The following is a 288,358-nucleotide window of genomic DNA, read 5'->3' as shown; positions in this document are numbered from 1 at the left end:
GAGCAGGCCGGAACTGCTGGCGGCTTGCATGCGCTGCGAGAGCGTCAAAGTTCGTTGTCCACCGAACCTAGACACTGAGTCGGAGTGATCTGTTAACCTGTTATGAAACATCGCTGTGACATCTCTTCGTTCATTGCCAGTTGTGGCTTTCTGGGCCGTTCCGGCTAGCAGCAACGTATGATGTGTTGGAGTCGGCGAAATTTTGCTGCTGTGTTACTGTATGGTCTTTAACTATCAAATTGGTTGTTACGTATCAGTGAAGTGCACCAGCGGTATTTTTTGCCTTGTGGCCGTTAACGCCCCAGTTACCTGCCCTGGTTGTTAGCGTAGTTTTCCGGCAGTGTGTTTTTCCTCGCCATGTTGATGGTGTCTGGCATGGTGTGGAGTTCGACAGCCTTTTAGTTATCTGTTCATATTTTTTTCTTAAGAGTGATTATTGGGCCTTGGCTATTTTTACATGCCAATTTTGAAGAAGTAGTTCGGCAGGTATCTTCGTTCTTGGCTGATATTTTCCATTGTCGTACCTTCGGTAGGTGGAAGGGAATTGATTAGGTTGTTGGTCGGTCCTTCAGCCATAAAATACGCTGTCCTATCGTTCGCAAAGAGTATCAGATGATTTCAGCAGCGCTCCACGTAATTTAGTGTGGTTTGGTGCTAACGATATACACCAACCACACACCTATTGGTCATACATGTGGTGTCAGTGAGCTTCATTCTTACTTTCGGTTCTCGTGGGTCTACGACGAAATGCGTCGCCACCTGGCGCGGAACTGACGTCAATATAGGTCATGCATACAGGTGTCTTGAAATTTATTATGATAAGAAAAAAGCTCATTTTGCCTGAAAAACTCTAAGCAGAGTACTTGTATTACGTCTCTAGTACAAACTATAGATTGCAACATTCGAAAGTATTAGCTGCAGTGTGATTAAAATGTGAGAGAAATTCGTCGCTCAAATTAATGACATTAATTCCAAAACCAAGCATCATTAAATAAACTACATATGCATATGAAAGAATTATATTAAATTGAAATAACCAAGTTTAATTTCCATTGTTTCGAAATAATTCCATACATTCATATGATAAACCGTAATTAGTTTCTTAATAACAGTAATTTAGTATGACGTAGCTGTAAAATGTGAAATGAACGTAATTTTTAGTCAGTGCCAGAAGCACGATATGCCAATAAATACTCAATTCCGTACTAAAATTCGACAATCCAGTTGCGCCGAAATTGTATATATATACTAAATTCTTAAAATACGCGTCTGCGCTGAACGCTTTTGAATCTGTGGAAAGAATAGTAGCACCTTTTATACACACCAGTCGTATAAATCGTTAGTCGGATATTTAAGTTTCAGTCGTCAAATACGTCCCAATCGCTCAATTTTCTGTCTTCATTTGTATTTTATTGAAAATTAAATACAAGAAGCTTCTCTATGCACCAGAATTGTGTGATTCAAGAAAGTAACACAACAGTAAGCTGAATAAAAATATTCTATATCTGGTAAAGGAAATGCTGCAAAATGAATAACTGAATGGGGGTAAGTTACTAAGAGCAACTTGGTGAAACATCATAGTACTCAGAACAGATCATAACGAATACCAGCCACTGTGATACATCTTTACATGATTACTAGCTCTGAAGAGAGTAAAGAGGTCTGAAGATCAACTGATGGCATAAAATAAATTATTGAGATAGGTAAAGCAAACTGAATGAATTCCACTGTGGGTCTAGAGCACAAAGAAAGGAAGAGCAGGATAAAATGTAGGTAAGCAATGACAATGGGATAGGAATTAACACTAGAAGTACTACATGGATTATTTTAGACCTAAAATGGTTTTTAGAGAGCCATAGCCTCCTCCATAACCATCGCAGAACACAACGCTCCCGTGACTTCCCAACATTTATGGGGCTGTACAATTTTCTAAAATTTCATCCCCCTAGCTCATCTAGAGCTGCGAATAATTTACCTGTCCTACCAATAGCCATTTTTGACCCACACGCATTTTAAAGCAATTTGGTATCTGTAACACCGGTTTGCATACACCAACTAGTTTCTGATCATGCCGTGACGTTATTCACGAATTGTTAGGGGCCAAAAGAACGTGAAATACGAAGAACTCAGTGCTCGGATGATACTTTATATCAGCGTGGCTTTCCGTTTTCTCCTGGACTAGTGACATACAGACCTACGGAGTGACACTGAGAAGCTACAGAGTAGCATATTATACACAGGGAATCCCCCCGAACCCTTCTACACTGCTGTCTGGGGCACTGCTAACAGTTCTTTAACAGGAAAGCAGACGTTAGGCGTGACGCCCTTACGGACCGACACTACTGACAACTTCTTCATCTCCGTAAAAATGGCAGATGAGCTTAAACATAAAGGAAAAAGTTTCATTGGCGCTCTTCGGAGATAACTCAAAGAGGTCCTTCCTCCAGTGTGAAGTGGAGACGACACATTCTTGCAACACCCTTACAAGTCAGGCGACAATCTTCCCACAGCATACCAAGTGAAAAAGAAAAAAAAACCGGTATTCTGGGCAACATGCATGCTGCGTGTCAGACGAATGAGAATACTGAGAGGAACCGTCAAGAAACTGTGAAGTTTTATAATGAGACTAACGTGGGAGTCGATATAGTTGCCTAAACACAGTTACAGGCACAGTTAATCGTCAATAAAGCAGATGCCAGACTGAGATTCATTGGATGAATCCTAAGGATATGCAGTCCGAAAACAAAGGAAATAAGTTACAGTTCACTTGTTCGCCCACTGCTTGAATACTGCTCACCAGTGTGGGATCCATACCAGATAGGGTTGATAGAAGAGAGAGAGAAGATCCAACGGAGAGCAGCGTGCATCGTTATAGGATCATTTAGTAATCGCGAAAGCTTTACGGAGATGACAGATAAACTCCATTGGAAAATCCTGAAAGAAAGACACTCAGGATCTCGGTACTGGCTTTTGTTGAAATTTCGAGAACATTCCTTCACCGAGGAATATTGCTCCTTCCTACGTATATCTCGCGAAGAGACCATGAGGATAAAATCAGAAGATTAGAGCCCCACAGAGGCATACCGACAATCTTTGTTCCCACGAACAATACGAGACTGGAATAGAAGGGGGAACCGATAGTTCCCTCCGCCACACACCGTCAGGTGGCTTGTTGAATATGGATGTAGATGTAGAAATGGCTAGACGCTACTGTGTCCAAGCTGGCACCCAGTGATGGCCTGTCCATGTCTTTCACCATGTTCTTGACCTTGTCATGACCAAAGTTCACACAATTTTTCAGTAACTTACCTCTAATATTTCTCACCAAGACTTTATCCTTAGAGTAGGTGATGTGCTTGTTGCCCTCTACGAACTGAATGGAGGAGCCAGTCATCCCTTGCAGGCACTCGTTACCGGCGCTGGCCAATAGGAAAAAGGCGTTGTCAAATTCAGGACTTTATCCTCAGAGTCACAAGCTTGCTGCCTCTTACAAACTGCAGAGAAAAGTCAATCTCCCCTTTCAGGCATTCGATACGAGCCAATATGGAAGTAGACGGTCTTGTCAGATTCAGGTTTCCTACAAACAACAAAGGGAAATAAACCATCAAGCGTATGCATCAAGTGCAACAAGTATGTATGCTAAAGCTGCCGCACAAAAACTCTTGTCGAATGTCTGAATCCTAGCTTTGGCAATTTTGTCAATTCCTTGTTGTTAAATATTTCCAAATATTTATAATTATAGGCTTAAATTATTCGTTCTTATATTTTAGTTCCTCGATTGAAATAAGCAAGAAAAAACGCAGAGCTTTTTAGTCACCAGCTGCGTTTTAGAATCTTTAACAATACTTGGTACTTACCTTATTTTTTATAAAAGTAAAAATGTTTTTAATGCTCACATAAACAACATGTTTCGATTCTGTTTTAATCTTTTTCTGACGAGAAACATTACAACATTGTTATACTTACTTGCTTTAACGACGATTGATGAAAGATTGTGGAATGTCCTCTGTGAAATTTAAATTAAAAAAGTTTACTTAAGAAAATTTGTGTTTGACAGTGTACTATTGATTTTAGAGACGTATTTTCAACTTGAAGACACTCAAAACACCACCCAAATACGAATAAAACGATGGTTTTCTAATGTGCGTCATAAATGACCCCATGGTACTACTAAGGCTACAGCGAATTCCAGTACTTCTGGTGTTAACGAGAACCCAATTGATAAAATTTATTTAATCATAGGATATATTTAGCTTAAGAATCAATAAACAAAGCTGTATGCATGGTCTCACACGAGATCCACGGAAAATTATTAAAAAGGTCACAGAAGAGGTAGATTTCTAAATGACATTTTTAACTGCTAACCACTTCCAAGAGGTAGGGTGATTTCCGCCCATAGTTTGTTGATTATCAGCTACAAATTGAAAAGGATGAGACTGTAGCAAAGTAAATGATGGTGATGGAATCGAGATGAGTTGGAAAAACTAGACGTTGTTGAGAGTTTCAGAAGTGAGCATTAGGCAGTGACTGATGTAAGAGTGGAGAGAAATAGGTCAGAGGACAAATGGGCAGCTTTAAATTACTCGCATACTGAAGGCAGTCCAGTATCAATGCTGCAAAAACACAAAACAACTCGGAAATCCTTAGATAACGTACGAGGTACAGCTTTTAACTGACGAAACATAATTTAAAAATCCGGTAAAGTTAGCAGACTTCTGGCCTGACTGCTGGTAATGTTCATCGCGGTGCTGGGAGGGAGATGGTAGTGATCTCGTTCCCTAGCAAGCTTTTTATCAACGGGAGAGATCAAGGGAACTCAATTAGATAGCGGACCGAGTGGACTTGGGGCCCTCCTGCAGGGACTGGAACGACGAAAAATTTCTGCTTCTATACAGATTTGTACCCACGGTTGGCAGGGCCTGAGCCAAACGCTCCGCTCTGTAGGTCATCACGGCCTCTAGAAAGTAAGGAAGGTGACTAAAACTTCAAAAATACCAAAGTAGGAAAGACTTTAGGAAAATGCTTTTGTAGAAGCATGCGTGAATGTGGAGAAGATAAATGCATCTGGTAGAAAAATTAAAGTGTCATGTACGGTAAAGAAAAGCCGTTTTGTGAGGGATGAGAGCTCAGGTGGCAATCCAGTATTAAACATTGAAAAGATGGCTGAAAAACTGATGGAAAATATTGGGGAAACGTAGCTGAAGGCAATATTACAGAAAGAGAACCAATAGATGAAGACAACATACGGTACTGCGAAAAGTATCTGACAGAGAACTGAACAAAGGTGCTTGTACAGAAAATATTACCTCAGTTTTTTTGAGATAGTATTTCCGCCTTTCACCAACGTTATTCATTTATACACTGAGTACGCTTTGAAGAAAATCGAGGGGAAATCTGTAACCAGAAATACATTTAATTGAGTATTAACTGACATGTTAAAGTTTGTCGATGACACTGTAATTTAGTCACACATATCAAATACTGTGAGAGGGCAGCTCAATGAGTAGTATATAGGCTCGAAAATAAATAGTTTTTTGATCATCTAATTTCTCCACCTCAGGGAAGCGCTTGTACTCGACGTCCGAATTAATTTCTTGAATGTATTTCAATCTCTGTATTAACTACTCTTTTTAATCTTTTCCTCTCCCTCTAGTATTATGGAGGGTATTCACCGAAGCAGTAACACATGTCCAGTCATAATATTCATTCTTCTTCTGAGTGTTTTCATCAAGTTCCTTTCCTCACTGATTCTGTGGAGATCCTGTACATTCCTTATGTTATCGGTCTTCCCACTTTCTAATATCCTTCTATAGCACTATAACTCAAACGCTTCGATTACGTTCTTTGCCATTGCATGTTTCACCATCGCATTATTCTATGCCCCGAACGTACATGCTCAGAAATTTCATCCTCAAATTAAGGCATGTGTTTGGTAGTAGCAGACTTTTATTACACAGGAGTGCGCACTTTGTATGTACAAGTCCGCTTTTTATGTCTTCCTTACCTTTGAAAGGTGGCTACACTGAGCCACAGCGCCAGAGACTGCGCCAAAGATTATTATTCGCCGCCTCCACTAGTGCAGTGGTAGTTGAGAGGATGTCGAGTGCAGTTGTTGTTCTGTTGGGCGAGAGAGTAGATGCTGTTCGGTTGGTATAATGTATAGATGGAAGAAGTTGCAATTGTCAGAGTGTATTTGAGGAGATGGGCTTTTGATTTAAGATGCAGGTGTAATGGAAAATTTTCGTCAATATATAATGAGGTAAAAAGGTATTACAGTTTTCTTTAATGACAATGCCTCTTGCTCACAGGTACAGCCAAAAAAGCATCAGGCTCGTGTTCATTTATTAGACTTGTACTTCTGTTTTCCATGAGCGATTATAGTATTTCTGGTTTTTTAAATTAGTTCAGTGTAAATGGTGTTTAAAATATTTTGTCGTATTGAGAAAGAACCGAGCCAGATACATGTACGTTGAGTCACACTACCACATACAGAACGGTTACACTTGTGCTTTGTTGTTGCGTAGCTTTTATAGTTGCAGGGGACTTAATTAATCAATTGTGTTACGTCTTTTCTTTTTAAATAAGCCCCCATGCACGTGGCGACTGCTGCTTCGGATCATGCCTGGGAATTCTTTTGATAGTAAAAATAGTAGACGGTAGTATTGTTGTAGTAATTTGTAGTTTAGTGATTGTAGTCTATATTGCACGTGTAGATTTTGTAAGTGAACATTTGTAGTTGTCTTGTCATTCATTTTTGATGTGTCGTATACGGGTCTGACAATTTGTGCAATTGTGAAGGTTTTAACTGTTCGTTAATCGTGTTTGTCGGGAAGCATTTCGTGTGAATGGTATTGCTGGTGATAAAGTGTTATATTGAGGGTAATTTTCGTATTGTGACGAGTTTTTGATGTTTTGTAAATGATTACGCGATCGATGAAAAAGGCAAAAATGATGGATAGTCAGAATAACGAAATTGTTAACATGGCGAACTCGCCAACACAGGAGAACAGTATGGTGAATAATGAAGTAGAAAACAGTTTAATAAGCCGGGAAAATAGTCCGGAACCAGTCCCAAATTTTTAAAATTGAAAAATTTTCAGAATACGGGATTAACGATAGAAGATTCTGGAATAGTATCGAACACAAACAGCTTTACGGCTATGACGAAGGAAGTTAGTTTCACGGGAAATCTTAGGGGCGAAAATAATTTCCAACCAGTTAATATGGAGCAGTTGATGAGTGCAATATTAAATTTGGGATCACAAATGGGAACACTGGTAACACGGTTAGACTCACGAATAGGGATATGTTTTGAAAACATGAAAGATGAATTAAAGAAAGAAATTAGAGAAGAAGTACAACCGATTTTGAATGCTCACAATAATAGTTTAACTTCAATAGAAATTAGACAAAAGGAACAGGATAGAGAAAGGGAAGAAGGAGATCACGAGATAGTACAAAAATTTTCAGAGTTAAATTTACAACGTGCACGCAATAACGAAGAAATATTTGAAAGATTCAAGGAATCCATACCAAATGACAGAATTAATAACCTAACACAACATTATGAACAGTTAACTACTAAATGTGTCAATACTGAAACCCGTGTCGCGACACTTACGGAATACGTAAATAAACAGAGAGAACAAATAGGTGTCTTATCGGAAAGAGTTGAGGAGATTTCAGATAAATTGAAAAGTCTTAGTGTAAATGGGGACAGAGATTCAGATGATACAGCTCCATTGCCATTTGCAGAAACAGAAGAGTACCAGAATATAAATAAACATGTTGAAAATCAGGGAAAATTTTATGAACGCGTTAAAAGGGAATTTGAGGCTTTACGAAACTGAAAGTGAAATCGTAGGAAAAGACAGTAGAAGAAATTTAGAATCACCGATAGCGGCGGGGGGGGGGGGGGGGGGGGTAGGGGTTACATCATTTACGAGATGCATCAAGAGAGCGCCAGGAGCGCGAGCTTGACAGTAATCGACAATCGGACTGGGACAGACGCGGTAGGTCTCTGTCGCCACGAGGCGAAAACTTTGACTATAAACACTTTTTAACTGTTCGTAAATTTAAAATCTTTCGCAATTCTAATAATGACATACATCCATGTTCATGGTTAGATCAATTAATGTAGGCACTTCCGCCAAATTGACCACTAAGTCACAAACTGGAATTTATGTGTGGATTTTTAGAAAACGAACCGGCGACGCGCATGCGAGCACTTATTAGAGATTGTAATAATTTAAATGATTTTTATCATGCATTTCTATCGGCATATTGGTCCAAAAACACGCAAGACAGGGTCAAACATAGTCTTATTATGAAGTGTAATTTTAAACAGTCTGAGATCCGCACGCCGGCAGAATACTTTGAAGTCATGATTCGAAAGAATCAATTCCTTTACCACCCTTATAGACCGACGGAATTAGTTCGTATTTGTTTAACTAAGCTGCCACAATCGATAAAACTAATTGCTTTAGCCGGAAGATGTAAAGACGGCATTGAAACTTTTAAGACTTTGCTACAAGAAGTTGAGTATTAAAACGACGAAGGAATTTCTTGTAATTTTTTCAGTAACGGTAATCACAATTGATTTTCAGAGAAAAGGGATAATGATCGGAACGGTCGTTATAGCGGTAATTTTGAAAATGACAGACGAAACAGACAGGACAATAGATACCAGCCTTATGACAGAGGAAGACTGCAAAGAAGACAATTATTGTTTGATGTATATTCAAGGTGTTGCGTTTGAGAATTTCATTTCGTCTTCGCTCCAGGACATGGCTAAGGAGCAAAACAAGGATCCAATCTTGAAGGACATTAAGGAGAAGTCTTGGAGAAAGGAAAGCGTAGCGATTAGACAGTATTATTTAGTTCGCAATGATATTCTTTTTAAACGAAAATCGGTTGACAACTCAGATTGAATTCCTGATGAGTGGGTTAATAAATTGATTTGGTATACACATTTCAGCTAAGCACACTTTGGTCCCAGAAAATGCTTTCATAAATTACGAGAAATTTGCTACTTCTGTAATACGGAAAAACATATTCGGTTTGTTCTTGCTGAATGCAAATTATCCGAAAAGGCTTAGCCGCCAACTATTTCTCACAGAGCACCGTTGTTTCCTATCATTCCAGCAAGATTAAAGGAGATGGCTGCAGTCGATGTGTTCGGTCCAGTGGTTCGTTCTACTAATGGTTTTGCGTACATTATGGTAGTAGTGAAATTGGCATCAAAATATGTGTGTTTTACACCTTTACGCAAAGCAACAGCTCGTTCACTATCTAATGCTTACATCAAACATTTTCTTAAATAAGTGGGTCATGTTGATAAAGTTATATCAGATAATGGATCACAGTTCCGCTCTAAAATTTGCTTCGTACTCTACGGCGTCTTAAGAGTAAACCAATTTTTATTTCACTTTTTCACCCTCAATCTAACGCTTCAGAGAGATGGATGAAGGAAATCAAATGGCTCTGAGCACCATGGGACTGAATATCTGAAGTCATCAGTCCCCTACAACTTAGAACTACTTGAACCTAACTAACCTAAGGACATCACACAGAACCACGCCCGAGGCAGGATTCGAACCCGCGGCCGTAGCAGCAGCGCGGTTCCGCACTGAAGCGCCTACAAACACTAGACCACCGCGGCCGGCGATTGATGAAGGAAATCAGTAAATTGCGTCTTTAGTGCCATCATAGTGACAGAACGTGGGATCAGTATCTGCATATTTTTCAAATCATTCTGAATGAACTCCCTAATGATTCAACTTCTTTACCGCCTATATTGATATTAAAAAGTAAAGCATCGACAAATCGTGTTTCTGAAATCGTTCCTTTTCCGCCTACACGGAAACTGCGGCATTCTGAAGTTGTCAACCTGGCTCTACAAAATATTGCATCTGCGGCTGCTAGAAGAGAGAAATCAGCTAAATGTCCTGGTCGTTTAAAACTTTGTCAGTTGGTCAAAAAGAGTTAATTAAGTATATGGTTTGTCTCACAAAGGAAAAGGATTGTGTCGCAAATTTTTTCTGCTTTATAACGGTCCATATAGAGCTCGCAAAATTATTCATGATAACACTGTTGATATAGAAACTCTTAAATCACGGCGCTCTGAGGGAATACATCATATATCGAATGTAAAAATATTTGTGGAATGACATACTTTTGAGAAATTAACACGTACACGTAAACACGCAGAGAATACAGGGATACCGCGCCGTGTTCTAGCGGCAGCACGTACACAAAGCGACAGTCAGTCCGCGCGCCGCACAAGGTAGCCGTTGACCGCAAACAATTACTTCCCACGTCACGCTCATCTACAGCCGATCGAGCGCTCAGTGCGAATGCATTGACAGCCGTAGACAAATACACAGTCTAATTTCTCCGATTAAAGTCAGTATAAAGCTATAGTGACTTGATAACTTATGCAATTAACGTTCAGTTTTTCCAGGATACAGTTGTATAAAATATTTAAGAACTACAGGTAATCTCTCTGCGTGTCCGACATTAAGAAGACTTACTGTCAAGAAAATTTCAGGAAGAATGTAATTTTGAGGAAGAAAGCCATAACCTAAAAAGGTAGCTGCTAACTGAGTTCATTTTTCAGGTAACGTATTTCTACTTAGGTATGTACTTTATACGTAAATTGCTGCTCGCGATTACGTGATTTATACTTTGGGTTAAATATTATGCTATATGTATTTACTTGTGGAGCGACATGCTTGCGTACATTTGCTGATTTTGACAATGTTATATTAATGAACAGGGTTGTTACTTGTGTATATTATGCATCGCTTGGCCGCAATGCTTTTCACTGATGTCATATTTTTTTATTATGTGCCTGCTGTGCCTATTTATTTAAATTATATTTGTCACATGATTAGTTGTGCTGATATGGCTACGTATGTAAGTTATACTTTTTGATTTATCTGCTTGCGCCTTCATGTTTACTTATTAAGATGACATATGAACATTTATCTGCTTATGCTGATATGATGCTAATGACCTATTTGTTATTTAGGATATATACTTGCTGCTTTGCGCATGGATTGCATATTTACTCATTTCTGTTTTGTTGTCATAACTACTCTTTAATTTAGTATATAGAAATACTTATATACTGTGTACGAGCATACAGTTTAGGTTACACTATGGTATCAATTATAGATTGTTCGCATGGCAGAGCTTCGTTGTAGGGATTGTGCTGCATCCACTTGTTGACATTCTGTTCTCTACTGGTATATTTACTCGCTATAGCATGTTTTGCTTACGCTCATTGCTTTACATTTTAAGATAAGAAAATGAACTGCTATAGTTCTACGAACTACATGGGTACAAGAAACTTCATTGAAGTCACATGAACTGGAGGTTTTATGGAAGCTGTATAAATTCAGTATAAGAGAAAGGAATCTGACGACATGAAATACTACCACTAGCTTTAGACCATTGGCATTTATTACACTGCATTCTTCGTGAGCAATTGAAATAGCAAATGACACTTGACACAAAGAAATACTCCACATGTTTGCTTCTGTTTTGCCATGATTATTGAAGTGGTGTACACACTGTGAAATATTACGATTTATTCATTCAAATTCTTATGTGATCATTACCACTGGGTACTTGACCTACTTAGTGAAAGTTATTGAAACTGAAGGCTGTTAGAGGTCATGTATGCATTTCTGTTATTTTATGATGGACAAGGTAACCAAAATGTATTTTATAATTCATAATGAGCAGAAGATTTAGCTCAAGTGGATTACACAGAGGTTGTGTGTGGACATTGTGTCTTCAGACTGAATGTGACGATGACTTGAAGCTTGCACTAGGATTTTATCTGTACTTGTTCGAGGAGACTGACTAGAGGAAAGAGTTGTTATGGAAGTGAAATGATACTGCTGATAGGGTTTATATGTATCGATGTATTGAAGAGGTATTATTGAAGTATTGAGACTGTGTGATGCTGATGATATTTGGAGTTTTGGTGTATAAGAGGTACGGTAAATGATATTAGTGATAAGGTTTATATGTATCGATGTATTGAAGAGGTATTATTGAATTATTGAGAGTAAGTGATGCTGATGATTATTGGAGTTTTGGTGGATAAGAGGTAAAGTAAGTGAGGAGCATATTTTTTTGTTGGTTTATATGGAACAGGAAGGATGAAGATGGCAGGCTAGAACACTCCAGTGGCAGGAAGATTGTCCACAAACAAACATCGTTAAATTAATAAGCAGTATATACCTTTATGGGGGGGGGGGGCAGGAAGTATTTGCGTATCTTGGCAAACTGACGGTTGTTCAGCAACCATACATTTTGATGTGGCTTGGCAAACATTGGTCTTGACATGATGACTATGACGTTGACTAACTATTATTGACTATTATACACAGCTGCCACTACTAACTGAAACACATGTTGAACATCAAATTTTGACAGAACAGTATTTACACTGTTAACACTACTCAATTACACGATAGTACTTAGTATGTGGATGAATGATGAGTGAGTGTGTTTCATGTGTTTTCCTTCCCTAATCTCAAATAATTGGTACCGACCTACCTCCTAAATATTATTTTACTTATTTGTTTTGGCTTGTACTGACACCCATAAATAGTGTAGGTTTACTGATATTTGTGTATTTGTAATACACTCCTGGAAATGGAAAAAAGAACACATTGACACCGGTGTGTCAGACCCACCATACTTGCTCCGGACACTGCGAGAGGGCTGTACAAGCAATGATCACACGCACAGCACAGCGGACACACCAGGAACCGCGGTGTTGGCCGTCGAATGGCGCTAGCTGCGCAGCATTTGTGCACCGCCGCCGTCAGTGTCAGCCAGTTTGCCGTGGCATACGGAGCTCCATCGCAGTCTTTAACACTGGTAGCATGCCGCGACAGCGTGGACGTGAACCGTATGTGCAGTTGACGGACTTTGAGCGAGGGCGTATAGTGGGCATGCGGGAGGCCGGGTGGACGTACCGCCGAATTGCTCAACACGTGGGGCGTGAGGTCTCCACAGTACATCGATGTTGTCGCCAGTGGTCGGCGGAAGGTGCACGTGCCCGTCGACCTGGGACCGGACCGCAGCGACGCACGGATGCACGCCAAGACCGTAGGATCCTACGCGGTGCCGTAGGGGACCGCACCGCCACTTCCCAGCAAATTAGGGACACTGTTGCTCCTGGGGTATCGGCGAGGACCATTCGCAACCGTCTCCATGAAGCTGGGCTACGGTCCCGCACACCGTTAGGCCGTCTTCTGCTCACGCCCCAACATCGTGCAGCCCGCCTCCAGTGGTGTCGCGACAGGCGTGAATGGAGGGACGAATGGAGACGTGTCGTCTTCAGCGATGAGAGTCGCTTCTGCCTTGGTGCCAATGATGGTCGTATGCGTGTTTGGCGCCGTGCAGGTGAGCGCCACAATCAGGACTGCATACGACCGAGGCACCCAGGGCCAACACCCGGCATCATGGTGTGGGGAGCGATCTCCTACACTGGCCGTACACCACTGGTGATCGTCGAGGGGACACTGAATAGTGCACGGTACATCCAAACCGTCATCGAACCCATCGTTCTACCATTCCTAGACCGGCAAGGGAACTTGCTGTTCCAACAGGACAATGCACGTCCGCATGTATCCTGTGCCACCCAACGTGCTCTAGAAGGTGTAAGTCAACTACCCTGGCCAGCAAGACCTCCGGATCTGTCCCCCATTGAGCATGTTTGGGACTGGATGAAGCGTCGTCTCACGCGGTCTGCACGTCCAGCACGAACGCTGGTCCAACTGAGGCGCCAGGTGGAAATGGCATGGCAAGCCGTTCCACAGGACTACATCCAGCATCTCTACGATCGTCTCCATGGGAGAATAGCAGCCTGCATTGCTGCGAAAGGTGGATATACACTGTACTAGTGCCGACATTGTGCATGCTCTGTTGCCTGTGTCTATGTGCCTGTGGTTCTGTCAGTGTGATCATGTGATGTATCTGACCCCAGGAATGTGTCAATAAAGTTTACCCTTCCTGGGACATTGAAATCACGGTGTTCTTATTTCAATTTCCAGGAGTGTAGTTAATATGATAATTATCTGATATCATTTGTGTGTTTATTATAATTTGTATGTTGAGTGTAAGAGCATTGATAATAATTTCGTAAAAGCAATTGTGTGTGCATCAAACTGTTGTTTGTGGTTACACCTATTATCATTGGTGGGTGCCACCTGGAAAAGTTTAATTTCTGCTGATGAAATCTGATGAACTGTTTTATTATTGCTGGTGACAATTATGAACTGTTGTCTGCACTTGTTCAAAATTGCTAAGTGCCACTTTTGTTACTGCTACTATTGATGTGATGACACTCGTTTCTGCCTGCACCTGCTCGCCATTACTGGGTGCCATTGTTGGAACTGCTGCTACCGAAATGATGTAACTTGTTGCTGTCTGCATCTGTTCAACATTGCTGGGTGCCTCTGTTGGAACTGCTCAACCATTGATGAGATGTCACTTGTAGATGTCTGCACCTGCTCGCCATTTCTGTGGGCCACTGTTGGAACTGCTGCTACTGAAATGATGTCACTTGTTTCTGTATGCACCTGTTCAACATTGTTGGGTGCCACTGTTGGAGCTGTACAAGTACTGCTGATGAAATGTTATGGGACTGCTATTTGCAAATGTGGACCAGTGTTGGGTGCCACTGTTGGAACTGTCAACTACTCTGAGGAGTGCTACTTGTTTATTGAACTATTGAAATTATTTTATGTTAATATTTGTGCAAACTGATTTATTGCGTATTTTCTGTTTATGAAATGTTATGAGACTCTTATCTGCAACTATTCGTCATTGCTGGTGCCATTCATTGAACTGTTTAACTACTCGGAGAAATGATACTTGCATAAACTATAATGTCAAATCACATGTATGCAAGCATTTGTATTCCTTACTGTATTTTTATGTATTAGGTTATTGAAGGGCCAGTTCAAAGCAGAAATTTATTTCGTTATGTGATATTTACTTATTAATATCATCTTTTACTTTTGTCTGTGTTTTTGGGACAAATTTGGTGGTATTTTCCCCACCAATGCTGGCAAAAATACCACCAAACTCTAGCCCGTGGAGGAGGGGCATATGAAAGTAGGCTACACTGAGTCACAGCGCCAGAGGCTGCGCCAAAGATTATTATTCCTCCGCCTCTACTGGTGCAGTAGTAGTTGAGAGGACATCGAGGGCAGTTGTCGTTCTGTTGGGCGAGAGAGTAGATGCTGTTCGGTTGGTGTAATGTATAGATGGAAGAAGTTGCAATTGTCAGGGTATTTGAGGAGATGGGCTTTTGATTTATGATGCTGGTGTAATGGAAAATTTTCGTCAATATATAATGAAGTAAAAAGGTATTACAGTTTTCTTTAATGACAATGCCTCTTGCTCACAGGTACAGCCAACAAAGCATCTGGCTCGTGTTCATTTATTAGACTTGTAATTCTGTAAACGGTGATTCAAATATTTTGTCGTATTGAGAAAGAACCGAGCCAGATACATGTACATTGATTCACACTACCACACACAGAACAGTTACACTTATGCTTTGTTGTTTCGTAGCTTTTATAGTTGCAGGGGACTTAATTAATCAAATGTGTTAATGGAAATTCCTTGTGATCCTTTATTTTTATTTCATGCAGTCAGATTGCGTGCTAATACTAGTCAGTGCCAACCAGTGACGAGCCTTCGTAACCGGTCACACAGCTATTAAAATTATTGCATTTATTTTTTTAATCAATCCCCCATGCACCTTGTCCGTCATGTGTTATTTTCCAACAAATGTCGCAGGAATCCTTGACCTTGGCTACTTCATGTTAACCAACTTTGATGTTAACATTACTGATAATCCCATTTCTACTTATACTCTGCGCTTTTGTCTTCCTTCAATTTACTTTCAATCCATTCGTGGTCTCATTAGACAGTTCACACTGAATTTTAATCACGCTCTTTAAACTTTCTTTAATTTCCATCATTATTTTTTGTATGGGGAGATAGAACAGTAGCTGCGAAAGTCTGCGTCCCTGTCTTACCGTGTATTTAATCCAAATACTTCGTTCTTGGTTTTCCATTCTGATAGCTCCCTCTTTGTTCATCTACATAATTTATATTACCCGTCTTTACTTTTATGCTAGTCCTATTTCTCTTCATGTTTTGAAAATCGTGCCGCATTTCACCATATCGAACCCTTTTTGAAAATCTGCAAATCCAATGAGTGTTTCCTGAACTTTCTTCAGTCTTGCTTTCATTATTTAAATTATGTCAGAACTAGCTCTCTGCTAGTTTTACCTGTCCGAAAGCAAAACTGATAAAAAGGTAACAGTTCCCCAATTTTTATTTCCAGTCTTGTGTCATCTACCTCTTCTTATCAGCAGACAGGATGTTTAAGACATTAAGCTAATTGTGTGATAATTCCCGCTCTTTTATGCCCGTGCTGCCTTTGGCACTCTGTGGATAAAGTTTTTGTGAATATCTCGTGGTATATCTCGAGTTTTATAGATCTTACATATAAAATTTAGAAGTCATTTAGTTGCCATTTTTCTCATTGATTCTACGAATTCCGAAGAAATGTCATCAATCTTTTCTGAATTATTTTACGACAAGTTTTATAAGGCCCTTTTTCAGCCAGCCCCATATTTCATGCACTATGTCTTCCATATCGCACTCCTTATTCTCTCACGTTGTCAGACAACACCTCCCATTCGCAGAGGAGTTCACTGTATAATTTCCAACTATCCGTTAACTCCGTGTGTATCAGTAGAATACCCTTTCGCACCGTTAATGTTGACGGCACCTTTCAACTACGGACCACAATTCTTGTGGATAAAGTTTTGTTAATGCCGCGGTTACCCGGTCTTTTCTGCCTTCATAGTTTTAGGGGCTCTTTTCTAAGCCAAAGATATGTGTTAACTCTGAAAATGTCTGCTCCTGCGCTCCTTTTAGCAAGGCCGCTAGTAGATCCTGAGTGTTTCCTAATACCGGAAGTCTGCAGCTGCTATTGTTGGTATTTTTTTATTCAAAATTTTAGCGGTATCTGGGGTAGAACCCTTGTACCATAGTGTCCTGACTACAAGCTAAGGCATCACTAGACAAAGCAATGAATATCAGGATTACTCAAACAAATGTAATGAATGGACTGTAGTCGAATTAATTCAGACTATGCTGAATTAATTGGATAAGGAATTGGGACAATAAGAGAGGTAGAAGGATTTTGTTTTTTAGGTACAGTCATCCACAGGTGACGGAACAAGTAACTGGGAGAAAGTATAGTCAGATTTAACTGGTGAAGCTGACTCATGGTGGAGGTTCATCTCCTTTCAGCTACACAGACGAGGTGTGGCCCCTACCACTCCGCAACACGCAAGCCACGCACACGGCAGGTTTCTAGTTGTTCCGAAATACTGAATATTGGGTACACGCTGTGAACTTGTCATCACACTTCCCATTTCTTCTGCTTAGTGTTTGTGGCCGTGTAATGTATGGAAAAAGTAGACTGATTGCCTTCACAATTCCGCGTGTGTTCTTTAAATCTAATTCAGAAAGTCCTGCCTGTTTTTCCGATGCAAAACTGACCACAATCATTGCATGAGACTTTATAAATGCCTGCGTAGGGGAAAATTGGGATTTTTGTTTTCTTTTATCATATTGTAGTTCGTACGGTGTTACTGGTACGGTAAACAATTTAACCTTCTTCTTTTTAAATAATTTATCGAGTTTTCCTCACGTTTGGTCAATATATGATGTTGCTACGTGAGAACCTTTTTTTCTGGTTTCTCCTTCTCTAACCAGCGTTGTTCCTATATTTATGTTTCACGACAGCTGGTGCATCATAAAATTCGTACTGGTATAGTGGTACAGTTGTTCGGCGCATTCACCACTTACAAGATTGGCACTGATGTTAATCAATTGTTACTACATCGAGACACAGTGTAACAAATGGGAAGCAATATCTGACAGTAAATAGTTACAATGCCTATTTTTCGTGTTGTCTGTACCGTAGTAACTTTCCCGCTGCGGTGCGATGCCCCGAAACTCGCCGCTGCCCTGTCTGGGACGCTGTGCCCTTCAATCAAGCCGTGTGGCGGCCGCAGCCTAGCCTTGAGTCACCCACGAGGCCTGTCTGACCTTTGGTCCGCCCAGCCCGTTCCTCTGTGCCGAGCAGTTAATCCTGGCGCCGCGGCCATCACCGCACCGCTACGGCCGACGCACGCCCTTGGGCGCTTTCTTGCTACTGGCGTCGGTGGCAGCAGCCATCCACCTTACTGCTCGGGAAAGAACGAGACAAAGGAAGTAGGTTAAAGAAGAGAAAAAATGAGCTGCAGCTGATAGGGTGAAGGCTTCCCAGCCGCAAGGGCTAAGACTGCTTCAGTGCCTTCTTAAGGCAGTTGTGCGGAATGTACGGCTTCAAGAATAATTTCCACAGAGCCTTTTCTTTCGACTTGCTGAAAGATCATAATAACATACTTTAAAATAAAGCTTAGCCTTCCTTGATGAGTATTTCTCTGAAATAAAGGAAACAAAACAGTTGCTCCCTCACTGAAATAACCCTCACCTTTCATATGGTGTGGAGGATGATGTAACAAAGCCATGAGCACTGACAGTAATTCAGATTGCTTGACGTTCTTAAATGGTCCTACTCCACTTCATACACGTTTTTGCTCATTCCTGTAGTATACTGCCTGGGAACGTAGATGAAGCACAAAAAGACTTGTAACTTCGTATGCCTACAGGCCTTCGTTGTGTATATAGACAGACATGAAAATCTCTGTGACAGGTAGAATTGCACCAGAGGTTTGTTCGCGTTGAATGTTTTTACCAGGCCTGGTATGACGTATGAGAGGAGTGCGATGTTGAGGGATCACTGGGAGTACACGAAGATGTGGCAAACAGGTGTGAGACAGCATTATCAGCCCTCCAAAGATTTTTTAAGGGTCTTATTGTATGTTTCTAGTTGGCCTGATGGTGGAATGGTGCAGTATCGGTGTTTATGAGGCACTGAGATGTGACAGTGCTCTGAAGTACTGCATGGGACAGGGAGGGCAAAGATGCCTCTCGTTAATGTTCCTATCGACCACGTCTGACCAGCACAAGGGAAGATCGCTGTAGAATCCACGAAACACATGGTAACCCTCGCACACATGTGGCTGCCGTAAGTAATGGACTCCCTGCAACATACTGCATTATCCCGATTGTCAATTACCAGTTACAACAGATGTTCGCCAGTTTATAAAAAAAAAAAAAGTAATGGTTCAAATGGCTCTGAGCAGTATAGGAATTAACATATGAGGTCATTAGTCCTCTAGGACTCAGAACTACATAAACCTAACTAACCTAAGGACATCACACACCTTCATGCCCGAGGCAGGATTCGAACCTGCGACCGTAGCGGTCTCGCGGTTCCAGACTGATGCCCCTAGAACTGTTCGGCCACCTCGCCAGTTTATCTTACGACCATACATAACGTCCAACTGAATTAGTGTATGCATCCAGGCTAGATTTTTATAAACCTGTCTCGGTATTATAATCTCTGAAATGAGACCACACTTCCTGTCAATCCGTGATGTTTCATGATAAGCAGGAAGTATAACACTCTTCCTCTCTCTTAAAATCCACACCGTGATACATAGTTCCTTGTTTCCAATGATTTCAAATATTTATTACATTTTGACATGGCGTGACTTCTATCTGACATATTTGTGATATTTTAGAGAAACGTCGGGATGAAGGAACAAAATCAGTAGCTCGCTGGTCGTAGCAATACTATCCACTGCGAATCAGAGGCAATCATTTATGTTTTTATTCTAGTTACAGGTGAGGATCTTACAGAACAGGTCATTAATTTTTGCCTGTAATTACTACTTTAATGCCGTGATTACGATCGCCCTTTCAACTCATCCATCCAACATATGAAAGTATGTTACAGTAAGAAAATTGTAAGCCAAGAAGGCACTTTTGAAGCATTAGTATTTCGTCGGCAAAAGAAATTCCACTTGTGAAGTACCATGAGGTATGTGGAGCGAGAGCTGGGTGAATAAGGTGCAGAATGAGAGTCTCAAACAACAATTCAGTAAAGACTTATGTTAGATAAAAATTTTAAAATGAATTTTATCTTCAAAAGTTGTACTATTACGAAACATTACAATTAGTTGATAAAAATATTAAGAGTGGAATGATAAAGTGTTTTTTAAACTGATTAAATGATTTTAAGTATCTGCCACAATTTGAAAATAAATAAGAAAATGAAATTAGTTAATAAATTAACTAACGGTTTCAGTGGCCCAACAAAAGCAGTACAGCACTCCGTCTTCAGGCCACAAGTGGCCATCGGGACCATCCCACCGATGTGTCATCCTCAGCTGAGGAAGCGGATAGGAGGGGCGTGTGGTCAGCACACCGCTCTCCCGGCCGTTATGATGGCTGGCTGCGACGGCAGCCGCTACTGTTCGGTCGAGTAGCTCCTCAATTGGCATCACGAGGCTGAGTCCACTCGAAAACCGGCAAAGCCCATGGCGGCCGGGATGGTCACCCATCCACGTACCGACCACGCCCGACAGCGCTGAACTTTGGTGATCTGATGGGAACCGGTGTATCCAGTGCGGCAAGGCCTTTGCCAAAAGCAGTATAGACAGTTGTAAAATATCATACAACAATAAATGGCGTCAAGGACTGCTTGCGGTATCGACCTTTATTCTGTCGGGCTCACTTTAAAACATGCTCGCTGCCAGTTACACTGTCACGTTTTCTACAGCCCCTCCCCCCCCCCCCGCCCCCCCCCCCCCCCCCCCACGGCTCGAGGGCTCTGCCACAAACGATTACGCTTCTGCCAAAGAGATGCAAGCATCCCCTTTTCGGAGCTCCATGTAATGAGACCATTTCAGCGTGTTTGCCAATTGAATAACATTTACAGACTTTGATAGTGCCATGGATCGACACCTTATGAATAGACATTGTACTGAAGAATGACAGATTTATAAATATTTTGTATCTGTATGTACAGGGAGGGTAATTACTGAACTAATGAACTTGAAATCATCATAACGTCTGAATGGTTTGCATTAGGACCAAAGACACAACACTTCCGTGAGGTATGGTAACAAGCCACCCAAATCTCATTATATGCCGCTGAAATGGCATTGATAATAAAAATATTCTTACAAGTTTGTAGCCATGAAAACTACATGCAATCAGTGGTCATTAAAGTTAGGCTCTAAAGATTTCTCATTAACACAAAAGTCGACGATCAACAATGAGGGCAATGTTACGAGAAAAAAAAAAATCACAAGCCACTGAACAATGGTCACAAGTAAGAAATATTTTTCTATATATACCGAAAAATCTTCTGCACTAGTACTGTTACTTGACGAACATCAAGACTCACCACCATCACTGTCAAATGATCAGAATCCTCATTTACAGTACTGTCACTGCTATATACGCCTAGAATGTGCGAAGCACAAATGTACGTGAGCATTCAGCCACTGTGATGTGGCTTGTGACTATGTATCTTCTGAAAAAGTTGCAGAATATAGAACTACAATATGTCATCACCTACCACCTTTTGGAGAAAGGCGGAATTTCTTCAACCCGAGATGAGATGGGCATCGTTAAGAATGTACACTACTGGAAATTAAAATTGCTACACCACGAAGATGACGTGCTACAGACGCGAAATTTAACCAACAGGAAGAAGATGCTGTGATATGCAAACGAGTAGCTTTTCAGAGCATTCACACAAGGTTGGCGCCGGTGGCGACACTTACAACGTGCTGACATGAGGAAAGGTTAGAACCGATTTCTCATACTCAAACAGCAGTTGACGGGCGATACCTGGTGAAACGTTGTTGTGATGCCTCGTGTAAGGAGGAGAAATGCGTACCATCACGCAAAGGTCGGATTGTAGCCAATTGCGATTGCGGTTTATCGTATCGTGACATTGCTGCTCGCGTTGGTCGAGATACATTGACTGTTAGCAGAAAATGGAATCGGTGGGTTCAGGAGGGTAATACGGATCGCCGTGCTGTATCCCAACGGCCTCGTATCACTAGCAGTGGAGATGACAGGCATCTTATCCGCATGGCTGTAACGGATCGTGCAACCACGTCTCGACCCCTGAGTCAACAAATGGGGACGTTTGCAAGACAACAACCATCTGCACGAACAGTTCGATGACGTTTGCAGCAACATGGACTATCAGCTCGGAGACCATGGCTGCGGTTACACTTCACGGTGCATCACAGACAAGAGCGCCTGCGATGGTGTACTCAACGACTAACCTGGGTGCACGAATGCAAAACGTCATTTTTTCGGATGAATCCAGATTCTGTTTACACCATCATGATGGTCGCATCCGTGTTTGGTGACATTGTGGTGAACGCACATTGGAAGCGTGTATTCGTCATCGCCATACTGGCGTATCACCCGACGTGATGGTATGGGATGCCATTGGTCACACGTCTCGGTCACCTCTTGTTCGCATTGACGGCGCTTTGAACAGTGCACGTTACATTTCAGATGTTTTGCGACCCATGGCTCTCCCCTTCATTCGATCCCTGCGAAACCTTACATTTCAGCAGGATAATGCATGACCGCATGTTGCAGGTCCTGTACGGGCCTATCTGGATACAGAAAATGTTCGACTGCTGCCCTGGCCAGCACATTCTCCAGATCTCTCACCAACTGAGAACGTCTGGTCAATGGTGGCCGAGCAACTGGCTCGTCACAATACGCCAGTCACTACTCTTGATGAATTGTGGTATCGTGTTGAAGCTGCATGGGCAACTGTACCTGTACACGCCATCCAAGCTCTGTTTGACTCTATGCCCAGGCGTACCAAGTCCGTTTTGACGGCCAGAGGTGGTTGTTCTGGGTACGGATTGCTCAGGATCAATGCATCCAAATTGAGTGAAAATGTAATCTGTTCTAGTGTAATATATTTTTCCAATGAATACCCGTTTATCATTTGCATTTCTTCTTGGTGTTGCAATATTAATGGCCAGTTGTGTATTAGCGTGAAAATCTCAATTTCGACAAAAGTGTGGCTTATGCCTGTATGTCACCGACTCCTTCAGTTGTCACCCTGTATTTCTACGTTCAGATGTATTGTTAGCGCCTGACGCTGCATCTTCGGCAACAAAGTTACGTATTATGTTTGCTATTTGATATTAGATGGAGAATAAATTAATATCTGAATTATCGGTTGATGAACAGTATCTGTGCCTCGCTCCTGTTTCCAATAAGGAACCACACAACGTGCAAAGGAAGACATAAAATTGCTTTGATGGAGTGCGTCTCCAAGACACCAGATTCATCCCGGAATCTCAGCATGGCCATCATAACTGATTACGTAAGACAATAAATTTGGTCGTCTGAAAATTATCAATTTCAACTTTCATCAATGAAGCCATTTTACACAGTAGCGCTCCACTCTGGGTCTGTGATTATTATCCCATCAGACACTAGATATAATGAACCCATGGTACTCAAAATAATTTTCCCAATTCCAAAGGTGAATTTTAAATAAATGCTTCAATATTACGTATTATTTACCATATGTTGTGTACCATCTCATACAGGCAGATTAGAATTTTTTGTAACGGGAAAACAAACATACTAAAACTACACCCCCTCATGTTCCTGTTGAAGGAAATTGTATTTTACTCCTAGATGGTCTCGGCGCCCGATAAAAGGAAATCGTCATATTCAAAGTATACAATTACAAACGCATTTTGAAAAGTAGAGTCCTCGCTGGATGCTCTAATCTTCAAACGTAACTTATGTCTATTAATGCCTTATTAATCTTGACAACTACTACATTAATGCCAACTACACATATTGACAAAACGCTCAGAAATACAAGTCATGACGTCTAACTGATTACAAGAATAACTACGAATAGCTAAACGGAGGTGTCGCCAATAACCACTCAAGCAACAGCTTGTTTAACCAAAAGTAGAATTCGTCAAGAAACTTGAACTGCTCATACCGAAACCACCAAAAGGGGAAGTCAGCACATAACTAGAATTTAGTTAAGTCAAGCACTTTAAGTTACACAGGAAACGTACCGATATTCTGGGTGCCTCTCCTAAATGTCGCTAGGGACACTATTTATGGCGTTTCAGCAGATATTTGCTACCTCGCTTTTGCACTGTGCAGATGGAGTCAACCTAAACGAATGATACTCATCCGTCTTTCATGTGACGCCAAGTATCGACGGAAAGCGTCAGTTTTCCATTTGTTTCCATTTTTCTCTTAAAAAAAAAAGCAGAATTTTAGGTGCTTATTCGATAGAGAGGTCCCAGATTAGTCTAGCGCGATATTTGTTTCATCGATGTAAGTTGACAGTGACAGTAAAACTCGAAGAAAAACCAGTACTCCAGCAGCTATAGCACTGCCCTGGCACGTGCTGACTGGTACAGCAAACATGCAGCGCTAGTGAGTCGTTGTTTGATTGCTGTTTATACTTTGTGTTTTACTCCCTCTGTTAATAGATATCGATAAAACGAATACCGCACCAGATTAATTTTGTGTCGATCTACCCAAGTGTCATGTAAAATTCCGATTCAAAAATAATTTTGTTTATAATGAGAAACAAATCCACGCTTTCTGCTGAAACTGGCTTCGCATGAATGTATGGGCTGACTGCACCCACAAAATGTGGAATTGATAATATTAGCTGAAACACCAGATAAAATTGGCGTGACAGGAGACACCAATGTACAAAGTTCCATAAGAATGAGCATCCCTTCTGGAAGTTCAGCTCTGGCGATGTAATCCATCACGGTATCGCAGTTAATTGCTTTTGAGTCAATACTGGACGTAAATGCTCATTCTGTCCCCAATACAGTTCAACGATCAAGTCCCAGTACCTAACGCAGGGCAGAGTAGAACTACAATACACTTCCTGTAGCAGCCTGGGCTAACCAAGCTTCAACTGTCTGCTGCTTCACAGCCCGCCACATACTGCCGTCTCATCAAGCTCCTGACGCTCCTCTACAAGGAGAGGACGACGGTTCAATCCCACGTCCGGCCATCCTGATTTAGGTTTTCTGTGATTTCCCTAAATCGCTCCAGGCAAATGCCGGGATGGTTCCTTTGAAAGGTCACGGCCGACTTCCTTCGACGTCCTTCCCTAATCCGATGAGACCGATGAAAACTCAGTTTGGTTATTTCCCCCAAATAATCCAACCAACCAACCTCTAAAAGGGCGTGCAGGAGTCGGAATCGTCGCGACCCTAGGATCTTCCTTACAACTCCAATGGGCCCACAATTCGTACAATGAGAATATGTGTCGTTCAAAAAAAGTAAGAGGAAGAATTCTCTTCCTCATCTTAAATAATACCGTCTGGGAATATGGTTGGTCGCAGGTTTTGAACCGTACCATGTCCTAAAAAAATTACGAAATGTAATTTTAACCTTCATTGTACAGGTTTGTTAATACCATTAAAAAACAGATACATAGTGTGTACACGCACCTCTGTATGACAGAGAAATGGCCGTCACGCACAACCGGGATTGGCGTAGGGCAAAACACAACACTTAACTACACTGCTGGTGCCATCTCAGAAGCAGGATTTTCGAGTTAACTACGTCATCAACCTTACTATATTACAGAATTCATTCATTTCTTCCTGATCATTATTGTTCTGTTAGTAACTATTCGGCTTTCGTCTACTATTTTTTAATTTCCTCTTAGTTTTTTCATTTGAAAACGCCTTTGGTATGAAGAAGTTATCCGTTCAGTCCATCGTAAGTATGTGGCGTCTCTTAAACGGAGGAAGAGCTAAGTCGCTTCCTGGCAGATTAAAACTGAGTGACCGACCGAGACTCGAACTCGGAACCTTTGCCTTTCGCGGGCAAGTGCTCTACCATCTGAGCTACCGAAGCACGACTAACGCCCGGTACTCACAGCTTTACTTCTGCCAGTATCTCGTCTCCTACCTTCCAAACTTTACAGAAGCTCTCCTGCGAACCTTGCAGAAATAGCACTCCTGAAAGAAAGGATACTGCGGAGTCATGGCTTAGCCACAGCCTGGGGGATGTTTCCAGAATGAGACTTTCACTCTGCAGTGGAGTGTGCGCTGATATGAAACTTCCTGGCAGATAAAAACTGTGTGCCCGACCGAGACTCGAACTCGGAACCTTTGCCTTTCGCGGGCAAGTGCTCTACCATCTGAGCTACCGAAGCACGACTCACGCCCGGTACTCACAGCTTAACTTCTGCCAGTATCTCGTCTCCTACCTTCCAAACTTTACAGAAGCTCTCCTGCGAACCTTGTAGAACTAGCACTCCTGAAAGAAAGGATACTGCGGAGACATGGCTTAGCCACAGCCTGGGGGATGTTTCCAGAATGAGATTTTCACTCTGCGCTGCTTATCAGTGCACACTCCGCTGCAGAGTGAAAATCTCATTCAAGAGCTAAGACGTTTGCCAATGTCAGTGATAGTATCGGTTCTTCTACATTCGCTCTGTAAAACTCATTTCCACTACGTGCGTTGAATCCTTGCCGTATATGTTAAAGCAACATGACAATCTTCTGTAGATGTCGTTTCCGAAGGAAAGTATGCCCCTCTATATTTGACAGTTACATTGTTTACTTCGGGTCTGAGTGACTCTACATGGAACGCGACTGTAATTTGCTACCGAAGATAAAAATGCAACACCCGCAAAGACAAAGTCATTTTACTGACAAGTGAGGTGGTAGGTAGTTCATTTTTGTAGGAGTATATGATGACGAATTCAGACCAAATGCAATACGCATGACGCAGTGAAACTGGGCTGTTCAGTGCGATCAATACACTGTGTACCCTTACCTGGTGGCAACGCAGGCGTGTATACACGCACGGAAACCATCATATACACAGTGTTTCCGTAAGGGAGTGAAAAAAATTAAGAGGACATAGAAGATGCACCATCGAACAATTTGAGGTAGGGAACGTGGGTTTGGTGAAATCTGCCTAACGAGATATGGAAGTAAACTTGTCTACCGCTTTGGAATTGTTTCCATGCTTGTTTACACCTACAATGCGTAGACGTTTACACGTACAGTGCTGTTTATTTACGTGTACAATCTTTCTTTACCGCGAGGAAACAAGGAGGACGAGCCACATCTTCTACCTGACCGTCTGAATGGTTACTTGCACTTGAGAGTAGTGTAAAGAGTTCAACCCGAGTTGTAGGAAAACATACTCTGGCTATTCGAGAGAGGATACGGATAAAACATGAGGTGCAGCACCTCACTCCAGTGTGGATGTCTGCAGCCATCTCAATCCTGTATTTCCTGGTTGCTTGATTGGAAGGCGAGGTCCTATTCCATGACCTGCGAGGTCACCTGACCAGTATCCCATTGATTATTTCCCATGTGGTATCTAAAGTCATTCGTGTACGAGACCACAGTGGACAGGGAGTTGGAATTAGCTGCCAGAATTGTTGTTGCCTGTGATGTGATTCGAAACACATCATGCATATTTGTCAGGGTTCGTCAGAGTGTTTCTCACCGATTTCATGCTTGCATTGTAGTTGATGCCGTCAGTTTCAGTATTTTTAGTACGATACCGCGCAAACGGCAGGTTCATTGTGTACATGATCGCAGTTTCAATTAACTGTAGCTAATGTACATAAAAATGTACACAGTAATGTGATTTTCATCCTATTATCCCTTAATCTGGCTTCTCCGACCCCACGTTCCCTACCTCAAATTGTTCAGTAGACTATCCTCTAGGTCCTGTTAATTTTTTACACGTTGTTACAGACACACCCTGTAGGTGCTCAATGGGATCTTGCGAATGATATTCCCAAGTATCTTGTGCCTTTTCTAGAATTCGGTAGTGGTTCTTGTAGGCCCTGGAGAACGGGTAAGTTCCCGTTTTACTGTCTCATAGGTGTCCAGTTTTACAAGAGATCTTACGATCATGCTGGCCAGGGCAGCTGTTCAGAACGAACAGTACGTTGTGTCGCACCACCCGTTTGTAGAAGTTCACTCTTATGTTAAAAAAGGACATCACCTTCCTGTCGAAGAAATGATAGCACGACGGGGACAACAGATTCTGCAATGTATCGTGCATTGATTACTTCACCCAGCAAAGACATCAGATGTGACCGCACGGTGTAACTAATGGCCTTCAAACTATGAAGCTTGGGATGGAACCTTTCTGTCGTGGACTAATGCACTCTGGCAAGGGCGGTTCACGAAGTATACACTAAACACTTGCATACAGACGCGAGCTACTGTTCATCACTGAAGACAACAGAACTCCGCTCCGCCCTGCAGTCAGCTCTTCCACGACACCAGATTAGCGGTGCTTGACGATGACGTGATGTGAATGGTAGCTGGCCAGAGGCTCACGTGTTCTTAATCCTGTTGCAAGTAGACTGCTTCGAAAGATCACGGTGACAAACTGGATGCGACATGTGCCCGAATTTCGGCGATGGATGATGCTCGGTGGGCAACCGCTACTCTCATATTACGTCGATCTTGGCGTCCATCGATACTATGTGACGTCCAAAATCTGGTCTACACTTGTAGGGATTTTCCATACACCACTGTTGGCTGCTCAAGGTACGCAGCAATTCGTTCACACGACCATTCTGTGGGATCCTGCCCAGTTGTTTCTTGTAGGGTGCCAAGGAAGCTGTTCTCTCGGACAGCTAGACAACGTACAAGGAAATCATATTAATGGAGCTTATTACGGACAGCTAGACAACGTACAAGGAAATCATATTAATGGAGCTTATTACAGTAATTGAACTGACAATACTTAACTTTGCTTTACATGATAGGTCGCAAGCAGTTGGCGACATGCAAATAATCAATGTCCTTTGACAGATAAAATATCAATGTAATCTAATCACACAAGTTCATACGTCACCGCTACCGTCAATATCACTGCGGCTCTTCCAACGCGACTCTTCTAGTCTTCTCTTCTAGTGCAGCCGAGGCTAGACGGGGCATCGCTCCTGTCGTAGTGATACCCTAGTCCGCCTGCTTTAGGCTGACATCGTCTCACAGTTCTCTCTTCGTATGGTTCTTAATTTTCTTGCCAGTGTTTGTCGTTACGCGGGAACACATTCTGCTTCCCGGTGTCCCCACTATGCCATCCCATTCAAATGGCTGAAGCTGTTTCTCCAAAGTACGTACTAGCCGACGAAGAATCGCTATATCCTACAATGAATGCTCTAAACTGTATTCATTTCCTATCACAGCTAGTGCCTCAATAGTCACATCACACGTTACATGGACGGAGTTCCTCAGCGCCATCTGCTCACCGGTGACAAATGAATCACTAACACTACAATTCCCAATTATGCACATGCTGTATCCTTAATGTATGTAGAAGAATATTAACAGTGCCTTTTATGCTGTTGATTGTGTAATGTATAAGTGCCAGCTGAAAAGTAATGCTTCCGAATGTTTTATTCTGTACTCAGTATCAGGTGAGGTACGGTAGCTCATACAAGTTTCTGGTCGACTTTCCCGCAGTGCTGACGCAAGGTGTAACCCTCAGCCGCCAGAAGGCTCTGAATTTTAGCGTGTAACCTGGCGATGTGTAACATAACTATGGTTGGTGCGTGAGAGACCCTCAGAGAAGCGGAAGCGTGTGTTCGAAGAATTCGTCCACACTTGGAACACGCTGTCGTTCAGCGTCAGAATACCAAAATCAGATACGACCGTTGCGACGATTGAAATGTACGCCTTTGGTTCATTGTGATCGATCGTCCCGAATTGGTACCATCCGATTTTTATTCGGTTCCAGATCTTCGGGAAGATCTTCGACGACGGATAGTGAAGAAGCGGCGCAAGCAGAGTTGAGCTTGTGGCCTCATCAACAAAGTGACGTTATCAACAAAATAGTCTCAAGCTGGGAGAATTGAGTTCGTCGTCGTGGTGACTACATTGAGAAATAGATATGTGGACACGAAGAATGAAGTTGTAGGATGTCAAGTTCCTTTTCTTTAAAAAGGTTTGAGTGATTTAACAAAAAATATTACTGTGAGAACTCGCTTTGTACTCGGCGTGGTGTGACACCAGTTACTGTGGAGCTGGGTTCGTGTTCAGCATAGCCTCGCGTTTTGCCATTTGACACCAGTGGTGCAGGACGAATTCATATGTTTTGACGCTGCAGTTTTAATACAGTCATGTAAGTTGCTATAAATTACGTTATGAAACCTAATGATGGTCTGAAGTCCTAAAGTGGCTTTATTCATCTGTAGCTCAAGGTGGTTGAAATACAATTTCCTTTTCAAATATTTACAAGCTTTGGGGACCGCATGCAGGAAGTATGGCGTGAACACTAATAACAGTTAACACAGTGGTATTCGCAAGACGAAACGCTACCCAGTGAGTATATTTTTACACGTAGACGCTGTGCGAAGCTTAGCTTAGAAATGAGTCCGCTCTTCACCCTGACTCGTTTCACTGAGACGTTAACATGGCGTTATGCTATCTTACGCTGGGAGTCACGCATCTAGACACGTTGGTATCGATCGTGTATCTCTATAGCCCAGCTGGACACGTGTCATATCTCATGAGAGTTTCTTTGGTTTGGGGTGGCGAAACAGACGGCATACTGCGAGATTTCGCTTTCAACTCGGCGTGGTGTGCCACAAGTTACTGTGGAGCTGGGTTCGAGTTCATGACTTCGTTCTATTCGGTTAAGCACTCACAGGTAGCTTTTTTACATCATTTGTATGCTACTGGTCTAAGCAACGCATTGGACCTGTAATCGGCTCCATCCTTGCAGGCGAAGTGGCAAGAAATTGCTTGTAGAAGCTCTCTGCCTGCCACAGGCCATCAATGATTCCGAGCATCATCACTCACAAATATACAAAACATTCCACGGCGTCACATTTAATACTACACGTTACGTGGATCTTCAGCGTTTTTGTGCAAGGACTCATATAGTAGGCTGACAGTAAATAACCATCTATTCTCACTATATTCCCTGTAAAAATGTTGGTGAGTTCAGATGTCTAATATTTTGCATCTACGTAATTTACAAAGTTATTTAAAATTACACAAACTTCATAAACATCTGCTTTGGACGAAAGATCGACTGTAAGAAGATCCCCATTACGCTAAGAATTTCGTAACCTTTGCAGTCGTAGTTATTTCCCTTGATGTCCGAACTAATCGCAGCTTGTGAATTTTAACTGTTGACGGCATGTAAATTGTAGCCGGATGTGGTATTACTGGGGCTCGTCGGTAACATGGCTATTCATATATTTGACTTCCAATGAGGACTACAGTTAGCTTTTAACTAATTCTCCTAAAATTACATTTGGCACCATACGGATACGAGCAGTCTCCTTTCACCTAGGCCGCTTGTGAGGAAGGGTTCATGAAACAAAGGCAATAAATGAGATACCGGCATCATTTTGGCTCTTTTGAAAAACGACGTAAGCTTCTGGTCGACGTGCCGTTCAAAAGGCGGCAACAGCAGCGCCAGCATACCTTTATTTACTGTAGTTTCACACCGTACGTTCGTCCCAGACCTACAAGAAGGGCATCTCGCTAAATTAGTTTCGTATGAAGTTGATATTCTAAGGCAAATGTGTCCCACTACTGGTGCAGTCGACTGTCATCCAAGTGATTAACAAAGGAACGTAAAAGCGTTGGCCTTTATTTCAGGAGCCTCGGGTCGTTATTCAACTAAGACTGAATCAAATCTTCGGTAAAATCTTACTTCAGCTTTAGATGTTAGGCACTTTATTCTATATATGACTTATTCTCTTTTAGTGTTAGGTTCGCTGGACTCTTACGATGAATAGTTACTGCTTGTTTTTACAGAATGCCCATAAAATAGCGGGAAACTTTTTTCATTAACAATCATAGATTCTATTTCCTATATTTCCCTCAGATCTATTTTAATTGTGCCAACATGTCTCTGTTTACTCTGGTAGATCGATAACGCATTGTTTAATACACTGGCTAACACCCGTTCATTGATGGCTGGGTATGTATATGGCTACTGCTAACACGGCAAATATTATCTGTTTCGAATGTATGCACTTAGCATGATAGAAAACCCCAAGAAAATGAGCTCTGTAGTGTTTTAGCAGTTATATGATACTAAGAATCCGGTTTCTCATAAATAGACGAATGCCCAGAATTCTATATTTAAAATTCGTGCTTCATACATCTCTTGTACCTCAAGTAATGAATGTAGGTACTTTACTGGTTATATATAAAGCTTTGTTTGTTATGTGTAATGGAACAGATTCGCTTTCTTCAGCTTCAGACAAATTACCAATAGAAATATACTATTGCATATATCTATATACAATTTCGTTTGTCAATTATAGATTACCCTAGTGTGGGAAGCTCTAGCACTTTCATTCGCTCTTGTTGTGCTCATTTCAATCTATAACGGCAGTTCTTTTGCTGCTTGTTGTGAGTGATTGTAAGCAGGCTCATCTGATTTTCGTCTTCCTGATACTATGTCAGAATATAGCCAAATGGTTAATTTCTACCTCAGGGCATTAGTGGAGAGAGGCTATAGTAGCGCAGAATGACAACTCAAAACATTAATTAATTAAACATATATAATCTGTTCGTACTGTTTTTTTTTGTTTTTTGTTTTTGAGAAACAAAGCTTACATTTTAAGTAATAGGGTGAAGCAGTTTCCAGAAATGCAATAATAAACCGACTAGCGGAGGTAGTTACTCAAACACAGGGTGCGTACACAGGATACAAGTCCTCAGTACTTAAACTCCATACTGATAAGTCAGTTACAAGTTACGTATGAATATGACTTAGGTCATCTGAAAAATAAACAGTAGTAGAATTGCAGAGGAATGAAGGTTACAATTCTTACGGAATTTATTAGCACCTGTTGCTATTAACATTCTTCTTGTCACGCCCCAAATACAGGTATTGAAACCTAATCCAGCTCGGCGTTAAGCTCTTCTGTAAACATTAACAAATACTGAAAATGAACTCTGAACATCATTATTAAGCTGAGGACATAAAGCCTTAAAACAAAACTAAATCAGATTACGGGTCAGTACTTAACCTGCATATCAATCACACAACTTAAAATAATATGGCTCCAGGTTAATATGACGAGTAGTTCCACTTACATTCTAAAACCCTAAGACAACCCAGAAGCTATAAAATTACTTATAAGACTGAACTTCTAACTATTACAAGATACTTCTTAAGACATAGTACACAAAATCCTTACGTCACATCGCTTGGCCACCGGTGTGACTTGGAGTTAAATCATTTTAATACATCACGCATCAGGTAAATATAGCTTATGACAAGATTATCTATGCGGAACGTGTTTGTAAACAAACGCTCAAAAAAGTCGGTGTGAAACCCACCACCATGTCGAGGGTATACATTCGAGAATATGTAGATTGAGCAAGGCATTTAAGGTAACAATAGTGTCGTACCTTTGTGTATCAAATTTCTTGCAATTCCCTGTATGCACTCACAGAAGACATTTCGATTCTGGAAGTTCAGCTGGAGTAGATTATTACAATTCATATTGTGCTGGGCTCCAATCCGGATTCTAGTACAAATGCAACCTAGCAACGAATTGCAGGAAACTTTGTCGGGGGCAGACCACTACCCGGCCCTCACCACAATAACCTCTTAGATGCGACGCCAACGTGCGAAGCCAGAGATCCTCATGGCTCCTAATATTTGTCGCATGTGTCAATTCACATTAATTGATTTCAGATTATTTAAGTAATATATATCCAACGTACTGTGTGTCTCTAGTATTCTACACAGGTACAACATTCATACTCTTGACAATCTAGGCATTCTCTCGAGTCCACGAAACTTTAAATAAATTTGCCTAGGAAGATACAATGCCTGTGACAGTTGCAGGTACGCAGTTACCTCTCAAAGTACTGCGTCCTCAGGGTGCAACTGAGTACGCTAGATTTCTAGAGCTCCCGAATAAAGTACATCTACATCTACATCTATACTCCGCGAGCCACCTTACGGTGTGTGGCGGAGGGTACTTATTGTACCACTATCTGATCCCCCCTTCCCTGTTCCATTCACGAATTGTGCGTGGGAAGAACGACTGCTTGTAAGTCTCCGTATTTGCTCTAATTTCCATCCACAAAAATACCAAATCATGTAATATATAGTTGGGGCTAGAGTATTACATTAATATCAAGTTCTCCTTCTTCAAAAATCTGTATAATTTTGGAAATCAAGTCAAACTGATAGGAAGCAGACGATCTTAGTTCCAGGAAGAAGAAAAGCAAAGGATTTGGAAAATATTTTTCTATTGCACCATTTTCAATCACACATTTTTGCAATAACAAACCATCTTCAGTCAACCTATGTGAACTACAGCTATGCCTTAGAATAAATACTTAATGAAAGAAATTAATAAAGGTAAATGCTGTGACTTAGGGTTGTTTCTGTTCTTAAATAAAAATCTTTATCAAGTAATAAAACCAAGCATGTGAAAGGCTGGTATAACTCCTTTATCAACTTTATGTATACAGACGACCATTCAAAGTATTTTCCGTATGAGATTGGGTCGTAAACATATTGCAAGAGCAAATATTTAGTATACAACAAAAACTAATTTTTCCACATGAAGCAGTGATGAAGGCTATCGAAAATAATTAGAAGCTAGAAAAATAACATAATGTTTTATTTGCTACATTACCTTTCCACGAAGTATTTGAATTGAATATTCTTTTAATAAGTGTTATTTGCGTTCTTTCTGTTGAACTAACTTCAAATTATTCTGAACCGGTATGAATTTATACTGTAAAGGAAAGCCCCCCCTCCCTGCATTGGTTTCAGTTGAAATGAGTATTTTATTTTTTGATATGTGTTATTTGTCTACTTCCTACTGAACTAACATCATGTTACACTAGAAAATTGCCATTTCTGTACTTATTTCAGTAAAGAGACTTTAGTTATCGCATGGACAGAAGCAACCCCATTACATAGCCATGTGTACACTTGCGCAAAAGCGTCATTTTGTGCTTTCAGAGACCACTTGAAGTGCTAGGTCCGCTATTGTGATGATTCCATAGCACCGATTGTCCCACCCACAATGGACGTATTGTGGCACTGGGGAATTCAATGTCCTCGTTGTCAAATGTAATTCAGCTACTGCAGCAGTTCCGTACCGAGTCTCAATGTGCAAGAAAAACAAGTATCCACTCCACACACACACACACACACACGCACGCACGCACACAGCCACACACACAATTTTTCAGAGCGTAGTAATATACATACGCTATCTCCAGACTCACACTGACACTATAAAATTCTTGAAAATGCCACGCAAGAATTTTATTACTGTTGTCGCTAACTACATCATTATAGAGCATTAATAGTGGTTTCTACCGCACGGAACAGCTGTTGTTTATAAATTGTAGCCGTCAATTTGGATTACATCCCAATGTGTAACAATCAAAACGAGAGCTATGCTCTCTCACACACGTAACATAATTTCTCCATCACGTATGTTGTACTATTACCGATGGAGACAAGTGTGCTGTCGTAATTTTTATAATAAGCGTTAAACATTTTCTAAGTGAAATTTGCTAAAATTATTTTTTATTTGTTTTCTTGTTTCAGCTACAAGTGAGACAATATGCTACATGCGAGCCATATTTAGATCTAATACAATAAAACGGCACATTGGGAAACAGCAAAGTACAGCAGTTTCTAGGTATTACATTACAGATGTAAAACACAAAACAGCAGATTTCAAAATAATGTAAAAAAGTACCTACGGGATGTTGTCGTTGTTGTTGTTGTGGTCTTCAGTCCTGAGACTGGTTTGATGCAGCTCTCCATGCTTCTCTATCCTGTGCAAGCTTCTTCATCTCCCAGTACCTACTGCAACCTACATCCTTCTGAATCTGCTTAGTGTATTCATCTCTTGGTCTCCCTCCACGATTTTTACCCTCCACGCCGCCCTCCAGTTCTAAATTTGTGATCCCTTGATGCCTCAAAACATGTCCTACCAACCGATCCCTTCTTCTAGTCAAGTTGTGCCACAAACCTCTCTTCTCCCCAATCCTATTCAATACCTCCCCATTAGTTACGTGATCTACCCACCTTATCTTCAGCATTCTTCTGTAGCACCACATTTCGAAAGCTTCTATTCTCTTCTTGTCCTAACTGGTTATCGTCCATGTTTCACTTCCATACATGGCTACACTCCATACAAATACTTTCAGAAACGTCTTCCTGACACTTAAATCTATACTCGATGTTAACAAATTTCTCTTCTTCAGAAACGATTTCCTTGCCATTGCCAGTCTACATTTTATATCCTCTCTACTTCGACCATCATCAGTTATTTTACTCCCTAAATAGCAAAACTCCTTTACTACTTTAAGTGTCTCATTTCCTAATCTAATCCCCTCAGCATCACCCGATTTAATTTGACTACATTCCTTTATCCTCGTTTTGCTTTTGTTGATGTTTATCTTATATCCTCCTTTCAAGACACTGTCCATTCCGTTCAACTGCTCTTCCAAGTCCTTTTCTGTCTCTGACAGAATTACAATGTCATCGGCGAACCTCAAAGTTTTTACTTCTACTCCATGAATTTTAATATCTACTCCGAATTTTTCTTTTGTTTCCTTTACTGCTTGCTCAATATACAGATTGAATAACATCGGGGAGAGACTACAACCCTGTCTCACTCCTTTCCCGACCACTGCTTCCCTTTCATGCTCCTCGACTCTTATAACTGCCATCAGGTTTCTGTGCAAATTGTAAATAGCCTTTCGCTCCCTGTATTTTATCCCTGTCAACTTCAGAATTTGAAAGAGAGTATTCCAGTTAACGTTGTCAAAAGCTTTCTCTAAGTCTACAAATGCTAGAAACGTGGGTTTGCCTTTCCTTAATCTTTCTTCTAAGATAAGTCGTAAGGTTAGTATTGCCTCACGTGTTCCAACATTTCTACGGAATCCTAACTGATCTTCCCCGAGGTCCGCTTCTACCAGTTTTTCCATTCGTCTGTAAAGGATTCGCGTTAGTATTTTGCAGCTGTGACTTATTAAACTGATAGTTCGGTAGTTTTCACATCTGTCAACACCTGCTTTCATTGGGATTGGAATTATTATATTCTTCTTGAAGTCTGTGGGTATTTCGCCTGTCTCATACATCTTGCTCACCAGATGGTAGAGTTTTGTCGTGACTGGCTCTCCCAAGTCTATCAGTAGTTCTAATGGAATGTTGTCTACTCCCGGGGCCTTGTTTCGACTCAGGTCTTTCAGTGCTCTGTCAAACTCTTCACGCAGTATCTTATCTCCCATCTCATCTTCATCTACATCCTCTTCCATTTCCATAATATTGTCTTCAAGTACATCGCCCTTGTATAAACCCTCTATATACTCCTTCCACCTTTCTGCCTTCCCTTCTTTGCTTAGAACTGGGTTGCCATCTGAGCTCTTGATATTCATACAAGTGGTTCTCTTCTCACCAAAGGTCTCTTTAACTTAAGATAAACAAGAGTGGGAGAACTTTTACGTAAGTCAAAAATACCCTCTGTAATGAATATATATGTAAATAGTGTCGCCTTAGCTAGCTAGGAAGCTTTGCCGATAAAACGTAGTAACTGACGCAGTTTGATCAATATTTCTATTATCTCACAGCAGAAAACATCATGAGTACGTTATTACAATGTGGTGTATGAGAATAAAATTGCAGTTAATGACTATTACAATGATCGAGGAAAGCAGCACTAGAGAAGTACATCAAGTAAACATGTTTGACCAGTACTGCAGTGATGAGCGAACTGACGACCAGTAAGTTCGATGAGCTGCGTGAGATGACGTTCACTACACGGCGTTAGCAGTCGCCTATGTAACTTAGGTAATATCTTAATAATGAAATAAAATTTAAAGGATGTGCCGATGTAAAAGTATTTATAACGCAATTATAAACATCAATACAGCTCATCTTAATATTGAAAGAATACGGCATTACAGATAATAGCAAGGCGTGAAAACATGAGCCTACTAAATTTTTTTTTTTTCCAGTTTCGTGTAATGTTCTACAAAGGTGGTAAATTACTGATGTTCACTGGCCTTAACCACAGTCTCAACAGTTGTAAACAGTAAATTACAAGTGTTTATAATATAAGGAAGTATAAGGAACATCGTTAATATGGCACACTATGAACCGCAACTAATGTCGAAACAACGTTACCACAATTCATTTGAGTACAATGTACCGTACAGTTCAGGACACCAACCAAACCATGAAGAATTTACATAACTTTGCAAATGACAGAAAAATGACCTTTCAGAACAGACAGAAATATATTGCCGTAATACGAACTCACCTGATCGGTTATGGAAATATCAACTGAATATCAACCACAACCATTTCATTTGTATTTCAGACGGATTTCTATGAATGGGTTCAGTAGCCATCTTACTCAATGCTGCTTTAAGCTAGACTACGGTTAAACATCACGCCGTATACCTTGAATGACAACTTGATTCGGTTATACGAGTGATAACTGCTCTTGGTACAACTATGTGTTAATACGTCATTCATGCCTGTGAAATGTTATGTGTTGTTTTTGATAAAAGTGTTATCATTGTTTTCCTGTCACATAACAGCTGTTGCATAGACCTCTAGTAACCTTCCCACCTAGACCTTGAGTGACGATTTCTTTCGATCAACGAGTGCTAGTTGCTGTTAGTATAATTATGTACGTGTACGTCTTACGTGCTTGTGAAAGTTCAGAAATGCTAATAAGCATACGAATAACATATTTCGTGCTGTTATATTATATTTAATTATGCCAGTGAGCACGGCGTAGATGGACATTAGACCAGCCTTGAAGTTTGGCTATATTTTTTTCCAACACATTACGTAAAATTTAGACGTTCAGGAATATCGTACTATACTCGTTCCTAGATGGACAAATTAATCATTTTCTCGCCTATCTTATACTCGCCAGAGCCTAAATCTTATTCAGTATTACAGTTTACGGGAAGTAAGAAGCAGACAGTGGGTGGGGAGAGAAATAGTGAGGGAGAGAGAAATCGACAGAGGACATTGGAAGAGATGGACAGGAAGCGAAGGAGCAGGAGAAGGAGATAGACTGAGGATTAAAGTCGAGATGGGGAAAACAAGGGGGTGGGAAGAGAGGGACATAGGGCGGGGGGAGGAGTAGGTAGGAGAGGGCAGACAAGGATAGAGAGGGAGGGTTAATAAATACTGCCAAAAGAAGCTAGTACACTCCATGTCAATTTATGTGAGTACAAACCTGGGAACGTGAATTGTAGCGGAAATTGTGTGTTATGAATCTAGCAGAACATATGGTTTTCGCACCACAATGATTTTGCCTTCCTCATAATTTGTTTTCGGAGAAATCGATAACAAATAAAACACCTGTAATTGTAATGGCATTTGTTATTTGTTATTTTTAGTGAATATAAGAAATAAATCCAAATAAGAAAATACATCCAAGTTCTTCAGTACACGATATCTTATCATACAATCAGTGATAACAAGCACGCGCTCCGTAAAGAAATTTTTGAGGTACTGGAATCAGAGTTCTAAATTGTGCAACTTTGATTAGACGTGTGATATGTTGCAATAATCCATGGGTAGAAAATATAAAATAACGGGACATACAGTTGCTGCAGTTATTCAGTAGAGTTTGCCCTTCCGTATCGACGTAAAGTATTTCAGACGTAGTATCATCCTTGAACCCTAACATTATACGGGTCTTAGTTATTCAGACAAAGCAAGCACCGCGAAGCGGATCACTTTCCCGATTAATCTATACTAGAATAGCAAGCGAAATTCCTTCTGTGGCCATCACAGGTAAAAATGGGAGACTGTGAAAATACTTATTCGACGGAGAAATTCAGGTCCACGAGGTCCTCCAAGTTGCACTATTGAAGGGTTGTATTATCAGGCCATGGGGAGAGATACTGATTCGACGGATAAATTCAGGTCCACGAGGTCCTCCAAGTTGCCCTGTTGAAGGGTTGTATTATCAGGCCATGGGGAAAGATGCTCCTTTTCTTGATGATGTTTTCCAGCTTCCAGTCCATCGAGTACATTGTGCTGCCACCTACTGCCAGGTACTCCATGTCAGCGACCTCAGAATTCATTAGACTTAGAGAAAGTGCAGAATGGGGTGCTCTGCAGAACACGCGGACTTCGAACATGGTTAGGCGATTGGGCGTCATTTGTGTAATACATCTGTACGTGAGATTTCCACGCTCCTGAACATCCCTAGGTCCACTGTTTCCGATGTGACAGTGAAGCTGAAACGTGAAGGGACACATACAGCACAAAAGCGTACAGATCGACCTGGTCTGTTGACTGACAGAGACCGCTGACAGTGAAGAGGGTCGTAAAGTGTAATAGGTAGACATCTATCCAGACCACCGCACAGGAATTCCTAACTGCATCATGATCCACTGCAACTACTATGACAGTTAGGCGGGAGGTGAGAAAATTTGAATTTCATGGTCGAGCGGCTGCTCATAACCCACATATCACGCCGGTAAATGGTAAACGACGCCTCAAATGGCTCTGAGCACTTAGCACTTAGCATCAAAGGTCATCAGTCCCCTAGAACTTAGAACTACTTAAACCTAACTAACTTGAGGACATCACACACATCCCATCCATGCCCGACGCAGGATTCGAACCTGCGACCGTAGCGGTCGCACGGTTCCAGACTGAAGCACATATAACTGCTCTGCCACACGGGCCGGCTAACCAAACGACGCCTTGCTTGGTGTAAGAAGCGTAAACAATGGACGACTGAACAGTGTAAAAACGTTGTGTGGCGATCCGATGACAGGGTGCGGGTATGGCGAATGCCCCGTGAACGTCACCTGCCAGCGTTTGTAGTGCCAACAGTAAAATTCGGAGGCGGTGGTGTTATGGTACGGTGATGTTTTCCAAGAAGGGGTCTGGCACCCTTTCTGGTTTTGTGTGGCACACACAGCGCACACCTACACGGATGTTTTAAGTACCTTCTTTCTTCCCACTGTTGAAGTGCAATTCAGAAATGGCGATTGCATATTTCAACATGATCGAGCACCTGTTCATAATGCTCGGCCTGTGGAGGAGTGGTTACACTACAATAATATCTCTGTAATGGACTGGTGTGTACAGAGTCTTCACCTGAATCCTACAGAACACCTTTGGGATGTTTTGGAACGCCGACTTCGTGCCAGGCCTCACCGACCGACATCGATACCGCTCGTCAGTGCAGCACTCCGTCAAGAATGGACTGCCATTACCCAAGAAACCTTCCAGCACCTGACTCAACGTATACCTGCGAGGGTGGAAGCTGGGCCAACACCATAAATACTGGACCATACTGAACTCCTGCATTACCGATGGGGGGCGCCACTAACTTGTAAGTCATTTTCCGCCAGGTTGTCCGGAGACTCAGGATCTCATAGTGTAAATGTGATATCATGGATCGCTACCACTTCATGGGCGTCTTTAGGTTGGCAACGGAATAGCAACTTTACTTCTGATGTCGAAAGCGGTTGCACAGGATATAGCAGACCCAATGGTGAGCGCTTACTGAGCTGTACCTCCAGCGGCATTGGACTACGAGCGACAGCTGCCTCAGCGATGTAGGACGGCCAGCACCAGTGCAGTCATTCAACCAACTCGTACTCTGACCCACTTCGCCTTGACAGCTCCGTTCATGAATGACTGAGGGAGTCACATTATGGTTGACATTGTGATAGCTTTACTCTGTTTCTTGCTGAATTATTTGTCATGAATCTTCTTCCCAGGGAGATATACAAATTGAGTAAGTTTACGTTTGTTCTGCTCCCGTCAAGCTTTCCTAAAACTACAGTTGCTGGATCAGTCTGCAGCACATCTCTCCTTACCATCGTGTACGAAGTCGTTAGCTTTAATAGTTAATTCAAAAGTGTTGTCATACAAGATGATTTTCCTCACAGGTCACGATGCCAACAGTGATACAGGAAGGATGCATTTTTATTATTTGATTATAAAAGATCATATATCAATTAATTAAATGTTCCTATGAACTTAGTATCGAATGGCATGAAAGTAACTGTGTTGCAAAATAGCTTAACTCTAGGTCAGTGGTTTTCATTAACAAATTTACCTATTTCATTATTTGAGCTGCCTTCATGCACAATATGTACCATTTGCAACATAAAATGCGACACTCTAGTTTAGGAATAATTTAAATTCATCTCATGCAGGACACAGTGCTATACTTCTTGATACTGAGTTTCTTTGTTGTCTTAATGAAGTCGTGCCGCTTCAATTGATTGTAAATGGCGGAAATTCTGGGACAAATTATTAATACAGCGAGTAGTATAAATTGCCTGCGAGAATTGGACGTACCGTGCTATGGACACATCTCTCCGTAATAAGTAAGCAAATACACATATTGGAGGACTCCGTTTGAAGCGATTACACAGATCGGACGTGTTTTATGTTGGAGAGATTTTGCTATTGTTGTGCGATGCTAACAAGCTCCATTGTAAATGTTTAGTTAGTCAATGGCACAATAAACAGAGTCAAGAAAATAATACGCACCAAGTTGTGTATTTATCAATTTATAAAAGATCTGACAAACATTCTTCCGATATCGCGTGACGTAGATCGATCGGAGGTGCAGTGCGGAATGGTGGTCCGAGCCTGCATCTTTTCACGGTCAATATTCTTCGAGAGAATATCTCAGCAGCAATAAACTTTTCGTTGATAAAAATGTTGGACACATCAGTCCATACGCATCGTACAACATAGCACCTACTAGTGCCGAATGATCTTCGTAGCGATATAAACATTTTCGAGATTTGAAGTGGAGTAGTTCCTACGAGTAGTGTCAGCTGACGCTGCGGGACACATACCTAGCTCTCCAGTTGTATTTAAAACCAAAGACTTACATTCTTTAGTTTTTAAAAGACTGAAGCTAAAACCTAAATAAAACTACTGGATATCATCTAATCCATACATTGTGTGTGTGTTCCGTGTACAATATAATTGGTGGAGTCCGGTCGTGTGAGCTGAGCAATCACGATCCCCATTGCAGAACTTCACATCGTAGCAAGCTGGATAAGTCAAGCACACACAACTATCAGCAATCTCACCTCACTCTGGCCTTTTAAGTTGAATAGTATAAGTCTTTATGGTGTAATATAGCCCTATATTTTCACTTCATTTCCGTATTTTCTTCAGAAGTATAGACACTTGGAGCAATCCTTTTAGGAGGGATTTTGTATGAGATAGTGTAATTAAGTGTGTACAAACTTATAGGAATTTTGTGTTTTCTAATTTTGTTATGCTCAAAACTAGGTCACAATTCAAAATGGATAAAGAGAAATTGATAGATGTTCAGGAAATTGGTGAAAATAGGAGTGGTGAGGAGATAGCAGCTTCGTCTCAATAGGAGACAAATCCTACAGCTGAAATCTTAGAACAACTAAGACTTTTGTCAATATTGGTAAAGAATGTGTCAGGTGATGTATAAGCAGTATCACAAAAGCAGGGAGACATGTCACATAAGCAGACTGATAAGTCAGTGGTGGTACAATCAGTATCACAAAAGCAAGAAGTCTTGTGTGCACAGCAAAGAGACATATCAGCGGCAACTCAAGCATTAGTTAGCTAGCAACAACAAATCTCAAATGATATAACCGAGTTGCTAGATGCGCAAAAGCAGATTCCCTTGGCAATCAAAAGGATTACCGAAGAAACGCATAACATGAAATCGAAGCAGGAGGAAGTAGAAACTTCTGTGGTGGAATTAACAGAAATTGTAACTACCATAGCTTCTGGATGTGATCAATTGATACGAGAGGATTTCGTTAAACATCAAACAGGATCTCTCCCAATAAATTAGATGAATGGGCATCCGCTAAGGAAGACCAGGTAGATGCAAGTATAAAAGAAGCAGTAAGCAAATTGCCTGTTGACAGCTTACCAATTGGAGAAAATATTAAAGCTGACATTAAAGAGGTAAAGGAACATTAAGAGGTGAATTTTAAACAATGGAAGGACGAAATAGTACATTTTGTTGAAAATATGTCCAGAGATATGGAACAGATGCGGGGGGCAGTAAAAGACTGTAGAACCGAGCTGCGTGAAGTATAACGAACGCAGGGCTCAAGCCATAAGAAAAGAGGTCATTAACCCAGAGCCGTTCTGTGTAAGAAGTCTACGGCGGTACTTTGAGAAGCATTTTAAGAAAGCAAGATACTGGGATGAACCTATAACGCACAATGTTATTCTGCGGATTTTGAAGGTGAAACTTTCGGCTGAGAATAGAAAAAAGTTAATACACACATCGGAGGAGAATTTAGAAGAACTCATGTCAATCTTGGACTCCATTGAGTGGATCCAAGAAGATATTAAGGCTAGACTAGACAGACACAGGGCGCCCTCGCAGCTGAATAATGCTCACGACAGCCGAGCGAGCAATCAGCTGATTCAGGAGACAAATGCAAATCGCGCTCCGTCACACTGCAATAATTACGACCACATCGTAATCCACATAGCGGTAATGGAAACAATTTCAGATACGTGAAAAAGAGGCACAATCGACATGACAGAAGGTACAATCCAGTTAATAATGTGTACTCGAATTCTACGAATTGGCAAAACAATAATAGGCAGACACAATCTTCTGTGCCGATTATTGCAGAAGTGAGAGAGAGAGAGCGGTTCATGCAATTGAATGGCATTGGGAAAACTAATTGCGACCGAATAGTGCCTCGGAGGAGCGGTCGAGGAAAGTATAGGGGCTATGAGCAGAGTATAAAATGATGAGTTACAATGAATGAAGATTAATAGAAGAGGAGCTCTGTGCTGACACTAAATGTATGGAGGAATACTCATCGGAACTCATTTCTGCAATGAAAGTTGAAATGGAGGGTATTCCAGTAACGGTAGTTTTGGATGCGGGCGCTTCAGTAAACGTAATATCAATGGGTTTATTTAATAAAACAATGAAGAGGACCCCGTTACCGACATTTCCTGCACAACATTTAAAATACTAGGAGCGTTTGCACGCGATCACAGCTTGTGAAGGCACAGACGATGCTAAAATTGGATCTAGGAAATGCAGCGATAACATGCGTGTTCCTAGTAGTCGATAAATAAATAGTCGACTGTGTTCGAACTATCCGGGAGAAGGAGGCTAAATTAGACTTCTCTACCGGAAAAGCAAATTTTAGGATCGACGGAGCTCTAGCCCAGGTTGATTTGCTAAGGAGAGAAGGAAAACATGGAAGATACTGCAGAGGGGCAGAGTTGCAATTGATAATGAAAGAGCGCTGGCAACCCAAAACAAGTTTGAATAAACTCATCCATGTACTAGAAATATCTGAGCAGATAAAATTTAAGTTGAGCGAGCCAGAGTACCTTAAGTATGAGCATAGGACACAATTGTCTATCCTATTAAGCAAGTATATGAGAGTGTTGAAGAGCAACTCGGTGTCATTAAGGGTTGTAGAGGTCATTTGAATGTCAAGCTACACGGAACATACTGCCATAGTCTCTATCCCGTTCCTTGTAAACAACGCAATGCAGTAGACCAAGACATATAAGAAAAGGAAGATAAATTTTCTAATAGAAATATAAGTAATTTCTTTCATAATTTTAAATAAGATTATGATGGGTCGACAGGGATCCATAAGAGATGAATTATAATGATTACGTAAATGCATATGTTTTCTTTCAGCAACGTGATTTTGTATATTCTTAAGGAATAGTAATTATGATGTTTTTTTATTTCAGTAAAAAGTATACTTAAATTGGATATCTGTTACAGTTTTCATGAAATTGTTAGTAATAGGTACATGGGGATATTCATGTTGCAATATAGCTGATTAAGTATTTTGAAGAATAAAGTTAATTCAGTGGGTGGAGTGTCAGGAAATTTTATTGAGATAGATTACCAACGAAAGTATTTGGAAGGACAATGCTGGACCAGATTGAGGGGGATATGTGTGATCGATGTGGGGTATTTTGTATTAAATTGTAATTAGTTGAAGTGTGATAAATGATGAAGAGAAACGACCGGGCTGAATTTGTGTAGATCCGGGGAAGTAGATAAATTCGTAATTATATTCAGTAAAGGTTGAAGCTGATTTCTCAGACTGATAGAAGTGCGGAGTAGTGATGGTTTCCGTGGACAGCAACGAACTTCACGTGAAGCATTGTGTGTTTCCAGGTACAAAAAAATTATGGACACGTGCTGGGTGCAGTGTCATGAAAAGAAACTAGTGATGAGACACAAGAGTGCTCATGTGCGTCATATTCGAAACGAATTTGTACTTCATTGAAGAAAAAGGTGAAACCACGAAAGAGGATTATCACCTTAGTTTACCAACGACAACGAGTGCGGACATGGTACTCTGATATCAATAAACAAATGTGTAAAAGAGAAAAGAATCGATATTGTGGCGAAAGATTACCCGAATATTGAGTAATAAAGTGTGTGTTACTTCTTCCTAATCTCTAAATTCAGGCCAGTAGCGTGAGAATGAAGATTATATGTATTAACCCGTTCTCTCACAGCGCTTTCCCATCGGTAATGATCAGCATTGATAATTGTTCCGGGGTATGTTACATGCTCACACATCACTGCCTTGTGAATGGCCCTGAGGGTATGATCCAGCCGTTCAACTACCTGAGGATCAACACTGTTCCCGACTATCCCAAACACACTAGCAAGAGGGTCATTCTTCGTCTTTACACACACCTGTCTTGCAACTTCCATCGGACGTCGTTACCAAGACATCTTCATATTTACCCGACTCTACCAATGCGTGGACACCCTATATGAAGACAATGTCAGATCTGTTATTTAAACATATAATTAATTTTTATAAATTACTGTGTGGAACATAAGGTTAAATTAGCCTTGTTTCAGGTTTTCCACAGTTTCCATCAGGAGCTCATGCCCGAATGGGAAGGCTCTTCTGATCCGAAGTCCATGGCCATTTTAGTCGTTTACAGAGTCACTGTTAGAATATTTATCCTTATGAGAAGTAGTGAGTGATTATAAAAGCTACACGAACTTAAAAGCGGCAAAAGTTTTCATCCGCCACCAGCATAATTAACTCAGCAACGACGTAGGAAACAATACGGTCTATATTATTTTAATTTTAACCCCGTATTGTGTTTATTACGAAATCCCCGCCCACGATAGCCAATACGATGGATTGCAAATCGAAAAACATTATGACTTCGGTGCGGGGTATTATTAATGCCGAGAGTAGTATAAACTGCCTGCGAGAATTTGAAGTACAGTGCTACGGACACATCGCTCTGGAATAAGCAATCAATGACGAGGACTCCGTGTGAAGCGCTTACAGAGATCGGACGTGTTTTATGATGGAGAGATTTTGCTATTGTTGTGCGACGCTATTAAGCTCGATTGTGAATGTTTAGTTAGTCGATTCAAGAAATTAATACACATTAAAGGTGTGTATTTATCAATTTATAAAAGATTAGACAAACATTCTTCGGATATCACGTGACGTAGACGAATCGGAGGTGCAGTGTGTTATGATGGTGCGAGCCTGCATCTTTTCACGGTCAGTATTCTTCTTGAGAATATCTTAGAAGCAATAAACCTCTCCTTGATGAAAAAGTTGGACGCATCATACATCATATAACAGTTGTGCTGAACGATCTTCGCAACGAAATAAACATTTTAGAGATTTTAGGTCGAGCAGTTCCGACGAGGAATATCAGCTAGATCGACGGTGCGGGATATATATCTAGCCGTCCAGTGGTATTTAAAACAAAAGGCTTATATTCTTCAGCTTTTAAATGATGAAACCACTGGAAATCATAACAAAAAATACAAAAAATAAATAAGAAGCTGAGAATATTCTTAAACAAATTTCTTAAATAAATAAATAAAATAAAAATATAATAAACCACCTTACGTGCTTCATTATCAAGGAACATCCGTTTCATATGCGAAATTATTAAGACATTAGCACTTCATGTAATGTGACTAATCATAAGTTGGGGAAATGACCTTTATTTTGGCAATAGCTTTAAATTCAGTATACTTGGCAACCATTTTGGCATAGTGGGAGCGGCAATTCTTGAAGGTTCTGATTCTTTATGTTTCTCTATTTGAAGTTAACTGACATATTTATTTGGGGTTTCTGAGTTTTGGGCTTAGAATGCGTCACCTTCAGCGGAGACTTTTCAATTTCAGCTTGGCCCATTACGAGATGTCGATCTGTAGTTTTCGGCTAAGGAAAATCATGTTACTTAATTGCAAGATGTGGTAGAGGTCGATATCACATTATGTGAACCCATTAACTGCTTTACAAACTGCAGTCGCATTGACAAAAGCGATCCTCAATGAATCAAGAGGTCGTTATCTTGCAAAATCAATCTCATGATAAGTTTTGGAATTCTGAAGTAGCCCTTACAAAAATGAGACATTACAAAAGTTTTCATTGTCTTCAAAATGATAAAATTTTAAACATTGTAATCGACAGTTGTCTTTACACATTGTATTGGACGTAGTGCTTTCACTGCGTGGATACTAAGTGCCTGAACAGTGTAGTATGCGTATCATGATCCCACCTCTTTTTTTTTGGTCATCAGTCTACTGACTGGTTTGATGCGGCCTGCCACGAAGTCCTTTCCTGTGCTAACCTCTTCATCTCAGAGTAGCACTTGCAACCTACGTCCTCAATAATTTGCTTGACGTATTCCAATCTCTGTCTTCCTCTACAGTTTTTGCCCTCTACAGCTCCCTCTAGTACAATGGAAGTCATTCCCTCATGTCTGAGCAGATGTCCTATCATCCTGTCCCTTCTCCTTATCAGTGTTTTCCACATATTCCTTTCCTCTCCGATTCTGCGTAGAACCTCCTCATTCCTTACCTTATCAGTCCACCTAATTTTCAACATTCGTCTATAGCACCACATCTCAAATGCTTCGATTCTCTTCTGTTCCGGTTTTCCCACAGTCCATGTTTCACTACCATACAATGCTGTACTCCAGACGCACATCCTCAGAAATTTCTTCCTCAAATTAAGGCCGGTATTTGATATTAGTAGACTTCTCTTGGCCAGAAGTGCCTTTTTTGCCATAGCGAGTCTGCTTTTGATGTCCTCCTTGCTCCGTCCGTCATTGGTTATTTTACTGCCTAGGTAGCAGAATTCCTTAACTTCATTGACTTCGTGACCATCAATCCTGATGTTAAGTTTCTCGCTGTTCTCATTTCTACTACTTCTCATTACCTTCGTCTTTCTCTGATTTACTCTCAAACCATACTGTGTACTCATTAGACTGTTCATTCCGTTCAGCAGATCATTTAATTCTTCTTCACTTTCGCTAAGGATAGCAATGTCAGCAGCGAATCGTATCATTAATATCCATTCACCTTGTATTTTTATTCCACTCCTGAACCTTTCTTTTATATCCACCATTGATTCCTCGATGTACAGATTGAAGAGTAGGAGCGAAAGGCTACAGCCTTGTCTTACACCCTTCTTAATACGAGCACTTCGTTCTTGATCGTCCACTCTTATTATTCCCTCTTGGTTGTTGTACATATTGTATACGACCCGTCTCTCCCTATAGCTTACCCCCACTTTTTTCAGAATCTCTAACAGCTTGCACCATTTTATATTGTCGAACGCTTTTTCCAGGTCGACAAATCCTATGAAAGTGTCGCAGGTAGCAGCAAGAAGTGCGCGCGATCGCACGTAGTTGTTATGCACTGCAACGAGACTGTTGTCAAATGGCTCCCAGTTTCAGTCTTGCAGGAATTGTCCATCGGAGAAAATTTTTAGCACCTGCTGTGGAAGTGGGTCTTGGCAGAAAAAATGAAGTTTCGTACCGGTCACGTGGTTTAATTATGCCGTTTTATATACGTTACTTTATTTTTTAACTCAGCTTGTCGTGCTTACCATCTCTTTAATTTTATGTGCGTCTACAGACTTTTGTTTGCTTTTCTAGAGCCGTGATGCGGTTACACCCGTCGTCACCATTTAGTGCTTCTATGTGCTTAAGCATGGGACTTACCATCCGATGGCCTTCCCAGAAATGCCTGATTGTAGACATCCCTTCGTAAAACTAAGATGTAACGAACTTACTGTGCAAGACGTAAGAAAAATTTACCAAAGGTCTTACCGTTAAACATTCCAAAAGTGGTAGAGTAGTACATAACTTAACATACCTATAACGTTCCCGAAAAGAAGATCCAGTGAGGACAAAAAGAAACAAACCATTATCCTTCATTTTTCTTTACCAAGAGGGGCGAGGAGATCGAATATGTTGCTGTTTGCAGAGCGGCTTTTCTGACAGTTTCACAAATTAAAGAAGGTAGTGCCACCGGGTTGTGCCTGAAAATTTTAAATTAAGACGTAATTGAGTAGAGGAGGCGACAGAAGAACCAAGTTGTATAAAGCGGGGAAAAAGTGTGTGAAGATCCACATTAAGAAGTTTATTTCCTTTAAACGTTACTACTCGCGAGAAACCTATACTCAAAGAGTCTATTTAAGTATCGAACTGAGCATAACGAATACTTGGATCATGTGTTGTGAAGAGAACTCTAAAAACGTTGTCAAATACGATTACAGAAGAACAATATTTTACCAAGATTTCAATGATGGCTTTGGTGACCCATGTGTTGTTACCTGCTCGACAAGCTCATTGCTGGAACATCGTAGTAAGGCGAAAAAACGAAGCGCCGAGAAGGAGAGCTTGCAAACCCATCTCTGAGTCCACAAAATGAGAGCTGACGTGTTCTGCATCAAGCTGAAAGAAAATAGAGGGTGAAAGGACTCTCATTTACGTTTGCAAAATGAATCTAGCCCTAACAAAATTTCCAGACCAAGAGGCCTGTTATTCCCATCAGATGTACTTTTACCGCTTGACAGTTAGCCAGGTCTGCTCGGAGTCCCTTGAGAACACTGACACGGTGTTACCCTATAATTGGTTTGACCATGAATGTGCCGAAGAATCTAATCAAATATCGTTGATGGTTCACCACAGAAGGCGATGGTTTGAAGGAGCGAAACAACTTCAGTTGTTTCTCGGCAGAATAAAAGGACAAGAATCTACATGCTATTCACTGGTTTCGTCTTGAATCTCCCGACAATGTAGGAGAAACAAATTGTTGTTCCCAATAGTGGGTCTCTCATTCATCCCACCTGATATAGTTTTTTTGGCAACATCGAAAGACAACTACACAAATTAAGCGTTATTTAAGACCGTGTGTATACTTTAAAAATATTGAGAAATTGGCAACGGTAGATTGCCTAGGACAAAACGAATGTCCTATTCAAGATTGCAGAGAATGTGCTCGGTGTAATTTAATGGTAACTGGCATTTCCAGGTTAAAAGATAAAAATAAGAAAATTAAATAAATTCGTGCTGACGTAAAGCATAAAGTAGAAGAATAGTCTAATTTGTGGAGAGCCGTTCTACGATTTTGAAGCTGGTGAGGGGAAGAGCATCCAGAGCAGGGCAAAAATTTTAGCAACGCTAACGGCCCAGCACCACACACAGCAAGTGTATAACCTTCAGATTCCAAACTCAGAGACATCAAAAAGCTTTTGGAGGTCCACTTTGGTGAAGGCTAGGCGACCAACGACGAACTCAAATTTTACACGGAGGTGTTGGACAAGCAGGAAGTCACTTCTAGAGTCGCTCTTGCCGCAGCCAACCTTCAGAACAAGGAAGAAGCCGGAAGCGATTTTAAGTTGATGTAAAATTGGAGCCAATTACATCTGCAAGAACTTTTTGTCGCTGTTTTAGTTAAGATCCAACTATCAGTCAATTTTTACATTTACTGACATTTAGTCGATGTCTTACTAAGATGAATTTTGGATCTTATTTTCTGCAATACACAAGATAAATCAAATAAAATAAAAATATATTCGCAATAATTCATGTTGTCATTCCTAGGACATCACCGAACAACGGGTTTTGCAAACGAATGTTTGTTTAGCAATTGGATCGATATGTTTACCGCCAGCTGCATAAATCGCGTGCAGAAACCGCTAAATAAATATTTCAATTACGACTTTAACATATAAAACATAATAGTAGGTTTCAGCCATTAACACTGATTAATTGATTAATTTTTACTTATTGTTGAAAAATAAATGAAATCCTTTACTTTAATAATTTTAATGGGAAGAGCTATTCACGATTATCTCAGTTTAGCTTTTCATGATATTAGCGGCTTTTACACCTGGGCTACTCATCTGTAATCCATTTCTCCCTCCAGACTGATTTCTGTTTTCAGATCGCTGCTGTTCGAGCGGAAATCGACGATCAAAGTGATGTTTCTTTGTTTAGATGCATTTTGCTGTGGTGGAACACGTACACTTTCGCTTTACACATGTTAAAGTTTTGTGATAGTCCCTCAAGTGTTGCTCATCTAGTAAGCAGCGTGTACTGAGTCTTTAACTTTTCACCACAACGCATTTTTTGTATTTTGTTTAAATTAAGCGACTGTGTTGATATGTCGTAAGGGGAAACTAAAAACTGAACAAATACTTGTCAGGCTTTCGTGGAGAACTACGTTTTTGAAATGAATGACTCAGTTTATCCTAGAATATTGTCTATGTAATGTACACACCGTAGCAGAGCCAGGATGGTGAAGGTGTAGGCGCATTTATTTGGTCCAAGCCTTGTTGACAGAAATTTATTATTTAACAATAATTGGTTATACAACCAAGTTAATACAATTAACAGTTTATAGTAAATTTTAGCAATAGAATTTTTTTAAATTTAAAACATTGTCCAGGAGAACATGAAGCCCCACTCTGAAACATTACATAAATGTACTGTTAGTATATTATATATCATGTGCAGTCATCAAGACCTCAAGAATACTGTTTTGGTTCAACATAAGGTGGAAACACCAAATATGCAGATCTTCAAATCAACTAACAAATAAATAATTTAACACATCACTCACAAAACTACACAAATTATTACACACATACAGTATATTACGAGCTCAACAGTCATTTCTGCCAGCTGTGTGATACCTAAATTTGATTGATACAGAATAACCACAGCTCAAATGAATGATCTTCCAACATACTATAAAACAAATTTATAATAAAGGATGACTGCCTTTTTCCCATTCAAATTTCTGCTTAACAATTTTTGTACCAACAACCTACAGTTGCTGCCTCTTACTTGCTACAGACAGACAGACACATCTGTCAATAAATTATTGATTAACGAGGTGGCAATTCAGAGCCAGAAACTTGTTGTAACAACTGATTCTCAAATTCTGCCACCAAAGAGATTCTACAAAACAGAACCACACAAATTAAAGTTCCACTCACTACAAAATCCAACAAATCACGCAATATAAATAATAGCCACTTCGTAGCAATGGAACTGAAAAACATTACACACTCAAGTGTGCTTCTCACTCAAAACAGTCCTTTTAAGTGCATACACAACACAGCAAGAAATATTAGTAGAATGAGGAAATTTGCAATTTAAAGGCACCAGGATTAACAAGATCTAATGTAATAATAATTTGGACAGAACTTTCATAAAATGAGCGATGATAGTGGATACCTTGCCATACACTATGAAACAAATTAAGATGATTATATTCTCTGAATTATTCCAAATCACAAAATGTTGGCTACAAGTACCAACCCCATAATAAGCAATGATCATGAAATATAGTAAAAGCATATCAAAATTTCGGCCTTAGCCAGGTGACGAAAACCACACCAATGTAGTTTCCTGTTACACTCCAGTCCTAGGCCCAACAAACAACAGCTGGTCATGGAGAACCACGCTAAGCAAGAGAGCATTCCGCCCTCCCCGCATGCTCGCAAACAACCACACTCATCGGAGTCCTTAGTCGGCAGGCACCAGTTGACTCCTCGCCGCTTCTGTCCTGTCGCCATCTACCGACCGAGCCGTCCTACCAAACTCTTGCTTCGCGCACCAGCACCAAAAGCGCTCGGCGATCACGCCCCCTATCGCTGCGGCGAAAACAAGTTAATAATCTCGCGGGCAAATCAAAATGCTGAGCCGTGACACGGCTCACTCTGTTTATCTGCTACCCCTAAACGTTTGGTTAGTTCTGGGTACTTGGTTGCAGTTACTGACTTATAACTGCACGTTTCATGGATGCCGAAGAGGTATTTTCAACTCTTGTATCACACTTAACAACGCTAGGTGTACCTTTTTTAAAATTAATTCAAGTAGATCTGAATGCTAATACCTTAATTTCCCATACAAATCGATGTTGAAATAATTGTTTGGTTATCATATGTGCGTAACAACTATGTTGATGTATTTCGTTAAAAGTTATGAGTAAAAATCGATTTGACCATCCTCTAAATATTGCTTTTGGTTTCTGCGCTCATTAGTGTGACATGGATGTCACTAGATACGCCATATTAAAACAAACAAGTATAAAAACTGTTACTGCTTGATGCAGAATGATACTCATTGTTTTCGCACAGTGGATTCCATCATAAAACGTACACTTCAAGCTGAGCTAAAATGCTTCCTCATGCGATTCCAGTGACAGAAACTTCTTTAAAGATAGTCATCCGACCCAGATTGCATATGAGCTAGGTTCCTTTCAGAGTACGCTCATGTGATAGGTCCGTATTTAGCAGTCACATGCAAACCAATAGCTCAATGAAAGGCCAGTACCTAAGGATTGGATAGTTGTACAGCTCATACCAGTACTTAATGAAGTAGGTAATGGCAATCTGACGAATTACAGACCTACATCACTGACCGATTTGCAATAGAATTTTGTAACGTATGCTGTGCTCGATCATTATGAATTACTTGGAAGGAAAAAAATGTATTGACCGATAGTCACAGGGATCCAGAAAGTGTCATTGTCTTACAACACAATTAGCTATTTACACTCATGATGTAATTGTGCTGTCGACAGGGAATCTCAAATTGATTCCGTATTTATAGATTTATATAATGTTCCCCACTAGCGACTAATAATCAGATTGCTTGACTATGTAATCTCATTTGTGCGACAAGATTGATGATTTTCTCTCAGAGAGAACGCAGTTCATAGTAACTGACACTGAGTTATAACGAAACACAGATGTGGCATCTGGCGTTTGTAGTTGCCAATGTGCGTAAATGATTGAAGAGTCGGTCCGAGGAGCCCTCATAGACTGTTTTGAGATGATGTTCTTATGTACCATGTACTGAAACTAATAGAACATCAAAATCTATAGCAGGATGTACAGATACAATAGCTGAAACGTGCTGGAAAGGCAATTGTTTCTACATAATAAAAAGTGTTTCAAAGTTATGTGCCAATATTTTTCAAGTTGTGAACGTTGAATGTGTAGTGCTATCGTTTTATTTTACTTTATTTTATTGGTGATGTTAGTGCTATAAAGCGGTCTCTTACATTTATCCAGGCATTGCATACATTTTACATTACATTTACTACAACAAACATGTTTCAGAATGCTTTATCCTCAGTGTGCACACACTAATTACAAATAACGTTTGCACAAGTATTGGAAGGAACAGAAACTGGATCAGAATAAAATCACGTTGTAAATTAGTTTTTGAAAAGTATAACAATAAAGACAGATTACAACCAGATACAATTTAAAGTTGACACCGGCTATGAAAAAAGTAAGAGTTGGGCTGGGAGAGTGAGAGAAATATGAATTAGACAGAAAAAAATATAGTGAATAGTAGTGAAACGAGATGTGCCTGACTGACCGAGAAAAATAAAAGAACGAACTAGATGGTTTGAACAATGTCTGAAGTCTATGCTCAGGTTCTCTTCTTGACACTATGTATTATGGAGTGGACAGTCAAATGTCCGCCCACATACGTACCATTGTCGAATATTGTCTAGTAGCCAACGATGATTTGCAACTTTGGAAAGTGCTAGGATCATTGAAAGTTTTCATATCAGTTGATAAGGGTATCGGACGATTTCCGAAACGGAAGGCGTCGTTCGAATTACGGAAGCCTTATGTGGCTGATCTGGCAACGGCTGGAAGCGGCGCGCTTTACCTCATGCCCTTCCATACCGTATCCGAACGATTTGCACTAGGAGTGAGCTAAGACCAGCAGTACAAGCTTTTCGGAAGACAGCACAGTACGGACCTGCTTCGCCGGTCCGTCGCCCCTGCCACTCTAAATTCCAGCTGAATTCTCTCGCTAGTCCTCTGTTGATGAATAATGCAGGAGACTCGCAGCAGCCAAGGGCTTCCGCATCGCCACCGCTGTAGGATCGACGCGGCAAGTGATTGAGAGGGGCCTCAGCTCCAGGCATCTTCGCGTAGTGTCAATAGCCCGCTCGTGGGAGCGAAAAACCTTCCAGCGGAGCCGCGGCGTTGACTGCGAGGGGTTTACGCTGCTGGTGGCGACATCTAGTCGCAGAAGACACGAACCTGTTTTGCTAATGTACCGTATTTTTGAAGAGGGAATCAACTTCACGATCTATAGGCATCACTGTTAAAAAGTTAACCAAACGGCTTTGATATACACTTCAGGATGGCACGTAAATTGTAATATATTAATAAGCAACGGATCAACAGTGCTTCACTACATTTCATGACCGAAAACTGATGTCTCACTCCGAACGACACAGGGAAAACAGCGATCAAAGTATGCAGAAGTTTATTGAACAAGTAAAGAAAAGGTCAGCTTCGACGATAATACTAAAATCGCAGTTAAAGTTTCTCACAGATATGAAGACTTGACGGTATGGTGACTCCAGGGTCTGAGAAAGTAACAACTATGTCTTCCTAGGCAAATAAACGTGCATGGGAAATATGTTAAACTTGATGAAGCTGTCCTGAATAACACCAGCTCAAGAACAGAAGAGTCTGTGTTGGATACATTCCGATTACACCAAGGGCAAAAACGATCAGTACTGCGATGGACTTAGAGAGCGTCCTGCGACAATGGTGAGTGTAGTACCTACCCTCAGGCTAAGAGACGCTCTCGATGACGGAATAACTGACCTCTCAGGCCTTGGCGCCGACCCTTATAGCTGCCGCAGGCGCAATACTCGAGTCACTAACTATTTGCTGGTCATGTGCGTGTCGGACGCATCCTAGTGACGGTGCCGCCGCCTGGTGTCCGTCCGTCCGTCCGTGACTGCAATAAGCTGAGCTTGCGACACAGAGGCGTGCAGGGGGAATGTAGGTTTCACTCGTGCCAGAGGTGCTCTAAGGATTGCCGAACGCTTATGCAAAGATTGCCAGTAAAGCACCATGTTAGTGGAACTAGCGTGTGTGGAATTTGAGTTGTGAAAAGCCCAGCTTAACCCGCAGGACAGGACGGGTAGTTTAAATTGTGGAAAGGGGCCAAAATAGGGTGTTGTCAGCTACACTCAAACATACAACTTTATTATTTGATCAAACATTACAAGAGTCAAAAAAAGTTCTTTGAACACCCAGATTTAATCTTTGGGACTTCATTACCGGCTGAAAGCCACTTTAATTTAAGAATGCTGAAGGCCAATAACTTAAAACGCAAGCATAATCATAAATATAGAAGGCAAGGCTTATCCTACAACAGTTCTTTATTTAGGCTAAAAGCCCAAAGAATCTCAGATTTTCAGAGGAAACAATTTCAATTCAAAATCGGATGAAAGCCCAACACTTCAGGCTAAACAACATTAAACCATTTTCTTAAAAACAAAACAAAGGCCTTACGTAAAACAGTCCTTAATTAGGCAAAACTGAATCAAAATAGAAATTTAAAAGGCAAAGCCTTATCTTAAAACAATTCTTTAGTTAAGCTGAAGGCTCAAAGAGTGAGACACTTCAAGAGCAAATAAGTTAAATTCAGATCGGCTGAAGGCCTGACACTTAAAGCACCATAACATTAATTTTTTAAAATGCTAAACGCCTTACGTGAAACAGTTCACTGAACTAGGCTGAAGGCCTTAAAAGGAAAACTACTCAAACTCAAAATCGGCTGAAGGCCCAACACTTAAAATTCGACAACATTAAAACCTTTAAAATGCCAAATATCTTACATGAAACAGTTCTTTAAATTAGGCTCAAGGCCTAAAGAATTATACGCTATAGGGCAAAACAACCTTAATCTAAAAAAAAAAAAAAAACTAATTCGGCTACAAGCCATACAAGTACAAACAACAAGAAATATTAAAAGAAGGCGGTACACCCAAGGGCGCTCAGATATTCGAGGGTCGGCCTGGAATTTAAACACAAAGAATTTAAACACTAATGGTGTCTTAGGTGAGGCAGCCAGTCGGGTAAACCATTCATGATCCAACGACAACCCAACCGACAGACAGTCAACGGACCCACCGACAGGATAGCTTCCACTTCACCCGACCAAGGCAAAACACGGAGTTCAACGGAACAATGTAGAAGATTTTGGCGCCCACAACCAATCATACAAGGAACTGTCAAACTACACACCGTACTGGACAGCAACCACACGATGAGGAAACTAGACTGCCTGAAATTTACGTCAACGGCCAGGGCAGGTAACAGGAACGTCAACGGCAACAAGGCAGAAGATTTCGCTGGTGCACTTCAATTCAAATAACCAAATACAGTGAAACTCCACTGGAGGGTGGCTAGAATTTTCCAACTTGAAAACCATGTTGTTGCTAGCGGGAATATCCCAGCAGCCGACAACGAACTCCAAACGTCACAATGTTAACAGTTTTGGCTTACTGGTAGATTAAATCAAGAACTTTCTTGTGCAGGGTCGATGAGCCACGGACCGCGTAGCAATGGGAACAGCCCCACACACTTCAACATCGCGTGGAGACCGCCAACGTCTCCGGCCAAACTACGTCCCGCGGAGAGTTCCTCGCTGCTCCACGCCAACCGACCCACTGCCCAGGACCCGGAAACGGTGAAAGGACCAACTATACGTCGGCCTGTGAGACGACCGACCGAACGACAAAACAGGGGCTGTCTCCTTCCGCCGGACAGTTCCGGTGTGTCGCCAGCGATCTGTGAGCACTGGCTGTCATCGCCTCACCGGCGCTCCGTCCCCCGACATCACTGCTGCTGGGTCTCTTTGCACGGCTCGTCCGTCTCCAACTGACCGCCAGACACACGACGACCCAGAGATGGTACCACAGTGCACTTATCGATACGCGCTGCTGCTGCCGCTCACGGGCAAGTAAGGCAGAAAGTTAGTGACCCCAGTAAATGGAGTAAGAAAACGAGGCGTCAGTACCGTAATAAAAGATGACAAACAATAAATGGGATAAACGCGAGCTGTGCACGGCTCAAGTTGCAGGTAATTAGTAAGGGCTCTCAAAAGGATAGGAGCAGAAAGCTGTAGAAAAAGAAAAGCTGTTTTAGGGAACGTAATTACATTGATTACTAAAGAATGCTTGGACCCTATAACACTGATGAAGCCCCATACTCGTAGCGACTGCGAACATGCGAAAGAGTCAACACTCTGCTGCACACAGTAGTGCTACAAACGGTGAAATACCGGTCAAAAGAAGAGCAAAGAGATTTAGTGCGTTTTCTGACAGAATAAGGAGGGCGGGAAACGGAAATTCATTAAAGAAGGACTCAAGTGTGCGGAGAGCACTGCACGTCCTTTGCGAGGCACAACGAATGGCACAAAAGACCAGGAGGTAGGAATGTCGCTGCTTGAGATCGCCCAATCTGGAACGCCACACCTAATTACCGGTATCATTGACTAGCAAATAGATGCCCTCATTGTCCGGCGAGTTGGGGTGGCAGCGGTCGCTCCAGACGTCGGATAGGACGTTGGAATTGCAACGGTCATACGGTGCTCTTCAAGTACTTGTGACGTTCTTCGATGGAGTTCTGTTCACTGCAGTCGTTGTGCCGCACTGTCCCCCTTTTTGCTCTTCTTTTGAAGCCTCAGTTACTCACTTTTCAGGACTACTGAGTGTACTGGAGGATCGAAGCGTGCACCTGTTTGATCTGTGGTCATGTGGCTGAGAGTCCATGTCTCTCTAGCGGAGAGTTTGCGGCGCCGGCCGTCTTATACGAACTACGTCCTCTTCCGTAGGCAATGGAATTACAATTTCTTGAATGTTCTTCATTTGCAACCTCCCGCTCATATCTCTTCGAGTGCCCCTTATAACAATAGGTAATAACAGCAAGTAAGTTAAAGGAACTTTATGGGAACAGTATCTAATGTGATTTCGATGAGAACGCCGAACAATACATAGGCCACCTCTGGGTGGCTTAACGCTAACATACTTCGTCACTTGTAGCATTGATAATGACAATTCCTGACTGGATGTAAGAGCGGGCACGTTGAGAATCGGTAGGGTGCACGGGTGACCGGCGATAGAGGAGCTTACGATTGTCGCCTTCTGAACACATTTGTTGCCAGACTCTAAGACGAGAGTTTCCGCAAAATCCTCACCATGAAGACGTAGACCACAGGCAATATTTCTTCACAGGTATTACAAGAATTCGTGGGCGTATGTCCTTGGTGGCCCAGCCAAGCCGTCATCTGCAGTTTTATGTCTCCCGCATACGTTGGTGCCAGAAGGGTTGCATCGTCACTGTTGTCCAACAGGCAACTGCACATACAAACGAAGTTACACAGAGCTGTGATGCCATCTTCGTACATTTTTCTCCCAGTTCCTCTCTGATAAGGTAACGTGGCCATTTGTTTGTAGGTCGAGTCAGGTCTTACAATGGAACAGATAACAACTGCGACGTACTCCAGCGAAGACTACATAGAAATTATACTGATCTACGGTAAGACCCAGCAATGCAGCTGTGGCCCCAAGGCTGTCTGTACTCATAACGTTTTCCAACGCGACGTCTTCTTTCTGTGCATGTTTTTAGACGTACAATTATGTGTTTAAGAACCGAGGGAGCTTCCAGATACAACGTTTCGCGCGAAGATCGATCCGCAATGCACCAGATGTTGCACGGAACGTTATTGACCTTTTGGAGCACAACCCACGCTCGGTAAGGATAGCTTAAATGAAAATAAATCGTCTGTACACTGTAGTATAAACTAACGTGTTATCATGCTATTGCACTTAGGCTGTCGTATTATTTGTATCTATAATAACAATAATAAAAATAATAATAATGGTAATAGTATTACGGTCATTATTATTACTAATGTAATGAAAGTCATTAGACCTCGCCCAGTAATACCTTCTTCTCATCATAATATGGACAAAGCAGAGCAGCAGCCGACCTGGGCACATCGAGGTCTTCGATACAAAGGATTCTGGAGGAACGAAAATGGCGTCCCTTTAAGGTACACAAGCACCAGCAATTATGTAGATAAAACAGCCGTAAATACCGACATTCATCAGGCTGATTTTATGGGGAGACGGATGCCATTTCGGCAATGACGCCACTGTCAATAGACACAATCTACATTACTGAGCTTCTCCTAATCCTCACTACGTACGACCATATCACTGGACCAGTTTATGTGGCCCACAGACTAACAGGTCAGCTGTATTTGCAATTCCTACATAATAAGCTGTGTCTTAGAGATCTCCTAGAAGACATTCCACTTCACTTAGCTGTGAGACATTAGATTCAGCACGATGGTGCACCACCTCACTATTGTAGAGCAATTAGGAGTAGTAAGTGGGCCCGTTGAGTGCACTCGTAGATAAACTTCCGAAAGAAGATTATCTACGAGCAAGCCCAACACACCCACTTACTACTCCCTCCAAGAAGCTACATCAAAATCACGAAATTAGTTCAGAAAAACATTCCCTAGATCGTCTGCGAGCAAGCCCAAAGCACTCACTAAAGCGATCTTGTGCGCACGCTGCGGCCAGCCGCGGCCGATTTTCAATCAGAACTCTATGCTGCGGATAATATGTCAAATTCTGCAGGCCACAAAATGAAAAAGAATCTCGACGAGCCCCGAAGAGCTACACAACGAACTCCAAATCAAGAAATTCGTTCTCGTTATGTTTAGTCTACACCATCCCTTTATATTTTTGTTTAGTGTCAACAAAAAAGTACAACAAAAATGAACAACACATTTATATAAATAAAGGTGAATGAAAAATGAGGACAAAAAAATGGATAACAAAAGTAAATTAATGCAAATGAAGAAATGAGGACAACAAAAACGTTCAACACTTTTAAATAAATAAAGGTGAATGAAAAATGAGGACAACAAAAGTGAACAACCAAAGTAAATTAATGCAAACGAAGAAATGAGGACAACAAAAAAGGACAACAAAATGTACCACACTTTTAAATAAATAAAGGTGAATGAAAAATGGGGACAAAAAAAGTAAATTAATGCAAATGAAGAAATGAGGACGACAAAAAGGACAACAAAAATGGACAACACTTTTAAATAAATAAAGGTACCTGAAAAATGGGAGAACAGAAGAGGACAACAAAAGTAAATTAATGCAAATGAAGAATTGAGGACAACAAAAAAGGATAACAGCATATATATTTTTGTATGTATTAAATGGAGAACATAGAGCAGCCTGTAAAGAAATGTACTTAACGTTGTGCAGTGTAAGACATTACAGGATATGGGATAAAGTTAGATAAACTATGATCGATCTGTAAAAAGTGTATAAATAAGGATTGGCTTAACAGATATCATTCAAACAAAAAAATTAAGAATGGTAACATACTGAACGGTACAGATGATATGAGATAGATACTAAAAATGTGCACTAAATGTGACACAGTAAAAAGTGTAACAGAATATGGGAAGAAATTAGATAAACCTAAATCAGTTTGTAAGAAAGTTTAATAATAATCGTATAAGTAGATATTCTATTATGTAAGCTTGTTGTTCATGAGGTCTACAAACAACTCCTCTTTTATAGAATGAAAATACATTAAATTTCTTTTTTAGCGACTGGCATCATAGTCCATTAATTATTCAGGATCCTGGAATCCCCTATGTAATTTCCTTAAGGGTGTGTTATTATATATCACAATTTGCTTTTCGCAAAATGTGTATGTGAAATAATAAATAGATAGTAAGAATACTACAGACAATGAAAAAATTAAGAGTGTAAATATTCTATCTACACAACTATCTAGTGCAAAGCAACAAGAAAGTGGATTAGTTTATTGTCAAAATTTTTTATTAATAAATGTAAAATTTGAAGGAGCGTAAAAAATGCGATGTGGACAAGTCAATTGAAAACTTTCATCCACACAAATAGTCAAAGGATGTGCTTTCATATACTTGTAAACTATGTACTAGAATCCTTGATAGGAAAAATATAATCATATACAAGAGCCTTTTAAACAGCATACATCTAATCAAAAGACATTTTAAAACTAATTTCAAGTGAAGAGTATGCTAAAATGTGGAATAAAGTTAATGATACAATGTCTGTTGAAAGAGGTAAAACTGATACTAATTCTAAGAAATGTATTGGTTGTCGAGAAATTAAAAATTTTGATTTTTTAACTCCAATCACACATCTATGGATAAGCACACAAGCAAATGCAAGTTATTTCAACTAGAAAATAAGCGAAAGAAGAAAATAGTGTGTTGTGGAAAAGAAATAGTTTAAAGTAGTCTCAAAAGGTATTTACGATGAAACAAGCAGAAGAAATTAATTGAGGTTTAATTTATTTTTATCTTCCTTAAATTAGTGCTGTCTGTTGACAAAGCTTACAGGTGCACAACTTCGTGAAGGAATAATTTACGAGTTTATAGAAGAAGACATTTACGATCAAACAAGCGTCTTACTGTTTTTTGTCTGACTTAAATGGATGCTTTGTTGACGAAGTTTACAGTCGCCCAACATCGTGATTATTGCAGAAGGTATAATTTGCTGGTTCATAGTGGAATCAGGAAAACTGAATTAATTAACTTAATTGTTTCAAATAAACTGTCTCCACCTACAACAACTCTCAATGTTTTGACAGTAAAGGAACTCAAAGCTCTAGCTAAGGATCTTGGCATTAGAGGATGCAATAGACTAAATGAATCAGAGTTAATTGATGCCATTGGATTACAATCTATGAGTATTCCAAGCTGCAAGATAGAGTCCACAGTGCATATCCAATACACATTATTTCTATAGATTTTCTTTTGACATTATTTAAAAGCCCTTGCACATTGAGGTAGGAAAAAAGTGGGCTATGTCTAATTTACCCACTTAGTTGCAAAATATTTCAGCAAGAAAAAGAGACTGAGCCATCTAAAAAGCATTTGTTTGACATTAAAGAAATTACGTCGAGATTTAATGAAAAATTACAAGCATGGTCTGTTGAATACAAAATTGTGTTTAACGATGCTAATTTTACCAATCTTGATACCATTGGTGAGAAAAAGAAAGCGCTTAGTTCTATGGTAAAAGTAGCTAAAAAGAGAACTAACTTTAGAAACGGGGATACGTTGATTTTAACAATCAACAACCCAAAAATGTTTATCCAATTTCCACAGGATATAAGGCACCGAATAATACTTGAGAGTATGTTCAAGTTTTGTGCACTAAAAGTGAAGATATATTAACATCTAATGAGTCTGTTGATATAGCTGATACCTCATTTAATAATCAGAAGTTAGCAATTCCTAGATGCAGTGGAGGTTGTGAAAAAGTAATGAATCTAGCTGAAAACCAAAGGCCTAAAAGATGTATCACAAGAACTAATAACAATGATAATTTGTGTTGTCCTACAGCAGTAATTGTGGCATTAACATACCATAGAAAATATTTTTGGAAAAGGACTAACCACAGATGAGATTAAGAAAATCAGAGTAGGAGATAAATAAAAATTACAGAAAGAGTTAACTGACAGGTTATGTAAACAGCTGGGCGAATACAAGAAAGAAGGATTTACTTTAGATGACATTCACAATGTTGAAGAGGTGTTGGATATCCAAATAAATGTCGTATGTGCTGAGAATTTCAATTAGGTCATCTATAGTGGCACTGAGAACGAAATCAACATATACCTGTATCAAGATCACAACCATTTTTATGTAATTAACAGTAAGACAGCATTCATAAGATCTTCATATTTCTGTGATAAATGCGAGAAACCTTATCACAAAAAGAATGCTCCCAGATGTAAAATAGAGAGAAATGTGTGCATATTATGCAAAAGTCCAGAATGTGAAAGTGAGGAAAATAAGATTTATTGTGAGAAATGCAATAGATACTGTTATAGTGAAGAATGATTGAACAATCACCAAGAAGTTTGTGATTACAGCTTACAAATGTGAAGGATGCAAAAAGATTTCTTTGAGATCTAAAGAACATAAATGTGGCTTTGAACTTTGCAGAAATTTCAAATACATAGTGGAAACTGGATATCATAAAAGTTATATGCAACCTGAACTCCAAAAAGGAGGTTTCTGTGAAAGAAGATTTGGTGAGGATTTTATAGTGCTAGGTTGTCCAAATTGTAACAAAGAAGGTCGCTGTATTAATGGAGAATTCAAAGATTTTTATGTTTAGCAGTGCTTTAAATGAGATAAAGTAGTCATGGGTAAAGAATTTAAATGTGGTGAAAAAGGCTTCCCTAGGAAAGTGATTTGTCACCTATATTGAGGGATACATGTAGTTTGATTATGAAGCAACTCAAGAAACTGGAACAGACATTCCAAATCTCATAATTGTTCACAATTTTAAAGGTGATACTGTTTATAAATTTAAGACAGTTGTGAATTCTGTAGGTGGATGATATCTGAAAAGAACAGTTATCGCATATTCATAGTTCACTATGCAAAATGTTACAATTCCCAATTCATTTTGATGTACTGTGGTGAAAATACAACAAGGCCATATACCATCTACACAGGATCTAAACTGATGTTGTTGCAGATTAAACAGTTAGGCATAAAAATTATAGATAGCAGTAACTTTATGATGCAAGGACCACTCAGTAGTTTTCCAAACAAACTGATATGAAAGAATTGAAGAAAGGCTACTTCCCACATTTGTTCAGTAAAAAAGGGAATTAAAATTGTATTGGACCGATCCTGATACTGAATATTACCGTGTTGACACTATGAAGCCAAGAGATAGAGAAGCATTTCTCAAATTGCATAGCTCAACAGTTAAAGAAAATTATGTGTTCAATATGAAGAAAGAAAGTAACGAGTACTATAATTCTGATGAAGCTATATTAATAAGAGGTTGTTTGGATCCAAGGAAACAATTTCTAGAAATTGTAAATATTGACCCATTCTGTTATTTAAGCATCGCCGGATTTTGCATGATTATTTGCAGACCTAAATATTTACTGAATAATACAATTGCTGTACTGGATAAAGAACAGAAACAGAATTATAGTAAGGAATCCATAGCTTGGTTAAACAGTAACAACATTCAACATGCTCTTAATAGCGGTGAAGTAAGAATAGCTAGTGCCAAAGTAGATGGGTTTGATAAAGAAACTAATATTGTTCTCGATACTATGGCTGTTACTGGCATGGATGGAAAAACTGTTTTAAAAGTGAGACAATTAACAATAAAAATAACTAGGCAATGGATGACCTTTATCTAAAGACTCTGTGAAGACGCGCATAAATACGAAATGATGGATACAATCTGGCAGAGATATGGGAATGTGATTGGCTGAACTCAGCATAGTATAAAGGGCTTAAGAAATTAAAGCAGTTTCCTGAAGTTGTTGAACTGTCGAGTCAAAGAGATGCTTTTCATGGTGGCTGAACAAATGCAATAAAATGAAGAGGTAAAACAGATGGTGTTAGATCAAAAATAAAATATATTGATGTATATAGTCTTTAATCTACTGTAGTATTTGATGACTTTTATCCTGAACAACATTTGAGAAAAATATAAAGACCAAGATATTATTATAAAAATTGGTACGGTTTAATAAAATGTGAAGTATTGGCTCCTAGAAGATTGTATCATCGTGTTTTACCTGTACATATGCAAATCGAAAAAATGGAAAACTATTGTTTCCTTTGTGTGTCAAATGTGCTCAAGTTAATATAGGTAAGTGCAATCACAGAGATGATGACAAAAGTTGTATTGGAACTTGGACGACTGATGAAGTGAAGAAAGCTGTAGAAAGTGGATATGAAATTTTAAATGTGTATGATGTTTGGTATTCAAAAAAATAAAAGCAATATGCTGTTTAAAATTAATGTGAAAGATATTCTGAAGATAAAATTAGAGGCCAGTGCACATAAATTTGAAAGTGATGAAGATAATATCAAAACAGTTAAGGAGAAAATGGATATTGACTTAAATCCTGAGAAAATAAAGGAAAATCCAGGAAAACGAACTGTTGCTAAGATTTATCTTAATTCATTATGTGGGAAAAGGGAAAATACGAGTCAAACAGAATATGTAACAAATTTACAGCACATCTCTGAGATACTGCTGGATGACCGATTGGATGATTTAGCTTTCTCTTTATTACAGAGCACATGGTCCAGATGAGATGTAATTTCATGGATAATTGTTTGGAAAACAACACATCTACAAATATTTCCATTCACTACATCAAATGCAAGACTCAGATTATATGATATGTTAGATAAACTGGGAGAATCTGTTATATATTTTGATACCGATTCTGGAGTGTACATATTGATGATGGTGAAAATACTGTGGGATCAGGCTGCATGTTAGGCGAATGAACAGATGAGATGGGAAATAACTTCATGACATATTGGGCTTCCACAGGCCCAACAAGTTAATTATGAGAAAAATGATGAAAAGGGCCTCACTCTAAATTACAAGAAAATTCAAAAGTTGAATGGCGAATCGATGATAAGGCTAATAGAAAGAGAAGTGAAAGAAAAGATACAGTTAGAGTACAATCAAATAACCAGAGATGTTGATACTAAAAATCTGGTCAACAAATGTCTTAAGAAAGAATTCTCACTTCAGCATGATAAAAGAGTGTTTCTAGATAATTTTGATACTGTGCTCCATGGTTATTGAAACAATTTATCTATATCTTCTTATGTAAAGAAAAAATTCACACCACATTCCTTATACCAATTGAAAAATTTAATTAGTTTCCTTTAGTTGTATTCACCATTTTCTAACTTTCTGGTCATAGAGTGAAAAACTTTAAAAATGAGGAATAGGCTGTAATGTAATTTTGTTGGTAAATTATGTATTGGTAAAATATGCTTTCCTATTACCTTACATTTATTAGACACAGAGAGTGTAAGTTTTCTATTTCATCCCATAATTCTATACCATATTCTTCTATATTATGGTACCAACTTCTCAAATGTTCTCTAGTTAAAGACGGTTTAAAATACTAATTGCAGATATTACATTCAACTTTTCTCTCTCATGGCTTATTATTTCTATCGACAAAAATGTCAAATTGAAACATTTCCGACACATTAGTCATATTTATAAGATTAAAGGTGAACTTTGTTAAATTTTTAATCTATAAAACGGAGGTTCTGCGGAAGAAGCTAAATAGTACAAGGAATACTAATTTTTCTAGCAAGATTAGTGAGCTTGACATGAATGAGTGGTACTACAATATTGATTGTGAACGTTTAAAATCCAGATATGCAGAGAAAATTGTTCTCAAGCTTGATAGTAAATTTGAAATTAATTTGCTAGAAAGGTTCAATAAAATAATAACTAAGTGGGTCTTCCAGTTTTGTAAAGATGGTGACATTAAAATGAAATATAAAGGGTTGAAGAACACTAAAAATAATGAGGACGAATTTCATGATTTGGAGTTCGTACTGTGATTTGCGGGGATCGTTGAGAGTCTTTTCCATTACGAGGGCTGCAGAATTTGACAATTGACTGAAATTTGTAATGAAGTATTCGCTTCCTCTGGCCGTTGCATGCGCGTGAGATCGCTGTAGTGTGTGCGTTGGGCTTGCTCGCAGACAATCTAAGTAATAATTTTTGAACGAATTTCGATACTTTTAAGTAGCTTTTCGGAGGGAGTAGTAAGTGTGTGTGTTGGGCTTGCTCACAGTCAATCTTCCTTGGCAAAATTATCTACGAGTGCATACAACGGGCCCACTTACTACTATTATGAAATAACTGAACATTGTATACCCTGAACTATGGATAGGTCGTGATGGTTACTGTATAAGCATATGATGAAAGGCTCCCAGGATGACGTAAAATTAAGATTTGTATTAAAAAAAAGAATTGAAACACCGAGTAACCAGAGGACTGACAGAGAGGTTAATTATGGAAGCGCGGTAAGGCGCAGACAAACGAAAACGTTTTCTCATTTAATTTGTTTTAGACAGACACAGTCGAACTCTCTCCTATGTAGAAGGACGATGAGGATGTGCGATTTTAAAGATGAAGTATTGCGATCTCGATGTATTATATGTGTGAGTGAATAATATAGTATTAAAGAACCGTGTCAAGTATTTTATTTACTGGAGTAAGTGAAGAGGAATTTTACAGGAAGAGAATTTTCGTGGTTACGACAAGCACTGGTGTGCCCGGAGTCCTCTTCCACCTGTAACTTCAACAAAAATGTAAGGAAGTCCGATGCCCAAAAGAATACCAATAAACACAGAACATTTTAACAAGCATGTTTCTATTTATATTCATTATTTTGGCTAAATTTTTAATACTTATATTACAACTGGGGACCTGTGTGACAGGACTTCCGGCCACCGGTTATGAGTAGTGTTTTTTAACCACTTTTATAATAAGAAACTTCTATGACATTGTTATTAATTATAAATACTAACTGCTTGTATTTTCTGTTTGCATGAGTCACAACTGGGAGCAAGTAAATCTAAAAGTCATATTTGAGGCGCAGAATTCTGTAGTAAGCTGTGATATTCGGCGCAGCAAAGGTAGGACGGCTACGCAAGTTGTTTGCATCGTTGGGCTTGGTAGCGCCTCTTTTGATGTAGACAGAAACCTTTTCCTCATTATTTCCTTCCTTGGATTTTATTGGCAAAAGTTTACAATAATTTTTCAGTGTGATACGCATTGTCAGTAAAACATACAGATTGGTGACACAATATTTTGAGGATCATAATAAACGTAAATCAGGCTTTGACATTACGTAATTTACATTTATCAAGTGTTATAATTAGTGCATAAAATTTTTAACGTTTTTTGTAATTTCTATTTTTCGCAAATTTATATAACGTGGCCGAGAAAGATATACTCATTTTCGATAGCGATAGTCAAAATACAATCAGCCAAAATGGCGTAGAATTGCGAGATCGAACAATAGAAGTTCAGGTGCCATGCATGCCTACTGCAGAAAGTTTAAGTAGATCAGAGATGAGTGTCGCAGGAGTGAAAAATGATAGTGACGCTCCACAACAGAATAACCTTGACGACACAATACTTACAATTGACGACACAATATGACGCATCTCCCAGAGCGACATACCACTCAAGAGTGAAACGTCGAAGAGCGATCTAAATATGAATCTTGACAACACGTTACAAACACCATTTGGTTACAAAGCAAACATTAACTTGGGAAGTACAGCTCCTGCAGGAGGTTTGAGTCCTCCCTCGGGATTGGGTGTTCGTGTTGTTTTTAGCATAAGTTAGTTTAAGCAGTGTGTAAGTGTAGGGACCAATGACCTCAGCAGTTGATCCCTTAAGAATTCAGACACATTTGAACATCTTTGGGAAGTACAGCGGACAGCAACCACAGTAGTACAACTGGAGCACTGCTATGGCAGCTACTGTGTAACATAAATGCGAAGTTTGATGATATGAAACACAATATAAACACCAGAATCAGTAATTTGACACAAGATATAAACTTGGTAAAACAGCAGCAGAACACTATTACACAAGATATGAAAACGGTAAAACAGCAACAAAACACTGTTACACAAGATCTAAGTACTATGAAGCAAGAACAAAACAAGTATTCAAGTATTTGCAACACATGGTCTCACAGAAATTCGATGACTTAGCCAAAAATTTTCTCACTGAAATCGACGAAAAATTGAATGAAATGAAAACACAGGTAAAGCATGAAGTAGTTTCTGAAGTTAACAGTAACATTAAGGAGTTAAAACAGAAAGTAGATTCTTTTGATAATCATCACGATCTAATAGAGCAACAAATAAAGAAAATAACAGACGTAAACACAAATGCTGACCCCACACAAAACCAGTTGGTTTCGACAGTAAAAAAGGTAACCACTATCGTTAACAAACTAAATAAAGACTATGAAGGCGTACCTCTAGCTGCAAAAGAGCTTACGTGAAGGGTAGCAACATTAGAAGTTGACTCAGCATGTGCTAAAAAGGAGAGAGAAAAGATTAATTAAAATCTGCGTGATATCATTAGTCATGCTGAAGCCGGTACGCTGGATAAGGGTAACATCATTACAGGGAAGTTAGTAATTAATTGTAAGTTATACACAGCTGTAGTAGAAAAGACAATTCAGAAAAACAAAAATGAGATCGTGAACAACGTAAACATTAACGTACAAGCAGCATAAAATAGTAGCCGCAATGTTTTAGAAGAAAAGATTACCGGATCTCAAAATATGCATGTAAATAATACACAGGCTATAGTGAAAAAACCACAGCCTGTTGGTATCTGTTCACAAATTGTCACGGGTCCCACAGCAGGTACCAGTGACAGATGTAGAGTGCAAAATGTAAACATACCCACCACACCAATACCCGAACGATTACTAGCCGGAATTACAGGTAACTACAATAACAACATAAATACGATCGAGAATGCCACGAGCCGGTCAACTATTTTTGCAGACGAAGTTTTGCTGAGACATCGACAATTTCCTACATTTACTACCGAAAGTAAAAGAATTAGTTTCGTGGTATTTATTATTGCTTTTCGCCATGTATTTCCATGCAACTAGACGGAAGCACGAAAAATCAGATTTGTCGTGGGACAAACGCAAGGCGTTGTGCTCTTATGGGCAATTGAAGTGGCCGAACGTTGCAGCACTTCTACCCAATTTGAACGAGCTTTCTTCGACAAATACTAGTCTGAGGCAGTGTAAGATAGACTCAGACGCGATGTTTTCAACCCTGCACCATTCAGTGGCAAATACGGTAGTCTAAGGGGTTACTTCGAAAAATACCTAAACAGTACACCTTACTGGACGAACGCAATATCAAAGGTAGATGTGTTAAAAATTTTGAAAGCTCGTTTACCCTCGCACATTAGAGAAAAATTAGTCACAACGCTCTATCACAACACTGAATAATTTCTGTCAGTGTTTTATTCTATCGACTTAATCTATGAGGAAAGACCTGTACCCTATAAAGCAACAGGAAATCAAACACAACAACAACATAATTATGTAAATCAGTCATTAAAACGTGATTTAAACACACAGCAAGGTTGGTACACAAAACAGCAAAATTACATATCCTTAGGTAATGAGTATGGTAACGGGAAGGGAAGAAAAAGACGGTTTAAAATTAATTTCCAGAATAACAGGTGTAATTTCAACACACGAGAGAATTACAATTATCACAAGGCTCTATGCCGAATATGAAATGTCGGCCGCAGCAGTGGCAGACGTGTGGCAACAATGTCATGCTTTCCGCTGCACCGCAGCCGACCTTAGGGCAGCAAATTAACTGCGCAGCAGCTAACGACACAAATTGGCGAAGTGCTCACACAGTACAAATAACTGAAATATCTCCAGGTATCGAATTAAGTCACGCTAAGCCGTCGGAAATCACCAGCCGATCGTAGCTAAGCCCCAGGCTATTGACCTCTCAGGGAGTGGGGACAAGCCACAACTACAAACATGTTTCATAAGATTTGACAAACGAGGTGACATGAAGGATGATTTGTATCAGCATGAGTTAGGTATAGCATATTACGTCAAGGAAGAACAAGTACAAGCAATCGTTAAGTTGAAAATATTTAACATTGACACACAGTAAATTTGAGATACAGTTTGAGCTCCCAACCGAATGTCAAATGCATTTTTTTGTGAATCGAAGAAGGGAAGCAGGTTCTCAACATTACCTGTACAAAATTTCAAGGTACAAACTGCTACATGCGCTAAGACTAAATTAGTTAAGCTTCAGGCACTTACTCCGTTACAAATCGAACATTATACAGTGAAGTGCAATTTTCTTATAATTGACAAACATATTTTTAATTGTCTTATTGGCGTGGACACCTTTAGAACGTACAAAACACAATTGACATAGGTTATGGTAAATACCACTTTCACGTGAAGGATCAGATCTTTTCTATCGATTTCGTCAAAACACCTGATGAAAATAAGTAAAGAAACCAGAGTTAAATGTATTAAAATATTCCTTTCCGACCGTGTGTTTCACAAACAAATTTGATACTGAACAAGAAGCAAACACTGAGGTTAGTTACGAAATGGTAAAGCAGAAACTAAGTGGATCATAGGTGCTAAATGAGATGCAACGACAAGAAGTTTCTAAATTGCTATTTAAGTATGTCAATGTTTCCAGTAAGGAGCCAGGAGTAATCAAAGACTATTAACATAAATTTGAATATCCACATGAGGCATTTTGTGTAATGTCATATCCTATTGCATGGGCAAAACGAGAGGCAGTAAGGGAAGAGATCAATTATATGATTAAATGGGGAATTATACAACCTTCGTTTTCACCCTTTTTTAGTCCAACATTATCAGTAAGCAAACCAGATGTTTGTGTTAGATTAGTTCTCAATACTAGAGGTATTAATATGATTATAATACCAGTACGTATAAGACCAGACAACCTGGACCAACAGCTTCTAAATTTTTACAATACAAGATAGTTCATTGTACTCGATCTCAAAATGTGCTACTGGCAAATAAAACTCCAGGAAGAAAGTCGAAAATATAAAGCATTTGTGTGAGGGGGCAGAAGTTACACATCTGTGTTCTAGCTTTTGGACTGAACATAAGCACAGGAGTGTTGATATCTGCATCGGACAAGGTTTTACGACCAGAATTGCTTAGCAAAGTCACTGTCTATGTAGACGACCTTCTAATAGCCACACCTACTTGGTTAGAGCATATCAGGCTCATTGAAGAGGTCCTTCCACTATTTGCTGATTACGGAGTAACAGCCAATTTAAGAAATTCTATTTTTGGTAAGGAGCAACTCAAATTTTTAGGACATGTTGTATCAGAACAAGGTATATTACCTTACTCGAAAAAACCTGATTCCATACGTAATTGTCCAGCTCCAAGGAATAAAAAACAACTAAAAGCCTTTTTAGGAATAACTTCGTTTTTTTTCGCATATTCGTACCACAACAACTGATAAACAGTGATGCATTGCTCAACTTGTTACGAAAAAGTAGGCTCTTATTATGGGATGATAAGTGTCAAGAGGACTTCCATAGCATTAAGCAGGCAAAGATACTACTAACTGATAATGCTACATATTTCGTTGGGTAGAAGTGGAAACAATTTATGACCTCACAGGGCATAAAGCACACATTCTTAAGCATTTTTCACCCAGAAGCAAGCCCAGTTGAATGAGTCTTTATGGAATTGAACCGGTTTATTAAGGACTTACATCCCTCACAAACCCGAAGGATAGAATACTTAACTCCTTTCATGCAAGCTGTCAATAATCTTACACATTCTTCAACAGGTTTCACACATAGTGATATTCCAGACAAAGCAAACGAATGAATGGGAGTCATACCAAAGTATCCACTACGCAAATGACCCTACAAGACAAAATCAAACAAGCCACCAGAAAACAGGGCCGAGTATAGAAACAAAAATTTATAACAATACACTGAAACGTGTTACACAATGTTTTGAAGGGCAACGAGTCCTCTTACGTACGCACCCTAAATCGCCAACATTTGGCAAACTGAATAAGAAGTGGCAATTACTCTATTCAGGACCGCGCGTAATTTCCAAAATACCATATACTGGGACGTCCAGATTAGCGTATGAGAAAACAGGAAGAGACAAGTGTCTCTACCCTCACAAAGATATCAAAGCCTTTCACGAATGGCGAAGAGTGGTAACATTATTTTTATGACAAGATAATTTTACACCGTGTACATAATTCTAAGTGTAATTTTTCTTCTGGAGTGTATTTGGAGAGACAGTAATGTGTATAGGTATAAGTAATCCTTTTTATTTGTACACGTAGGCACAAAATTAACAGCAATGAGAAATAACACACTGCTTCCTGCGAAGCGAAAGTATAAGCGACATCAGATTATGGCTCAGCTGCCGCGCGCTCGAAACAACACTCGCTGACGTCAGTAGCAGGAGACGAAACGTTGACCTGTGCGTGGCAGACTGGCTGAAAGCGCAACCAAAATAGGAATGCAATGTGTACTTTACCAAAATACAATCTAAACGGAAATACTACGCAAATACATCTAATATCGAAGAACTAAGGAACGTATTGATATATGTACGCAAAGAATTAATTAAATAGTAGGCTATACACAACATATTTATAATCAAAAGGAAGCATTATGAAAACTGTAGGAGAAGTGTAAGCTAAGGACGAACGACAAAATATTGTAATAAATGGCAGAAAATTTTCTTTGCAGGGTAAATGATCATCAAGGGTACCAGAATAAACGAACGTCTATGAAGTGAACAAAGTATTGAAATATCTGCGGAGGTATGCAATGACCAAATGTATCAGTGTCCACCGAGCTACGCAATGCAATTAACTTTAAATTAGTTTTAAGTTATTTTCTTTCATCGCCACGGGGCAGAAGACGAGAATTACGTCGACAGTAGGAGGTGTCAAACGAAGAAACGGGCTGCACCTTGAGTAAACAACTTAGTTATAAGGATATTTACAATAAAGGTCATAAGTCAAATGAAATATGAAATATGCATCGTCTCAGTGTGTCTCCGTGACAATTATCACTACTTATTTGCTGCAGAGTGCTCATAAACATTTAAGCATGAGATTTTACAAAAGCCAATTAAGTTTTGTGTCATGTCTCATGAAATCCTGAATAACTACGTTTCCAGGTATTTAAGAAAGATAAGTATTCTATGGTTACAAGATCAGATATTCCCACTAAGCTACATGTGAATTGAAGTAAACAGCACTAGCACGTGAAGAAACAACATGACACTTCATCAATGATTAGTCGGTACACATTATTTCTATGATGCAAAAGTTCCTTGGCAACTAGTCCATGATTGTACGAATAACATTTCCGCCAGATCAGCCAGTGCGCCAGCGCGAAATCGACAGCGAAAATGAAGCAAACCGGTCATAATTGTTAGCGAGCTTAATTTAAGTATGTAATGGACTCACATATTATGTATATAACATTTTAATTTCTTGTAGAACTTTAACGTACATAGGATAAGCTGACATGTCCATTACATTAAAAAAAACGACAATAAAGGGCACCGACCCCTATCGGCAACGGTAAGTAAAATAAAAACACTGTACGTCTTCATAACATGTCAACGTACAGTGTGGGGGTAGTTGTATAAGCACATGATGAAAGGCCCCCAGAATACCGTAAAGTTTAGATTTATATAAACAAAAAAACTTGAAACACTGAGTAACCAGAGGATTGGCAGAGACTTCAATTATGAATGCGCGGTAAGGGCAGACAAACGGAAACATTTTCTTATTCAATTTGATTTAGACAGACACAGTGTAACTCTCTCGTATGTAGAAGGACGATGAGGATCTGTTATTTTAGAGATGAAGTATTGCGCTCTCGATGTATTATATGTGTGAGTCAATAATATGATGGTAAAGAACCGCATCAAGCATTTTATTTATTGAAGTAAGTGAAGCCGAAAATTACAGGAAGAGGATTTTCGTGATTACGACAAGCGCCCATGTCTCCGGAGTCCTCCGCCGCCTGATACTTCAACAAAAATGTATGCTGGTCCGTTGCCCAAAAGAATACCAATAAACACAGTATATTTTAACAAACATTTTCCTATTCATCTTCATTATTGTTTTCAAAATATTTTTCAAATGTGTATATTACATTGCATACGCTAGCCAGCGAGATCACCAGATGTAGCACCCTTGAATTTATTGATATGGGGTTTAATCAAAGCCAGAGTTTACGAAACGGAACAGGGAACTTAAGGTGTGTTAAAAGAACGAATGCGTAAAGATTGCGCTCCAGCATCTGTAGAGATGTTAAGAGGTGTCCACGCTAACATCGGGAGGCGGTTGCGTCAACGCAACCAACAAGGCGGACATGCATTTGAACATTTGTTTTATGAACAGTGCAGTAATAAAGATCTGTCACTCTATAACACAAGTTCAGAGGAACATCATTTATTTATATTCATTATTTTCACTGGTTTTTAGTGCGATCATTGGATGGCTCTAGTGTAATACTGCCAATTATAAAGCGTTATGTGTTGTTAGTAAATTAACTGTCATATGTTGACACCCGTTTAAATAGTTAATTAATATGCTTTGGATCTCGTGGGTATTGTTTTGGTCAGGGCACCATTGTTGAGTCCAAGTATCAAACATGGCACCACCCCTACAGCAACAGTTTTATAGGGACGAGCTATGGGATCAGTTATAGCCGTAAAGTTTTTATTTGCCGGCACTGGGCTTATATATAGTAGGGTCTGGTCTCTATTGGTGTGAAGTCGCCTTACTGTTCTGCTAGGCAAATCTCTCACCGTCTGTGGTATCCGTGAGTAACTAACGTCAACGGAGGACAGCGTTCGAGGGCCACGTGTATTGTCCCTCATCTCCTCCTAAATCAGTGGATCGGTTTCAACGAAATTTGGTACACGTATAATTTACTATCTGGAAATAATCTCTAAGTGGGTAAGAATCACCTACGTGAAAAATGGTGGTTTGGGACTGAAAATGCAGCGAAGCCCACGACGCTCGAATATCCTTACTTTGGACACCCAGTATGTGAGAATGAAAAGATTTACTGGCTTACAACGAACGTTTCAGACACTTACCAACGTTAACGAAACTTTGCTTCCTAGCAACCGCGACAAAATCATGAAAATAAATTATTTTCTCGCTTACTATACTTTCGCTGTTCATGCAGTAAAATTGTAACAAAAGCCTTGCGGTTTTATTTATTATTTCTTTACTAGTAACATCAGTCGTAACTCCTTTTTCAGTCACTATGCACATATACCACTGAATGCACGAGGAAAATTATATCACTTTACGACACATAGTTCAGGAGATATGACATCGTAAACACCGAAAAGCTTGGAAAATTGCTACAGTATGGACCTTCTTTTTGATTTGCTATTTCTTTCCTGCCAACTCTATTACAAAAGCATTCACAGAATTTACCCAAATATATCACAGCAAGCACTTGCAATATCGTATCACTTTAGAACATATAGTTCACAAGATACGTGAAAGTGAAACTGCAGGGCGAAATTCGCCAGGGATACAGACAAAACATATTTACAAATATGTGTGAATTTTGTTATATATACTTGAAATGTATCTGCGTTGGTAAAGCCAAGTGTGGAAAGCTCATCCTGAATCACTGGAACGTTTTGAACCAGATTAGGTACACGTCTTATTTATGACTTTGAAAGAAGTACTGTGGAGAACCACCAGTCTTCTATTAGGACGAGCAAATCTCCCTACATACATACTCCGCAAATCACTGAGAAATGCATCATAAACGTTACTGAACTTTATATTATATGTTAGCGATTTTTCCACTGGGGCACTGAGTTGATCGTGGTAAGAATAACTGTTTATATGAATCTGTTCTTGTTTGTAATTAGTCTAATCGTGTCATCGCGGTCAATACAGGAATGATAGTTAGGTGGGTAAAGTATGTTTCTAGATTATCTAATACTGGTTTGTGAAACTCTTAATGTCAGCTTTCGCAGGAAATTTTTTATCTTGTTTCTAGTATCTGTAATGTTAACTTTTTCAGAGTTACCGCTACGTTCTCGTATGAGTGCAGCACTTCTTTGAAGATGTCCAGTATCACTTTCTAGTTCGATTTCGTACAGGTGAAACACTCTTGAACCGTATCCTATGGTGGGATTCATAAGTGCTTTGTTAACTTTGTTGACCGTTTGCATTTTGTTAGCTTTCTGCGAATGAAGCAAAGACAATTGTTTTACTGTTCATGCTATACACCAGTTGTGTTGGAGCGTCTTGCACCGTTCTTGAAGGACTTCGTGATGCTTTTCCTGAATGGTACTGCGGCCGAATGTGCCGCTCTTCATATGACCTTTCTATCAAGTGTGTAAATCCAACCACGTGTGATGAGAAACATTCAATCAGCTTTCGCGACCATTTTCTATTTCCATAAAATTACTCTTAAACCGCAAACAATGAAGATGATGTGTTGCCCTTCCTTCGCCTCCGGTATCCAGTCGTACGACGAATTATAGTTATCTTCCTTCTACATAACTTAATGGCCAGCAGGAACAACAGTGATAAAAGATACATTGTTCCATTATTTCTCCATCATGGTTGTGTCTTACAATAATGGTCGAACATCGGTACATTTTAAGAAATGGTATCGTCCAGAATTCAGGAAACTCAGGAATAAATCTCACAACTTCTCTGTAAGCCTCTTCATTCTTAATTGAACTAAGATTCTCTAAGATTCCTCCAATGAATCTCAGCTCCTCACATGATTTTCCTACCATTGTTTATGTTGCCATACCACATTAGGTCATCTCTAACAAACGCTCTGACTTAAGGAACTTCCCTTTCTGATTCCTCTAGGTCATCGCCAATAACACAATCTAGAAGAAATGAACATCTTCATGTAATCATGTGCAGCGTGTTTCCTAAGTTCAGAGTTCAACATCCAGTCATCTGCCCTTTCCAATTCAACTTTGTTTCAGTACAATCAGGCGTTGGGACTTTTCCGTATCTTACCATATCGTCCGCCAATGGCCACCGGCTACCAGATCCACCAGGTTGTTAACCCATTGGCTTATATAGCCAGTCCACAGCCGGTCGCAGGTTCAAGCTCATTGTTACATTTCTGGCTGAGAGACGGGCCAAGCAGCTATAGCTTCTTCGTGTTTCTTCTCCCCTCTTAATATATGACACTACATTTTGAATACCACTGGAAAACTCAGATATCGATCTGTTTAGTAACGCATAATACAATTGTTTCGTTTCGATATTTGGCATAAACAATCATTTTAATGTTTTGTTAGTTATACACACACACCCTCCCCAAATCTCACTAAGAAAACACTCTCAACGAGCTATTTAGTGTGCAAAACAATGAAGAAGAAAAGTCATACACCGTAAAAGTGTAAGATTTTTTCGGGTACACTACACCAACGAAAACTTCTAAAACAATTTTATACTCACTGCTCATCTCTTCAATAAATTGTAAGGATAGATTTATACAGAATTCCTGTCAAAAGTAATAGAATTTTGACAAAAGTTTGTAAGACAACGTAAGCTAATTTTTGTAAACTTAAGTAGTAAGTATAGGGTCGACTAAGGAAAAAATATAACTAAGTCAACGGGTTAATACGCGCTGACCTCTAAAACTATTATGACCAACTGTTTAGTAGTGATCTGTTCCACCACTGTAACGGCAGTACAGCAGCATCACTGCGTGACATGAATTCGACAAACTTGCGACAGCTTTCAAGACGTATATTGCAGAGTATGCCGATACGAATCGGTGGTTTATGTCTGCAGAGTTGACATGCATTAGCATCCCAGATGTAAACTATCCAATTTACATTGAGCGAATTCGGTGGCCAATACACAACAGCTAGTTTGTAAGAAAGTTCTTCGAATAACAGTACCAAGATTCCGACATTGCTCCATGGACAGCTATCCTGCTGGAATATGCGGCATCATTTACATTCGAATTCAGGTGGTCGCCACAGCGTTCAAGAACCCCACAACTGTCACGGTACCTTCGGCTCCTGGAAGTCCAGGAAAATGTCCCCATACCCATGCGACCTGCTTCCGTGAAGAGTTTCACGTTTTAAGAAGTCGTGAAATTCTTCGTGAAAACCTTTTATTTTGTACAGTTTAGGTCATAGACCATTTTCAGTGTTAGCAGGCATAAGTTGCAGGAATTTTACACCACAAAATAAGTCATTCGCCTGGGCTATGGGGTTTCCGGTCACGTGCATTGAACTAAAGTAGCATGAAACGAAATTCCTCCGGTAAAAAGACTCCTTTTTATTTGTGGCAATGGTCCCGAGCCAAATGAAACCGTAAATGGCGATATCGATGTACCTGCAGACACGTAGGGGTCGGTTGCTGCAGGGTGCCATGTTCATCAATGTGCGTTGAAGGTGGTCTCCAAAACTCTTATGTCGGAACGAGCATTGTATTCTGCTATCAGCACAAAAAATGGCTCTAAGCACTATGGGACTTAACATCTGAGGTTATCAGTCCCGTAGACTTAGAACTACTTAAATCTAACTAACTTAAGGACATCACACACATCCATGCCCAAGGCAGGATTCCAACCTGCGACCGCAGCAGCAGCGCGGGCTGAAGCGCCCAGAACCGCTCGGCCACAGAGGCCGGCAGATAAGCAACACATGCCTGCATATTCTACTTTACGCAGCGGGAAAGACTCCGATCTCCATGATCAGTGAGGAAACATGGACTTGGTATACCTCCACACCCACACTTAGTTTTGTTGTACTTCAGTCACTTTGCATACTTGCGTACGGCATTACCATTCATATAGTGGACCAATATCGCCTTTTCCAAGACGCTCGTTTCGAGGTACCAGGCCATAACAATCAGCAATTTGCCTACGTCAGGAAGTGGGTCGGTTTTTCATTACGGACCAGAACTAAAATGTTCCTCCACTCATCTCGGCTCCGCATATAAAATTTCTTACCACATGATGTGTCCGCAACACTACCAAGTGACATTTAATCTCGTAGTGGATTTGACTCATCAGCGTACAATATTAACAATAACGGTCCTCTCACACTTCCTCAGCGTATTCGTTGCTGACAAAATTTTACATTTGTCTGCTCCATTTCGTTAAGAATGAGACACTGAGCGGAATACGCAAGGAACTTTAGAATTAAATGACATTAACTGATATGAAATTATCATATGCTGTTGATGGCTGGGACTGCCCAGACGGAGAAGTTAGGCTGCCGAGTTGCAAGTATTTTTATTTGATGCCACAGTGGGCATCTCGTGCATCGATAGTTGGAAAGTAATGATGAGGAATACACAACTCACCGTCCTCGAGCGGAGCAAATCTCCGACTCTGATGGAATCTAACCTGGGCTAGCTGCATGGCAAGTACACAGGCTAAACACTGAGCTAAAGAGGGGGGGGGGGGGAGATTAAATGAAAACTCTGGCCGTTACAGGGTTATCTTGTATTTATTTCGTGAAACGACAGCGCAGGATATAACAGTCAGGAAGTGGAAGGCAGAAATGAAACGATAATGGAACAATGGTGGATAGTTTTATACAATGGTCACATCTACATGGAAGTCTACATGATTACTCCACAATTCACAACTGAGTGCCTGACAGAGGGTTCATCGAACAATCTTTAAGCTACGTCTTTACCGTTCCATTCTCGAAAAGCGCGTGGGAAAGCGAACACTCAAATCTTTCCGTGCCAGACCTAACGTCCTCGGTCAATCCTGTCTGATGAAAGTATCACAGCGTACAGCAGTACTCGAGAAGAGGGCGGATAATCGTAGTGTAAACAGTCACTTTAGTGGACGTGTTACACTTTCTATGTGTTCTGCGCATTCATCGCAGTTTTTGATTTGTTTTCCCCACAGCATTATCTATATCATCGTCCCAGTTTAAGTTAGTTGTAATAGAAGTATTTAGTTCAGTTCACAGCCTTTAGATTTGTGTGATTTATTGTGTAACTGAAATTTAGCGGATTCATTGTAGTGATCATGTGGATGACTTCACACTTATCGCACTTTAGAGTCAGTTCCAACTTTTCACACTATATAGATATCTTTCTGCTCATCTGATGACTTTACATAGCGGCACATGACACCATCATCTGCAAACATTCTAACGAGGCTGCTCAGATTGTCTTCTAAATCGGTTATGTAACTCATGTACTCGATGACTTTCGGTCAATTATTACAAACTGTGACCTTTCTGACACTAAATCGGTTCTGGGCGCTGCAGTCTTGAAACGCGCGACCACTACGCTCGCAGTTTCGAATCCTGCCCGGGGCATGAATGTGTGTGATGTCCTTAGCTTAGTTAGTTTTAATTAGTTCTAAGTTCTAGGGGACTGATGACCTCAGATGTTAGGTCCCATACGGCTCAGAGCCATTTGAACCATTTGAACCATTTGACACGAAATCACGAATTCAGTCTCACAACTGAGCCGATAATCCAAAGGCAAGTCATTTAACCTGAAGTCGCTTCTGAGAAACAGAGTCAAAAGCCTTCTGTAAATTTAAAAATGTTGTATCAATTAGAAATTCCTTACCGATAGCACTGATTACTTCTTGAGAATAAAGAGCTAGTTGTGTTTCAATACAACGACATTTTCTGAATACGTCTTGGCTATTTATTAATAAATCGTTTTCTCCGATGTGATTCATAATGTAAGAGCACGGTGCATGTTCCAAAAGCCTACTTCAAATCGACTGAAGTACAATGGGTATGTAATTCAGCGGATTATTGCTATTTCCTTTCTTGGGTATTGGTGTGATTTAGGCAACTTTCCTTTCTTTGGATGCGGATCTTCCTATCAGCGAGCGGTTTTATATGATTTCTAAGTATAGAGCAATCTACACCGAGGATATCTGCATCTAAGTTACTTTTGGTAACAGTTGTTTTCGATTCGAATTCTTGAATACTGACTTCGTCTCCTTTTGTGACGTAATATGGCAAAACCCAGTTTTGTAATTCCGCCTTAGTGGAACTGCCATCAGTAACGGCAACGTTGCTATCATGCAGTCAAGTTCGTGATTACGTGTTGCCACTGGTTTACATTACATACGGTCGGAATCTCTTTGAATTTTCTGGCAGATTTCGAGACTGAGTTTCGTTGTGGAAGATATTAAATACATCTCGCACTGAAGTTGGCGCAAAACTTTTAGCTTCTGTAAAATTTCGGCTATCTTGGGGATTTGGCGTTCCTTTAAATTAGGCTTACTTTTTTAGTTGCTCCTGCAATAGTGTTCTGATTTGTTTTATGTGCCATCGGCCACTAGTACCGTCTTTTACTCATTTATTTAGTATATATCTCGGAAGTTCCGTCGATATTATTTCTTTGAATCCAAACAGCATCAGGTCTATGCTTACATAGTCAGGTTGGAAGGAGTGGAAACTGTCTCTTAGGAGGGTGCTCAATGTCGTGGCTTGAGGCATTTTCACAATACGTCCACTGATCATACTCGTAAATAAATTTACTGACACAGTTTATGGTCACAAAGATATGTTCTGCTACTCGTCAGCATCTCAAAACAAATAAGAAAAGTCCTTCTTGAAAATAAGGGAATCACTTCTTTGATAACTTAAAAGTTCTTGGAAAACAACACCAGCAAATCCCTGCGTGGTAGTATCCTTTGAAAAGTACTCTTGCAAACGAAACAGGCTATCTTCTCAGACATCAACAGTAGGCAGAAAATAGGATTCCCATCTTAAGAGCAGTACAAGGGGTTCCAGCATCGGAGTCCTCAGCCGGAGCGAGTCCGGGAGGCGGCGTGGAGCGGCGATCTTTTAATTCTGCTGGCGGAGACGGAACTAACAGCTGCTCGCCGGGCGAGGGCAGTTATGTACGCGTGCCGAATGACCACCAGATAGCTGTTGGTCTAGTGGTGTGGGTTAGGACTGGTTGAGGAAAATGGAGCAGTGATGCAACATAGGTCTGTAGATGTGGCGGCCTGTACTGCCCTTGCGCGTGCTCACTGAATACCGTGCATCGTGCAAGCCAAACGAAGTTCGGCTAATTCGGGCGGTGCGCCCACGGAGCTACAGCTACGACCCGCACAGCGGTACCGTATTGCGGGATGGCGGCTCTGCAGGAAACCACGGAATTCGACGTGTTTCAAGATAATTTTTATTTGCATTTTCAACTAGTATTTTGTGTTTGTTTTCGGTGGGTTTGGATGTTACCGTATTCAGCCTTCCTTGCGGTCATTAATCCCTGTATCTGCCATGATCCGCCGTATTTGGTGACATTTGCTACCAAGAAGAAAGTGTGTTTTTGCAACCAATTACACCTACGATTTACACTTCCAGTGGGCTTCTGAACTAGCGGTTCCAAATAATTTCCTGAGAATGCATTCAGAACACGGTTAGGTGCTTCGTTAAAGTTTCGACTGAACTTACTTCCAGTTTTAGCCATCTCTCTGTACCTTTAACGATTTGAGATTCAGAGCTTTGTGTTAGCTCTTGTACCTCTGATTCTTCTCCATCACAGCTACAACAGTTTTCAGCTACAATATCGATTGTTCCCAGATGGCCGTTATGACCGAGCGGTTCTAGGCACTTCATTCCGGAACCAAGGGGCTGCTACGGTCTAAGGTTCGAATCCTGCCTCGGGCAGGGATGTGTGTGATGTCCTTTGGATAGTTAGGTTTACGTAGTCTAGGGGACTGATGAACCCAGATGTTAAGTCCCATAGTGCTTAGAGCCAATGCCATCGATTGTCCCTCTCCCTGTTTCCACTCTTCATACTCTGAAACTGAGGCAATTTCTGAACTATCCCGAGATCTTCTAACCTAAAAAATGGCCCACTCCTCTCCACAATGCGCCCCCCTCTCGTGTAGCGGCTTCTTGTGTGTCTTCTGATCTATTTAGCGCAACCTGGAAACCGACCTCTCTATGACACACCCTTAAGGCCGTATGTTATAACAGAAGCAAAAATTAACTGTGAAGGTCGCCATTGTTGTAAACTGACTTCATCTTCCATACTGCCGACATCAGAGAGACTCTGCATCCAACAGTGAGCGTTAACAAAAACTCTTCCTTTTTTTTTTTTTTAGAAGGGTTGAAGAACAGGGTTAAAATTCAGGAGGAAAGGGTATCAATGATAAAAAATGGAATGAAAAAACGAACATACTGATGTGTAATGAAACTATTTAGGCGCTTAAGAAACAGCGTGATGTAATGGAATTTCTAACTGCAGAAGAGGTCGTCCACACATGGAACACCCTGTCCTTTAGCACGACAATGCCAGACGACACACGAGCGTTGTAACATCTGCAACAAGCCGACGCCTTGGATTAACTGTCATCGATGATCCTCCATAATGTCCCGACTTCGAAGCATTCTACCTTCATCTGTTTCCAAAACTTAAGGGGCACCTTCGGGGGCTTCACTATGATGAAGAGGTGTAAGCAGAGGTGAGGTTGTGGCTCCGTCAACTTCGTCAAACAGTCTACAGTAAGGGTACAAACAAACCGGTCTCTCGTTGATTGAATTTTAAGAAATAAAATTGTAGATATGACGAATAAAGGTTTAGAATGTTATTACAGTTTTTTTTATTTAAAAAGCCTTAAGAGTATTCACATCAAAAAAATTGGAGGCTCTACTTTTCAGCACGCTACCGTAACTACCATCATCAAGATCGTCAGGTGTAGGTCAATGTTTTACAAAAGCCTTTTTCAAGGAAAACTTTATGTTTGTCATTAAAACCTACCAGTGGTGAACCTCTGCGCGATCGACTGGTCGCGCCACGGTATCTAGTTGCGCATCTTTTCCTTTTGGGGGTCGTGGTTGGCCCGGAGACAGGTGGGAGGGCAGTAACGATGAGACCAGGAAGGTGAAACAGTTCGCTTGAGGTGAGGTGGCCGAATTGAAACCTGGCGGCGAGGCTAGAACTGTGCCGGAAATTGATGGCTAGTGCAAGTTCGGCAGTGAACAGTCACCGGCGCTGAGCGAATCAGCAATACCAGGAAGAGGCGCTCTGGCGGTTACCTGGATTGCGAACCATTATTACCTAAGTTGTGGCCGGTTGCAAACCTTTGGACGTGTGCGCCGCTTACCGAGGGAAGTAGCGTACAGTGTGCTTCAGCGACCAATGGGACCTGGATGAGGACGACTGACCGCCGGTGTGTTGAAGTTGTGTCTCGGCTCTACGATGTCCTCTCTGGATCGCTGTAGGGATATGTCTGGTGGGATTCCGATTTGGTTTAGCGCCGAGTATCGGCGGTAACCATAACGGAACTGCCATTTGCTGTACCAGTACTGTGACTGTTTGGTTCACTAGTTTCCTGATTGTTTGCTCGAGGATCACTTCAGTTCCATATCAGATTTCTAGTTATTGATCCCGCCTCCGTCTCTAGCCAGGAAAATTATTTGAGCACTCCTATAAAACTACAAAAATTATTTTATTTAATGCTCCAGTCTCAGTGTTGCTTGCCAAGTTCGATCTCAGCTTCCGAGTTGGCTGCTGCAAACCACTGGATTGGTGGCGGCACGGATTTATGTGTTAAGTGGGTTCATTCCATGCGCCACCTCCTGCATGTACTATTACAGGAATGCACAGTTCTATCTATTGTCTCATTCGGTATTTATGTTACAAAGTTTGGCTGTGTTTCTTTATTGTTTATGTGCGTTGGGCCTCCCTATCTAAGACTCTGTAAATGTTGATTTCCTTTGCATTTTTTACTACTACCTGGCTGTAATGTTAACCGCAGGGGTTCTTTAGCCACCTGAACGCGTTAACTTTGGATTTAGTGCTCCGCTCCGCTTGGCTGTTACTTATTTACACCTCGCCCACATGGTGCGAGATTTTTACAGTTTGTGGTTGGCGATTGAACTTCTTGCTCGGTAACTGTATTAGGAACTGAGTTTAGATTTTACCCACCTTACAAGTATCATTGATCTGAATCCGTTAATTCAGTGAAAAATTATTCACTTGTTCCTCTTGTTGCTGTAATTTTTGACTGTCGTGTGGCGGCATTCGGTCAGTAGTAGAGGCCTGAACCAATTTCTGTAGTAAATTCTGTACTTATTTATTAATTAGGCTACCATTTGTATTTATTTCAGTTAGACTTGGATGAAATCTCCAGGTGCAACGTCCGAAAGCGGAGCCAAGTCCGCACCTGACAGAACGTCCAGCCGGGTATAGGCGGCTCTGCACCATTTAGTCTTTGGGAGGCAACTATACACTGAGACAGGGTTGCATAGCACATTCATGTATTTATTTGATCATTGCGCGCCTACTGCAGATCTTACTTTGATTATTTAAAATATTTTTACCTCATGGAAATTGTTGGAGTGTTAACTGGATAATTTGCCAATTGAGTAATTAATAGATTAATTTACGTAAATGTGTTTATGCGAGTGTAGCTGAGCCATTTGAATGGTTACTTGTGTGCTGCTGGATTTTTGAAGTAGCCAAAGACTAGGAGATTTACGATCTGTGAATTTCATGAAGACTCTCATTTACTGTATGTACCACTCCGGACACCATATTTAACATTTGTTATTCCTCTTGGGCGCCTTGTGCACCTCCACTATCCGGTGGTGTAGTAATTTTCTCGTATGGTGCTTACTTGAAAAATTTGTAGTAAGCTCCTATGGGGCCAAACTGCTGAGGTCATCAGTCCCTGTGCTTATACACTACCTAGTCTAAACTAACTGAGGATAAGGACAACACATACACCCATGTCCGAGGGAGGAATCAAATTTCCGACGGGGGCCAGCCGCTCGAACCGTGGCAAGGCGCCTGAGACCATACGATTACCCAGCGCGGCCTGCTTATTTGATGAGTGCACTTCTATTTTGGATTGTAAATTTTTAAGTTTCCTCAAAGAAAGTATTTTTAGCTCTTATATCGTACCGCAACAATTTTTATTGTTGATTATTCTGTGTCTTATCTGTCACTATCACTGGAGGTGTTTCTCAAACAGGCATTTAATAAATAATGTGACTCAGTGTGTTCTGTTAAAGTATTGAAAGAGTTCAAAAAACGAATTATGTTCCTTCTCACTTTGGCCTTGTCGTTCCTACCATGCGAGCTTAATAAATAACGTGACTCAGTGTGTTCTGTTAAAGAGTTCACAAAACGAATTATGTTCCTTCTCACTTTTGCCTTGTCGTTCCTACCATGCGAGCGTTGCGTACGTTTTTGGTAGCGAGAGCGTGGTTGTCTTTGCGGTGAAGGACTGATATATATTGCGCATCATTCGTGCTGCTACATTTAGTTATATTTTAATAACCTGTTTTGTCTCTTCCTGTTTGGACGCAGTTGCTGTTGATTAGAAATTGGGGTTCGATGTGCGTTGCATTCCATCTGGAATCTAGAGTCGTGGTACGTGTGCGGTCTTCGAAAAAAGGAACAACTGAAGTATAAGTGCCGATTCCGTGGATTAACCGAAGTTAGAGACGTTCACGGACTATCGGCGCGACTGTGATGTGTGTGATCCAGGCTAGGTGACGACGGAGTGGATAGGACAAGTGGACGTCCATCTTGAATACTGTGGCGTTTCCCCCTCGAAGCCTTAGAAAATTATTCATTTCCTAAAAACAACAAGGTGTGTCGAATGCAGGCACAAATTGCGCATAGGCTAAGGCAGGTTGAAGATTTATCGACGGTGGCCACTGATCTTCAGATCTAACCTGACGCTGAAAGCTTTATAACAGGGTGGTCAATTTGCAGACTTGTTTGAGCGCCTCAAGTGGGATAGCGATCAGTGGATTAGTGAGTCCAGGAAAAACGAACATACCGAACATCAGGCATTCTCTCCGTCACCCAGAACTGATGATATAGAGGAACCTCCCGTGAGACTTGCTAAATTGCTCGTTTATTTCTTAAGTGTGTTGCGTGGCATAAAAATCCTCGGTAGTGGCGGGTATCCGGAGTTAGCAAAATTTTTGTAGTTTTCCTCGAAACTAGAGGATGTTTTGAAGACGTTGTGGGAATCCGTTTTCCAGCTTATCGATCCATTGAGTCAGGGTCCTTTCGCCAGAATGTTTAGGTACGAGACGTCCTTAAAAGAAAGAAGATTCTGAGGTTTTTTTTTCCGGATTCTGAAGGCGGATGAGGACGTAGTTCATTATATTCGTGAAGTACGAACGGGAGCCGTAACTTTTCACCTAGATCTATTAGAGTGCGAGGTTTGATTTTTCCCAATCTTCTCTTCATATATTTCGGACCTGGTAATTAACGAATGCAGGATGGGTTACGATTGTGGACGGGGCCCGAATCAATTACTATTGGTTTGCTTTGCTATTTCACTCATTTATTTTAATAAATAATAATTGAAAGCAAGTCAATGAGGTCACAATCAGACTCTTAAGGTACGTAACCACAATCACGGCTGAAGGCTTTTAACGTGAAAAACGGCAATTATTTAAGATTTAACAAATACATAAAACAGACAGCCAATAATTTTGAAGACAAGCCAATGTGGTAGAAATCAAAATTTTAAGGCAAGTAACCAACATCACTGCTGAAGGACTTTAACGCCCAAAATGGCAATTATTAAAAATTTAGCAAACTTTCTTATAATACAGACAGCTAATGATTTTTAGAAACAACCCAATGAGGTTGCAATCAGAATTTTAAGGCAAGTAGCCACAACCACTGCTGAAGGCCTTTAACGCCAAAATGGCAATTATAAGAATTTAACAAATCTGTTGTCAAACGTCGAATGGCATAGCAAAAGTTAAAGAAAAATAAAAAAAAGATCTCCAAACACGTGAGACAAATAATGGTAATAATACAATAATAAAATAAAATACAAGGGCCAGTGACAGATGGTGCTCCAGGAATCGATCTCTGAGTAGGTCACATCAAAAACACTTTCGCGAAAGAAGAGAAAGGTAGCCAAGAGTTGTATTCAGATCACAAGATGGTAAATCGGACTAGTGGCAGTCTAACAAGCGACTAATGATAATCTTGGTGAGGCTACCTGACATCCAACAAAACAAATGCAAGATGTAAAATTACGCCAAAGTCGGAACTGGTGGTCTGGGATCCGCCCGCAAAATACTGTGCTTAGAGCACCCAGAACAAGAAGGAATGACTACCACTGAGGTACAAGAACGCCACCCAACCTACAGTCAAGAAGCTCTGAAACTTGCAATCCTGACCGGACAGAGGCGGAAAGGCAGTGCAGTTACATACACTTAAACTAACCCCCAAGGCAGGTAACCGGCGCGTTAGCGGCCACAAGACAGAAACATTCCCCCTGGTTGAACTTAACAATGTAAGAAGCTGAAAGTAGTAAAGATTAATTAGAAGCTCAAGAAGGCTAATCAGATCCGCCTTCCCCAGGTACTCCACTCGCTGCCTTTTACCGCGGTGACATTACGAGCAGCAACACGAACAATGGTGGAGGTTTCTCTACGCGAATTGCAATGCACTCAACTTAAACATGCAAGATCCGGTTTCCACGAGGTCGTGCACCCTCGTGACCACTGCCCCTCAATCCGGCAGTCCTTGCACGCCGCCAGCAGTTCTGCACGGAACTCGCTGCTCCTGCGTCCTCCACCGAACTCCACACTCACACCACACGGAAGAAGAGGTCGCCCCAAAGTTAGGGCAGCAGAACTACATATCGATAAGCGCCACTTCTGCCACCAGTGGACAGGCAACGCTTACGAAACCAAGTGGCGCCAGTGAACACGAGAAGAAGACAAATAACGCAACCATGACAACTAAAGGATACGGTTTGGCAGAAATCTGCAAACGGCACAAACGCGAGCCACAGCACCGCTCAGTATTGACTTTTGTTAGATTTGCTGGTTCTAACAAGGTATTAAGGTTCTTGCAAGGTATTAAGCCGGAAGTTCATTTCTGGGTCCTGTTTGCTGAAAGACCCATGACCTACAGCGGCTTGATAGTCTGGTTACTCTTGTGGAGAAGGTTATGCAAGCTGACTAAAGGAGAGTCTGCGAGAGGGCGTCGTCTTAAGTTTTCTCCAGAAGCACTCCAGGAGCGGGTACCCCTAATAATGCGCCGGCTGTTAAAGGTCGTTGGTATCGTTGTGCTTGGCAGGGACATTTTGCCCGCCATTGCGGTTCCAACGGCAAGAACGTCCTAACAGCTGGCGCTACATGAGGGCTCAGCACAGTACAGGTTCATTGTTGACGCGTCAGTGTATTAAATTTAAAGTGATGACCAAAAGTTTTCTTCCTTTCGTTTGCTCTTACGTTAATAATAAGTTGCTGCATGCTTTGTTCGACTTGGGTAGTAGTCTTTCACTAATAAATCGTCAGTGGTATTACAGATATCGGCATGTTTGTAAGCTCCAAAATTCAAAACCCGTAGGCATATCTTGAAGAACCGTCAGTGGTCAGCCTATGCCATTCACGGGCCATGTACGCATTTATTGTCCGACTGCCGAGTTTTCTTGGCCTAAAAGGGTTTGGCCGGGCGGGGGGGGGGGGGGGGGGGGGAGGGCTATGGGGGTGTCTCAGAACGGAACTTTTATTGGAATGCAAGTTCGTTAGTCGAACTGGGCACTTGTTAGATTGCGCGTGCCGCTGATTTTATTTTGGATTTCGCCCTGAAGTGAAGTTCCGCTTTTGCCAACATTCTAAGGGGATGTGCCCACGCAAGCCTGTCTCTGAAACTGAGGTCTGGATAGATATATTCCGTAGTTTTCACAATGTCTTGACTGGCAAATTATATGTTAAAAACCGTATTGAATATCGCATTTTGCTGTCTGATCAGATCCCGGTCAGACATTCGCTGTATCGATTATCCCATGCAAAATTAAGGTGCTGCGTGAGTTAGTTAACAAAGTGCTCTAGGAGGGGTATGCCACGCCAGCACTTTTGGGCATGATGAATAACAGAGGGGGATTCGGACCAGTTGTTCACTATTGTGTTTTTCATCAAAAGGTCATCTCGGAGTCCCCTAATCGATTAGTACGGCTGTTTTCCTTAGTTTTCGGGTGCTCGTTATTTATCGGTTTTTGATTTGAATCAGGCATAGTACGAAAGTCCTCGGCTGTAAAGTCCAGGGCTGTCAAAGGAGGAGGAGGAGATTAGTGTTTAACGTCTCGTCGACAACGAGGTCATTAGAGACGGAGCGCAAGCTCGGGTGAGGGAAGGATGGGGAAGGAAATTGGCCGTGCCCTTTCAAAGGAACCATGCCGGCATTTGCCTGAAGCGATTTAGGGAAATCACGGAAAACCTAAATCAGGATGGCCGGAGACGGGATTGAACCGTCGTCCTCCCGAATGCGAGTCCAGTGTACTAACCACTGCGCCACCTCGCTCGGTGGCTGTCAAAGCTTCCTGTGGCAATTGGAACCTATATGAGTTTAAGTGTGTTTTATTAGGCATATCTAGTGGCGCAGCCGTTCATTCCAGGTTGCTTGATTCCGTGCTTGGTGATTTTAACTATCTGGATGACAGCCTCATTTATAGTGCCAACTTTTACCATTATGTCATTTGTAGCATCTACATACTGTTCTGAGCCGTTTGGCACAAGTGAATATTACTGTCAGTCCATCTAAGGCAACCTCAGCCTATCGTGAGATATTCTTTCTTGGAAATTTAGTTTCGGCGGAAGATGTTAAGATCGACCAGTCATGGACCAAGGCCATTTATAGTTTCCACCCTCCGAAAACCAAGACTGTCGTGGTGCGTTTTATCGGGTTGACCAACTTTTTTTGGGAACTCCTCCCCAAATTTGCAGAACTGGCTGCGCCCTAAACTTCTTGCGAAACAAGCGTGAATCCTACAAGCCACATTTGATTCTCTGGAAATCGCATTCAGTAACATAGCAGTTCTGGCGGTCCCCGACTTAAACCATCCGTTTATAGTGCAGACCGATGCCCAGCTGTGCGGTTGGTGCCGTGCTCCTTCAGGAGCAAGATGAGGTGCGGAGGCCTTAGCGTTTATCTCCAGGTGCGTGTTCCCGCGCTAGCGGTTCTCTTTGTATTGGGGAAACTCAAGTTTTACTTGGAACACCGGATGTTCACCTTGAAAACGGATAATCAGGCATTTATTTGGGTTTTAGTCTGTCCCTGTAAACCAGGTTGCATTGTACGATGGGCTGTGCGTATTCCCGCCTTTCGGTTAAACGTGCTTCATATCTGGGAAGTGGTAGTGTTGTCGATACCCTGAGACATATGCTCGAGGATCAGAAAGAGGGTCCTTCCACAGGAGAGGTTTCCGTGAAAGCTCTACTTAGTGACATTCAAATATTGTTTGGCGACCTTATGCAGAAGCAGCAGGGTGATCGCAAACGGGGTCCCATCAGAGATCAGTTGAGGTTGGGGAAAGATGTTAGTTCCCTTTGAGAGTTGCAGCAGGAAACAGTGTGAGACATGTGTCCGTGGCATAACGAGTTTAGGATTTGCATAGCCACCGTATCTTGTTCCAGCTATATTTAAATGTTTTGAAAGCTCGGTGGTCACAAGTTATTTCGTCGTCTACAAGACCATCTACAAAATTCGTGAGTCTCTTACCTTGCATCGGAATGTCAGGATGAAGGTCAACCAGTGCCGAGAATATCAGATGGCAAAGCCGATTTCGAACGGCTGAAGGGTGTTGCTTCAATTCTCCAGGGCGGTCCACAATAGAGCTGCTTTCTATGGGTTATGTCGATTCCCTTCCCACACCCAAGTTGGACACCATTATTTTTTTGTCAACGTCAGTGGTTTTACCGAGTTCAGCTGGCTTTGTCCAGTAGTGGCTTTACAGCGGCGCAAAGTATTAAGAACCTAGATGGGGTTTCTTCCTGGTAAGGGTCTTCTAAAGTGGCTGTCAGTGACAATGCTCCCTGCTTCATTTCTAGAGAATTTCAATACTTTTACCTCCATTCTTGTGTTCGACGCCTCACCACCGTCCTGTGTTGCCTCCAGCCTTCATTTGTGGAGTGCATCAGTCGCAACTTAAAGACTTCGCCTTCCACTCTGAGACTAAAAAAAGTGGCACCTTCTGTCTCGGGCATGGATATGTGTGGTGTCCTTAGGTTAGTTAGGTTTAAGTAGTTCTAAGTTCTAGGGAACTGATGACGTCAGAGGTTAAGTCCCATAGTGCTCAGAGCCATTTGAACTATTTTTTAAGTGGCACCTTACCTTACCTGGCCTTTAGAACCACTAGCACTGGAAACACCGAGTCACTCTCACTTCTCTCATGTTGATTCATCCCCTCAATTTCCCAGTGGCAAACATTTGGAGCATTCACGACCTCCTTTCCAATGTTGTCCTCAGGTAATCAGCGATAAGTGGCACAGGTCCAAGACCAATATCCAAAGCGACCAAGAGCCGCAGTGTAACGGAGGCCAGCGTCAGATTGGAGATATAGTCTTCGTTAGGAACTTATGTCTCAAATAATTAACTGGCTCTCCGTTTTGTAGGTCCGTGTAGAGTAAGAGAGGTTCTCATTCTGGTCGAGCTAAGGCTTATGAATGAGGAAAATCTGAGGGAATTCCGTGCCCGTTTGAGTTAGGTGCAGCGTCCGCCCCCCACCCTTACCCCTGGAATTTGGAGTCGGAGGGGAGGGGGGGGGGGGGGAAGGCTGGGGGCAGAATTTTTAGCTCAATTATTGTAGTGTTACTATTTTTATTATGGTATTTAATCTATTTTATATCAATAAATCTGGTACAGTTACATGATTGCAAGTTGTTCTGTTCCTCAGTATTCAATATCTCGGGAGATCTGATTTAATGCTTTGTGTTAAAATAACGAGGAAATATAGAACTCGAACTATGTTCAATTTCATTTTGCCCTGCCCTTCCTGCCACATTCAGTCTGATGTGGGTATTGCGCATTAGATGAATTAAGCATTAATGAGGCAAAAAAAAGAAATATAGCTCATAACTGGGAAGGCAAGTAGCACAAATAGAGGCATGAATGGAGAATCAAGCACATCACGTGTCTGTCCATGCACGGAATGTCATTATTGTGAAGTATGTTGTCACTACCTTGGCACGTATAGTGATGCATCAGGCCGAAGCAGGATGCAAGCACGCAACTCAGCTAGCTCCTTAGCGTGGCAGTCACACCGAATTCCAGTTGTGTGTAAAGAGCACAGATCCTCCTACTGATTAACAAACACAGTTATACACAGTTTCGAAATACGAAATAAATTTAACTTGAAAACCTGCACATTTTTCACGGACGCGAACTAGGCTCTATATAAACAAAAAAAAACAAAAAACACGCAAATGATTTTATTACGTACTGAGCTAGAGACATAACGACAGAATAATTAATCAGTGATTACTTAGTTTTGAGGGAGTTCTTGTTACCACGAATGTGTGGTTAAGTTTCGAAACGAATGGAGAAAAAAGTTTACTGCTGTGAGTGACAGTTTATTGCGACAAAGCGTTTAGACGGTTTAAATCTGCGTAAAAACAACGCTCAACTGCGCGGTCATCAGCGCCCATAGAAAGTGTCAATCTTTTCACCTATTTTTTTACGCACTTCAAACTAGTCACTGTCACGAAAGAGGATGGTGATGAAAATGTGGTGACGAGAACAACAAAATGTTTCAAATGGCTCTAAGTACTATGGTACTTAACATCTCAGGTCATCGGTCCCCTAGACTTAGAACTATATAAACCTAATTAACCTAAGGACATCACACACATCCATGCCCGAGGGAGGATTCGAACCTGCGACAGTAGCAGCAGCGCGGTTCCGGACTGAAGCGCCTAGAACCGCTCGAGGACAACACAAACATTCAGTCCTCAGTCAGAGAAAATCCGCAAACCGGCCGGCAATCGAACCATGGATGCTCCTGAATGTGCTTACTCTATCCAGAATCAATTTTTCTCTCTGCAGAGGAGTGTGTGCTGATATGAAACTTCCTGGCAGATTAGCACTGTGTACCGGATCGCGATTCGAACATGGGAACACTATGACGTTCGCCGACAAGCGCACTACTAACTGAGATATCCAAGAAAGGCTCACTATCCGTCCTCACTGCCGTAGTTCCGCCAGTACCTCATCTCCTACCTTCCAAACCTCACAGAAATTCTCCTGCGAAACTTTCAGAACCAGCACTACGGGAAGAGAGAATATTGCAGAGATACAGATTAGCCACAGCCTGGAGCGATGTTCCGAGAATGAATTTTTCACTCTGGATGGAAGTGTGCGCTGAGATGAAACTTCCTGGTAACTATAAACTGTGTGCCGGACCGACACTCGAACTCGGGACATTTGCCTTTCGCGGGCAAGTGCTCTGCCAACTGAGCTACGAGAGGCCAGCTTATTGTACTCACCTCTTCGTCTCCTTCTACAATTTCCCCCCCCCCCCCCCCCTACCCTCCAATACTAAACTGGTGATCTCTCAACGTCGCAGAAAGTTTCTGCCAACTTATCCCTTCTTCTAGTCAGGTTGGGCCACAAATTTAGTTTTTCCCAATTTTATTTAGAATCTTTTCATTATTTATTTGATCTGCCTATGTAATCGTAAGCATTTTTGCTGTAGCATCACATTTCGAAAGCGTCTATTCTGTTGTTATGGAAACTGTTTGTCGTCCATTTTTCACATCCATAGACGGCTGCACTTCGTACAAATACTTTCAGGAAAGAGTTCCTAACACTTATATCTACACTCGACGTGAACAAATTTCCCTTATTCTGAAATTTCTTCCATGGCATAGCCAATCTACATGTTACAGCTTCTCTACTACGGCCATCATCAGTTATTTTGCCCAAAGAACGAAACTCGTCAACTATTTTAAGTTTCTCGTTTTCTCGTTGAGTTCCCTCAGCATCATCTGATTACATTCGGCTACATTCAATTACCATTGTTTTGTTTTTGTTGGAGTTCATCTTATATCCTCCTTTCAAGACACTTTCCACTTCGTTCAACTGCTCCTTCTAGCCCTTTGTTTCATCTGACAGCACTGTCATCGCAAACCTCAATGTTCTCATTCCTTCTCCATGAGGTTTACTACCTACTCCAAATTTCTTATTTGGTTCGTTTTACTGCTTGCTCAGTGTACAGATTGGACAACACTGTGGATGGTCTACAACCCAGTCTCACTCTCTTCTCAACTGGTCCTTCTCCTTCGTGCCCCTTGACTATTATAACTGTCGTCTGGCTTCTGTACAAGTTGTATATAGCCTTTCGCTCCCTCAATTTACCCCTGCTACCTCCAGGATTTCAAAGAGAGTACTCCAGTCTAGAGTTTTCTATAAGTATATGAATGCTGTAACTGTAGGTATGCCTCTTGTAAACCTATATTCTAAGATAATTCATAGGGTCAGAACTGCCTCCGTTTTTCCTACATTTCTCTGGAATCAAAACTGAACTTCCCCCTAATTAGTTTCTATCAGTGTTCCATCATTCTGTAAGGAATTCATGTCAGTATTTTGCTACCATGACTTATTAAACTGATGTTTCGGTAATATTCACACTGGTCAGCACCTGCTTTTTTAGGAATTGATATTGTTAGATTCTTTTTGAACTCTAAGGATATTTCGCCTGTCTCATACACCTCGCACGCCAGATGCAAAGTATTGCAATGACTGGATGTCCCAAGACTGTCAATAGTTCTGACAGAATATCCTCCCTCCCGGGAGCTTACTTTCGGCTTAGATCTTTCAGTATTCTATCAGATTGTTTTCCCAGTATCCCGTCTCTGCTCTCAACTTTATCTCCATCGTCTTCCACTTTATAAGATTACCTACAAGTTCAAAAAAAAATGGTTCAAATGGCTCTGAGCAATATGGGACTTAACATCTATGGTCATCAGTCCCCTAGAACTTAGAACTACTTAAACCTAACTAACCTAAGGACATCACACAACACCCAGTCATCACGAGGCAGAGAAAATCCCTGAGCCCGCCGTGTATCGAACCCGGGAACCCGGGCGTGGGAAGCGAGAACGCTACCGCACGACCACGAGCTGCGGATACCTACAAGTTCACAGCCATTGTACACACCTTTGAGCCCTCCCTTCCATGTTTAGGACTGGTTTCCCATCTGACCAGTTAACACTGATAAAGATGCTAGCCTTTACATGAAATGAATCTTCGATTCTCTTGTAGGCGGTATCTGTCTTCCCCTAGTGGTATATGCTTCTAAATCCTTATATTTGTCCATATTAATAGAAATAAAATCAACTGAAGACGGAGGTTGATACTTTCGAACGTGTTGCGGTAACGCATAAACGTTGACTGGTAACAGGAAGTACGGTATTTCATTCCACATCAGTAGCAGTTAGGGTACTGTGTAAAAAATGATCAGCCCGCATCTCGTGGTCGTGCGGTAGCGTTCTCGCTTCCCACGCCCGGGTTCCCGGGTTCGATTCCCGGCGGGGTCAGGGATTTTCTCTGCCTCGTGATGGCTGGGTGTTGTGTGCTGTCCTTAGGTTAGTTAGGTTTAAGTAGTTCTAAGTTCTAGGGGACTTATGACCACAGCAGTTGAGTCCCATAGTGCTCAGAGCCATTTGAACCATTTTTTTAAAAAATGATCGCATTTAACGGAGTTTAAACGTTTATAAGTCGAACACTTAAGGCCTATGTCATGTACATAGATCGAGAAACTGACTCTAAATGTGTTCAGAAATACGCCCTAAAACCGCTTAACTACACTTACACGGCAAGAGTTAACGCTATTCAAACTAACGCCTTAATTAAAGAGATTTACAATAATTAGAAAACTGTAATAGAATTTGTCGATGTTTATAACACCCGAAGTTTCAGCCACGTCGTGGATATAAGGTTTTCTAATAACAAGAGTTATTGTTTCAACGAATAAAGACTACACCGAGTATGCAAAACGAAATAAATTTAAATTAGTCACTCTTAAATACGCTCTCTTCGTGGACAAGGTATACCTATGTATCTCAAACGGCAACCGTCTTGCTCCTAATGTGTGCAAGGAATTTATTAAAGCGGCAGTTTCATGGTGTACAGTTCAGTGGTCACAGAGATGGAATGCAACACACAGGATGCAAGGCTGGCTCACACAGTCTGGGTGAAGTGCTACTGCGGTCTGCGGCATTCCGGAACGCCAAAGCACGCCCACTGCCGGCATTTAACCGAAAACGATACTGCAGCGCCGTTTCATATAGCTGCCGCCTAGGCAGCAGCAGCGGAAACTGGCGCCCATTTGTTTCATGACGATTTCAGCGACTACACCAAGGGCACGCTCATCCAATTGCACAAACGCGAAATCCTATGCTTTAGACAGCACTATTCGAATACTTTAATTCGTAGTACAAATCAAATTTCTCATCCACAAGCTCAACTATTTAAATAAAAGGTACGTAGTAGTTTCACTGAGTGAAAATGTGTGTCATGGCGTTAATGTTTACATTGTGTATAAATAGTCTAGCAGGTAACACGGGGCACCTTGGGGCTGTTCGTCAATAATACTGTTGTCTATAAGAGGGCAGCAACGCTAAAACTCTGGAAGACCTCCAGAGGGCTGATAAATGGTGCAGGGAAAGGAAGTTGATATTTACCTTATGCAAACGTAACTTACAAACACGTGACAAGTCATGGGAAAGCGTTATGCACGTACACAGACTATGTTAGTCTCGCGTACACAGGATATAAAGGGGCAGTACATTGGTGGAGCTATCATTTGCACTCAGGTGAATCATGTGAAATGGCTTCTTATTTGATTATGGCCGCAAGCCGGGAAATAACAAACATTACGCGGTGTGATAGTTGGAGCTAGACGCGTGGGACGGTCTATTTTCAAAATCGTTTGGGTGTTCCGATTCCCTGATCCTCAGTGTCAAGACGATACCGAGAACACCAAATTTTGCGCTTTACCTCTCACCACGGTCAACGCTGTAACTGATGGCCTTCTCTTTAGAACAGAGAGCAGCGGTGTTTGCGTCGAGTTGTCAGTGCACGTAGACAGGCAACACTGCGTGAAATAACTGCGGAAATCAATGTGGAACCTACGACACAAGTATTCGTCAGGACAGTGCGATGAAATCTGGCGTTAATGGGCTATGTCAGCAGACAACCGACTTGAGTGGTTTTGCTAACGGCACGACATTACCTGCAGTGCCTCTCCTGGGCTCGTGAATATATAAATTGGCCTCCAGACGACTCGCAAACCGTAGCCTAGTCGGATGAGTCCTGATTTCACTTGGTATATGCTGATGCTAGGATTCGAGTGTGGTGAAGACCCCGCAAAGGCATAGGCCCGAGGTTTCTTCAAGGCTCCATAATGGTGTGGACCGTGATTTCATGGATTGGATCAGGTCGCTAGCCCAAATGAACTGATCACTGACTGGAAAATGTTACGTTCTGCAAATTGGAGACCATCGGTAGCCATACATGAACTTCATATTCTGAAATGGCGATAGAATTTTTACGGATGATAATGCGCTAAGTCACCGGGTCATAACGGTTCGCGATTTGTTCGGAGAACGTTCTGGACCATTCGAGCGAATGCTTCGGCCACAAAATTACACGAAAGGAAGCTCGGTGATTAATTCTGGGACGTAATCGAGAGGTCAGTTCGTTCACAGAATCGTGCAGCATCAACATATTCGCAGCTATGACAGGCTGTGGGGTCTACCGGCAGCATAGCTCAATATTTCAGCAAGGGGCTTCCAGTGACTTGTTTAGTCCATGCCACGTCGAGTTGCAGCACTAAGCTGGGCCAAAGGGGGTCCTACACTTTATTAGAAGGTATTCCATGATTTTTGTCACCAGAGTGTACAGCTTGTACGTAGACTGACATATCCTCCACGGTACAGTTACACTTCTGGTGACATATCACTGGAAACACTAACTACCGTAAAATCTCTATCAACAACTATCTCGCAGTGTCTTTCTGCAATATAGCGGAAGGAATATCCAACTTCCTGTAGCGCTATTAAACGACTCCATTCAAAGTCACTGAGGTGCTAATTGTTGTGTCTAGACAAGACCGCCTAGACACAATGAGAGGAAGCCGAAAGGCACGCGCTTAAACTCACGCAGGCTGGCGTGAGGTCTGAAACAGGATACGTAATGAACGCTATAAAGAAAAGTACGGAGCTTCTGGAATACTTAACTTTAATCCACATTTGTAGAACATCGCTCTTGATGATACATTAATAGAATCTCAATATCAATTGAATACGGCGCCTTGCTAGGTCGTAGCAAATGTAGCTGAAGGCTATGCTAACTATCGTCTCGGCAAATGAGAGCGTATTTGTCAGTGAACCTTTCCTTGCAAAGTCGGCTGTACAACTGGGGCGAGTGCCAGTACGTCTCTCTAGACCTGCCATATGGTGGCGCTCGGTCTGCTATCACTGACAGTGGCGACACGTGGGTCTGACGTATACTAATGGACCGCAGACGATTTAAAGGCTACCACCTAGCAAGTGTGGTGTCTGGAAGCAAACCTGATTAGCATTTTCATAGTGGCGCAACTAGTGCCGGTCTTGTGCGACATGTATGAAATTTGAATAGACATCTTCTTTCCGATGTGGAAAGAAGTGTACCCACTTTCGTTTATATTGCACAACTCCTTCTGGGTGTTGAGACTTTTCTGCCATCAAGTAATTAAAGTGATAATGACACTCCGGAAGTAGAGTCTGGCGAGATGTGTAAAATCGTACAAGGTGCGAGGAGCTCATGGTGGTTCAGTATAAATGGTTAAAACTATAGTAAAACCAATAGAAGATAAACAAGTAAAATTTAAATATCTTTCCCTTTTTCTGGCTGGCTCATACTGCAAACACTCAAATGTATTCCAAAAAGAGAACAGTCTTGGATGAAAAAGAAATCTATATATTGTTTAACTAAGGTGTTTCACCCTTTTGGGAAACCATCAGATTGTGTATTATTCAGCAAATAAGCATCCGTCAGTAAACGTGCGAGATACATTTGGTCCTTATACACACCTCTCCGCTTTATTGACGAAAGCTTTTTGACTGAATAGTGCACAGTCTGATGACACCCCATGAGCGTGAATTGCATTATTAAATAATCATTTGCAACCAAGCTTGTTTTCTGTTCGAAGTAAAATTTACTGCAGAATGTTCTCTGATCAGTCAGTCCCCTCGGTATACTGTGTAAGATAAACACTAAAATTATCATCATACGCATATCACAAACCTGGAATTTTAATTAAGCAAATGATCAAGACGCTAATGAAAACTGCATACAATTCAAAGGAGCGTTTGTAAGTCGAAAACTAAATATTGCAACTGTGAAATGAGCACGAATTATCGCTTTGACAGGAATTAATTAATTTTGAGATCCATACCGACTCATTGTAAACGACACGTGAAATATTGAGAAACAATGTTTAACCGTTATTTGTGCTACAATTAAAACCACCATTATTAGTATTTTTCATATCCTTCTTCTGCACAATATGTATAAGGCCAAGTGTGGTCTGTTACAATTTCCATCATTCTCGCGATCGGCCAAGACTTTTTCTCCTTTTGGTTTAAAGTATTTTATCTGTCGTCGCAGTCTGTCTGGAATCATTCTTTGTAGATGTTAAATCCATGTTTTTTAATCCATCTTTTCTATCATGTTTGAAATTTTTTATTTCTTCCGAATACCATTGTGTCATATTTCGTATATTCTTTTACATCAAATTAGAGCTCTAATAATCACATTTCTATTCCCCTACTTGTTTTTTGTTTCTTTAATTCAATATCATTGATGCACTTCCATATACAATTAAGAGACAAAGAAACTGGTACATCTGCCTAATGTCGTGCAGTGCACATGTGAGCACACAGATGTGCCACAGCATGACGTGGCATGGTCTCGACTAATGGTTGAAATAGTGCTGGAGGGAATTGACACCATGAATCCTGCATGGCTGTCCATAAATTCGTAAGAGTACGAGGGGGTGAAGATCTCTTCTGAACAGTACGTTGCAAGGCATCACAGATATACTCAATAATGATCATGTCTGGGGTGTTCAGTGGTCAGTGGAAGTGTTTAAACTCAGAAGAGTGTTCCTGGACCCACTCTGTATAGATTCCGGGCATGTGGGGTGTCGCTTTTTCCTTCTAGAATGCACAATGGACATAAGTGGATGCAGGTGATCAGACAGGATGCTTACATACTTGTCACCTGTCAGAGTTGTATCGAGACGTATCAGGCGTCCCATATCACTCCAACTGCACACGCCCCACACCATTATAGAGCCTCCACCAGGTTGAACAGTCCCCTGCTGACATGTAGGGTCCATGGATTCATGCCGTTATCTCCATGCCCGAACACATCCATCTGCTCGATACAATTTGAACCGAGACTCGTCAGATCAAGCAACATGTTTCCAACATCAACAGTCCTGTGCCGGAGTTGATGGGCGCAAGCGAAGCGTGTAGCATTGTGTCGTGCAGTCATCAAGGGTAAACGAGAGGGCCTTCAGCACCGAAAGCCCATACCGATGATGTTTCGTTTAATGGTTTGCATGCTGACACTTGTTGATGGTCCGGCATTGATATCTGCAGCAATTGGCTGAGGGTTGCACTTCTGTCACGTTGACCGATTTTCTTCAGTGATCGTTGGTCCTGTTCTTGCAGGATCTTTTTCCGGCCACAGGAATATCGGAGATTTGATATTTTACCGGGTTTCTGATATTCACGGTATACTCGTGAAATGGTCGGACTGGATAATTCCCACTTACTTTGTTTTTTAACGCAGTACTGATGGTTCCACGTATACTACCAAATGTTTTCCACTTAATCAGCATATCTTCTTCTTACAGATTTGATGTTTTTCATTCAAGGAAGTTAAAAAATTTTACTTGTTCAATTGATTTTTTATTAACTGCTGTCGTAGTTTTCACTGAATATTTTCCACCAGATGCTACTTTCTGAGATTCACTAGGAAATATCTTTTTATTTTATATTCTGCCCATATTTTATCTAGTTAATTATGTTTCATGAAATAATTATTGCAAGATTACCAGCATGTAGGAGTGACTCTATAGTCACCGTATGTTTTAGTTGTGCCCCAGTATTTATCCCAGAATTCCATCTGCCATTTGCATCATCAGTTTAAATATTGAATAGCGTAGGGGATAAACTACAGCCTTCTCGCACCCCCTTTATTCGTTATATGGGTTCTATATATATGCCTTCCATAAATAATAGAACTGGTGTTACCTCATATGCAAATCTGATATTTAATCTACACTATAAAGCGTAAACTCTGCACTCCATTATTTTCCATAACTTTTCGGAAATCACCTCATCGAAAGCCTTTAAAGTCTTTTATAGCAATATTGGTCTCCTTCAAAAACTCACTTTACGCTTTTCAAAGAGCAGTCATAAGATGACAACTGCGTGAGATTGTGGTATTACACGTCGTCTGCCCATCGCTTCCGCTAAGAAATGGCACCTAACGAAAGCGATACCGTATCGTTCAAAATGGTTCAAATGGCTCTGAGCACTATGGGACTTAACTTCTAAGGTCATCAGTCCCCTAGAATTTCGAACTACTTAAACCTACGGACATGACACACACACATGCCTGAGGCAGGATTCGAACCTGCGACCGTAGCGGTCGCGCGGTTCCAGACTGTAGCGCCTAGAACCGCTCGACCACCTAGTCCGGCTGCCGTACCTTGTAAGCACCTGCAGGTATGATTTAAGAACTCAATTGGATTACACGAAACTAATTATGGGAATGTACGTTAACAGAAAGGGCAGCACCTGAATCATAACATTGGGAAGAGACCATTTTCAACTCCATGACTGAAGAATACTTCGTGTTCGAAATTTACAGACCAACATACTATGAACACTTAACACAGAAATTGAGGGGACAGAGTATTCAGTTTTTTTTTTGGTCATCAGTCTGCTGACTGGTTTGATGCGGCCCGCCACGAATACCTTTCCTGTGCTAACCTCTTCATCTCAGAGTAGCACTTCCAACCTACGTCCTCAATTATTTGCTCGACGTCTTCTAATCTCTGTCTTCCTCTACAGTTTTTGCACTCTACAGCTCCCTCTAATACCATGGAAGTCATTTCCTCATGTCTTAGCAGATGTCCTATCATCCTGTCCCTTCTCCTTAACAGTGTTTTCCACATATTCCTTTCCTCTCCAATTCTGCGTAGAACCTCCTCAATCCTTACCTTATCAGTCCACCTAATTTACAACATTCGTCTATAGCACCACGTCTCAAATGCTTCGATTCTCCTCTGTTCCGGTTTTCCCACAGTCCAATTTTAACTACCATACAATGCTGTACTCCAGACGTACATCCTCAGAAATTTCTTCCTCAAATTAAGGCCGGTATTTGATATTAGTTGACTTCTCTTGGCCAGAAATGCCTTTTTTGCCATAGCGAGTCTGTTTTTGATGTCCTCCTTGCTCTGTCCGTCATTGGTTATTTTACTGCCTAGGTAGCAGAATTCCTTAACTTCATTGACTTCGTGACCATCAATCCTGATGTTAAGTTTCTCGCTGTTCTCATTTCTGCTACTTCTCATTACCTTCGTCTGCCTCCGATTTACTCTCAAACCATACCGTGTACTCTTTAGACTGTTCATTCCGTTTAGCAGATCATTTATTTCTTCTTCACTTTCACTCAGGATAGCAATGTCATCAGCGAATCGTATCATTGATATCCTTTCACCTTTTATTTTAATTCCACTCCTGAACCTTTCTTTTATTTCCATCATTGCTTCCTGGATGTACAGATTGAAGAGTAGGGGCGAAAGGCTACAGCCTTGTCTTACAACCTTCTTAATACGAGCACTTCGTTCTTGATCGTCCACTCTTATTATTCCCTCTTGGTTGTTGTACATATTGTATATGATCCGTCTCTCCCTATAGCTTACCCCAACTTTTTTCCGAATCTTGAACAGCTTGCACCATTTTATATTGTCGAACGCTTTTTCCAGGTCGACAAATCCTATGAAAGTGTCTTGATTTTTCTTTAGCCTTGCTTCTATTATTAGTATTGAGTATCCAGAACAAGTGTTCAATGATATCACCACAGGTTATAGAGCATCAATGACAATCGAAAAGGCTAAACTGCTATCAATAAAGCCCCTACCGCGTTGAGACCAAAGAGAGAGAATAATTGCCATGACGAGTAACGGTGCCAGTATGATGGCGTGTTACCTATCCCTCAAGCCATAGCACCTCACCTTGTTGTTCCAATGTCCAATGGCGGCTGGCTGCAACGAGGTATTCTGTGGTGGACCCGGACGCTACTGGTGGACCCGGGCGCTACGAGCTGCCTGCTCCAGAAAACCGATAAAAGTGAGGCTGAGTAACCCTTCTCGGTCCCGTTAAAAGACTCAGGCCGAGTGCGACAGCATCACACTGTCATCGTAGGCACTATTTTACATTGCAACCCTAAACGACCGTTCCTACAAAATGCTGCGTGTCTGTGATGCGAGGTCTGATACTAGTAACTAGATCTCTTGTGTTGCTATAGCTGGTCTAGCCCTAACCGCCAAGTACAACCAGGAGTTTATCCCTACGCTCCGTTTGGCGTCCTTCTTCAGACCGAGGAATTCCTCTAAAGGTCACCGCTATCTTGCTGACAACCAAAATATATACTTAGTAAGACGTTACCTCAAAATTAAACCTATCCACAATTACTTATATAGAGAAAAATAATGTTTATTTATCTCTTCTTTACTTAGCCCAATCAGATAGCGGCAACAAGGCCTATTAATCTGGCCAGGAACAACATACACCAAAGACATAAGATATTTACAGTATATATATAGGGCATAGATTACTTTGGCGTATTTGAAGTGATGTTTAGATTTGTCAGAAGCGGAATGGATGAAGATAGAGGAGAAGGTTGAAATTGCTGTGACAGCTGCTGTTAGAAAGAAACAGAATTTAATAGAGAAGTATGCTGACAAGGGGGACGTAGAGCAGATGTGTGTGAGAGACGTGCAGACAAGTTTATGGAAGGTGTGTCTATTGTTGTGTATTCAAGTTCGAAAGGGATTTTACTTCTCTGATATGTTGAGGAAGATCTTTGCAAAGTAGGATTCCTGGTATAGAAAATTATTTAGATCACATTGTAGGTTTAGGTATTGGTTGAGAGAGGATTCCTGTTCTGCTGTTCAGATAGTGGAGCAAGCTCTGAAGATAAGTGAAAGGATGTACAGTGATTGAGAAGAGAATAGAGCCAACTGAGCTTGATAGCTTCTACGCCTATAGGCAAGTAGTCATAATAACTTTTACTAGACAATACTGATATGTCACAAATATATTGTACATAACCTTTTATTTCAGTTCAAGCTGATGTGAATTTTTGTACGAGAGTTCTTGGAGAACAGCCTCACCATAGTCAAATTTGTGGCGTATTTGTCACTCAAAGAACTTTTTTTCAGATCTAAAGAAATATATTTTTTTATCTGTAGTGACGCAAGCTGAAGATGAAGAGATAGGGAGAGTGTACGAGGGTACTGAAAGGATAACGCAGTAAGTGAAGGGAGATAGGGAGATGAAAGTCAAATAGTCATGGGGGACTGGAATGGAGTTGTAGGGGAAGTAGTAGAAGAAAAGATTACAGCACAATTTGGAATTCCGACAACGAATGAGAGAGGAGAAAGACTAATAAAGTTGTGTAACAAATTTCTGCTAGTAATATCGAATACTCTGTTCAAGAGTCACAAGAGGAAGCGGTACGTTAGGAAAACTGCAAGTCATACGGGAACATTTCAGTTAGATTACATCATGGTCAGATAGGGATTTCGAAATCAGATCCTGGATTTTAAGGCGTACCCAGGATCAGATATAGACTCAGACCACAATTTAGTAATGATGAACAGTAGGCTGAAGTTTAAGAGATTAGTCTGGAGGAATCAGTACTCAAAAAAGTGGCATACAGAAGTACCAATGAATGACACCCTGGACGTTCTCAGAGGCTATAGATAGAGCATTAAGGAGTAGCTCAATAGGCACTACAATTAAGGAAGAATAGACGCATCTAAGAAGGGCAATTGCGAAAGTTGGAAAGAAAAATATAGTACAAAGAAGGTAATTGCGAGGAAACCATGGCTAATAGAAAAAATACTTAAAGTGATCTAAGAAGAAGGAAATACAAAGATCCTCAGGGCGATTCAGGAATGCAGAAATACAAGTTGCTGGGGAACGAAAGAAACAGGAAGAGCAGTAAAGCTAAGACGAAATGGCAGCATGAAAAATGTCAAGAAATCGGAAAAACTATGATTGTCGGAAGGACTGACTCAGCATATAGGTAAGTCAAAACAACCTTCGGTGATATTAAAAGCAAGGTTGGTAACATTAACACTGCAAAGGGAATTCCATTGTTAAATACAGAGGTGAGAGTGGATTTGTGGAAAGAGAACATTGAAGACCTCTATGAGGGGGAAGATTTGTCTGATGTGTTGAAGAAGAAACAGGAGTCGGTTTTGAAGAGATAGGGAATACAGGATTAGAAGAATTTAAGAGAGCTTTGGATGATTTAAGATCGAATAAGACAGAAGGGATAGGTAACACTCCGTCAGAGGTTCTAAAATCATTGGATGATATGGTGACAAAATGAGTATTCACGCTGGTGTTTAGAATGTATGAGTCTGCCGACATGCCATCTGACTTTCGGAAAAATACCATCCACGAGATTACGAAGACTGCAAGAGATGACAATTGTGGGGAATTATAGCAAAACCAATTTAACAGCACATACATCCAAGTTGTTGACAAGAATAAAACAGAGAAGAATGGAAAAAGAAAAATTAGGAAGTGTTAGATGACGATAAGTTTAGGCTTTAGGAAAGGTAAAGTCACCAGAGAGGCACTTCTGACGTTGAGATTGTTAATGGAATCAAAACTGAGGAAAATCAAGGAACATCCATAGGATCTGTCGCCCTGGAAAAAGCGTTCGACAATGTAAAATGGTGCAAGATGTTTGAAATTCTGAGAAAAATAGGGGTAAGTTATAGGATGATACGGCTAGCATACAATATGTAAAAAAGCCAATAGGGAAAAATAAGAGCTGACGATCAAGAACGAAGTGTTCCGATTAAAAAGCGTGTAAGACAGGCACATAGTCGCTCGCCAGTACTGTTCAATCCGTACATCGAAGAAACAATGATGGAAATAAAAGAGAGGATCAGGATAGGAATTAAAATTCTAGTTAAATGGATATAAATGATACGATACTAAGATGACGTTGCCATCGTGAGTGAAAGTGAAGAAGAATTACATGGTCTGCTGAATGGAATGAGCAGCGAAATGAGTAGAGAACACAGATTGAGAGTAAATCGAAGAAAGATGAAAGTGATGAGGAATAGCAGAAATAGAACAGCGAGAAACTTAACTGCAGGATTGATGGTTTCGAAGTGGATGAAGTTAAGGAATTTTGCTACCTTGACAGCAAAAGAACCAATGACGAAGCCAGGAGGACATCAAAAGCAGACTAGCGTTGGAAAAAAAAAACCAAGAAAAGTCAACTAATATCAAAGATAGGCCTTAATCTGAGGAAGAAGTTACTGAGAATGTATGTTTGGAGTACAGCATTGTATGGTGGTGAAACACAGACTGTATGAAAACCGGAATATAAAATTAGGTGGACTGATAAAGTAAAGACTAAGGAAGTTTTGTGCAGAATTGGAGAAAAAAGGAACATGTGGAAAACAATGACAAGGAGAAGGGAAAGTATCATAGGACATCTATTAAGAAACCAGGGAATGACTTCCAGAGTACTAGGGAGAGCTTCAGAGGGCAAAAACTGTAGAAGAAGGCAGATAGTGAAATACATCCAGTATAAAATTGAGGTCGTAGCTTGCACGTGCTAGTTTGAGATGAGGAGGTTGACACAGGAGAGGAATTCGTGGCTGGGCCCATCGAACCAGTCAGAAAACTGATAAAAAAAGGCATTAGTCGTATTTTCGATTGGCTAATTTTCCAACCTGTGACCAGTGTTTGGATATTCCTGTAAGATGCAAGTGGTCCTGTAGTGGGAAGATTGTTAGGCAGATTTCCTATTACGTAGTGCTTCTATGAGTTACTGTTTCATGGCTGTAGGAAGATGCTGGAGCTCAGATAACGTTTAAAAGGTCTGTTATTTTGAGAAGCAATAGATCGACGAGAAAACTGAATTGCATGGCGGAACACTCATTTACATCCTCAGTAAGGAGGATCAGCTGCTGATTTGGGTTTGCCTATTCTTAGACCTCATAGATTTTTTCACATAATGGCGTACACGCACACGCATTGAAAACACTAGCGGCGTCACAAACGAAAGACGACTGACGTGAGAAGTCATCAATAACGAAACTAATAATTTAACGGATGGGTAGCAGAAACTCTGTCCCACGGTTTTTTGACAACTGAGCGAGCAGGATTCAGTGCAGAATTTAAACAAATACAGACATCTCTATTCATAAGTTTACTTGATAATGTAATTTCAGCAGCTTTCTTAATAATACCTCCCCAGTTGTTGGAAGTGTATTCCAGAATCTCCGTGTTGTTGTATTCTTTAGGATGAGCGGCGCCAAGACAATGTTCCGCAGTGGTGAATTTATTCGGCTGTGGTAACCTTCTGTGCCGCATATGCTTAGTACAACCGCCCTCCACAGTCGCGATAGTTTGCCCAATATATGAAATGCCACAACGGCAAGGAAAAGTTAGACACCCGCATTACGCTTAAGAAGATCATCCTTTCGTCGTACCGCACACCGTTAATAATGTCAGGAAATGTTACGAAAACTATATTCGAAAGCGAAATTTTTAAAGAGAACAGAGGTTTTGAAATACAGAAAATAATCTCCTTTATAGCTGGAGCTTATGATCTACTTTGAAACTCTACCTATATATGCCGGAATAACGCTGATCTTTGTCAGTTACAATGACACGAACATATGTCTTATTCAGAAAGTGAGAAAAGAGGAATATGGACTTTAGTTATAATTAAAATGAATGAGAAATATAACTTTCACTTACATTAATACTTAGAACCTTTCACTCTCACTTGTATTGTAGACGTGAGACCACTATTTCTCCACCGCCAGATGCGCCAGAAATCTCCTAGCCCCGGACCAATGTGGGTGCCATGGACCTAAACGAGCAGAGGCCATGAACTCACTTAATTAATGGGACGTCAACGGGGGAACAAGGTGCGGCAATCCATGACGGATAGATGCCTGACGGCTGATATTGACACGCATTAGTCCATGTTTTAGACAGTCAGCAGTTCATATAGCAATGCGGATCCCCTACGTTGATACTGAAAACGCGGTGGAGGTGTTTATTTCTATAATAGATTTAAGCATCAGGTGTTAACTTATATCTCACAAAAAGAAGAAAAATCTCTCTTCTAGTTATTATTTCGTTGGTTCTCTTTTTCAGTTGCCTGACTGCGTCTTACATTGTTTTGTTGAATTTGTGATAAAATGTAATATTTTAATAACAATGTGCGTGTTATGTCAAGCGAAAATTTCCATTTAGACTCTTTCCTTGCCTATTTTAATTATTACTAATGGTCAGATGTTCGCACTTTGCTCTTGTATCCACTAGGTCGTCTGAGAAGGAATACGTTCTACTATTTCCGTTGCAATATATATCCGTGTGCGCCCAGGAGTGAATTAGTTTTGTTCTTGTCGTATTAACATCTTCTACTTAACTATATTGAAGATGCTCATCATGCAACGTGTCCAACCGCAGAATTGCTTGGAATACTAGATGAGTTTTGAAATAGGGCGAACACACTTATTTTGCTACGAATAATTCCTTTAATATTTCTCCATACTTTCGCCCGTTGAGATCTCGGTATCCTCACAATAGACAAAAGGTTCATCGTTAGAATGCAAAATGAATTTCTGCAATACTGTACTTCCACAACACTACAGTTTCTGCTTTTTTCATAACCAATTTCAATTTGTTCCACTTTAACGTTGGGGTTCATAGATCAGACTGTAACCCTCCCACTTCTTCCGGTATTCGCCATAATCGACGCCGATTATGTATGCTTAAAATGTCGCAAGGTATAGATTCCGAATAAAATTGAACGAAATCACGTGGGGGAAAATTGCTATTCATTACGCTCTCTTCATAAAGATCGAGCGAAAAATTGTAACTACAAAGATTAATTGAGAATGCATGGTCTATTTTTCTTTAATTAACATTTGAACTTTAGTCACATACCATTTATGGAATGAAATAATCTGATACTCAGTCCTAAAGCAAGATTTTTGTAATCAGGCTTAATGTCATGTAACAACAAAATATATATTTACTGATTTCGTTGTTCATTACTTACGCAAGAGAAAATTTTCATATTCAAAGAATCACAAAATATATAAGTAAAATTTCACACTCAGAGCTTCATAATTGATTAATTAATAATAATAAACGAAATGAAAACTGAAGGGATCGCAGCACTATGTGATGCGACAGTAACGACAAAGTGAAACAATGTTCTAATCTTCACTAATACAAATGTTGATAGACTTCTCCAAGCAAATAACAATCATCCCGAGTATACATTTAGAAGTTAAATATTAGAAAATGAAGGAAAAACACAATTATAATGTTTACATACAACGAACAATAGAACAGTCACCAAAAGTACACCAAATTAATTAATATAGTTCAGTAACAAGTAAAATTTAATACGATTTACCAGATACAAATGTTTCAGCATTTATTTTTAATGTTATCTTCGACATTTCGTCTTATCTCCGTAAATTGGAACATACTTAATGAAAATGAATTGCTTAGCAAAGTATGAATTTTCAACTCAAGGAAATAATCAGTATTTTTCACTCGCAATGAAATTCTCGGAAATGAATAGGATATGAACCACGTTCCTGGTAATAATGATTTCGGCAATGACAGTTATGGACCTAGAATAAGAGTTCACACAATGGTTATATTCTCCGCAATATGGAAAACACTGGCTAGCCTTTTGCATAGCTAAAGGTCTGAACTGGTTGATTCTTACACTTAGCCGTTGCAGGTGTGAAGAGGTTTTTTTGGTGCCAACAGTTACAGTCTTATCTCCAGATCCAAATATTTCTTCAACTTGGTATGACCAAATACAAGCTTCCTTTTATTAATCTGAAAACCATATTACTCACTACTGTTTCCGAGTACAGAATTACTTTTGTAAATGACATTTTCCACAAATGAGACACCTGAAAACACGTAGACAATTATAATTACAGAACAGCGAATGCTTTTTGACTGTTGCAACTCAGAACCGATAGAAACTGCCTAGTACTGCAATTAGTCATAGCATGGATTCAAAAAGTGCGTGGATGTGCTGCTGGGGAAGACATGGTCAAGCAATCTGTACGTGCGTCCACAAAGCATCGACCCTGTTTATAGGTGGACCCGTACGAACAGAATGTCTACGACCACAGCCCAAATATGTGTGGCGGGTGACATGTATGGTGAACGTACATGCCAGAGAAGCAGGGTTAACTTCTTCGAAGAGGGCTTGCTCATTTCTGGCCAAATGGTATGGAAGGGGGGGTGGGGAGGAACATGTGTTGAAACATGGCATGTGGAGCTGCCAGCAAGAGGGGCAATGCTTCGGTCCCTAAAACTCCCTGATGCAGCGATAGCTGTTCAGATTGTCCTCAAGACATGCGAAGCGAGATAGCAGCACTTGGCTTTTGTCAGCAATGTCACTCAACAATGCAGTCTGTCAGACATTCACTGTGGCAGCGTCTAACACTGCCAAAACTGTAGGGGATTGTGAAGTGGGTCTCTTCCGAAAAGACTTTAGATTAGAACTCAGTGCGGCATTGACGGCGGTCAGGAGCTCCTTTATAGTCTTCGGCTTAGGTCATTTCTAGTCAATGGTAGTCGACGCAGTGGCATGGATGCCACCAATCCAGCAGTTGGCGTCATACCGTCAATGCAGACGTGTCAACGCCCTTTACAGCGATCTAACTAGAGTCTGTGTATGACCATCTTCGGTTGGTTACAGACATGTGGACAAGAGAGAACGACGGCGGTCATCACACGCAGAGGGGAAGAAGGTGGACACAAATGGGGTAAGGAGGAGATGGGCAGCAGCCGCTCGGCATTGTGAATGTACGACCTTCTTGTGTCCAGTGGTAACCCACACCATTGTTGTAGCAGCGTGCCCTGTACGAGCTGTAGTGTCACGGTGCCTTAAACGTGTTTCCTCGAGACTAATCAATCTGATTTTTCGAATTCCCTGACATGCTGATATTCGGGCATTTGTCGTCAACGAGACATACTGGCACTTGACTGCAATTTTCCATTTCATTTCGTGACTCTGCATGGGCGGAGCACACGTAACGCATGTCTGGTCGGACAAAAGAGGACGGTGCTGGGCACATGTACAAGCCATCTCTTTATGGTTAAACTGCTCCACACATCCACCGAGTTTGGAGTGATTCAAAGCTTTCCTTCTGGGTGTTGTTACTTTCACAACCGTAGCGTACGTTAGCAATGTGTTATGACCTTTCGAACCGCCACTAGTCTCTCGCAGCCACAAATTAGTTTTGCACAGACATTCACTCTGCCATTGGAAATTTTGCGCAAGGTTTTACTGGCAGCTTATACAAGGAATTGCTTTCTGGTGTGCTGCAATTATCAAAACGTGTTGGTATACTAAACGCATTTCTGTTACACGTTCAGAATCACTCGGTGAGCTGATATAGTAATAGTTCTTGACATCGTCAGCATGTCTGCATTGTACCACGTGTACAAGGGTACAAAAAAACTATTACTCGGCTCGTGTCAGGTAACTAGCCATTCATTATTAACTAGGTCATGACACGGCGTAGCCCAGGTACGTATATGTTCCAAATTTCTGTTATATGTTCCCCTTGTTTCTGTAATTCTCCTCCTCCCCTCTCCATCTGTCCACTTCCTCCATCTATCACTTTGTCTCCATCTTCTGCCTCTCGCTCTGTTTCGTTTTGTCAGTCTCTCTATCCATCTGCCCCTTCCCCCTGTGTCCACCTCCTCCCTGTCCCTCTGCCTTTCCACCTTCCCCCTCTGTTCATCTCCTCCAGTCCATCTAGTTACATCTCTTCTTCCCCAAGTCTTTTCCTCAATCTCTAACTACTCGTCTACCTGTCCATCCGCTCTTACCTCATTTAAGTTGTGCCGATAAAAGTTAAGGAAAAAGTTCGGATCTTAGCGTCATTTCCGATTTAATTAACAGTGACGTTTGCCAGTTACGATGCTGTGCACGCTACTACAAGCATTTGAGAGCATGCGGTAATGCACAGACATCTTTTGGTCCGTTCATTACCACTTATTCAGAAGTGATGAAGTTAGCTAGTTGAACAAAAGCTGCGGTTGTTCGGTTTATGGAAAGCAAACGAAGAATACTTTGGGCGATTGTCTCTCGCTGGTCGCTTGAATAATCAAGCTCTACGACATGATTGTCTACTTTCAATGTTAATTAAATCGGAAACGGCACAACATATCGACCTTTTTCTCAGCTAATTTTTCTCAACAAATTCTACCCTGTAACACCCTTACAACTTTTCAAGCAGTTTTGGACCACGCTGCTTTTGTAACTGGTGTGTTTGCCACTTAGATCTAACCTTGTTCAGTTGTGTAGTGTATTGAGAGTTGATGTCTTGGTGATTGGGGATAGCTAATAGTAGCCAGGAAGTAAGTAGCAAATAGAGATTTTACTCAGTTTACTAATAACGATTATACTCAGTTTTCTAAACAGATAAGTGAATATTTTCTGGATTATAATGTGACTATTGTCAGAACTGTTGGAAGCTGAAGGCCCTTGTGGGGCGGAGTGAACAGTTTAGTATTAATTACTGTTATAATTTCCGAAAGATATTTTCAGTTGCTTTAGCCTTATACAAATTTATTAGAGCCTCGGGGAATCTTTGTTTGCAACAGTGTCTCCTGTCTTATTAAACAAGTAAACTCGAAATTTGTGGTAGGGTCTTATGGGACCAAACTGCTGATGTCATTTGTCCCTAAGCTTACACACTACTTAATCTAACATCAACTAACTTATGCTACGGAGGACACACACACACCTATCCCCGATGGAAGACTCGAACCTCTGGCGGGGCAAACCAGTTAAGTAAGTCTTTGCAAGGCAAAGAAAATTATATAGAACCCACGTCTGTGCAACCCCCAGCTAGAAATCCGTTCCACTTAAATCCTACGCTACAGGATACATACAAACATAACGTTCCCCTGCCTAACGAGTATCTGAAGTAGTTTAAACAATAATCACTCACAACATAGGTTCTAACACACCAAACTGCGCACGTACTGCATGTCGTAAGTAAAATAAATTTTGGAAAAATTACCATGCGATGTTTTACAGGCTTAAAAATACTTCAGAAAAACATAAAATCAATAAAAATAAAATACAGTAATTTGAATTTGAGTTCCATTGTTCGATAACAGTGGCAGATTTTGTCACTGAACACTCGTGTAGAGACACAGCAATCAAACAAGTACGATTATCGTAGTCTGTAAGGACACACTGTTACTGTTGAATTCTTCCATAAGATGAACGCTCACGCATTTATACAAAAAAAGAAACACAGATTAAATCAAAACATGACCTTAGTAGAGCAAGTGGAAACAGTCATTTGAAACATCAGGTACTGAATGAACTGGTCTTAACATAGCATGGAATTAATTATTCCTTCTGTATATCGATGACCTGGTGGTCATCTGTTCACTTTTTTGAATATAGGAACATAAGTTCTAGATAAACACTCAACTACATAAGTCAGTTTAGATAAACTGTTTATTGTATAAAGGAAACGCCGTAACTGTTTGACGTCTTGCCTACTGTTGTTTTATCGTACTGTGGTTCTACAAGACAGTCAACACCTTCACGGGAAACATTCTGCGGTTGTCAGCGGAAACACTACTGTACCCAGGCGTGTACTTATCTGTTACAAACAACTCGACGGCCACGAATGTCTTTCTTCAGGGATCCAGGAATGTGGAAAAGGCCGGGTGTGTAGGATGGGAGGGGGAGGGAGAGATCATAATTTTACAGAGGATGTGTCAGAGCTTCCCAGCGTCGTCGATACAACCTTTGCATCTTGTGGGGACGCATTACCCTGCAACAGAAAGATGCCGACCTTCAACATTACTGGACGTTTCGAATTGACAGCGCCCTTCAATTAACGCACTGTGGTATGCGGGCGCTTTGCAAAACTTTTAGCGCTAAAAAAGCGTTCCCCTCTGCGAAGTTCTTTTGGTTTTTTTCTAACTCATAACTTGCACCACAATCGTTCAATAAATCTTGTCGATTCAATAGACCTGGACTTCCATTTTAATTTTCTAATATTATTGTATTGGTTCTGCAGTATGTAATATATGAAAAATAGCCCTGTATAGTCACACAATTACTGTATTACATGTTCAACTCACACGCATCATTCCACTCGCAAATCTATAGTGGGAGTTTGCCATGGCGTATTTGAAGAGCCCTACCTAACTACATGATCACTCGTAAAAACATAAGAACATTCACACGTTAAAAAAGTACATACATTGTTTTTAGGGTCTCATAATTATGCTGACAATCTTAATAACATCTTGTTTAGAAATAACATAAAAAATGTTCCAAGAAAATTTTGTTTCACTACCAGGGGTTCGTCAGTCACAATGACTACCTGTCTTGTAACGTTTTATCGCTAATAAGAATGGACAGCAGTTCGTCTGTTTTAAACAGCACCGTTAAATTTATATTTAGTAGTCCACTCTCTTTCCGCATGGACCGATCAAAAAGTATCAGAATAAACCACTCACGTAAAAATGTATTAGAAACATAAGATTAGGAACCCTCACTCTGGCAATGGAGCGAAGTGTCTGGTGTTGGGAGGGAGAGGGGGGGTGGGAAATATAGACGAAGACCAAAGTTCGAGCACAGTAAGCAGATTCAAATGGATGCGGGTTGCATTAGTTATGCAGGCAGGAAGAGGCTTGCTCGGGAGAGACTGGCATGGAGAGATGCATCAAAACAATACCTCGGATTACAGATCACAAGTCTACACTGATTTTGGCCTCCATGTAGTAGCGCACTGCACTGGTACCCAACGTATCGCAACTCATCTACTTGTTCGAACTGACAGCAAGCAAGTGGAAAATTCAATTAATAAAAACCAGTTACTCAGTTAGGCGTCTTCAATTGAAGATTTGTGTGATTACAGTTTGCACCCACGATGGTCCTACTTCATTAGCTTTGTGGAAAATATTTCCTAGGTGACATTTGGAAGCAAAGTTATACCACCTTCATGAACTCTGATTACTCCAATTTGTCATTATTCAGTACTTAAAACTAATTTAACATTTTTATTTTTTTTTGGAATGCTTTGATGTCATATGTTGCCTTTTACTTTTCGTCAGCTTTAATTTTATATTTAAAGCGTTTTTACTTTGTTAACAATTGTAAGTGGGCTGCTTCTGTGTTGGCAGCGCTGTGTAGCGCTTTGCAATGTATCTCTGAGTACGCTTTCTTTATAAGAGACTCTGTGGCTGGTTCGACTCGTTGTTGGAAGTTAATCTCCAGTAGTGTTGGGCAATTGGAAGTTAGTCGTCTGCAGTGATGGAAGTACTGTTGGACACTTGAAGGTGAACAGCCAGCAGTCATGGATGTGGGGAGAGAATAGCCAGAGATGATGGAGGTTAGAGGTTTGAAGTGTTAGCTCGAGCGGACGATCTGGACATGTGTGTCCGTCATGGAAATGTAATTTGTCGATGATAATGTAACCTTTTGGAACTGGATGTCACGGACGTTTATATATTATATGATTTTTGATCTGGTTGCCACATTATTAAGGTAAATACATTGTTTGCTCCGCAACAAAATCTTTCCTTTGATAACCATATCCATATTAGAAGTTAGCGCCTTCAGTAGTTAGAATCTTATATTAAGCTGGCAGTATTGGCGCTCGCTGTACTGCAGTAGTTCGTGTAATGAATATTTTTGTGAGGTAAGTGTTTAATGAAATATATAGGTTATTGTTAAGATTTCTTTTTCGTCAGGGCCACTCTTTTGCGCGAGAATATTGTGGGTCAGTATAGATATGATAGCAATAAATAAAGAGAAAGTAGGCTCAGTACGTTCGGTTTTACTCAGCTCTTTCAGAATTAAATTACCTAGGCGCTTCAACTTCCCATTTCATTCAGCAACATAAGCAGAAAACAATTTTAATACAGAAGTTTCCCAATATTTCTGCTGTCTGATTTGTTTTAGCTCCTAACATTATTGTTCGACCCAGTAGCTTTAATGTTAAGATTTCCTTTTACATTGGTATAAAGCTATGCCTAACGACTTTGGTATCGTAGGTGGCTCCCACCAAATCTAGTACGGTGTTCGCGTTCATCCCGTGTTATACAACCCTAAATGAATCAAATGACATCAATGTATTGAAAATAGAGTAATAATGATACCAGATCGGTAAGGAGACTAACAAGTTTTGTGGATTCATTATAAAATTAGTTTTTTCTTACTCTCAACAATGCTTAGGACTTCTACTAATTTACGGATTTGAACATTAACCCATTCCTTTCCTGTCTGCCATTTTATCCCCCCCCCCTTCATTAGCAAGTGTAATTCATGAGCGTAGCCTGCCCCCTAAAAATTTCATTTATTTACGAGCCAAACATCTGAAACGTACTCTACAGTACTTTGGGATTCCTGATGCGGTATATGCGTTACTATATATTTTTAGAGTGTATATTTTAGTAGCACCTGCTTTAACATGGCGACACCTTATAATTTGGTTGTTGCATGGATGAGGTGTGACAGGGATGCTATGACATCCACTGACGGTTACATTCCATTTTTAAAATTGTTTATTGCGTGATCCTTCTTGATGAGCGTGTAGCATGAATGAATTGTCCATATTTGATAAAGATTTCACTAGTGAGCTGTAATTCTTTCTGTAATTAAACTGTTTCGATTGTGCAAAGAGACTATGTAATCTTCTGATATAGGTTTTTGTTTTCAAAAAAGTCCTTGCCCACTAAATTTATTATGTTTTAGGCAAGCTAAAGAATTTCTGTCTCGTCTTCTACATTTCCTTTTATAAAACGCTGTCAGAATTTTTCTATACTTCAGTATAAGGTATGTACATCTTTGAAATAGTGTAAACTGACATATAGTGGAGACATCTACTGGGCTTCGAAGGAGGCAATTTTCTGGGCGCTGCACAGCAGTGTAATTGTGTCTTTCTTCGCGTCTAGTAAGCACGCTTCATCGGTGCTTATTACATACTACAATTGGATTTTAATTGCACCGACACACGTAATGGTGTGATACGTGAAATACAACACGTTTCCACTCAGGTATGCACATGCTGCACAGTTGTTTTATAGGGTCTCCTGCTTTACATTCGTATAGTTAGGAGCGTATTTGTAAGTTAGCCAATCTCTATGTGCTTATATTTCTCTAGGAGAAGATGGTTATTATTGACCGAAAACAATAACACGATAGCAGGTAAATGTGGCGATCCAAGACTAGAACTATAATAAAGCAGAAAATTTCTGGATGCTATAAACTTTTTCGTGTCTACGTCACAACTAGGTATTAATTTGAATACTGAATGAAATTCATAACAATGCCCTGTACGGCATCGATAGTCATTACAGCATACTAAGAAGACCATGCATTGGTAACAGGAAAAAGATCAGGTTTTTGAAATAGTTACAAGATCAATATTTCCATTACTTGATTCCACTCCGCGTGGCCGAAGAGATCCCATTTCCTAGGGTTGCCATGTCGCGTGCTCAGATACCATCCATCCTCCAGATCGGCTAGAAATCAGGCTGAAGTCTTGATGTGCGAGGCTTTTAGTAGAAATTGGACGCCAAGTGGCGCCATTTGGCGGACGCTTGTGACGACAGAGTTCCTACGACTTACCCATGTGACATAATATAAGGGAAACATAGGAATAGTTCCCACAATACAGAACAACCATGCGACGAAATATGTGTCATAATAACGTTAGATTTCTATAGATCGAATGCTGTGGCCTTCATATCATCGAAGGGCACTCGGAAAGAATGCCGCGGGAGCAGAATGATGTGAGTACGAGTATTTACGGCAAGATGCGGTGGTATTCTCATTTGTTCGATTCTGTCCTTCACCAATATCTCCATTGTAAGGAGCTCTTCATATCGGAGTAGTAGTTGCATCCTATGTCCTCAGTTACACTACCCTACGGTTTCTACCCTCGGTGGCTGTCTCTAGTACAATAGCAGTTACTCCTTGATGTCGTAACACACGGCCTAACATCCTAATCCAGTTTATGTTTTCAGTATTTCCTTTCATTGTTTATTTCGTTTATTCTTCGCGGAATCTCCTCATTCCTTACATTATCGGTCAGCATAATTTTAGCGTTTTTCCACAGCCCTCTGTCAATCGCATGGATTATTCTGTTTTGGCAGTTTTTGCAAAATACGGTCCACTACCATACGATAATGTGCTCCAAACGTACATTCTGTGAAATTTTTTCATCACATTAAGGTTGGTGTTTGATATTAACTGAATTATCTTTGTCAGGAATGCACGTTTGCTTGAGCAGATCTGCTTTTGATGTCTTCCCTGCTTTGTCTATCATGTGTTATATTGCTTCCGTGATAGCAAAATTCCTTAACTCCGACTACTTCATGGTCCATAATTTTAGTATTATAACTTTATCGCTAATCCCATGTGCCACTAATTCGTAGTGTCGTGTTTCCTGGCTTTACTACCAGTCCAACTCATGTGCTCATTTGACTGGTAATTCCATTCAAGACGTCCTGTAATACTTCTTCTCTTTCTCTGAGGACAGCATTGTCAATAGTAGATCTCTTCATTGGTTCCCTTTCACCCTCAATTTTAACCGCAAGCTTTTATATTTCTTTTATTTCGGCAACTGCTACTTTGAGAAAGAGGAAGAGGAGATCAGTCTTTAACATGCCGTCGACAACGAGGTCATAAGAGAAGAATGCCCGAATTAGGGGGGGATGGGGAAGGAAATTCGTCATGCCCTTTCGAAGGAATCATCCCGGCATTTGCCTGAAACGATGTAGGGAAATCGAGGAATACATAAATCTGGATGGCGGCTTCTTTCATGCATACATAGTGGGGTGGAAAGACTACATGGCTGCGTTACACCCTTTATAATCTGAGCACTTCGTTCTTGGTCTTCCTTCCTTATCTTTCCCTGCTAGTTCTAGCACGTATTGTGCAGTATCCGCCTTTCCATATCGTTTATTCCTATTTCTCTCAAAACTTCTAACGTCTTTCATAACTTTACATTGTCGAACACGTTTACCAGGACGGCAAATGCTATCAACTTATCGGGATTTTTCTAAATTCTTTCTTCCAATATCACTTGCTACATCAGAGCAGCTTATCTGGTGTCCATACTTTACAGAAAGCCAAATTGATGTTCACGTAACAGATCATTAATTTTTATCCATTTCTCTGAATGCTATTATTCTCAGCAACTTGTTTGCATGTCTTTTAGGCTGATTTTGGAATAGTTGTCGCACTTATCTGCCCTTACTGTATTCGGAATTGTGTAAAAATAACTCTTGCAAAGGTACGGTAGTTTGTCTCCAGACTCATGGATTCTATACACCAACAAGAGCAATCACTTTGCTGTCATGTCATCCAATGATTTCTGATATTCCGTACGCATGTTATGAATCCTTTCTGCCTTACTTGATCTTTTTTTTTTTTTGGCCATCAGTCTACTGACTGGTTTGATGCGGCCCGCCACGAATTCCTTTCCTGTGCTAACCTCTTCATCTCAGAGTAGCACTTGCAACCTATGTCTTCAATTATTTGCTTGACGTATTCGAATCTCTGTCATCCTCTACAGTTTTTGCCCTCTACAGCTCCCTCTAGTATCATGGGAGTGATTCCCTCATGTCTTAGCAGATGTCCTATCATCCTGTCCCTTCTCCTTATCAGTGTTTTCCACATATTCCTTTCCTCTCCGATTCTGCGTAGACCTTCCTCATTCTTTACCCTATCAGTCCATCTAATTTTCAACATTCGTCTATAGCACCACATCTCAAATGCTTCGATACTCTTCTGTTCCGGTTTTCCCACAGTCCAATTTTCACTACCACGCAATGCTGTACTCCAGACGTACATACTCAGAAATTTCTTCCTGAAATTAATGCCGGTATTTGATATTAGTAGACTTTTCTTGGCCAGAAATGCCTTTTTGCCATAGCGAGTCTGCTTTTGATGTCCTCCTTGCTCCGTCCGTCATTGGTAATTTTACTGCCTAGGTAGCAGAATTCCTTAACTTCATTGACTTCGTGACCATCAATCCTAATGTCAAGAATCTCCCTGTTCTCATTTCTACTACTTCTCATTACCTTCGTCTTTCTCCGATTTACTCTCAAAACATACTGTGTACTCATTAGACTGTTCATTCCATTCAGCATATCATTTAATTCTTCTTCACTTTCACTCAGGATAGCAATGTCATCAGCGAATCGTATCATTGATATCCTCTCACCTTGTATTTTAATTCCACTCCTGAACCTTTCATTTATTTCCATCATTGATTCCTCGATGTACAGATTGAAGAGTAGGGGCGAAAGGCTACAGCCTTGTCTTACACCCTTCTTAATACGAGCACTTCGTTCTTGATCGTCCACTCTTATTATTCGCTCTTGGTTGTTGTACATATTGTATATGACCCGTCTCTCCCTATAGCTTACCCCTACTTTTTTCAGAATCTCGAACAGCTTGCAACATTTTATATCGTCGAACGCTTTTTCCAGGTCGACAAATCCTATGAAAGTGTCTTGATTTTTCTTTAGCCTTGCTTCCATTATTAGCCGTAACGTCAGAATTGTCTCTTTCGTCCCTTTACTTTTCCTAAGGCCAAACTGATCGTCACCTAGCGCATTCTCAATTTTCTTTTCCATTCTTCTGTACATTATTCTTTTAAGCAGCTTCGATGCATGAGCTGTTAAGCTGATTGTGCGATAATTCTCGCACTTGTCAGCTCTTGCCGTCTCCGGAATTGTGTGGATGATGCTTTTCCGAAAGTCAGATGGTATATCGCCAGACTCATATATTCTACACACCAACGTGAATAGTCGTTTTGTTGCTACTTCCCCCAATGATTTTAGAAATTCTGATGGAATGTTATCCATCCCTTCTGCCTTATTTGACCGTAAGTCCTCCAAAGCTCTTTTGAATTCCGATTCTAATACTGAATCCTCTATCTCTTCTAAATCGACTCCTGTTTCTTCTTCTATCACATCAGACAAATCCTCACCCTCATAGAGGCTTTCAATGTATTCTTTCCACCCATCTGCTCTCTCCTCTGCATTTAACAGTGGAATTCCCGTTGCACTCTTAATGTTACCACCTTTGCTTTTAATGTCACCAAAGGTTGTTTTGAGTTTCCTGTATGCTGAGTCTGTCCTTCCGACAATCATATCTTTTTCGATGTCTTCACATTTTTCCTGCAGCCATTTCGTCTTAGCTTCCCTGCACTTCCTATTTATTTCATTCCTCAGCGACTTGTATTTCCGTATTCCTGATTTTCCCGGAACATGTTTGTACTTCCTCCTTTCATCAATCAACCGAAGTATTTTTTCTGTTACCCATGGTTTCTTCGCAGCTACCTTCTTTGTACCTATGTTTTCCTTCCCAACTTCTGTGATGGCCCTTTTTAGAGATGTCCATTCCTCTTCAACTGTACTGCCTACTGCGCTATTCCTTATTGCTTTATCTATAGCGTTATCTCGTCATTCCTAAGTACTTCCGTATCCCACTTCTTTGCGTATTGGTTCTTCCTGATTAATGTCTTGAACTTCAGCCTACTCTTCATCAACACTATATTGTGATCTGAGTCTGTATCTGCTCTTGGGTACGCCTTACAATCCAGTATCTGATTTCGGAATCTCCGTCTGACCATGATGTAATCTAATTGAAATCTTCCCGTATATCGCGACCTTTTCCAAGTATACCTCCTCCTCTTGTGATTCTTTAACAGGGTATACGCTATTATTAACTGAAACTTCTTACAATCATGAGCCTAGGTACCATTTTTATTCATTCATTAAAATTTCATCAACACCTTCCCACTTCGAATTCTAATGCACGTCGTTTGACACACTGGTAGCTCTGTACCGTACACCACTATTTTTGATGTTACAATAAGAAGCTGGTTTATAGTCAAGCAAAGTGATACAAGTAACGCAAAAACTAAAATGAGAGAAATACGTAAACCTCATCAATGTACTGTTAATTTGTTACTTATGCTAAATGACCAACAGCTGCCTCGAAGTGACGACGGCCTTGCAGGAAACTTATCGTACATTCTACCACAGTGACTACAAAATACTTACTTTACAGTGTCTGAAGGAACATTATTGACGATTCACATCTGTAGTAGATATTACGGAATTAATCGCTGATTGCGAATCCTTTGACATAAGTTAAGTACTATCTACTCATGACATATGAAAATATGCGGCGGAGTGGGTCTCGAGCATGGATTTACCGCCTTTCGCGTGCGGTCACCGTGCCCAGCTCGGCTATACTTGCACGCTCTGCACACCGATCCAGATCCTAACATCGTTCAAGGACTTTAATGATGTTAGCAAAATGTGTCTTAGAAATGTGTCAGTTGTAACAGGTGAGAGTTTGTGCGAGATTGAGACTCGAATCCGGATATCCGACTTGCCACGTAAGGTCTGCTTGACCAATTCGTTTATAAGCGCACATTCTCTAGACCAACCCATGTCACCAGTTGTCACTCTGCCTTTACCTCCTAATGATTGTGCATTACGATATTCAAGAAACGAGGAGAATGAGACAAGAAGGAGTCAAGATTAATATTAGTACTATCGGTTTTGCCTGTTGAGGCTTGTAAAACCTATTTTATTTCACAATATCTGTTCGTATAAGCATTCATATGTGACAAGACGTACATCTCTGACATTACGGCTCTACAAAATGCTACGTAGTTATTTGCAGATTCGGATCTGAATGACATCAGCTATATTAAATACAGATGTACTAGCTATTCCTGACACATGAACTCAGATGTCTCCTCTCGTCGCGAGCAGTCTCCTTAACCATTCCTCCGACTGACCCATACCGCCATATACCACACTGCCTACGTCCTTGAATATATTACATGAATCTGGCAGGAGGGAGAATGAGACTACAATGAATCACGATTAATTTTAGCATCGTAGATTTTACAGGCGTATGTTATGTCACAAAGACAGGCGTGTCTGAAGGAACATCACTGACGATCGACAGCTGTAGAAAATACTACGTAAGCATTCACAGATTGCGAGATCTTTGACATCAGTTGTATTAAGTACAACTATGCTACCTATTCGAGACACGAAAATTTGTGCAGGACTGGGACTCGAACACTAATTTTCCGCAGATTTGAAAAAAACAAACTCCGCCCGAACAGGCCATGAAAGCCCAACGTACCGACCGGCCGCCGTGTCTTCCTCAACCTTAGGCGTCACCGGATGCGGATACGAAGGGACATGTGGTCAGTACACCGCTTTCCTGACCGTTGCCCTTTTTGTGACTGGTGCCTCTACTTGTCAGTGAAGTACCTCCTCAGTTGGCCTCACAAGGGCTGTGTGCACCTCGCTTGCCAACGCAACTCGACAGACCCATCCAAGTGTTTAACTTCGGTGACATGACGGGAGACAGAGTTACCTCCGCAGCTACACCATTGACCTTCTTTTCCTTGTGTTACAGAAAATAACTGATAGCAGTAATAATGAACCCTTGCACTGGAGAACTACATTTAGCATCCCATTTTATTGACTTCTAATTATAGCGGAGACGCTACGGATATTCCTATTTTTACATAATAATAATAAAAATAGGAGGTGGAAAAGTGGTGAGTATGTAACTGAATTAACAAATAAAATTTATAAACACTCCCCTTTCATTACAGAACAATAACTGTCTGCTGCTCAGATGAGAAGCGTGTCTCTCCAATTACTGATGATCCGCGTGATGGAATCGGGCACGTCTTCTCGTGAGATTGTGGAGAGCGCACCACCGTTCAGTTCTATTCTTGCTCTAAATCAACGTACAGATAAAATAAATTCATCTACTCGGCATACCACAACTACGCATGGATCTAGTAAGACACTTCCTGAAAAGTGAGAGTAATACAGTGTGTGTCTCTGTTTTCTAAATCAATGAGTGTTATTCTTAGAGAAAGGGTCAAAAATCAAGTACATTCACATAGCTGCCTGGGGTCCAAGTGACTGCATTGTTCATGACCCAGGGGTAGTATGTCTTGTCCGGGAAGAGTAATACTTGTGATTCGATAGTTTGCGCCATTACTACAAGTAATTTCCCGTTTACTACCAGATACCATAGCGCACGCTTCATCGTATCTAGGAAGACGTGGTGCTCTGAACGTCATACCACTAGCCACGTTATTGTTGGCTGCCGTCTCTCTACGTCATTACGTGTCTGCCCTCCTGACAATAAGCGTAATATACGAATATCACGTACCGTTGCAAGCCTGTTAGTTGGTAGCACCGTGAGACGCCCTGCTAAACCCGCAGGACGGGACAGGTAGTTAAAACTGCGGAAAGGGGCCAAAATAAGGGGCTGTCAGTTACACTCGAACATACAACTTTATTATTTGATCAATCATTTCAAGAGCCCTACCAAAAAAACTTTTTTAAGCACCTAGCTTCAACCTTTGGGACTTAATTACCGGCTGTAAGCCACTTGCTTTAAAAACGGCTGAAGGCCAATCACTTAAAACGCAAGCATAATCAGAAATTTAAAAGGCAAGCCTTATCTTACAGCAGCTTTTTATTTAGGCTGAAGGCATAAAGAATCTCAAATTTTCAGAGCAAACAATTTGAATACAAAAATCGGCTGAAAGCCCAACTTTTCAGGCAAAGGAACATAAATGTTTATGTTAAAAAAAACAACGGTCTCACGTAAAACCGTTCTTAATGAGGCAAAAATCAACCAAAACAGAAATTTAGAAGGCAAAGCCTTATCTTAAAACAGTTCCTTAGGCCGAAGGCCAAGGAATCAGACACTTCAAGAGATAACAAGTAAATTCAAATCGGCTGACTGCCTAACACTTAAAATTCAACAACATTAAAAATTTTAGAATGCCAAAGGCCTTACGTGGAACAGTTATTTAATATAGGCTGAAGGCCTTAACAGCAAAACAACTCAAACTCAAAATCGACTAAAGGCCCAACACTTAAAATTCTACAATATTAAAATCTTTAAAATGCCAAAGGTTTTAGGTGAAACAGTTCTTCAAAATGGTTCAAATGGCTCTGAGCACTATGGGGCTTAACTTCTGAGGTCATCAGTCCCTTAGAAATTAGAACTACTTAAACCTAACTATCCTAAGGACATCACACACATCCATGCCCGAAGCAGGATTCGAACCTGTGAACGTAGCGGTCGTGCGGTTCCAGACTGTAGCGCCTAGAACCTCTCGGCCACTCCGGTACCAACAGTTCTTCAAATGAGGCTGACGTCCTAAAGAATCTTACACCTTAAGTGAAAAACAACGTTAATTTTAAAAAGATCTGCTAGAAGCCATACATGTACTAACAACAAGAACAAATAAAAAAAGAGGCAGTACACCGAAGTGCGCTTAGGTGTTCGAGGGTCGGCCTGGAATTCAAACACTAACGCTCGCTTAGGTGAGACAGGCTGCCAGGCCAACCATTCACGATCGGACGACAACCCAACCGACCGACCGTCAACGGACCAAGCGACAGAATAACTTACCTTTCGTGTCCGGTGTCGGTGAGCATCGCTCCTCGTAGCAATTGGAATAGCCCCTCACAATCTAACCATGCGTGGACGCCGCCAGGACCGGGGTAGACACGCGCCACGGAGACTTCCTCGCAGCTCCACGCCGGCCTACCAACAGCCCAGGCCCGGAAACGGTGAAAGGACCAAATATACGTTGCCCTATGAGATGCTCAACCGCACGACCAACCAACGGTCGTCCCGCTCCAGTCTGCCTCCGTTGGACAGTTCTTGTGTGTCGCCAGGGGTCGGTCATCACTGGCTGCCGGCGCCTCACCGGCGCTCCGTTCCCGACTTCACTGCTGCTGCGTCCCGACTGCACTGCTGGTCCGTCTCTAACTGACTGCCAGACACACGACGACCCGGAAACCCTATCGGTCGCTCCAGAGATGGTAAGACAGTGCACTTATCGATACGCGCTGCTGCTGCCGCTCACGGACAAGTAAGGCAGGAAGTTAGTGACGCCAGTAAATGGAATAAGGAAACGAGGGGGCAATACCTTAATAGAAGATGACAAACAATAAGTGGCATGAAGACGAGCCGTGCGTGGCTCAGTCCGTTTGTACACACCTGTATTCGACAAAAGTAGCTGGAATTTAGCTTGTTGACAGTGAGACGTGAGACACTGCTACCCGCTCTAATCCGTAGAATGATGCCTGTTTATCAGTATTGGCAGTCAGAATTCTATGTTATCGAATCCACATCTTTGTCGTCATGTTATCATAGATAGCTACTGAATGGTAATGGACGCAGACAAGGCCAAGGCCCGCTTGGGACGGTAAGGATTTCAAAGCTGACTTTAAATAGCAAACCTGCGTTCACAAAATATCCTATCACCGCAAGGATCCGGCGCTCTTTCACTGCCGGAATCCGGAACACTTGGGCGAAGCGTGGAACATGTGCTGCCAGAGAAGTGTTGACAAAGGTGACGCATTGTATCACGTCTGACACTCTTAATATGTCACCAAAAACACTCCTTCTAATTTTTTGTATATGACGTTTATGGTTGAGCGCTACCATCATTGATAAATAATATGCACTAGCATTTCTTCTTGTCCATCATCATTAGCAGTGTCACATTGCCTATAGCGAGCCCTCTACTAATATTCATAGAATTTCCTGTAGCCGTTCCATGCTGAACGGTCCAGTTCAGTGCTACTCGTAGCTCGTCGGACGATCTTGCTATTAGTACCAGGTCATCGGCATACTTTCTACTTTGACGCCTCATCGTTATTTCTGTTAGTCCGTTCCGATGGCCACACAATAATGGATCGAGAGGAATGGCGTACAGTACCGTCGACAGCGCACACCCTAGTCTGACTGATCTCAAGATATTAATTGGCTTATGAGCACTAACGAGCACTCTTGAGGAGGCATCGGCTAGTAGTAGTATAACAACGAAAACAATTTTCTGTGGGAACTTCATGTGCCCCATCACTTCAGGGCTGTATGCGTGGCTGATCTTCTCAAAAGCACGATCAAATGCCGCTGACACAAAAACACCTTGGAGACATGTGGTTGCCAGGGCCATTACATTGCGGTAGTGTCTGATCGACGTTTGTATATTGCTGTCTCCCCCCCCCCCCCCCCCCCCCCGCAGCGCGAAATTCGATTGAGTGAGATCACACCAGGCAGAACGCGTTGCAAGTACCCTGGTGTCAATCCTGCAGTTACAATTAAGCAGCGTCAATGGCCGATTGTCCCGTATCTCTCTTCCGCCAGAAGGTCTGGGGATGGGGACAGTCAAACCATTCACAAAGGCAAGTGGGAGGGCCACACTGGGGAGAATCAGCTCGCACTACATGACAGTCCTTCGAGGAACCATGAGATGTCCCTGGATGTTGGATAAAATCTCTACCGGAAATCCATCGGGTACTGGTGAATTATTCGAAACGCCCTTATAGAAGCCTCCATCACGTCGTCATCCGTACATCCGTTTACAGTCCCTCATTTCTCACTCTAAGGATCCCTGATACTGTCTGTGGAACTTCGAGGAAGTTGCGTCGTGGTGTTTCACTACTTTGTTCAAGTGACTGTAATGATCCGCAAGGGCGTCCTCAACGTCGTTTTGCGATGTCAGACGGCTACCATCCAACGTGTCGACGCTACGTGTTAAAGCTCAGCAACTTCGTAGCCTCTCTCTAATGTAGCGATACATCGATGCTGTTTCTCCTCGAATCCTATAGGAAACCCTCGATCGGACTACTGCTCCCTCTTAGTAGCGTCGAATTGCGGGAATAATTTGGGCTTGCCCCCATTTAATTACAGGGTGCCAGTCTTATGAAGGTTCGTACAGAAAGCTCCAGTAGCATCGTGAAGAAAAGTCCACAGTTTTCTGTCTCCACGCCGTCTGTTCACGATCATCAGCGATCAACGCTTGACGCAAAGCAGGTTTGACTCAATCCAGCCTCCATTGCGACGTCGAAGGATAAGTCGAGAGACGTCACCCACTTGTACACCAGGCGTAGTCTATTAGATGGCTGTCCTCCAGGTCCAGGATGCGCTCTATATTCGTCTGCCAAGTGCCTCGACTCCTCCACAACTGTTGCCGTAAGAATAAGATCGTGCTTTTATAATCTGTACTATCCGATAAGGCCACGGGCGACAATTCCGCCTAAAGGACAGCAGTTGTCAGGCTGCGTGTGACGTAAATTCGATCGATACGTCTTGCTGAATGACTCGTAACGTATGTATATCTGCGATGGTCGCCATACACACATTCCCAGGTATCAAATAAATTCACACCCTGCTCCAGTAGCTGTAGTTCCTGGTCATAGGTGTAACGTGAATACTGATCTCTGGAGAATGACGCAGATGAAATCGCCTCCAAATGAAGAATGGTCGTATCTACCCAAGAAAGAGGAGCATTCGCATGAGCAAAAAATCTGGGACGGTCCCGCCGTCTTTATGTTCCAGACAGGGCTTCTATTGATGACGCTAACTCCGAGCGTTGTCAGCGCCGGTCGTCTTGTTAACAGCGGATACATCACAGTTTCAGCCTCTGTATCTTCTAGTAAACGCGCCGCTATTTCAATGACGCCGTCATCGGTTGGCATAATATATGTATCGTACCCGTATAGGATTAGGAAGTGTAAAGGCATCAGAGAGACAATTCTGACTTTGCGGTTGATAATGGAAACAGGACAAACGGACAACGTACATTTGTAGGTGTTATCGGTGTGGAAAAATCTCTCGACAATGAAAAATGATGTAAGATGTTCGAAAGTCTCAGATAAGTGGTAACATATATGGAAAAAACGGTTAATATACAATACGTACAATGAACAATAGAGAATAATAAGAGTGGGAGATGAAGAACTCCGCCACAAAAGGAATGAGACAGGGATGTAGTCTTTCGCCCCTACTGTTGAATCTATACATCGGAAGAAGCAATTGTGGAAATAAAACAAAGGCTCAAGAGTGGAATTTAAATTCAAGGTGAAAGGATATCAATATGATTCGCCGATGACATTGTTGTCCTCTGTGGAATAAAGGAGAATTACAGAATCTGCTGAACGGAATGAACAGTCTAAAGTCCGCAGGTCGTGGTCGTGCGATAGCGTTCTCGCTTCCCACGCCCGGGTTCCCGGGTTCGATTCCCGGCGGGGTCAGGGATTTTCTCTGCCTCGAGATGACTGGGTGTTGGGTGATGTCCTTAGGTTAGTTAGGTTTAAGTAGTTCTAAGTTCTAGGGGACTGGTCACCATAGATGTTAAGTCCCAAAGTACTCAGTGCCATTTGATCCATTTGAACAGTCTAAAGAGTACAGAATAAGTCGAAGAAACACAAAGGAATGACAAGTAGCAGTAAACGTACATCATGACTGATCACGAAGTGGATGAAATAAAGGAATTCAGCTACCTAGGCAGCAAAATAACGCGTAACGGTCGGAGCAAGAAGGACATCAGAAGCAGAGTAGCTCCAATAAAAAGGGCACTCCCGGCCAAGAGGAGCCTACTAGGATAAAAGATAAGCCTTAATTTGAGGAACAAATTTCTGAGAATGTACGTTATGAGCAATGTGTTGTATGGTAGTGAAACACGGACTATAGGTAAACCAGAAAAGAAGAGAATCGAAATATTTGAGATGTGGTGTTACAAATAAATGTCGAAAATTTATTGTATTTATTAGAAAGGAATGAGGAAAGTCTTCGGCGAATCGACGAGGAAAGGAAGATATGGAAAAACACTAACAAGATGTAGGGGCAGGATAGTAGGACATCAGGGATTAACTTAAATGTACTGCAGGAAGCTGCAGAAGGTAATAACTCTAAAGGAAAACAGAGATTGGAACACACTCAGTCTATAACTGTGGACTTTGGTGGCAAGTGTTACTCTAAGATGAAGAAGTTGGCACAGTAGAAATTCGTGGAGGGCCCATCAAACTAGTCAGAAGGCTGTTGATACAAAAAAAAAGAAGAAATTGGTTGATGACAGAGAAGTTATCGACACAGACTTGTAGAGGTATTATAACGATATTCTGTGCTTGCAACATATCCCGCAGTAATTGTAACATTACAGCGGTTCTAATTGGGTTAATGTTACTAAAAGCCACTCGATATGCCCATCTCTGATCCGCAGAGTGCAAGGCACGCTCCTGGGTTCTAAAGTTAGGTGGCGCTTTCTTGTCTATGTACTGGGTATCTTCGTGACCTTATGTATCTTCTAACATCAGGATCATTGGGACGTCGAAGCAGTTGTTGCCTCCGAGGTGTCGTTCTGCGGATCAGTCTCGCTATCAAATGATTCAAATGGCTCTGAGCACTATGGGACTTAACATGTCAGGTCATCAGTCCCCTAGAACTGAGAACTACTTAAACATAACTAACCTAAGGAGAACACACTCATCCATGCCCGAGGCAGGATTCGAACCTGCGACCGTAGCGGTCGCGCGGTTACGGACTGAAGCGCCTAGAACCGCTAGGCCACCGCGGCCGGCAGTCTCTCTAACATCTGCCGAAATCGCGAGAAAGGATTCCATCTCGCCGAGGCAGGATCCGCTGGACAGATCGGTGGCATTGTTTCTGCAGCGGTGGTCAAATAACGGCCCGCCCGAGATGATCCCACGTTCTTCACTTGCAGAGGGTGATTCGCATCGTTCTGCGACGAGGTAGAAAGGGCTTTCTCGTGCGTGTCATTATGTACGCTGCACTTGTTGTGTACATTGCTGCCTCCCGTTGAGCGTATCAGGCAGTTGTCCGACGGCGCCGGGCATCGTTTCTTTCCGCGTTTCGTCGATCTTCGTTTGCGCTTGTGCGCCTTTATGTACGTATGCGAAAGAGACCCCCGGCACAGAGGGATGAAAGCGGTTGTGGGCATGACCGTGTTATCGATTTCCATCCCCCCCTTTCGGTGCCTGCTCTTCAGTCATCGGTGTCGACGGTTCAGTCCTAGCGGGTATGTCAGCGTCCTGGGATGCGTCCATGAGTAACACCTGGTCATTCATCGGAGCAGCATCTATCAGAAGCCCGTCAACATACCGTAGTAGGAGCGACGTCGGTGTGGACGTAGGATCACCTACCGCTGGGACTTGCACAGTTCACCAATGCGTGCATTCTGAACTATCGCACCTTCCTTTCCGCAACCTGAGCATGTCTTCAGCTGTTCGTCATACTGTCGCTATAGAAACACCGATAACAAGTAGGATGGGACGCGTTTTACTAGCTCAACACCGATCTGTCTCTCTCCATTGAGAACGAAATATGTCGGGAAGATCGATCATTTTTCAGCTCCCAGGCGATTGCATTGGATCAATCAGACAAAACTTCAAATGTGCGTTCTAATATGCGAATGGTTTGTAACTTAAGACCCAGGAGATCAATAACCACCTAACCAACGTCGGGAGCGCCTGAATTTGAGTTCGTAGCTTGAATGATACGGCTACACACTGCACCATTTACCAGTTTCACGTAAACGATGCTATTCACGATACTCACGAAGGAGATGTGGGTTCCTGTAAAATCTTGAGTCAGTTTCAACGTCATTTCGTATGCATCTTCTTTCATTTTCATGGGATTTAGGATTATATATATATATATATATATATATATATATATATATATATATATATATTTTTTTTTTTTTGAGTCATCAATCTTCTGAACATATACCATACACTGCTGTGTTCAGAAATGTCTTCCACAAATTGAGACCAATAATCAAGTATACTTCTCTTGGCCACGAATGTCCTTTTTCCAGTGCTTGCCTGCCTTTAATGTCCTCTTTGCTTCATCCGTCATGGGTTATTTTGCTGCCTAGGAATCAGAATTTCTTAACCACATCTACTTAGTGAGCATCAGTTCTGTTCTTAAGGTTCCTGCAATTCTCATTTCTGCTGAGTCTCATTACTTCTGTTTATCTTCAATTTCCTCTCAGTCAGTATACTGTACGTTCTAGTCAGTCGATCCTGTAATTTTTATTCAATTTCACTGAGAATAGCAACGTCATCAGTGAATCTTATGATTGATATCCTTTCACATCGAATTTTAATTCCCCTCTTGAACGTTTCTTTTCAATTTCATAACTGCTTCTTCTATGTATAGATTAAAGAGTACGGGTGAAAGACTACACCCCTGTCATATATTCTTATTAAGCCTTTCACTTCGGTCTTGGTCTTCCACTTATTTGTCTGTCTAGGTTCTTGTATAAATTGTATATAAACCATGTCTCCCTATGGCTTACCCCCATGTTCCATAGACTTTCCAATATCTAGCACTATCTGACATTGTCGAATTCGTGTTCAAGGTCGACAAATCCTATGAACGTTTCTTGATTTTTCTTTAGTCTTGCTTTCATTTTAAACCGCAATGTCAAAACTGCCTTTGTTTCTACTAAATCCAAACTGATCGTCATCTAACTCGTCCTCAGTTTTCTTTTCCAGTCTTCTGTATATCAATGTTTTCATTAAGTTGGATGCATCAGCTGTTAAGTGAATTGTGCGATAAATCTTCCACATGTTAGCTCTCGCAATCTTCGGAACTGCGTTAACTACTTTTTTCCGGAAGTCAGACGGTATATCGCCAGACTAATACAGTCTGTACAACACTGGGAATAGTAGTTTTGTTGCCAATTCCTCAATGATTTTAGGAATTCTGATGAAATATTATCTGTCCCTTCTGCTTAGCTGATCTTAAGTCTTTCAATGCTCTTGTAAACCCTGATGCTAATACTTGATCCCCTATCTCTTCTATATTGCCACCGGTTTCTTCTTCAATCACGTCAGTCAAGTCTTCTCCTTCACAGAGGCGTGCAATTTACTCTTTACACCTATACGCTCTCTGTTTTGCAGTTAAAAGTGGGATTCCCATCACACTCTTTAAGTTACCAACCTTAGTTTTAATTTGAACACATGGTGTTTTACAAACTTCCAGCACGCTGGAATAGCTAGTGTCAGTAACTTCTGTTAATCAACAGAACGAAAACCAGTCCAAGATGCTAATTTTTATTTTGTATTCATTCTTTGACTAGTTTCGGCCCGAGACTCGATCTATACGCACAGATAACTGAATGCACTGTAGATATTCATCCCCATTTTTGACATCTTCAGATATGCCACTTAGTTTCGAAGATTTGAAAATGGGTCTCGAGCGGAATTTAGTCATCGAATGAATAAAAAGTAAAAATTTGGATCTTGGACTGGTCTTTCCTTGTACTGATGGGTTGGTTTGTTTTTCACTCTAGATTTATTCGCATTTTCCATGTAAGAATTTAACCTTTTCTTCTTTGTGTTTGTATGTTCATTTTATTCCTAAGCAACCTGTATTTCTGTATTCCTGAATTTCCCTGAAATTTTATGTACAAAGGGCGTTGAAAAAGTTTTGCACAGTTGTCTCTAATTTTTTTAAATTTTTTGCAGGAGGAGAATGAAATTTTTTGTGAACATACTTGGAAAATTTAGCCACAAGTTGGTATATAGAAGTGTTTTCTTTTACTTACAGGGGGGCCATAATGGACCTTGAAGTAGACGTCCGGTTGCGACAACGGTCGGTGATGGAGTTCCTCTTCAAGACCGGCCATTACTCGTCATATCGAATCACAGTAAGTTGCTCCCTATTTATGAGGAGGATCAGTGGATCGCAGCAGTATCGAACGGTGGTTCCAGAGGTTTAAAGATGGTGATTTCTCTCTAATGGACAATCCACGATAAGGTAGACCATCAAAGACAGTGAGTGATGTGCATAAGCAGACCTTTGATCAAATCATCCTAAATGACAGATGTGTTTCGACACGACCGCTTGCTGATATGACTCGTTTGTCATTGGGTAATGTGGTATCACTTGTACAGTCACTAGGGTACAGAAAAATCTGTGCACTTTGAGTGCCTAGATTACTGACAAGAGAAATGAAAAGGATGAGGAAGAAAGTGTGGGATGGTCTCAGGAAGACCTTTACTGAAGAGAGGTTTGCTGAAGAGAGGTTCATAGTGAGACTGACCTTATTTCCTGTGTCAAGCGATGGTGTAAAAGTCAATCCCCAGAATTTTACCAAAGTTCATTTACCTCTTGGAAAGAACGTTGGGCCAGATGTGTCACAGCTGATGGAGGTTACATGGAGTAGGCACAATGTATAGCTAAAAGTTCCAAGTATGTTCACAAAATATTTCATTCTCCTTCTGTAAAAAGTAAAAAAATGAAAGGCGACTGTGCAAAACATTTTGAACGCCATTTGTACTTCCATTTTTTATCGATCATCTAAAGTAGTTCATTTGTTACGTAAGGTTTCTTCGCAGTTAACTTCTTTGTACCTATATTTTTCCAGCGTTTGTGATTGCTCTTTTCAGAGATGTCTATCGTCTTCAGCTGAACTGCCTACTAATCTGTTCATTATGGCAGTATCAGTAGCCTTAGGGAAATTCAAGCGTATCTCTTTTATTCCTTAGTATTTCATTTTCCGACTGCTTTGCTTACTGATTATTCTCGATAAGTCTCTTAAATTTCAATTTACTCTTCATCGCTAATAAGCTGTGATCAGAGCTTGTATCTGCTCTTGAGTATGCCTTACATTCCAGTATCTCCACCGAACCATTATATAATTCATCTGAAGTCTCCCCGCATTTCCAGGCCTTTTTTCAGATATACCTCCCCCTCTTGCGATTCTCGGATAAAGTACTCGATACTATTGAATATGTTTTTCTCCCCCCTCATTTCTAACATGAACCTGATATTCATCAGTAGCCCTTTCTTCTTCTCGTTCAACCACAACATCAATCCAATCACCCATTACTATTAGTTTCCTCTCTCCCTACGTACTGATTATTCGTTAAATATCCTCAGACACTTTCTCTCTCTCTTCAGCTTCGACTTGTGACGTCGGCAGATGTACTTAAACTATCGTTGTCGGGGTTGGCTTGCTGTCGATTCTGATGAGAACAAGTCTATCACTGAACTGTTCACACTAACAGCCTCACTGTAATACCTTTCTATTCATTACGAATCCTACTCCCATTACACCATTTTCCGCCGCTGTTGATATTACCCTACATTTGTCTGACCAGGTATCGTTGTCTTCTTTCCATCTCGCTTCACTGATGCCCGCTATGAGTAGATTGAGTCTTTGCACCGTCCTCTTCAGATTTTCTATCTTCCGTACCATTTTCAAACTTCTGACATTCCATGCCACGGTCTGCAGGAAGTTACCATTTTGTTGATTCTTCAATATGTTTTCATGGTCACCTTCCCCTTGGCAGTCCTTTCCCAGAAATTCGTATGGGGACTATTTCGGTATCTTTTGCCCATGGAGAGGTGACTTTGACTCTTTTTCATTAACAGGCCACAAGTCTTGTGGATACACTTTCTGTGTCTTTCACACAGTTTTATCCATTGGCCTGTGTGTCCTCATGCCTCTTGCTGATTCTTCCACCTTCAGGGGCAGTTAACAGCTACAAGGGCAAGAGAGATCCTTGAACCTCTGTCCATATGAGCAATTTCGTTCGAAAAGGTTATCTTCTTGTCTGAAGGAACAAATACCATTGACGATCGAGAGCTGGAGATCACAAGTTCTTTGGTATAATCTTTATTGGTGATAAATGGAACTATGTGGCGGATCGGGTCTCAAAACCGGATTTCCCGTTCATCGCGAGTGGTCGCTTTAACCACGTCGGCTATCCGAGCAGGATTTACGGACTGATCCAAATCTCCACATACAACACTGCGTACATCCCTTAATGATAATAAATTACGGGATTCCTGCAACAGGGAAAATGAAACTACGATGAATAAAGGGTAATGTTATTATCACGAATGTCGACTGTTGAGCTTTTAGTACTAACTACGTTTCACAATGTCTATTACTAACAAACATGCGTTTCTGAAGGAACAGACCTTATTGACAGTATTCGCAGATTTCTAATATCTTGACATCAAATATATTAGGTATAGATATACAGCTTATTCGTCGTTGTTATTGTGGTCTTTAGTCCTGAGACTGGTTTGATGCAGCTCTCCATGCTGCTCTATCCTGTGCAAGTTTCTTCATCTATCAGTACCTACTGCAACCTACATCCTTCTGAATCTGCTTAGTGTATTCATCTCTTGGTCTCCTTCTACGATTTTTACCCTCCACGCTGCCCTCCAATGTTAAATTGGTGATCCCTTGATGCCTTACAAAATGACCAAACAATCGACCCCTTCGTCTAGTCAAGCTGTGCCACAAACTCCTCCCCAATTCTTTTCAATAGCTCCTCATTAGTTATGTGAGCTACCCATCTAATCTTCGGCATTCTTCTGCAGAACCACAATTAGAAAGCTTCTATTCTCTTCTTGTCCAAACTATTTATCGTCCATGTTTCATATCAATACATGGCTACGCTCCATACAAATACTTTCAGAAACGACTTCCTGACGCTTAAATCTAGACTCGATGTTAACAAATTTCTCTTCTTCAGAAACGCTTCCCTTGCCATTGCCAGTTTACATTTTATATCATCTCTACTTCGACCATCATCAGTTATTTTGCTCCCCAAATAGCTTAACTCCTTTACTATTTTATGTGTATCATTTCCTAATTCCCGCAGCATCACCCAACTTAATTCGACTACATTGCATTATCCTAGTTTTGCTTTTGTTGGTGTTCATCTTATGTCCTCCTTTCAAGACACTGTCCATTCCGTTCAACTGCTCTTCCAAATCCTTTGCTATCTCTGACAGAATTACAATATTATCGGTGAACCTCAAAGTCTTTATTTCTTCTCCATGGATTTTAATACCTACTCCGAACTTTTCTTTTGTGTCCTTCACTGCTTGCTCAATATACAGATTGATTAACATCAGGGATAGGCTACAACCATGTCTCACTCCCTTCCAAACCACTGCTTCCCTTTCATGCCCCTCGACCCTTACAACTGCCATCTGGTGTCTGTACAAATTGTAAATAGCCTTTCGCTCCCTGTGTTTTACCCCTGCCACCTTAACAATTTGAGAGAGAGAGTATTATAGTCAACATTGTCAAAAGGTTTCTCTAAGTCTACAAATGCTAGAAACGTAGGTTTGCCTTTCCTTAATCTATCTTCTAAGATAAGTCGTAGGGTCAGTATTGGCTCACGTGTTCCAATATTTCTACGGAATCCAAACTGACCTTCCCCGAGGTAGGCTTCTACCAGTTTTTCCATTCGTCTGCAAGGAATCCGCGTGAGTATTTTGCAGCCGTGACTTATTAAACTGATAGTTCGGCAATTTTCACATCTGTCAACACCTGCTTTCTTTGGGATTGGAATTATTATATTCTTGTTGAAGTCTGAGCGTATTTCGCTAGTCTCATACATCCTGCTCACCGGATGGTAGAGTTTTGTCAGGACTGGCTCTCCTAAGGCTGTTAGTAGTTTTAATGGAATGTTGTCTACTCCTGGGGTCTTATTTCGTATCACATCAAAATTTGTGCTGGACTATGGGACGACCCTGGATTTTGGGCTTGCCGAGAACCGTCACCTTAACCACTTTGGGTGTTGGCAATTAATTCGCGTTATTGTATTATAATGTCCAAGATTGTTTTACCGATAGACACACCGGCCGTGAAAGCCCACGATTATGTACATGTGTGTCTACTTCTAACGAACGCTTTAGTAGCTTAACCTCCACGAGTGATGATAGTGCAGAGCTTCGAGTTTTGATAGTGTTGTCACGAAGTAAATGAATATCTAAAGAAATCCTGGTCTGATTAGTGAATTTAGCAATAAATCAGTTAACGCGCAATCACTACGCTAAAAACAGGGTTAATCAAAGCTTGTTTTGCTTTCATTAAACAAAAAGAAAAAAAAAACAGAATTCAAGGTGTTAACTGAAACAGGTTGACGTAAGGTTACTGTCATAGTACAAAGGTACAAGTTGAGTATAATGTTAAATTCAGGAATTTCAAAGTGAGGTATTTTATGTAGGTTATACACGGTGTTTCTGAAGTATTGGTCAATAATTCATACATGGAAAAGTTCCACTGAGCATAAGTCTTCCAATCAGCCGTTGCCGAGGTACAGCATTATTTGAGTTGGGGACGAACTATAAACGCTTCTGAATACAGCCGTATTTACATTGGTATATCAAGGTTTGGGATCGACTGCGTTTCTACTTCCCTTTTCCCTTCAGTGCAGTGTGACGTACCGGCCTCACAGTCAGTTACGCACGTGAATGCTCCACGGAGAGCGGTTACATCAACGAAGACTACGCTGACATGCACTTAATATATGGCAATGCGAATGGCAATGCCCTTGGGGCAGCACAATATTATGAAGAAGTTTTTCACGTCCACAGGCAGTCCAATACATTTAGCCGGCTACATCAGCGCCTTAGAGAAACCGGGAGTTTCGCGCACCATATACGAGAAGGTTGATCCAGTTTGATAACACCCGATAATGGGGAATGGTGTTACGCATTGTTCACGAACGGCCTAATACTTCAACAAGGAGGATTGCTACCCAAGCGTAACGCGGATTTTCTTCGGCGGATCTGCCATATCATCTGCAGCCAGTGCAAGCCATCAACAGCGCAGACTTCCCTCCTAGAGAGAATTTCTGACAATTGGTACAACAACCATGTATCCTGAATGTCCTATTTGTAAGCACTAACCTTTCCACGCATGAGACTGTTTTAACTCGTGACGGTATTTTTAACTACCATAACTGTCACATTTGGGTCGATGTCAATCCTAAAGCAACACATGTATCATGACGTCAGCAGCTTTATTCGTTCAATGTCTGGGCAGGACTGCTTGGAGACCGCATAACTGAACAACATTTCCTACCACAGAGACTAACCGCACAGCAGTACATGAGGTTTTGGCGTACTGTTCTCCCAGGTGTACATGATGATGTCCCATTGAAGCAACACCTGGACATGCGATTCACGCATGACGGTGCTCCAGCATATTTTCATTTGTGAGTGCGCCGGCTTCTAAATCCGGCGTATGGTCAACATTGAATAAGTAGAGGAAAGCCTGTGCCATGTCTTCTAAGGTCTCTGGATTTAAATTTCATGGATATCTATGTTTGGGGTCATGTCAGAAGCCTGGTCTGGGCTACCGAACTCAACACTCTAGGGGAATTACGCTTACAAATCAAAGAGGCCTTCCAACATTTACAGAATTCCCCAGAATCGCTACTTATGTCAGAGACGAGTTCAGTGTTGCATTCAGATGCATGGGCAACATTTCGAACACCCACTTTAACGTCTAGAGATGCATTGTGTTCCCAGACACTGATGAACGGCAACATAAAATGTATTGTAACTGGACAACAGTTGATTTTTGGACCAATGTTTATTGAAGCTTTTTAGCTGCTTTTGGCCTCTATTTTCCATGTTGGGATTATGGACTGCCACTTCTGAAACGCCCTGTATTTTTTTCCGTATCTTTATTATCATGCTTATGTTTGAATTAAATAAAGTATCATGTTACAGCGACCTCTTGCTTCTACTGGCAAAATGCAAATATTTAAAAGTGATGGAACGAGTCTTTGTAAGCTATGACCAAACAAGACCTATTGCCTCCCCTCGAAAAGAAGGTGGTTCTGACGGTGAGTAAATCTTAGCCAGATGGTGTATAATATCTGAAAAGGAAGTCAAAAGCGAAAAATTCAAAAACATATGACCATATGATACGTAGATTACTGATTTGGCAAGAAGTAGGAAATCTCAAGATATCGTTGTTTGGTAAACAAGAAAAAGTATTAGACAAAAAACCACTTTCGATGTCGGAATAACAGCGTTCTTGGTCAGAATGAAAGGCTGAAATACTGCTCGGCGGACTGCTATCGGCATTTGAAAATTGAGAAACGAGAGCATTATAATACAAATTTGGATCATGGCGAACCTCAATCATAGAATTTTGCCTACGTTGTCTAGAAGAATACATATTCATCACCCTTACAGCTCACCCAATACCACATCTTTTTTTCATAATCAAAACAGATACAGCAGGACTGCCTCAGAACACGAATGCTGCGCTCGGGATCCAATCATGGCCCCCGTAAATTGGTCCCGCAGTGAAGTTCTCTCCAACGTCCGAAGCCATTATGCCCTTTCCGTTGCGACCAGTTGAGGAGCTCCTGCCACAGCACACCTCAGACCGGAGTGAGACGTTGTTTTACGGCTCATGAATAATACAGGAGCGCCCCCAACCGCCGGTGGCTTACCCCCAATTCTCGTTGCGGAGACAAGGGCCGCTCTGACGTCCCTCTCCTATTCCGGTAACCGAGCTAACTCTTTGCTGCGTTACACTCTCCGGAGAACACTGCTCCGTCACTGAAACTTCAGCTCTGGGACTAATCACGTTATCCTCACCTCAGACAGCTTTACTGTTAAAGCTACAAATGCTCCTCACGTTTCAGAAGCTGTACCCTATTTCTAACACCATGTACTTGATGCAGGGCACGTACAGTACACCTACGTCTGTATATGTATTCCACAGGCCATAATAGGGCGCATACGGTGTGTACCCTGAACCATTACTAGTCATTTCCTTTCCTGTTCCACTCACAAATGAAGCAAGGAAAAACCAACTGTCTACATGCTTCCGTAAGAGCCCTATTGTTCCTTATCTCTTGTCTATGTTCCTTACGCGAAGTTCAAGTTGGTGGTAGTAGAATCGTTCTGCAGCCAGCTTTAAACAGCGGTTGTCTAAATTGTCTCGAAAGTGTTCTTCGAATACAAGGTCGCCTTCCCCCCACGGATTCCCATTTGAATTCCCAATGTGTCACTTGCATGTTGATCGAACCGGTTGTTGTTGTTGTCGTTGTGGTCTTCAGTCCATAGGCTGGTTTGATGTAGCTCACCTTGCTACTCTATCCTGCGCAAGCTTCTTCATCTCGAAGTACCTACTGCAACCTACGTCCTTCAGAATCGGTGACATATCTAGCGCCCACCTCTGAACTGCTTCGGAGTCTTCCTTTAATCCCATATGACTGGGGTGGCAAATGTCTCGGACAGTACTGAAGAATGGCTGGCACACCCACACTTCCCTAAAAATCTCCGTATAAACCGAAGCTCTTCTGTCCTATTAACAACAGTTCTTACAAGCTCTTTCCGTTTCTTATCGCTTTGCAACGTTACGCCAATATACCTTATCGACTTGATTGTGTCAAGCAGCACATTACTTACGCTATATTCCAACATTATGGATATGTTTTTCGCACTAATCTGCAATAACTTACACGTTTCTACATTTAGAGCTGGCTACCATCCATCACATTAATTAGAAATTTTGTCTAACTTGTCTTATAACCTCCTAGGCTAACTCAATGACGTCACCGTTCGGTACCGAACAACTTCATCAGAAAACTGCGGCAGAGATAATTATTTTCTCTACTCCAATGACCACCACTACTCCTGTGGAGTCTATTCTGTCATTCCGATGAAAATTTCACTAATCGCTAAATTCTTCAGAGCGTTGTAGTCTGTTTACACGCCGACATTCTTCATCTACATCTAGATGGATACTCTGCAAATCACATTTATGTGCCTGGCAGAGCGTTCATCGAACCACCTTCATAATTTTCTATTACTCAAATCTCGTATAGCGCGCGGAAAGAACGAGAACCTTGTAACCTCCCAACAGATAAATTCCGTAACCTTCAAATAAAAAAGTGACTAACCTCCCAATAAAACTGTGACTCATCTATACCCTTTCAAAAGAAAGTCCGCAGTGCCGCGTCATGGCCCTCAAAAATCATTCTGAATAAACCGAAAACTATTACCTCAATGATATTGCCGGATAAGGTGCATATATCAGCTCCTATAAAAAGCCTTTCTCGCACAGCCCAGTGCACTGCTGGCCACTAGATTTTGTTTTGTATGAAAAACTACTGTTTTTCTTTACGATAATTGGCATGATTATGGATAGGAGAAATTAGTAAAAACTTTAAATTCAGAAAAATAACTGTCAAAAGTTATCTTTATAAAAATCATTATTATTGAAAGAATTTTGAAAACGTTTATATGGGACTTTGATATAACAATAGTACAAAGTTCAGTTGTAGCAATTAACATATGCGTGCGGCAATAAAGAACAATAATGTTTGCTTTTACCTTACACTACATCGCTCATGCACCGCCATCGTTCTCCACGACCGACCTTGGCAGTTCCATAACTCTACTGCTCTTCTCGAGTTACAAAACACCACTACTGGACTGCATTGACCAAACTCCAGGACGCAAGTGCTCTCTGTGAGCTATACAACTGGACAGCTGCTCTCTACAAGCGACCTGACCCCACCGCGAGCCACAACTACTGCCGCCGACACCGCTCTCTGGTCAGAGTTTCTATTGTAGCTCACATATCGCAGGCAGCGCGTAAGCAATCCCTGGAAGTTACATCTGCTCGAGTGCGCTAGCAATAAATTCCTTAGTCATGGACCTCTTACAACCTATATCTTACCGTACGAGCTCTGATTTCCCTTTTTTACCATGGCGCTCGTTCCTCGCTATACGTCAACAAAATATTTTCGCATTCGGAGGAGAAAGTTGGTGGTTGGAATTTAAGCGTGACCAATTTTCGGCCGGGCAGTAAATTCGGGAACTTTGTTACGAATAGTTCGTCAACCTACTGACAAGATTTTGACGGTCGAAGTGTCTTTACTCCGAGCACGGTCTGATATTCCTATCTGGGTGTCGAATGCTGAATGTTCATCAGAACACGTTGAAGTGTCGCCAAGCCTAAAAATACCCCAGTTGCACTCCACAATAGTCTGCTAACCAAGTAGCGGTTTCCTTTATACATCGCACCTCTGACATATACAGGGTGAGCTGTATGACTCGCTTCGACCTCTCGAATCCACGGTCGTGTGTCCGTCTTTGCCGGAGTGCGGCTCGGTGGCGGGACGGGAGCTGGTGATAATTGCAATTGGAGGAGGGTGCTCCGAACAGCAAGGTCTGACAAGAAGCGCGTGGGAGGCGGAGGTGTTAACAACGAGGCAGCGGTGTGGCCTTTCCCTTTAGGCCAGGAGCATGGTTTAGCTGGCCGGTGTGAGTTAAATGCAAGTTACACGTCGGGCCCTGAGGGAAGTCCGCCATTTGTCTCTGGCAGTCTACAGTGTCTACATTGTCTACATTGCTCGAAAGGATTGAAATCAAGGGGTCGGCCCAACGTTTACTTAAATGATCTGATGATTATTATGTTACTATTGCGCAATGGATAACGCGGGCAAGGGCTCAAACAACCAAGTGGCCTAATCAGTAAAGGCCACGCTCTATCATGATCTATGAGGACACATCTTTGTTTGCAACATTGCTCTCTACACAGGACTGGGGTTTGTAAGGACCACTAAATCCATGGCTCCCAGTTTATAGGTCATTTGTTGGCTAGATCCCAGAAATTTTACTAACTTAATATGACATTTATTACCCATATTCCCCAAATCCTCACAAATTTAATAATTGCAGCAAACAAATTCAAATAGCTTCTAGTTTAGTCTCGCACTGAAGGTGCGTGAACTAACAGGCACCTCGTTTCTACTGAAGCACTGGGAAAGAGGATGGGACTACGTTGCTGCCCTTGTGGTCCGTCTGCTGGGACAGTGATCGAAATTCGCACCCAAAATTGCTACTAGGACCGAATAACAAAAATTCTCTTTGGTGGAAAAACGGTGGAACAAAGCAGACACAAACATCTCCCATATTGACAAAAGAAAGCAAAGTCTTAAAAAATAAAACATCCTGTGAAATACGGCACACGCAAATAATCAATTAAGAGCACACGTAAGCATCCTCACCGTAACTGATTTCCAAGAACGAACTGGTAGCTCTCTGGTAGTGCAATTCGGCACCACGTGGGTGACCGATACCAACAGCTAATTTCTTTGTACTCACCCCTCTGTTCCTTCTTGCTTTCCATACTACACAATAATTCACACGCTTACCCTATTCTTTTTCAAAGTGGCTAGGATGTGCTGCTTGCAAATGGGGGTTAAAAAGGAACAGTGAACAAGATTTATGAGATGGCCTAGAAAAATTTTACGTCACACGCTTATAACCTTAAGTACGTCACACACGCATCTCCTTCCAGGTTTCACACGGAATCATCATCCTAATTACTCATCAGCCGCTACGACCACGTGTTAACTAGGTGGGGTGAGGCCCCAGATTACTTTAACATTGCAAAAGCACGCTGCTTCTAAAAGTGAAACTATACAATTTTTTTAGAGCTATTGCTGCTCTAGTGTGCTGAAGGCACCAAGTGATTCCAGCACTAAAAAGAGATAACGCGAGCCCCCATGCTCGCCTCTAAAAGAGAAACTCTAACTGAAAACTTTAGTTGTAAAGGCAAAATTTCTAAAAAAAAAAAATGAATGAATGGCCGTAACGTCACGCTAACTATTTCAATCCTGAAAAAGAGCGGATTGGTAACAATATAAAACATAATACCTCATCCCTTGATGAAATTGGCGGTAAAGATGGAGATTGCCCTTGATTCCGTCCGCTCAGTTCAGCCGCTACCCCAAGAGTGACTATCATGGCTGCCCTTACATGGACGGGAGGGGACCTGTTACCAACCACGGACTACCCCCTGGGAAACAGATGCATCATCTCTGTCTTTACTCCAGGCTTAGGTTGGCACTAACCGACCTACGGGATGACCACATTTCTGCCTTGACACTACCAGATTACGAACTCTTAATACAAACCGCAAACTTAATTAACCCAAGGCAACGTCGCGGGATTAGGGAAAGGAAGCGCATTTTTGTAATTATGAATTGAATTAAATAAACAGGTAGTCCACTATTTAAACTAAAAAAATGTTGAAAGTATATTCAATATAATGCAACAAAAAACTAATTGTAATGAGATGGAACAAACTCTTCCCTCTCAACTTCAAGCTTAAGGCTAAAATCAACTATAAGTGAAGTTCCCCAGTGAGCTCGTGAGCTTAAATTACTTCTCCTTACGTTTTGCGTTAGCACAGCGATAGAGCCCATGGTTGCCATATAATGGTGACCTGTCCTTAATAATTTCGAATTTCGTGAAAATCTATAAAGAGTTTCCTATATGGCTAATTGTGTAAGTCATGCTAAGCGATCATAGTGATCAAGCTCTCCGAAGGCTTGTCGCATCGTGAACTCATGGGTTTGTGAGCAGTGTCATTTTATCTGTAGGCATGATGGGGACTTGAACTTCCTGCTCTCTCCTATCTCTGCTGCAACAGTGGCCATTAGATTGCAGACTGGATTATTGTAACATACTAAATGTGATAAAAAGGATCCGGACACCTGGCTGATAATTACTTACAAGGTCGTTGCGCCCTCCATCGGTAATGCTGGAATTCAGTATGGTGTTGGCGTAACCTTAGCCTTGATGACAACTTCCACTATCGCAGGCATTCGTTCAATCAGGTGCTGGAAGGTTTCTTGGGGAATGCCAACCCATTCTTCACGGAGTGCTGCACTGAGTAGAGGTATCGATGACGGTCGGTGAGGCCTGGCACGAAGTCGGCGTTGCAGAACATCATAAAGGTGTTCCATAGGATTCAAGTCAGGACTCTGTGCAGGCCAGTTCATTACAGGGATGTTTTTGTCGTGTAACCACTTCGCCACAGGCCGTGCAATATGAATAGATGCTCCATTGTGTTGATAGACGCAAGCACCATTCACGAATTTCTCTTCAACAGTGGTAAGCAAGAAGGTGCGTAAAACATCAATGTAGACCTATACTGTGATATTGCCAAGCAAATCAACAAGCCCCCTCCATGAAAAACACGACCACACCATAACACCACCGCCCCCGAATTTTACTGTTGGCACCGGGTATTCGTCATACCCACACCCCGGCATCGGATCGCTACATTGTGTACCGTGATTCGTCACTCCTCACAAAACTTTTCCACTGTTCAATCGTCCAATGTTTACGCTCCTTACCCCAAGCGAGGAATCGTTTGGCATTTACCGGCGTCATGTGTGGCTTATGAGCAGCCGCTAGACCATGAAATCCAAGTTTTCTCACCCCCCACCTGGCATAGTACTTAAAGTGGATCTTGATGCAGATTGGAATTCCTGTGTGATGGTCTCGATAGATGTCTGCCTACTACACATTACGACCCTCTCCAACTGTCGGCGGTCTCTGTCAGTCAACATTCGAGGTCAGCCTGTACGCTTTAGTGCTGTACATGTCCCTTCACGTTTCCACTTCACTTTCACACCGTAAACAGTGGACCTAGGGATGTTTTGAATCGCGTTTACAGATGTATGACACAAGTGATACCCAATCATCTACCCACGTCAGAAGTCCGTGAGTTCCGCGGAGCGCACCGTTCTGTTCTCTCACGATGTCTAATGACTACTGATGTCGCTGATATGGAGTACCTGGAAGTGGGTGGCAGCACAATTCACTTAATTTGAAGAGCATATGTTTTTGGTGGTGGTCGGATACTTTTGATCGCATGGTTTTCTTCCTGTAGTAGTAGCAGCTTTCTGAAATTTCTTCCACGCCCTAATTGAAATCTTGGCGCTATTTGTGAAGGAAATTTTACTCGTTTGGTATAGAGAAGATCCAACGAATTTATTTAAGCGCTGGATATTGTTTTCACGTCAGTTTTTGGGGCTTTCTGTTTGAATAATTCTCTTAATAATTCAATTAATTCAAAGGTATTATAATGTTAAAGCTTTAATCCGTTCAGGTTTCTACCAAGCTATTTCATTCCAAGTTAATTTTTTTTATTTGTGTAAACAACTTAATGGTTTTAAAAAAAACTGTGATCTTCAAATAAAGATATGCCCATCCACCTGAATTAGTGTAAAACGATCACGAACTCTAACGGAGTGTTTTAATAATAGTTCCATCTGTTGTTTTAATTGTCCCAGAAAATTAATTTATAGTGTTCTTAATTAAAAAACTAAATTCCTCTACAAGTTCTGCTGTAGGCTTTTAATAAGTAAATTGTTATTTTTCTCTTTGATCTGTGAATGACGCTGTTGTTTTCCTCTGTGGTTAGCCATCCTCTCCGTATCCGAGTGTGCTGAATCTTGATGTGTCCTGTTAAAAGATGCACTAAAACCGCAGTGGTAGTTTCAGAGCATGCGTGGGTTCTTGGATGGTCTAATTAGTCGTTTCAGCATCATTCACAGTGTCAAATATTCTGCTACAATTTATATATTGCTATTTTGGTGTTGTGTGGAAAAAATACTTACCGAAAATCTTTGAAGTTAATGGAGCAGATCCATCAGTGCCAAGTGTATGTCTCGATCTGACCTATCTGAAGAAGGAACAGTTATGTTATGAACTGAAAATCTGTGGTCAACCGGCTGACAGCAGCGTGGCTGCTTAATGCTCTGGACATCCCATTGCATCTGACTGCTGACTGCGTCAGGAAGGTCCGTTCCAATTTATCTTACTGTGCCGTGGCTGTGTGCTGGACAATACTGAATTTTTACACTACAGCAATCCCTGTCATACTCAAGTGAATAGAGTGCGGTCCGAAATTAATCATTGCCGTAACAGACTTCGCGATTTGAAACAACTAGGAATGACTACCGAATAAACTCTACATCTACATTGATACTCCGCAAGCCACCCAACGGTGTGTGGCGGAGGGCACCTTACGTGCCACTGTCATTACCTCCCTTTCCTGTTCCAGTCGCGTATGGTTCGCCGGAAGAACGACTGTCTGAAAGCCTCCGTGCGCGCTCTAATCTCTCTAATTTTACATTCGTGATCTCCTCGGGAGGTATAAGTAGGGGGAAGCAATATATTCGATACCTCATCCAGAAACGCACCCTCTCGAAACCTGGCGAGCAATCTACACCGCGATGCAGAGCGCCTCTCTTGCAGAGTCTGCCACTTGAGTTTATTAAACATCTCCGTAACGCTATCACGGTTACCAAATAACCCTGAGACGAAACGCGCCGCTCTTCTTTGGATCTTCTCTATCTCCTCCGTCAGACCGATCTGGCACGGATCCCACACTGATGAGCAATACTCAAGTATAGGCCGAACGAGTGTTTTGTAAGCCACCTCCTTTGTTGATGGACTACATTTTCTAAGCACTCTCCCAATGAATCTCAACCTGGTACCCGCCTTACCAACAATTAATTTTATATGATCATTCCACTTCAAATCGTTCCGCACGCATACTCCCAGATATTTTACAGAAGTAACTGCTACCAGTGTTTGTTCCGCTATCATATAATCATACAATAAAGGATTTTTCTTTCTATGTATTCGCAATACATTACATTTGTCTATGTTAAGGGTCAGTTGCCACTCCCTGCACCAAGTGCCTATCCGCTGCAGATCTTCCTGCATTTCGCTACAATTTTCTAATGCTGCAACTTCTCTGTATACTACAGCATCATCCGCGAAAAGCGGCATGGAACTTCCGACACTATCTACTAAGTCATTTATACACTCCTGGAAATTGAAATAAGAACACCGTGAACTCATTGTCCCAGGAAGGGGAAACTTTATTGACACATTCCTGGGGTCAGATACATCACATGATCACACTGACAGAACCACAGGCACATAGACACAGGCAACAGAGCATGCACAATGTCGGCACTAGTACAGTGTATATCCACCTTTCGCAGCAATGCAGGCTGCTATTCTCCCATGGAGACGATCGTAGAGATGCTTGATGTAGTCCTGTGGAACGGCTTGCCATGCCATTTCCACCTGGCGCCTCAGTTGGACCAGCGTTCGTGCTGGACGTGCATACCGCGTGAGACGACGCTTCATCCAGTCCCAAACATGCTCAATGGGGGACAGATCAGGAGATCTTGCTGGCCAGGGTAGTTGACTTACACCTTCTAGAGCACGTTGGGTGGCACGGGATACATGCGGACGTGCATTGTCCTGTTGGAAATGCAAGTTCCCTTGCCGGTCTAGGATTGGTAGAACAATGGGTTCGATGACGGTTTGGATGTACCGTGCACTATTCAGTGTCCCCTCGACGATCACCAGTGGTGTACGGCCAGTGTAGGAGATTGCTCCCCACACCATGATGCCGGGTGTTGGCCCTGTGTGCCTCGGTCGTATGCAGTCCTGATTGTGGCGCTCACCTGCACGGCGCCAAACACGCATACGACCATCATTGGCACCAAGGCAGAAGCGACTCTCATCGCTGAAGACGACACGTCTCCATTCGTCCCTCCATTCACGCCTGTCGCGACACCACTGGAGGCGGGCTGCACGATGTTGGGGCGTGAGCGGAAGACGGCCTAACGGTGTGCGGGACCGTAGCCCAGCTTCATGGAGACGGTTGCGAATGGTCCTCGCCGATACCCCAGGAGCAACAGTGTCCCTAATTTGCTGGGAAGTGGCGGTGCGGTCCCCTACGGCACTGCGTAGGATCCTACGGTCTTGGCGTGCATCCGTGCGTCGCTGCGGTCCGGTCCCAGGTCGACGGGCATGTGCACCTTCCGCCGACCACTGGCGACAACATCGATGTACTGTGGAGACCTCACGCCCCACGTGTTGAGCAATTCGGCGGTACGTCCACCCGGCCTCCCGCATGCCCACTATACGCTCTCGCTCAAAGTCCGTCAACTGCACATACGGTTCACGTCCACGCTGTCGCGGCATGCTACCAGTGTTAAAGACTGCGATGGAGCTCCGTATGCCACGGCAAACTGGCTGACACTGACGGCGGCGGTGCACAAATGCTGCGCAGCTAGCGCCATTCGACGGCCAACACCGCGGTTCCTGGTGTGTCCGCTGTGCCGTGCGTGTGATCATTGCTTGTACAGCCCTCTCGCAGTGTCCGGAGCAAGTATGGTGGGTCTGACACACCGGTGTCAATGTGTTCTTTTTTCCATTTCCAGGAGTGTATATATTGTGAAAAGCAATGGTCCCATAACACTCCCCTGTGGCACGCCAGAGGTTACTTTAACGTCTGTAGACGTCTCTCCATGGATAACAACATGCTGTGTTCTGTTTGCTAAAAACTCTTCAATCCAGCCACACAGCTGGTCTGATATTCCGTAGGCTCTTACTTTGTTTATCAGGCGACAGAGCGGAACTGTATCGAACGCCTTCCGGAAGTCAAGAAAAATAGCATCTACCTGGGAGCCTGTATCTAATATGTTCTGGGTCTCATGAACAAATAAGGCGAGTCGGGTCTCACACGATTTCTGTTTCCGGAATCCATGTTGATTCCTACATAGTAGATTCTGGGTTTCCAGAAATGACATGATACTCGAGCAAAAAACATGTTCTAATATTCTACAAGAGATCGACGTAAGAGATATGGGTCTATAGTTTTGCGCATCTGCTCGACGACCCTTCTTGAAGACTGGGACTATCTGTGCTCTTTTCCAATCATTTGGAACCCTCCGTTCCTCTAGAGACTTGCGGTACACGGCTGTTAGAAGGAGGGCAAGTTCTTTCGCGTACTCTGTGTAGAATCGAATTGGTATCCCGTCAGGTCCAGTGGACTTTCCTCTATTGAGTGATTCCAGTTGCTTTTCTATTCCTTGGACACTTATTTCGATGTCAGCCATTTTTTCGTTTGTGCGAGGATTTAGAGAAGGAACTGCAGTGCGGTCTTCCTCTGTGAAACAGCTTTGGAAAAAGGTGTTTAGTATTTCAGCTTTACGCGTGTCATCCTCTGTTTCAATGCCATCATCATCCCGTAGTGTCTGGATATGCTGTTTCGAGCCACTTACTGATTTAACGTAAGACCAGAACTTCCTAGGATTTTCTGTCAAGTCGGTACATAGAATTTAACTTTCGAATTCAATTAACGCTTCACCCATAGCCCTCCTTACGCTAACTTTGACATCGTTTAGCTTCTGTTTGTCTGAGAGGTTTTGGCTGCGTTTAAACTTGGAGTGGAGCTCTCTTTGCTTTCGCAGTTGTTTCCTAACTTTGTTGTTGTACCACGGTGGGTTTTTCCCGTCCCTCACAGTTTTACTCGGCACGTACCTGTCTAAAACGCATTTTACGATTGCCTTGAACTTTTTCCATAAACACTCAACATTGTCAGTGTCGGAACAGAAATTTTCGTTTTGATCTGTTAGGTAGTCTGAAATCTGCCTTCTCTTACTCTTGCTAAACAGATAAACCTTCCTCCCTTTTTTTATATTCCTATTAACTTCCATATTCAGGGATGCTGCAACGGCCTTATGATCACTGATTCCCTGTTCTGTACATACAGAGTCGAAAAGTTCGGGTCTGTTTGTTATCAGTAGGTCCAAGATGTTATCTCCACGAGTCGGTTCTCTGTTTAATTGCTCGAGGTAATTTTTGGATAGTGCACTCAGTATAATGTCACTCGATGCTCTGTCCCTACCACCCGTCCTAAACATCTGAGTGTCCCAGACTATATCTGGTAAATTGAAATCTCCACCTAAGACTATAACATGCTGAGAAAATTTATGTGAAATGTATTCCAAATTTTCTCTCAGTTGTTCTGCCACTAATGCTGCTGAGTCGGGAGGTCGGTAAAAGGAGCCAATTATTAACCTAGCTCGGTTGTTTAGTGTAACCTCCACCCATAATAATTCACAGGAACTATCCACTTCTACTTCACTACAGGATAAACTACTACTAACAGCGACGAACACTCCACCACCGGTTGCATGCAATCTATCCTTTCTAAACACCGTCTGTTCCTTTGTAAAAATTTCGGCAGAATTTATCTCTGGCTTAAGCCAGCTTTCTGTACCTATAACGATTTCAGCTTCGGTGCTTTCTATCAGCGCTTGAAGTTCCGGTACTTTGCCAACGCAGCTTCGACAGTTGACAATTACAATACCGATTGCTGCTTGGTCCCCGCATGTCCTGACTTTGCCCCGCTCCCGTTGAGGCTGTTGCCCTTTCTGTACTTGCCCAAGGCCATCTAACCTAAAACACCGCCCAGCCCACGCCACACAACCCCTGCTACCCGTGTAGCCGCATGTTGCGTGTAGTGGACTCCTGACCTATCCAGCGGAACCCCAAACCCCACCACCCTATGGCGCAAGTCGAGGAATCTGCAGCCCACACGGTCGCAGAACCGTCTCAGCCTCTGATTCAGCAACTGCTCAGCCAAGCAATGGAGCTTCAGCTTAGCCTTAATACGTTGAGGTGGCTGGACGACGGCGTCGCCATAGAAGGAAGTAGCTCTGTGCGTGATCAGATCGGCGAGTCAATTTTTCGTGTGGGGATACCTGTATTGGGCCAGGTGGCACCGAAACCGTTTACCAAATCACCAAATTCCATTTGACGTCCATTTCAAGGTTTAAATTTTCTGTTGGTTAGAGCAAGCGGTCGAGATATTGTGGCTACTGGTGCGTTTTGAGAGGCAGGCTAACACAATGGAGGCCGCTCACAGAGAAACTCTTCCATAGTTTCATTGTGTATAAATGCCACGGAGGTATTACAGAAACACAGAACTTAGCGTGGCTTAAGGAATTACTGAAGTTATAATATCTCACCGGATAAAGAATTAATCAGCTAGCAATTATTTCTTTCACATACAGGTCAACAGCGAGACCCTCCAAGGGTACATCGAAGGGATGTGCATTGCTAACTTTGTTTTAGATTCAGATACAAGAGAGAAATATGTTATTGAGGACATCGTGTAAGGAATCGTAAGGAATCGAACCTGAAGGTCTCCCGCAAAAATACCACCTTCGCATTTTGGGCAAGTTGGTCCTTTGAAATGACAGTATGCGCTTAGTGGACGCCAAGTTGGAATGTACTGGAAATTCAGAGGAACAACCATCCTTTAAGCAGCAAATAAAAAGAGGTAGGCTTTCGGTTACTCTTGAGGCCAAGCGATGTTTTCTGTGCGGTAATTCTGGGCATTTCGTTCGTCAGTGCCGTGTACAGCGTAGCCCATACCCGAACAGCTGCAGCTGATTCCTGAAGCAAGTTGAGTAGCCCAAGTACTCAGCGCTTGTTAAGCTTCGCAACCGTTATCAGGGCAGTAGTTTCTGCCTTTTGTTTGTGCTGGCTTGAATCTCTACCCGGTGATCGATTTAATAGCCTCGGACAGTAGTATCTAAACAATAATACAATACCTTCCTCCACCGTAGCGGTCACGCGGTTCCAGACTGTAGCGCCTAGAACCGCTAGGCCACCCCGGCCGGCCATGAGTCTGGTTATGATTTGCTTATGGACTAAAGAATTCTGAAACAAATGTTTATCCTACAATAGATTCCACTACCGGAGTCGCAGCACTGCTCCACCTGATCCGCTGGTGTACGCTTCTTTACCATATTGGATCTCAATCGAGCGTACAGCTAGATTCTCCTGACTGAGGAATCTGCCAGCCGGTGTGGCCGAGCGGTTCTAGGCGCTTCAGTCTGGAACCGCGCTACCGCTACGGTCGCAGGTTCAAATCCTGCCTCGGCCATGGATGTGTGTGATCTCCTTAGGTTAGTTAGGTTTAAGTAGTTCTAAGTTCTAGGGGACTGATGACCTCAGGTGTTAAGTCCCATAGTGCTCAGAGCCATTTGAACCATTTTTGAACTGAGGAGTCTAACCAGGTGACTACTTTCAGCACTGAAATGTATACGATTTTAAACGTGTTCCCTTCCATTTATCTACTGCTGCAGCCATTGTGTCCAGATTTTTTTATGGATTTAGAGCATAAATCGGTGTCTAAGTATTTGGATGGTGTTGTGGTGTATAGTGCCACCTTTGAAAAACACCTACAACATCTCGAGGAGACTCTTATTGGGTTTCATGCCATATGGTTGACCGTTTAGTCTTCATAACAAATTTGGTCCAGAAGGAAACTTCTTGGAAGTTTTGGAAATTTGTGATCGGGTGTTAAGGGACCAAACTGTTGATTTGATCGGCCCCTAAGCTTACGCACTTCTTAATCTGATTTAAGGTAACTTACGCTAATGACAACACAAACACAGACTCCCGAGGGAAGACTCGAACCTCCGACAGGGGGAGCCGCACGGGCCGTGACAAGACGCCCAAGACCGCGCGGCTACCCCACGCGGCGGCAATTTCTTTTCTAGGTTGTTTGGTTCGGACTGCCAAGTTTAGGATTGATCAGGAGTAGGCCAGGGCCTGGACAAAGGAAGGAGTTGCCCCATATCTGAAAAATGCAAAAAAATTTACGAAGTTCTTCGTTAATTTGGCCCAGTTGATGGCTCCCTGAGATAGGTTACGTAAGAAGGATGAAATCTTTCAGTGGGGAAAATCACATCAACCAGCTTTAGACGCTATTAAGGCAGACTTGGCAAACCTTCCCTTCTGCGCCATCACGGACTTTGAACATTATTTCGTGGTCCAAACCGACGCCTCGAATTCAAGTGTTGCCGCTTTTCTCTCACAAAAAAGTCGTGACGAATGTCGGCTCATTGGTTATGCGTCGAGTTCCCTGTCTCCTACGAAACTGACGTATTCTGTTCAACAGTTGTAGGCTATGGCGGTAACGTTCGCCTTGGAGAAATTTAAATTCCACCTCGAGCACCAACAATTAGCACTCCAAACCGATAATCAGGTGCCGAGCTTGGTGCTCGCCGACCCCAAAAAGGCAGGATGTGTTGTCCGTTGGTCGGTTGTTATTTCGGCATTCCACGTGGCAGAGAAACGCATAAGAGGTACTGACATACCTTAAGCCAAATGCTCGAGGAGGGTGAGAGCGGCGGTCATAACCAGCGGGAAGCAGAATTTCCCGAACTGTTCGTTAACCTCAAAGAAAAACACAGTCAAGATCTTGTCACACAGGGCTTTGTTTGATACAAGACTAAACGCAATAAAAGGAGCAACATTAGTGTGCCTCCGGAGTTGGTGCCAACTATTTTCCGCTACTTCCATTATTCTGAAACCGGTGGCACTTCGGTATTAGTAAAACTATTAGGAAGGTTACAGAATGTGGCCCCACTATGTATGGATTTCTGAAGATCAGTGGGAGCGTGCTGATAACGTAAGGCAGCTAAGACCAATGTAATTATTGAAAGGGGTCTTTACATAAGTCAATGGAGAAACATTCTATGGGTGGGGGGACCTATTGATTATATTGGTCTCCTTCCACGAATCTGTAATGGCATTCTATGTCGTGGTATACGCATTCTCAAGGTTTTTATGATTGGTACATTGTAGGAGGACCATTGTGGGGTAGACTGTTCTTCACTAGTTCCATTTTTGGCTCCCCAAGGACAATTGTAAATGATAACGCTGCAGCGTTTATATAATGAAAATTTAAGAAATTCTACATTGGGGATTTGATATGCCACTCTGTTACCATACAGTTTTACCCACAACAATTTTTCGCAAACAGGGTTAACAGTAATCTTAAATCTGCCACAATTATTTTTCATGCTCATTCAGAGCAGAAGCCGAACTTGGCATTACATTTTGCCCATCACAAAGCTGTTAAGGCTACCTCTTCCTCCTCGATGCTGTCCTATCCCCTTAACCACCCATTCGCTAACTAGTGGTCAGTCAAAGGCCTTCTGCCCGAGAAGGAAACACCAGAGATTAAGTTATATCTGTAAGTCAGGGTGTAACATTTGCTTCTTTTCTGTGTTGTGTGCATGTATGTTGGGTGTGTTTACGATTTGCCTCATAAATTAACGTCCAGAATGACAATATACTACAGGAACAGGGTTTCCTAATAGCATATAAAACTGAGCAAATCATCCAATCACCCTTAAGGGAAGCAATAATCAGGAGGGACGAAAGTAAAAGTTGTGATGCATTGTACACAGGAAACCCAGGCAGAAAATTTGAAACATTGTACAAAGAACACACTGTATGTTGTAAGCATGAAACAAACCATTCCACATTTGCAGAGCAGCTAAAACACCACGAAAGCATCCCACAAACATCGAACTAGATGTAAAAATAATCAGAACATACTTTATATTACACTTACAGATTAACAATTAAAGTTCTTTTAAAATTCTCCTATTCGATATAGTCAGTAAAACACATAAGAGAAGCTTACTATATGCAAAGAGACCAAACAGATAACATTTTGTAGTAACTTCTGTAATAGTTTCTGAGAAAAAGTTACAGATATTATATTGTGGAAAAAAATATTTTATTCCATAAAAAAATTAGAAGAAAGAATTTAGCAGAATGTTAATGTGACATAAAGCATGGTACGAAATTTCGTTACTATGCCTTCAAAACTGTGTATTCGGTGCGTCTTCTATACAGTATCTTCTTTTCATGAACGTCCCCCCTTATATCAGCGGAAAACTCACTAAGCCCATGGCAAACGCTGTCAGTGTATCAATCTCCTTCAATCCCACAGCCAGTCCCCGGACAGCATACCTGGTGTAGACCACTCAGGAAGGACATCACACAAATCAATGCCTGAGGCAGAATTCGAACTTACGAGCGTAGCAGCCGCGTGATTCCGGACTGAAGCCCCTACAACCACTCGGTCACAGCAGCCAGCCCCACATTACACAACCAAGAGTGTACGACAACATTAATACAAACTGTAGATTGCTCATTCACAATCATAGCACACTGCTCGTAACCTATTCCTAGGCGTTAACCACTCTGAGTAAACTGTGGCAGTACTGCAAGAACGGTGATACGTAATATACTGTACCGCTACAGGTGGTGAACATGGCATACTGTGTACTCGTAATCTGTCCTGTGAACACCTTACCGTTTGCATAGATTGCTCTCTCGGATTTCCACGAAATTGGAACATATTATGTGGTTCTAATAGATTCACAAATGTTACCTTTAAATTCCTATGACAGTCCCGCCTTGGACCCACTTACCCTGCTAACGAAAGTAGGAAAAAGAAAACGAGATGCTTTACTCGCCCCTTTATATGATGACAATGTGAGCTGCGACGGTGACGTGATGTTGTGTGCGACTACAAATGTCGACAGAGAGGTCTGATCTTCTGACAAAAAATCCAGCGGCCGGCTGTGGACGGCCTCTTTGTTGGCAGGGTTGAGTACCGGCAGTGCGTCCTTTGCAGAATGTTGGCTGTCAGGAACCCATGTAAAACGTGCTTATCTATACACAAATATTCTCTTCCGAGCAAAGCCCAGTTTCGCAGCGACCAAGATCCATATGGGGCATTGTGTGGAGAGCACGTGGGGGGACCACTGAGGCCAGCAGTCGGCTAGAAGCCACTTGTTATGTAAGTGTCCAAAGCAACGCTGATGCATAGGGTCTGCATGGCGGCACGCACCACATATACACGTAGCGGCTGCTGGCGATAAGAAGTAGCAGAGGCAGGGAAGCCTTCCGTAATTCTTGCAGCGAATGCCAGCCCTGGAACTCGATCCTGCAAATGACAGCGTGCGGTACCAGGACGCTTGCACGCCTGGGGAACGTCCTGGTGTATCATCTTCGTCTTGAATGCCGGCCCACCAAGGGAGAAATCCGGTGTGACCTGAAGGTAGCACACCAGTGTGAGAAGCGACAAGTTCTAGGCGTTGGTCTTAGTGCAAGCAGTCAAACCATGGGTAGTTGAGCCCCAAAACTTGTGGTGACTGCTTCATGATAAATATCGTCCCGTTGTGTGTCATAGCTGTTAACTGATGGTTCGCGCTGCAAGACTGGAATACCATTGGCTAGAAATAATAAGTTTCCTTACTGGTTGGATGCTCATATGATGTGCCGTTCCACCTCTTCTACTCACGCACACAGTAACGAGCCAGACATTCGAAGATGCAGAAACTGGCCCAGTCTGTCCTTCCGTGGCCTTGCCCGTTTGCTGAGTCGTCGATATAGCGGTGCTTGGCCTGGCTCGGCTTGCAGTGTGTAAACAGGATTGTAGCCGCAGCTGCCATAACGGTGTTTCGGCTCCTGCCGGCAGCTAACAAGGGACGCTCATCGTATTTATCGTGGAAAATACAGCAAAACAGGTTTCGCTTGGTTGCCGACTAGAAAGAAGACCCCGATGTAAAGTTTTAGCTGCTATAATGTAACGGTATTCACAGGAAAGCGAAATGATGGTTTGAAGAGGAAAGTTGTGGTGTGATGGTTTTTTGTGGCTTACTTTATGTTTTCTGCTGTGACGAACACTAAATTGGAGCTGTCCAACGAAACCTTTCCCCACAGACGTGAGGTATCATCAGAAACCACTAGAAATAAAAATTCTTCCAATACGTCTGTGGCATGAATCAGCAATCCAGTGTTTAGTAGTATTACTTGAAAACAGTCTTTGTTGCAATTTTAGTTTTTTTATTTATCAACTACGCATTTCACCTTATTTAAGCATATTCAGGCTGATCTTAACTTGGTATTTCTTAAATGGTTCAAATGGCTCTGAGCACTGTGGGACTTAACTACTGAGGTCATCAGTACCCAAGAACTTAGAACTACTTAAACCTAACTAACCTAATGACATCACACACATCCATGCCCGAGGCAGGATTCGAACCTGCGACCGTAGCGGTCACGCGCTTCCAAACTGACGCGCTTAGAACCGCACGGCCACACCGGCCGGCGGTATTTCTTAGGACGATCCTTTAGACGGTGTAGCTAAGGGGCATCGTCGAATACATGAGGCCAACATCGCCTTCGTTAACACCAGTAAATACTTTCTAGATGGACATGAGTGACTCGAACATCTGCAAGTTTACGTCTTAATGATATTTTAGCAAGTCATATGGTTTCCATACAAAACACAGTTGAAACATGCAGAAAATCAGCACTTTTTTAAAAATTGAAAAATGCTATTAATATATATTTTTATTCCATTTGCGTAAACATTATTCTAAATAGCAATAAAAGAGGATAGTATATGTAGAAATTGAAATGGAAGTATTAATATGAGCGCTTTTCGACATGGGCTCCACAATTTCTTCAGAGCAGTCCTCCAATTCTTCTACGCATAAAACAAATGATCAATAACTTAATTCCAAGACAATTTACTGAATAGATGAGAAAGCAGTACCTGTCAAGATACACAAATAATTAGTAGGTGAAGAAATAAATGTGAGATTTAATTATATTTAGCTAGTTACCTTCAGGTAATCCATGGAACTTAGGGTCATCCTCTGCTTCTTTTTCAGTTACTGAATTTCTGCATTGAGCATGTTATTGCAGGTATTCTCGCAGTTCAGTCACACACTCCCGTGAGACCTGCTTTCTTACACCCACTCTTGTGTATTGTGTGTATTGAACCAGGGACCTAGAAACGACAGGGAGGCTTCCTCCCGCCATAGTCCTCAGTGGTTCACAACCCCACAAAAGGACACAGCAGTCCACTCACCCCACCTCCGCCCCACACCGACGCAGGGTTATTGTGTGGTTCGGCCCCCAGAGGACCGACTTGGGAACGTCTCATACTGGACGGGCGTAGCCCCAAGTGTTTGTGTGGTAGAGTATTATGGTGTACGCCTATGTGGAGACTGTGTTTACGCAGCAATTGCTGATATAGTGCAACTGAGGCGGAATAAGGGGAACCAGTCCGCATTCGCCGAGGCAGATGGAAAACTGCCATAAAACCCATCCACAGGCTGGCCGCCACACCAGACTTTGACACTAATCCGTCGAGAGGATTCGTGCTGGGGACCGGCACGCCTTCCTGATTGGGAAGCAGCGCGTTAGACTGTGATGGGCGGGCTTACGTCCACAGTTGGTCTGACAGGTCTTCAAAGCATTTACAAGAAATATGTTTTAAAACTGCTTCTTGTGCTGGTGGCTGTAGTTTCTACTGACTGCAGGCCATCCTTGGTATTTTTCCAATCCTATTGCAGAGGGTATTTATCATTATCAAGATATTGTTGTACTTGAAAGTCTACTCTCTTCAGCATAGCAACATTCGTTGAAAGTTGTGTGTTGATATGCTGAAGTCTCGGTACGAAGTAGGAACCCCCCACAAAGCTGTTGATCTGTATGAAGACCTAAGGTAGCATTTATACCTCAATTTGTTGAAGGACGTACGTTCCTTGTCATTGCAGTAAATAGGTAAGGTCAGCATCTGTAGCAGCGTTTGGAATGTCCTGAAGGATGTTTAAAAATTTATATTGTCTCGGTTGGAGCATGGTTTTTCTTGATGATTTGGAGAAACCTCATCTTTCCTACTTTCAAAGAAGCAGAAGTTCTGTTACATCTTCCAATGGCACAGAAAAACACTATATTACCGCCTGTCGATTCTTCTGACTGTCAGGCGGGGGAAAAATAAGTTGTCAAACTGCCCGTTTGCCAGGCTTCAGAAAATATACCCTTGTATGTACAACCTGACAACGACCAACCATGATGACCAGCAAATCTACATCTTCACCCACAACGTTCGAAATTAGTGAATCACTCGATTGAATAAAAATTTCATTACAGCCTGTTACGGACCACTTTTGAGTTTATTAAACATCTGGAGGCTGTGGATCTCACAAACAAAAAATTAAGAACTTCTGTTTAAAATTTAATAACTACAGAGTTACACAGTTGTACGAGACCCATAGCTGTGGTTACAATAAGAGTGTCCATGTCCTCGTGTGCGTGCTTTATGTGAATGCCAGCTGCTGCAAAGTTGCATTTCAGCACTGAAATGAGAAGATTTTTCTTTCTCGTAATGCCTTGGAATTTTTCTTGTGGCACTGTCGGGATCATTGTTTCGTCGATCGTCACACTACAGACATGTGTTTGCGTGATCTTCTAGCTGCCTCAGCATATTCAATACTTTCTTGAGGGTAACTATCGAAAACGACCACAGCACTAACCTTTTACTTGGATTTAAAAACTGAAACATAAATTTCACAAAATGATTAAAATAATTGACTCCTGGTCCACATGACCGTGTGAGCAAGTAACCACCATCTATGATGTACACACATCGTTGCAGATTTGCCTGTTCAGTTGGTGTGAATGTTTTGTATAAAGCATACTTGGTATCTTTTCTCATACCGTGGTAGTAAAAAAGAGACAACAGATAAGGTCACAATTCGTACTTTAAGAAATCCTTCATCAGACTGTTTAGCAACTCTGATTATTTGAAAAATAGTCGCAGGATTGATGGGGATGGGGATGAATTCGTCACTTATTTTGATTGTGGTGTTCATGGTAGAAAGTGACAAAACCCTGTCTTTCCTGTAGAATTAAACAGTTTGAATATCACCACCCAAGACTCTATCAACTACAAGAAGTCCAGTCTCCTTGGCCATGTGAAAATTGATTGTCCTGTCTCTTACAACACCAGCGGTGATAGGTAAGATGCCTGTGGCATCAAGGAAAGGATACTGTTGCGAAAACCAGTCATTCCTTTGTTTCTAATCACTAATATCTCTTTCACTCCTCGATTCTCTCATTTCCACATATTGTTCTGAAATTTTGAATGTTACTCCACGCATATCATCCGTTTCCTCCGATATATTTTGGAGAAATGTCATTTCTTTACTCCACGTATAGAGGAGACTTTCACTAACCCCAAGACCATCAGTCAGTCCTCCAGCAATTTTCATTATCCTCAACAGGCACTACAGAATGAGCATATCGGTCCATGTTCCAACCCACAATTTGCTGGTTCTTCGACTGTGAAGCAGAAACATGCGAACATTTCGTATTCCTGAGCGCTTATTTTATCTTTCTAGCTGTCCCTGTCTTATAGGTAAAGGTGGGCAACATCTGATATACAAGGAATGTCCGCTAGCCTGGAAGTACGGAAACATTTGGTAGATAACGTGGGGGACAGAGTTTCAGTTTCCCTACTCTTTTAACTTCATGAACAGCCATTTCAAAGTGCTGAATCGATAGCTTTGAAGTAGCACCACGGTTAGCTAAGGCTTGGAGCTGTGAAGAATTCCTCTACTCAGCCTTTTTCGTCAACTAACAAAATCAGTGATCTGTCTCCATCATTTAAGAATTCAGTGAGTTTTTCTTTAAGATCTGACGTTAAATCGTCTCAAAGATAATTTTCGCCAGCGTGACATGGAGTAATGTCTGTGCTCTAATGTCTCTCGAATAGGTGCAAATATGAGTGTTCGTCGCCGATGAGGAGCAATCAGCAAGGCTGCATGAAACAGGAACCTGTCGCAGAGTGCCATACGCAGCAACGTTCGCTAAAGTGTCTTAGAGGACACACTGTTGGTAACCTTATGGTTCATCTGGACTGTAACTTGCTCAACAGTTACAGGTATGTCTCTCTGTACACATTTACGAAGTCGTCGCTCATCCCTGTCATCTACGGTCCGTAGTGCACCACAGTTGCCTCCGTACCGGTTTTGAATAGAGCAGTTTTTCCACTCACGGTATACTTTAACCACAGCGGCATGCGAACAGTCAATGCACTTGGCCGTTTAGGATGCTCTTCCATTCTTGGGCAGAAAGCCAGTGATCATGCCCGTTTGGGCGTCACATAAATCGCTCCGTTCTCGCATTACGACAACGACTACGTTGAATCTTCCTGGCAGATTGAAGGTGTGCGCAAGACGTAGGCTCGATTTCGGGGCCTTTGCCTCTCATGGGCAAGTGCTCTACCAACTGAGCTTCCCAAGCTCGATTCACGATCCCTGCTCATAACTCTACCTCCGCCAATACCTCGCCTTCAGGCGTCAGAGTCCTGCTAGTTTCGCAGGAGACTTTCTGTGAAGTTTGGAAGGTAGAAAATGACGTACCGGAGAATGTAAAGCTATGACGAAGGGTCGTGAGTCGTGCTTGGATAGCTCAGTTGGTAGAGCATTCCCCAGTGAAAGGCAAATGTCCAGATTTCAAGCCTCGTTCTGGCACATAGCTTTCATTTTCCAGGAAACTTCTTGTCAGCGTACATTCCGTTTCACGAAAATTTCATTGTGAAGAATTCACAGTTTTCCATATCACCCTAACGCTTTATACACCCTCTGTTGCTAACGCGGTCACCTACCATCTCTGATTGGTTATCGCACTCTGACATCGGACATACGTGGTGGTCACTTTAATATAACTCGACACTGTTTATTCGTGCCAAGTTACAGATGGAGGAAGTAACGGAACAAATATAATCTGGATTAAAGAACTAGAGAAAAATGATGCATACGCACATTAGTTACCATCATATACAAAACGAAAAGCTATTTTGACAAATGCCAATTATGCCCCTAGGTTACAATTTGTAATTGAATGAAATAACTATACGACAAACTAACATGAACGAACAATGCCGAATTCACAAATGCAAAGTAGCGGTACAACGACATTTGCAATTGCAAATGAGAAAGATGCGAGGTGGAATGAAGCATCATACACTGAAATATACTGATCGTTCGGTAAACGTACGCAGGAAATCAACTTTACTCCTCCAGGAAGTGGGATACTTTCATTTCTGTAATATAATGGCTCACCCAAGCAACTAGTGTTATTCAAGAAAGAGGAAAAGTTGCAGATTGGAACAACATAACGAGCAGTGCAAAGTTTATTGTGAAGCTAACTGTTCTTGGATAACCTCTGATTTTCTTACTGGGAAACATCACCAACCTAAGGAGAAAAAAGCACACTTGCACCATATTAACCACAGCATTCGATTTCGTGCAAAAATTTGGGCCATAATTCTATTTGTACGCCAGGTGCCTATCAGCAATATTATGAAAGTACTGCTTTTAAAATTTCCCGAACACCATTAGTTTGTCATTTGCGAAATCGCACTGTAACCGCCTATTGCCCGAGCGACTTTGATCTGTGTGATACTGAAGGTGAAAGAAGAAAAGGAGGGTGGTGGACACATATGCCCGACGACGGGAAAGTTACTCTAGGCGAAATATAGTAGTATGGCTACGTAAAATGAGAACCTGACTAATAATTGGCAACCAATGCTGTACAACCGCAATAAAGTCATGAGAACCTGACTGACTTATACGTTCAGTATTTAACAACATGCTCTTATTGATATTCTGGAGCTATGTATGTGACTCAGACCAAAATGAATAACGACAAGCAAATGAGACTTACTGTCACATGAAATTAGTAGTTTTACATTTTAATCATATCAATTGCGTTGAAGAGCAGCGGGGCCTAGCCAGCGTACTTCACTTAAACAGTGCCAACATTAAAACACGAAGAAAATATCGCACAACACCGATGTTAAGATTCCAACTGCGCTACACTAGTTATTTAATGATGCACGAATTAATTTCACTCACTTGTACTGCATTTCTGAATCGCGAACTAAAAATTGAGATTTCGTGTCGTGAAACGAACAAAGCATGTTGAAAGTTTCCAGAATGAGATTTTCACTCTGCAGTGGAGTGTGCGCTGATATGAAACTTCCTGGCTGATTGAAACTGTGTGCCCGACCGAGACTCGAACTCGGGACCTTTGCCTTTCGCGGGCAAGTGCTCTACCAACTAAGCTACCGAAGCACGACTCACGCCCGGTACCCACAGCTTTGCTTGTGCCAGTACCTCGTCTCCTACCTTCCAAACTATACAGAAGCTCTCCTGCGAACCTTGCAGAACTAGCACTCCTGAAAGAAAGGATATTGTGGAGACAAGGCTTAGCCACAGCCTGGGGGATGTTTCCAGAATGAGATTTCACTCTGCAGCGGAGTGTGCGCTGATATGAAACTTCCTGGCACATTAAAACTGTGTGCCCGAGCGAGACTCGAACTCGGAACCTTTGCCTTTCGCGGGCAAGTGCTCTACCAACTGAGCAACCGAAGCACGACTCACGCACGGTACCAACAGCTTTACTTCTGCTAGTACCTCGTCTCCTACCTTCCAAACATTACAGAAGTTCTCCTGCGAACCTCGCAGAAGTAGCACTCCTGAAAGAAAGGATATTGTAGAGACATGGCTTAGCCACAGCCTGGGGGATGTTTCCAGAATGAGATTTTCACTCTGCAGCGGAGTGTGCGCTAATGTAAAACTTCCTGGCAGATTAAAACTGTGTGCCCGACCGAGACTCGAACACGGGACCTTTGCCTTTCGCGGGCAAGTGCCCTACCAACTGAGCTACCGAAGCACGACTCACGCCCGGTACCCACAGCTTTACTTCTGCCAGTACCTCGTCTCCTACCTTTCAAACTTCACAGGAGCTCTCCTGCGAAGCTTGCGGAACTAGCACTCCTGGAAGAAAGGATATTGTGGAGACATGGCTAAGCCACAGCCTGGAAGATGTTTCCAGAATGAGATTTTCACCCTGCAACAGAGTGTGAGCTGATATGAAACTTCCTGGCAGAATAAAACTGTGTGCCCGAGCGAGACTCGAACTCCGGACCTTTGAATTTCGCGGGCAAGTGCTCTCCCAACTGAGCTACCGAAGCACGACTCACGCCCGGTACCCACAGCTTTACCTCTGCCAGTACCTCGTCTCATTCCTTCCAAACTTTACAGAAGCTCTCCCGCGAAACTTGCAGAACTAGCACTCCTGATAGGGAGGATATTGTGGAAACATGGCTCAGACACAGCTTGGGGGATGTTTCCAGAATGAGATTTTCACTCTGGAGCGGAGTGTGCGCTGATATGAAACTTCCTGGCAGATTATAACTGTGTGCCCGACAGAGACTCGAACTCGGGACCTTTGCCTTTCCCGGGCAAGTGCTCTACCAACTGAGCTACCGAAGCACGACTCACGCCTGGTACCCACAGCTTTACTTCTGCCAGTACCCCGTCTCCTACCTTCCAAACTTTACAGAAGCTCTCCTGCGAACCTTGCACAACTAGCACTCCTGAAAGAAAGGATATTGTGGAGACATGGCTTAGCCACAGCCTGGGGGTTGTTAGCACAAAGAGATTTTCACTCTGCAGCGGAGAGTGGGCTGATATGAAACTTCCTGGCAGATTAAAACTGTGTGCCCGAGCGAGACTCGAACTCGGGACCTTTGAATTTCGCGGGCAAGTGCTCTCCCAGCTGAGCTACCGAAGCACAACTCACGCCCGGTACCCACAGCTTCACTTCTGCCAGTACCTCGTCTCATTCCTTCCAAACTTTACAGAAGCTCTCCTGCGAACCTTGCAGGACTAGCACTCCTGAAAGAAAGGATATTGTGGAGTCATGGCTTAACCACAGCCTGGGGGATGTTTCCTGAATGAGATTTTCACTCTGCAGCGGAGTGTGCGCTGATATGAAACTTCCTGGCAGGTTAAAACTGTGTGTCCGACCGAGCCTCAAACTCGGGACCTTTGCCTTTCGCGGGTAAGTGCTCTACCAACTGAGCTACCGAAGCACGACTCACGCCCGGTACCTACAGCTTTACTTCTGCCAGTACCTCGACTCCTACCTTCCATACTTTACAGAAGCTCTCCTGCGAAGCTTGCAGAACTAGCACTCCTGAAAAAAGGATGTTGTGGAGACATGGCTTAGCCACAGGCTGGGGGATGTTTCCCGAAAGAGACTTTCATTCTGCAGTGGAGTGTGCGCTGGTATGAAACTTCCTGGCAGATTAAAACTGTGTGCCCGACCAAGACTCGATCTCGGGACCTTTGCCTGCGAGGGCAAGTGCTCTACCAACTGAGCTACCGAAGCACGACTCACGCCCAGTACCCACAGCTTTACTTCTGCCAGTACCTCGTCTGCTACCTTCCAAACTTAACAGAAGCTCTCCTGCGAACCTTGCGGAACTAGCACTCCTGAAGGAAAGGATATTGTGGAGACATGGCTAACCACTGCCTGGGGGATGTTTCCAGAATGAGATTTTCACTCTGCAGCGGAGTGTGCGCTGATATGAAACTTCCTGGCAGATTAAAACTGTGTGCCTGACCGAGACTCGAATTCGGGACCTTTGCCTATTGCGGGCGAGTGCTCTACCAACTGAGCTACTGAAGCACGGCTCACGCCCGGTACCCACAACTTTACTTCTGGCAGTACCTCGTCTCCTACCTTCCATCCGAGCGAGGTGGCGCAGTGGTTAGCACACTGGACTCGCATTCGGGAGGACGACGGTTCAATCCCTTCTCCGGCCATCCTCATTTAGGTTTTCCGTGATTTCCCTAAATCTCTTCAGGCAAATGCCGGGATGGTTCCTTTGAATGGGCACGGCCGACTTCCTTCCCCATCCTTCCCTCATCCGAGCTTGCGCTCCGTCTCTAATGACCTCGTTGTCGACGGGACGTTAAACACTAATCTCCTCCTCCACCTCCTACCTTCCAAACTTTACAGAAGCTCTCCTGCGAACCTTGCAGAACTAGCACTCCTGAAAGAAAGGGTATTGTGGAGACATGGCTTAACCACTGCCTGGGGGATGTTTCCAGAATGAGACTTTCACTCTGCACCTGAGTGTGCGCTGATATGAAACTTGCTGGCAGATTAAAACTGTGTGCCCGAACGAGACTCGAACTCGGGCCCTTTGCCTTTCACGGGCAAGTGCTGTACCAACTGAGCTACCGAAGTACGACTCACGCCCGGTACCCACAGCATTACTTCTGCCAGTACCTCGTCTCCTACCTTACAAACAATACAGAAGCTCTCCTGCGAACCTTGCAGAACTAGCACTCCTGAAAGAAAGGATATTGTGTAGACACGGCTTAGCCACCGCCTGGGGGATGTTTCCAGAATGAGATTTTCACTCTGCAGCGGAGTGTGCGCTGATATGAAACTTCCTGGCAGATTAAAACTGTGAGCCCGACCGAGATTCGAACTCAGGACCTTTGCCTTTCGCGGGCAAGTGCTCTACCAACCGAGCTCCCGAAGCACGACTCACGCCCGGTACCCACAGCTTTACTTCTGCCAGTACCTGGTCTCCTACCTTCCAAACTTCACAGAAGCTCTCCTGCGAAGCTTGCGGAACTAGCACTCCTGAAAGAAAGGTTATTGTGGAGACATGGCTTAGCCACTGCCTGGGGAATGTTTCCAGAGTGAGATTTTCACTCTGCAGCGGAGTGTGCGCTGATACGAAACTTCCTGGCAGATTAAAACTGTGTGCCCGACCGAGACTCGAACTCGGGACCTTTGCCTATTTCGGGAAAGTGCTCTACCAACTGAGCTACTGAAGCACGACTCACGTCCGGTACCCACAACTTTACTTCTGGCAGTACCTCGTCTCCTACCTTCCATCCGAGCGAGGTGGCGCAGTGGTTAGCACACTGGACTCGCATTCGGGAGGACGACGGTTCAATCCCGTCTCCGGCCATCCTCATTTAGGTTTTCCGTGATTTCCCCAAATCTCTTCAGGCAAATGCCGGGATGGTTCCTTTGAATGGGCACGGCCGACTTCCTTCCCCAACCTTCCCTCATCCGAGCTTGCGCTCCGTCTCTAATGACCTCGTTGTCGACGGGACGTTAAACACTAATCTCCTCCTCCACCTCCTACCTTCCAAACTTTACAGAAGCTCTCCTGCGAACCTTGCAGAACTAGCACTCCTGAAAGAAAGGGTATTGGGGAGACATGGCTTAACCACTGCCTGGGGGATGTTTCCAGAATGAGATTTTCACTCTGCACCTGAGTGTGCGCTGATATGAAACGTCCTGGCAGATTAAAACTGTGTGCCCGACCGAGACTCGAACTCGGGCCCTTTGCCTTTCACGGGCAAGTGCTGTACCAACTGAGCTACCGAAGTACGACTCACGCCCGGTACCCACAGATTTACTTCTGCCAGTACCTCGTCTCCTACCTTACAAACAATACAGAAGCTCTCCTGCGAACCTTGCAGAACTAGCACTCCTGAAAGAAAGGATATTGTGTAGACACGGCTTAGCCACCACCTGGGGGATGTTTCCAGAAGGAGATTTTCACTCTGCAGTGGAGTGTGCGCTGATATGAAACTTCCTGGCAGATTAAAACTGTGAGCCCGACCGAGATTCGAACTCGGGACCTTTGCCTCTCGCGGGCAAGTGCTCTACCAACCGAGCTACCGAAGCACGACTCACGCCCGGTACCCACAGCTTTACTTCTGCCAGTACCTGGTCTCCTACCTTCCAAACTTCACAGAAGTTCTCCTGCGAAGCTTGCGGAACTAGCAATCCTGAAAGAAAGGATATTGTGGAGACATGGCTAAGCCACAGCCTGCGGGATGTTTCCAGAATGAGATATTCACTCTGTAGCGGAGTGTGCGCTGATATGAAACTTCCTGGCAGATTAAAATGTCATTTCTTTGAGGAGTGCTAGTTCTGCAAGGTTCGCAGGAGAGCTTCTGTAAAGTTTGGAAAGTAGGAGACGAGGTACTGGCAGAAGTAAAGCTGTGGGTATCGGGCGTGAGTCGTGCTTCGGTAGCTCAGTTGGTAGATCACTTGCCCGCGAAAGGCGAAGGTCCCGAGTTCGAGTCTCGGTCGGGCACACAGTTTTAATCTGCCAGGAAGTCCTTTGCTGTTTTTGACAGAATCACAATGTTATCAGCGAACCTCAAAGTATTTATGTCCTCTCCATGGGCTTCAATTCTTACTCCGAATTTTTCTTTTGTTTCCTTTACAGCTTGCTCAATACACAGATTGAATAACATCAGGGAGAGGCAACAACTCTATCTCACCCCCTTCCCAACCACTGCCTCCCCCTCATGTGCCTCGGCTCTTATAACTGCCAACTGGTCTCTGTACAAATTCTAAATAGCCTTTCGCTCCCTGTATTTCACCCTGCTTTAGTCTTTAATAAAACTTGCATCTGAATGCGTATTTAACTGAACTGAACTTTACCTGACTGCATGAAAATATTGTTGGAAAATTAATACTCAAAATAAACATCTGACTGCATGAAAGTTTAGTGGTAAAAATAAATGAAGGTCACCAACTTGCATCTGACTGCGTCTGTGGACTTAGCTCGTGCACTCCTTCCCATTTAGCCGATTATAAAACATATATTCAACTCAGCCGTAGTGTAATGGCATAAAATTGTCATTCTAGATAACTTTACTCATTTTGGCCCTGTTTGTTACTTAATAAAAATTCTGTCCTGATCTGAATAATTTTCCAACTGTGCAATGACATATAGATTATTTTATTCTGATAAATGAAATTATTAGCTTTACTCATGGGAATTTTAATGTACCTTCTGGTACATACGGAGAACGACATAAGGTGTGAGATGAAACTCTAATTTTATCTAACAAATATTTATTGTTCAAACTTTTGAGGCACATATGAAAAACTAAAAATAAAAATTTGATGGCATGGATTTATGAGAAAGTTTCACAAAACGCTTATTGCATCAACAATGGGATTTCTATCTAGCTTTTAGACATTATTTAACCAAAGAAAATCTATTTCATTAATTATTCTTTCTAGTTTCCCCAGGTATGTGCCGAGTTTCGCTCAATATATAGCTTATTATGTGCGTAGCGCCAATTCTTTCTTTGATGCTGTCACTACCCGGCTGCCTCCTGCAGGCATCTAGCTCCGACTCGAAACACGTCTGCTGTCTCTGCGCATCTCCTCACCACTCTTCAAACTTTTACTGCCTGCACCTAGCTCTGTTGGCTGTGAAAGATCTTACTACTCGAAGATGTACTACTCGTCCAACCTTGCGGTTGGGAACTGTCGACATTTTTCACTGGCTCTATCCTGGTCGAATCTCTGCACATACCTTTCAAAACCCTCTGGTCTGATGGACCAGAATTTTGTGGGAGGATCTGTGCAGTTAGCACAGATTTCCCCACGAAATTCGTAGAAAAGTTACAATGGAAGATGCGATATAAAATATACATAGTATTCTCATGAAAAGAGTATTACAGAGCAATAAACCTAAGACGTTAAGTAAAATGTATAATACCTTGAGATTCGCTATTCCAGTGAACAAAGAACAACAAAATGTACAAAACCAAAACATCTCTATATAGGACAAAAACATCAGACATATAGGGTATTAATTCGGGAGGATGACGGTTCAATCCCGCGTCCGGCCATCCTGATTTAGGTTTTCTGTGATTTCCCTAAATCACTCCAGGCAAATACTGGGATCGTTGCTCTGAAAGGGCACGGCCGACTTCCTTCCCCATCCTTCCCTAATCCGATGAGACCGATGACCCTGTTGTCTGGACTCCTTCCCCAAACCAACCAACAATATAGGGTATTAAGTGAGGTGTATCAAACCAAACTTTACCAACAGTCCAGGTTTGCTAGTCACAGTGACTCAAAGAACATCGAAATGTACAAAACTGAAATACCTGTTACGTAATACCAAATTTTATCAAATACAAGCAGAGAAATATGAGGGACATACCTCACATAACATGAAACTCTACCTAACAGTTATGTAGAATGTGAGAAAAAAGTAGTAAAATGGCGAAATACAAGTGAATCATCAATGTCACACAATATTAAGTGTTACAAAATGGAAACATAGAAATATAAGGAAAAATTCCTGAAAAAATATCAAAGTTTATCTAATAGTTACATCATATAAACTTGAATGTAACCACGTAGAAGTATAGAGATTTGAGGGGGAAAATACCTCAAACCATATCCAAATTTACCTGATAGTTATATAGAATATTAGAAAAAATACATAAAATATGCAATAAGATACTTTAATTAATAGTAGGCTTAACTATTACATCTTTGTCACGTTATGTGACTGCATAAACTGACTATCAGTTACCGTTATTATCTTGGAGTAAACCTCAGATACATGTCGACTGTCTTTGCTAATAGTGAATAAACGGCCTCGGGAGATCAGACACCCTGAGGTCTAAATTAGATCAATTGTACAGGACAGGTCACATCAGGTGGGAGACCAGACAGACTTATTATTGAGCTGTAGTGCAAGAAAATAGAAATATGTGGCCTCAGGCAATGGGACACGCTGAGCAGGCGATTAGGTTCATGCACACAGCATGTCACGTCAGGTGATCTAATACACTGTCCCCAATAGTGAGCTGTAGTACAAGAAATGTGAAGAATAAAAGGCATCAGGTGATGGGACACACTGAGCAACCGATTGCCTGTTAAATCAGGAGATAACTCTCCCTGTAACATAGGCCTCAGGTGATTACAAACCCTGAGCCATGGTAATATCGAGTGACAAATATGTGTCAAGTCAGATGACAACACCTACTGACATTCAGTTACAATTATCAGTCACAGAAGGCATGTTAGGTCAGGTGGCAGTCCACACTGACGTATTCTTAACATCGTTAACCTCAATTACTTATAGTAGACATTTGACATGAACAGGTAGCCCACACTGGCTTTTGTCACGTTCTCTTAAACTTACATCTAGTAGTCTTTCAAGTGACAATTCAGTCTCTGTTATAATATTAAAAGCAATATACAATAGGCAGTGGACATTTACTGCCAAATGTATTATTTATATTTAAGTTAACAAGAGATTAATATTTAAAGTAATATACAAAAACTGTATGCAGTGGGCATTTGCTGCATAAAGTATGTGCTATATATCTTTAAGGTAACCAGAAATTAATATTTAAAGTAATTTACAAAAAATGTCTGCAGTGCATTTACTGCATAAAAATGTGTTACATATCTATAAGATAAGACTAATGTTACCAACTCTCTAGCAAGAATAGTCTTCAGTTAAATAAAATCTATGTACAAATAAATTCCTTTAAAAGGTAGTAAAACATGCTTGCATACCATTATTTGATAAAGTGCAGTAAAGTGATCCTGCACAAATATAGTGGGAACAAATTGTACCTAATCTTCTTACATACAATGTCAATTGAAGTGCAAGAAAGTCATGCTGCTCAATTGCAGCAGTGATTAACAAATTTCACACAATCTCCTTACATACTAGTTATGTCAAATTTAGACATGTCATGCTGCTCAATTGCAGCAGTAATCAATGTTCATGAAGAAATTCCTTATAAGATTCAACAGTATAAGTTTAGGTAGAGTCCTACTCGTTAATTTGACTTCATAGTCACATCAGATAAATTAAACATTCCATTTACATCATACAATATAAGCCTCTCGTTATGAAACAGTAAGATCAATTCTATCCCAAAAATTTGTATTCAATAGCTTCCTTTCTTTTTACCATAAACGTACATTATTACATAGTCTTCACATAGGTATTTCAATAAAATATTCACAGTGGAAACACTCCCAAACGTCTCACATTAGGATACATCAATTCGATCCTACAAATTAGTATTCAAAAGCTTCCTTTCCTTTTCAACATAAACGTAATTCTCGAAGCCTTGCATATTAAATCCTTAGTACCATGAAATGGGGCATTACAAACAGTCCCCCCCTTTGTTTTGTTCATATAGTTGGTCCTATAAATCGTGCATTTCAAATCCTAAGAACAATGAAATGTTTATTACAAATAGTGATTTTACTTAACAGAGAACTGGTACACAGATAACTGACAAAAACAACAACAAAAAATATTTAGAACAGAAAGAAGAGTAGACTGAGAACTCAGAAAGGAAAAATGAATTCTACAGAGCTCAAGGATACAGGGCACCAACGCCACATGGTGTGTCAGTTAAAGAACAACCGACCCTCTACCCCATTTAGTCCTGTTGTGTAGAAGAAATGGGTGATGTGTTATCACATGTTAATGTTAAAATCATGTCGATCATGGAAATCATGTGTGAGAAAAAAAGCAAAGTTAGTTATACAAATAACACACAGAGGCCATAAAGAGCTTAATAATTACTGTAGCCGAAAATAGTGGTAGTATGGTGCAACAAAAGACATGAGTATCATGGAAATAAAACCACAGTAATCATATTATGATATAGCATGAAAATAGCACACTTAGGGAACAGGCATTGGGAATGGACAACACACTGAGCTCAGTCAAGGAGAGGTACTGCCATGTGTCATCAAGTAGCAGTGTGACAAAAGATAAGTGTGCATAAATAGAAGGATATATGCATAGTATATGGCCACATAATCATCACAAAGTACAAAGGCCAAAGCATTGATTAAAAGGTCCATATGCACTGTAGCACAAATACGAATAATAAATATGTAGACAAAGTGTGAAAATAGGTGTAATGAAATGCAAGAAGTTAACGTCAAATAATAAAGCAAATTAGCATGCCAACACAGAACAAAATTTCAGCAGAAAGCATATTGCAGATAATAAAGCAAAAATATCTGGCCAACACAGAACAAAATTGCAGCAGAAAGCATAAGGCAAAATTAGCAGGCCAACACATAACAGAATTTCTGTAGAAAGCGTAAGACATAGCATTACTCTAATCCTGAAATAGGTAATCTTACAAAAAAAAATAAAAGTGCAGAAACACAAAAAGTCACACATAACACACATGATAAGCAATGAGATAGAAACAGCTGTTTATATCTTTGCGTGAAAAACACATGATAAGAGAAGATGATAGTACGATGTCTCTGTACTACCTTATATGTTAAGCTAGTGCAGAGACATCGTAAAAGGCAATAAGTGTAATACTTTTGGTGCTGTAGGTATGAATAAAAAGGATTAATCAAAAAAAAAAAATGCTGTAGCATGGCATGACTTAAGTGCTCAGTAGATCCTCAATAATGAGTACTAAAACAATTCCAACTGGCTTCTATTAATCCCACGTTACCACATTATTGCATTAATGGCATCTGAAAAATAGTTCAGCATTAATAAGCAGATTAAAATTGGAGATACAAGATGTTAAGTTTTCAGAAATGCGAATGGTCTTACTCTCAAAGACAAGGGTTAAAATAAAAGTTACTGCCGTAAAGAGAAACTGGATAATAGCATAAACCATGTGTGAGCGTGTTACTCGTATTGTACTCATCATGAAAATACCTGAATATTCGATTGCCAATGGCAACGAGAACATTAATTCACCATCTGTACTGGCAACGTAAAATGGAAATATTCTGACAGAGGTAAAACCTGGTAAACTTGGTACATCATAAAATCGTTGATACTTGTTCATAAAAGCTGTGAAAAGAAATTAACTGTTAAATAGTATGAAAGTGAAACTCGTCATATAACCATTTATGACATTCCTAGTAAATGCAAAACCACATCGCCCACACTTCATATTTCTGTCGTCGTAACTTCAGCACACAGTATTTGCTAATCATCACATGTAGCGTCCAAGATCCTAAAGACTCAAAAAAAAAAAAAAAAATGCAACTTCAATCTAACAATACCTCATTCTCCACATAAACTTCCAATACCATCATAAAAACTCTTATGAACCCTCATTTTCTTCAAATACATAAAATTCATCGAGAACATTAGTCTCATCTTCATATCCTCATAGGCAATACTCATATTCAATACACGTAATACAACCTTAAGCACTAAGACCCTATGTAAACTTCAGGAAGATTGTTACCACTAGCTCAACATCAACATACAAAGTAGCCTTCGTTACGACAAAATCTTCATACTAGTAGTGTCACTATGTAATAATGCCATGTAATCATCGCAAAGTAACAGTGGTGAGCGACCAACAAAAAAAAATATTAAGAGCAAAATTATCACGTAGTAAGTATCAACATAAAATTGATGAATGATGACCAAAATATTCCACTGTAAAGTCAACTTCGAATACCAGCATGAAATGAGTCCCACAGAAAACAATAACGTAGTTTATTAGTAATGTACAGAAAAAAAATCTCAGTTTATTACAATACGTAAGAAATCTGTAAATCTCAGGGAAGAAAACAGGTAACATTAAGAAAGGTGTCTCCAGAAAAAGATGTCTCCGAACTCTTGTCTTTATCATATTGCCAAAACAAAACAGAGGTGGTGTTATTTGAAGTTTGTAAATGGTCAGAATGTTCGCGCTCTGTAAAAGAAAAGCACACGACGCAGGCCGATGGACGTGAGAAAGAAAAAAGTTCTACCGTCCTTAGGTAGTTGACTGGGTCTCGAGACAAAAAACTAAGTGGCCGACCACCTGTCGCTAATGTGGTTCTCAGGCAACGGTTGCAGCAACGTGCTACACGCTCGCTAACTGTACTCGGGCCAGGGAGAAATAATGTGAACAAATTAGCTGGACGTATATAGCTGGCATTACAGACGGAAATGTAAGAAATAAGATTTAGAAAGTTCCCAAAGAAAGCAGTATTGTCTATTCAATAAAATGTTTGCGGTTTGTGATGTGATGTACACCACTTGATTTCTTTGTACGTAGTGTTTGTACTTCAATTGCATTAGGATAGGGTTTGTCGTCGTTGGTAGTCATTATTGTTTCCGTACGGTTGGTGGCGGTTCTGGTGCCACATTTGGTTTCTTTGTACGAAAGCAGAGTTGGAATTATTCCGCTGATTATCCCAGGGTCTCTGACTATTACCGTACCGCCGATTATATTGTGGGGTATCATTGCGGAATGACACTGAGAGAGTTGTGATAATTTTGATTCCTTGATGAATAGGCATTCACATCATTCTGCTGATACTGGGATTGTGGAAGAAACTGTCTTGCATTTCCATACTGGGGTCTGTTATTCGGAAACTGCCTACCGTTTTTATGGAAACGATTGACTCTATTCTGTAGCGTTTCCGCGAAAGAGTGTTGACTAGATCGTGAATTATAAGTTTCGTTTAGTTCAAGAAGCTGTAAGACGTCACGGAAAGTGTTCAAGTTTTCCGTGCGACTCCCTGTCAGCAACGGAACTCGCAATGGTCTTGGTAATTAGGAGATACAGAGCTGAATGAGAACAGACGGACTGTAAGGTTCTTTGAGATGTTGGTTTTGTTGGATCATGTAATCAACATATTGCGTCAAGGTGCGGAATTGTGAGTTATGGAAAGGTGGCATATTTAACAACTGATCTTTTACAGCACGCTGTGAAGTGGGATTCCAGTAAGCATCCAAAATTGTTGCTGGAATGATTGGAAAGACAAGCATTGTCGCGCAACATGTCGCATTCTCGTTGCAGGTTCACCCTCCATGAAACTACGAACAAGTTCTAACTGCTGTGCGACTGGCCAATTCGGAGGAAACGCAAAAGTAAATTGCTGAATCCAATCAAGTGGATGTAAATCGTTCGGGTTATTCCGAAACGTTTTGAATTTCTTAATTGAAAGGAAGTGTTTATAATCGACATTGTCCTGGCAGGGAAAGGAAGAAACATCATGGGGTAGGGAAAAACTGCCTGGGAAGATACTACCTTGTTGAGGGTAATCCTGTGAAAATAGAGTCTATAAAGATACGAAGGGGGGCCGTTGTTGTAGATAAGCACCATTATTTCCCTGGTGTTCTGGGACAAAATTACGAGGCGCACTGTCATCCTGCAATTGTTGCTGAATATCAGAAAGTGTATTCCGAATTGAGTTGAGTTCTCTTTTTTGCTGTTCGTAAATAGTGACTTGTTTGCTCTTAACTTTGGCCTGGGCTTGGTATTCCGCTGTTTCTGAATAATGAACTGGGGTTGTATGGTCTGATTCATTGTCTGTGTGCGTTTCCAAAGCAGCTATTCTTTCGGTTATGTTTTCTAACTGTGATTGGAATTGTTCACCCTGTTCACTGACCTTAGTTTCAAGTTGAGTGACGTCAGATGTCAGGGATTCTGTACATGATTGTAAGACCTGTATTTGCTCTGAATGAGTAGCAGAAGTTTTTTTGCAACTTGTCAATAACCTCTGTTGGAAGTACTGAATTGATTCTGTTCGTAAGGACAGTACTGTCACGGTTATGCGTCATTTGCTTCCTTGTATTTTTCAATAGTTGGGTTCAATTCCTGAGCACGCTTAGCATTGTCAGCACACAAGGCGTCTAATCGTCCCGTTAATGTTTTGTTATGTTCCGCAATATCTGCATGGAATTGCGCAAATTGTTTGTCACGCTTTGCGTTCTGTTCTTCACTCATAGCGCCACGTTCCTGTAGTAGTCGAAAATAACGGCCAAATTTATCTTCATTTGTTACTGGGGGCGTCACGTCAGGATTTGAGTGTGGCAACCGATATTGCTGGCTAGGGTTACTAAGGACTGTTTGAAAACTCTCAGATGAAACAATTCCTCTATCTGTAGAAGGATTTTGCAAGAGAAATTGATTGTTGGAGCCAACTACACGGCTTTGTGCAGGTTGATTAAGCAAAAACGAATCATGGGAAACTGTTTCGACATGGCTTACTGTGTTCTGAGAATCCGAACGCAGAAGAGGAACCGATTCGGAAATTTGTGCTTCTGTTGCATCATTACTAGCTGCAGATTTATTCGCAACTTCCTGATCAGTTTGTGACGTAGGAAGATTAAGGGGCAAAACTGGGTCATTGTCCGGTTGTTGTAGCTTACGCGATTTTGAGGAACTGTGTAGTTTCACTTTATCGCCCTGTCTATTAGTTTCAGACATCTTGAAAGAGACAATATGGCTATCAAAATTTTAAAATGGACGTAAGTCACAAGACGGTATTTTACGGACAAAAAGAAGAAAATTTATTTAGGATGGACACACAAAATCTATAAAAATGCAGAAAGTAAGCTGAAATGAATGTTCACAAGCGTAGCAGCAAACACAATATTACGCAACTAGCAATTGTAGCGCACAAGCATAGCTGCCAAAGCAATATTACGCAATTAGCTAGGCAGCGCGCATCCGTAACAATGGTGGCAAAAAAGAATGCTCGAAAACAAAGTCCACAGTTACAGAAAACATATGTCCAGGAACGTCACCACAGAGGATGTCTCCAAGTGAAAGTGTTATAAATAAAAATTCTCTATTTACACTAGACTGAACTGCATGTGACTGCTTTAGTCTTTAATAAAACTTGCATCTGACTGCGTATTTAACTGAACTGAACTATATGTGACTGCATGAAAATATTGTTGGAAAACTAATACTCAAAATACACATCTGACTGCATGAAAGTTTAGTGGTAAAAATAAATGAAAGTCACCAACCTGCATCTGACTGCGTCTGTGGACTTAGCTCGTGCACTCCTTCCCGTGTAGCCGATAATAAAACATATATTCAACTCAGCCGTAGTGCAATGGCATAAAATTGTCATTCTAGATAACTTTATTCACTTTGGCCCTGTTTGTACTTAATAAAAATTCTGTCCTGATCTGAATAATTTGCCAACTGTGCTATGGCATATAGATTATATTATTCTGATAAATGAAATTATTAGCTTTACTCATGGGAACTTTACTTTCATGTACCTATTCGTTCAATGGAAGTGCAGGATACGGAGAACGAGATAACGTGTGAGATGAAACTCTAATTTTATCTAACAAATATTTATTGTTCAAACTTTTAAGGCACATGTAAAAAATTAAAAAAAAAACTTTGATATCATGGATTTACGAGAAAGTTTCACAAAACGCTTATTGCATCAACAGTGGAATTCCTATCTAGCTTTTAGACATTATTTAACCTAAGAAAATCTATTTCATTAATTATTCTTTCTAGTTTCCCCAGGTATGTGCCGAGTTTCGCTCAATATATAGCTTATTATGTGCGTAGCGCCAATTCTTTCTTTGATGCTGTCACGACCCGGCTGCCTCCTGCAGGCATCTAGCTCCGACTCGAAACACGTCTGCTGTCTCTGCGCATCTCCTCACCACTCTTCAAACTTTTACAGCATGCACCTAGCTCTGTTAGCTGTGAAAGATCTTACTCCTCGAAGATGTACTACTCGTCCAACCTTGCGGTTGGGAACTATCGACATTTTTCACTGGCTCTATCCTGATCGAATCTCAGCACATACCTTTCAATGTTACCAACGTCAAAACAGCAATTAAAGAACCGCTTACCCTCTCCGTTGAACAGTGCTTTCGCTGTGTCATCAGGCGGTTGCAATGTTTCGGAACGAAATTCAAACATTTGCTGAACGCTTATGTTTTAAGGCTATTCTTTCACAAGGCCATAACTGCGTACTACAAGCATTATGAGCTTAACTTTCGCGCGGGATCTATTGATGTGGCTAATATTTTACTAGTGTTACTTGCCTTGTGAGTGGCCAAAAATTATGCTTAACTCTAACAGAGGTTAAGGCTCCTCGTCGGTATTACCACCTCTGTGGCGAGGTTCAGAAATACTAAATGGCTCTCAGAACTATGGGACTTAATTTCTGAGGTCATCAGTCCCGTAGAACTTAGAACTACTTAAACCTAACTAACCTAATGACATCACACACATCCATGCCCGAGGCAGGATTCGAACCTGCGTCCGTAGCGCTCGCGCGGTTCCAGACTGTAGCGCCTAGAATCGTTCGGCCACAGCGGCCGGCTCAGAAATACTGCCGGTCTCTCCACTTCCAGTAACGAGATAACTAAATCTCCTCGGTTGTCCTTGATGCTCTTTACCATTGGTACGTATACCTACCTCTTCTTCAAGCCCAAGAATAATCACAACGACCTAAGTATGATATTTCCATTTGGCTATGCTAGTTTAAGATGATCAAGTTGCTTACTGGACCATTCGTCAAAATATTTAATCCTCGCAAGACCTTTTCTTAACAAAAACGTATTGGAATAAGATCTTCATGATAATAATTGTATACATTAACTTTTTATGAAAAGATATCACAGCAATATATATAATTAATGTTAAGTTGGTCTATAACTTCCTGGCAGATTAAAACTGTGTGCCCGACCGAGACTCGAACTCGGGACCTTTTGCCTTTCGCGGGCAAGTGCTCTAGCAACTGAGCTACCGAAGCACGACTCACGCCCGGTACTCACAGCTTTACTTCTGCCAGTGCTGTGAGTACCGGGCGTGAGTCGTGCTTCGGTAGCTCAGTTGCTAGAGCACTTGCCCGCGAAAGGCAAAAGGTCCCGAGTTCGAATCTCGGTCGGGCACACAGTTTTAATCTGCCAGGAAGTTTCATATCAGCGCACACTCCGCTGCAGAGTGAAAATCTCATTCTGGTTAAGTTGGTTTGTCCATTTATTCTAATATACCTTCGCAATCCACCTCACAGCCCCTTGGGCGTTAAACGGTGCAGAAGCCCTCCATTCATGACCAAAGTTTCCGTTTCGAACTACATGGTTTAGACTCGAAGATATGGATATCCTAAGAGGGCAATGCGCCAGTTGAATTTTCTATGGGATGATGCGCCCGTCGTCTAGAGGCAGCATCTTTGATTATTAATCAGAACGTTATCAGTCCCGGGTTCGAAAACGGCCACCGCTTACATCTTGAATAAATATCATCAGCAACGTCTCTCGAACATATCCACGATAAGAAGTCGCCTAGAAAATCTGAAAAGGAAAATGCAAAGGCTCAGTCTAGATATAGTGGGGTTAGGTGAAGTAAAATGGAGAGAAGACAAGAATTTCAGGTCAGATGAATATAGGGTAACATCAACACCAGACGAAAATGATAGTATCGGAGCAGAATTGATTATGAATAGAAAAGTGCGGATGGGAGTTAGTTACTGTGAACAGTTCAGTGAAATTGTAGTTCTCGTCAGAATCGAGAGAAAACCAACACCGATTACACTTAATTTCCACGTTGCACGGTGAAGATGAAGAGATAAAGTATACGAGAATAATGAACGGGTAATACAGTACAAAAAAGGAGATGAAAATTTAATGGTCATGGGGGATTGGAATGCGGTTGTAGGGGAAGGAGTAGAGGATAGGGTTACGGGAGAATGTGCTGGGAATGAAAGAGAAGAAAGAGTAATTGAGTTTTTGTATAAATTTCAGACAGTAATAGCGAAAACTCTATTGAACAATCACATGAGGAGGAGGTATACTGGGAAAAGGCCGGGAGATACAGGAAAAATATATTACATCACGGTTAGGCAGACATTCCGCAATCTGAAGTTGGATTACAAGGAATATCAATGACCAGGTATAGACACGGCTTACAATTTAGTTGTGATAAAGAGTAGGCTGAAGTATAGAAGGCCAGTCAGACAGAATCAAAGCGCAAAGAAGTAGAAGAACCAAGGAATAAATTTCTCTAAGGTCATAGATACTGCGACAATGAAGGGTCAGTAGGCAGTTCAGCTGAAGAGAAATAGACATCGCTAAAAAGGGCAATCACAGAAACTGGAGAGAAAAACTTATTTACAAAGGAGAAAACTACGAAGAAACGATCAGTAACTCAAGAAATACTTCAGCTGATCGATGAAAGAAGGAAGTACATAAACGTTCAGGGAAATTCGGAAATACAAAGCTACAACTCACTTATAAATGAAATAAACAGGTAGTGCAGGGATGAAAAGGCGAAATGGCTACAGGAAAAATGTGCAGAAATCGAAACTGAAATGGTTGATGTCAGGGCCTGACTCAACATACTGAGTACTCAAAAGAACATTCGGGGAAAGTAAAAGCAAGGGTGGGAACGTTAAGTGTATAATGGGAATTCCACTGTTAATTACGGAGGAGAGAGTAGATAGGTGGAAGAAGTGTACCGAAGACTTGTACGACGGAAAGACCTGTCTGATTACGTGTTAGCAGAAGAGACAGGAGTGGATTTGAAGTATTATAACCGGATTTTAAAGAGCTTTGAGAGACTTATCGAACAAGGGAGAAGGCACAAACAACATTCCATCAGAATTTTTAAAATAATTGTGTTAAATGGCTACAAAAGCGACTGTTCACATCGGTGTGTAGAACGGATGAGTCTGGCGATACACCATTTGTGATTCGTAAAAACGCTATCCACATAGTTCGGAATACTGCAAGGACCAAAAAGTGCTATAATTATCGTACACCTAGCATAACAGTCCATTAATCCAAGCTGTGGACGAGAATAACATACAGAAGAATAGAAAAGAAAATAGATGTGCTAGATGACTGCCGGCCAGGGTGGCCGAGCGGTTCTAGGCCCTACAGTATGGAACCGCGCGACTGCTACGGCCGCAGGTTCGAATACTGCCTCGCGCATGGATATGTGAGTTGTCCTTAAGTTACCTAGGTTTAAGTAGTTCTAAGTTCTAGGGGACTGATGACCTCAGTAGTTAAGTCCCATAGTGCTCAGAGCCATCTTGCTAGATGACTATCACTTTGGCTTTAGGAAAGGTAAAAGCACAGTGAGGCAGTTCTGACGTCGCAGTTTATGATTGAACAAGACTGAAGGAAAATGAAGAGACGTTTATAGTATGCGTCCACCTGTAAAAAGCGTTAGACAATGTAAAATAGTGCAAGATTTTCAAAATTCTCACAAAATTTGGGAGAAACTATAGGGAAAGATGGGCAATATATTGTAGGCCTGAGTACAAGAACCCAAGAGGGGGTAATAAGAGTGGGAGACGAAGAACGAAGTAAGGCAGGAATGTCGTCTTTCGCCCTATTGTTTAATGTATACATCGAAGAAAGCAATTTTGAAATAAAAGATTTGTTCAAGAGTGGAATTCAAGTTGAAGGCGAGATGTTACCAAAGGAAAGACTCGCTGATGACACTGCTAGCCATAGTGAATGTGAATAAGAGTTACAAGACCTGCTGAAAGGAATAAAAAAATAAAAAAAGAGAAATAAAATAAAAATGAAATAAAGTAGAGGGAAGTTGGTAAACAGTGGTAAACAGCTGTGAATCGATCGCCGAAGTGGCCAAAACTGACCAAAATAGTACTTCTAGAATATTCAAGAATGTCGGAGAATATTGTAATATATCCCAGAAGAAAGAAGTAAGACAGAAATGTAGTCTTTCGCCCACCTGTTTCATCTATACATCGAAGAAGCAATTTCAGAAATAAAAGATATGTTCAAGAGTGGAATTAAAATTGAAGTTGAGAGAAATTTCAAGAATTTTTTAAAATGCTCTAATTAATACTGAATCTTTCAATAATTTATAGAATATTCTAAAAGGCTCCAGAAGTCCCTGAATTGGCCAGAATGTTCGAGAATGTCCTAGAATATTTCTGAATGTCGTACAATTTTCAAGAAATTTGGAAATGTTCTAGAGTAATCTGGGATATTCGAAATTGTTCCCTTAAACTAATGAACACGTTATTAAATGGAATTTTAGTGTGTAAATTAATAAACATTTAATATAACACCGAAACTCCTAAGAGGATGAAATTTTGCCACTGGTGTACTGAAAAGAAGAAAAGAGTAACGACAGCGACAACATGATACGAAGGAGTAACGAGAATGGCCTTGAGCTTCAGAAAGGAAGAGAATGAATACATTCAGGGGAAAACTTAGCTTTATGCTGTTCTCGTATATCCTCGAGTTCGTTGAAAGTTCTCACAAAACAAATGAAAACAAAAATAAAGCGAAGAGGTCTTTGTCAATTCTGTGTAAATACCAAGCAACACTTATTTAACAGTTCTACACAAACTGAAAGCAGAAGGTGGTGCAACCTACTCACGAACTACTTTTACATCCACATGGTTATCTACCCAATCCACCTTCCGGTATTTAACGAAGGGTGCCTATAGAACCTCTACCGTTTCCACCCTGTCTCACTGATTAATGGTGTGTGGAAAGTACGTCTATCGGTAACTCTCATTTGTCCAAAGGGCGGTGCACTGAATAAATGTCTATCTGATAACACCACAAATTTCTGCATTTGTAGATCCACAACTGCAGTTGTATTTAGTCTGCAATTAAAGATACTTTTGAGAAAGTAGGATCTTTAGAGAGGAGGCGAAAATCTTCATGCTCCATCGTCTCCACGTATTATGTAAATCAAGTGACATATCAATTAGTGGCACAATCTGAGTCCTAAGGAGAGCACTGGTATACTCTATGTTTAGGATTAATGTATGGAATATGTCTAGAAACACCATACCTACAGAATATACAAAGATATTACGTTAAATTTTATCATCGGTTCGAGATGTAGCCTGTAAGCAGCACTTAACTAAATAATTATGCGTTAAGAGAGTAACGAGTTCACTATACTTGGAGAATCTCATGAGTATTGCGACCCCGGGTAGAAGTAAGGTAGCCATCATGCATCTCTCATCCGTAATGACTTACACCAACAACTTAATATTCGGTGTAACACTGACAACAGCGCCTTCCACACCGTTCCTTTGGGAAACAACTATTGTAGGATACGTCCTGCAGCCAGTAGTTAAATATTTTCACATAAATGTACGTGTGGAGCACAGAACTGTTTTCCGACTTTTTCCCTGTTCTTTGTTCTACGAAATGCTGAACAACACAAAAGACTCCGACGAACCTTCTTTGTTTCATTCATAATTTATGTTGATTTTAGTAGCCAGCCGAACATAACAGACTTCTCATTCAAAGTTGGATCGCGAGAGGTCTACGTAATAGCCGGCGTAGTGTGAGACGAATATCAACAGATGAAAAACAATACCCACGAAAAATTAAAAACAGTTTGATTCTAACTGTTCATTCAATATTACACACGGACGTTCAATATATCTATATTTTTAACGGAGTTTTTTTTTTCCGTCAACCAGTGCAACAGTTGAGGCAGAAAGCTCATAGGAAACATTTCTGTTACCTTAGTAGTGCAAACACAGAGCAACAAACATACGTATCTACTCATTGTGTTTGCTGCAAATGATAGCACTGAAACAGCGAAATTATTTCCAGCTGTTTAAACCACTTGTTTCGCCGAAAGCAAACAACAGTTATTGGAATGAAAATATCACGTTAATATGTCCGCCTCACTCTCTGCGCGTAATTTCCTCATTTTCATTTCCAAACATTTAACAACACCGTGGCAGGTATCCGTTTCATTAGTACGTTGCGACCGATGACCTCAGTAGTTGAGTCGCATAGTGCTCAGAGCCAGCCATTAGTACGTTCTGAATGGAACTCAGCCACTAACTCTCAGAGCGGTGCTGCAGAATGTGGACAACTCTCGCTATTGCTTGTGTTCATTTGTTAATTGACATTCGTCTGTGTGCGTGTGACGATGACAGGCCTCAACATAAACTACCAGTGCCACCCCTCGAGAGAAACAACGATGTAGGAGAGACAGTTCACGAGAAACGTCTTTGAATGACGTGTAGACAAATTTCAAACGAATTACGACCTAGCCCCGATCTGGCCACCTGTATGAAGACGAAGAATCAGATGTTGGAAGTATAAACGCAGGGGTTTAGTATGAATAGATGGTACAGTGCTCTGTGTGTAACCCTGCGTACTAAGATGGAATTGAGCTACAGCAGCTAAATCTCACTGCCGTTATGCCTCAAACGTCACAGAAAGTAACGAGGCAAAAAATATGACCACTGCCCGCTACCAAATTGAACAGTGTCTTTGCGGGCTCGTGACGCATCAAGAAAAGTAGATCTTCCGCAAAAGAAATATAAATCAGTGTAATATCGGTACAAATAATTATCGCATCACCTATATTTCTCACACTTCATCAGTTACAATATAAATGCATCCATGTTTTATGTATGACCGTTTTTAGCTACATAAGCTCAGCACGCACTACACTCTCCCTACTCCTTTTTGTTTTGGTGGGCGCGTTACTACGCATGTCTTTCCGCGCAGATCCACACAGTCTATAATTCTTGGCAGTTAAATACGTTATATCGGTAGAGTTTCAAATAGATGATGATATAATCGTTATCATTTCATGTAGAAGAATCAGTCCCATCATAAGGGGAAGTGTTTTGTTCTCCAGCTATTTACGACAGACTCATTTATCCACTGTAAAGCAAATTCTCTCATAGGTAAATATATCGAGTGTTGTTGTAGCTCTATTACTAAATGTGTCTTTAATTCGAGTCGTACCTGCTTTCATTTACGTTGTTCATGTAATAGGTCAATGATAATAAATTCTAATTATTTGCTTAACTAAAACCTATTTGTATTAAGGACCATGGATAATACGTACAAGCAAAATGTATATTTACACTGACGCTTAAAGATAGCTGTATATAAGTACTTTCTACATTCCTTTAAAGTTATTTTTATTTAAAGTATTATTGTGTCCCCTTCTTGTGCATAAGACAGAGATTATTGGGGGAAAAACTTTATCCAATTAGAGAAACATAAATTCCAAATCTCAGATTTAATTACAAAAAACAGAAAGAACAATTACTGGCCCCTTGTGATTCTTTAGTCTGTTGTCAGTTCAGTGAAAATTGAAAAAAATAAAAATATAACAAATAACTTGTGATATATTAATATTTTTTATGATTACAAATTCGGTATGTTTTATTTTAATGCTTTAAGAATTCATAAAAAATACAACCTAGACGAGACAGATTGGAAAACTTCAGTCGGTGCAGTGGGATCCATCAAGACATTATTGATTATTTTCCAATTATCTTGCTTGCACCGAAATGCAATTGCAGTTCGTTCAAGGTTCGTAATTGGATATGTCTGAATCACAAGTCTCAAAATTAATGGCAATACCTTTGCGAATATTGCTAACAAATGACAAGTCGAGTGTTCTCTGTAACCATAAAGGTCAGGTGCCACTAGATTGTTTTTCGTCATGAATGAAACTTCAGTTAATTATTGCACTCCAACTGGTGAGTAATAACAGTGGAAGTGCAATTATTTATTTGCTCCAAAGTGATACGTCTAATATCGTGTAGACTTTTCACATTTAAGCGGATAATGGTAAAAGTTGCGAATCAACAATCCGTTATGGAATTTGAAATGCACACCGATGTGACGAATTTTGGGCTGATATTGCTCTTCCGACAGAAAAGGCTACCGGATAAATTGACCCAACAACAGAATTGTTTTGTAGATTATATATAATAGGTACGACCATTAATACTGCCCTGGACGGAATAGGTGAAATTTCGGCGCCACAGAATACACACTCGACGGAATTAACCATAATTTAGTCGGCAAAGAATCCGTTGTCCACAGACTATAGCACAATTTCATCAGCACAGGCCATATTGCCATTAGGGGTAGTAAATCTCAGTAAAAAATAGCTGTAAACAGTGAAAGATTTAAAAGTCCACATATCGGAATTCACGTTAGTTTAGGAATTTCTATTTGAGGCCATACAAAAATTGACGAAGTTCGGTCTGTCAGTAGCACACAACCAACGTAGTTGGACATTGTTCAGCAGCCTTCTAAAGGGGCAGATACCACTACTGCTAAACTTGATAGTAAATTGCAAAAGAATTTTCAGCTGGAATGCCAACGAATATCTAAGGCGGTTACAGACTAGCTGAAAGAGACGACCAAATAAACAAAAAAGTCGGATCGCAAGTAAACGCAGTAAGCACCAAGTCAGTGATGCGTGACATCTGGAAAAACAGTTTAAATGGAAGTATCCAGCCAGAATTGTCGAAAATCATGGACAAATTACAAAAGATTCAACTCACTGGTGTGATTCTTTTCTGCACTAGCAAAAGACATGAAACGAAAGCTAATGAAAGTTGATAGCACAGAACACGATGTTCCAAATGTCGTCCACTACTTTGATAGTGTGTCACTTTCAGCACCACAATCAACTAGCACACAGCAACACAACTCCGAGCCGATAAACTCAATGGTTCAAATGGCTCTGAGCACTATGGGACTTAACATCTATGGTCATCAGTCCCCTAGAACTTAGAACTACTTAAACCTAACTAACCTAAGGACATCACACAACACCCAGCCATCACGAGGCAGAGAAAATCCCTGACCCCGCCGGGAATCGAAACCGGGAACCCGGGTGTTGGAAGCGAAAACGCTACCGCACGACCACGAGATGCGGGCAGATAAACTCAATGATTTGGACAGACCTTTTGTGGTGGACGTTGCGCCTACTCCATCGTCTATTTATCTTGAGGGAAGCATATTGAAACACGCGAAGCTTCAAATCTTCTCATCTGGTAACAGAACTATTCACCTTGCTGTTATTGTGAAATCCTTTTGTGGTGTGCTATCACGTATGGCCGATACATGTTGAGATAATTCAGTTTATAAGAGGTTTTATCCAAGATGAAGCTACCTTGTTGGTGACGAAAACCGCCGAATATCGCCTAAATTACGAACAATTTCAGTCAGCAGTTCTCTCCAATTCCGGGTCAGCGGGGAACTAGAGAAGTGTTATGTTGACTAATTTACCCAAATGGATCTATGAGGTAATTGAAGTGCTGACAATGCTGGTACAGGACTGTAGGACCTTGGGAGCCGTCGGCACCAGATTTCAAAATGTTAAGAGACAATTCAGTCATTCAGTCACGCTAGGAACGACAGCGACTGAAGGCACATATTTAATTGAAGGAAGCTTGGAGGTACCAAAGAGGTTCCTCAGTTTTGTAGAGGGTCGAAAAACACAATCTCATATCTTCCGAGGATATTTCCCACTCTTGACAACATGGCACCAAAATACGGCAAAAAATCCAATGTAGTGGGTGTCTTCGCATCTTCATTTCTCTCCATAGATTGAGCTCCCTTGGACCTGAATTCATTACGTGTGTGTCTCTCGTAATAACCGTTTTGTCGGAACACAGTGTTCCAATGTCGTCTTGCACTCTACAGGCTTTCTGGATCAGAAGCCACGCGTCCTCTATGAACTAAAGTACGTAATGCACTACCACATCGTGCAGGATGTTGATAGCTTGTGGCCTACAAATAGAGATCTGTATACGTTGGCTTGCTATAGACGCTGTGTCCTAAGGTTCCACCTTCTTTCCTTCGTACCAAAGCATCTAGAAACGGTATAGTACCATCTTTTTCCACTTCCACTGTGCAGTTTATATTCTGACACAGTGAATTCAAATTCTGAAGAACTCCATGTTGCCAAACTACATATGTGTCATCCACATACCGCAGAAAACAAGTGGGTTTGATTGTGGCTGACTATAACCGTTTTTCTTCAAAGTTCTCCATAAAATAATAGGCCATATCAGGAGACAAACAGCTTCCCATGGCGACACCGTCCACTTCTTTTAAATATTGGTCATGAAATAAGAAGTATGTTAAAGTAATCACGTGTTTAAATCATGCCACTATGTCCTCCTCAAACTTGTTGCTGATGAGCTATAAACAGTTGTGCAAGAGTACCTTTGTAAACAAAGACACAACGTCAACCACCTGAAAATATCGGACACTTGCTCCGAGAAAATTTTGCTTTCTGTTCAAGGGTGGAAGTATTTCGGAAATGGTTAAATTCATGAACTGTACCTGTGCCGCCGTGGTTAAAGTATACCGTGAATGGCCAAATGGTGCTATCTAGAAGTGGTACCCAGGCAACTGTGGTCCACCACGAGCTGTAGATAACGGACGTGTACGATCACCTATGGTCACTGTTCACATTGGTGACTAGACGTTCGGAAGATCCACTCCTGGTGAATAGCGAGCCACGGTATATTGGTATCATGAGGGCCCAAGTTTCATGAACCAACTCCTAGAGATTCTTATTTGGTCAATAGTAAGACCAGAAGATGACCAAAATATAGCATCAAAACTAGTCGTCAGAATAATAAATACTTCGAAAATACGGCAATGGTCTTCAGCTTCCACTACTTAGCTTCAGGAAGGTTAAAAATAGCAAAGCGCAGTACACAGATGTACTACATTGTTTTCGTTGAAGACAACAGATTTCGGTCGAGAATCAGTCCATACTCGGGTCTCGAAAAACAGTTCAGCTATACTGTTTGAGACCCAAAGGTAGTCTGATACTGTACCAAAATCGATTGTGTTCAGTAAAATTAAGGTGGTATAGCTGCGTGTTGCGCAAAGCGGTTTTTAAACCGTGACATATCAGATGACAGAGTACAGTACTAAAGCAAGCATAAGTGTTCAAAGCAAATCATTCAGCCCAAACTGTTTATCATGTGATCCCGTAGCAGACGACAGATGGCTCCTGTTGCAATGTAGATCCAACGACGTCACCATCTGCGGTTACAGAGGGCTCAGGATCATTGAGATAAACGAGGAGGTGTCGCCTGGTTCGACGAATAACGTTTGTTATTACATCAGGTCCGTAATTGTATCTCAATACGTTCTTGTCCTGGTGACACCTTCTCGATAGACGCACCGCGCCCTGGACGGAAGCGACGGGCAGTGTTACGCTATGGAGGACATTTACTTGCGCTCACATAGTTGTAGGCATCCTGAAAGTTGTGAATTGCATGAATATAATTGAGAAACCCTTGCATCCCTCTACTCTCACTGTCTTGCCCAACAGGAATGATGCTAGCCGGCGGTATAGCTGACAGTGTTAAAAGCAGTCATCACATTAAGTGGTTTCAGAAGCATAATGGTGATTTCACGTTTTTATCTTTGTCAGAAAACACACCTGATAACCCGTTAGAAGACACCTGCCTCACTGTTGTGCAACATCTCCGCCGCCACAATCCACTGGCCCATAGTTTACGGAAATTGGTTTACATGTGCAATGACACCTGGTATACGTATATCCAGATATCTACCAGGTACTTGTCCAACCGAAGCAACACATTTCTCGGCTTTATTGCATTCAGAAGGTAATCCGACAGGCAATTGGACTGCTGGTTGTAATGTTTCGACTTATTAGAGTGTAGCAGCTCCTGCCACTAGCTGGCGTTACAGTCGCGGCACTGCAGTCGTTTTTGGAGGGAAATATAAAAATCCAACATGGTGCACAGAAAAAATTCAAAACAACTGGAAGGATATTCAAAATAAATCAGTAGTACTATGCATAAAAGTAAATGTTGAAGGGGATTTAGAATATTCCAAGATAGCAGACAGTGAGAAGTTAAAAATTATGGGAAATAACAAAAGAAAGAGAGAGATGGATGTTGGCGGACGGCGGAGGGGGGGGGGGGGGGGCGGAAAGGAAAGGAGAAAAGGAGTACCTTGAGGAGGTGAGAAGAATGGTAAGAATCGCGTGCTAATTGGACTTCCTTTCAGGCAATTTTAAATGCCTTTCGTTCACTAAGCGAACTGACCGGAGAGACTGCTGCCTGCGATATTACTGTGTTTCTAGACAAAGATCTGGATAATGAGACGATCCGACACTCTCGATTGGCCGCCTTCACTGCTGCAGGTCTCATGTGGTGGTTCTCAACACGGCGTCGCATTGTGTACGGCTTTATCCTACTTATAAATATACTAATAAAGAACAAGCACGTGTGATATGGCGTTGTTGTACTGGTATAAATGAACTCTTTTTGTAAGGCTTGAGACACATAATGATGAGCATAAAATTGTCAATGATTTCCCGTATTAGTGCTCTTTGTCGAATCATCTAACATCATATCTCATTTAGCATTAACGCCAAGTCCTTTCTTGCGGTAACAAGGAAAACTAACCAACCTCCCCGCTTACCACAGATATAAATATTTAATGGGGTATGTGTGAAAATGTGTATGTGTGTGTGTGTGTGTGTGTGTGTGTGTGTGTGTGTGTGTGTATGTGTTGTACTTGTTTTCATTCTACAGATGTTTCTTACTTCTAGCGTAACTGCCCATAGTTGTTAGGGCTTCTCCAAGGTTCCGAAGTCGGCAGTGGCACAGTTTCAATCTCCCATTAGAAACTTCAGCTTTTCGCGAAATTACTTTACTCGCGAAATTACTTTTACTTACTAAGTCACGGTTATGTGCCAGCCTGGGTGCAAAACACGGGATTGCTGAAGAATGGGATACAACCCTTCAGCTTTGACCAATGACGTCAGAAGTTGATGGACTGCACAGATTTAAGAGGAAAGGGGCAGAATTAACCTTACCACGGAATATCTTGGTTGACGTACATGAACTGTATACCGAACTTCAGTTGACTTATGTGGGTCAACAGAAGTACCGGATATAAATTTTACAGGTGTTGCTGTTTTCGTCTCCGCTACTACTAGCATCCTATTCTTCAGCTGATAGTAGTACTAACGAAAGCAAAAAGATCGACATGGGTAAATTTGTATCCCATACTTCAGTTGACCTATATAGGTCAACTGAAGTATGGGACGCAAACAGAACAATAGGATACTAACGTTAGCGAAGACGAAAAAAATCAACGTACGTAACATTGGCATCCTGTACTTCAGTTGAACTACTCGAAGTCGAAAAAAAAGCGACATACGTAAAATTTGTACCCCATACTTTACTTGATCTATATAGGTCAACTGACGTATAGCATACAACTTTCTTTCGCCATAGATAGAAACATTATCGACTGGAAATTATTATAGTATTAATAGCGACAGCGAAAAAACCTGAAACTGAACTATACTAAACTCCTTCCGAACAGGCTAGTAAGGCCCAGCGGTCCAACCGGCCGCCGTGTCATCCTCAGCCCAAAGGCGGCACTGGATGCGGATATGGAGGGGATGTGGTCAGCACATCACTCTTCCGGCCGTACGTCAGTTTACTAGAGCACATCCGCTACTTCTCAATGAGGTAGCTCCTCAGTTTGCCTCACAAGGGTTGCGTGCACTTCGCTTGCCAAAAGCGCTCGGCAGACCGGATGGTCACCCATCAAAATACTAGCCTACCCTGACAGTGCTTAACTTTGGCGATCTGACGGGGGCTGGTGTTACCAATGCGGCAAGGCCGTTTGCAGTGAAAACACCTGCAACAGTAACATCTGTATTGCCTACTTCAGCTGACCTATGAAGGTCAATTGAAAAATAGGATACTAGTTAGCGAAAGCGACAAACTCTACAAATGTAAACTTTGTATCCTGTACTACAGTTCACCTACACAGGTCAACTGACGAATAGGTTACTTGTGCTAGTGAAGGCGAAGAATAGCGACATACGTAAGATTTGTACCTCGTACTTCACTTGACCCATATACGTCAACTGGAGAACAGGATGCTACCTACATTCTTCAGCTGAGGTACAGAGTGCCAATGTTACGTTTGTAGTTTATTTCGTCTTTGTTAGCACTAGTATCCTATTCTTCAGTTGGCATTTGTAGGTCAACTGAAGTACGGGATACATATTTTTCATACGCCGGTCTTTTCACCTTCAATAGTACCAGTACCGACTGAAAAATATCGTAGTAATACTAGAGCCAGCGAAGGCGAATAAAAGCGACAAATATTAACTTCGTATTCCGTACTGCAGTTGACGCACCCTTCTTCACGTCTTCCATATTCATAGGAATAGCTAAACCCATACCTACAAACGACAATCAAAATTTAAAAACTGTCCAGAACGAAAAACAATTCTTCCAAAGTATCTAAAACAAAAATAAGTATCGAATGAATGCACAAATGATTTAAATTAATACAGGCGACTAAAATCGCATACAATGTGTAGCCCTGTCTCTTAAAAAGTTCCTTTATTTCAGTTTACAATGTCGACGCCTCACCACAGAAGATAACCGACTTATTGTCTGCGGCCCGAAAATAAAGACAATCATGTAAATGAGTAAACAATGACGTCATAGGTCAAAGCACACGGGTTGTATCCCATTCTTCAGTCCACCCCAAAACTCTGAAATAGTCTGCTTTGGTCCGTATGTTGACAGTTTGTACTAGATATATACTATATTGTGCCTGCAGTGCGCCAAAAATAATTAGTACTGGAAACTTAATTTCTTTGTGATCTCTGTTGTTGAGAACTGTGAAATATAAATCCAAGTGGACGCCTGAAGGAATCGACAACATTTTGAGGTGTTGCTATTTTCAGGGCCTGTATGCTCAGTGTTCTAATCACTGGGCATTATCACCATCAATCATCGTTTTATATCCAAATATAAAGCATAACGCTTTATATCCAAATATAAATCATAACCACTGTAGAGTTTTACTTGCTTTTGTTGTTTTCTTCTGAGTAATAACACACAAATCACAACAGGAGCACAAGTAAAATTCCATAATGTAGTTGACGCTTTAACTCAACAAAGAGAAATGCGTTATGTGATCAATCAAACTCCGTGTTGTTATATTGACGACGACAACAACAACAACAACAACAACAACAGCAACAATAAAACCCAGAGAAACAAAAAAAGAAAACGATTTAAGGTAGCGTTGAGGATATGATCGGCTTACAAAACAGTACGCTGAAATTAATCCGCAATTTCGTCATGACGTAGGCTCCCATACACTAACAAATTTTCTCCAGTACAAGCAATACAAATCACTATAATACACAATGGCGCAGGCTTTTAAAATAACGTTTGACAAATTACTCTGAAACCTTATCTCAGCTGTCTAATTCCCCAATCATATAGCAATACAGTAGATTCTGTTCTTCTGCACGTACCATATTTATACAACAGTTCACATTAGATAATATGAACTGCGATATTCACTCCATATATGAGCAGTCATTGTTTTAAGTCATCAACAGTATATCTGATTACATACACAACGTCTCAGGAAACCAGAATCAGTTGTCTGGTGCCTTTCCTTCTTTGCTTCAACTTTAGCTTGATTTAGTTCCCTTACTGTTATGGATGATGAGGCCATTATTAACGTGATCAGAATCAACATAACTTCTGTGCTGAGTGAATAGCATCCATACCTTACTAAAACAGGGTGGGGAAAATGTAAGCGGGCTGTAAAACAGAGTTCCAATGTACAAAGCAGCACAGCAAAGGAAAGGAAATACAGTACTAACCTGACTACAGCAGATGCTGAATGTGATCACCATTCATCGCTTGACACTTTTGGTTCTGGTCAGCAAATTGCTGAAAGCGAGTCGAGGTTGGGATTGCTGCAATCTCATCCGAAATGTTCTGCTCTAGCTCTGGAGGACCATGAGGTTTGTTGCGTTAATCTTAGAACTGAGGGCTCCCCACACAAAGTAATCGCACACACACAGATCAGATGACCTGAGTCATCAGATGACCTGAGTGGCCAGCTAGGTCCGCGTGTAGACTAATCTCTGGTAACAACTCTGGAAGGCGTGATTATTGTGTAAATGTGCTCCAAGGTTCGACCGGCTGTGTGGGCAGTTGCTCCATCCTGTTAGAATTAACTGTAACTCTTTTCCTCCTCCATTAAAGCTGCCGAAAATAGGTTTCAAAATGTGTCCAATGTAGTGCACCGCAGTTAGCATCTAATGAAAGAGAATGGAACCAACAACTCGGCATACACATACTGCACACTAAAACCCTACCTTCTGATCATGCAGTGGTGTTTCGTGGAAGCTATACGGAATCTGCGCTGCCCAAAACCTTTGATTCTGTGAACTGACATACCCACTCAGGTGGACACAGACTTCTTTAGACATAAAGAACAAATCCATACCCGAGGTATTCATTGTTATGTCAATGAATAGCCACACTGGACATACTGAGGAGGACCTATTGGTTTTAATGAATGAACAACTGACAGTCGGTAGAGATGCGTGTGTAGGTGCAGGTGGAGTATTGGTTGGTATGATTGACGTGATATGCTGATCTCCTGCGACAAGTATGGCGTTGATTTGATAGGACTCTGAAGCATTTTCTGGTGAACTGTAGCCACATTTTCTCGTGTGCAGGCGCGTTACGGAATGTTTTCTGACTTAATAAAACAGATTTCATCTGACGACGTTTTCGAACTAGGCACTGCATGGCACTCTGTGCTAGCACTTTGACACCATTAAACTCCTCAACAAATAACCGACAAAAATATTTTCCACGACTTAGTTGTCACGTAACTCTCCACAACGAACACCCGCTGTTCCACTGTGAGTACCATCATCCCCTCGCCACTGCTTCACTCACGTTGACACAGCACGCATTACACTCTAAACCGGTGAGGATCATGTGGCGGGAGTACAAGTTGTGTGAGGGTCACTGGGTTTGATTACATGCATACATTCTCACACAATCCAGTCATCCGGCTCTCATTTATTTGCCCCACCGGTATTTCTTTCACTGGAGGTACTATTGGTAGTTATTAAGAAAACCTCATTTCTGAGTTTCGAAAGGGCACAAGCATTTCATCACCACCATCAAATATCTGTTAACCAGTTTTTTGTACGCTCAATGTTAATATATTCTCGAGCTAATCTTTCCATTAAAGGTGGATGTTCAGTGCATTTTAAATTTTTCGTGCGAGAGAGCATGAATATCTTAGAATACTGTGGTATCAGAAACGCTGCTCAACGTTTCGTGCGCACTTCGACAATTTTATTCTCTTCTTTCTTCGGACAGAAATAATAGTTCCTTGAAACAACAGTGCAAGAACGTTGTGGTGTGCTAAACGTCACGTAGTTTCTTTACAAATTTCTGTTTTATAAATATGTCTGTTATTTCCTTTACCTTGCGCACTGTCACATCACTGGCTCCTGCTTGGCAGTAGTATAATAAAACTTCCTGGCAGATTAAAACTGTGTGCCGGACCGAGACTCGAAGTCTCCATGGCACTAAAAATCGTAGTATTGGCTCATTATCGCCTTCCATATCACCCGTGGCCTCGCTGAAAACCTTTAAAAATTTGGTAACTCTTTCCATAGTCACATAATAATACTACGTCATCATCTCGTATTTCTTTGAATCATGCAAAACGGTCACTGTTTGTTCTGTGAATGAAATGAGTCCATCATCATGTACACACTGTTACACCTAATTTCTGCATCCTGGTGTATGGTTTTCTCTGATCTCGCTACTAAGCCACATTGTTTCATAAAGCACACCAATTTACGTATGGTCAGTGTGGAGTGATACACAACGGGAATCTCATCCAATAAGAGCCTTTGGTTGAATGTGAGACTCAGTGCTGTACTAATACAGTTGCTCATGTATGGGCGACTTGTGTGTGTTTCTAGAGCTTTATCTATTAGTCCCCCGATCTGTAACGAAAGTAAACTGTCTTTGTTCCAAGGTAGTTGTCTGTAACTCTGCCATATGTAGACATATTTTCGTAATGATGTATTCACCACTCATGGCAACATCAGGATGCCTTGTTGTTAAAACTGCACTTTGTTCAACGGAGAACCTTTTCGATGCGAATAGTTGCACAATGATCGTTACTGTTCCCAGTTCCGCAACAACTCATGGCCAGTTTAGTCGCGTGGCAATTCGTCGCTCACAGCTACGACACGATAATGCGACATCGTCACCCAGGTTCTCTCTGGAGTATTTGGAACTTATCTCGTTGTCTCGGGCGGACACGTGTCCTGTCCGACAAATCTCGTAGCATCTCCGTGTAGTAGAGTGACGTCAGCCATTCTCACATATCGCGCCTTTGCTGGCAATAATTGACTGAGGAGTCAGCGAATAGCGAGAGAGACTGACCTGCAAGTTAAGGTGCTCTACATCCAACCAATAACATACAAGTATTAAAAGACTTGAATGACTTGACAATTGTGACAGAAACCCGAAGAACAGGGGCTGACGTAGTATTACATATACTGAAACTGTGAAACAGTGCATTGATAATGACAAGGCAGTAGCCGAAATATAGATTTGCTTTAATATAGCCGGAAAGAAAAGGACGACTAAATGCGGCACTGTAGCCTAAATTTGCAGTATAGGTATGTGAACTTAGCTTATCTGCTTTTTTCCACGGGTAACTCAACACATGCGCATGTGCAAAGAGTTTGTGTTTTTGCTATTATCTCTACGATAGAGATAGCAGTATGGAGAGATGTAAGCTGTGCTGTATTTTCCCCCCCAGAGTCTCAAGACATGCACATCACAAAGGTATTGTGTTTCTGGGGATATATCTAGGAGATAGATCCCCTTAATTGGGAAACGTGTGTTTAAACAATAAAATATGAAAAAATATACTAACACTCACTCTTCACATTTCCCCTGCTGACTCAGCAGAATAGTAATAGTACATAAGCAGGGAGACACTAAGAACCTTACAGTTGGTGCCGAACTGTTGTAGAGAAAACGCTTTCATAATCATCACCATCGTAACCCCAGTCACTGTCTTCGCAGAGAGTTAAGTGTTCTTTTCCTTATCGAGACTATCACTGAGTAGTTTGTTATATCTTTTAATATATTTTTTTTCTCATTTTTCTACCAAGAATCTGCGGTGCAGAAGCTCTGACTCAGAACGTTCACTCACCAGCTGCAGGAAGGTTCTCTCTGGAGTATTTGGAACTTATCCGAAGGCATAAAAAGCAGAGACTTTAATTTATTGAAGTGATTTCTGCTTCATCTTCAGATCTGTAAACGTTTTTTGAGCTCTTGAAATCTGACCGAGCCGCGTGAAATAAAATAAATCGGTTGGCAGGAGCAGAGTTTCTGCATAAAAATCTGTTCTTAGTCAGAACTTCTGGAACTTCTTTTTTTTTCCGGTCGTCAGTCTACTGACTGGTTTGATGCGGCCCGCCACGAATTCCTTTCCTGTGCCAACCTCTTCATCTCAGAGTAGCACTTGCAACCTACGTCCTCAATTATTTGCTTGACGTATTCCAATCTCTGTCTTCCTCTGCAGTTTTTGCCCTCTACAGCTCCCTCCAGTACGATGGAAGTCATTCCCTCATGTCTTAGCAGATGCCCTATCATCCTGTCCCTTCTCCTTATCAGTGTTTTCCACATATTCATTTCCTCTCCGATTCTGCGTAGAACCTCCTCATTCCTTACCTTATCAGTCCACCTGATTTTCAACATTCGTCTATAGCACCCCATCTCAAATGCTTCGATTCTCTTCTGTTCCGATTTTCCCACAGTCCATGTTTCACTACCATACAATGCTGTACTCCAGACATATATCCTCAGAAATTTCTTCCTCAAATTAAGGCCGGTATTTGATATTAGTAGACTTCTCGGGGCCAGAAATGCCTTTTTTGCCATAGCGAGTCTGCTTTTGATGTCCTCCTTGCTCCGTCCGTCATTGGTTATTTTACTGCCTAGGTAGCAGTATTCCTTAAATTCATTGACTTCGTGACCATCAATCCTGATGTTAAGTTTCTCGCTGTTCCCATTTCTACTACTTCTCATTACCTTCGTCTTTCTCCGATTTACTCTCAAACCATACTGTGTACTCATAAGACTGTTCATTCCGTTCAGCAGATCATTTAATTCTTCTTCATTTTCACTCAAGATAGCAATGTCATCAGCGAATCGTATCATTGATATCCTTTCACCTTGTATTTTAATTCCACTCCGGAACCTTTCTTTTATTTCCATCATTGCTTCCTCGATGTACAGATTGAAGAGTAGGGGCGAAAGGCTGCAGCCTTGCCTTACACCCTTCTTAATACGAGCACTTCGTTCTTGATCGTCCACTCTTATTATTCCCTCTTGGTTGTTGTACATATTGTATATGACCCGTCTCTCCCTATAGCTTACCCGTACTTTTTTCAGAATCTCGAACAGCTTACCATTTTATATTGTCGAACGCTTTTTCCAGGTCGACAAATCCTATGAAAGTGTCTTGATTTTTCTTTAGCCTTGTTTCCATGATTAGCCGTAACGTCAGAATTGCCATTCTCGTCCCTTTACTTTTCCTAAAGCCAAACTAACCGTCACCTAGCGCTTCTCAACTTTCTTTTCCATTCTTCTGTATATTATTCTTGTAAGCAGCTTCGATGCATGAGCTGTTAAGCTGATTATGCGACAATTCTCGCACTTGTCAGCTCTTGCCGTCTTCGGAATTGTGTGGATGATGCTTTTCCGAAAGTCAGATAGTATGTCGCCAGACTCATATATTCTACACACAAACGTGAATAGTCGTTTTGTTGCCACTTCCCCCAATGATTTTAGAAATTCTGATGCAATGTTATCTATCCCTTCTGCCTTATTTGACCATAAGTCCTCCAAAGCTCTTTTAAATTCCGATTCTAATACTGGATCCCATATCTCATCTAAATCGACTCCTGTTTCATCTTCTATCAAATCGGACAAATCTTCACCCTCATAGAGGCTTTCAATGTATTCATTCCACCTATCTGCTCTCTCCTCTGCATTTAACAGTGGAATTCCCGTTGCACTCTTAATGTTACCACCGTTGCTTTTAATGTCACCAAAGGTTGTTTTGACTTTCCTGAGAGCTGAGTCTGTCCTTCCGATAATCATATCTTTTTCGATGTCTTCACATTTTTCCTGCAGCTATTTCGTCTTAGCTTCCCTGCACTTCCTATATATTTCATTCGTCAGCGACTTGTATTTCTGTACTCCTGATTTTCCCGGAACGTGTTTGTACTTCCTCCTTTCATCAATCAACTGAAGTATTTCTTCTGGTACCCATGGTTTCTTCGCAGCTACCTTCTTTGTACCCATGTTTTCCTTCCCAACATCTGTGATGGCCCTTTTTAGAAATGTCCATTCCTCTTCAACTGTACTGCCTACTGCGCTATTCCTTATTGCTGTATCTATAGCTTTAGAGAACTTCAAACGTATCTCGTCATTCCTTAGTACTTCAGTATTCCACTTCTTTGCGTATTGATTCTTCTGACTAATGTCTTGAACTTCAGCCTACTCTTCATCACTACTATATTGTGATCTGAGTCTATATCTGCTCCTGGGTACGCCCTACAATCCAGTATCTGATTTCGGAATCTCTGTCTGACCATGATGTAATCAAATTGAAATCTTGCCGTATCTCCCGGCCTTTTCCAAGTATACCCCTTCCTCTTGTGATTCTTGAACAGGGTATTCGCTATTACTACCTGAAACTTGTTACAGAACTCAATTAGTCTTTCTCCTCTTTCATTCCTTGTCCCAAGCCCATGTTCTCCTGTAACCTTTTCTTCTACTCCTTCCCCTACAACTGCATTCCAGTCGCCCATGACTATTAGATTTTCGTACCCCTTTACATACTGCATTACCCTTTTAATATCCTCATACACTTTCTCTATGTGTTCATCTTCAGCTTGCGACGTCGGCATGTATACCTGAACTATCGTTGTCGGTGTTGGTCTGCTGTCGATTCAGATTAGAACAACCCGGTCACTGAACTGTTCACAGTAACACACCCTCTGCCCTACCTTCCTATTCATAACGAATCCTACACCTGTTATACCATTTTCTGCTGTTGTTGATATTACCCGATACTCATCTGACCAGAAATCCATGTCTTCCTTCCACTTCACTTCACTGACCCCTACTATATCTAGATTGATCCTTTGCATTTCCCTTTTCAGATTTTCTAGTTTCCCTACCATCTTCAAGCTTCTGACATTCTACGCCCCGACTAGTAGAACGTTATCCTTTCGTTGATTATTCAATCTTTTTCTCATGGTAACCTCCCCCTTGGCAGTCCCCTCCCGGAGATCCGAATGGGGGACTATTCCGGAATCTTTTGCCAATGGAGAGATCATCGTGACACTTTTTCAATTACAGGCCACATGTCCTGTGGATACACGTTACGTGTCTTTAATGCAGTGGTTTCCATTGCCTTCTGCATCCTCATGTCGTTGATCATTGCTGATTCTTCCGCCTTTAGGGGCAATTTCCCACCCCTAGGACAAGAGAGTGCCCTGAACCTCTATCCGCTCCTCCGCCATCTTTGACATGGCCGTTGGCAGAATGAGGCTGACTTCTTATGCCGGATGTATTCGGTCGCCAATGCTGATTATTTATCAAAATTTAGGCAGTGGCGGGGATCGAACCCGAGACCAAAGACGTTTTTTGATTATGAATCAAAGACGCTACCCCCTTTTTTTTCTTATTTTTTTTTTGTTTAATTTCTACCCCTTTTTTTTAATAAAAAAATAAGAAAATAAAAAAGAAACCTAAGTGCCACCGCCACTTGTCATCCTATAACAAAAAAAACTGATCCACTTCAGGCGTTGGCTCCTAAGTAAGCCCACCCCAGAGAGCTGCCTATAGACCAGGGGAAGTATGGGAATCAAGGTTAGGGCTATTCGTTGCCACTTTTTCTTATTTTTTTATATGATTACATTTAGGGAGCGTGTACAAATGAGAATTCTAGTAACTAAGTGTTACAAGTAAGTGTTACAACAACAAAGGTGGCACAAAAGAGTAATCAAAAAAAAAAAAAAAAAAATATAAACCACTGATGTAATTCTAACTAAAAGGTTCTTCAATAATGTAACTGGTTCCACTTGGAGCCTTGCCATCGTTATCTGAAATCTCCAATAGCGCCTTTGAAGGGCATCTGCAACGGAGGCACTCTGCTTCGCTAGTGCCTCAAGGAAAACAGTAGCCTTGCAGCAGCTTGTCTCTTCCTTTGGTCATGGCTGACAAGGCAGAACGTTGAGCCGTTAGTGTGATGCGGCACAGCACATTAACCACAGCCTGGCACTCCCCAGCTGAGTGGGGGGTTAACGAAAACGCTGCGTAAATAATTTGCGAAGAGCGTACGGTATTTCGGTGTGCGTTCGAGGGCATTGTGAGCATTTTGTAGGAACCACCAGTAATCAATCTGCTCTTTCTCTCCGTCGCTAAAGATGTAGGCGACGGTAAGTCCCTTGAACCATGTAAGCGCATGATATTTTGCAGCCGGAAAGTAAGTTTCATCGGGACAGAGTAGGGTCTGCGGGTCAATCATATCAGGTGTAACCCGGAGGTAACAAGCCAGTATCTTCTGTGTTAGTCACCAAACTCCGGACGATGATGCGCAAGTAAAACGATGTTCATCAGTATCCAAAAGGTGACAATCTGGGCAATAAGGGGAGTCTGCCAGTCCGATAGTGTGAAGTCGCTGGCGTGTGGCATATTTTTTGTTGGCGATCTGATACCACTTCGAACGCACCGTGGATGACAGAAAGTGGTGGTGTATCGTTTTCCACACTCTTGGCCAGTGAACCGTAGGGTACTTGTTTTCCACCACGTTATGGTGAACAGCCCGCAGAAGGTTGGTATAAAAATCTTTCGCCTTCGGTGGACGTGTGGCGGAGAGGTTCAAGCTGACAGAGCTGTAATCAAGAATGAAGGTCGACACATGGGAGAGCTGTGGTGCGACGTGCGCAACCGACACCGGCGGGACGTTAGAGGCTGGCATCAGAACCTGTAGTAAACGACTCGTGAGAGAGGCATATTGACTTTTCCATCGTTTCCTCATGTTGCTCATGTAAAGAGCAGCTGCTCTCGCCCTGACGTTGACCAATCCCAGCCCTCCTTTGTGCACTGGGAGGGTAAGAGTTTCGTATCGTACTTTAAAGATATGACCTGCGGAAACGTAGTAACTGAAGGCCGCCTGAAGCCGGCGACCTATCTGCAGCGGTAGTGGGAGGACCTGTGCCACGTGGTTGAGTTTGGAAGCTACGTGGAGGTTCAAGTATTCAACACGTTGTAGCTGATTCAAGTCTCGGAGCAGGTTCTGTCGCACCATTGCGCGTATGATCTGTAATAACCGTCGGTAGTTTGCTGCAGCTGTTTGACGTACATCTTTCTTGAATGTGATGCCCAAATATCGCAGATCAGAAACTGGTGGGAGGGGAGCGAGGGCTTCCGGTCCGAGACCACGCCCAATGTCCAACGCCGCCGACTTGTTGATGTTCAGAAGACTGCCTGCGGCCTGTCCGTATCGCTCAATCCAGGTTAGTGCGTTTTGAACTTCGTCATTGGAACGAACCAGCAGTAGCAGGTCGTCAGCGTATGTCCTATAGCGAAAGGTGACGTCCCGCAGCGTGATACCAGATAGGCGGTGGTTAAGGCCCCCTAGGAGTGGCTCGAGTGCGATTGCATAAAGGTAGGTAGAAAGGGGACAACCCTGTCGTAGAGACCTCTTAATGGGTACTGGTCCTACCGTCCTTCCATTGACCTGGACGTGTGAGCTGGCTGCGGTCCAAAGACGCCGTAGGGTGTCGATGAGGCCCGGGGGGAATCCCATACAGTCCATCACTCGTAGGAGGAAGTTTTGGTGCACTCTATCAAAGGCGCGGTTGAAATCGACGGAGACGATCGCCGCTCTCAGACGGCACGCAGAAGCGATCGCTATTAAGTCCCTGCAGTCACCGGTGGCCGTGTGTATGTTGGCTTCTCCCCCCTGCGACGTCTGTTCTGGAGCGAGGATCATCGGCAAAGTCGTCTTAATACGGCTCGCCATAATCCTGGTGAAAATCTTGTAATCGGCGTTCAACATTGTAAGCGGCCGATAGTCGTTAATCGATAGCCCTCCACCTGGCTTGTGTACTGGTATGAGGAGACCTTCTACAAACGCTGGCGGCACAACACAGTCTGGAGACATAAGTTCGCGGAACATTATAACCCAGCGAGGCATCATGAGGTCACGGAAAGTCCGGTAGAATTCGATGGGCAATCCATCAGGTCCAGGAGATTTATTGGCCGCACCTTTGTCCACGGCGTCTTCGACTTCTTCGAGTGAGATTTCCTCTGTTAGTGCATTCACGGTAGCCTCGTCGATAGTACGTGTTATCTGCTGTAACACTTCAGTAGTGGCCTCGTCAATGACGGTTCTTTCCTTGTAAAGATGACGAAAATGATCCTCCACCGCCTTTACTATGGTTGCTTGGGTCGTACATAAGCGACCGTCGTGTGTCCTGAGTTGTGTGATTAAATGTTGACGTTGTCGGCGCTTATCCGCCACAACGTGGTGCATAGTGGGTTCCTCTGCAACCGTTCGGTCGTGCCGTCGCGAGCGGACTACTGCACCTTCTAGTCGACGCTTCGTCAATGATAGTATGTGAGCCTTGATTCTGCTTTGGTCATGTTGTCTCTCCGGGGAAGGGGGTAAGGCGTCGAGGTCCCTGAGTGCCGCGTAGTAAAAATCGAGGGTCTGTCGATGCCACGCAGTCACGTCCTTGCCATAACGCATAAGTGTCCTACGGATTGCTGGTTTGGCACAGAGGAGCCACCACTCCAGGGTCGAGGTGTATCGTGGGTGTCGGCGTTCACAGTCAGTCCACGTTGCTGCAACTTGCCGACGGCAATCCAGGTCCTGGAGATGAGTTATGTTGAGCTTCCAAAAGCCATTGCTGCGCCAGACTTGTTGGGGGCGTAGGTGTATAGTGCAGATATAGGCACTGTGATCGGAATAGGCTTGAGGCCATAATTCGGCGTCCACCACACCTTGTGTGAGATCTTGTGACACATATATGCGGTCAAGTCGGCTGGCCGAATGACTGGTAAGATGAGTGTGGCCAGAGCGGTTACCGTGGACTTTTTCCCACGTGTCGCAAAAGTGAAGTTCTTGGATCATCGCACCCAGTTCCGGACAAGGCATGTAATGTGGGATTTGCTCCTTGGGATGAAGTACGCAATAAAAATCGCCGGCGAAGACGCTGTGGTCGTATCGTCCAAGGAAAAGGGGAGCGACATCTGTGGAGTAGAATCTGGCGCGGTCGTGACGTCTTGTGGTACCCGACGGCGCGTAAACATTAATGAATCGGGTGTTGAGTGCCGTAAATGCTATTCCTCGCGCGGAGGGAAGAAACGTGACGTCGGTAACTTCAATACCTTCACGCACTAATATCGCCACTCCGGTGTCTGCAGGGCTACCGTGGCGTAACCGTAAAAGTGCGGGAGTGCAGTCGTTTTCACTTCTTGTAGGAAAGCAAAGTCAACTCCCATGGCTCGTATGGTTTCTTTCAAAAGTTGGATCTTGACAGGAGAACTGATCATGTTGATATTCATTGTCGCCAGGCGGTAAGCCTGGCAACGCGTTGTTTGGGCGAGGTTATCCATGTTGAAGTTGGAGAGAAGCGAACATCGGAAGTAATGTCACCCCCCGCCAAACGCGGTCCTCCCTGTGCTGCTTATGCTGCATGGTCCAGCGGCGCCTCAGCTGGCCGCGGGTCGGGATCTTGTGTCTCGACGTCCTCGGCCCACGAAGCGGGCGTGGATGTCTGTTCATGTTCCATAGCCTCGGAATGTTTGGTAGTAAGGGACCGGGCGACTTCGCTGCCTGCACCGGTACCTTCCCGCTGCTCACTGTTTCTGTCAATGGGCTGATGTTCGAAAGCTGCATGTTTTTCTGTCTGTTCTGCAAGGTTGGAGTCAGTGGAAACAGCCGCAGCTTCGCGGCTGGCTTCTTGAGGGGTCAGTTGTTCTTCCCCGGCCGAATGCGAACCGCTGTGTTCCGACACGGTCCGACGACGGCGCTTTCGGCGTTTCGGTGATCGCTGTTTCCGTACATGGCCTTCATTGTCAAAAGACGGCACTGACTCACGCTCCGCCGGAACAAACGCTTCGGTCGGTACAATAAGGGAATCAATTGCCATCTTGCCGGCGTCAGTGTCTGTCGCGTTCGGTAGCTCCAGAGTTGTAGTACTATTTTCCACCACTGGCCAGGTCGGCGGATCATCCAGGTTTTTGTCCGTGGAAAGTGATTCTTGTACCGCTGAAGCGGTCGGTCGTGTCTGTTGTGTGGAGAACGTCGTGAGCGCCGCCGCGTAAGTCACGGGTAGAACAGTCTTCGCCGCTGGTGGTGCAACGTCCTTCGGTGGGAGTTGTGTGATCCGACGCTGGAGGCACTCGGAACGAAGGTGTCCTTCTTTGCCGCATCCGGAACACGTCTTCGGCTGGCCGTCATAAATAACTATGGCCCGGCATCCTCCTATCTGTAGATAGGATGGCACGTGTCGTTGGAGATCTATGCGCACTTGGCGTACTCCATTGAGTACGGGATACGTCTTAAACTGGGTCCATTTTTCAGCCACGTGTTCGTGTACCGTGCCGTAGGGGCGGAGCGCCGCTACAACTTCTGCCGCCGGGAGTTCAAATGGAAGTTCGAATATGCGGATAGTCCGCAGTCCCATGGCGGCATGGCCAACCTCGACGTTGCCAACATTGCCATCTGCGTGGCAGAAGCGGAGTTCTTGTTTCATCTCACGAAGCACCTTGTCGCATGTAGTTTCGTTTATGAGCTTTACGTAGACCGTGCTACTGACGATCGAAAAATGAATGCCGACAATGTCGGCAGCCGGGATCTTGGCTTCCTCTTTTAAAAAGCGTTCGACTTCGAGCGCCTTTGGTCGGGTAAAGTCGTTCCGAAATGTGAATTTCAAGGTTGATCTTCTGTATTGGTTTGCCATGGTCTTGTAGCGCTACGGCGTCACGTTAGTGTCGGCCGAAGAAAGTAAACAAGGCGCGCGGGCTCTCTCTGACAGCGGAGAGCACACACCGCACGTCTGCTTCGCTCGGCTGCGAGAGCCGCACTGCGCCCCTAGACCACGGGTGTCTTCGGAATTTCTACAAAAAAAATTATACTCTGCCTCTTACGTAGTCTACCTTTCAAAAGTTTTCGCTCGTATCTACGAGTACTGAAACACGTATGTAACGTAGCAGCGATGGTGAGGCACGTTAAAATCTTTGACCAGAGAGCCTATTATCGTGGTTAGTCTGCGCTTGACCGCGCGAGTGTTGCGAGTAGTACAGTAGTAGTCGTCGTGGAGTACGCTAGTAGTAGTCGTGCAGTGCAGTACAGTAGTAGTCGTCGTGGAGTACGCTAGTAGTCGTCATGCAGAGCAGTCGGTCAGTAGTAGCAGCCCAGTGCGGTTGTGTGATGTAGTCTGTCGGCAACACTGGTCAAGATGCTGAATGAGGTACATTGTTAATTAAGGTAATCATCAGATAATGTAAAGTTTATTTATTGTAATTAATTTCCAACAAGTGCCCCAATAATAATTTTGATTTCAAAAGCAATTTTACAAAAAAAAATTTTTATTTCATTGAACTAACGATTTCGTTCCACTTCCCTTAAAGAAAAGTTTCAGTTAAATTACAAAAAAAAGGAATATTATTATTTGCAATGCAGTTCCTCCAAGCCGTGCGCAAGAATAGGAGCAGAAATTTGACTAGCAGTTACAATGAGGTAAGAATTTAATTCTGATTTTTGCACAGGGCCAAAGACCGATATTTCGGTTTAATTGAATTATCATTATTACTGAGATTTTCTTATCACTGAATTGACTTTCATTATTTTCGTGAGGAACTTATACTTGGGTCAGATTGCGATTCTCATTTTCTATTGTCATTAAATTTAATTGCTAGGGAGGTTACGTTTGGCTCCCATTCATTTATTATTTCTGTCTTTAAAATTTTTGTGGGGAGGTTACACTTGGCGACACCTAGTCCAGGATCGTATTTCGTTGAGAATCTTTTGAAAATAGTCAGATATCTGTTCTTATTTGCTTAGATATAATTAGGATTTGGCGCAACGCTTTTACTAATTTTGTGACTTTCTTTCCACAGATCAACGACAATTCGTTTGCCCTGTTGTATTTGTGTGTTGTTTTTGCATTGTGCTTATTTGTTTTGTGAATATTTGTGACTATCGTAAAAATGCCGCGAAAGACTGTGAATAGTGTATCGCGAGGTATTATGAATGAAATTACCGACTTAAACAGCGTGACCGATAGTAATTGTGACACGCAGTGTAATGATGACAATCCTGCGTTCACTGACAATCAATGCATTCCAACGACTAGTGATGACTTTTACCTTAATGATGAACAAACGAACTCAATTGTCTCGTCTGTTAATTTGACGACTACTGATGACGCGGAACGCTCTATTGTAATGAGCGCTGCCCAGCTTAACACACCCGATTTGGAAAATTCAAATAACGTACAGACAAATGTTTCTAATAAGAATGGACAGTGTACCGAAAATACGACGGATTCATTTTATTCCGAAATAGTATCTGACAGTGTACATCCGACTGATAAACGTTTTTGCAAATTACAGAATGACCAAATGGTCACGCAAAACGCGACACTTGCAAATACACCGTCAAACGGTACAGAGAATGGAGTAGATAATGTTACATTGGGTCAAATTATGGCGATATTGATACAAAATAGCGAAGATAACAAACAATTTAAAGAGAATTTCAAACAACAGAATGAAAAATTAGACAAATAAAGTGAAGATTTTAAACAACTTAGGGAAGACAACAAACACTTAAATGAGAAACTTGACAATAATGATGAAAATCTCAAACAACTTAGTGAACAGGTCAGACAACAGAATGAAAAATTAGACGACAATTCCAGACAGCTTAGTGAACAAATTAGAGCCGTTGCCGCGCAGTGCCATGACATTAAGGAACAGTTGCGCGTGGAAATTGAGGCTTGTTCACGAAAAAATAGCGAAGAAATTAAGTCCGTTGCGCAAGAATTAAGGGAAATGCAAACAGCCGCAACAGAAACACTCAGAGACGAAATTAGCGGAGTCTCTAAACAATGCTCTGAAAAAGCTACACAATTACGGGACGAGTTTAAAGCAATGACAGTAGAACTTTCGCGCACAGTGGACGCAAAGATAGACGCGAAATTCGAACAGCAGAACACTCAGATTGACGAACGCTTTAATCTTCACATACAAAACAGTGATACGCGTTTCCGCAAATTTATTCAGGATCAAAATAAAGTCAAACGTCAGGTCATGGAAACAATCACTGCACAAAGACAAGAAGACAAACGTAAAATGTTTGCGAAAGCGAAGACGTATGTAGATAATAATATTGCTACAGTGTCCGACGAAATTAATTCCATCAAACAGTCGAACACAGAATTACGTGACGAAATTTCCAATCTTAAATTAAAAACAGATACACACACAGTAAATATTCAAACAGTGACCGACAGATTCGAACAATTAGAATTAACACAGGATTGCGATGTCATCAAAGCTGATGTTAAAAAACTGAACGAAACTACACGTAAGTTGCAAAAACAGATTAATGCGTCCGATTCTAAAACCGATGATCAGGTTAAAATACTGACTGAAAAATGTGATGAATTGGCCAGTCGTATTGACGTTATAGAAAGTAATAATGATAATAAATCAGACGATACTGCACCGATTTCATTTAACCAAACATCTGAATTTCAAAATTTACAGCAGACAATTAATGAGATCGATTCGTCCAATAACACGTTACGTAGGAAGTTGTCAAGTTTACAACAAGAAGTAACAGAAATGAAAAGTATTTCAGTTAATAACACATCACAGCAGACGCCACTTTGCGAACATTTGTCAGACTCGCGCAACGCGTATAATTTGAGTAATCTACAGAGAGTACGAGACTTAAATTCCGATCAACCACAGTTCAATAGATTCTCTTACGATCCTGAACATGTTCCATCACACAGAGATGATAATTTTGATTACAAACATTTTCTGTCAGTGAGAAAATCTAAAATTTTTAAAAACGATAGAACGCAGATTCACCCACTGGATTGGATTCAACAATTTAGCTTTGCTCTTCCACCGACTTGGCCTGTAACACACAAACTTGAATTTATTTGCAGTTTTTTGGAAGGCGAACCGGCAACTCGTATGAGACCGATCGCGAGGCAGTGCTATTCAGTAGAAGAGTTTCAGAATGCTTTTCTGTCAGCGTATTGGTCGAAGACGACACAGCGCGGAATTAAAGATCAGTTAATTAGTTTGCCAAATTACGAGAACTCAAATTTTCCCAGTGTGACGCAATTTTTTGAGCACATGGTACAACAGAACCAGTACCTAAGTGAACCGTACAGTGAATCCGCACTTATACAATTATGCATCTCTAAATTACCACGGTCATTACGAGTGTCACTTCTAACGGGCCAGAAAAAGGAAAACATTTCAGCATTCAGAGATCTTTTACAGCTCTTGGAAGTACAGCAATCTGATTATTCTTTTGTAAACAAAAACTTTTCGTATAATAACCAAGGTCAACAAACTTACGGTAATTATGATCAGGGACGTAATTTCAATAGGAAAAGATAACAGACGCTTTAGAAACGACAACTACCAGAACTTTGGTAACAGACAAAATTCTAATTATCAATATCGTCAAAATTTTCAGCAACAGGAATCACACTTTAGTAACAATAGAGGTGTTTCACAACAACAACATCAAAACCAGCCGATTAGCATACCTAACCAACAATGGAATGCACAAGGTCAACCAGGCTTTAGTGTTCCGCCGCGTGCACGTATAGTTCAAGATCCAACAAATAGAACGCACGGGAGCAAGGAAACAACTATGTACAAAGAAGACAGTATTTCAATTCCCATCGCAATACACCGTATAGGAATGACTATTACGACAGACGTAAAAACGATGAGCACAATTACCAGCGTACATATAATAACAGTCGGTCTCACCAACAGCAAAATCATACGCAAGAACATATTCTCATGAATGAACCCGACAGTAGGTACCATCCAGAGCGTAACACATCTGGAAGAAGTAATAGGACAGTTCAAATAGTCGAAATGCCACAACATCCTCCTAATAATAATAACACGTCAGATAGAATCTGACTAGATACTGTACAGGACGCATCTTCCAATAATACTAGCACTACTTTAGACACGCAAAATGTTGTTCGTGAAAATGTAATTACTTTTGACGACATACGAGATACTCTTTTACAGGAAAGACCAGTTGTTCAGAAAACTATTTCACATCCTGTTATCGAAATTAAAATTGGTTCATCGAAATTTTCAGCAGTAATTGATTCCGGATCACCTATATCAGTAATAAATGAGGAGACTTTCAACGAGTGTAACAAAGAGAATACCTATGCGACATTACCTTTAGGCAAAACAAAAGTGAAAGGAGCAATACCGAGTAAAGGAGTAGACGTTAAATTACAGACGCATTTGTCATTTTGTATTGGAGGTCATACTTTCCACTCAAATTTTTGGATTGTTCCTTTATTGACAACAGACGTTATTTTAGGTACGAATTTTCTGGTACAACACGACGCAGTCATTGATTTTCAGAATTCTTATTTAATGTTAAAGGATGAAAATATACAATTTGCTATAGAATTTCAGCACTCACTATCTGCGGAAGAGCAAACAATTAATCGCACAGAGGTCATTTCCGCAACACGTAACATAGACTGTAATCCCACATTGTTCACGGATACGTACGTACACAACTATAATACTCCAGACGAAGTTGACTACGACGTAATGCAAATGATTTCCGATAAAGTTAGACAAAGCAGTGCGACTACAGACGACGAACGAACGCACTTACACAAAATTCTTTTACAGCAAGCTCCAGTTTTTGACAACATTCCTGGTACTATGTCCGGCTTTATGTGTGAATTTCAAGTGAAACAGCACGACACATTTAAAGCAAAGCATTATCCCATTCCATATATTCACAGAGAACAAGTTAAAAAAGAATTGCAGGATATGCTTGACCAAGGAATTATTGAACCAGCAGTTAGTCCATACATAAACCCGTTGCATATTGTTAAGAAAAAAGATGGCTCACTTCGCCTTGTACTTGATTCACGTCACATTAATGACATTATTATTAATGAAACTGATCGACCACAGACATTAGAGGAACTTCTACAGAAATTTCATGGTACTGCTATTTATTCTACACTAGATTTGAAATCGGGATTTTGGCAAATTCAACTTCATCCGAATTGCAGAAAATATACAGCTTTTCTCTGTTTTGGCGACTGTTATCAATTTCGCAAATTACCGTTCGGCTTAACTATTTCTTCTGCAGCTTTTATTCGCGGTTTGAACACTATACTTCCGACAGAACTTGAAAGACAGAATTACGACGTACGTAGACGATATTCTTATTGCAGAAGCTAACTGGTCTGAACACAATGTGATTTTAGAACAACTGTTGCAAACTTTTCGTGCACAAGGACTTACAGTTAATCTTAGTAAATCGCACTTTGGCAAAACTTCTATAAAATTTCTTGGACACGTAATTTCAGCAGAAGGCATTGCACCTGATCCGGAAAAACTTCAAGCTCTACGTGACATTACTGTTCCTACGACAAAGAAGCAATTACGCAGTTTTTTGGGTTTAATTCATTTTTTTCGTAAATTTATTCATCACTCTGCTTTAGACACACCCAGATTATGCCAATTAACAGGTAAAAACACTATTTGGTCTTGGGATAAGCAAGCACATTCTGAATTCATGAACCTGAAACATGCTCTGTTGAATGCACCACTTTTATCGCACCCAGATCTTACCAGAAATTTTTCCATTGCCACTGACAGTTCCAACACCGCTTTAGGCGTACATATTTTCCAGGAAATTGAAGAAGATGGGTCTACAGTAATCAAAAATATCGCATTTGCAAGTCGCATTTTGTCACCTGCTGAACGAAATTATTCTGTTACAGAACTTGAAACATTATGTGTTGTATGGGCTTTTACGAGATTTCGGCACTTTCTTTATGGCAGACATACCACCGTTTACACAGACCACAGAGCGATACAATTTTTACTTTCGGCTAAATTTACTCACGACAGATTAAGCAGATGGAAACTTTATTTACAGGAATTTAATTTTACAATAGTTCACATTCCCGGCACACAAAATGTTATAGCAGACGCACTATCGCGTTCTCTCGGCAACAATCAGCAAGACGTAGCAACCAACTTCTGCAAAACAAATTTCAGTGTCATGTACATTCAGCAAGTTGCATTTGAAAACTTTATTTCATCGTCATTACAGGACATAGCAAAGGAGCAAAATAAAGACAATGTGTGGAAAGAAATTAAACACCTTTGGCAAGATAGGAAAAATGTTACGATTAGGAACCACTACACTGTACGCAATGACATTCTGTTTCGCCGCTCTCATCCTGACAGCAACAATTGGTTATTATGCATTCCTGACGAACTGGTTAACAAATTATTCTGGTACACTCATTTAAGTTACGCACATTACGGAGCACGAAAATGTTTTCTTATACTGAGACAGAACTGTTATTTTACCAACATGGAGAAACGTATACGACGAGTTTTAGCGCCTTGTAAAATTTGCCAGAAAGCTAAATCAGACACCACTTCACATATTCCTCCTTTATATCCCATTGTACCTGTTAAATTAAGACATATGGCCGCTGTAGATATTTTTGGTCCGATTCCCAGAACTAACAGAGGTTTTTGCTACATCTTTGTCGCTGTTGAGCTCACTTCAAAATTTATTACTTTCACTCCATTACGCAAAGCTACTGCTAAAACTGTTTCGAAAGCATTTGTAAAACATTTTCTATTTCATGTAGGGCATGTGATGAAAGTAATTTCTGACAATGGATCACAATTTCGATGTGGCGTATGGACACGTATGTTACGAGCTAGAAACATTTCTCCGATTTATATATCCAAGTACCATGCTTCTTCGAACCCCTGTGAAAGATTAATGAAAGAAATTGGTAAACTGTGTAGAATATACTGCCACAAAAGACATATTGATTGGGATACACACATACTCTCATTCCAAGATGTAATTAATTCCATTCCAAATGAATCAACTATGCTATCTCCGTCTGTTATATTGAAAAACGTTGAACCACCAAACAAAATTAAAGAATGAGTAAACTTCCCTAAATGTCGTCGACTGAGACACCACGAAATAATTGACATTGCGCTGAACAACATCAAACGTGCCGCAGAGCGCCGGAGAAGACAGCAAAAACAGGTTTGTACACGCCGCGACTTTCACGTTGGACAGAAGATATTAGTACGTACACACTATTTATCTAGCAAATTAAAAGGTAAGTGCAGTAAATTTGAACTTCTATACGCAGGTCCATATCGGATTCGCAGGATCCCTCACCCCAATGTTGTACACGTCGAAACTTTGAGAACCAGAAAATCGAAAGGCAACCACCATATCTCAAATATTAAACCCTTTATTGAATGAAGACACTTTATGATTCAACACACTATGATGCCATTTACTAATGCAATTATATTCACATGACTAATTACTGATGATTATCGTATTTTTTATTGGCAAGTGCCCGGCAAGGTAAGGTTAGCAGGTCGCTTTTCTTGTCGTTACACATCAGGCCGTGCACATTTTCCACTTTTTTTTATGTACGATTGTTTTCATGTTTTGTTTATATGCACTGTGAAATAGTTAAGATATAACACACCAGTCGACTTTGACATTCTTTTTGCCTTATGCCATCTCAAGATCATGACTGTTTTACATTTTTTGCTGCTGCATTGTGATATTCTATGTAGATTTTTGCATCTGAACACTGTCAATGTCTTTGACATAATACCTTTTTATGTCATGTTATGCTGTATGGTTAATTATGTTACCATAAACCAGTCATTATCTAGTGGGTATATGATTTAAATGCAAGACATTAATCTTTGTTCATCAATTTCAGAAAGAAATGATGCGTGTAAGAAATAAATTCAACAGAAATGGGAATTTCACCTACGGAATAAACAAAAGAAGATGCAATAACTTTATGAGGAAGAGTAAATGGATCAGGATTGGCAGGCATTAACAAGAATATACTATACCCATCGTAGAATAGCAGTCTTAACTAATTTTTTCTTTCAGAATACAAGGTGATTGATGCAGGCTGTCAGACAGAACTACACATCTTAGTTTTAGTGATGAAATATGCTAGAGATAAGGAATAGTTGTATAATGAGTAATGAAGTGATATTTTGCAGATGATAATGAATGTTGATGAATAAGATGAAGAATATGCTATTATGAATAATGAAGTTTTTCTTTACAGGTTATGATAATAATGAAGTTATGATAATATGGATAATGAAGTGATTGATAATGAAGTTTTTTTTCTTTACAGATGAGGATAATGTTGAAGTTATGTATTTAGGCTATGTAGTTGTTTAAGTATTTGTTGCAGTTTGTTTTGACAGCAGGTGTTATATTGCATAGTAGGATGACGGAAAGTTTTGGAAAGGACAGCTATGGAACACATTTTTTATACACATTTCACTACCTGTTAATTCGAAGTTCACAACTTTTCAGCATAGTGTGCGTTTCTTCTTTCAGGTCAATAATCCATTTTGTATTTTTTCCAGGAGAAGCTTTTCATGATACTTACTAAACCTGTTACTTATTATACCTGTTCTAGCACTTGCACTTTTATTTTTTACCCATTTGTGTTTATCATTTATAAATGTGATCACATATACTGCCTTGTTACAAAACCTTGCTACAGCTGACTCATGACGAATGACGTTACCTATCCTCATTTGCAGCAATAGGTCAAAAGCAAATAGTGTTATGCCTCAGCAATTAATTATCGATCCCAACGCAATGCATTGCTAACAAAAATATGTATTACCAGTCCCAAATAGTGATACCAGTTTGAGAAAGCTCTGAGTAACACTGATTAGCTCTGAATAGTGTGTCACTTGAGTAATGACTTCTTAATGAGACAAAAAAATATATATATAAAATAATGCTTTGTAACTGGCTAATAACTGCCACTGTTTATTGTAATGAGACTACTTATAATGCCCATGATTATTAATGCTATGACTGTAATTAACTGATTTTTAATAATGACTTCGTAATGATATGAATAATACTGAATGATGAACAATGTTTTATTCTATTCAATACTTGCTGGCCACTGAGTGCCAATAATTAATGTCACTCAATGAATTGTTATTAATTATGTCATTAATTAGCTCTTGTTTTCAATGTTGATACTTTGTAACTGGAAAAGAATGCGATTATTTTTTAATGCTTTGTAATTAGGAGAAGGCTAATGATTCTTACTGTATTGGAATGACAAATGATTAATTACCTATGCCATACTTTGTAACTGGAAAAGAATGTGATTCTTACTATATTGAAATGACAAATAATGCTATGCTTTGTAATTAGAAGAAGGCTAATGATTCTTAATTATGCTTTGTAACTGGAAAAGAATACGACTGTTTAATAATGCTTTGTAATTAGGAGAAGGCTAATAATTCTTACTATATTCAAATGACAAATGATTAATTACGCTTTGTAACTGGAAAAGAATGCGACTGTTTAATAATGCTTTGTAATTAGGAGAAGGCTAATGATTCTTACTATATTGGAATGACAAATGATTAATTAACTATGCTATACTTTGTAACTGGAAAAGAATGCGATTATTTAATAATGCTTTGTAACTAGGAAAAGAAGGTTACTGATTCTATGTAAAACAATTAATGAACATTTTTCTGTAATACTACATACTTGGTACAGAAATGTTCAATAACTGGGCTATGAATGCCGCAAACTACTAATGAAGACTGTAATTGTCAATATTATGTGACTTAATGTCCTTCACCTCATGAGGTAACTACCCTGAATTACTGCAATGTCCATTTGTCCTGTTTATCCTAGTGATCATGGAGCACTATATTTGGTTTTGCGCTGATTCTACGTTGGTGTGCCTTGTAAGAGCGTGGTGTTGACACGACATGCTGTCCACCACTGTGAGCGATGAAGACGTTATTATGGTCCCACTGTTTGGTGTACCTAATGTACTGCCAAAATGAAAACATGGAATATTACTACGACAGTTCAGTGTCTTGGCTACGCTGATAAATTCTGATGGGAAAAGAACTTCAAGTTGTGTCACTTGGTGCTGTACTTCTGTGGAATGATATGGACTTTCAGAACAGCTGTGTGCAATCTAAAGTGCTACAACCATGATGCAATCCTTCCCTTTCCTATCCTAATTCTTGTCACATAGTGAAAATCATTTTTTGCTAACATTATTTATGTACATGGGTTATACATTTTTTTCGATTCGCTGAACTACAGTGCGAGTACATTTATGTCACTTGTCGATATGATTTTTCTTTTTGCCATTATGTTTATTTATTGCGAAAATGCTAAGGACATTTTTTCGATTTGTTCTGAAGTGCATTATATGTGCACTCTTGTCTTTTATATTGTATATACATTTTTTATTTTGATGATATGTTCTGAACTACAGTGCATGTGCACTTATGTTGTGTGTTAATACGTTTTCTACTGAACTTCAGTGCCTGTGCATTTTTTCTCATTTTTCAATATGATTTGTACTCATTCTGTATGTTCAATACTTCAGTGTGTATGCACTTATGTCATTTGTTACTCATTGTATATACATTTCATCATTTACTGATATGTTCTCAACTGCAGTGCATGTGCACTCATGTCACTTATCAACATGGTTTTCTGCCATTCTGTTTATTTGTTCTGAAAATGCTAAAGAATTTTTTCAGTGCCTGTGCACTTTATCTGTCAAATGACTTTTATATACATTTTTCTGATTTGCTACTATGTTTTGTACTCATATTTTGTCTTTGTCTGATATATTTTGTACTCGGTGCATGTGCACAACATTTAATTTATGTACTACATTTGAATATTCTGTAAATTGTAAAAATTTCTTGCGATGGCAAGTCCAAATGACTCACCATCGCTGCCAAATTTTTGCCCCCCCAGTGGAGGGTTATGAAACACGTATGTAACGTAGCAGCGATGGTGAGGCACGTTAAAATCTTTGACCAGAGAGCCTATTATTGTGGTTAGTCTGCGCTTGACCGCGCGAGTGTTGCGAGTAGTACAGTAGTAGTCGTCGTGGAGTACGCTAGTAGTAGTCGTGCAGTGCAGTACAGTAGTAGTCGTCGTGGAGTACGCTAGTAGTCGTCATGCAGAGCAGTCGGTCAGTAGTAGCAGCCCAGTGCGGTTGTGTGATGTAGTCTGTGGGCAACAGTGGTCAAGATGCTGAATGAGGTATATTGTTAATTAAGGTAATCATCAGATAATGTAAAGTTTATTTATTGTAATTAATTTCCAACAAGTGCCCCAATAATAATTTTGATTTCAAAAGCAATTTTACAAAAAAAAATTTTTATTTAATTGAACTAACGATTTCGTTCCACTTCCCTTAAAGAAAAGTTTCAGTTAAATTATAAAAAAAAGGAATATTATTATTTGCAATGCAGTTCTTCCAAGCCGTGCGCAAGAATAAGAGCAGAAATTTGACTAGCAGTTACAATGAGGTAAGAATTTAATTCTGATTTTTGCACAGGGCCAAAGACCGACATTTCGGTTTAATTGAATTATCATTATTACTGAGATTTTCTTATCACTGAATTGACTTTCATTATTTTCGTGAGGAACTTATACTTGGGTCAGATTGCGATTCTCATTTTCTATTGTCATTAAATTTAATTGCTAGGGAGGTTACGTTTGGCTCCCATTCATTTATTATTTCTGTCTTTAAAATTTTTGTGGGGAGGTTACAGTACATGCAGCTTCTCATTTAATGTTTCAAAATCAGAGGTCTGATCCAGTACGTCGGAGAGAATCTGCAAAAAGAATTAGTTAGACAGAAAACCGCTATTGCGTGTTTGAAATTTACCAAAAAAGAATAAGTATTACTTTTATGACGTGGTCTGTCACTGAAACATTTTCGGCTTATCTATGAATACATCTTTCTTCTCATTTAATGTCACAGAATCTTTAATCCTTCTGATCGAGCAACAGAAAATCTGCGGTCTGGTTGAGCAACTGGGAAGAAATCCGCGAGTAGAAGAAAAAAGAATAAGAACAAGGACAAGCGGTAGCGGATGATCGGCAGAAGGCCACCTTGGTGCCCTGAAGTTTCATCGATTAACATAATGTTGTTATAGATGTATCGTCAGGAAGACATATTAAAGTAAATGCTATCTAGTGGCTTGATGTCGAGTCTGGAAGACGAATACGTACTGCTGAAATAGATAACATACTTGGATTAAGATAACTGGGCATTTCTAGGATGCCTGTTTTCACATTTCCGAGACAAAAGTATGTCAAATTAATCAACCTGTTAAGATTAAGTGTACACTGTTCTGCAGCTTTCTTATGTCAAAATTTGGTGAAGGAAAACGGATGTACCACAATACATAGGACACACCTCCGCAGTTGTACCAATGAGCTGTACTCAACCAGTGTCACAGAGCAACTTACAACCCTTTCACTACTACACCCACACACTTTTCAATTTAATGTGCTACGGTCATTTTAAATTTCTTATACCGCTTTGTGCTGGTAGGTACTGTACTCCATTACGTCAGTTTACGTCACTCCAATTTTAAAATTTGTTTTATTAAGCTCTTAATTGTTGTTCATGTACTTCAACGTACCGAATGGCATCATCATTTTGCGTCGGTCTTAGTGAAAGAGAATTTTCAGCGTTAAACGACTTATTTAACATCTTGGATAGTGTATATGAAGATAATAGTTTCATCGACATAGACAGCGATATAAGGAATGATGAAGCTCCAGTACTTTTTCCTTGCGATGACGCGCAATTACGTGGCACTTCATATGCAGGCAATGCTGCCTGTGGTTGTGCCCTGTCTACGGAACAAGAACAAGAATAGTTTCATTGGGTAAACTGTGAAATACGTCCGAGTAGTAAGAAAAGTTATAATATCACACACATTTTTGTGTGAAGAAGAAAAACAATCAGTCGTTCTTTCCTTTCATGTTTTATTAAGCAATTCTAGAGTTCTGTTAGTTCCTAGCCATGATCAGTGCATTACTGAGTACTCTTGAACGTACTGTGATGCAAGCCCGAGCAACAGGGGACGGACGTACAAGGACATGAGTTGATACTAGTAAATAATGTATTGATAATGGGTAGGCACTAGCCGAAATCTAGATTTGCTTAATAAAACCTGAAAAGAAAGGATGATTGATTTCTGTCCTCCATCATTTTGAAAGTCATATCACAGTCGTTCAGTGCATCCACATTCGTAATGGAATGTAACCTGAGTCGCATGCATAAAAGTTGTACCACTGCATATTACAGAACACAAACATGAGACATATTTGAATGTATTAATGTTGCAATGTGCTAACTGTTGTGGACTGGCAAGACAGCCAATCCACAGTGACGGGTAGCCGAAAGGCACGCGTTTAAGCTCACGCAAACTGGAGTGAGGTCTGGAACAGTTAAGGGAATTAATAGTAGCAAATAAAGTACGTAGTTGATGTAATAGTTAACTTTAATCCATAATTGGAGAACATCGCTCTTGATGGTACATGTTTTATAATCCCAATATAAACTGGTAATGGCGCCTTGCTAGGTCGTAGCAAATGACGTAGCTGAAGGCTATGCTAACTATCGTCTCAGCAAATGAGAGCGTATTTGTCAGTGTAGCATCGCTAGCAAAGTCTGCTGTACAACTGGGGCGAGTGCTAGGACGTCTCTCTATACCTGCCGTTTGGCGGCGCTCGGTCTGCAATCACTAACAGTGGCGACACGCGGGTCCGACCTATACTAACGGACTAAAGGCTACCACCTAGCAAGTGTGGTGTCTGGCGGTGACACCACACTAACAATAAAGATAAATCTGATATCTGCTACATAACAAAATTTGTCGAGACTCGCATGCATCAAAGTTACTGATTATCGCCGTTCATTTGTAGCATGTGACCACTGCCTGTGTTGCTTTCATTCACAGGGAAGATTAGATGCACATTTTGTTGACTGCGTGCAGTTTAACCTGTTTATGAATATATTTCCTGCTGAAAAAGAAACGAATCTGCAACATTTAAAAATTATGTAACAACCTGATACTGTCTTTCATGATTTATGCTGATATGGGGTGCGTATTGGAACCATTTTCTGGTTGTAGTCGTAGTACCGACTCCGATACGTATTCTGATCAGGTACACTGAGCGACGTGGCGCAATGGTTAGCACATTGGACTTGCATTCGGGAGGCCAACGGTTCAAAATCGAGTCCGCCAATCCTGGTTTAGGTTTTCCTTAATTTCCCTGAATCTCTTGAGGCAAATACCGTTATGGCTTGACTGGAAGAGCACAGTCGATTTGCTTCACCATCCTTCCCTAAACCGAGTTTGTGCTTCGTCTCTAATGACTTCCCTGTCAATGGGATGTTAAACACTACTCTCCTCTTCCTCCTCTCGATCACGTACGTTCCCAAGAACCATTCAGTGTTGCTTAATACATACACTGTAGCTATAACCAAGATGTTTTTCTCGATCGAAATTGTACTGAGGTGGTGACTGCATGCAGTGGTTCACTGAACCGCTCTTTGCAATCGCTGAGACTGTAAGTGGCATTTACTTACAAAACAAAACATTTATATTAAGCCGCAAAGAAGAATCGGCGTTTCACTCTAGGAAAAGTGTTTCATATTTGACAGAAACCAATTCAAGAGGATGATGTGAAACACCAAGGTCACTGACATTTCTCAGGTGCATAGCGAGGTGAGGCACATTCCGACAGCAATATGGACTACATGCCTATTGCATTCCACAAACTGAGCTATAGTGATGAAGATAAGACCATAGATGGCATCGAAGAGATTACATAAATCATGGACACGGTCCTATCCTAACATCGAACATGGAGACTTATTAATTAATAATTCACCCTGAGTATTTCAATAGATGTGGTTCGCATATCATGTTTATTGATTCATTAAAATTTTGACATACTCTAATGCAAAATGTGCATCACAATTAAAATCCGATGATCTCAAAACAGTGAACACATGCACCGACGGAAAAGATATCGTAACACTGTTAAATAAACTGTTCTACATATACCAAACTCGTATGCGTGTTTTTGCATCTGAAATATGAGTCTGTTCATACTTCGTTTCAGTCGAGTAAGAGGAATAAAGTCAGACTTTCTTTAAATACGTACTGCAGTTATAATAAGCGATAGTTACCTTTGATATAGGACGTGTGAGGTAATATTAGTCAAGAATGCGTTTAAGGCAACAAGCAAAACATTATTAACACTTCAATGAGTTTGCACGAGTTCATGTAATAAGGCTGCTGGTAGCTGGGTTCCTTCCATGATTTTGCAGAAAGACTTTGCAGGAATGTAGGTACTGTACCTAACTGCTGGCAGCGGGGGTCACGAGAATGTACACTCGCAAGGAAACCGAGCTCCGGACCGTCATGTGGAACCACCAAGAGTGAAGACCATATTTTTCGGGGTATGGCTCTGGCGCATCTTAGTGCAGCTCCAGCAGCATTTGATACCACAGTTATAAATCGGTTATTTCAAGGACAGCTCCGAGCTAGACGGTCTCTAACCTACATTTCACCTACCCCAAATCACCTCCATTGCGACACCATTGGTGTCATGCGAGAGCTCATTGGACGACAGGGTGCAGGTCTGCTGTGTTTTTTCATGAAAGCTGGTTCTTCCTAGGTGACAGTAATGGCTGGGACGGCGGTGTGTTGGTTAGAAGGAGGCCATTTGAGGGCCTGTAACCAAAGTTTCTGCGTGCTAGGCACACTGGACTTGCACCAGGAGCTATGGTCTGGAATCCAATTTCGTATGACAGCAGGAGCTCCGTCGTGGTTGTACCGCGCTCCCTGACTGCAAAATTGTACATCAGTCTGGTGATTCGAACTGTCGTGCTGATATTCGAGAGCAGCATTCCAGTGAGTGTTTCGCAGCAGGATAACGCTCTCCAACGTACCACTGTTGTAACCCAATATGCTATACAGGGCCGCTAGATGTAGCCTTGGCCCGGTCGATCACCAGATCTGTCTCCAAATGAGCACGTATGGAACTTCATCGGATGACAACACAAGCGTCATCCACAAACAGCATTAGCCGTACCTGTATTGACTAAGTGCCACCGGTATCCAACAAACAGACACCCATCACATGCGCAACACAATGCAACGACGTTTGCACTCTTAAACTGAACAGTCTGGTGGTTGTACCCGTTATTATTGTACCAGCATTTGATATCTGCAGTAGATTATCTCGCTTGTGATCTTACAATGTTAACCACATAAACATGTTACCTAGACAAAATTTAAATTCCGGTACATTAATAATTTTAAGGTGTTGCGATTTTTTTTCCACAGTGTATTTTGCTGACGATCAAGAATTCAGTCTTGTTAAACAGCATGGGTTCCCTGTACGAGCTTGTAACCAACGAATCCTTTGTGCCGGGAGATCGCCAACCCTCAGTAGATAAGATTAAAGCACTACATAACAGTGGAAAGGAATTCAGAACCTGAATATGCTCAACATGGGATGCACTGCTGAAAATAAATAAAGCAGAACTGCAGCTTATTACCGCCATTCAACGACTCCAGTTTGTTGAACAAGAAATCAGAGGCGAAATTTTTCATTGTCCTTGCAGACATACAGTTTCTAGTAACAGTTTTATGCTCCATTATGCTGAGAAAAATCAACAAATCTTAGATCATTTATCTTAACGTAAACAGCCTATGATCATGATGAGTCCCATACTTCTTTACAGAGCGTAGGGGAGGGACGCGGGAGAACCGTGCCGCCTTACTATGCAATGTCCTGGTGGAGGTGGTTTGCCATTGCCTTCCTCCGACCGTAATGGGGATGAATGATGATGATGAAGACGACACAATAATCTCGAGGGAGGAAAAATTCCTAACCCCGCCGGGAATCGAACCGGGACCCCTTGCTCGGGAAGCGAGAACGTTACCGCGAGACCACGAGGGGCGGACAAACAGCCTATACAGTTGGACTACTACGAAACATCATCCAATACACAATTTTGTATGGCTTCCTCCAAAGACCGCGAACAGTTTTGTGGCCGGGTACATACCAGATGAATGTCTAGAAAAAAATGGAATCAATATCAGACAGCCAAAATCGAAACAAACTATGCTTTCCATCTCGAATAGCAAGAATGATTATGGCATCCATTATAAAAGTCTAATACAATGTCTGCAAAATAAATTCGATTTAGAAGAGATTTATCAAATGTTATCGCTTGAGCTTGTATCCTGGATGAAGCAAGACGGACATTAACGCAGAAACCCACATGAGGGCACACTCTGAGATTGGGAAGAAATTCTGAAAATAATACAGCAGAAATCCGAAAACGTACAAAACATATGGGACATCACTCACACTACCTCGTAAGAGGGCAACTAGTGGCAGCTGCAGTAATCACAAAACCTAATTTTCAAGGAGCTTTATTTTTAACTAAAAACTAGTCGCCTTCGAACTGAGTGAAATTAATTCAGTCCTGGGTAAGTGACTTGCAGTTGGACTGGCGATTTTGGATAATTCGACATCTCTCCTATTATACGTTGAACAATTATATTAAGAGCATATTCATACCAAATTGTGTATTGTTACGCTACACAGACATTGATGGCGTCATAAAAGAAATCTAAAGTTCAAATATGTACGAAAATATTGGAAGTGATGTTCATTCGAGGTTGCTTGTTTCGGGATCCAGTGCAGATAACAAATGCGGTATTCCTATGGTGAATAAACAAGTAATGGTGAGCCTATTTCAGGATCCTTTGTCCATGCGTACAACAATGTATGCGCATGACGCCATGTCTGGATTCACAATGAGCAGAACAAGAGGCAACCTTTTGTAGAGAGGCCAACCATAGATGATTACAAGTATTGAGTCATCGAATTCCAGTCATCTTATTGTGACCACCTGTCTTATAATGGCATCCGTCCATCCTTGAGGGATGATGGTGTAACATGCTTGGTTCAGAGTCTGCAGCGTCTGCTGTGGCTAAAAAGTCCCACTCGAGAGTGGCAGTCCCTACTGCAGTTTGGACATGTGAAATTTGAGGGACTTCGAACAGAAGCCGCTCTGTCTCTTCGCTTTGTCCTCTTCCTGATTTGTTCCTGTGTGCGTTCGTCCTCTGAGAGCTTGACGCCGTTGCGCACAGTTACTTGCCACTTGACACGGTCATTTACAATGCTTTCCCAGAGACTTGGATTGATTCTGGTCTTGGTCAGGTCTCTCTTGCAGACATCCTTGAAATGAAGATGCGGTCGTCCCACTGGCCTCACACCCTCCTGAAGTTCTCCGTACAGCAGTTGTTTCGGTATCCGTTCAGGATCCATGCGCCTGAGATGTCCCAGCCATCTTAGACGTCGATGACTCAGGAGTGCAAAGATGCTGGTTGTGCTTGCACGATGATTCGGTGTTGGGTACTCTATCTCTCCAAGAGATCTGAAGGATCTTCCGGAGACAGCGGAGATGGAAGCTGTTGAGTCGAGATTCATGCCTAGAAAGAGTTGTCCGTGTCTGACTGCTATAGAGAAGGTTGCTTATAACACAAGCGTTGTAGAATTTTAATTTAGTTTTTGTGGCAAGCAGTCCGTTGTTCCATACTCTGTTTTTCAATCTAGCCACGACAGATGATGCCTTTGCGATTCTGTTAGTAATTTCCGTGTCCATGGACAAGTTGCTACATATTGTGGATCCCAAGTAGGTAAAGTCGTCAACTACCTGGAGAGGATTGCCATCAATGCTGGTGCATGGAAGGTTGGTAGTGCTCTGCGCCATGATCTTAGTCTTTTGAAGGCTGATGAGTAGACCAAATTTTTCAGAGGCATTTGATAATTTGTTGATTATATACTGCATCTCATCTTCTGTGTTCGCTACTATAGCTGCGTCGTCCGCATGTAACAGCTCACAGATAACAACTGTATTTACTTTGGTCTTGGCCTTGAGTCGAGCAATGTTGAAAAGATTTCCTTCAGACCTCGTATGTAGGTACACTACCTCATCACAGTCTTCAAAGGCAAATCTGAGCAGAAGGGAAAAGAAAATCCCAAATAAAGTAGGAGCCAATACACACCCCTGTTTCACACCGCTATTGACAGGGAATGCTTCTGATGTTTTACCGTTGAAGCAGATTGTTGCTTGTGTTCTCTCATGGAAAGAGACAATTATCTGTAGTAGTTCAGGTGGGCACCTAATCTTCTGCAGCAGTTTGAAAAGCCCATTTCTGCTCACTAAATCAAACGCTTTAAGAAGGTCAATGAGAGCAATATAAAGTGGCCTCTGCTGCTCACGACATTTCTCTTGTAGCTGTCTTAAGAAGAAATCATATCTACGGTTGATCGGCCGGGCCTGAAGCCACACTGAGATTCTGGGTAGATTCTGGAAGCTAAGATTTGTAATCGCATTAGCTTTCCCGGCTACACTTAGTAATGAAATGGCTCGGTAATTGTTACAGTCACTTCTGTTCCCTTTCTGTTTATATAGAGTAACTATCCACGAATTCCGCATACTCATCGGAACATAACCTTCTTCCCAGCTGGTTGTGATAAGTGAATATAAATGTTTGAGAAGAACAGACTTGTTATACTTAATAACCTCTGCCTAATGCCTGAATAACAACCTTGCGCAGCGCGAACAGCTGCGAGGCGTCCAGCATGAGAGTCAGTCTGGTACTGGAAGGCACCGACAAGGATGTGAAACCATGCTGACTCAACTGCCGTGGCAAACTGCACTAGGCTTCTTGGTTGAGGACCCTTAGCTCGAAGAGTCTTACCAAGGTTGCCCTACATATTTTCGATAGTGTTTAAATGCGGGAAGTATGGTGGTCAGCGGAGTACAGTAAATTCAATCTGGTGCACTCCGAAAAACGGACGTACACTATGGGCTGCATGGCACGTTAAATTACCCTGTGGGCAGTTGCCGTATTGCCCAGGATAAACGAACTGTAATGGTAGATATGGTCTCCAAGGATAGATGCACATGTGTGATTAATGGTTGTGCCTTCTGCTATGACGAGCTTACCTAGCAAATGCCACGAAAACATGTCCCAGACTATTTCTTTGCTTTCAGACATTTCATATTGTACATACCAATGGCCATCTGTCTCGAGGAAAATAAAACGTTGTTCACCTGAAAAGGCCATCTGTCGCCACTCAGTGGACATCCTGTTAAGGTATAGGCGTGCTAACCCAGTATTTGTTGCCGACGAACAGCAGTCAGCATGGCTGCACGAAACTGTCGTCTGCCACGGAGGACCATAAAAAGCAATGCTCGCTGCATTGTGGTTGACAAAACCTTCTTGATAAACCATCATTCATCCGGGCAGTCATTTGCACTACAGTAACGTGTCTATTCACCTATACACATTCGTCGTTTAACTCTGTCACCTACGGCCCGTGATGAACCGCAGCTGCTTCGGCGCTGGTTTTGAATACCTTCATTTTGTCATGCGTGGTATACTTTATTTGCAGTGGCACACGAACAGTTTGTAAACTTAGCCGTTTTCGAAATGCTTTCATCCTTGGTCGAAAAGCCAGTGAACGTTCCCTTTTTGACGTCAGATAGTCACTTCGTTTCAACATTACGACAAATTCCACGTTACATTCATACAGAACATCAGATTTATAGATAGAGGTGTTGAAACAATTGAACTATAATACTGAATGGAATGTCAAGTAGTGTGCAGTACCTGCCTTTATTGAAGTAAATTAGATACTGACAAAACCGTTTTCACAACTTTTAAGTCGTATCTGCTGGTGCATATAATGCTGTTACAGAATGCCTCAGAGTAACAGCTGGCGTGGCTAGGGAAACATCTCAGTCTTCAACTGGTAAAACCATAATCAAATATGAATGTCCAGTCTAGGTTAAAATCACGAACTGTCATGGCTTTTCCTGTTAAAATGTATCGCTGTCGGCCTGTCTCCAGCAACTAACGATGACCCTCGCAAATGTAAACCAGGGAAGTATTGCGTCCGGACGCCGACACGTCTATATTTGTTTGTCAGCAACATAATAGCAGCCATAGCGGTTGATAACACAAGCTAAGATGTGTCCATAGCGTGTTTTCGGAGCGTGTGCGGTAGCTGCCGTCTGGATATTTTTCAGTACAATACGTTTCAAGTATCAAATACAGAGAAAGAGAATGATTACTTTGCACGAGAGAGTGATATGTTTATTCAAGGAATTGAGTATTTGTGAGATATGAAATACGGAGGGAAGTGATTAATTTGTCACATGAGTGGTTAAAAAATTGGCTCAAATGGCTCTGAGCACTATGGGACTTAACATCTGAGGTCATCAGTCCCCTAGAACTTAGAACTACTTAACCCTAACTAACCTAAGGACATCACACACAACCATGTCCGAGGCAGGATTCGAACCTGCGACCGTAGCGGTCTCGCGGTTCCAGATTAAAGCGCCTAGAACCGCACGGCCACACCGGCCGGCAGTGGTTAATCACTATAAGGTTTAATCACTATAGTGTTTAGTGTTTAATCACTATAGTATTTGAAGTTTGAATCACATGCTTGTAAGGAGAACAGAATTTGACGTACGAAATACGAAGGTGTGGGTACGCAACTTCACATATGTCTTTGACCTTGGAATCATTTTAATATAACACCGGAGGCATGCATGCTTCTGTAAATAACACTTAACTTTGAGCATTCTATCATTTTAATATAACATCAGAGGTTTGCCATGTTTATGTAAACAATGTGGGGATGGAGGTCTTTAGCTTCGAAGGAAATAATGATTATCTTTGACTTCCAATTTTAGGTTACGTATTTCTTACTTTGCATCTGCTAAAATTTTTACGAACAGTTTTATTAGTATGCTCTGATTATTTTGAGAGAAGAATAGAAGTGTGTATATAGCAAGAGTGATCTATACCAGTCATCATAGACCATTTTGATTTCTTGCAGGAGAGACGGGAGTGGCGTTGTTTCTTGCATACATAAAATCCCTTTTGGAAATAACGTAAGTTGACACCACTTTTATCCGTTAATTTAGAACCATGCTCTGAATGGTGGGAAACAGGAAGGGCTTTAAATTTTCTACTAACACAGTTTAGCTAGTTCCACTTTCTTGGCCTTTTGGACAGGCTATTTCATTTTTAATGCTTCACTGTTTTTGGTTAGAAACTACAGGAAAAATCGAACGGGCGGTTAAAAAATACAGCTGGGCTTGTTGGATTCCCCATCAAAGCTCTCGTAAACGTTCTTGAATGTAGTGCCTTTTCTTAAATTTACCAACATTTGACTTCTGGGGCTTTTTCTAAATTTCCCACCTGTCGCTAAGTTCCAGTTATTTCACACGCACGACAATTGGTTTGTTTTGAATTCACCGCCAATTCTTTTAAATTTCCCAACGTCCATGACGTTGGATTTTTCGATTTCCCGAGAAAAGTGACAACAGCACCACGACTGTGGCGCACACTAGCAGTAGAAATTAATAACCGTTCCAATACTAGGAGGTATTTCACTTATGTTCGCTTTTAACACAAAATTATTATTAAATATATCAAAGTATATTTTATGTGATAATTCGTTACTGAATGTGTTACAGGGTTGAGAAATCAGGTGAAACATTACTGTATAATATTTGCATCACAGCCCGTATTGTCCGACTGTGAGAAGTGTGCGTTCTCCACCTGCAGAATACTTGATGCTACATGGTTCAGGTATTTCAGGCCTTAGCCTCATAAGACACAACTCAGGTGATGGCAGTTCACGACTGCAACTGATCTTAATATAAGAAATACTAAATGCTATTTCAAACTAGGAAGAATTATTTGCTAGAGCAAGAAATTTGCGTCATCAGCCTTAAGCTATGTAAAACTGTGTGTCTAATTCTGTAGCACAGGTTTCGGTGGATTGCGGTTGAGGGTGGAAACTATGTGTACATGAGTTCTATTTAACAGTTAATTACGATGAACGTAAAATTACTCCTGATAACAAAGCAATACAGTGATACAAAACTTAATCGGCTAAACCCTATGTGTTTCAATATCAGGATACAATCAAAAAAATGAAAGCAAAATGACCTAAGTACATTAAACATAAGGCATTTGCTGAGGCAAAGGTTTGATTATAATGAAGTACATTAAACATAATTATAATGAAACCTTTGCCTCAACACACAGAACTGGCCAACAACCGGAACAATCACAACATATTGCCTTGAGCCACAGACCCAAAATACAACAGATATGATAACTGAAGCTAACCATGGGATACCAACACACTTTTTATACTCAATTAATGTCATCTTCACAGCATGTATACTCCTCCATAGCTGAGTAGTCAACATGGCTGTCTGCCATGTAGGCCGACTAGATTTCAGAGAAGAAACCACGAGACCTGCGTTTATACTTTATACTTAACTTCACTGATACACGTACGCTTGTCTTTCTTGTGATTTATAGTGACACTTCCAAAAGGATAAAAGCCCTATGATGATAGACCATCCTAAAAATCCGTAGCAAGAATGTATTTTCATGCTCTGGATTGTAAGGAAAATGTAGGTTCATTACACATAAAAAAATTATTTTCTTCGGAAATAAGAGAAGTCTGATAGCTACTTTGTTATTATAATAGCCTGGATATATTGCTTACAATGTCTCGTCACTTACCACTGTAAACATGTACAATTTTTTAATATAAAAACAATGTAAAATAGCGAATCAGTAATCACATACAATGTTTACACTTCATCCTATGATTTACAATTACTACACTTATCAAAAGAATGAAATGATTGTAGCATTTCCTTTTAAGATGGAAGACAGTCACAAAATTCCGTACAAGATTGAACGAAGTAAGTTTTCACAATAATAGTTTTCATCAAAACTATGATGACCTTTCTCGTCATACCAGTATACTTTACTCAGACTGAAAACCCTTTCTGCTGAAGCATTTGTACCTGGCAGACATAACGTAAAATCAACAGTTTTCTCTAGTTTCCAAGTAAACATTAAAAATTTCAGTTTTTTTTTTTTTAATATTGCGATCCTTCTTCTAGAGGCAATTTCTATGTTTCCCAGTCTTTGATACGTGTTGCCTAGTATCTGACATGCTGTTCCGTAATGTTCATAAAATGTTCACACTTGTCACATAACGAATTCTGATTGAAAGCAAGCAGAGGAATGTCATATTCACACAAAACTCTAACAGAATCATGAATATGAGTCCAGTGAGACAGATCGTCACAGCGAGTCCCAGACAGGCCCTGAATGTCTGAATACTGACCTGAGGCCCATTTCGTGTCTAATTTGCACAGTCATCAAAAAATGTTCTGAAAGATTTGAAGAACTCTGTTTCCTTCTTCTACGGGAGATTTTGTGTAAGACTATCGATCAGATTAAAAGTTTCAGTGAGAGCCACATTCCCGACTCTCGATTTGTTTAAGGATAGCAATAAAATGTTCTAAATGATCTATTTCAAATATTAACTACAAAGGGGAAGATATATCACAGAATAATTATGCCTAACTTTGAAGGCCATTGTCAAGGGACAAAAAGTATGACTTCATTCCTCCGACAATATACGGTACCCTCTGCAAGGCAGTATGAAGAGACAGCCAACATTTTCTGCTGTTACTTAACAAGAACTTGTATTCAACACCAGTAAACTCACAGAACTCTTTTAAGGCACGGGTTCTAACAGCATATGTTTCAAAATATTTGTAAATTTCGAACAGAATCACCTCAACTACTATTGGAAGACCATATGCTGCTGATTGAATACTATTGCCTAAAATGTGAGCACCACAGACAACACCAACTAGTGTCTTCCTTTTATAATTTTGCTCGAAGTTACTAGTAAACATTCAGTGTTCAATTACAGTTGGCTACCCTAAAATTGGTATCTGCATTGTCTACGGAAAATGAAATTAATTTGTCAATTAAACGATACTTTCTCAAAATTTGCTCAATAAACTGAATTTCTGTATGAGCTGTTTCCTTTGGAACACCGATAATATACAAAATTTGGACTTTTATTCCCGAATCAGGAATGTAATATCGAGCTACTAATGGAATCATTTTCACTACCTTGTGATTTGATACACCATTTCATTACAGAAACATATTTTGCTTCTTGTAATTCGTTACCTGTTATGATAAGAGCTCGGGGAGCAAACACATTAACAAGTGTTTCAGATTTAGTTCTAGCAAAAGAAAACAATCTCTGTCGCAAAGTTTACGAATAAGACAAAGTAAAGCTATCTGATCGGAAGTTATGATTGTGAGGAATGGCATGGTATGCAAACGTAGGCTCTTGCTACTTGTACATGCCGATGAATCTACTACGTGCTTCTGCTTTTGGAGGTGTTCCTTTATGTCATTTCTCCCGTCGTGAACTGTTGAAATCACCGACCGGAGTATCATTCGTTCAAATTTATCGTTTATGTCACTTTTTTAAACAACGGAAACTTCAACTTGGCCGTTTTCACCAGACACCACACATTCTGAGCCCAAAATGGTAATTTTTTACACACAGTTTACTATCCGCCTACTGTCACTTTCGTCTAGTAAGTCAGAACTGTTGTCGGGTGTTCCAAAAATCGTTAGTCTTGAAGTATTGTCACTGACTGAATGAAATGTGCCTCCAATGGGCGCCCCTTCGTTTGACTACAGACTGTTGGTGCAAATGTGCATACAGGGAATAAGCACTGCTTAAATACTCCGCATCGCTCACATTCTTCTCAAAATTAATTCCCACATGGTTGGACTCCCGTCGGAGAAATGATTTGAGTTATGCTCCTTTATACCCCCTCTGGTTTTGGTTTCAATTGCCTCGAGGGTCATAAACTGGAAGGTCTACAAATTAAAGCTAGGGTAGGTAATACCTCTTTTTTTTTGCTCTAGGCACAAGACGAGTTGAAGAAAGTGCTGTATTTATTGAAGAAACATACATTTCCACATAGTTCTACCTCTTGGAAATTTGTTTTTCACAAATATTGCAGTTAAGCCAGTAATATTATTGCCACGCATTTTATATCTTCATGCAAAACAGGGAGGGCTATGTGTCCCAGATGATTTTCTCGGGACACTGGGACATTTATGAGAAAACCAGTCAGATCCATGTGGAGCACCTGGGTTCCAATCATGGTACTACTAGGGATTCTCCTTAGCAGGATAACTCGAACGTGGTGCACTCAGCGTCCTTACGACTAATGAGGAGCTTCTTGACGGAGTATTAGCCGCTACAGGTCACTGAAACTGATAATGGCCAGGAGGGCAGTTTGATGACCAAACATACGTCTATAGGTCATACTCGTACGTTGATGCCAATGGCAGTGGATGACACAACAGTTGGTCAGTACCGCTCTGCCCATCATAGCGTGAGGGTGGAGTTTACATATACATTACCTATCATGTAGCTGAATATTGGTCTTCTACTACTACAAGCATTACCAGTTAATTACTACGACAACCAACGCTCTACCAAACAATCTAAGCATTTACTTCAGACTCCTGTACAATCACACAAACAGCTCACCTGCACAGAGCAAAAACCAAAATGTTTTTCTTTGCACAGTTAACATCAACAAATCAGTAACCTTTACAGTGAAATACAAACAAGTTCACTTTTGGTGTAATGCGAGGGTTGGAAATTTAATAGTGGAAACTATTTACTTAGAGCTCGTAGAAAATGGATACGTGTTTCAGAGTTTTGCTGACCTTCAAAGTAGTTACCAGCATTGTGTATAACCCGTTGCCAGCGATGTGGAAGTCTTAGGATACTCTCAGCAGTGCCAGTTGTGTTCAAGCGGCGCGGTCTATTGCCCGACAAACTTGTAGCAGTTCTGAACCGAATGCCGTGAAGTGTTTCCTTCGGTTTAGAAATCGAGTTGAACTCACGAGGGCCTAAATCAGGGGAGTGCAGTAGGTGGTGTAGCACTTAGCACTGCCATCAGTCAAGAGCTTGCACTGTACATGCTTGAGCATTGTCCTGCAAAATGATGGTCCGGTCCTGCAGAAAGTGTCATCATATCTGTCTCTAAGCTGGTCATAGGTTGTCTTCCAAAAATGAACAGCACAGAGACAGAAGTGATGACACTTTCTGCAGGACCGGACCATCATTTTGCAGGACAATGCTCAAGCACGTACAGTGCGAGCTGCTACTGATTTGTTTGACTGATGGCGCTGCTAAGTGCTATACCACCTACTGCACTCCTCTGACTTAAGCCCTCGTGAGTTCAACTCGATTTCTAAACCGAAGGGAACACTTCACGGCATTCGGTTCAGAACTGCTACAAATTCATGTTGTGCAGCTCGAACTGTTAACAGAACTCTCACTTTCTTCTAAGAGTATCCTACGAAACTTCCTGGCAGATTAAAACTGTGTGCCCGACCGAGACTCGGTCTCGGTCGGGCACACAGTTTTAATCTGCTAGGAAGTTTCATATCAGCGCACACTCCGCTGCAGAGTGAAAATCTCATTCTGGAAACATCCCCCAAGCTGTAGCTAAGCCATGTCTCCGCAATATCCTTTCTTTCAGGAGTGCTAGTTCTGCTTGGTTCGCAGGAGAGCTTCTGTAAAGTTTGGAATGTAGGAGACGAGGTACTGGCAGAAGTAAAGCTGTGAGACCGGGCGTGAGTCGTTCTTCGGTAGCTCAGATGGAGAGCACTTGCCCGCGAAAGGCAAAGGTCCCGAGTTCGAGTCTCGGTCGGGCACACAGTTTTAATCTGCCAGGAAGTTTCATATCAGCACACTCCGCTGCAGAGTGAAAATCTCATTCTGGGAGTATCCTACGACTTCCACATCGCTGGCAACGGGTTATACACAAAACTTCTGACTACTTTGAAGGTCAGTAAATCTTCGAAAAACGTATCTATTCTGTACGAGCTGTAAATAAGTAGTTGTCATTATTAAAGTTCCAGCCCTCGTACAAACAAGATCATGGTCTGCACAATATAGATCAGTGACATTCACGCAGTGCAATTTGGCAAAGTGGAACTGATCTCGCTTTCAGAGAACGTGAGTGAAGAACACAGAATGCCAACTGATAACAACAACTTGTCACACTATAAACATGGACATGTGTGGATAACACAGTTCACTCATTGCACCGCTCGAATACTACACAGCACAGTGTATTTAATCAGTAAACCAGCAGTATGAACCGCGAGCTACTAAAGACCGCAGGTAATGATCGACTTGCCCTTCCTCCAACTGATCGCAGTTCTCTAGCTCGAGAAGAGACGCCAATATGAACTCCAGGTCGTTGCGTACACACAGTGGCCATACCCCGTTGCTGCCCGTTTACAACGTCCCATCAGCTTCTGCAGTGTACCAACTTTTCCTTAGCAGGCGTCTCATACTTGACTCTGCAGACGCTGCTGCGTTCCTTGCCATTCAGCAAAGCTCTGCATACTCCGTTACTGCTCACTACAGCTCATACGTTGTTTAACAAAAACGTACCGAGACTGATTTTTACCAACATTTTTTTTTATTTTTTCCAACAACAATTTTGTTCCCGTCAAAGTAGTTGCCTTCGGCGTCCATACGCCGCTGGAGTCGTTGTTACCAGTCTTCGGTACAGCGCTGAAATGCTTCAGCTGATAGGGCCTTCTACATATCTGACATATTCCTATAACGTTCTCAAGAGTCTCAGAATAACGTCCTCTTAGACATCATCGATATGATAATATCTTCTAGGGGTTGACAGCCGAGTCAATCCATTGTTCTCCGGCAACGTTTCAGCAAGTTTATTACTTGCCATCTGCATGCGAAGTGTCTGATTAACGTCTCTTCCGGATCTGCATGGCAGCTGGATCACGGGCATCTCTGGATCCTCCGCGCCGTTCGGGCCAATCAAGCGCGAGCAGAATCGGCACGGTGGCGAGTGATGGGGAAGGGGTGGGGACGCGGATGGGCGCGGGCGCCAGGTCCTGATGTCGCGTCTCGGTGCGGCATGTTTATTCCATCTGGCGCCACCGACCTGCCTCCATCGGTGCTCTCTCGTCTATACTTGATAATGTTCTGGTCCACGTGGTGCTGTGTTGAAGCCACTATCCCGGTTGACCACGGTATCACTAACCTGTATCTCCACTGCTTCTTTAATAATAGTCCTAGAAACCTTTCGCTCTACACATGTGGTTCAAATGGCTCTGATCACTATGGGACCTAACATCTAAGGTCATCAGTCCCCTAGAACTAAGAACTACTTATACCTAACTAACCTAAGGACATCACATACATCAATGCCCGAGGCAGGATTCGAACCTGCGACCGCAGCTGTGGCGCGGTTCCGGACTTAGGTCTAACAACACTGGTTGTCTATAGCATTTCCTATGAAATAGGCAAACAATATGATGAACTGGCATAGCTTTGCAAAGCATAACGCATCTTTGAACATGTGAGAAGTGCTCGCCTCGGAACCGCCAAGAACCCCTCGGCCACTGCGGACGGCCTCTACACAGTCTCTTGGTTTCTTCATATTGAAACACGCGTTCTTCCGCTACAACGGATTTTTTTTGGTCCTAGGCGAACACTTCACACATGTTCAAAGATGCGTTATGTTTTGCGAAGCTACGCCTGTTCATTATATTGTTTGCCTCTTTCACAGGAAATGCTATACGGTTTAAGCCGCTGCAGTCATGGACTACGCGGTTAGTCCCGGCGGAATTTCCAGTCCTCCCTCGGGCATGGGTGTGTGTGTTTGTCCTTAGGATAATTTAGGTTAAGTAGTGTGTAAGCTTAGGGACTGATGACCTTACCAGTTAAGTCCCAAATGATTTCACGGAAACATGAAATTTTTTTGAAATGGTATAGACAACCAGTGTTTTTAGACGTAAGTTGTCTTTCACTTCTGGTTTTTGCTGGAGAATTGAAGATGGTTTTTATTTACTTCTCCAGTATCCTGGCAATGTTGGTCCTAGGCGGCTCTGGGTACGGGAGGAACGCCAGACCTTCGTTGTTCCCTTGTTCCTGAAGGTTTTCCTACCTCTTCTTCTTGCTCATCTTGGGAGCGCGTTTAATCTGGAAGATTTTTTTCAGGTGCTGAATCTCAGTAGATAACGGTGCTTGTCGCATATGCCATGAGCTCTGCGAACAAGAATAGTGAGCGCGGATTTCCGTTGTGTTGGGTGATGACAGCTGTTGGCGTTGAGGTACTGTTCTGTGCGTGTTTTCGTTCGTTAGACAGTGTCAAGTGTGTCGTCCGTTTTCATCTTTATTACCATATCAAGGAAGGGCAGACACCCATTTTTTTCCGGTACCATAGTGAAATTGATGTTTTCGTGTATGCTGTTCAGATGGTTGATAATTTCCGTTAGTGTCTCGCGTTGTGGCCAGACCACGAATATATCGTCCACGTACTGATAATAGACCTGGGTTTCAAGGCGTGTTGTTTCCAAGGCGATATCCTCGAAGTATTCCATGTACAGATTAGCGATACATGATGGCAGTGGTGATCCCATAGGGACCCATTCATCTGATGGTAAAACTTGCCCCCAACACTGTAAATCCGTGGTCGTGAGTGCATGGTGGAGTAATTCCACTGTGTCATAGTCGAAATGATTCTCCAGTAGTCTCAAGGAGTCCTTTAACGGTACCCTCGTGAAGAGGGCTGTAACATCAAAGCTGACCGTAATATCATTTTTGTCAAGACACCACTCCTTGAGTGTCTTCACAACCTAAGTGGAATTCTTGATGTGGTGGGGACATTTTCCGTCGAGAGGCTTGAGTAGTTGTGCCAGGTGTTCGGCTATACCGTAGGTAGGAGAAAGCGTCTACTATCGGGCGTAGTGGTACCTCCCTCTTGTGTATCTTGGGGTGGCTGTATAACCGTGGTTGAACCGGAGCTCTGCGGTAAAGCCTTTTTGTTAAATTCTTGTTCAGACATGAGTTGTTGAGAAGACCGATGGTCCTTCTATTTACAGCCTTTGGAGGGTCCTTCTCCACTTGTTTGTAGGCCTGGTCCCTCCTTTTGGAAGCTCCGTATCCTTCCCTTTGTCTGCTAATAGAATGACGGTATCTTTATCATCTATGAGGCTGCGTATCAAAAAAAGGTTCAAATGGCTCTAAGCACTATGGGACTTACCACCTGAGGTCATCAGTCCCAAAGACTAAGAACTACTTAAACCTGACTAACCTAAGGACATCACACACACCCATGCCGGAGGCAGGATTCGAACCGGGGACCGTAGCAGTAGCGCGGTTCCAGAAGAAGCGCCAAGAACCTCTCGGTCACAGCGGCCGGCAGGCTGCGTTTTGCCCTACGTTCCACCGACGAAATGTTGGTTTTTGGCATTATCGCTTTGTCTAGGATTCTGCAGGACTCCTTTCTCACCTCTTCAGCGGCATCAGACGGTAGCCCGCGTATAGCCTGTTCGACGTTGCTGATGATCTCTAGTGCTGGTCGGAGCCGAAGGCCCACTCGTGTACGCTTGATGATTGCAGGACTCGAAGTTTTACGCCTCGCCCGGGCCCGTCAGCACCGACATTGGGCTGTTGCCTGGTCGGACGAGCCTCGTTTCAAATTGTATCAAGACGATGGATGTGTACGGGTTTGCAGAAAACCTCATAAATCGATGGACACTGCATGTCAGCAAGGGCCCATCTAAGGTGATGGAAGCTACGTAATTAACTGGCACGTGGGCAGTTGTCGCGATATGGGACCCCTGATACGTCTAGATGAGACTCTGACAGGTGACACGTACGTAAGCAGCCTGTCTCATCACCTGCATCCTTTCATGTCCGTTGTGAATTCCGACGAACTGTGCAATTCCAGGAGGACAAAGCGACATCCAACACGTCCAGAGTTGCTACAGAGTGGCTGAAGGTACACTCTTCTGAGATTAAACACTTCTGCTGGTCATCAAATACCCCAGACACGAACATTATTGAGCACATCTTTGATGCCTTGCAACGTGCTGCTCAAAAGAGATCTCCATCTCCTCGTAGTCTTAAGGATTTATGAACGACCCTGAAGGATTCATGGTGTAATTTCCCTAAAGCACTACTTCAGACATTAGTCGCGCCCATGTAACGTCGTTTTGCGCCACTTCTGAGTGCTTGCGGGTACACGGTGTTAGGCATGTGTACCACTTTCTATGAATCTTCAATGAGGAACAAATGTACGATGATTTTAACTTGATTGAACAAAAGTTTAAAGGTAGGATTAACATTTACAGTGCATGGATATCAATGATAAGATTTGCTGATGATACCCTCAGTAAAACTGAAGAAAAAATACAGGTTGTGTTGAAAGGTATGATCTAATGTGTGCAGACTGAGAGTAAATCGAAGAAAGACAGAAGTAATCAGAAGTCGCGGTAATTAGGACAGAGAGAAACTTAAAATCAGTATTGCGGATCACGAAGTAGATGAAATTAAGAAATTCTGCTGCCTAGCCAGCAAAATAACCCATTACACACTGAGGAAAGTGGACATAAAAATCAGACTACCCCTGGCAAAAAGAGCATTCCTGGTGAAGGGATGTCAACTGGTATGAAACATAGGTCTTAATTTGAGGCAGAAATTTCTGAGAATGTATATTCGGAACACAGCATTGTATGGGAGTGAAACCTGATCTGTGGGAAAACGAGAGCAGAAGAGAATCGCAGCGTTTGAAATGTGTTGCTACAAAAGAATGTTGAAAATTAGGTGGACTGGTAAAGTAAGCAATGAGGAGGTTCTTCACAGAATCGTCGAGGAAAGGAACATATGGAAAGCACAGACAGTGAGAGGGGACAAGATGATAGGGGGTCTGTCAAGAAATCTGGCAGTAACTTCCATAGTACGAGAGGATTCTGTAGAGGAAGACAGCAAATATTTGAGGACGTAGGTTCGAATTGCTGCTCAGAGATGGAAAGGTTTTCACAGGAGAACAATTGGATGCGAGCCGCTTCAAACCGGCCGGAAGACGGATGAATATAAAAAAAAAAATAACAATACGGTGAACAAAACCAAAGTACCTGGTACAGAAAGGCTGCAATCGTCTCTCCCATCCATCTGCGACGTTCTCTGTGATATTAGAATGTGTGAGAAATGATCCGTACCTTCGAAGGGTACTATGACAGAATTCTTCTTTCTGTGACTGTCTGCTCGGACCTCTAAATTCGTCATGACTGAAAATAAGTTGCATTTCTGCTGGTGATGGCTCTCTCATCATGAACTAATGTGCATAAGACTCTCTAACGCAGCTCTGCTTCTGAACGCCCGTGTAGGATATCTATATATTTTGTCCTATCGAGCCATTCCTTTCATTTGGGTCACTGTAAAATACAGGATCAGGGTAGCGATAAGAATATAGAACAATGTCCTAGTGTATCAGCGCATCGTTTCCAATGTAACGAAACTGCCTTCGTTGAGGTTAGAATTCCAATCTTGTTACCTGATAGCTTTAAGTAACGAAATGACATTACTTTTAGTTTCCGTGACCAACATTAATCCAAGTTGCATCTGTCTCCTGGAGGACTGTATGATAATTCTGAAATTTGGTAGTCAAGGGAAGGCAGGATTCGGTTACGATTGTGGACGGGATCGTAATCACTTGGTTGCCTTGTACAGGTATACACAATTTATTATAAACCAGTAACTCCAGATTCAACAACAAATAAAAATACCACACGTTATTAATGAAGGAATGACTCTGAGCACTATGGGACTTAACATCTGTGGTCATCAGTCCCCTAGAACTTAGAACTACTTAAACCCAACTAACCTATGGACATCACACACACCCATGCCCGAGGCAGGATTCGAACCTGCGACCGTAGCAGTCGCGCGGTTCCGGACTGAGCGCCTAGAACCGTGAGACCACCGTGGCCGGCATTGAAAGAATGAACAACTGTGTAAATATTAGTGTTTTTAGTGATTTACCATTTAGTAAATCACCTTTAAATACAGATACAGCACATAATGCTTTAAAAGCAAGCCACTGTGATCTGGGCAGAATTCATTACACGCCAGGAATAGCCATAAATTAAGAATTGTTTAAAACTCGCTGCCACTTACATATTATTGGTACTGTAACATTAAAGGAAGTTGCCACCAACACAGCAGAAGGCATCAGACGCCAGGAATGGCAGTAAATAAGGTTTTAAAGGTTTACTGCGTAAAAACAAATACCAAATTAAAATTTTAAGGCGAGTGAACACAATCACGGCTGAAGGACTTACACCAGGAACGGCAATAATATAAAAAATTTAGAAACCTACTGTAAAACAGCAAATACAATAACACAGATTAACAAAAAAAACAGGCATCTGATCACCAAACGGCTGAAATAATAGGATGATAAACTTTGTAACACAACCCTTAACATCCACTGAACACTACACTGCTAGATTTATTCAAGGAGGCGACAAGAACTATTAACTAGACATATATCACCTCAATGTAAGCAATACAAAGTATTGTAATAAATAATACATTAATGAAACACTCGGACCAGTACATAAGTTCCTTAAAGGGTACTGAGGCAGATTATACCCGTAGAAGGCACGGACTGAAGGAGCGTTACACTGAACTACTGGCCATCAGACCTCCTTTTAGAACACACTTGTCTTACAAGAACCAAGGGGCCACAGACGGTGCTCCAGGAATCGACCTCTAACAAAGTCCGGCAACAAACACTTTCCTGAGCGATGAGATAGGCAGCCAAGAGTTGCATTCACTCCACAAGATGGTAACTCAGACTAGTGGCAGTCTAACGATGGACTAATGATAATCTTGCAGAAGCTACCTGACGTCCAATAAACCAAATGCAACGATGGAACAATACGCCAAAGCCGGAACCAGTGGTCTGCACTGCGTCCCCGAAATACTTTGTTTAGGGCACCCAGAACGAGAAAGGAATCACTACCACCAGAATAGAAGAATCACCAGCCGGCCTACAATCAAGAAAGCTGTCGAAACTACACGCCTTACTGGACGGCAACGGTAAGGCGAGTAAACGTACACTGCCGTTACATACACTAATCCCGAAGGCAGGTAAATGGGGTGTTAGCGGCCACCAGGAGATAAAGTTACCACTGGTTGAACTTAGCAAATTGTAACAAGTTTATCGCAGTAAATAGTAATAAGAAGCCGAGGAAAGATAATCAGATGGGCCTTCCCCAAGCACTCCACTCGTTGCTCTTCGCCTCTGCGACACTACGAATAGCAAACCGAACCCAAGTCACTGGAGAATCGCGAGATATCACCATGGTGGAGGTTTTTCCTCTTGGGTTGAAATGTACTCATCTTAGACTTGCTGGATTCGGTTTACGACGAGGTCGTAGATCTTCGTGGACACAGCCCTTCCATCCGGCAGCCCACGCGTGTCCCCAGCGACCTCTGCGTGTTCTTGCACTGCGCAGACCAGGCACCTCCTTAGTCCCCAACCGAACTGGCCCATTCACACGACCCAGAAAAACAACGACGTCGCCCCAAAGATAGCGCAACAGTTACTACATATCAATAACTGCCGCTGCTGCCACTAGCAGATAGCCAACGCTTGTGACATCGAGCGGCATCTGTCAACACGATAAGAAGACAAAAAACCGCAACCATGCCAACTAAACGATACCGTCTAGCCTCCAACAGAGGGCGTAAAGCTACAAACTGCATGAACGCGAGCCGCAACACGGCTCAAAGTGAACTATCGAATTTACCTTCAAACCGTAATGCAATTTAAACATTTCAATTACTTGACAGCTGGAAAAAACTTTCAGCTACCGAAATTACTCTTAAAGTCAGCATCGTAAGTAATAAAGAAAACTACAAAAACTAGAGAACACTAAAATCGCAAGATTATGTTTGTAAAATATGCCAAGTAAATCATATACACTCCTGGAAATTGAAATAAGAACACCGTGAATTCATTGTCCCAGGAAGGGGAAACTTTATTGACACATTCCTGGGGTCAGATGAATCACATGATCACACTGACAGAACCAAAGACACATAGACACAGGCAACAGAGCATGCACAATGTCGGCACTAGTACAGTGTATATCCACCTTTCGCAGCAATGCAGGCTGCTATTCTCCCATGGAGACGATCGTAGAGATGCTGGATGTAGTCCTGTGGAACGGCTTGCCTGCCATTTCCACCTGGCGCCTCAGTTGGACCAGCGTTCGTGCTGGACGTGCAGACCGCGTGAGACGACGCTTCATCCAGTCCCAAACATGCTCAATGGGGGACAGATCCGGAGATCTTGCTGGCCAGGGTAGTTGACTTACACCTTCTAGAGCACGTTGGGTGGCACGGGATACATGCGGACGTGCATTGTCCTGTTGGAACAGCAAATTCCCTTGCCGGTCTAGGAATGGTAGAACGATGGGTTCGATGACGGTTTGGATGTACCGTGCACTATTCAGTGTCCCCTCGACGATCACCAGTGGTGTACGGCCAGTGTAGGAGATCGCTCCCCACACCATGATGCCGGGAGTTGGCCCTGTGTGCCTCGGTCGTATGCAGTCCTGATTGTGGCGCTCACCTGCACGGCGCCAAACACGCATACGACCATCATTGGCACCAAGGCAGAAGCGACTCTCATCGCTGAAGACGACACGTCTCCATTCGTCCCTCCATTCACGCCTGTCGCGACACCACTGGAGGCGGGCTGCACGATGTTGGGGCGTGAGCGGAAGACGGCCTAACGGTGTGCGGGACCGTAGCCCAGCTTCATGGAGACGGTTGCGAATGGTCCTCGCCGATACCCCAGGAGAAAACAGTGTCCCTAATTTGCTGGGAAGTGGCGGTGCGGTCCCCTACGGCACTGCGTAGCATCCTACGGTCTTGACGTGCATCCGTGCGTCGCTGCGGTCCGGTCCCAGGTCGACAGGCACGTGCACCTTCCGCCGACCACTGGCGACAACATCGATGTACTGCGGAGACCTCACACCCCACGTGTTGAGCAATTCGGCGGTACGTCCACCCGGCCTCCCGCATGCCCACTATACGCCCTCGCTCAAAGTCCGTCAACTGCACATACGGTTCACGTCCACGCTGTCGCGGCATGCTACCAGTGTTAAAGACGGCGATGGAGCTCCGTATGCCACGGCAAACTGGCTGACACTGACGGCGGCGGTGCACAAATGCTGCGCAGCTAGCGCCATTCGACGGCCAACACCGCGGTTCCTGGTGTGTCCGCTGTGCCGTGCGTGTGATCATTGCTTGTACAGCCCTCTCGCAGTGTCCGGAGCAAGTATGGTGGGTCTGACACACCGGTGTCAATGTGTTCTTTTTTCCATTTCCAGGAGTGTATATTTCGAAAGATTGTCTGATGTGTAAGATCTTACAAGATTTCTAGAATGTTGCAGTACAATTGGCTCCAGAATGTGAACCTAAGTTCCTTTCAACGTACAGATGTAGGACTAAAAACAGCCACTTTAATAAGACATTGCACCAATGGGAAAATAACCTACGGCCGAGAACCATAATGTCGAACGTAGAATCTTGCACACATTTCACTAAATACAACTCGAACACACTGAAAATTCCCTATCACCTTTACTAAACACATATATTCATGAGCACAACCTTCAAAATACACATAATGCTCACATATTGCCAAACAAAAGAAAAAAACCGCAATGTGAGCTAACAGTAGTGTGAGGGAAACGATATAACTAACAATGAGAACATAGGTACATGAATTTATTTGTTATGAATTACATTTATGGAGAGGCACTTATTTGATCTAGTTAGTGAAACTGAAACTACAGTAGAAATAATGTGAACTCCTTGCAGAGTCTTTGCGTAGCGAGAGCTTTATGACAATTTGGAACTGTAATGTTGCTTCTCTGTGCGTGATATGGGAAACCAACAGATCTCGTCGCCAGCAAGATGGTAACGGCGAACTGGTAGTATGCCCGTTATTGATAAAAAGCAGCTGTTTCGTCATTTTGGCGTGACGAAACATGCCTGCATCGATTCTCACAGAATGTCGGCTGGTCAGCAACTTTGTTTTACTGCATTTGGCTCACGGAGAGGAGACGAACATATGAATACTTTTAAGAAAAACAGAATCAAACGACATGGGATAAGGCACCGGGGAATAGCTTCCAGTCTTGTCATAGAGGCTGCTATTGAAAATAAAAACTGTAGCGGAAGACAAGTATTGGAATTTATCCAAGAAATAATATAGAGGACGCTGGATGCAATTCCTAATTCCCGCAATGAGAAGAAGTGGTTGGCGCAGGCGTGGAAGTCGTGGCGGGCCACAGCTAACAGTTCAAATGTTGATGACTAGAAAAACAATTTTACCGCAATAACACCTCTACCACATAATAAACTTCCTACTGTCAGGTTACAGATTAGCAGTTTTTAACGTGAATGGAATCATCTTAAATCTCGTAATATTAAAATTTACTTCGTTTATCGACCTTTTTTTTCTACAACCACATTTATTATATTAACGTTCAGGAAGCCGTAGTACCTTGCACATGGATATTATAGAATTCATTATCCACTGCAACACGTGTCATACTAGTAAATTCAGTCCAGCAAAGTCCAATTTGCGACTTCCCTGCGTCCAAATTGCCAATAAGATAGAAGAATTTATCTAGGTTCACAGGATTTGAATTAGCCTAATACTTTCTTCGCACAGTGTTTACGGAAATATTAGGCCATTCCAGCATTCATACACAACTGGCCATTATAATTGCTACGCCAAGAAGAAATGCAGATAATAAACGGGTATTCATTGGACAAATATATTATACTAGAACTGACATGTCATTACATTTTCACGCAATTTGGGCGCATAGATCCCGCGAAATCAATACCCAGAACAACCACCTCTGGCCGTTATAACGGCCATGATACGTCTGGGTATTGAGTCAAACAGAGCTTGGATGGCGTGTACAGGTACAGCTGCCCATGCAGCTTCAACAGGATACCACAGTTCATCAAGAGTAGTGATTGGCATATTGTGAGGAGCCAGTTGCTCGGCCACCATTGACCAGACGTTTACAGTTAGAGAGAGATGTGGAAAATGAGTTGGCCAGGGCAGCGGTCGACCATTTTCTGTATCCAGAAAGGCGCGCACAGGACCTGCAACAAGCGGTCTTGCATTATCCTGCTGAAATGAAGGGTTTCGCAGGGATTGAATGAAGGGTAGAGCCACGGGTCGTAACACATCTGAAATGTAACGTCCACTGTTCAAAGTGCCGTCAATGCGAACAAGAGATGACCGAGACGTGTAACCAATGGCACCCCATACCATCACGCCGGGTGATACGCCAGGATGGCGATGACGAATACACGCTTACAATGTGCGTTCACCGCGATGTCGCCCAGCACGGATGCGACCATCATGATGCTGTAAACAGAACCTGGATTCATCCGAAAAAATGACGTTTTGCCATTCGTGCACACAGGTTCGTCGTTGAGTACACCATCGCAGGCGCTCCTGTCTGTGATGCTGCGTCAAGGGTAACCGCAGCCACGGTCTCCGAGCTGATAGTCCGTGCTGCTGCAAACGTCGCTGAACTGTTCGTGGAAATAGTTGTTGTCTTGCAAACGTCCCGATCTGTTGACTTAGGGATCGAGACGTGGCTGCACGATCCGTTACAGCCATGCGAATAAGATGCCTGTCATCTCGACTGCTAGTGATACGAGGCAGTTGGGATCCAGCACGGCGTTCCGTATTACCCTCTTGAACCCACCGATTCCATATTCTGCTAACAGTCAATGGATCTCGACCAACGCGAGCAGCAATGTCGTGATACGATAAACCACAATCGCGATAGGCTACAATCCGACCTTTACCAAAGAAGGAAACGTGATGGTTAGCATTTCTCCTCCTTACACAAGGCATCGCAACAACGTTTCATCACGCAACGGCGGTCAACTACTGGTTGTGTATGGGAAATCGGTTGGAAACGTTCCTAATGTCAGCACGTTGTAGGCGCCAACCTTCTGTGAATGCTCTATAAAGCTAATCATTTGCATATAACAGCATAATGTTGGTGTTGGGTAAATTTCGCGTATGTAGCACGTCATCTTTGTGGTGTAGCAATTTTAATGGCCAGTAGCGTAATTTAGGTGCTCGTCAATGCGTGGCATACTTTTGCTGCTAATTCTGCGTTCCTGCGAAGTGTCACATGCGCGTACAAAATTCGACAGCTTAATTGTCTATTTTCCACTCGTTCTCTCACACCCGCGTAGCGCTTCATTATGTTCACCAACTAGTAAAACGATCACAGGGGTTTACATGACATTAAAATACTTTAAATTGAAAAATAAACGTGAAAATAATACTTAAGAGCGTAACATAATAAAAGAAATGCACAGTCATACATTGTACCTCTTCAACGAAAGAGTGAGACTCCCAATATTTATATACTGTTTCAGCGTTGAAACTGATGTAAAAAGGGAAATAAGAATATTACTTAGAATTAGCACTGAGAAGTGACCGAAACAGAAGATGTAAGGCATGGCAACGTTCGAGATGTAACGAGTTTACGTAGTAGGCGATGATCTATTTGATTACTTATCGCTCACGATCTATAAATCTTAATGAAACCGGCATTCTGTGATAATTGCCAAATACCGAGAAGAAACTTAAATTCATCATATGTCTTACTTTGATATGCATCTGAGGTAACATAAATAGATATGATGACCGCCTGAAAGTGATTCATAACTCAAAATCTTTTGTTAAACACACAGTACTTTCGAAACTTCCTGGCAGATGAAAACTGTGTGCCAGACCGAGACTCGACCTCGGGACCTTTGCCTTTCGCGGGCAAGTGCTCTACCAGCTGAGCTACCCAAACACTACGCACGCCCCGTCCTTACAGCTTTATTTCCGCCAGTACCTCGTCTCCTACCTTCCAAACTTCACAGAAGCTATCCTGCGAAACTTATAGAACTAGCACTCCTGGAGGAAAGGATATTGCGGAGACATGGCGTAGCCGTAGCCTGCGGGTTGTTTCATTCTAGAAATGTATATTACTTTCTTTAATTGGTTAGAAAAGAATGAAAGTAAATGATTTACAGTGCTTATTATCGGTGAGAAAGACGTTGGGTGACCACTCTCGATTAACGTATGAAGTATCACAGCGGAATACTGAATGTCGGGTAAGGTGCCTATTCCGTGTTAAACAACACACAACGTAGTAAATGTCGCATGAGACCACACTGTCGAAGTATTCAGTGCTTCGGGTGAGAAATTGATCGTACTTTTTGTACATATCTGCTTGGCAGTTTCTCGATTAAAACTGAACAAATGCGATGACTCATAGTTCAGTCAGTAGGTGTGAGTGTAAGAGGATCACCGAGAAATAATGACGAAAACTTTAAGTTATCTCTTGGAGCGCCATTATTCTCAGGACTGTTCCGAGTTACATCATGGACTTTATGTGGCCTGTTATGGTAGTACATTCCTACATAACAGTACTTACCCAAATGTCATCGAGGATACAGAATACATTTTATCTTGAACGGAAAGTCATACCACTGTAAAAGGGAGGCTTGTCAACCAACATTTCGACCATTGGATGTGCACAGTATTTTATCGGTAGACAACCCTTAAGTTCAATAACTGATGTCTTTTTAATATTCCAAATACTTTACACGATTTTCATTATCATGATGCAAATTGCAAAAAGAATTTATTGCACAAGGATGACAAAATCGATTCTCTAAGTTTCAATGGAATCATTCTGGGGTTTTCAGTGAGTTACAGAAGCAGTAAAAAATCTAAATCTTGCTGGCCGAAAATGGATTTCTTTACGAATTTTTCGGAATGAGAGTAAAGTCTCTTACAGATTGCCCCACCATACTACTTAACTATTTTCAACGTCTTGGATACGTTGATAGAACCTCAGTGGAGTGTAATGAAGTCATTCTTTACCCAACAAGTAAAAGATCGTATCCAGATTTTGAAGATGTTGCTATGTTTACAAGTATCTCGTTGTTTACAAGTATCTCGTTGTCTGCCAGCGAGTCTAGTAACCAGGAAATGACCAGTGTGTAACGGTGTCTCTTGTCAGTCAGTAGATATTGTGGCGTACGTCACGTCTGTGTATGCATCCTTCCAGCTTCTAATACTTGACAACGTGCCACTCTGGATGAACGGGTTCAGTTAAGCCACGCTTAGATATCGTCATGCTTTCCAGAATGCCACAGAAGACAGGTAGATACAGTTTTCAAGTGTATTGCTGTTCTAACAAACAGGTGTCCCATTTGGTGAATGGATATCAACTGAGAAATTCCACACATCCACTTGAGTTGACTGGAGAGGCGCATGGGGCCAAGGGAACTTAAAGACCTACGTAGAAACGGACCTATTGTTAACCTACATACTTCAAAGTGGCTCAGGAGTACAGAGGAATATCTGGACAAGTTCTCATCGGTGTCTTCAAGAAAATCCGGCACATGATCTGTTAAAGAATGTACCACAAATCCTATCCGGCGTTGCTATGGGAGGCAACGTGAGAATACGAACTGAATCCCCGTGACACAGGCTAGCTGTCGTCCAGAGACTTTTCGATGTCTGGCGTCCTGTAACGAAGATTATGAAGGGTAGTTGCTCAATGTCGAACTTCCCCGGGTACCATTGCAAAATTAGTCGACCGACGACAAGAAGGCATGATGAGAGTTTCAGTCGCGTGAAGGAGAGCATGGGAGGAAGAAAACTAAACTCTTGGCCAGGACCATTCTAGGATAGTTCGGTGATCATCTGGGCTTCACTTTGATCAGTTAGAAATCATTAGGTTTATTTTTTAATATATTTCAAATTTTTTTTATCACTGAATGGCCATTCCATGCCCACACTATGAGTCTCTGCAGATGTTTGAAGAAGCTCTCTGAACCTTCCGGTAGGTCGTATTGGAGATCCCAACAGAAGACCTACATTTGTATTGTTATGTAATACGCATGCTGTTTCGTATGAAGTGTTCTGACTTCGAATTCTGTAGGATTTCAGCCTATTTTCTTCTACGTTTTCAGGCTTTGTCTATGATCCCTGCATTCTTTCCGATATTTATTGCTCGGTACTGATGACCATAGATTTAAGTCCCCTAGTGCTCAGAGCCATTTGAACCATTTGAACCATTTATTGCTCGTTTGTGACCACCTCATTTTGAATTACATCTCAGATGAGAATTCTTTCAGTCCAATTATGAATCCTCAAGCATCCTACTATATTCCACTCTGCAACTTCAACTTTCAAATATGAGATGACGACAGCCGCCACAGCCTGCTCAGTGCTGACAACGTATGCCACGTGCGTGTTGGAAGCTAGAGAGTGGTTACGAATGCAATAGGACTGAGTCTACCGCTCAGTGGTACTTTTGCCTAGAGATGGATGGAAGGAAGATTAGGGTTTAACGTCTCGTCAATATGGAGGTCATTAGAGACGGAGCACAAGCTCGGATTTCTTTGAGGATGCGGAAGGAAATCGGCTGTGCCCTTTTAAGTAAAACTTGCCGACACTTGCCTGGGGCGATGTAGAGAAATCACGGAAAACATAAATCTGTATGACCGGCCGCGGGTTTGAACCGTCGTCCTCCCTAATGCGACTCTGGGGTGCTAACCATTGCGCCACCTCCCTCGGATTTTCTCTGCAGATATTAGGCTCGAATCGCGGAACGAAATAGTGCTTAAAGTGCGATGAGCCTCTTCACAGAACCATGCTACGTGAAGATAAATGGTGCCTGTTGTCGAAAATATAACGGGCCAGATCAAGAGCATTCTTAGCTGATTATGGTTGTAATGGTTGGCCGCAAGACATGAAAATATGCACTGCCTGAAAAGAAAAGCGAAGGACAGCGTCGTACCAGTCTAATGTCTGTTGTCTTTAACGAGCATTACAGTAGTGGTCGTAGAAAAAAGTTGGCTGGCGACCATTTAGAACGAGCGTCTTTCATACATCGCAGCCTTGCTCGAGGTTCTGTGTAATTCACTTGTTTTGATCACAGACTTTACAAGCATCGCCTCTTTCCGCTAGTATGAAGTATCGCTGTTAATCCGAGAAAGTTCTGGACATACCTAGAGCGAGCTAAGGGCCTTGACCCACCTTGGCCAATGAAGCTGCGCGGCGCAATTTCTGATCCGTTACGTGAGATAAAAGTTACTTCCTTCATGTTAGTCACATACTTTCTTCTTTGTTACCCGGAGTTGTATGGTATAGCAGACAGTCTTGCTGATATTTTGTCTGGTGGCAATATGGGAGCATTTGACAAGCAGACTTCAAAACTTCTGCAAGACTACAGCCTGCTGCAAAAACTGCAGTCGTGTTCAGTTACCTGGGAGCTATTTTAAAATTTGTTAAGTAAACCGTTGTTAAGTAAACCGTTTTCGTGAGGTTTCTTACACAAATCTCACAAGCAGAATAGAGCGGTGTAGTTCACACTCTTTTTGATTCAGAACACGTAATTTAAATCCGTCTCCGTAATTTCAAGTGGCAGAGAAGTACTGATTTACACACATTTCATAGTCTTAGAGAATCTGTAATAATACTTCTTTTGTGGTATATTAATACAGGGATAATGTTAACTGTTCTTTATATATCGTCATCTAGGCGAAAAGTATAATGTTCGTCTCCTGGTAATTTGTATTATTTATCTATTGCGTTTATATCTTGTGGATCCCTACCATTACCGATGTCAACCACGCGTTTTCGCATCCACATTGGATTATCGGTGTACATTTGTGGAATGTTACGTTTCTTGCTTATGCTTGAACCTACACTCAACAAAATATATTTTGCATAACCCCAGTTCTCAGAAGATAGACCTTGACCGTGGACATTGTATCACAGGCTCAGTCCCTTTGACTGTTCAGAGATGTCACTGAACCCGCCCAAAGACGTAAACAACCATGCATGAGCAGCGCCTATGAGACGGAGTGGTCCGACAGCCGGTCAGCTCCAATCATTCCACAAGGAAGGAGGTACACTGCTCGTGTTGTCTGTAGTTCAGCCGTGCCTAGACGCTCATTACGGCTGTTCGATCGCGTCCGCATTGTTACTTTGTACCAGGAAGGGCTCTCAACAAGGGAAGTGTCCAGGCGTCTCGGAGTGAACCAAAGCGATATTTTTCGGACATGCACGAGATATGGAGAGACAGGATCTGTCGATGACATGACTCGTTCCGGGCGTCCAAGGGTTACTACTGCAGTGGATGACTGCTTCCTACGGCTTATGGCTCGGAGGAACCCTGACAGCAATGCCACCATAGTGAATAATGCTTTTCGTGCAGCCACAGGACGTCGTTTTACGACTCAAACTGTCCGCAGTAGGCTACATGACGCGCAACTTGACTCCCGACGTCCATGGCTAGGTCCATTTTTGCAACCATGGCACCATGCAGCGCGGTAGAGATGGGCCCAACAACATGCAAATGGACCGCTCAGGATTGGTGTCACGTTATCTTCACCGATGAGCGTCGCAGACAATAGTCAGAGACGTGGTTGGAGGCAACCCAGTCAGGCTGAACGCCTTGGACACACTGTCCAGCGAGTGCAGCAAGATGGAGGTTCCCTACGTTTTGCGGTGGCATTATGTGGGGCCAACATGTGCCGTTGGTGGTCACGGAAGGTGACGTAATGGCTGTACGACACGTGAATGCCATCCTCCAACCGACAGTGCAAACATATCGACAGCATATTGGCGAGGTATTCGTCTTCATGGACGACAATTCACGCCCCCATCGTGCACATCTCATGAATGACTTCCTCCAGGATAATGACATCGCTCGACTATAGTGACCAGCATGTCCTCCAGACATGAACGCTATCGAACATGCATGGCATAAATAGAAAAGGTCTGTTTATGGACGAAGTGACCCACCAACCACTGTGAGGGATCTACGCCGAAACGCCGTTGGGAAGTGGGACAATCTGGACCAACAGTGCCTTGATGAACTTGCAGGTAGTATGCCATGCATCAGTGCAAGTGGATGTGCTACTGGGCATTAGACGTACTGGTGTGTACTGCTATCTGGACACCACTTCTGAAGGTCTCGCTGTATGGCTGTACAACAATCAATGTGTGGTTTTCATGAGCAATAAAAAGGGCGGAAATGATCTATATAATGATCTCGGAATCGAGGTGATGCAAAACTTCCTTTGATGTATGTGTATTCAGGGCTACGTTGCCCTCGCGTTCCCCGTTAAACTTTTATTTCATAAAATCTGTAGCTGATACTGCTACTCTCAGATCTTCGATACCATATATTACGTGATTGCCTTGGATTGCATTGTATTGCACTGGATCATAGCATTCACCAAGAAGGTTAAATATTACAAGTTATTATGCAAAGTCGGTAAAACTAACAAATAAATTTTTTTTCATTCTCGAATAGCCCATACACTGTGCGATTCCACGCTGTAGAAGTTTAACAATGATGTTTAATAATTTACGTGTTCAGTATTCAGTTGTTAGTTCCAAGAAACCTTCCTGACTTTTATTGTCGCTTCCCCCTACTGTTTGTAAAGAGTTGTGAATATGTTATTAAAGGCTGAAACTCACATTCTGGTGGTAAATTTCTGGGCGTAAAATCTTTCTATCCCTTTTCAAGAATACTTGTAATTTCACGACGTAAAAAGGCAGCTTACAATATCACTGGGCTCAAAGCTAAACGTTGTTTAAGGGTGCAGTTATTTCCTTGATTTTGGAAGAGATAGTCTTAAATAGTGAGTAGTGCAACCCGAGTTAAACGATTTGCAGTGGAGATGCAAAGAAATCGGTACACCTGCCTAATGTTGTGTAGGGCCCCCGCGAGGAAGCAGAAGTGCCGCAACATGACGTAGCATGTACGCGACTAATGCCTCAAGCTGTGCTAGAGGGAACTGACACCATGAATCCTGCAGGGACATAAATCTGTAGGAGTACCAGGCGTTGGAGATCTTTTCTGAACAGAATGTTGCAAGGCACCCCAAATAACCTCAATAACGTTCATGTCTGGAGAGTTTCGAGCCCAGCGGAAGTGTTTAAACTCATAAGAGAGTTCCTGGAGCCACTCTGTAGCAGTTCTGGGCGTGTGGGGTGTCGGAATGTCCTGCTAGAATTGCCCGTCCGACGTGAATGCTTGCAGGTGATCAGAGAAGATGCCTACGTACGTGTTACCTGTCAGAGATGTATCTAGACCTATCTGGGGCTCTAAATCACTAACTGCACACGCCGAACGCCGTTATAGAGCCTCCAACAGCTTGAACGGTCCCCTGCTGGCATTCAGCGTCCATGGATTCATGAGGTTGCGTCCATACCCATAAAACTCGATCCGCTCGATACAATTTGAAACGAGACTCGTCCGACAAGGAAACATATTTCTAGTCATCAACAGTCCTATGTCGGTGTTGACGGGCCCAGGCGAGGTGTAAAGCTTTGTGTCGTGCTATCATCAGTGGCACACGAGTGGGCCTTCGTTGAATGGTTCGCACGTTGACACTTGTAGATGGCCCAGCATTGTAATCTGCAGCAATCTGCGGAAGGGTTGCACATCTGTGACGTTGGACGATTCTCTTCAGTCGTCGTTGGTCCCGTTGGTGTAGCATCGTTTTCCGGCCGCAGCGATGTCGGAGATTTGATGTTTTACTGGATTCCTGATATTCACGATACACTCGTGAAATGGTCTTTCGGGAAAATCCTCACTTCATAGCTATCATGGAGCTGCTGGGTCTCATCGCTCGTGCTCTGACTGTAACACCACATTCAAACTCACTGAAATCTCAACCTGCTATGGTAACTGCAGTAAACGATCTAACAATTGCGCCAGACACTTGTTGTCTTTTATAGGCGTTGCCGACAGCAGCGCTGTATTCTTCCTGTATACATATCTCTGTATTAGAATGCGAATGCGTATACCAGTTTCTTTGGGGCTTCAGTGTATTTTAATCTAAAAAAATTTAATGGGACTTCTTGAGAATGTGGTGCATACCCAGGAAGGTAGTTTCACCAGAGTGCGGAAGGAAACGGCCTGAAGTAGGTGATGTGGTCGCATACGCAGTTTAGCACAAAACTGGCAATGCAGAGGAGACGGATAGTTATTCCTCATATGCAGTATGAGTGATAAACTTAAGCACATTTTGCTTTAAGCCCGATTACCGGAATGGACAGAAAGTGCAACGTGCAGTATCCTACCGTACCTGAATCGCTGTCCTGCTGCATACAGCAGCGGGGGTTGTACCGTCGCGTACGACGCAGGTGTCTACACGACACGCCGGCCTGTCGGCAGCTTGCTCGGGCGCTGCAGCAGGTAATTTCTGCCTCGATTAATTATCGTTTACGCCTCGGTGCAGGCAGCGCATTCACGTTAATTAAAACTGTCCGCGAGAGAACAATGGTGGAGCCAGCTGGTGCGAAGGCGCCAACCCTCAGTTGACGTAATGGGTAGGTTAATTCTGCTCACGCACACCTCGATTTCGTCCCGATGTATTCATCGAGTTCCTTTGGCTTTCTCTACCTGTGAGAGTTTATTACCTCAGAAATTACCTTGTTAATTTTACTTCCATTCCACGTATGTTTTTTTCACCTTCAATGTGTACATAACGTTGGATTGCTTGCTTCTATTTCAACCCTTCTTGCTTATTCTTATACTTGACTAAAGTGCAATAAAAAGTAATTCTAATATTTGGTAAAACACATCGATAAGAATAGAGAAGTTATTCTTTTATTGACAACGAAAACTACTTCAATATGACAAGGGCGGGCTAGGAAACTTATTATCTCCTCTCTAATTCTTATGACAGCATGTATTTCAAGTGGTTTAGGGAATCATCAGAAAGTGAAATTCCCTTTAAATTTACACACGACGTGACTTAGCGTTAATGATAAGGTATCCAGAGCAACGACTTTAACTGTATCACGCCATTCTAGTGTGTATACTTAAGTGAAAAGCATGTAACAACTGTTAAGTAGCTGGTACAACAATATTTTATGCATATTATGTGATTTTTGGACGTATTTTATCCGTTAATCCGATCTATCGTTCTCTCAGACCTGTCACTCATTTTAAAGGTCGAGTGTGGTTGCACTGCAAGCAACCGAGCTGGCAGTATTGTTGCCTCAATACTTGCCACGTGCAAAGCAACATTCGACAATAAGTTTAACTTTGCCAATCTAGAGGTAACGTAGGGCTATATTGTTTAGAGATGAACGTAAAATTGCGTGCCTGTTTTACCACACTTTCGGATTACTAGCCAAGTCCAACAGACCACATGTTTCTAATTGCTATATATTTTGCTTTCAGTTGCTTGTTTTCCTTTATTGTTTTATAGCATTGTATTACATGAATGAGTAGAAGATTTGGAGAGGAAAATGCGGACGATGACGAGACTTTAGGCCATTCTGATGCCTACGGTGATTTTATGCTAGCTGATGGTCACCATGAAACGGACTGTGATACTAGCGAAGGAAATACTTTGTTGGAAGTAGGTCCTGGTGTTATCTGTACCACAGACAATTCCTTGCGGAAAATACAGTAGGTCTAATTTTCAGGGCAAAAATAATTTCAAGTGGGAATATTCTGAGCCTCTTAGAGTAAGAGAAAGACCTCAACAGAACACTTTTAAGGCAGGAGTGCGTGGACTAATAACCTGAAGTCGAATTCCGGTGCAAGTGTCTTGTAAATCTCACATTTGGTGGAATTTATTTAAAGATGACGTATTAGATGTAAGAGTAGTAGTGAAACTGAATACAATAAAGGCACAGTTGCAGACTACAATTAATACATGCAATGACAAAGCTATTCACAACACTGGAATAAAAGATTTGGTAGGCCTTCTAATTATGATATCAACGTTCAAAGCATCTCTTGAAGATATGCTTCGAAAAGGATCTGACTCGTCATGCTGTATTTGTGGTGGTAATAGTGGGAAGCGCCTTGGAATACTTCTAAACAGCCTGACATTTGACGATATTAACAATAGACAGCAAATAAAAGGATTTGAGACTGTGCAGCTGCAATAGCCAATATTTGTGATAAGTTAATTTTTAATTCTTTGCAAACGTACCCTGTAAAAGGCAACTTTACAGATCATGAAATATTTGTCCCATTTGGGGTAAACTATGCTTTCCGCGTTTATATTCCGATCACGCCGGTACAAAAATGGTATAAAAATTACGTGAGTAGAAGATTCTGCCAGTTCTTTTCATTCCTTACATATACCCAGGGGAATGGAGTGATGAGTGTGGCTAAACGAAAGCAGAGAAACAACTTGCGAAACCATCGCAATTACTGCTAGCAATTTAGATCTATAGAACAAACTGGTGAGCGTGCCTATGTGCGAACAGTCAGAAAGAACAAACTCAAAGTTCCTGCAGAACTTGTAGCTGAAAGAAGTAGACCAGCTGGATCAGCGTTATATTGCGTCTTCGAGAACTGAAAACTGGTTTCATTCTCACTTAAGAGAAATGTGTCTGTATTTCTTGTATTTTCCATGCATAATTCAAAGGAAACCTATACCACAAAAAATTAACAGAAAATTGTTTACTACAAGAATTGATCTAAATAATATACAGATTTCTTCGGAACGAAGTGTACCAATTACTATCAGACAAATATACAAGACACATTGTTAAACATTAGTCGTGAGAACAGCTTTGTTCCGTGTTTCTGCTGCAGAGGCAAGATAGTGTTACCTTATCTCAAATTCATCTAGAATCTAGACTTGGAATTGAAAGACCAACTTCAAAATTTATCAATACGTAACAAGGAAACGACCCACAAAACTTTGGTACACAGTCAGGATTCAAGCGGAGGCATACAAAGTGATATAATGGAAATGAGGGAGACGTGTATGAAGTTTGCTAAATTCGGAAGAAAGGAGAACAGAATATAAGTGCACGAAAGGTGCCCTGTCAATTTGCTGGGAACGTAGTAGAAAGATGTACATCAACACTGTAAAAGGGCTATGATTACATGTTTTCTGCAATCTTTTGTTTATGTTCAGGAACATAGTGAATGATACCAGAATATTAAAAATCATTTCAAGCCTCATACTAAATGAATGTACATGCCAATGATATTTCTGGTGGAGTTTAAACAATATAAAAAATAAAGTATTCATATAGGCTGAACAGTATCAAATTTACTTGTAATATGAATTAGCTGATTATTTAATTTCTGTCACCTAATACGCAGTTATGTGATCAAAAACATTTCGAGGTCTCAGAGACTATATATTTGTAGTTAAACACGTTTGAGTGTTGTTTGAGATTAAGGGTTATTGTACAACTGCTCGATACTTAAATAAAAAACTTAATTCATATTTATCAGGGGCACTTTCATTTGAGCATGTGAAAATTTAATCTTAGCATAGTGCAATAAACTCTTGAAGATAAAAGATGAGAAAAACATCTTCGTTTTCATTGCATTCCTTGAACTGCCTTAACGGCCTATCTATAGAATTACACAGTGTTTTTGAGTTATCACTTTTAACGGTGCGATGTAAATTAGACTATTAGCGTTGTCAAAGTATTGTCCATGGTGAATGTCATTTTAATGGTAAGAAAGATAACTCATAATCAGGGTGAATATTGGAACGCAGAGTTCAGAAGTTGTCATGTGGGCCAAAACTATTTACTCCGAAAATGTTTGTGCTCAGTAACTCAATAAATCTCTATACTCGAATAAAATACACTTGGTGAATATCCCAAATTAAACTGTTTTGTGGCTTTCTATTCGCTATTTGTTTGTGAAACAGTAATTTCAATTTAGTGAATATCATTCATATACAAAGGGTACTGTAATTCGAATAATGGAGTTCGTTGCCAAATGTGTACCATCCTTGGCATCTACCATACTAGTAACTTCGAACGAGCTATTTAAGCAAAGTCAACTAAATTTGTTTCCGCATTCTACGATACTTGCTACATCTCCAGTCTCTTTTCAGACATATATCAAACAATACTGTTTTAAGAATGCAATTCGATCCACTTTCGTATAAGGAGCTATTTTCCATATTGTAGCAGATTATGAAGATAAATATTACTGATAATCGGCTTTAGAAGTCCTCAAGTAGTCCATAACTCATTGATAGTTCGGTAATCGTTGGGTGCTTTCTGGTAAATAACACAGGCCAACGATGGAAAAACTTTTTTGCTGAAAGTACCTTATTCTTATGTTTTTTAGGGTGGGAAATCCAAATATGATACTTAAAAAATTCTATCACCCACCTTTTCATCATATTTTACAGTTAAATTTATTAAATTAAACGATTTTTTCACAGAATTTGACACCTTTAATATAGTTAAAATAATTTAAAAAGGAGATGTAATGAGTGTAGATGACGTTGGTAGAACTCCTGAAAAACATCTGCTGGCCAAAAAGGTAGATTCTATTGTTGTGTTAACAGATGTTTTTTTCTTTTACTGTCAACCTAGCCTCATTTTCCCATTTACTGTACATGTGCTCAGTACAAAGTCTAATCGTGGTTGTAAAAACTCTGCTGGGAATTTTTGTTATATTTGTGGTCAATTTGTGATTAAGAAACACCAAAGAAAGATTACAGACTTTGTGAAAAGGTTTATCTATCTTATTTTGGATCTAAACTTTGTTATCAAAGTAAATCTTGGGCGCCACATAAGGTATGTTACGTGTGTGTTGAAGATCTTAGAAAATGGTCCAAAAAAGAGAGAAAAGGATTTAGATTTGGTGATCTAATGATATGAACGGAGCCAAGAAATCATTCCGATGATTGCTACTTTTTCAGTGTTGAAATTACTAGTCTTAATTCGAAAAACAAGAAGGTAATAAGCTACCCTAATCTTCCGTCCGCCATCCAACCAGTACGGAATGGTGTAGATTTGCCGGTTCCTGAAGCACCAGATGATTTAAATTCTACTCCAACAGAAGTATTTTCTGATGTACAATCTCATTTACACGAACCAGATGATGATGAACTCCATTGTAATACAGAAAGTCTTGAGCCCAAATTGTTTACTCAGACCGAACTTATCGATTTGCATAGAGATTTAGTCTTAACGAAAGAAAAAGCTGAATTTCTTGTCTCTAGATTAAAAGAAAAGAATTTGTTGGCAGTTGGAACCAGCATACACATGTATAGATAGATAGAGCAGCAATTTTCCACGTTTTTTCAACAACAAGGTGATTAAGTTAACTGCTCAGTCATTCCTGGTCTGATGAAGGAGTTTGGTATTTTACACAAAAAGGAAGCCTGTAGGCTGTTTATTGATTCATCTAAAACTAGTTTAAAGGCTGTTTTATTACACAATGGTAACACGTATGCATCTATACCTGTTGGACATTCTGTACATATCAAAGAAAGCTAGGAAAACCTAGAAATAGTGCTGAATCAAATAGGGTATTCTGCTCATCGTTTGACGATATGTGGCGATCTAAAAGTAACATGCATGCTCCTTGATTAGCAAGTTGGCTTTATCAAATTTGCATGTTTCTTGTGTGAATGGGACATTAGAGCTAGGGATCAACACTGGTGCAGCAAGAACTGGCCTGCGATGGAGTCTTTAAAACCTGATGAGAAGAACATTCTACTACGAAATTTTGTAGATCCAAAAACGTCCTCCTACCACCTATACATATAAAATTAGGCCTAATAAAACAGTTTGTAAGGGATTTGCCTAAAGATGGACCATGTTTTATGTATCTCTGCCAAAAGTTTCCACACCTTTCAGAAGCTAAACTAAAATAAGGCGTCTTCTTCGGACCTGACATTAGAAAATTGATATTTGATGGTAACTTTCAATCCACAGTGAGAAAGAAGCGTGGATATTATTCAAGCAAGTCGTTACAAAGTTCTAAGGACATGAAAAATACCCAGAATATGTTTTTGTGGTGTCAACGTTCGATACCAAACTCGTTAGGGATTTCAGAAATCGACCGCGGTCTGTAATGGATATCGTTGGACCTGTGAGTCACGACTATTGCCGCTCCGCGGCTTGTGACAAGTATCTAGCGTCTAGGGACGTCAACTACGAATGTAGCATAGAATTCAGCTGATAGGAAGCAACCTCTAACAAGGCGCTTAGTCAAGTATGGCATAAGTAATGCCTCTCTAGATATCTGTTTGTAATTATATGCATGCAGCATATAAGAGGGCTGTAACACGAGTTAAGTACAATATATATTACTTTTTACCAACGACTTCTAATTATTTCAGTCGTTGCAGATACAGACTATGCAGGCAGCTCCTTACCGACTTCACTGCCCAACCTGCAATATATATTTCTATTTAGCATTGGCCACCTGTCATCATAACAACTGACGACGAGAATGATAACAGTTTCTATCATAGCTACAACATTAAAGAAGTTTAAAGCCTTAGGATGTTTATTTAACCTGAAAGTTCACGTTTTGAACAGTCACCTTGATTACCTCCCGTACAATGTGGGATATGTTAGTGAGGAGCAAGGAGACCGTTTTCACCAGGAAATTAAAGTGATGGAAAAACTCTACTAAGGCTACTGTAACAACAACATGATGGGGGACTACTGTTGGTCATTTCGTCGAGACGTTCGGCAACAGACTCATCGTAGAAAAAGCTACACAAGAAGTTTCAATGAAAAAAGAGAAATATTATACAGACCAATTCCATGTAACAAGTGAAACTTCTATTAATAGGTATCACTGTTTTAAGTAGCTTACTGCAAATACGAACCATGCTTATGTTGTAACAAAACGTTTCATTAATTTCTCCGTTTACTGTAGAGAATAGGATTTTTATACTAGACTGTAAAAAGCATATTGCTCTAAAACTATGGATGATACAAAAACAACTAAGGCTAGATTTGGATTGAGCTCACTAAGATCTATAAAGATCAGCTATCAAAGAAAATAAAATTTTTTTTTCGCTGTCCTGTGTAATTGTTAACATTATGAGAGTATTATTATCAAGAAATTTCCTTCCAGATTTCGTTAAAGTACTTCTAGAATGGCCGTTCTTACTGATCAATATTTGTATCTGTTTTCACGTACATGAACTGAGACGACGGGCTTATGAAACAAACAGCAAATCGTTCTCGCAACTACGTTACTAGTAAGTTAGAAACGCGAAGAGATGTTGCTTCAGTCAAAGAAGCGTTCTGTGTATTCTTCTTAGACATAAATATCACTTGTCTCATAGTTTTCTTCACAAGAGTCACATGGCAGTCATTTGTAACATCATTACGAGTACAGTTAATTGGTTCCGTATGCAGTATAAGTTTTCAGTACGGTACTTCCTGAAATACTGAACACATCGGCTATCTTGGTTCGAAACCACCCACCATTCGAGCACCAACAATATGCCCACGTTCGAGTTCACATACTTTCGACGTAATGCATTCACAACTAAACAGAATAGTTTTATGACCATCACTGACACTTGCAACGTGTTGGAGATATTGTAAAGGCATCGGTCGTGGTCAAATATAACAGCGCAACTTGCAGGACTGGCTTCCAACTGAATTTATGTCAAGGTGTGGTTATAGCAGTATTTACATCGAATCTCTGTAAATCAGTTAACGATTTATCAAGGACACATTTTCTAACAGGTACCGTGTCGAAGTCTTATAATGCAATCAGGGAAACCGGAAAACCATCATCCAGTAAGTCACAACGCAGACGAAAGCATCTTTTCAATGATCGTGTCGGACGATCATTGAAGAGGATTGTGACGAGAAGTTAGAGGACGTCAGTTATAGAAGTTACTGCAGAACTGAATGTCGCACTGGAAAACCATGTCACCACCAACACCACACGAAGAGAGCTCCATTATCAGGGAACTGTAATGCGAACTGGAATCCGAAATCCACACAACCGTGATGCAAATGCCAGTAACTGGATAACGTGCGCCGTAGCCATAAAGTCTGGACTATGGAGTAACGGAAGAAAGTCATTTGGCCGGACAAGTCTTCTTTCACACTTTTACCAACTTCTGGCCACGCTTACATCAAAAGGGTGAATGATGGCGCAGGACTCGTTGATGATTTGGGCCACCATATCCTGGTATTCCATGGGTCCCTTTGTTACCCTAACAAGAATTACGTGACTATTTGGCCGATCAGGTGTAACCCATGACACATTGTTTGTTCCTCAGCTTCATCGCTTTTTGAAGACGACAGGGCTTCTGTAATTTCAAGAGGAACTGTCGCATCTGCCCTGTCTACGACAACCACCCTGTTTCAATGGATTGAGGCCTCTGTGTTCTTCTTTGCAGACAAGGGTGGGTGATTGCTATTCATTTCCATCATCCTTGCCTGAACTTCTGACAGGTTTCCAGGAAGAATGGTATAGGATACCGTTGTAAATCACACAGGATCTGTATTTATCTATTCCGTCACGACTGGGAACACTTTTGAATGCCAACGGTTCTTCTACACCATATTAGGCATGCTAATGCGTTGTGTTTATGGTGTTTCTATATTTTCCTCAACCCCTCCTCCCCCGTAGTGGATACCCTGCACATAGTTCTTCAATTGCAGGAGCTGCACTAAACCGCTTGCTTGAATCCGGATTGGTGGGAAGCGTCGGTACTATTCACAGGTATCCAGCACCACTACCTAACCTGCAGCCGTTGGAGTTATTCCATTTGTTCATGTGAAACATTGGTGGTCTGTAGGAAGGCTCCAAAAACATAAGGCGGCGAATTACTGCCACGCGTGAAGCGATTACTACATTCATGTTGACAATTATGAGATCAACAACTTTGAAGTTAATTCGGAAGTGTCATGATGCGAATGGTTCTCACTTTGAATATATTCTTTAAGAAATTGGCTATCATAAATGTGGCAGCATAGCATAATATCTACATGGCTTTTTATCTGTAGTCTTTGTTTTCCTTTTCTCCTGTATTTTCTAATGTACGATTTTTAAAGTTGTTTACATAATGGCATATCTAAAAGAAACTGAAGAAATAGTTAGATTCTGATTTAAAACATTCTAATAATGGAAAATTCTAATAATTAAATCCCTAACAGAACCTCATTCAGGGCATCCAGTTATGTCATGGATATTCCAAAATATGAAACAAATGATCAGATATCCACTTTCCTTTGTTAAGCATTCTGAGGTACAATTAAGTTTAATTTTCATCTCAGTGCCGGATGGATGACTTTCCACTGACATAAAATCTTCGTTTGTAGGAAATTCGCCAAGACCTATGTAAAAATTAATGCATATTTCCATCATCTTTGCCTGAACTTGTGACAGGTTTCCAGGAAGAATGGCACAAGATCCCCTTTGAAATCACACAGGATCTATATATATCTATTCCGTGACTACAGGGAACTCTTTTGAATGCCAACGGATTTCTACACCATATTATGCATGGTAATGTGTTGTGCTTATGGTGTTTCTATATTTTCCTGCACCCCCACCCCCCCACCCCCTCCCGTCGGTGACGCCAGTTTCCTGGGACAGTGGCGTAATCTCGTCGGTGGTGGGCTACTGATTGGCCACAACACCCAGAAAATACGTAAACCCATTATATTCTTACTCCATGATCTCTTGTTGGATCTACAAAACTTATGTCAAAGAATTTGTCTCTTCAGTATCTGACTTTGTCGTGGCAAAAATAACGCTGCTTTATTTGAAAAACAAAACAAAAAAAACAACGTTGGTGATTCTATCCTTGTTATTAATTAAGTTCTGAAATAGGATTGCTGCTTATTTGGAGAGTCTCTTATCACTGTGCGTCTCTCTATGTACTGAGGACAAGGATAAAAACAGTGCACGGAAGCAGTGTTAACAGTGATAATAGTCTCATTCAAATTTCGACGCCTATACCAGTCTCAGAGGTTAAATTATAACACTGACTGATTACTAAGTACACTATGTGCAGACATCTGGAACTGACTGCTATGGGGGCGGCGGTACCAGCATCAGAAGAGAGAAACATTGGGAAAAAATTAGGTGCCCATGATGGAGCCCATTGAATTCGAACATGGACTGGTCACTGGACGTCGTCTGACAAAGCCATCTCCGACATTTCAGTCCTTCTATAGTTGCTGAAGTAGACTCTTGGTGACGTGAGGATGTAAAGAGCGAAGGAATAACTAGAGATAATCCAAAACCAAGCACATCTCATGTAGACCTATTGAGGGTCAGTAACTGTCGAACATTGCGTAGAGCGGTTGAAAACAAAAATGCATGAAATCAGCGCTAGGAATCACTCAACTCCGAAGTGCTACAAAAAATCCAGCAAGTACAAAATCTGTGTTCCGACGTTGAGAAGAATCGGGTACAATGGTGGAACAGCTCCTGGCAATCACGACATTTCTCTTGCCAGTGCTACGTAACACATGAGGTGGGTACAGAATTCCGCCAATGTTTAGAAACGAGTGATTTCGAGTGATGAGTCAAGCTGTTGACCGTGGTAATCCAATGGAAGGGGTTTTGGTTTGGCGAATACCTGGAGAGCCTCACCGGCCATCATAGCTAGCGCCAACAATGAAATACGGGTGAGGTGGTGTTACGGTATGGGAGTGTTTTTCGTGATTAGGATGTGGCCCCATTATTGCTTTTGTATAAAAGCTAGTATGAACACATTTTACACTAAAGTATACCGCGTACAGTACAGCAACATTTCGAAAATGATGATTTTATAGGCATGATTATTTACGCTTTCATAAAGCAGCATCTAAGAGGCAAGTGTTCGAGGACAGTAACACACCTGAAATGGATTGACCTGTCCAGAGTAGCGATCTGAACCCAATGTAACACCATAGATATGAGTTACAACGTCGACTTCACTGCAAACCCTAAGGTCCCATACCACTACCTCCTCTGGTTTCAGCTGTTGAGGAAGAGTGAGCTGCTACTCCTCCACAGACATTCATACATCTAATAGAAAAGTATCGCAAGCAGAGTGTTAGCTTCTTTAAAGGCGAAAGTTGGACACCCCCAATATTAATGTCCACTAATAAATGTCCAAACAATTCGATTAGATAGTGTATGCTTACGAAACTACAAATAAAACGAAATAACGCAATTAAAAGTACTTTACAGTAAGCACATTATTACAAGGAAGCAAGGCGCCTCTTGGTATGTTCTCACTTTAACTAATTAAAAGCTACTTCATAAATTATTCAGATGTTTAGTTAGCAATACGCAAACATTTTCTCAACGTTATTGAAACAATTGTGACGAAAAAAAACTGTACAATACGCTCAAAGACTTATTGATAAGATTTGTGAATTAAACGTTAAAATCGTGGGCACCCAGATTACAAAAAGAATGAGCCTCGAAACTCGGCAAGATATTATTTATATTATGACCTACGATTGATAACTGGCCCACGCAAAGTTGTAAATATTTATTTAATTGTTATTGGATTTAGCGTATATCTGTGTCAATAGAATGAACGAAAGTTTGTTAAGGTGAGTTATCGTTCTGAATTGACATTCAACATCCTTACAGAAACAAAGGCAAACGTATCCAATTGACTGTGAAATATTCCACACGACGATCTTTGAGCTTCTAGGGGCTTCTGTGAGTGGGCTGTGGTTGTTGTGTCTGAATAACATCGGAAGTATTGTTTATTGACAAACTCATTCAGATGCATTTGTCATAAAATCGGTCATCACTGTCAGTTCTGTCATGTAACGTGCAGAATTCGCGCCTATTTCAAGGGGGTAACATTGAAGCCACTTGCAGCTTATATACAGCCGTGCCGGCTCGTATCGATTTCGCTTCCAGGCGAATTCCTCTGCTTGGTTTGTCCTCTCGTCGTCCGGCGGCTTGCGACACTCCTTTGGACAGCACTGAGTGAAAGTTAGGTCTCCGAGCTGAAGCAGTCGGGACGACAGTTAGTCGGTTGTGCGGGAAGTGATCTAAGGCTCCGTTCCGCGGAAGACTGATGGCTATTGGTATTCCGTCGAAACTGCGTTGCCGCCTCTGCCCATTGTGTTGGCGTCCCTGAAAGTAACCTCTTGGTAACGAGCTGCCAGTTGGCGATTCACTGGCAACCTTTTCCCTTGCCTGCGATTTCATCTGGAAAGACCGTTGGTTGGTCAGTCGGACGTCCAAGCGGATGACGTGAATTGGCTCTTTAGGCCGGTTCTGGTTTCATTGTGCCCCAGATTACTTCCAGTTCGCCCCTGTTGCTTCAGAGCGACTAGTTTAAGTATGATTTGAGTTGCTTAAAGTAATGTTTTTTTTTTGGTTTTTTTTAGTGCATCTGTGAAGAGCGTTGAATCAATCTTGTGTTTTACTTTGTTACTGTCAAAGTTGATCTAATACTAACACCTGGTTGTGAGTTTTACAGGTTGTGCTTGTAAGCCACATTGTATGCTGACACAGCTCCTGATTGTCCGACCGGTCAACAAATTGTTTCTGCGTGCCTCCCCAGCCAGTCGATTTGACGAAGGAAAATTACGTGGGCGCGGTTCTGGGCGGAAGCCCGGTTGCGGATCGTCGGTCACTTACGTTTTTATGCTTATTGCAACGCTCCGTACAAGGGATCATCTCAATTTTCTGTTCCTCGCTACGTTTCCCTTATCTGCCTACCCTTCCCGGAATCAAGCCTCAAAATTGTGCATATGGGAAGGTTTCAAGGCATCAGGCATTAACTATATATCAGTAAGTTAAATTATATTGCAAATTTAGTTCACCATATTTGGAACCGTTGACAATTTACCAAACGTTTAAGCCCCTACAGGCCTCCTCGCTGACAAGGATTTTACATTAGTTGCATTCCTGGCACTCATCCCCACGGCATAGTTGTATTGAAGCGGGGCATTTACTCTCTTAAACTGTTTTTGAAGAATTGTAAAATATTTTTATGTACTTCGGTTAAAGTGATTTTGGGAATTTTAAGGGAATGTTTCTAAGCCTTCTGGGGCTCTTGACCGTGTTGTAATACTTGAAAAATTTCAAAAGTGGCTCTGAGCACTATGGGACTTAACATCTAAGGTCATCAGTCCCCTAGAAATTAGAACTACTTAAACCTAACTAAGCTAAGGACATGACACACATCCAAGCCCGAAGCAGGATTCGAGCCTGCGACCGTAGCGGCCGCGCTGTTCCAGACTGAAGCGCCTAGAACCTGCCACTCCGGCCGGCTAAATTATTTCAAGGAAATTTCTAAGCCTTCTGGCCTTTAGTGATTATTGACTTTGATCTTGTTTCAGATTTTTTAAGGGAGAATTTTGAAGTAAATTCTAAGCCTAACGGGACTCTGTATTTGTTGATGTTGATTTTTCTGTCATATTTTCGTAAATTTCAAAATAAAGTTTTAAGCCCTTCTAGCGCTCTGTATTTGCTGGTTGTTGTTAAATGATTTTTCCCTTCTTTCCCCTGTAAAGGAAATTTTTTGATGTTTTGACGATATAAATCTAGACAACCGCAAGTGATGTTGAACCTACGGCTTTACCCTTTCATGAATTCCTGCCGCCTCCAATGATAGAACAGTTCATCTTTAAATTTTATTTCACAACTACCTGCCAAGACGTGTGATGGATTATTAATGTTCGCGAATGGTGACTGACGGATCGTTGTGACCTTCGTTCCAGGACTGGACGAACTCGCGATTGTGATCCTGTGTTCTGTCCACCCCCGGTAGCTGAGTGGTCAGCGAGACAGAAAGTCTGTCCTAAGGGATCGGCTGGGTCGGAGATTTTCTCCGATCCGGGACTGGGTGTTGTGTTGTCCTAATCATTATCATTTCATCCCAATCGACGCGCAAGTCGCCGAATTGGCGTGAAATCGAAAGACTTGCACTCGGCGAATGGTCTACCTGACGAGAGGCCCTAGTCACACGACAGTTACATTTACATCCCGTGTTCTACATAACATTTCAGGCACCTTATCCTTCACATTTATTACAGAACCAATCCAATGCCTTTGATATATCCATCTGGAACACAGTATTGTCCATGTCTTCTTGCACGTTCGACAGACGCAACGCTCTCCACGCGACAGACATCCTCCACTGCCTCAGTACGCACGTGCACTGACCAATGTCTGAAATGAACTGAACTGAATGGCATACTATGTGAGTGCGATTACGTGTAGTAGATCACCTCGAGCTCAGCTACGTATTAGGATGATGATCAGCTGAAAATGTACTATTGTCCGTGGACCATCACGTGTAACAGATATTTCTCTTAGGAAGCAAAGGAATAGAACAGAATCTTAAATACATTAATATGAATTTTATAAATAGAAAACATAGTTTTTATTGTTATGGTTTCATAATTTAGGTATATTAGCAACTATATTCACGGTTCTCGTGCCGTTGTTTTGCAGCTGAAATTACTAAATTTCGTTGAAATTACTGATGTACCGAAGTATTATTCGTCATGTAAACCACATGGTAAGAATAAGTATTTTCGCAATATAGGAAATGGGTTTACTATACGGAAAGGTACAACCGCCTTTTGACTATATAAAATGCTTTATTACACGATCTATATTTACGCTTAGACCAATTTAAGGTGATGCAACTGGAATAAATGAATGCACAATTGAAGTACAAACAGCAAATAAGTACCAGAAAACCAGGGCATAATATAATGAATATGTAGATCACTTTATTTCTATTCTTACGTATGAAATACAATTTTCAGTCACATAAATCTTCGTAAGTAAAAGCGATAACATTTTCAGCATATGTTAATTGTCTAGCGACTTGCATGCCTTATTAACAGGTAAGGCATCAGGACAAGATCTAGGATTTACTAGCACAATTATTAAGCTATCTGGAACACACGAAGAAATGGAAGCACTGGCTCAGAACAAATAAACACAGTTCAAGAGATACCCGTCAACATTTCCACTAAAGGACAAATTTTAGATACTTGGATTTCAGCAGCTATCGTGATGATTAAGGAACCGACTCAAAATAGCCATGAACCAATGGCTCCAATCTCTGTCACAATCTCTGTTACCAAACCAGCCTGGTCTCAGTGAACGTTAATTACTTCGCAAATAACGGAACATATTTATCACAGCTCAGGTAACTACACTCATACCATTCCTTGAGTCGATTCCTTCTTTAAAACAATGTAAGAGATATCACGGTAGCGGCCAAGTAGAGGGTGATTGGGCTGGCAGGTTGCCCCATAAGAATAACCGTTTGGCAAGGAAATGTACCAGAGCTCACAGTCAAACAAAGGAAGTTTCTAAAACAAGTTGTCAAATGAAGCCGGCACCACAGGATGTTCACGATCTAGGAGAGAAGTCACCAAGGCACTATTGTTTCACTATAGCCATGATTCATCGCAAGATGTGCACTAGCAGGTTTCAGTTCGCTATGCCCCAGGCCAGCGAGCCCTGTCGCCATGACAACTACCACTAGGAGCCCACCAGAGGTCACGCAGTCTCAAGGAATGTCATCCAGCCCTGTTTTCCTCTTCTGCTCGCTGACCTAGCGGCACACCTCTTCCGCATTATACCGTCTGGTCGCAACCAAAGAGTCGATCTCTATCGGCATACGAGGCAAACAAGACATTCACGCGAATATAAAGTGAACAGCCGCGCCGCGGCTCAGTCTTTGTGGAAGGAAGTTCTATTTAGTGACAGATTGCAAGACACTGACATAGTTTTTCAGCCCTTCCAAGTCAGTCGCGCCACGCACAACGAAGAATCTGCCATGATTGTGTTTGACATTGTCAAATTAGAAGTACGATATCGTGGACCGTCCCGTACTGAATTATTCCAATGCAGACACCCTCTCTAGTTTACCAGTTGGCAGCAATACATCGCTTCTTATTGACGTGCAGGACTGTGAAGCTCTCGATAAATTCCTGGCTGATCATCGTTGGTTTATTCGGGCGACGGATGTAGATCAGCTGGATCGGATGTTCAGCTACAGTTCATCCGCATATGTTGGCCACATAATGTCAAAGCTGTTCACAAGCCAGTGGTTCGCCGTTGTACTTCAGCACGGTTTGTCTATACAAGAGTGTGTAGTTGTGCTTCACCCAGACAGTGATGTATCGTGTGTGATAGTTCCAACGTCTCTGCTCTAGAAAGTTCTTCATCTTTTGCATCGAGGCCAATGCGGCACAGCACTTACAAAGGACTTGCCTGATGGTGCTATATATGGGTCTGAATGGACTCTCAGACTGAACAGTTAACCCCTCATTTTCAAGCAAGTATTGAGTACGAGGCTGCTTCATCTCAAAGGTTCTTCGAGTGGCACAAGTCCAGTGGCCATTGGTCGACATTACACATTGAATTTGGGGGTGCATCTTGGAGCACATGTTGCGGACATTTATAGCGAAGTAGGTCTGCGGTGCCAATGCAATGGACCACAAAGGCATAGACCATCAAAACTGCCGGCCACTGTGGCCGAGCGGTTCTAGGCGCTTCAGTCTGGAACCGCGCGACCGCTATGGTCGCCGGTTCGAATCCTGCCTCGGGCATGAATGTGTGTGATGTCCTTAGGTTAGTTAGGTTTAAGTAGTTCTAAGTTCTAGGGGACTGATGACCCCAGATGTTAAGTCCCATAGTGCTCAGAGCCATTTGAACCATTTGAACCATCAAAACTATATCGTGAGCTATCTGTTCTGAAGGTGTCAAAGAAGTCATTGTCTCAAATAATAGACCACAGGTTACGCCGACAGACTTTAATCAAAATTATAACGCCAAGGCACTCAATGCGTGAGAAGTGCACGGTTCCACTTGTAGTCTAACGGTGAAGCGGAAAGGTTTCTCAGAACATTTAGACAGCAAGTGTCCCACACAAGGGAGCAATATCTGGTTGTTTTTATATTCTCATACCGTTTCTAGAAGACAAGGGAAAGTCGCCTGTTGAAACATTGCATGGACATAGAACACAGAACATTGCTGCATTTCCCGCAGGGTCGGCCCTTTTTCTGCAGCCCACTTAATTCAATACCCATGGTCTAGTCTTTCTCATTCTGTTTGGCAGTTACAGGCGCTGGAAACGACTCATTACCACCAAGTCTTGGGCTACTTTCTTTAAAGGTTCTTTGCAAGCAGCACAGGCGGCATCAGAAGCAGGTACGCTGCTGTTGGCTGCGTGGTTCTGCCGCAGATTTCTCATGTTAGGTATGGAGCCCTATGGGAGCTAACAGTCTCAGCCACTTTCGTCTCCCTCTGGTCTAGCCACCGGCGCCGCCGACGTCAACACAGAGTCAGCATTCCTTGTCATTGAGATCTTGTCCCCTCCGCCCTTCCACTTTGTTGCACACCTCCGAGGACCCTCCATTCGCTGTTACGGCGTCGCCAGTTACGGGAGAAACTCTGTCCCTCGGCGCTAGTGTGCATTCTGTGACAGATTTCTCGGCTGGTGTTCCTGGCCATTCGCAAGACGGAAGCTGTGGTGCAGGCAGAAGCTTCCTGTCAGCCACAGTTCCACCTCCTGTTTCGTCAGTGAAACCTGTGTCCAGACTGCCCTCCGCCACTATTACCAGCAAAGGCAGTACGCAACGACGGTGACGACCTTGGGGGGAGGAATGTTGTGTCATTCTCAACAGACACCATCCTGCTTGTCAATTCATATTTCCGAGGATGACAGCAGGCGTTACTTGTTCCGCCGCTAGAGACAGCCACACTGCGACCTGCGGCCGCCCACTTACAGCCCCCCTCTCGGCCTGCCCGAGGCCCCCTTCCAGGTCACGATTCACAGCGATCATTAACCCCCCCCCCCCCCCTCTATCAATGAATTCAGTCTGGAACCGCGCGACCGGTTCGGTCGCAGGTTCGAATCCTGCCTCGGGCACGGATGTGTGTGATGTCCTTAGGTTACTTAGGTTTAAGTAGTTCTAAGCTCTAGGGGACTGATGACCTCAGAAGTTGAGTCCCATAGTGCTCAGAGCTATTTGAACCATTTTTTGTAATTTTGTTTAAGGTAAGGGGCATCCACAGGACACTCAGTTTAATGTTTTGTGTGTGAAGCTAAATGATAGCTTGAGGACCGTAGGTGTTCTCTCTGATTCCACAAAAGCATTGGTTGTGTAACCCAGGTAATACCTCTGCTCTGATATGTCGCTTACTTCGTTTATATCACACAAAACGTCAACCAGGTACACCATTAAACAGGTCATTTGCAACATAAGAAAGAGTATCACAGGTGTGGTATTGACACAATTTCTAAACTTCTGATGAGAAAGGAAACGTAAAACTCTTCTGGACTGAGTCAATGCTGAAATAACTGGAGTCCAAACCAGTAGTGATGGGTTGAAGCCTTCACATTCTATATGAATGAAGTTTGTTATAATGGCACAAAGTCTGACAGTTTCTCAGGGTGATAGATATAGCAAAACAGAAAACCGAGTCCACTTCACCCGGTGGCGCACCGTTGGCAGAGTCCACTTCACGGAAATGGCGATGACTACAAGAGTTGATCGTGGTACCGTACCGTCCAGCAAGGTCTTCCCGATGTGGCTAACTATACAGGAACTGACGGCTGCCATTTCTGTTTGATTGGCTCACACTTAATTTCGAAAGAACTAAGAAATAATTCGGTCTGCGCGCGTTGATCGGGGCTACATCGGCGCTGCGTACGCGCATAGGAGTTGCTGCTGGCCTGGTCGCTGGTGTTGCTAGCAAGCTGCCCGGTTTCAATTTCCGCCTTTCTCGGACTGGAGTACCACCGCCGTAATGTATGTTGTGAGGGTGGCTGTTGGCGCTTTTTGCACTTGTCATCACAGAAGGAGCATTAAGAGATTAGGGGAAGTACGAAGAAGAATGCCACCCTCGAACATAAAAAAAACTGAGAAGATGACTGAAGTTGTCTGGGGCCTTGGAAAGGGAGAGATACGAGAAGTTTTTTTTCTGAGTAAATTACTTTTCTTCATATTTATCGATGATCTGACACTTAACAAGACAGGTGCCTCAAACACTGTTCTCTTGGCAAATGCTTCAAATGTTACTGTGAAAGACATGAGACGTAATATAATTGCGTAGCTGATAGTCTAGTCAGTAACATCAGCACATGACTTTCTGAGAACATATTACTGTTTAACTGCAACAGATCGCAAGGCATATGCATTCTGACAAGGAACTCAGTCCCTAACCCGTCTACCAGTAGGTGAAGTCGATCATTGCAAATTCGTTGAGCTGAAGGTGGATGGAAAACTTCCAAGTAAGTATCAAATTTGAGATGATCTGCCATGTCAGTTCGTGAATATCGTATAGGGCGTTCTTCAGAAGCCTCCAGCCCGCTACATCCACTACAGATTTATTATTGGAAATATTGCCTCGTTCAGTAGAAACTGCAACTCTCATTCAGTGAACACAAGATGCAAGAACCATAAGATATTGAATAACATTCCCGAAGCATTCTACAGAAATATGTGCACTCTTCAGCAGATCTCGTTCTCAACAGCCTTCCAATAACACCGAAAAACTTGAGTGGAAAACACCAATGGTTAAAACCCAAGTTAAAAAGCTTCCTTGCGGCACTGTCCAACATGGTACAATGTACAGGGATTCAGTGCAGTAATTGAAAACTTTTCTCCATAACGATTTAATTATTCGTACATTATATTACAGTTCTTCTTAGTTTTCTTAATTACTTTTTCATAAATATTTTAATCGACGTTCTATGAAATCTGTACTGACTCGTGTTATAAGTACTTTGCTGTGGTTTGCGGGGTCTCATAGAAACCGACAAATAAATAAATAAATATGTGGTGACATTCATTGTATTATCGGCGCGGTGGTGTACACGGAAACTATTGTGTTAGACTTCCTAGTTGTTAATTACCTATTAAAAACTGTTATCATCAGAATGACTCAATGTATTTAGGTACGACATGTGGTTTCATAACGACTCCGGTACTTGGTTTCCCATACTATTTTCTAAATAGTTTTGTAGTTCCATACAGATTGTGAGAGCTTCACAGGACACTTACTTTTCACTATGCCGCTCCTGCAAGTAGCTGGACTTATTAGCTGTAATTTTTGAGCCACATTTAAGGAAGCGTAACAGAATATTTTATTTTCTTACAGGGGATTTTATCATTTAAGTTCAGTTGCACTGGTAGGGAACCTGTACGTTAATTCACACTTCGTGTGCAAATTTAATTGTCGTTCCAGATAATTGTTTCTGATGGCGTCATAATAATTTGTGGTCCTGCTGCATCTTGTTCACTCATCGTATGCCCGTGTTGCACGTAAGTGTCTATTCCAGTCGTTCGTGTTACCTTCTGCAGATGATAAAGTCTACGAGTTCAGCCTCTCGCTTCTAACCTAGTGCCGGCCGTTGTGGCCCTGCGGTTCTAGGCGCTTCAGTCCGGAACCGCGCTGCTGCGACGGTCGCAGGTTCGAATCCTGCCTCGGGCATGGATGTGTGTGCCGTTCTTAGGTCAGTTAGGTTTAAGTAGTTCTATGTCTAGGGGACTGATGACCTCAGATGTTAAGTCCCATAGCGCTTAGAGCCATTTGAACCATTTTCTAACCTAATCAACACAATTGAGCTGATAATACCTGGCTATTAATGTATAATTCGACAATTTCGAGTAGAACTGACACTATTACTGTTGGGCGTACTAACTTAACTGTGCATATAGGTAATTCATCCATATATGGAAACGAAAATATCGGCGAGTTTGGGCTGTTATCGATTTAGATACTGACAAGATATCACTCCTGTAAATTCCAAGACTTTCGAGAATGTTTTAATTTTAAGTTTTAAGACTAAATTTCTTAACTAATTTGGCATTTGCTATTATAATTCTTGAGAAATAGGGTCTTAACGGATAGAGGTACAGACAGATGGAGATAAATGAATTTTCTCTGTTCTACATAATTACAAATGAAAAATTTTCGGATTTTCCCTTACTTTTGCTATGAAAATAGCTTAATGTCAAATTTTATGTTTGTATGTCAAGCAGAAGCACATACAGGTTTCAATGAGAGAGTTTGCAAGAATTGTAATGTGTAACATAAATTAACATTTTTGATTGCCTTGACTTAGAAGCTTAAATTTTGTACAGCGGCAAACGACCGCAGAACTTAGTGTGTAACGTAAATTTCGGCATAATACGTTATCCGTTCGTGATAAAAAGGGTTTTTAACATTTGGACAGAGAGGTATACGGATACCTAACTTTCGTTTAATATAATTACACATAAACAATTTAAAGATTTTATTTTCATTTGTACTGTAAAACTTGCTGAGTGCCAAATTTCATGATTGTAGGTCAACACGAAATACCCAGTAGTTTTTGATGAGTGTCTTTGGGAGTACCCAAATATGTGACATAAATAACAGTACCTTCAATTCTTAAAGCACAAAGGCACTATAAACTTTGGTATTTTACATTAATTTCCACTTGATAGGTATACCCGTTCCTGAGGAATAGAAGTTTTAATGAATGCACGGACGGACAGATGTATAACGAATAACATAATAAATATTTTTCTCGTGTGCTACAAGTACAGCTGATAAGTTGTAGGACTTTTACCTAAGCTTGTACCATGGAAACTTGCGCTTTCGTGATTCTACGTCAGTGCGAAGTAATTTACAGTTTTTGATGGGAGAGGCTGCGAGTATCAAAATATGTGACATTAAATGGACCTATCGTTCGATTGAGTTGATTTGATAACGTTAAGACAAAGATTTAGGAACCAGATTTTAAACTGTAAGACATTTCGAGGGGCAGATGTGGACTATGGTTACGAACTGTAGATTAAAACTGAAGAAACTGGAAAAACGTGGGAATTTAAGGAAATGGGACTTGGATAAATTGAAAGAACCAGAGGTTGTACAGAGCTTCACGGAGAGCATTAGGCAATGATTGACAAGAATGGGGGAAAGAAATACAGTAGAAGAAGAATGGGTAGCTTTGAGAGATGAAATAGTGAAAGCAGCACAGGATCAAGTGGGTAAAAAGATGAGGTCTAATAGACATCCTTGGGTAACAGAAGAGATATTGAATTTAATTGATGAAAGAAGAAAATACAAAAATGCAGTAAATGAAGCAGGCGGAAAGGAATACAAACGTATCAAAAATGAGATCGACAGGAAGTGCAAAATGGCTAAGCAGGGTGCGCTAGAGGACAAATGTAAGGATTTAGAGGCATGTGTCTCTAGGGGTAAGGTAGATAATGCCTACAGGAAAAATGAAGAGATCCTTGGAGAAAAAAGAAACACTTGCATTAAAATCAAGAGCTCAAACGGAAACCCAGTTCCAAGCAAGGAAGGGAAAGCAGAAAGTTGGAAGGACTACATAGAGGGTGTACACAAGGGCGGTGTTCTTGAGGACGATATTATGGAAATGGAAGAGGAGGTAGAAGAAGATGAAATGGGAGATATGATACTGCGTGAAAAGTTTGACAGAACACTGAAAGACGTAAGTCGAAACCAAGCCCCGGGAGTAGACAACATTCCATTACAACTACCGATTGCCTTGGGAGAGCCAGTTCTACCAAAACTCTACCATCTGCTGAGCAAGATGTATGAGACAGGCGAAATATCCCCAGACTTCAAGATGAATTTAATAATTCCAATCCCAAAGAAAACAGGTGCTGACAGATGTGAAAACTACCGAACTATCAGTTTAATAAGCCACGGCTGCAAAATACTGACACGAATTCTTCACAGACGAATGGGAAAAACAGGTAGAAGCCAACCTCGGGGAAGATCAGTTTGTATTCCGTAGAAATGTTGGAAGACGTGAGTCAATACTGACCCTACGACTTATCTTAGAGAATAGATTAAGGAAATGCAATCCTACGTTTCTAGCATTTGTAGACTTAGAGAGAGCTTTTGACAGTTTTAAATGGAATACTCTCTTTCAAATTCTGAAGGTGGCAGGGGTAAAATACAGGGGGCGAAAGGCTATTTACAATTTGTACAGAAACCAGATGGCATGAAAGGGAAGCAGTGATTGGGAAGGTAGTGAGACAGGGTTCTAGCCTAACCCAGATGTTATTCAATCTCTATATTGAGCTATCGGTAAGGGAGACAAAAGAAAAATGCGGAGTAGGAATTAAAATACATGGAGAAGAAATAAAATCTTTGAGGTTCACCGATGACATTGTAATTCTGTCAGAGACAGCAAAGGACCTGGAAAAACAGCTGAATGGAATGGACAGTGTCTTGAAAGGAGGATATAAGATGAACACCAACAAAAGCTATACGAGGATAATGGGATGTAGTCGAATTAAATCGGGTGGTGCTGCGGGAATTAGATTAGGAAATGAGACGCTTAAAGTAGTAAATGAGTTCTGCTATTTGAGGAACAAAATAACTCATGATGTTCGAAGTAGAGAGGATATAAAATGTAGACTGGCAATGGCAAGGAAAACGTTTCTGAAGAAGAGAAATTTGTTAATATCGAGTATAGATGTAAGTGTCAGGAAGTCGTTTCTGGAAATATTTGTATGGAGTGTAGCCACGTATGGAAGTGAAACGTAGACGATAAATAGTTTGGACAAGAAAAGAATAGAAGCTTTCGAAATGTGGAGCTACAGAAGAAAGCTGAACATTAAATTGGTAGATCACATAACTAATGAGGAGGTATTGAATAGAATTGGGGAGAAGTGAAATTTGTGGCAGAACTTGACTAGAAGAAGGGATCGGTTGGTAGGACATGTTCTGAGGCGTCAAGGGATTACCAATTTAGTATTGGATCGCGAAGTGGGGGGTAAAAATCATAGAGGGAGACCAAGAGATGAATACACTAAACAGATTCAGAAGGATGTAGGTTGCAGTAATTATTGGGAGATAAAGAAGCTTGCACAGGATAGAGTAGCATGGAGAGCTGCATCAAACCAGTCTCAGGGCTGAAGACCACAACAACAACAAGTATCTACACCGCCAAGGGAGCGCCGATCTTAGCAGATGATATAAATGTCAACTTGTTACGTCTAACCGTTCCTGCGAGAAAGGCTCCTGAACAGTTAAACTGATAGACAGACAGGGAGACAGACGGACAGCGAAGCTATCCTATTAAGGCTCTGTGTTTACAGATTAATGTACCGAGCACTAAAAATAAAAAAAAAGAAGAACAGTGGCAGCTGACGCCCCGCTTTCGGGTACATTTTATTGCCAATGACTTTCAACCTGTTTTAGGACAATATATTTGAAGATTGTTGTGACCAAAACATTGTAATAAGCGAAAATATATTACGCTATCTAGACAGTTGTTTCCGTAAAGGAAGCATGTACCATTCTTTGTCTCCGATTCCTAGAATCATCCAGTCGTTCTGATATGAAGCATATACTATTGCTAAAAGTACTTTACATTTTAGCGTTGCGCACGCAGATGAAATATTACAGATAAAACAATGAAATTTTTGAGTAAGATGGCATATGTAAATCAGAATCTGTAAACGATGAAGAACAACTACTAGTTCTCAGACATGTATAGATAGTATTACATGTACACAAATTTAGGCTGTTGGCTGATACCACTGCTTTGAAACGTGTCCTAGGAAAGAAGAATACGGGGTGTTCAAAAAGTCTTTCTGCAGTGCCGTACGATTGTTAGCCGAGCGTGCCTCATGCCGCAGTGAACGTACCGAAATGAAACTGAGTTAAATACAAGTTATTAATTTATTGGATGTTCATTTTCGCATTAAATGTTGAAAGTGTCCCCCCTGTTGCTGAATACACAATTCAATTCGTCTAATCATGTTTCCAAACACAAGCTGTAACAGAAACAGTGAAAGTGGACATTGCAGTTTTCAATTCATCGATGGATTTCTGACAGTTTTTATAGACAGTTGCTTTCGCTGCATCCAAGAAGAAAACGTCAGGTGCTGTTAGGCCAGGCGATCGTGGAGGTCAGAGTCCTTATGAAATTATGAGATCACCAAAAACATCAGGAAGCAGTGATATTGAAATGCGAGCTGTGTGCACGGTTGCACCATTTTGTTGAAAATAAGTATTTCACTTCACACAAGTTCCGCTATGAATGGGTACAGAATATCACTGCAGTATTGTTGTGTGCTTATTGTTTCATTGTTGGGAGAGTCCACTTGGAGGGAAGTAACCCAGGCAGGCGAAATATCATACGGCACGCGCGGCTAACAGTCACTGGGTACTTCGGAGATATTTTTTGAACACCCCGTATAATGGAATGTGCGAAAACTCTTAGATGGAGTACGCATTAGGAGTGATTTAAAATGGAATGATCATATAAAGTTGATCGTCGGTAAAGCAGATGCCAGACAGATTCATTGGAAGAATCCTAAGGAAATGCAATCCGAAAACAAAGGAAGTAGGTTACAGTACGCTTGTTCGCCCACTGCTTGAATACTGCTCAGCAGTGTGGGATCCGTACCAGATAGGGTTGATAGAAGATGTAGAGAAGATCCAACGGAGAGCAGCGCGCTTCGTTACAGGATCATTTAGTAATCGCGAAAGCATTACGGAGATGATAGATATACTCCAGTGGAAGACTCTGCAGGAGAGACGCTCAGTAGCTCGGTACGGACTTTTGTTGAAGTTTCGAGAACATACCTTCACCGAGGAGTCAAGCAGTATATTGCTGCCTCCTACGTATATCTCGCAAAGAGACCATGAGGATAAAATTAGAGAGATTAGAGCGCGCACAGAGACGTACCGACAATCCTCCTTTCCACGAACAATACGAGACTGGAGTAGAAGGGAGAACCGATAGAGGTACTCAAGGTACCCTCCGCCACACACCGTCAGGTGGCTTGCGGAGTATGGATGTAGATGTAGATGTAGATGTCTCTAAAATTGTAGCTAAGAAATATCAAAGAGCTCGAACATGATACCTATGAAAGAATAACTGAGGCACGGAATTTCTCAAGATATAGCTAAAAGCTATTAGGTATCTGCAGCGCTACAAAAGAGTCATTCAATTAATAGGCAACGGAGCAATACGTAAACGCCATTAGATACATTCCGGGGCTTTCTGCCGATACAGTAATAATCATTACCGTATCTAATAGGCTATAACATTGTGTAATAATGCTATTGTACTACCAATTGCGCTGTCCGTGGTCTGACAGTTAAAGGCCAATTTGGCACTACCCTCTGGCCCGTCTGTTCGTCTAAACAATAGGCCCCTTTCCTGGGATTTAGCTTAATTGTATCTTACATACTCATGCAACACAAGAGGCGCTATCTGCTAGGCAAGCAGGTTTCAACAATTAACTAGAAACATTTCTCTTCTGAAGTTCGTTCACTGACTCTCCAGCGTGAAACTGTGTTCTCTTCGTCGAATCCCACCGACAAATAGAGCTACACGGTAACCCAGCGCGTTGTTGCTGCATCATTCGATACCACGTATAAATTACATACAGTCCGATGAGTGCGTAGCCCATCCTTTCTCGTGTTTGAAAATCGAATTCGTATTTGTATCCATTTAATACGGGGGGGTCAAAACACGTCAAGGGCATCAGTAACATGTGTTTGTGCAACAATGTTCGTGGATGATAAAGAACACCATTGGGACCGGTAGCTGTCCATTTTAAATAATATCAACTCGCGAATGGTGGCAGGTTACTGTTGTACTGTAGCGTATTACCTATCGTAGAACCTATCTATGATTGGGGGAACATGAAGGTAACTTAGACGTTTCATTATGAAAGGTTCATCCTGAATTTTTTCTTCGCTATTATGTTTCACGGAAACGATGGGTAGCGAGTAAAGTTCAGTGAAACCATCTTGGGTAGCGTATTCTTCGGAACAGCCACTTTTCGTTGAGGGTGTTTGCATCGAATGGTACAGTAATGCCACAGTTCATGCGGGTGAAAATAATTAATACAGTTAACACGAATATCAAATCGTGCTTCTCATCTGATTTCTACAATCACCGGCCACGGAAATCAATGTTGTGGAGCTGTCCGAGCATTGCTAGCCACCCTAGTATCCTATTGCAATCCTAACAGCGACACTGAAAATTGTGGCAATAGAACCCATAAACCACCGTCAGGGCCCTAACTATGGTTTGAGCAGTTAGGTTGTAAAAGGTGGGCCTACGAAAACTGAACAGGTATTCAGTTTATTTTGTCTCAACATTTCAATTCGTTCAGATCGAAAACCATTATCTGTGAACACATATAGGGAGTCCTGTGTGCAGGCTTAGAAACTACTATTAGTTTACCCTTCATAAGAGTTTTCACGTGAGTCATACTTTCGCTTATAAATTCCCAAAGCTGAAAATCATAGCGCTGCTTCCGGACAGATATCGCCGTATAAAAAACACATGCAAATATAGACCAGAGCATTAAACCGGGCCGGCCGCGGTGGTCTAGCGGTTCTAGGCGTGCAGTCCGTAACCGCGCGACTGCTACGGTCGCAGGTTCGAATCCTACCTCGGGCATGGATGTGTGTGATGTCCTTAGGTTAGTTAGGTTTAAGTAGTTCTAAGTTCTAGGGGACTGATGACCACAGTAGTTAAGTCCCATAGTGCTCAGAGCCATTTGAACCACTAAACCGGCTGTTGTGTTGTTGAGGCTGAATCATAAATTCATTCATAATACTTCTAAACCCGATTCGTTATTGTTATCGATAAGATAGGAGGTGCGTGTGAGAGAGACATAGAAAGAGATAGATTGACAGATGGATAGAGAGAGAGAGAGAGAGAGAGAGAGAGAGAGAGCAGGGGGCTGTTATGGTTAATGGAAAGTGTATCACGTAATGGAAATGATTAATTTCATCCCGGTGGCAGAGAGAGAGCCAATCGGAGTTACTTGTGAGCCAGCCACTGGAATACATAGTTTATTCAAATTGGCATTTATGGTACACGTTGTTCAAGAATATATGTGATGTGTCACCCGGCCTATAAATTTATTATAAATGTTACTCCTGGCGATTTATTGAATGTTTCCGGCAGAAATGAATTTATGTGAGCCAGGGCAAGAGCTAGAACATTCATAAAGCTGTGTATTTGAAGTCTTTTGAATGGAATTGTATCGCAGTTCCAGTCTCACCCACTCGTATTGCAGGATCCGCTTATCTTAAATATTTCTGTACCCATTCAGGACTTCATAAGTCTGTCTTGAACAGGAAACAGATAGTTGTCTCTTCCGAAGTGTTAGAAGGATTTGTTTCCCCTCTAGGAACATCATAACGGTCCAGCTTAAAATGCGACCCGGAATTATGCAAGTGAATTATGTTTCGAACATTATCCTGTAATTCTGTGCATCCTTTATTTTACCCTTCATTTATGTAATTCTTTTAATTTGTTTTACGTGTGAGGAAAAGACTACACACTGTTACAGACTGTCTTAACACAAGGTGGCTACAAAATTTTGTTGCCTCTACGTCACCTCTCTCTTACTGGATACAAACGTGTTACCAAGCGATAAAAAGTGGCGCGCTCTCTATTTTTTGTCTTTTTTCCTACTGTGATAGTATTCCTAGACTTCGCTTTAGTCTAAAACACATGCAGACACATCGCTTTAAACTTCCGTCTTGATTTTCTCGGAATCTCTGAGGCGCTTTTATCGCGCTACGTGACAGACATTACAACCAGGATTCTGTTCCACCGGAAACAGTGACTGCAGGAAATCCCCTAGCGCATATGGGATTAGCATTCGCGACAAACCTAACAACTTTTCTGCTGCCTCGGTATATGGATCTTAAGCTTCTCTCGACGTACCGCGGGTTCAAGTAAGTTACGTAATTGCATCTGTAAGTTACTTGAACACACGGTACGTCGAGAGGAGATTGAAGGGAATGTATACACAGACAACCGACAATATTTTAACACTTGTATGCCATGTCATTTTCAGCGGCAACAGCAACTAGACACGGCTAGACTTCGTGAACCTCGAACTGAAAGGTGGAGAGTGCAAAGGCAAAACAACTATGGTCAGCACACAATCAAAAGTAACCAACGTCAGACGTTATCGATACTGAAACATGAATAAGAAAATTGTGAGCAAAGTACCCGTATCTCAGTACATCTATTGTTTGACCAGTGAGGGAGCAAGTTTATGAGCAGTATATTAGTAAAAACTTCAATCTCTATTTACAAGTCTAGTCTCGACAGCTTCGTTATCAACTTAGTCCCAGTATCATAAAGTGCGCGACAAAATATCTAAGTGAATACACTGCATCAGATGCCCTGTTCCTGGACAAAGTTTAGCAACAACATTTTTGCTCGGATGTTGTAAACGTTTCACACATTTGCTCCTTGTACCAGTCCATTGACTCCTTACACAAACCAAGATGGGCCTTTATACACGGTGAACCGGAACTCCGACAGACTTTCGGTGGTTATTCATCTATACTTTCTGAGCATTTGGTATTAAGGGATGCACGGTTCCTGGCAGCTCGTTACATAGTAGTAATGTAAATATGACTTACTTTGCTTCTTATGACACTTGCCCCTGTTTCTGTGAAAGTAGTCTGTATTATGTAATTACTTAAACACACAAAGCACAAAACAGAGCCATGCTACATAGGCGCAAACATACTGTTATGTTGTGGCTGTCTGTGTGGCAACAGTTCTGTATAGAGTCGTTACTGTGCATATCGGTCAATACTTCATCAGTAAACCTACCCGCAGTACTTCTGTGTATCAGTG

This window comes from Schistocerca serialis, chromosome 4 (assembly GCF_023864345.2).
Source record: "Schistocerca serialis cubense isolate TAMUIC-IGC-003099 chromosome 4, iqSchSeri2.2, whole genome shotgun sequence".
Classification (NCBI taxonomy): Eukaryota; Metazoa; Arthropoda; class Insecta; order Orthoptera; family Acrididae; genus Schistocerca; species Schistocerca serialis.
This window is presented reverse-complemented; position numbering follows the sequence as displayed.